Source organism: Pongo pygmaeus, chromosome 7 (assembly GCF_028885625.2).
Source record: "Pongo pygmaeus isolate AG05252 chromosome 7, NHGRI_mPonPyg2-v2.0_pri, whole genome shotgun sequence".
NCBI lineage: Eukaryota > Metazoa > Chordata > Mammalia > Primates > Hominidae > Pongo > Pongo pygmaeus.
The window spans coordinates 142,090,215-142,378,572 of NC_072380.2; the positions used below are offsets into that span (position 1 = coordinate 142,090,215).

Below are 288,358 nucleotides of genomic sequence, written 5' to 3' on the forward strand. Positions count from 1 at the left end.
AAGTACTAACAGAACTAAGAGAAATAGACAAATTCAGTCACTTGGCAGAAGTTAATGCATATGTCTGTAAAGTTCTGATTAAAGTAAGTAGACATAAATTCAGTAAGGATTTGTGATATTTAAATAGTATGAATAATAAACATGAATTACTCCACACAGAAAACTGTTGATATGGTTTGACTCTGTGTCCCCACCCAAATCTCATCTTGTAGCTCCCATAATTCCCACATGTTATTCCTACAGGGACCTGGTGGGAGATGTTTGAATCATGGAGGCAGGTCTTTCCCATGCTGTTCTCATGATAGTGAATAAATATCACAAGATCTGATGGTTTTAAAAATAGGAGTTTCCTTGCACAAGCTCTATCTCTTTGCTTGCCACTATCCATGTAAGATGTGACTTGCTCTTCCTTGCCTTTCACCTCCCACCATGATTATGAGGCCTCTCCAGCCATGTGGAACTGTAAGTCCATTAAACTGTAAGTCCAATAAACCTCTTTCTTTCATAAACTGCCCAGTCTCAGGCATGAAAACGGACTAATACAACTATGAATCTAATAACTGCAGAAAAAAATAATCCACAAGGGAATTTGAGGAATGTATAGAAAACATACTTTTATTATTGTTGATGGTGAATTAGAGGAAGTGCTTTACGCTTTGTCAAGGTAAGCCTTTCCACTGCTTCTTCTACCACCACCACCTCCATCACATTAAACTTATCTTCCTGTATTAAGTAGCTGGACAATTGTAGACCTGCCAATGAGGAGGAAGAAGAGAAAAGAAAACCAAAGCTGTGTACTTGTAGATCTGATTTTCCAAATTCCACATTCAGATCAGGTGCTTCTTTTGTGAGGAGGGTGGCACAAAAAGTCAGAACTGTTTCTTTCCTAATTAATTTCTCTCCTGATAGCGGAAGTTTCCTCCTGGAGACATGTTAATTAGAAATTGTGTTTCCTTCAGATTTATCCACGTTATCATAAATGACAGGATTCCCCACATTTTAAAGGCTGAAGAGTATTTCATTGTTTGTATCCACTCATCCGTTGATGGACACCTAGGTGGTTTTCATAGTTGGCTATTGTGAATAATGCTGCAATGAACATGGAGGTACAAATATGCCTTCGACATACTAATTTCAGTTCCTTTGGCTATATACCCAGAAGTGAGATTACTGGTCCTATGGTAGTTCCATTTTCGCTTTCTTGAGGAACCTCCATGTTGCTTTCCATAATGGTTATACTAATTTACATTTCCACCAACAATGTATGAGTTATGAGTTTTGTTTTCCCCAAATTCTCTCCAACACTTGTTATCTTTTATCTTTTTGAAAAAAGGCATTCTTAAAGGTGTGAGGTAACGTCTCATTGTGGTTTTAATTTGCATTTTTCTCATGATTTGTGATGCTAAGCATTTTTTCACGTACCTATTGCCCATTTTTATGTTTTCTTTTGAGAAATCTCATTATGCTGAGTGAGGTAAGTCCAGCACAGAAAGAAAGACAAATACCACATGAACTCACTTAACCTGCGAATTCTAGTACAGTTGAACTTACAGAAGAAGAAAGATTGTTATCAGAAGGTATGCAGGGGTGGCACCAATAGGGAGTTGTTGATCAAAGGATACAAAGTTTCAGATAGACAGAAGGAATAGGTCTTGAGATTTATGGCACACCAGGGTAACAGTCAATAATAATGTATTATATATTTCAAAATAACTATGAGAGTATATTTCTAATGTTTCATACTAATAAATGATAGGCAAGCGAGGTGATAGGTATGTTAGTTAGCTCAATTTAATCATGCCGCATTATATAGATATATGAAAACATCACACTGTACCCCATAAATGTATACAATGGGATTAAAAAAAGGAAATTGGGTTTCCCCCTAACAGTATCTGAAGGAGATACTGTGATTCAGAGAATGACACAAAAATGTTATTTATAACACTATTTTAGCACTGACTATATTTTTATTTGCACAAAATGTTTGTATGCCTGACACCTCATCTCCAGAAACCAGATCTTATTAACATGTGTATTCCCAACAGTTCACATAGTTCTTGGCACATCAGAGATGTTCTATAAGAATTTGTTGAATAAATTATGAGTCCCTCAAAATTTGGGACAAGGTGAGGAAAGGCACTTGGCAGAGACTAAAATCGATCTATGAATAATAAACAGACTTTTACAGAAGTAGTCCTTCCTAAATCATGACACGTAAATGTCTTCCTAAGGAAACTTGGAAATCATCCAAACTCAATCAGGGTAGCTGGGTACATCCTCACATCTAAAATGTAACACAGAACAGTCATGGTTTCATCTGTTGAATTTAAACTGGACAGTCTGAGGGAAGATATGTTAATAGATCCATGTGGTATATATGGAAATAGGGATTGGGTCAGGGTCATTAATGTAGCACAGGACAAACAGCAGCTTTCATTGGCCAATCTGAGGCTTTTGATAAACTGAAGATGGGAGACTCAGCATTTAGAGTGCCAGGAAATCCTATTCAACCCCACATTTCAACCCTTAAAGCAGGAATCATTAGCCCTTTGTAACGGAATGAAACACTAAGGTCCAAAGAGAATGAATATTTACTCTAATTATTGCTGTTTGAGAATCAAATCTTAATCTTTCTAATCCCCAAACCTTGGACTCTTTCAACTTTCCTATACAAGTTCCCCAAAATTGCCTTTAAAGGATGTTTTGTATCTACTCCCTTTGCTTGTTAAGCAAGGTACTGATATGGACTTTACTGTCTTTGGAAATTTCCTTCACAGGGGGAAAATGTGATGACACACAAGAAGAGTTTCATTCCTATTATATTTATATTCTCTTTCATTTATAAAATGGACCCTGGCTTAATAATCAATATCTAATGATATTGCTTAGTCATTGACTGTATTCACTTCTTTTTTTAGTAATTCCAATTTTTATTTTAGATTCAGGGGGAACATGCTCTTTTAGTTCCTCCTTTCTTACTCTCATCTATTTGTTGCCCCTCCTTCGTCGTTGACCCTTATCTTTTTACCACTGCAGAGTTTTTAATTTTAGTCAGCCTTACATATCTTTCCACTCATTCTTTAACCCACATTATTATGGCTTCTATTTCTGCTTCTTTCAAAGTTCACGAGTTGACTCCTGCTTTATCTGACACTGTAGTTTAAACTCTGTCCTTTCTGTTTCTCCGGCTGTAATCTCTTCTTATCCTTCTAACTATGCATTCTCAGCCTTCTTTATAGCTTCTCTTTCTGTTTCCTCTGTTTGAACAAGTATTCTCCAGTGATCAGTCCTCTGCATTCTTGCTACTTTTATCTTTGTTCCATTTCCAAGTAGTTTCTAGGAGTCCAAGGATTCACCAAGGAGATGTGATGGTATGAAGGAAAATAATGAGGACAAAGGGGGAATATGGCACATCTTCTTTGAACATTTATTTTTATTAAGATTTGGAGATAAATAGATTGTTTTATAACAAGACTTAAATGGATATATTATAAAATAAGAAGACAAAATTTACATAAAATTTTAAAATGAGACAGGAGGCATGAAGAAAAGTCAAAGTCGTTGCATATAATTTTAAGCCATGTCTCCAGAATCCCTGGGCATATTTTTTCATTATTGTCTATTATCACAAGTACATTTATGGAAAAACAAGTGTGCACAGAACTCATGTAAGATCTTGTTTTATGACTGATAAATTATATCAATAAACCTAATGAATTTTGAGTCCTAACTTCAAATCCCCAAATGTTTCCTAAATTTTAATGATTACTATTATTATTCTAATCATTCCTAAGCTGTTAATGCTAATTTGATAAGCACTATTGCACAGAATAGTACAGAATTGTCCTCTGGCAGGAGCAGGGCATTAAAGTAGGGGTGACTATCTATCTCTTTGTCCAAAAACCTGCTCTAGAGAGCTGGGAAAACAAGACACTTGGATCAGGAATGCCTAGTATGTATTTATGAACCAACAGTCATAAAATAGTACCACAAATTGTGCCATGGGACTGAGAGGTATCACCTAGGAGAGTGCACTGTTGCTCAACACAAGAAGACTTCCAGCCCTCCCTTGCTATAAAGTGGGTCTTCTGAGTTCATACAATGTTAGGAATCCCGCACTAGTATGTCATGCTGTAAGCATTCAAGTCGTGGTAGTTGCTTAAATTCCAAAGGCAATAAAGGCAAATACTAACCCAAAATATTGTGTCTGTTCCTGTGAGAACGAACCACTGGTTTATCTAGAATAGAATAGGCCTGATGTGGCCAACTCATCTTCTCAAGGACTGGTGCTATGTCAAGAGTTCATTGTTTTATTTCTTTTGCTGGAACATCCAACATCCATTGCCATGCCATTTCAGCAGCTCGTCAGCCTTGGTCAGTGGGAGTCCATGCTGTAGGACTTGTGTGTAATCTCCATCTCTGCCACCTTGGCCACATCGCTCATGTGCCTATCACACCAACGCTGGGGTGGCTGATGAAAGAAGCTGGCTGATATCAACTAACTAATCATTTTGTCTCCTTGGCTGCTTAGTGCCTTTCTGATGGTAGGTACTCTCAGGTGGCTGTTCATCTGTTATACAATGATACATTGTGCCTACTTCCAAATGCACATTCATATGCCTGTAGCCCAAACTCCTGCCTCTGGTCTTCCAATGCCTTTCTTTCCACATCACTGACCAGCCTGCCAGGCCATTTACACCTGTCCATGTGTCCATATATATTCTAACCTTGGCCAATTACCTTTTCTCACAAAATGGATAACCAGGGGCAATGCTCAAAGCTCTGGGCAGGAGCTTTCTTCCTTGCTATTGCCTTTCAAGATCACTGATGCAATGCCCACTAAACCAAGAGTCAGCTTGGTGGGGAGTTCTCGAGTTAGTATTACCTGTCAGAGTATCCCTCAGTGACCCCACCTGACTGGTTTTTATGCCCTTACCTCACTTTGTTATAAGATGTAGTCTGCCCAAGGAAGAATGAGACCTTAGGTCAGGTGGTTCCTTGATGCTGAGGCAGATCCTGAAGAAGCTGATGGCTGGAGGATGTCTGCTAATTCCTGTCCCCTGTGGTCGGTAGCAAGTCCTTCCTGAAGGGTAATATCAACAGTGCATCTCTCGGTCTACCACTCCTTTTCTTAACACAATGCCTGGAATATAGTATATTTTGAATGTGTATTTCTTTTCTAAGAAACACAAAAACATGGCCACAGTGACTTCTTCTATTTTCTTAGTATGAAAAGATCTCTAAAGTTAAGTGGTTACTTGTGTTGGTTCAATACATCAGTAATATCTACAACTTTCTTGACATTATCCTCATGGTTGCAAAGTGGCAACTATCACATTCCAGGCAGGAATGAGAAAGTGATTACTTATGTTGGTTCAATACATCAATAGTGTCTTTAACTTTCTTGCCATTATCCTCATAGTCACAAGCTGGCAACTATCACATTCCAGACAAGAATGAGAAAGGACATTGCAGTATGTTGCCCTTCTTTATCAGGAAATCCAAACCTTTTTAAGAATTCTGCAGGAAAACTTCCTTTTCTTAGGCCTCTTTGGGCAGAACTAAGATACACTAGAGCTTCCAAGAATGCTGAGAATAGGATTGTCAAGATTAATTTACACCAATAAAAATTTACTGCTTGGATGTAGACATAATGCTCCTTCTCAAAATGAAAAAAAAAATCACATGAGAGGGCTGCTAGCCCGAAAAAAGGAAAGGAAGTTGAACATCAGGTAAAACACTAACAATATCTGCCCACTTAATATATATTTATTGAATAGGGAATGATTTTTTGTTGTTGTCATGCAAATAATTCCTCCAACAGGAACAAGTTTGACTAAATCATTTCTGAGGTCATTTCAAGCTCAGTCTTGAACTAAAGGAAACATTAAAGGCCATCCATAATTAACAAAAAGAAATATCTTAATTATGGCAAACCATCAAGACAGCCAGGAAAAAATAGAGAAAAATTCTTTAGCATCATAGCCAGACTCATTTGGTATCCCCAAAGTAATCTTCAGGCAGCCATTGACTTTCAGAGCAGAGCTGCTGAGGCAAGGGTAAGCCAAAGAGGAATAATAACCACTCTGTCTTTCCAGTGGATCAGGGAAATAATGATCAGCTGTAGGGTCTATGAAAAGCCTCAATCTTACCACCTTTAACGACCCACCCCCGCCTTCCTCCCCACCCCTGACGGATTCCCCTGCTCAAAATCTGACGTAAGTTGGTTCCTTACCATGGCAAGCTGCCCAAGATTTCTGGGAAGTATGTTTAAACAGGAGTCCTGCCAGGGCTGAAATCAGCAGTGCTTCTGTGTAGCCTGCAATGTAAGCTGTAATTAGGGATATTGAGATCCCTGAACTTTTAGGCCAAGTAAGTGTGTATGTATAGGGTGGGTGTATACACACACACACATTATTATGTGTGTGTGTGTATATACTTGTGTATATAAAATTGTATATATACAACAAAATTACATAATTATATAAATATATAACTACATATATAATTTCCTATTCATTTATTAACTTAAAATATGAAAAAAAAGCAAAGAAAACAAAAGAATTTGTTAGTTTGATGGAGTGTGGCAATCTTCCCAAGTCTGTTTTCTTTCTCCTCTATTTTCAATCATTTATTAACTCATTTATGCATTCTTTCCATTAAAGAACTATTCTTGGGTCAAGAGAGGCTAGCAAGATAAATACAGACTGCATCCTCACAGAGCTTATGGTGAAAGGCTGACTTTAACCCAATGTTTAACATCATTTTTCGATGACATCTACTCTTTTTCCTCCTTCTGCTTTTCCTATTCTTCACTATTTCAGGGTTGAAGTAAAATATTGCCTGCTGGGATGATATAGTTGAAGAAGTAGGAGCTAGGGAATAAAAAGATTTTGATTGGAATTCCAGCTGAACCACTTGCAAACTATTGGACTTTCAGCAATTTACTAAACCCACATCAGTTCCTTTTTATTTTTCATCTGAGCAGGTGCCCAGTGATTTATTCACATACTGATATACCCCTTTTTCATTCTTCATTTCCTCAGCTGTACTTTCTTAAGCCACCCCAAAACTTGTTGGTAATTTCTCATGAAGTCATCTCTCTTCTTGGCATACAGAGATATTCATTGTATCCTAATGACTCCGTTCTTTATTTGTTAAACTTAGTAAAATTGTATTGCGGAATAACACACATACAGAAAAGTATACAAATCGCATATGTGCAGTTTTATGGATTTTCATAAACTTGAACAAACCTGTATAACCAGCATCCATATCATAAAATTGAACATTATCGGCTTCCCAGAACCCCTTGTACCCTCATCTGATCTCTGCACCTGAAAAGTAACTATTATTCTAATTTCTAACACCAAGATTACTTTTAACTCTTGCTAAAATCTGTATTAACAGGATTATACTGTAGGCACTTTTTTGCTTAGGGCTTCTTTCACTAACTTAATGTTTATAAGATAAATTAATGTTGCTGACTACAGTTGCATCTTTCATTCTCATTGCTATATAATGTTTTATCATATAAACATATCACAGTTTGTCTATCTGTCCTTCTGTGGATAAATATTTATGTTATTCTACTTCAAGACCATTATAGTGTTGCTGTAAATATTCTCAAAGATGATTTTCTTTTGTTGATATATGTCGACAAGTTTTCATTTAGGTACCCAGGACTGAATAACTGGGTCATAGGATATGAAAATGTCCAACTTTATTCAACACTGCCAAACAGTTTCCCAAAGTGTTTGCAACAACATATGCTCCCGCAGGCAGTGTGTAAGAGTTTCTGTTGCTCAACATGGTCACTAACTTTAGATATGTTCGCCTTTTTCATTTGAACCATTCTGGTTAATGCATAGTGACATTGCATTTTGATTTTAACTTTCACTTCCCTGATGACTAATGGAGCTGAACAACTTTTCTTAAGTTTATCGGTGATTTAAATATACTCTTATGAAGTTTCTATTCAGGCTTTGTGCCCAAGTTTTGCTATTGAGTTGTCTGTCTTGTACTTATTGACTAGTAGCAATTCTTTATATATTTTGGATATAAATCATTTGTTAGCATGTGTATTGCAATTATCTACCCTTACCCTGTGGCTTACCTTTGGTTTTGACTCATTTTGTTCATTATTGAATATTTCGCAATATCCTGATGTTGTGAAAACATCAGTAAAATCATGCCTCTGCATCTTCTTTTCTGTGAAAATTCAAATGTGTTCATTATCTTCTCTAAACCTCAGCTTCCTATATACAAAATGAAAATAAAGACCTCTGCATAACCTACATGATATTGTTTTTGGGAGAAACAAGTAGATACTACATGTGCAATAGTTTGAGAATTTATACAGTATTTAGGTTACAAATTATAACTATGGTTTAATCATCTTTATGGATTACTTTCATTACTATTAGTAGTCATTAAGTTGTCTCCAGAGAAAGAAATAATCGAGTTTTGTGCTGTGTAGAAAAATAGAATAGGTAGAAATCCTGTGAGAGTGATATCCTTGTTCGTAGCTGTGGGATAAAGAACTTTTGGTTATGGCACCTATACAGGAATAGAATCTCGTAAGACTGATGTAATTCTCCCAGATATGAGCCTCAGCACTTACATAATAAATATTTTTAGAACCTAATATTCTTTATTTCTCATTTTTTCTAAGTTCTGTTACTTTCAAATGAATATATCCAATTAGGCAAAAATATCTTCCCCAAGAAAGTAGTGCCATTCTCCAGGAACCTGGAATGGACCTATATCAGAATAAGGTTTTTAATCTATTTTATTCCCACAAGGCAAGTAGCAGTTGACTTTTCTTGAGAACTTAGTGATTTAGGACTGTGGGAGATAAAGGAAATATTTAATTAATAAGAGGTCAGATGCTGACACTTTGGGATAATCTCATCCTGCCTCCTACTTTCATACCTGGGAAAACTGAGGCTATGAGAGAGAATTACATACCTAAAGAGGTACCTGAAGTAAGGGAAGGACAAAAGACTAGAATTATGCTTTAGCTATTCTGGAGGGAGCCTCTGCATCTGGAGGCAGGGTCTGTATCTGTTTTATTCATAGCTATAGTATGTGGTGCATCAACACAATACCTGTCCATCAGCCTGCCTGCTACTTTTTAAACACAAAACTCATTCCCATCTTCAAGGAGAACTAACTTAATAAACACTTAGCTCTTAAAAATACATAACATAACAAAAACAACTAATTGTACAGGAAATGTACACAGCTGGGAAAATTTGTACGAATAATCATTTGTACTTATGAGATCCTACTCATGTTCCTCGGAGAATCCTTCCAAAACCACCCACACCTTAAAATAAGAGTTAACTTGTATTCTCATAGCAATGTTCTTAATTCTATCACAGTAGTGTGTATTGTACTACCTCATGTTATACATAGCTATTCATGTTTTTAAATCCACTAGACTGTGACTAATACAGACCTTGGTAAAATAATGTACATTTTAGTAAATAGTATTTCCACTTCTTATTCTGAGCCTTTAGGAAAAAAAAGTCAGACTTTGGTGTGGCCTGGCTGTGGTCAAGTGAACTAGGTACCTGGTAGGTGATCCATAAAGAGCTGTTACAGGAGTGATTTAATCAACCAACAAATATTTAATGGTTGATTTGTATACTACTCTAGTATCTCAATCTATATTCCCAGTGCTACTCAACCAAGGAAAAATGTGTCCCCTTCCCCCAGGAGAGATTTAGATATTTTTGGTTTCCACAATTGTGGGGGAGCGGATGGGAGTACTGAGTTTATATAGGCATCTAGTGGGCAGAGATCAGGGATGCACAGGATAGCCCATACAGCAAGGACTTATCGGGCCCAAAATGTCAATAGTGCCGAAGCTGAAAAACCCTGCTATGTATCCATTGTGACTAAAGTGTTATCTAATGGCTTGCATAGTCCAGAAGAAAGACTATAATTGGTTTAATCAGGAGATACATCTCCTTTACGGGGAAGAAGTATGCAATTACGCAGCTCTCTTTCTTTAAACCTTGAAGTAAATGAGCCAATCAGCCTTGTTCATCTGTGGAGATTCAACAATGAGTGTTCTGATCCAATCAAGAGGTTACCTTCGAATCATTTAGGTCATTGAACAATTGCTTACTGTATGCCTAACAGTTGCCTATCACTGTACTAAACTAAAAGACAAGGCAAAATAGAAACAATTTCCATGGAATTACTGCTTTCCCCTTTTCAAAACACTTTTACTTTGTGATCTCACAGCTCCACTTTAAGATAAGAACATGTATTATTGGCCCAATCTGACAAGTGAAGAAACTAAGACACAGAGCTATAAATAAATAGAGCCCCTATCTGCCAAAGATTAGAATTCTCTCACTAATATAAATGTGAAACCATTGCTTGTATAAAATTGGCAACAAGCAACACAATGAAACCTATTAAAATGGCATGACCACTTTGTCGTTGCCTATTTGGAGTCAAAAAAGTGGTAAAGGAAAGCAACACTAACTCTTCCTCGGGCACCTCTTTGGTAAAACCACCCATTGCAATCAGGATTAAGAAGCTCAGCTGAACTAACTAGTCCTAGAAGGTTCTCCCTATCTGGGTGGATCTGATGGTCCCATTAAGATCAGCACACCTCAGCATAATTGAACTAGTTTCTGTGAGCTATCTTATAAGACTTTATCATTTAAAATAAGTACAAGCAGACATAAAAATAATAAATGCACATTTTAGTAAATAACAGGCCTTATTTTTCTGAATTTATTGATGAAGAAACTAAGGCTCTTAGCAGTTAGATGACTTGCCCAAGGCCACAGGTTTGCATGGTGGTGATTACATGACATGGCCTTTTGAAACTGACGCTTTTGTTCCTGAACTCCCTCCTCTTTTTAAATCATCATTACCACTTCTCTACCCACCACCTTAATTTTCTTTAGCCCAAAAAAAAAAAAAAAAAAAAAAAAGCTGGTAGAGGGAAGCACAAACTCAGAAAACAGAAAAGTATGATACCTCCAGGGATTTTTTATGACTCACTAAAATAACTAAATGCATCCTCTGGGAAACAGAGTCAGAGTAAAGAATGTGGGAAGATATTCTCCTTCCTCTGAACCGACTGGATGTGACATTCTCTGATTGACATTCTTCGATTCCCACGGGGAGAGCAGAACTCTGTGTTCCCTAAGTATGGAGCCCTGAGATGAGAGGCATCTTTATCTTTTCCGAGAAAAAATGGGATCACTATGACCAAAAAAATAGCCTTTCCTCTACCAAGTGGCACAGTTGAGACAAGGAAATGTTCCCTGCAAAGCAAGCCAACACCCACAGATTCCAAGCCTGGCTGCAGTCAAGAGGACCAGGCACACTGAATTCTGGTCATTGCATCTGCTAGGGTAGATGGTCCTTGATTCAATTTCAGACCATATTTATCAGCCTCAACAATAATTTGATATATGAGACACATATAATTACACAGTAAATTTTATGTTTTTAATTGAGTTACTCATAATATGTATTCCCTAATGGGGTTTTGAGAATACAGAGTACTAACAAGTTGAATCATGGCTATTCTTCTCAGGATCATCTCTGATACAGGAGCATTATTACACTCCTATAGCTTGGGGGATAGTGTGTGATCAGTAACGGTGTTATGTTTACGGAGCAAGGGAATTTTTCATTTTCTATAATAATATCAACAACAATTGAGAGCCTCTCATGAAACTATACTAGTACTAGAGAGAGGAGAAGAATCAGACACAATTTCACTCCCATAAGATAACTGACTATTTGATTCTATTAAAGTAATCATTGTAATTACTTATCATGTATGGGGTTCTGTGCTACACACAAAAGGTATAAAGAGGAATTTGAGAAGCAATTTCTATGCTGAAAGAGAGACAAATCTGCTCCTAAATAACTTCATACCATGGTGATAACACCATAGTAATTGCTTGCACAAAGTGCTATGTTAGCACAAATGTAGGAGTGACCGATTCTACAAAAGTTATTAAACAAAGGTTGTGAAACAAATGTAACAAATGTTTGAGGCTGTTGGGATTGCCAGTAAGACCAATAAGTCTTAGTCCTATAAGATGGTCTTCCAAACCCTAACTCAATGACCAGTGGTTGATTCAGTGACCACACAGACACACAGACTTATTTAACTACCACCCCATCAAGGCACAAGATTTGTTTCATTGGGAAAGTTTTTTTTTAGGGCTATTGTATTCAGTTCTCTGCTTTCATTTCATAAACTGAGGTCAGGAAGCCAGTCCAGAATATGAGTAACTCTTAAGTCTTATAAAATTTCACAAGAAGGAAAGATAATTGCATGTGTGTGCAGGACTAGATTTAAGGGAGGCGACAGTCTTACTAGTCTCAATGGAGACAATGACTGAAACTGTTACTACTCAGTCTCTGCTTCTTCCGGAACAGCTGAGCAAAAGCGTTCTGACATTTAGTCTTTTAAGCCTAGATCGGCATTATTTCATCTAACTGATCAAGAAGTGTATAAAATGATGTGGCCTTATGTAGTAAACCTTTAGTCTCTGGCCTCTTGAGACCAGTTAAACCTTCCCAATATCCCATGATCCATCAATAAATATCACTGCCAGGCCTTAACTTATATTAAGCACTGGGGAATCAATAACAAATGAGCCATAATCCCTGTCTTCCAGCATTGCACACTTCAGGGAAGAGAAAAGTACCTAAACTGGTAATTAAAATTTTGATTCCAGGGTGCTTCATGAACTGAGGAAGGGTTCAGATTGCAGGCCCTGGAGAGCTGAGAGGTAGAAGGAAGACTTCCTAGATGAAGTAGTATCTAAGCTAAGTCCTGAAATACACGAAGGAGAATCTAAGTGAAAAAGGCTTAGAGAAGGGTGCATTTCAGGCAAAGGAAGCAATAAAATCAAAGGCCCAAGAAGGAGAAAAAGGCAGGGTGCTGTCAGGACCCTAAAAAAGTTCTGAATAGATGGAACACAGCAGGGAAGACATGAATGATTGGGAGTGGAAAGAGATACTGCTAGAATTGTATGCTAGTCAGTTTATGTAAGTTCAGATTTATTTCAAAGGCAGCAAAACTTTGAAGGTTTTTAATACGGTAGTATATGAGTGTGGTGTGTGTGTGTGTGTGTGTGTGTGTGTAAAGAGTACCCCAAAGGCTGGGGAAAAGTGGATTAGTGGGGATCAAGACTAAAGTTAGTAGACAAACTGAGAGGCTGTTTTGTGTCCCAGAAAGGAAATGATGGAACATTGAAATAAGAATGGCAGTGTATTAGAGACACATTAGTGTAATAAAGAATCGTCAAGGACTTGAAAAGGAGAATTGGCAGTTGATTGGATGTTGAAACCAAAGGAAAGGGAAGACTCGAGGATATTTAAGTTTGGATTTAGAAATTGGATAGATAATGGTCCTATTTACTGAAAGCAGTAATACTTCATTTTTAAATGGTTTTTTTTTTTTTTGCTTTTTTCCACTCAGAAGCAGGTTGTTACTTGAGTAATTTAGCAAATAACTAATCATCTAAATTAAATGATTGCTCTACAAAAGTGATTAAATACTGGTTTTCTCTCTATTACTAATTGTATTTATTATATATGAGGCTGCTCAGGAGATTGTAGTTTGATCTAAATTGTAAATTGTACACTTATGCTGTTTGGCAAAGATAAAAACATGCAGGAGAATCTATGAGTACTGAATAAACAACTGTTAATTGACATATGCAAGACTATTGGCAAGTCCTTCCACACACACATACTTAACCCAGAGTATTGCAAGGTGCTGTGAAAAAATGAATTAAGTAGAAGAGCTTTGGCTACCTGTGCTTTTTGGGCCCTAAGAAATTATTGCCGAGACCAATGTCATAGAGATTTTCCCCCTTTCTAGTAGTTTTACAATTTTAGGTCTTACATTTAAGTCTTTAGTTCATTTGAGTTGATTTCTGTATATGGTGTTGAGATAAAGATAAAAATCTCTTTCTTCTTCAGCTATCCAATTTTCCCATAGCAATTTATGGAGGATACTTTCCTTTCCCCATTGTGTGTTTTTGGTGCCTTTGTTAACAATCAGTTGATCATAAACATGTGAATTTACTTCTGGGCTTTCTATTGGTCTATGTGTCTGTTTTTAATGCCAATATCATGCAGTTTTGATTACTATAGCTTTGTAGTATATTTATAATGTTTGTTTCCATATTTTCAGTACCCATCTCAAACAAGTGTCCATCTGGGGTTCCTAGAACAACAGTTCTGGAACCAAGTTATCTTTTCGCCTGATGTTATGTTACCTAATTCTGGTTTCTTTGTTATATATATACAGGAAAGAAGCTGGACACAGTCACACAATATATGATTTCATTTATATGAAATATCTGGAATAGGTAAATCCACACAAACAGAAAGCAGATTAGTGATTGCCAGGGGCTATGGGAAAGGGGGAAAGGGAGTAACTGCTTAACCGTTTTGAAGTTTTCTTTTGGAGTAACAAAAATATTTTCAAGCTAGAGAGACATGGTGTTTGTACAACATTATGAATGTAGTAAAGTCACATGATTGTTCACTTTAAAATGGTTAATTTTATGTTAAGTGAATGCCACCTCAATATACCTTTTTAAAAATATGCACAGGGGAGAAATAATCATGCCAAAGACAAAAGCTCCCACTTCCCAGTTCTCATCTAAACCTGAGGTATATTTGATTTCTGGTCTTCCTCCACACTTTCAGGAGATCATCATTTCCTTACACAAACATAATGTTAAGCCTGACAAATCAATGTGACAATGAGAGAAATAGTTGAAAGTTTCAACTATGTATAAAGTTATGTAAATAACTTTAAAATTATAAAGTAAATAGCAGGTTCCTTTTTAACCTTTAGTCTTCATGCTATAAAATCTCTTTGACAAGTTAGTGATTTCATGTGGGGAGGGGCATCTATGAATATGTCGATGTTCCTGTCTGGAAGTTTTGTTTTCTTTCTCTTAAAGTCATGTTTTCCATTGTCTTGCAGATCTTTTAGCCAAAGCTAGGGCATTTGTTGTGGGGATCACCTTATGACCTCTCCTCCCATAGTAAGCTGTCCCAGTGGCTCTCCAAGGACATGCTGCATTTACAGCGTATCCATTTCAAAGATTGACTAATTGCTCCACAGGCTGCAAAAAGTGCACTCTCAAATCATAAAAGGGAAACATTCTGGCTTTTCCCAGGCCACAAAGCATGACCAAGTTGATTAGGACTCATAATTCACACTGCCGATACCTGAGCTTGATCCTTCGAGAAACAGCTGCCTTATAAAAGCAGAGATAGAGAACATATATCACACTGTTCAGGCAGCCATAGTCACAGCTTTGCATCCACAATAAACGGCTTCTGTCCTGTCTGGCCAGGGCTGCACTGGAAATGAAACAATAAGAGTGGGAAATAGCCTTTATTTATTGAGTTCACTACCCTACACATCAAATCAAAGCCCAGCCTACACAGTTCACAGAATCCAAAGAACGAACAATGAAAAACACTTCGGTGGACAAGTGATCTGTTCCCAGGAGCTGGCACTGAACATTCTCCCCACAAGATATCTGTCAGTGTCCAGATCTCCAATTTTGGAGTGAGGAAGCAATCAGTGCTCTGCCATGACACACACCATTTAGGGATGATGGGCCTCGCCGAAGCCTGTTTGAGTCCTTATGGCTCAAAAAGGAGCCACTGCTTGCAATTAGAAGGTAATAAAAAGAGGCATCATGATAAACATAACAAAAAGGAATGTTTTGTGGTCATATGTGTCAAGCTGGGAGATACAGAGTGAAAGAAACTGTTTCATAGCTTAGGGGATAGTCATATTCTGTGGGAAAATCAGGTGAGTGAATGCTCTTCTGGAGAAGATAGAGCCCATCTTGGAATTTATATGTTGTGATAAGTCTGTCTCTTGCTGACAAGGAGCTCTAAAGTGACACTATGTATCAGTAGGTTGGACAAACAAGCTTTGGAATTGCCCAGATGTTGCTTTGAATCATAGCGCTATACTTCATTCATTCATTCAGTCATCCAATATGTATTTCCAAGTGGCTACTGTGTGCTTAAGGATCAAGCAGTGGATGAGCTAGGACCTTCCTCTCAAGCTTGTCACCCAGGGTGTATTGAACAAGAAAGCTGGCATCATAATACAGCTGAGAAGTGCTTTGATGAGACATGACACAAGGTGGGACTATAAAGGAGAAGGAATTGACACAGGAGGGCAGGCCAGGATTCCTAGAGAAACTGACATCTAAGCGGAGGCCTGAAGGCCAAATAGAAATTAGCAAATGGAAATTAGTACATGGAGATGTAAGAGGAAACAAAGTGTGTATGAAAAGACCCAGAATATAACAAGGATCAGGGGTTCAGAGAAAAACAAAATGGGCCTGGACTCGGTAGCATCATGAGAAAGAGTTCTTATAGGCAGAAGGCAAAAAGACTTATGAATTGTATGCAGAGAAGTGACACAGGAACATAAACTTTAGGAAAATGTTACTAATCAAAACATAACTTTTAATAAACCACTTAATCCCACTAAGCCTCAGTTTTCAGTATGGATAAAACTATCTACTTTTCTTTGCAAATTAAATGAGATAATGTATATAAATTGCTTACTGCCTGAATCCTCGAAACTACTCAACAATAACCATAACAAAATATATGAATTGAAATTTGAAATAACTTTTGACCTTTGTTTTCTGTACAACTTCTACTGTTTTATAAAATTTTTTTTTTTTTGGAAATTCAGGTACAAAGTGGTTAATTTAATATTTCAGCTTTTGGAGAGTTGGAGAGATTCATTTCTTCAATCAATTATTCAATATGTTTAGTAAGCATCTTTTTTGTGCCGCTCACTGAACTTGCCATTGGAGATGTAATGATGAAAATGTTGATTCAATGACGTTTCCATTAGAAGAAGCAGTTGCTTAAAATAAGTATCGAGCAAATTGAGTGGGGCAGTGTTGTTTGGGGTTTATTGCAGAGGCTACCAGTTGCCTCTCAAATGAACAGAATTCTCATTTTTGGTGTTGATACTGTTCTGTTTCATGACCTGGGTGTTGTTTACACAGATGGACTTCCTTTGAGAAAATTTGTCAATATATACACTTAACCTGGGCATATTTATCCGGCTAAAAAGATTACATTTGTAAGACTCCCTTACAGCTAGGAATGTAATATTACTGAGTTCTAGCCAATAAAGAATAAACACAGGCCAGGTGTGGTGGCTCACACCTGTAATCCCAGCACTTTGGGAGGCCGAGGCGGGCAGATCATGAGGTCAGCAGTTCGAGACCAGCCTGACCAACATGATGAAACCCCATCTTTAAAATACAAAAATTAGCCGGGCATGGTGGCGCACATCTATAATCCCAGCTACTCAGGAGGCTGAGGCAGGAGAATCGCTTGAACCCCGGAGGCAGAGGTTTCAGTGAGCCGAGATAGCACCATTGCACTCCAGCCTGGGTGACAGAGTGAGACTGTCTCAAAAAAAAATAAAATAAAATAAAAAAATAAACACAGATGCTGAGTGGTATTGCCGGTAAGTCTTTTTAAAGGAATATGGAAGTGATCTTGCCCAACTGCCTCCTCAATCCTGAGACCAGGAAACACATATGATGTGTATGTAGACTATCTTGAATTATGAGGACAAAAATAATATCCTAAGGATATTTGAGAGGTTAGCTAGAAAAAGCCTTGGCCCTGCCTGACAACTTTTCACAACTCCTATGCCTCCAGATTTAGTTTACATGAGAAAGAGTGGGAAAAAGTGATCTTTTTTTTTTTTTTTTTTTTTGAGACGGAGTCTTGCTCTGTCGCCCAGGCTGGAGTGCAGTGGCATGATCTCGGCTCACTGCAACCTCTGTCTCCTGGGTTCAAACAATTCTTCTACCTCAGCCTCCTGAGTAGATGGGATTACAGGTGCCTGCCACCACGCGCAGCTAATTTTTGCATTTGTAGTAGAGACGGGGTTTCACCATGTTGGCCAGGCTGGTCTCTAACTCCTGACCTCAGGTGATCCTCCACCCTGGGCCTCCCAAAGTACAGGCATGAGCCACCGCACCTGGACAAAAGTGATCTTTTTAAAAGCAGTTACTTTGGGTTTTCCTGTTAACTCAGCTGAAATTAATACTAACCCACACAGGGTTCAAAGTTGAATTCTGTTCAACCCTTGCTTTCACAGCCAAGAAAACCCAGGTGACTTTTTAAAAATTACCTGCAAGAGCACTAGAAACAGCGGAACACTCAGAGTCTTATATTAAATTCTGGCTTCTTTTTTTTTTTTTTTTTTTTGACAGGGTCTCACTCTGTCACCTAGGCTGGAGTTCATTGGTGGCGGTCTCAGCTCACTGCAACCTCCGCCTCCCAGGTTCAAGCAATTCTCATGCCTCAGCCACCTGAGTAGCCAGGATTACAGGTGCGTGCCACCATGCCTAGCTAATATTTTGTGTTTTTAGTAGAGACGGGGTTTTGGCATGTTGGCCAAGCTAGTCTCGAACTTCTGACTTAAAGTGATCCATCCGCCTTGGTCTCCCAAAGTGCTGAGGTTACAGGCATGAGCCATGGCACCCAGCATGTCTGGCTTTTTTATTGTTTAATTGCAACTCCACATTCTCAAACATAATATGGAGATTAAAAGTCTGTGTTTTCTCCATTATTAGATCTCTTTCCTGGCAGTAGCCCAGTCTGAATCTAGTTAACTTAAAAAAAAAAAAAAGGAATTTATTGGAGTGCTGACAAAGATCTCACAAAATAAATTGATAGGCTAGTATCCAAGCTTAGAAACATAGCAAAAATCAGAGTCAAAAATCAAAATAGGATCCAGGCAACGAGAGCCAGTCTATCGTCTCATTAGAGTGCCATACCTAAAATGAGGGACTCCATTTTTCTCTGCTGTGAGTCACTTGATTCCACACACAAAGTTCTGGGAGAAAGAGTGTGATTGACTCAGCATAGATCAAAACCCCCAGGGCTTCTTTGAAGCAGTGAGAGAAAGAGTCTGGAGGGAGGAGAGTATACTAGCCTTCAGGGACCCCTAGTTCTCTATTAGAAGGGCAGTGGACATTGATTTATAGTCCACCGCGAATGTACAAAACAGGGGCTAGTTAGGTCCCTCAAATTAATGGATGCTAGATGGTCATAAATTAACAAATATCCACTCTTTCTACTTCACAAGACTGTTGAGAATGGAGTAAATTAGACAAAAAACACTGAAAACTGAAACCCACTATGCAAATATTCATTGCTGTCATTATTATTATTCTTGTTATTAATATCAGAATTTATGAAAAATAAAATATTTTTTAAATTATGGTCTTTTTACATTTTGAGGCATCCCCCCCTTTATTAAAGAAATCATTTTATTAAGTATTAAGCACTAAAGTAGTGGCCTGTCTCTCAAATTATTAGTAGACAATGGGTGTAAATAATGTTGACAACCATTAAGTAAAAAACAATTCTCATTTTTACACCAGTTTGGAAGGTCATATTTCATATTATGTAGGCTTTAAAGAGGATCATAGAGAATGAGCCAATGTAAATTTCTAGACAGAAATCGTCACTTAGAAAGGAATTCTTAGCAGAGAGCTTTGAGTGAATGAATAGCTTCAGAGAGAATTACAAAATCCTGAAATTTCACATAACTATTTGGTTTGCTGCATGTAAAAGTATATATATAGACACACACACACACAGAGAGAGACAGAGAGTGTCAATACCTTTATCATTTTCAGTTGTTGAAAGATGCACGACCCTAAAAACACCAAGAATCATTAATTTTTAATGCAAAGGGAATTCCTGCAATATGAAATCAGAAATATCTGGATTCAAATTCTGGATATCCACCAAAAGTTCAAAACTGTGCTAATCAATGTAAACCATTCTATACCAACGTAAACTCATAAACCATTCCTTATTCTTCAGGAGCTTAGACTCTCACATGAAAGATAAGAATAGGTATGTCAATTAAAATACCTTGGGCTACAAATAGCCCAAATAACCAAACTGAAGTTAGCTTAAACAATATGGAAATGGTTTGTGAAGTTCCTGGGAATAGACATTGAGAGGTGAGGCAGATTTCAGAGTTGGCTGAATGCAATGGCCCTCCTTGCATTACTCCGTGGTGCTCTTGGCTTGGCCTTCCTCTCTGTTTTGGCTTCTTCTTTAGGCTAACATCTCTTGTGGTTACAAAATGGCTACAGATGTCCCAAATTGAGTGGACAAAAATAATATCCATACAACTGCATATCATTCATTGTTCAGCTTTTCCCCACTCAGAGAACCCTGCACAATTAAGTAATCCATACATATCTCATAATAAAGAATTGATTGGACAAATGTATGAAGCGTTAAATAATCATCCATGACAGGTGTGAGGAAATGAGCATTTTAGAAAAAATGTATAATAGATCAAAGAAAGAAATTATAAGTTCAGGGGACACAGAAAACTTCTAAAGAATCACATGCTTTGAATAGATAAAGGCTAGCAGACATAGCATTCCAGGCATATACAGTTGGCAGTTTGTTTAAAGTAAATAAATTCATAAATGAAAAAAAAGATATGCAATTTCAGGGAAACTTTCCATCCATTCCAAGTGGTTTCATATTTTGAGTTGCAGCAGTAAGAAGTTACTAGGACATTGGAAGTTTCCATGGAAACTTGTATCCTGCAGAATCTCAAATTACCTCATGCAGTAATGATCATGACCAACTAGGGTAGTAAGATTAATACATATGATGAAATTGAAGCTTAAAATTTTTCACACAATGAAACCTCATTATATTTTTTATTCTCCACTATTTTTATAGTTCTTTTAAATATTCATTGAGTGCTTTCCATATGTTGAGCTCTGAGTTAGGTACTTTCAAGTGATTTAAAAAAAAAATCACAATAAGGTTATTATCATTATTTTTACTTTTTACAATTTAACTAACAAATAACCAACTAATAAGTATCAGAGCTGGAATTATAATATACGAATGAATATATATGAGTTAATTTTAACTATTTATATTCTATGTAAAAGATTAAACTACTTTTAACTATACTAAAAGTAACACTTTAAACAGGAGCAAATGTTATAATGATTAAAAATAACTTTAGGCTAGTTATGTGGGAAAATCTACTAGCTATTTCCAGTACCCTTCTTCTAGGCAATTTTTGGATAACAGAAAAACACTTAAAGAATATATGGGCATACCTTGTTTTATTGTGCTTTGCTTTATTGTGCTTCGCAGATATCACATGTTTTACAAATTGAAAGATTGTGGCAACCCTGTGCCAAGCAAGTCTATGGGCACCATTTTCCAACAGCATGTGTTTGCATTGTGTCTCTGTGTCACATTGTGGTAATTCTCACAATATTTCAAACTTGTATTATTATTATATCTATTATGGTGTATTAGTTTATTATCCATTGCTATGAAGAAATACCTAAGACTGAGTAATTTATAAAGAAAAGGGGTTTAATTGGCTCACAATTTTGCAGGCTTTACAGAAAGCATGATGCTGGCATCTGCTAGGCTTCTGGGGAGAGCTCAGGAAACTTACATTCATGGCAGAAGATGAAGGAAGCATGTCTTACATGGCCAGAGCAGGGAGAAGGGAGTGGTACCACACACTTTTAAACAATCAGATCTCTCAGTAACTCCCTGACTCAGCATTGCCATGACAACACCAAAGGGAATGGTGTTCAACCATGAGAAACTGCCCCACAATTGAATCACTTCACACCAGGCCCCACCTCCAACACTGGGGATTACAATTCGACATGAGATTTGGGAGGGACACAGATCCAAACCATATCATATGGTGATCTATGATCAGTTATCTTTGATATTACTCTTACAATTGTTTGGAGCACCACAAATCACTTTCATCTAAGAGAGTGAACTTACTGATAAGTGCTGTTTGTGTTCTGACTGCTCCACCATCTCTCTCCCTCTCCTTGGGCCTCCCTATTCCCTGAGACACAACAATATTGAAATTAGACCAATTAATAACCCTACAATGAACTCTAAGTGTTCAGGTAAAAGGAATAGTCATGCATCTCTCACTGTTAATAAAAAACTAGAAACGATTAAGGTTAGTGAGGAAAGCTGAGATAAGTCAAAAGCTAGGGCTTTTGTGACAAACAGCCGAACTGTGAATGCATAGAAAAAGTTTTTGAAGAAAATCAAAAGTGCTACTCCAGTGAGCACATGATTGATAAGAAAGCAAAACAGCCTTATTACTAATATGGAGAAAGTTTTAGTAGTCTGGATGGAAGATCAAACCAGCCACAACATACCCTTAAGCCAAAGCCTTATCCAGAGCAAGGGCCAAACTCTCTTCAGTGCTACAAAGAATGAGAAAGGTGAGGAAGCTGCAGAAGAAAAGTTCGAAGCTAGCAGAAGTTGGCTGATGAGGTTTAAGGAAAGAAGCTGTCTCCATCGCATAAAAATGCAAATTGAAGCCACAAGGGCTGATGAAGAAGGTGCAGCAAGTGATCCAGAAGATCCAGTAAGCTAATTGATAAAAGTGGCTACATTAACAGATTTACAATGTAGACAAAACAGCCTTCTATCAAAAGAAGATGCCATCTAGGAAGTTCATAGGTAGAGAGAAAAAATAGTGCCTGGCTTCAAAACTTCAAAGGACGGGCTGACTCTCTCATTAGCAAATAATGCAGCTGGTGACTTTAAGTTGAAGCCAATGCTCATTTACCATTCTGAAAATCCTAGAGTCCTTAAGAATTATGCTAAATTTACTTCACCTGAACTGTATAAATGGACCAATGAAGCCTAGATGACTCCACATCTGTTTCAGCATGGTTTACCGGATTTTTTAAGCCCACTGTTCAGACCTACTGTTAATTTTAAAAGATTCCTTCCAAAATATTACTTTGTAATGACAATGCATCTGGTCATCCAAGAACACTGATGTAGATGTACAGGGAGATTAATGTTGTTTTCATGCCTACTAACACAATGTCCATTCCGCAGCCCATGGATCAAGGAATAATTTTGACTTTCAAATCTTATTATTGAAGAAATTCACTTCAAAAGGCTATAGCTGCCTGATTCCTCTTATGGATCTGGGCAAAGTAAATTGAAAATCTTCTGGAAAGGATTCAGCATTCGAGATGTCATCAAGTACATTGGTGATTCACGGGAAAAGGTCAGAATATCAACATTAATAGGAGTTTTGAAGAAGTAGACTCCAACCCTCATGGATGAATTTAAGAGGTTCTAGACTTCATTGGAGAAAGTCACTGCAGATGTGATGAAAATAGCAAGAGAACTAGAATTAGAATTGGAGTCTGAAGATGTGACTGAATTGCTGCAACCTCATGATAAAAATTTAATGAATGAGGAGTTACTTCTTATGAATAAGAAAAGAAAGTGATTTTTTGAGAGGGAATCTACTCTTGATGAAAATGCTACGAACGTGTCAACATGACAACAGAGTTTAGGATATTACCTCAATTTAGTTGATAAAGCACCATCAGAGTTTGAGAGGACTGACCAGTTTTGAGAGAAGTTCTGCTATATATAAAATGCTATCAAAAAGCATCACATGCTACAGATAAGCCTTTTGTGAAAAGAAGAATAAATTAATGCAGCAGACACCATTGTTTTGATATTTTAAGAAATTGCCACAGCCACTTCAACCTTCAGCAAGCACCATTCTGATCAGTCATTAGCTATCAACAGTGAGGCAAGACCCTCCACCAGCAAAAAGATTATGACTTGCTGAAGGCTCAGATGATTGTTAGCATTTTTAGGAACAAAATATTTTAAAATAAAGGTACCTACATTATTTTTAGACATAATGTTATTGCACACTTAGTAGACTACAGTGTAGTGTAAATATAACTTTTGTATGCACTGGGAAATCAAAAAATTTGTGCGACTCAATTTATTACAATATTCACTTCATTGCGGTAGTTTGGAACTGAACCCTCAATATCTCCAAGGTATGCCTGTAATTATTTTCTTGGAGACTATTGACAGTTCACATTTTCCTCTCTTAATAAAAAAAAAATGTGGTATACCAGGAAGGATTTTGGTTATGGTGCAAAGAGAAACACAAGTCCAATCTTAAATTTTGTAAGAATTACATAATTTATTTGAGCCACAGTTTTCATATCTGTAAAATAGAAGTTTTAATCACCACTATAGAGGATTGTCGTGGCCATGAAAGGAGATGGGATTAAAGTGACTTTTATGCACTCATAGGTACCTAAGAATTATTACCTCTCCTGTCTTGATTCAACTTGGCTTCTTTCCTGAATATTTCAAATTACAGAGAAGGCAAAGAAAACAAAACAATTAAGAGATGACTTTGTGTCAGGCACATGATTATTATTTCATCTTAATGAATATCGAGCTTATGAATTTAGAATATTTCAATGTGGCATTCTGGAAATGAGGAAATTAACAGTATTGTAGGGGTAGCTCATTTTATAAAACCACTGAACTGAGACATTTTTTGGCCTGTGTGTTGGGCTTCTAACTTTTCTGTTATGTTTGTCATAACTCTTTTTGTTTCAAAAGAGAAAAAAAATAACTCAAACTGACTTAAAACATACAGGAAATTTTATTTGCTTCACATAATTAAAAGTCCGGAAATAAGATTTAGGGCTATTTTTTAATACTTGGATACTTTCTATTTTTAAATATTTAATTGACAAATGAAAATTTTATATATTCAAGGTATACAATGTGATGATTGATACATATGTGCATCATGTCCTGATAATGACAATCCAATTAATCAACACATCTATCATCATTCATAGTCACCATTTTGTATATGTGTTGATGAGGACACTTAAAATACCCTCATCAAATTTCAAGTAAACAGCACGGTATTATTAACTATAGTCACCATGACGTACATTAAATGCTCAGAACTTAACTGAAAATTTATATCCTTGGACAGCACCCCTTTTCCCCATTTCCACCCCTGGTCACCACCCTTCTACTCTCTGCTTCTATGAATTTCACCTTTTTAGACTCCACATATGTAAATGAGATCATACAGCGCATGTCTTTCTGGGGCTATCTTATTTTAGTTAGCATAATTTCCTCCAATTCCATCCATGTTGTCACAAATGAAAGGATTTCCTTCTTTTTATGACTGAATAATATTTTATTGTATGCATACACACACACACACACACACACACACACACACACACACTACATTTTCTTTATCCATTCATAGATGATCAATGGATACTTAGGCTATTTTTGTATCTTGGCTATTGTGAATAATGCTGCAAAATATATGGGGGTGCAAACCTCTCATTGACATCCTGATTTCATTTCCTTTGGATATAAACCCATAAGTAGGATTGTTCAATTTTATGGTAATTTTATTTTTAATTTTTAAAGGAATCTTTATACTGTTTTTTATAATGGCTCCACCAATTTACATTGCCACCAACAATGTAAAAGGGTTCTCATTTCTCCACACTCGCAATTGATTCAGGGTTGGTTTGACTGACAGACTTAACAATATCACCAAGGATATGCATGTATGTGCATGTGTGCATGTATGTGTGTCTATTACTCTACTCTCACCTTTGCTGTGGGTTCAGTTTCATCCAAAGGCAGATAAACCCAAGGATGAATTGCCTATAGCAGTTCCAAGGTGTTCATATTCAAACACCATGTCTTCTCTTTTCTTACCTGTCTGAGAATAATAAGCAAGATTCTTACCTCAGTGCGCTTGGTAAATCCTCACCTTTCATCTAACTGGCTTAAATTGAGTCATGTATGCCCAGCTGGGACCCAAATCCTGTGCATCATAATTCCAAGAGCTAGCTGCCTTTGGTCTACATTACCTGAACCAATCACTCCACAAGACTGAAGGGATTACCCTGACTGGCTTTGACCATCAACACTTCCCCATGGAGCTTGGATGGGTTTAACTTCCCCAGTGATAAATGGGCTAATTAAAAAATACATGGATCTCTTAATTAAGAGATATATGGATTCATAATAAAAAGTCAAAAAACAATACATGTTGGCATGGTTTGGTAAAAAGGGAATGCTTATCCACTGCTGCTGGGAATGTAAATTAGTACAACCCCTACTCTACCTCTAGTGCAACAGTATGGAGAGTTCTTAAAGAACTTAAAGTAGATCTACCATTTGATCCAGCAATCCCACTACTGGGTATCTACCCAAAGGAAAAGAAGTCATTATATCAAAAACACACCTGTACATGTATGTTTATCACATCACAATTCACAATTGCAAAGCTATGGAACTGAGGCAGAAGAATAGGATCTGGGGCAGGGAATCTAAGGACTTCCTAGAACTAAATCAAACAAAAAAACCCCAACTTTCCATGACTAAGTAAATAACTCTGCAACTCTACTTCATCTATGACAGGAAATGTCCTCTTCATTTGCATAGGGTATACACCAAATAAATAACTTTATAACTTCACTTCAGCCTCTTCATTTACATAAGGCATATACCAAGTAACCAAAGGGAAACCTCTATAGGGTATTTAAACCCCAGAAAATTCTGTAACCAAGCTCTTAAGCCACTTGATCGGACCCACTCCCACCCTGTGGAATGTGCTTTTGTTTTCAATAAAACTCTACCTTTGTTGTTTCATTATTTCCTTGCTTTATTTATGCATTTTGTCCAATTCTTTGTTCAAAACGCCAAGAACCTGGACACCCTCCATCGGTAACAGAACCAACTTAAGTGCCCATTGACCAATGAGTGGATAAAGAAAATTTGGCATATATACACCATGGAATACTACTCAGCCATAAAAAAGGAATGAAATAATGTCTTTTGTAACACCTTGCATGGAGCTGGAGGTCATTATTCTAAATGAAGTAATTCAGGAATGGAAAACCAAACACTGTATGTTCTCACTTATAAGCGGGAGCTAAGCTATGGGTACACAAAGGCATACAGAGTGATGTAATGAACTATAAAGACTCAGAAGAGGGAGGGTGGGAGGGGCGTGAGGGATAAAACACTACATAATGAGTACGATATGTTATGCACCCACTACTCTGGTTGACAGGTGCACTAAAATCTCAGACTTCACTATACAATTCATCCACGTAACCAAAACCCACTTGTACCCCAAAAGCTATTGAAATTAATAAAAAATATACTTTTTAAAAAGGTGAAACTTAAAAAAAGAGACAGATGGATCCAAATACTATAAAAAGGGTGGAAAGGAAAATGATTCCAGATAGATAAAAAAACGTGTTCACCTCCATAGTCAGAGAGTTGATAAACTAGATAAGACAGAGATATGAACATGAACATAAAAGTACATTTAGTCATGAACATAGATATAGATATATGAAAAACATTTTATCCAATAACAAAAATGTATGTAAGTTTAAGTACGGTAACTACAGAAAAGCATCAATAAAAATGACCCAGAATATTACCATTCAGATATAATTACTCTTAATATTTTGGTGTATATACTATACTAGTATTTTTCACATATGTAACTTATGTATAACACATGTAATTATTTTTAAAAATTGAAATCACACTATACATTTTATCTTCATTCTGCCTTTTTCACTTATCAACACATTATGAACATTTTCATATGGCTGGCATTATAAAAACTTGGCATTTATATTCTTATTTTTATTACTCTAAAATATAAGTTTTGATAGCTACATAGTAGTACATACTATGGATGTATTATAATTTGTTTAAGCATTTATTTATCGTCATACAGCCATTCTTTGGTGTCCAGGAGGTATTCCAGGACCCCTTGTGGATAGCAAACTCTGCAGATGCTCAAGTTCCTTATATAAAATGGCATGGTATTTGCATATAACCTGTGTATATTCTCCCGCATATTTTAAATCATCCCTAGATTACTTATAATGTATCTAGTACAATGTAAATACTATGTAAATAGTTGTACACTGTTTTTTATTTTTATTATTTTTATTGTTGTATTGTTATTTTTATTGTTTTCAATAAGATTTTTTAACCTTGATTGATTCTATGGATGCAAAATCTCTGGATACAAAGGGCCAACAGCACTTTCTAAAATCACTTCCTAATTTTCTCTCTCTTAAACTATTCATCAATAAACACTAAGTTCATTAACTGAATTCTTACCCAAAGTTTGAGACCCTAAAGTCGGACAAACCTAGACTAACATTATGACTTTACCACTTATTAGCCATGTGATCAGAGGAGGTAAGTTGTTTACCTTCTCTGACCTCAGTTTCCTAGGAATAATAATAGTACTGTCCACATAGACCTGTGGTGGTAACTAAATGAAGTAATGCATGTAAAGTATCTGACACATAAAAGGAACTCAGTGGTTACCATCCTCAATCAGAATACAGAGTTCCTATATGACAAGAAAAAATAGTTCCTCTCCTAAGCTAATCTCATTTCTGGGAGATTGCTAGTGGAACTGACTCTATATACCAAGTATGTCGTTGTTGTCTGAATCTATCTTCATGTCGATGAGCAATAGGTAACCTACTAAGTGACGTATTTGCAAAGTCAAAAACTTTTGACAATATTACTTCTTAAAGATTATCAGCCATTTAAAATATTACAAATCTAATGTGGAAAGATAATGGTGATGTTGCTGAATTTTTAAATACAGTCATTGAAAGTGACATTGTTTCTAAAACTAGAAATTCACTGACTTCAAGAACTAAAAGGAAGCTCAAGATTGACTAATCTTTTGCCCATCTTTTATATATGGAGGCAACAGAACACATGCCCATGGTGGGAGATAACAGGTGGCTCTGAGTCCTAAAGGTTATTTCTTAGTGGTCTTTACAAAGGATAAGAGGGTAAAACATACTAAAAGGATTCAATAGCTAAAAGATCCCAACTAAGTAGAGAAGCATTTGAAATTCCTGTTCATAGCCATTGTGAAGGGTACAATCACATACCTAGGCCAGGGTTTCTTAGTTTTACCACTATTGACTTTTTGGGCTAGATGATCCTTTGTTGTGCTGTACATTGTAGAGTATTTAGCAGCATCCCTGTCCTATATGTTAGATTTATCCCTCCCTCATTTCTGACAGCCAAATTAGCTCTAGGCATACCCAAATGTCCTTCGGGGAATCAAATCAACCCCGATGGAAAACCACTGAATTAGGCTGCAAAGAATATACAGTGGTGATTCTCTTCCTCATTTATCTTGTATGCACAGATAATATAAAGTAGTGGGAATGTGGCAAGAAATGTTCTCCACCTTTCTCCCCTGTCCAAACTAGAATTATAGAAGGGGGCCATGTAAATCAAGACAGAGAAAGAATGGAGACATGTGTATTGTATTAATTTACTAGAAATTTTCTGACAGAAAGTCAATAGTGTCAGTAGCATGTCCTCTTGCCCACCTCAAACAATACTTATTTCTTTTTATCTCTCCCTTTGTAGGACTCATTATCTATTTCCTTCTCCTATTTAGTATAAGCTCCAGTGAATTAATACTGTAACTCTAGGATGTGAGAGTGATCTGGCTCTGACATCTATCACTCCATTGATTGCCAGGGTTGATTTGGCTGATCCGGCTGGCCGGGATGTGTCTGCTTTCTCCCTCACTGCTCCATCTGTGTCCTTCCAGAAGCTGCAAGCTCAGTCAAAGAGGACAACCTTCTCCAATAGAGGAGGACTATGCCTCTGTCAAGGGTATATGAGTAGCTGTGCTCCCCTAATAGAACCTCCAAACAAGCTCTCTAAGTCTAAGGCCAGGGAGGGCAAGGGGAACTAGGAGAGAGATCAAATGGGTACAATGGACCCCACACCCATGACAGTATAAGGTGATGATAGAGAGTCCAAAGAGACGTGGTTTCTCTTTGATAGAGATGGGCAGTATTACGGGTTAAATTGTGGCATGTATAAATGTATGTTAAGGTTCTAAGCCCTAGTACCTCAGAATATGGTTTTATTTGATAATGGGGTCATTGTAGATATAATTAGTTGAGATGGGAAAAGGTGGGCCCCTAATCCAATATGACTAGTGTCCTTATAAGAAAGAGGAGTTTGGACACAAATGCACTCCCAGGGAATAGAACACCATGTAAAGATAGGAGTTTCCTGCCAGAAGCCAGGGAACCACCAGAAGCTCAGAGAGAGGCCTCCAGGAGATCCTTTGCTAGCACCTTAAGAGGGAGCATGGCCCTGCCAACACCCATCACAGACTTCCAGTCTCCAAAACTATGAGACAATAAAGTTCTGTTGCCTACACCATTCGGTCTGTGGTGCTCTGTTAGGGGAGACCTCACAAATACAGGTGGTCATGACTAAAGAAAGGTAGTCACACCAGGTGAGGATTTGGTGAGGGAAGCCAAATGAAATAAAGGGGTCCATCACAGGTTCCCACTCTCTCTGACGTGATATGGGTTGAAATATATATATATTTGGGTTGAAATATATAATGAATATTTACTTTTACATCTTCTGGAATCAATGTCTGGCAGAACATAAAATGTGTTTGTTAATGGATGTTCGCTATCTTCCTTTCTACTGAGTGTTGATTTTTAGTAGTCACTATAATTTTAGGGATGTAGTGCCATATCTGAATATTCTGAGTTTGTGAATTCTGTGCCTCCTTCTTCAAAGATCAAGAAACTCAAGTTTAAGTTCCAAATCAGTCACCTCCAAGAGAGAAGCCCATCAGGTTTAGGAATATAATGAAACAAGAGTTGAAAATAGATATAATTTTCTTTTATTTTTCTAATCGTGGCCCACCCCTCCAATAGTACTTTCACCTCACAAACTGCAAAGTGCTTTCACATACAAAGATTCACATGTTTCTATCAACAACTCAAAGAAGTAAAAGAGAAGCTTGTTACCGTTGCACAGATGCAGAAATGGAAGCCTAGAGAAATTGTGACTTTCTTAAGGGGACTGACACAGCTAGTTGAAATGGTCTGGTATCCTTTTCTTTATACCAGAATGTTTTTTTTTGTCATGAGAGAAATATTCCAGCACACATAGATAAAAGATTCACTCTGCCCATTCTCTTTAAGAAAAGGACACTTGATTTACTGTTACATACTCTTAAGGATGGGGGCCAGCTTTGGGTTTGGTCCAGACTTAAGATCTTGATTCCCAACCATGGCCTTTTGGCTTCTTGACCCTCCTATTAACTTACCAGACTTGAGTCATAATTCTGGACGATCTTGCATAGGATCTCAGGAGAGTCTCATAAAAGCTCTTCTGGGAAACTGCACACTAATGCCAGAGTTTCACACAATTGAGGTATCTTTATAGAGTCCCAGATAAATGTTACAAAATGTTACTTCCCCACCACCTCCTGCCTGAAGGCCCTAGCATAAAAAGATGCATTTCTCATTGAGATGCGGTAGTTTTCGTATCTCCATTTGTCTTTGCCAAACCAGGTCAGGAAATCAGCCCAGAATGTAAAGTTGTGGTTTGCTTTTTTAGACTCATAAAATGTTAATGCTGCAAGTGATCTAAGAGATAGTCTGTTTTAACATCATCTTGCTAAGAACACTGAGACCCTTAGATGATAGCAAATTTGGCCAGTGACATACAGAAGTTAATAACAAGGTGGTTATTCTAATCTAGGGTTCTTAATTCCTAATTCAGTATTCTTTGCAATATGTTATCATGTATCTATTGACCCAAATATTTCCAAAACATCATTATTGACCTTCTCCTCCCACTTCATGGATGAAAGCAGTCACCAATATGAGGTATGATTTGTCAAGCGTGGTTGAAAACTTCAAACTGATGCCAGGTCCCACTCTGTTGTCTGAAGTGGTACCTGCTTCTTCAACATAAATTACTAAATGATCTATTTATATATTCAACAAACATTTATTTAGAAATGACTGGGTCTACAGTAGGAAATGCATGTATCTATAGAATTAAGAAAATACAATTTGTAGAAATAATCACATAAGAAGTGAGATTTGGAGCATAAAGGAAGGAGTGACTCAGTGTTCTAGGGGGTAAATTATGGGGATAGGGAGAAGCCTTTGCAACATGGGTGATATTGGAGTTGAGCCTTAAAAGCTAAGAAGGAGTTTGTTAGATGGAGAAGGTAAAAGCATATGCCAGAGAGAGGAAACAGAAGAATCAAATTCTAACAGTCTGAGATCACCTAAACAGAGTCATAGAGTCCATAGAAGAGGGAGAAAAGGGACATGGATAAACAGTTGGGGTACGGCGGCCAGGCGTGGTGGCTCACACCTCTAATCCCAGCACTTTGAGAGGCTGAGGTGGGCGGATCACCAGGTCAGGAGATCGAGACCATCCTGGCTAATACAGTGAAACCCCATCTCTACTAAACATACAAAAAATTAGCCAGACGTGGTGGTGGGCACCTGTACTCCCAGCTACTTGAGAGGCTGAGGCAGAAGAATGGCATGAACCCAGGAGGTGGAGCCTGCAGTGAGCCGAGATGGCACCACTGCACTCCAGCCTGGGCGACAGAGTGAGACTCCTTCTCAAAATAAATAAATAAATAAATAAATAAATAAATAAATATTGGGGTAGGGCTAGGCAGTTCAGGGGTTTTGAAGTCCATGAAATAAAGCATAATGAGGTTGAGCTTTGCAGTGAAGATGCTAGGAAGTCAATTTAAGCAGAGTAATAACAGGTTAGATATGTGCTTTTAAAGGTCACTGTGATTCTACCAAAGGCTCAGATGTAGCAAGAATAGGGTCAGGAAGACCATTTCAAACATTTTAATACTCTTGGCAATAGATGATGAAAGTCTAAACTAGAAGTGAGCTTAGAAGGAAATGAAAGTTTAGAAGATATCAGAAGATAGATTCAGTGATACATGGGACGCTGATGATGAGGGAGGGAAGAGACCTAGATGTAACTGGTGATTCTAACTTAGGTGGCTGCTACATGGTCATGAAACTACTCTCCTAGAGTACATTTTTGACTCTTCAGAGTCACTGGGTCTTTTTAAAATCTGATAGAAACTCTGGGGATTCTATCCAGACAAAGGCATATATGCACATATACAAACAATTTTTCATGCAATTTCAGATATTTCATGAGCTCCCTGAAGCCCATGAATGAATGAGACTGCAGATTACAAAGCTCTGTTTTACTGAAGGAATTTAAATGCAAAAACACTGGGAAACCTAGATTGTCAGTTGCTAATGTCATAGCATGAATCCATTTCCTTCTGACACTGTTAGTTGGATATTTGTATGCTAATACGGCAACTGGGGATAAGATTGAAAGCACTTGCCAGGTGGTGACCAGGGGTGGGAGTTGGGGGAGGGAACCCCAGACCAGAAACAAAGCACAGTGGGGGACAAGAGAGATGATCATCACCATCACCTCCCAGGTTTCCTGAGTCAGAGCAGAGTCATGGTGCTGAATGAATCAATTACATCCTTCTACGTCTGAGATTTTATTTAATATTCACAATAACCTTGTGACGTTAGCAAAGGAACACTAGTAAATCCATGTCACAGGATGAAGCAATTGAAGCTCAGAGAAATTGAGTCACTTTCTTTCCCAAGGTCACACACAGTTAATAGCAGAGATTGAACCAGATCTGTTTCCTTCCTTTTCAAGGCTGGTTCTTTTACGGACAAGCAGGTCTGAGACATCAAGATGAAAGTCTCCCTTCTAGTCTGAGAGCTAATCCAGGCTTTCTAGCTTACACTGATAATGCTGTTAAGAGCATAACATGAATATCCAGACTACCGCTAAGGGCACAGCATCCAGGAGGCCCTGGGGATGACTTGGGTTGGAGTCATTAAAGACATCATTTTCAGTTTTAGATAGTTCAAATGCCAACCCTGCCACTTATATCTCCGTGAGCCTGGCCAAACTACATAGCCTCATTGGCCTTGAGTTTCCTTGTCTTTAAAGCAAGGATAATAATATTAATCTTCATCCTTGCCAGGCTTCAATGAGACTAAGTTAAAATGCCCTCTGTAAGTGCTAGCTTCTCTTGTGAGGGCTTCAGCAGGCATAGCCATTTCTCTGAGATTATGGGTTCTGTCTCCAAGCTCCTGACACCAATCCCTTTCTCTTATTTCACTCACTGGGGACAACCAGCCTGCCAGAATGGTCTACTGACTGACCTGCCTGGAACACACAGTTCTTGTCTATTATCAGTGGAATAAAAGATGCCAAGAACATCTGAGACCTTAATACTTAAAGGGAAAGTCTTTACAGACTTAATGATGGTCTATTTTTAAGCATACAGGATCAGAAATAGTGAACAATATGATTGTGATATGGAACATTTCTAATGAAGAGTGTTTTTGCAAGGTCTGTGTCATGGAACATTCCTGCTATGTTTTCTGTTCTTACAGAGCTTAAAACTATTCACATGTTTAGATGGTCACTTGTAAGATTGGAAGGCCTACCATCTATCAAGAAATAAAACTAATGCATGTGTCATTCCAAAAAACAACCTAGCTAATGCAAAATTGACAACAATGATTTTTCTTCATTTAAGTAGTTGATGATTCATTCAGCATGAGTACATCTTGCCACAATAAAGGAGAGTGCTTGCCCACACCATTTATTACAGAGAGAAAAAGAGAAAATGGGTAAGCCAAAACAAAACAAAACTAAAACATAGTCTTTGATTTGTGATGCCCATCTACTTGCTAACTTTGTGATCAGACAAACTGGTTAACTTCTTTGAGCTTCCAGTTCTTTATTTCTCCACTGGGGATGTAATGCAGTGTATTAGTTTGTTTTCACACGGCTATAAAGAACTACCTCAGACTGGGTAATTTATAAAGAAAAGAGGCTTAATTAACTCACAGTTCACAGGGCTGGGGAAGCCTCAGGAAACTTACAATCATGGCAGAAGGTGAAGGAAAAGCAGGCACCTTCACAAGATGGCAGGAGAGAGAGAGCAAGGGGGAAGTGCCACACTTTAAAACCATCAGATCTCACGAGAATGCACTCACTATCACGAGAACAGCAAGGGAGAAGTCTGCCCCCATTGTCAAATCACCTCCCACTCAGCCCCTCCCTCGACACATGGGAATTACAATTCAACATGAGATTTGGGTGGGGACACAGAGCCAAATCATATCATACAGGCTCAACACCCTTACAACCTCTTGAGAAGAAGACTGTAAATCCCCATATTAACTGAGGGATTGTTATTCCCATTCTGAGCTTCTTTCTTCCATTCCATTGCTTACTATCAAAGAGCTCAAGATTCATTATATTCAAGGACACACACTATGGTTGCATTCCTGGGCAGCACTTGCTATTCTGGATTCTACTGTTATTCCTTGTTTCCATTAAATGTGAACAATGGGATCTGTGTATCACCCACTTTCACAGATGGGTAATATGGTGGCAAAACATGGGCTTTGTAATCAGCTAGGGTCTGGTTGTAATCCTAGTTTGATCAACCCTGTGTTTTAAGTGGATTTACTTTCCTCATCTGTGAAATAACATGGATAATAATTTTTTAGGGTTGTAATTTAAGAGCTTTGTTGAGACATAATTTATATATCATACATTTGTCTCATTTAAAGTGTAAAACTAAATTATTTTTCATATATCCACAGAGCTGTGCCACCATCACTACAAACTAACTTTAAAACATTTAATCACACTGATAACAAACACCATTAGTGGTCACTCCCCTTACTTCTCCTGCCAATTTTATGAAAAAACTAATCTATTTTCTGTCTTTATAGACTTGTTTATTCTTGCTATTTTATACAAATGGAAACACAATATGTGATCATTTGCGACTAGCTTCTTTCACTTAGCATAACATTTTCAAGACTCACCAGTGTTTTAGTATCACAACTTCATTCTTTTTCATTGCTAAATAATATTCCATTATATAAATATATCACATTGTATTTACCCATTTATCAGATGATGAATATTTGAGTTGTTTCTGCTTTTTAACTATGATGAGAAATGCTTCTATAAATATGTGTACAAGTTTTTGTGTCAACATGTTTTCATTTCGCTTGGGTTATGTAACTAGAAGTAGAATTGCAGGGTCATAAGCTAGCTCTATGTTTAACTTTTTAAGGAGCTGCCAAACTGTTTTTCAAAGCAACAATGTATTCCACAAGCAATATATCAGTGTTCCCATTTCTCTACTTTCTTACCAATATTTGTTATTTTAGTAGAAATGAAGTGGTATCTTATTTAGATTTTCATTTCAATTTACCTAATGACTAAGCATTTTTCATATGATTATTGTCCATTTATATCCCTCTCTTTGAGAAATGTCTATACAGGTCCTTTGCTCATTAAAAAAATAGGCTATCTTTTTATTATTGAATATTAGTTTTTTGTATATTCTGGATACAAGTCTCTTAGCAGATATATGATTTGCAAATATTTTCTCTTATTATATAGATTGTTCTTTTCACTTTTTGATGGTGGATTTTACAACACAAAATATGACACTTTTATGGTTCAATTTATAGTTTTTTCTTTGCTTGCTTTTTGGAATTGTAACTTTAAAAAATTGTATAATCTGAGTTTGCAAAAAGTTATTTGTAGGTTTTCTTTTAATAAATGAATACTTTAAGCTGTTACGTTTAGACCTGACATCCATTTAGTTTTTTTGTTTAGTTGGTTGGTTGGATTTTTATTATTTCTATTTGCTACAGAGCTAGAACCTTTATTTTTTTACTTTTTAAAAATAATTTCAACTTTTATTTTAGATTCAGGGGGTATATGTACAGTTTTGTTATATAAGAATATGGGCAATGCCAAGGTTTGGAGTATGATTGATCACATCAGCTGGTTACTGAGCAAGCTACCCAATAGTTAGTTTTACAACTCTTGCCCCCTTTTTAGGAGTCCCCATTGTCTATTATTGCCATCTGTATCTCCATGAGTATACACTTATAAGTGAGAGCAAACATGCAGTATTTAGTTTTCTACAATATGAGGCTACAGTAACCAAAACAGCATGATTCTAGTGCAAACACAGATACACAGACCAATGGAATGGAATAGAGAACTCAGAAATAAAGCCACATGCCTACAGGCAACTGGTCTTTGACAAAGTTGACAAAAGTAAGCGTTGAGGAAAGAACTCCCCATTCAATAAATGATGCTGGGATACCTGGCTAGCTATATGCAGAAGAATGAAACTGGACCCCTTTCTCTCACCACGTACTAAAATTATATCAAGATGGATTAAATACAGTATAGCTTGAATTTGAGTAATGTGATGCCTCCAGATTTGTTATTTTTGCTTAGTCTTGCTTTGGCTATGCAGGCTCTTCTTTGGTTCCATATGAATTTTAGGATTGTTTTTTCCAGTTCTGTGAAAAATAATGATGGTATTTTGATGGGAATTGCACTGAAATTGTAGATTGCTTTTGGCAGTATGGTGATTTTCACAATATCGATTCTACCCATCCATGAGCATGAGGTGTGTTTCCATTTTTTGTGTCATCTATGATTTCTTTCAGCAGTGTTTTGTAGTTTTCCTTGTGGATGTCTTTCACCTCCTTGGTTAGGTATATTCCTAAGTATTTTATTTTTTTGCAGCTATTGTGAAAGGCGTTGAATTCCTGATTTCATTCTCAGCTTGGTCACTGTTCGAGTATAGCAGAGCTACTGATTTGTGGACATTAATTTTGTATCCTGAAACTTTGCTGAATTCATTTACCAGTTCTAGGGGCTTTTTGGATGAGTCTTTAGTGTTTTCTAGGTATATGATCATATCATCAGCAAACAGTGACAGTTTGACTTCCTCTTTACCAAATTGGATGCCCTTTATTTCTTTCTCTTGTCTGATTGCTCTCGTTAGGACTTCCAGTACTATGTTAAATAGAAGTGGTGACAGTGGGCATCCTTATCTTTTTCCAGTTCTCAGGGTGAATGCTTTCAACTTTTCCCCATTCAGTATAACATTGGCTGTGGATTTGTCGTAGATGACTTGTATTAATTAAGGTATGTCCCTTCTATGCCAATTTTGCTGATGGTTTTAATCATTAAGGGATGTTGGATTATGTCAAATGCTTCTTCTGTGTCTATTGAGATGATCATGTGATTTTTGTTTTTAATTTTGTCTATGTGATGTATCACATTTATTGACTTACGTATGTTAAATCATCCCTGCCTCCCTGGTATAAAACCCACTTAATCATGATGGATTATCTTCTTGATATGCTATTGGATTTTTTCACTAGTATTTCGTTGAGGATTTTTGCATCTATGTTCATCAGGGATATTGGTCTGTACTTTTCTCTTTTTTGTTTTATCCTTCTAGTTTTGGTATTAGGGTGATGCTGGCTTCATATAATGATTTAGGGAGGATTCCCTCTTCCTCTACTTTTTAGATTAGCATCAATAAGGATTGGTGCCAATTCTTCGAATGTCTGATAAAATTCAGCTGTGGATCCATCTGGTTCTGGACCTTTTTTGTTGTTGGCAATTTTTTTTTAATTACAAGTTCAAGCTCACTGCTTGATATTGGTCTGTTCAGATATTCTATATCTTTCTGGCTTAATGTAGGAGGGTTGTATATTTCTAGGAATTTATCTATCTCCTGTAGGTTTTCTAGTTTGTGCACATAAAGGTGCTCATAGTAGCCTTAAATAAACTTTGTATTTCTGTGGTATCAGTTGTAAATCTCCCATTTCATTTCTAATTGAGCTTATTTGGGTCTTCTCTCTTCTTTTCTTGGTTAGTCTCACTAATTGTCTATTAATTTTACCTTTTCAAAGAACCAGCTTTTTGTTTATCTTTTTTTGTTTGTTTGTTTCAATTTTATTTAGTTCTGCTCTCATTGTTATATCTTTTCTTCTGCTGGGTTTGCTTTGTTCTTGTTTCTTTAGTTCTTTGAGGTATGACCTTATATTGTCTATTTGTGCTCTTTCAGACTTTTGATGTAGGCATTCAATGCTGTAAACTTTCCTCTTACCACCACTTTTGCTGTATCCCAGAGGTTTTGATAAGTTGTGCCACTATATTGTTCAGCTCACATTTTTTAATTTCCATCTTGATTTCATTGTTGACCCAGTGATCATTCAGGAGCAGGTTATTTAATTTTCATGTACATGCATGGTTTTGAGGGTTCCTTTTGGATTTGATTTCCAATTTTATTCCACTGTGGTCTACGGGAGTACTTGATATAATTTCAGTTTTCTTAAATTTACTGGGACTTGTTTTGTGGCCTATCATATGATGTATCTTGGAGAATGTTCCACATGCTAATGAATAAATATATACTCTGTAGTTGTTGGATAGAATGTTCTGCAAATATCTGTTAAGTCCATTAGCTGTAAGGTATAGTTTAACTCCATTGTTTCTTTGTTAACTTTCTGTCTTGATGACCTATCTAGTGCTGTCAGTGGGGTATTAAAGTCCCCCACTATTATTGTGTTGCTGTTTTTCTCATTTCATAGATCTAGTTGTAATTGCTTTACACATTTGGAAGCTTCAGTGTTAGGTGCATATGTATTTAGAATTATGAGATTTTCCTGATGGTCTAGTCCTTTTATCATTAGGTAATGTCCCTCTTTGTCTTTTTTAACTGTTGTTGCTTTAAAGTTTGTTTTGTCTGATGTAAGAATAGCTACTCCTGCTCACTTTTAGTGTCCATTTGCATAGAATATCTTTTTCCACCCCTCTACCTTAAGTTTATGTGAATCTTCATGTGTTAGATGAGTCTCCTGAAGACAGAAGAAACTTGGTTGGTGAATTCTTATCCATTCTGTCATTCTGTGTCATCTAAGTGGAGCATTTAGGCCATTTAGATTCAATATTAGTATCCAGAAGTGCGGTACTATTCTATTCAACATGCTATTTATTGCCTGAATACCTTGTGTTTTTTTCTTTGTGTTATTGTTATATAGGTCCTGTGAGATTTATGTTTTAAAGAGGTTCTATTTTGGTGTGTTTCAAGAATTTGTTTCAAGATTTAGAGCTCCTTTTAGCAGTTCTTGTGGTGCTGGCTTGGTAGTGGCAAATTCTCTCAGTATTTGTTTGTCTGGAAAAGACTGTATCTTCCCTTCATTTAGAAAGCTTAGTTTCACTGGGTACGCAATTCTTGGTTGATGAATGTTTTGTTTAATGAGGCTAAAAACAGAATACCAGTCCCATCTAGCTTGTAGGGTTTCTGCTGAGGAATCTGCTTTTAGTCTGTTAGGTTTTCCATTACAGGTTACCTGAGGCTTTTGCCTCACAGATCTTAAGATTCTTTCCTTCATCTTGACTTTAGATAACCTGATTATTATGTTCCTAGACAATGATATTTTTGCAATAAATTTCCTAGGTGTTCTTTGAGCTTCTTGTGTTTGGATATCTAGATCTCTAGCAAGGCTGGGGAAGTTTCCCTCTATTATTTCCTCAAATATGTTTTCCAAACTTTTAGATGTCTCTTCTTCCTTGGGAACACCAATTATTTTTATGTTTAGACATTTGACATAGTTTCAAACTTCTTAGAGGCTTTATTTTTTTTTAATTCTTTGTCCTTTGTCTTTGTTTGGTTAATTTGAAAACCTTGTCTCCAGTCTCTAAAGTTCTTTCTTCTGCTTGTTGGATTCTATTGCTGAGACTTTCCAGTGCATTTTGCATTTCTCTAAGTGTGTTTTTGATTTCCAGAAGTTGTGATCTTTTTTATTTGTGCTATCTATTTCACTGAAGAATTTTTCTTTCATATCCTGTATCATGTTTTTTATTTCTTTAAGTTGTACTTCACCTTTCTCTGGTGCCTCCTTCATTAGCTTTATAATTGACCTTTGGAATTCTTTTTCTGGCAATTCAGAGATTTTGGCTTGGTTTGGATCCATTGCTGGTGAGCTGGTATGATCTTTTGGGGGTGTTAAAGAACCTTGTTTTGTCATATAACCAGAATTGTTTTTCTGGTTCCTTCTTATTTGGGTAGTCTATGTCAGAAGGAAGATCTGGAATTCAAGTGCTGCTCTTCAGATTCTTTTGTCCCATGGGGTGCTCCCTTGATATGGTGTTCTCCTGAATGGGGCTTCTTGAGAGCTTAACTGTAGTGATTGTTTTTGCTCTTCTGGATCTAGCCACCCAGCGGAGCTACTGGGCTCTAGGCTGGTGCTGGGGAGATGCCTGCAAATTGCCCTGTGATGTGATATGTCTTCAGGTCTTGCAGCCATGGAGACCAGCACCTGCGGTAGCAGGGGAATGAAGTGGACTCTTTGAAGGTCTTTTGTTGTGTTTGTGTTTAGTGTGCTGGTTTTGTGTTGGTTGGCCTATAGTCTGGAGGTGGCGCTTTCAAGATCACATAGACTGCAGTCCTATAGGAAAGATACACACTTGCTTGAGGGACATCTGGCTAGGAATTCAGGTTTCTAAGGTGGTGGGTAGGGCTATAGAACTCCCAGGAGATATGACCTTTGTTTTTGTTTACCAGGTGGGTAGAGAAAGACCACCGGGTTGGGGCAGGGATAGGCATGTCTGAGCTCAGCCTCTCCTTGGGCGGGGCTTGCTGCTGCTGCTGTGGAAGATGGCGGGATGGTTCCCAGCCCAATGGACTTATATTCCAAGGGAGATTATGGCAGCCTGTGCTGAGTCATACAGGTCACCAGGGAAGTGGGGGAAAGCTGGCAGTCACAGGCCTCATCCTGTTCCCATATAGTCCACAGTCCTAAAGGCCAGTCTCACTTCCACCGCGCCCCACTAAGGGCACCAAGTCTATTTCCAGGCAGCTGGTGACCAGAATTGAGAACTTGCCTCAGACCATGAGCCACCCCATTGAGAAAGCAAGCCGGCTCACAGTTTTTCGGCATCTCAAGGAGCCTGCAGCAGTGATCCAGTTCTTTCAAGGCATCTTTGGATTCTCTCAGCTTTCCTGGTATGTTCCTGAGGTAGTTCTTGGAGCAAAAGTTCATGATGTGAGTCTCCACACACTGCTGTGTCATCCCGAATGGGAGCTGCAAGCTAGTCCTGCTTCCTATCTGCCATCTTAATCCAATCTCTTCTCTCTATATTTTTTTCTTTCCTTTTCCCTTTCTCTGTCCCTTAGGGAATGCGACTGTTGGGTAGGGGGTTTTGGCTGTGCTTCTATAGCCCTGTGCACTTCTGTTGGCAGTTTTTACATTGGGGTGTGCGGTTCAAACTATGAGCCAGTAGATGGCGTTTATGGGTAAGAGCCAACTGTAGACAATGCAAATGGTTATATAGTTGATCCTTGCTCCCCGGGAGAATGTCTCTGTTGCCATAGGCAATGGTCTGATCTCTAGAGTACACAGTGGTCTGAGCCCTCTGCTTAGCCTCAGAGGATTGGGGGGCAAGATGGGTGAGACTGGACCAGTCAGGCCTATCTACAGGTCCCTCCGTGGCAAGCACAAGCACCAGCATTGAGGGAGAATCCAGTGGGCAGCCAGCAAGCCCCCAGAGGTGTACCTAGGCACAGAGCTGAAAAACCTCCTTGGCTCCAAGTTCTACGCATGGGGAGAGAGAGTGACCTAAACTCCTAATCCAGGACAGTGGGTGTTCCAGATGGCCTAGAGATTTGCCTGTGTGCAGAGTATAGAGGGCCCTGCTGTACCATGGTCTCTGCACAGGAGAGGTGGGCCAGCTCAGGCTGATGATTCAGGTGAGCAGGTTCTCTGACTACCTGGAGATTTACCTGGGTCTGAAGCAGACAGGGCTCCACTTTACCACAATCTTTGCACAGGAAGGGTGAAATGGCTCAGGCTGCTGACCTGGGCAAGTGGTGCTCTAAATGCCTGGAAATCTGCCTGGTAATGGAGCAGAGAGGGCCTCACTTTACGGTAATGTCTGTATAGGAACAGTGGGGTGGCTCAGTCTGCTGGTCCAGACAAAGTACTCTGAATGGCATGAAATGGGATACTACTTTAGAGGCTGGTAGCCAGTAAACTTGCCACCTGATGTTCATATGCAAAAGGCTTCTATTTCACTGACCTTTAAGATCTCCTCACACTCTTTAATCTTCCTTCTGCTATCCATCATGAGTTGATTTTTATGTATGGTGTGAGGAAATGATCCAACTTCATTATTTTGCATATTAATATTCAGGTGTCCCTGTCTTATTGTCTTGGTACAGATTAAATGACCATAAATGTATAAATTTATTCCTGGAAACTCCATGGTCTTCTGTTGATTTATGTGTCTTTGCTTATGTCAGAACCACACAGTCTTGATCTTGTAATCAAGTTTTGTAGTAAGTTTTTAAATCAGAAAGTATCAATTCTATTTTCTTTTTCAAGATTGTTTTGGCTATTCTGGGTCCTTGGCATTGCCATTTGGATTTTAGAACCAGTGTGTCCCTTTCTGGAGAAAAAAAAAAAAACAAAACACCTAGCTATATTTTGAAGGAGGTTATATTGAATCTGTAAATCAACTTGGGGAGTATTGCCATCTTAAGCATATTTTGCTCTCTGATGCATAACAGTAGCGATATCTATCCTTCTACTTAATTCTTTAATTACTTTTAACAATGATTTTTAGTTTATAATGTACAAGTCTTGCACTATTTTGTCCCCAAGTATTTTATTCTTTTTGATGTTATCATAAAATGTTTTTGAATTTCATATTCAGAATGTTCATTGCCAGTGTATAGAAATATAATCAATCTTTGTATGGTGTTCTTATGTACTGAAACCACAGAAAATTTATTTATCGGCTTTAACAGATTTTATTTGATTTTATTGATTTTTTACATACAAGATTATACCATCTGCAAATAGAGATAGTTTTACTTCTTCATTTTTAAATTGCATGCCATTTATTTGATTTTTCTCTGACCTAATTCTCCTGACTAAAATCTCCAGTAAAATGTTTGAATAGAAGTAATAAGAAAGGACATCTTGACTTTTCCTGATCTTAGGGGAAAAGCATACACAAAATTTAATTCAGTCTTTCACCATTATGTATTATGTTAGCTAAGGAGTTTTCGCAGATGCACTTTATTAAGTTGAGGAAGTTGCCTTCTTTTCCTAGTTTCTTGAGTGTTTTTATTATAAAGTGTGTTGTATCATGTCTATTTTTCTCTGTATGTATTATGATGGTCATGCATTGTTTATTCTTTATTTTATTGATACTATGCATTACATAATTTAGTTCAGATATTAAGCCATCCTTACATTCCTGGGATAATTCTACTTTGCCATGGTATTCAATCATTTTTATATGATACTAGATTCAGTTTGCTGGTATTTTATTGAGGATTTTTTGTATGTATTCATAAAACATATTGTTTTATAGCTAAGATTTATTTTTTCTAGTTTTGTCACCTGGGTAATAACTGACCTCAGAGAAGAGGAAGTAGTCCTTCCTTTTCTAATCTTTGAACTGATTCCTTTTCTATTTTTCAGAGGAACTTGTAAAGAGTGGCTACTAATACATCTTAAATACGTTTTTTAGATAAGTAAAACTTACCATTGAAACCATCAACTTTAAAACTTTGTTAAGTCTGACATCTGGGCCCCTTCACAGGCAGTTTCTTTTGCTCAATCTTTTTTTTTTTTTTTTTCTGTGCATAGATCACGCATTCCTCTTTCTCTGAATGTGTCATAATTTTTTTGCTGAAAAATGACATATTTTAGATAATACACTATAACATGTACAGAAACTGACTCCCTAACCAGAGCTTCATTTTTGTTATTTGCTTGTTTACTTAATTTTATTTTAGTGACTTGAAGGGACTGGTTTAGTAAAGTGTTCTCCCACAGTGTACAGCTCTGATGTCACTTCTAAAAGGGTGCAGCCTGGGGTATATGCAGTCTCCTTGATCACCTGGCTGATCTACGTGTATTGGCTTCACACTCAAATATTAGACTTTACTGTTACTTCATTGCTCTGTTGTTTATGGCAATGTCCTGGGGCATAAATTGCTCAAGAATTCTATCGTTTTTAGGGCATGAGACTGCCAGTTTTGGGGGATGGTTGAACTCTAATAGGATTCTTCTTAACTATTTTTCTGATTCTCTCTGTTAAAATTTTAGCTGGTAACATTTTCATTTTCACTTTGAGGATCATGAAAATACCAGCCTTCTCTTGATTGATCATGCCAGGATCTCTATTGTGCCTTTAGGCATACACTTCCCCAGACTCTTTTACAGGTGAAGTCAGTCCATTTAGGGAGATCTCTGGAGATTCTGTCCTTAAGATATGACTGTTCATCTGGGTCAAAACCTTGTATTATTTATTACTGTACCAGAGCTGAGGGCAGGAACAGCGACTCACTTTTCTTATAATGACATCCCTGCTGTATGAACAAGGCTCTAGGCAGGGACAGTAACCCCTGGTATTCTCAGTTTGCCTCTCCCACAATGGAACTTCTTCCCTTATACACAAACTAGGGAAGTGACCTTCAGGGTCCAGTATTTTCAGACTGCTATACCTGGATCAGATCTTTTATCCCATAAGTAGGAGCTGATTAAGGGAAGGTAAACTCAGCCTCTGGACTGTGCTTACCCAGAATAGAGCTTATGCAACATGGAGCTACAGGAATAAGAGATAACAGTGCCACTCACTCTTGGAGTGAAACCATAGCCTTAGACTGGTAACTAGGTGGAGAGAGAGACTGAGTGCAAATGTGCAGAGGAGAGCTTCTGACACACTAAGCTGGGGGAAGGTATATTACTGTGTCATGAACCAAATGTCACAGTTTCACTGCTCTTGCCAAGATTTAGTAAATTTTTTTGAATAGATGTTTCTCCATTTGCTGTATGCCCTTAAGAAAATATCCAGACACTTTAAATGGCTGGTTTCTTTAAAAAAAAAAAAAATCACTTTGAGCAGTTAAATGGTTATTTAATAGGGGCAGGGTTCTGGAGATTCCTCACACAGGCATCCCATCATGGTTATTTTGAGAATTAACCTAGACAATCTATTTAAATTGTCTAACATAGTACCTAGCCTATAATAAGGACTCAATAAATAATAATTTCAATTATTTTTGTCACAGTTTTCTGCAATGACAAACCTTATGGTGATAAATTACACAACCCTGTGCAAGAATTTAACACACACAGCATTATTTTAAGTGAGGTATATTTTATATAAAGTTTATAAATCCAAAGTATATGATTGGATGGGTTTTGATAAATATATACATTCATGTAACTACTACCCAAAGCAAGAGATTTAATTTAACATTTTCATCACTCCTGAAAGTTCCCATACATTCATTTCTAGTAAATACCCAACTTTAATATAGGCAACCAGTGTTCTCATTTTATCATTACAGAACAATTTTTTTCACTGAACTTAATATAAATGAAATTATACAGTTTGTATGTTTTTGTAACTTTGTTCACTATGCTTCTGAGATTCATTCATGTTGTTGCATATATCAGTAGATTGTTCCTTTTTATTGTCGAGAAGTATTCCATTGTATGTCTATAGCAAAGTTTATTTATTCATTCACCTCTTGGCTGACAAATAGTTTATTTTTAGTGTTTGGCTATTATGAATATATCTGCTATGAAAATTCTTGTACAAATATTTTTTGTGGACATCTGTCTTCTCTCTTATATAAATATCTAGGAATGAAATTTATTATTTTAATTCTAGCCATTTTAATATATATGCAATGGCATTTCATCATGGTTTAAATTTACATTTTCCTGAAAATTAATAATGTTGAACTCCTTTATAAGTATTGATATATATTTTTGTCCACTCAAATCTTTTGTTCATTTTAACCGGGTTACTTATCTATCATTATTAGGTGCACAAAATGTTTAGAATTATATTATCTTGAAGAATTTAAATATTTATAATTACAAAATAATCGTCTTATTTCTGGTAATATTCTGTGTTGCAAAATATTTTTTGTGTGTATCTAATATTAATACAGCCACCCAAGCAGTCTTCTGATTGATGTTAGCATGGTATATCTTTGTCTATCTCTTTACTTTTAACATATTTTTGTCTTCATTTTTAAACTGATTTTTTCTTTAAGGGGACTATAGTTAGGTTTTGCTCATTTATCCACAATCTTTCATTTTGCAGCATTTAGACTATAAAATGTAATGTGAATTCTAAGATGTTTAGGTTTATATCTATCATCTTTGTTGTCTTATTAGCTGGGCCTCTTTTTTGTGTGTGGTTGCTTTGAGGTTTAAAGCATACGTCTTTAACTTATCACAATCTAACTTCTAGTGATATTATACAGCTTCACCTATAGTATAAAAATTGACGATAGTATAATACTTTATACGTCCAGTTTTAACACTATTTTCCCTTCTCTACCTTTGTGCTATTGCTGTCATACATTTTAACTTTAAATGTTATGTATCTTACACTGTATCATTATTATTTTTGTTTAAACAGCCAACTCCTTTTTAAAGAGACAAGTAATACAAAAGAATGTTATGTATTCACTCATGGGGTTAAGATTTCCAGTGCTCTTCATTCCTTTGTGTAGATTGATATTGCCATTAAGTATCATTTTTCTTCTACCTGAAGGATTTTCTTAAATATTCCTTGTAGTTCAGTCCTGTAGGTGATAAATTATTTTAGCTGCTTCATGTTTAAATGAATCTTTATTTTGTCTTCATTTTGGGAAGATTGTAGTATTCTAACTTGACAGAGTATTGGTTTTCTGATTGTTATCTTACAGCACTTTAAAGATGTTGCTATATTGTCTACACTTTTGCATTGATTTTGAAAAATCTGCTGCTTTACATGTCCTTGTTCTATATGTAATGGGTCTTCCCTCTGGCTGGCTTTAAGATGTTTTTCTTTACTTCCAGTTTTAAACAATTTAATTCTGATATTTTATGTTATAGTTTTGTTTATGTTTCTTATAGTTGGGTATCATTGAGATTCCTGGATCTGTAGGTCTATACTTTTCATCAAATTTGGAATATTTTTAGCAATTATTTTTTCGACTATTTATCTGTCACCCCCTTTCTCCTCTCCTTTGGAAGCTCCACTTATTTGTAGATTACGTTGCTCAAAGTCATTCTGCAACTATTGTTATTTTTATGTAAAAAATTATTCTCTTTTATTTATGTTCCATACCAAATAGTTTTCATTCTTTGCCTTAAAGTTTACTGGTACTTTATTTTTCAATGTCTATATTATGTTAATTCCATCCAGTATATCTTCTCTTCCACATGCAGTAGTTTTTAATGTCAAGAAATTTGATTTGGGTCCTTTATATTTTTTCCATATTTCCACTGAATGTTCTAAAAGCTAGAATTATGTTATAATAACTGTTTTAATGTCTTTGCCTGACAAATGTAACATCTGTGTTATTTCTGGTATGGCTTCAATTGGTTGGTTTTTCCCCATATTATGGATCATATTTTTGTCTGCTTTGCATGCCTGATATTTTTTTAAAATTATATGAGGACAGACATTGTGAATTTTACATTGTTGGACACTAGATAGACTTGTTTCCAATAATTCTACTTTTGCTTTGCTCTGAAATGCAGGTAAGTTACTTGGAAACAGTTTTATCCCTTGGAGTGTTGTTGTTAAGTTTTATTAGGTGAGAGCAAAGCAGTTCTAAATCTAGAACTAGTTATTCCCCAATACTAACGCAAAACCATTCTGTATATTTTATTCGGTACTCCATGAATCATTAGATTTTCTAGTCTGACAGGATAAGCACTAATTCTAGCCCAGCATGAGGGCAACACATTCATCTCTTATCCTTTTGAGTGGTTCTTTCCCAGGCTTCACACACATGAGCTCATCAGTAATCAGCTGATTACTCAAGGGGGAATCTCTGTAGGTTTCTAGAGTTCTATCTTTATGCAGCCCTTTCCTTTACAGTTCTACATCCTGCAAACTCTAGAAACCTCTGTCTCCCAAGACAGATACATCTCTTCAACTCAAGAAGTTTGCTAGGCTCTGTCTTGGTTTTTCTTTCATGTACTTCAGCATGTAAACTTTCTCAAGGAATCAATATGAAGAAATTATAGATCTCATCTTATGTTTTTCCCTTTTTAAGAATAATTTTCCTTTATTAACTGATGTCTTGAATATCTTATTCTTATATATGTTGGGGGTGTTTTTGGCTTTTCTCAATCAAGAGAGTAAATCTGATTCTTGATATCTCATCTTGGACAGTAATATAAGTCTATCTTTTACTATTGATTTGTAGGAGCTATTATTCTGGATATAATTTGTCACATATATTTTGTGAATATATTCTCCCAATCATGACCTACCTTTTCATATTTCTACTAGTGTCTTTTGGCAGGCAGAAGTATTTACTTAAAGTCTAATTTATCACCTTTTAATGGTTAGTGTATTTGTGTCCTGTCTAATAAATCTTAATCTACTCTATGGCTGTAATGATACTTCATTATTTTTTCTTTAGAAACATTTTATAGATTTTACTTACACATTTGGATCTATTATCCATCTCTAACTCGTTTTAGTAGGATGTAAGATAGAACTCAAGATTTATTTTGCTCCATATGAATATTCAATTGTTTCAGCACTATTGTAAAGGCTTTCCTCTTCCCTATTAAATAGCATTGGCATCTTTATCTTAAGTTTATTGACTATTTATGCATGGATCTAGACTTGTGTCACCAACCAAAGTCCCAGAATTACTGTAGCTTTATAGTGAATCTCGAAATCAGATGGTGTAAGTCACCTAGCTTTATTCTTCTCCAAAGTTTTCTTGGCTATTTTAAGGCCTCTGAGTTTTATGTACATTTTTGAGCCATCTTGTCAATTTCTACAAAATGTGTGACAAAGTTTTGACTTCATTGCATTGACTCTAGATCAATTTTGAGTTAACTGGTAGGGTGTATATGCTTCTGACCCTTGAACTCATCCATCTGTTACTGAGAGCCATTAGCTCATAAGGAAAAAACATGTTTTGTATCACCCTTCTGTGCCATAAGTTTACTTGAGAGGTTCCCACAGGAGGGACTGCTCCCATGGAAAGTTGTCTGCTTGTTGTCTGAAGCAAGCTGAACTACAATTTTTTCTAATAATGCTAGCTTTGTTCAACTTTGAGTTTATATTATCTATGATAATAGAATTGAAATAGTGCCAGAAACTTGAATTTGATATTTTGATCACTCTTATTCATAAAAATATTTCTTATAAAAGACATCAAGAATGTTGAGGAACTAACATTTATTGAGTCATAAGTCTCACATTAATCCACATTGCAGATTGTTGAGGTATTAGTCCCATTAAGCAGAGAGGAAAAATAACATTTGAGAGGCTAAGTAGCAAGAGTTCTGAATTAATAATGACACTCTGAAAAAGACATATCAGCTTCTTATGTAGTGTTTATAACCCTGAAATGGCTTCACAAACAAAATTTTATATAATGCTCAGAAAAATGCCATAAAGAAGTCGGGAAATTATCTCCACTTTACAGATGGCAGAACTGAGGCTCAGGGGGCTTAAGTGACTTGTTCCTAATCACCAACTCACCACCAAAAGATAGCAATGGGTCTTGTGACTCATAGTGAGGCAATCTACTATGAGAATATACTCCTGCTTCACAGCACAGGGCTATTTCCAGGCACTGTTATTACTTTTAACATAAGGTTCCTGAGCACTGCCTTATTTTCAGAAAGCAACGGAAGCCTAGGGAGAATAGAGGTGAGTGTTCCTTTCATAGTTCAAAGGAAAGAATGACCACAGTGTTGATCTACTGCAATTAAAGTAATGGATGTTTTAGGATTGGATAGATGGAAATCTGTAACAAATCATCTGGTTGTTTTGGTGACTAGAAGACATACTCTGTTTGAGTAAGCATTTCATTTCAATCACCATAAAGCAACTGGCTCTATCTTAACTTTATCCCAAATTCATTGTGTGATATTTTTTCTCACCACTTATTCTATATGAATGGACTAAAATTAAATATGGTTCTAATTATAAATCAAATATATCAACTTGTGATAAAATAATAAATAGACTGATCTAGTATGATTGGTTTTCTTGTCAAGTAATCCTTACTTATATAGTCTGAACACATTAAATAGCCCCAGTCACTCACAAAATAATATCATTATTCTGGATAAAATGTAATGAGATTGTGAATGAAAACAGTGTTGGTAGTGGTAGACAGAAGTGCCACAGTCCCTAATACACACCAGATGTTCAATGAATGATTGTGGAATAAATAAGTGTTCATATTTCATGAACATTCATGTAATTGAATGGTAGGACATTATGAGAAGTGAGATGTGGAAAAAGGATGAATCAAAGATGATTTTCATGTTTCTATCTTGGTAATCACTGAGATATGAAATTCAGGAATATGAAAAAGATTCTAGGAAAGAGATAAGTTTACTTTTAAAATTAATCTATTTGAAAGGTACCTGCATACACAGATGTTGCAGATAAATGAAACATGAATGGAGCTAGAGCATAAGAAAGCTCTCTGGGCTGTATATTTATGCTCTAATATCATCTGTTTACATACAAATGGTAAAAGCCAAAGGGATGAATAAAAGTCATTTATTCATTCATAAAATATGTATTAAGACCTAGGCTACTTTCTGGAATAAAAGAACCAGATGTCAAAATTCTTGGGGAAAATCAACGTTTAACAGATAAAAGTAGAGGGAATTAAGTTTTAAGCATTGATAAACTTAGTCGTTCTAAGTCAGAATTTCTACTGTTGAGAGATTTGGGCATAGAATATGGACTCAAGTTGTCTTTTTAATACCTTCATACCTGGGCTCTTATAACCTTACAAAGTGTTTTTCATATTTTTATCCTATTATCCAGTTACCCGGAACTATGTAAGTTAGGATTTAGATTTCTTTAAAAAAACACTGCCAGTTACCTGCCCTACATCTGTTCATACTCTCTCGGCAGAAGCCTGACTTTATTGAGGCTGTCAACATTCCTCACTAACTCAGCCTCAGCCCCCAAGGGTGACTTCTGATGAATCTATAAATGTGGTAGTGTCTGGAGACATTTTTGTGATTGTTAAACGGAATAGAGGAGGTGCAACTGGGATCTAGTGGGTAGAGGCCAGGGATGCTTCTAAACATCCTGTAAGGCACAAAATAGCCCACAGCAACAAAGAATTATTCAGCCCAAAATGTCAATATGCAAATACTCCATATGTTCCTGTAGAAAAGCATGAACAAACCTATAATTTAAATCTGAAGGAATCTCTGTGGTCTAAAACTTCACAGGTGGAATGCAGAGTAAGGGCAGGAGACTAAGCCAACTCCAAGATGGCCGCCAATGATCCCCACTTCCTGGTATTCATGTCTTTGTCTAATTCCTTTTCTGTGAGTGTGGGCCTGATCTATTGACTCGCTTCTAACGAATAGAGTATGTTTAAAATGATGCGATGTCGCTTTTGAGATTAAGTTATAAAAGACTCCATGTTGGGAGTTGTGCCTCACCCTCTTAGATCATTTTTCCCCGGGGAAAGCCAGCTGTCATGATTTGAGGTAGCTGTGTGGAGAGAACCACATGGGAAGGGACTGAGGCATTCCAACAACCATGTGAGTAAACTTAGAAGCAGATATAATCACATCAGGGTAACTGGGGTATCCCTCACCTTAAGCATTTATTCTTTGTGTTACAAATAACCCAATTATACTCTTTTAGTTATTTAAAAAAAGCAGCAGATGTCTCTCTAGTCAGGTCTTCAGATGAGACCACAGCTTTGGTTTACAACTTGACTGCAACCTCTTGAGAGATGCTGAGCCAGAGGTGCCCAGCTAAGCCATACCCAGATTTCTGATCCATAGAACTGTAAGATGATACAGGGTTGTTCTTTTAAGCCTCTGTGTATTGGGGTAATTTGTTATGAAACAGCAGATGACTTATAACGACAGGGACATCTTTAAATCTTGGCACTTGCCAACTAAATTGACTGTTACAGGTCTGTTGCAGCTACCATTATTAGTAATTCTGTGGCTGGGATTGTGCATTGATTAGAAAATCCCAAGGTTATGCTTCATTAGACCCATACCTCAGCCTGTACCGACTCCACATGCTATAAATATTATCTTAGATATTAATCCGATGCAAAGTGTGATAGAAAGAAAGTGGCCATTAGATTTAGACAGATCTCAATTCAAACCCCAAACTCTCTGCTTACTACCATGGTCAAGTTGAATAATCCCTTTGCATGTGTGTTTTATCATTAGCAAAGTGCTGATTAGTGCTGGAACAAGAAAAGTACAAGATGCAATTGGACCATGAACAAAAAGCTACTAACTTCTTTAGAGAAAGCATTCTCAAAGGTAACTTCAGAGAAAGCATTCCCACAGAAATGATGTTTAAGCAAATTCAAGACGGATGAGTAGAAGTTAACAAGGAAACATTGGAAGGAGCAGTGTTCCCAGCACAGGCAATAGCTTATACAGAGGTCCAGCACCTTTGACAGGCTGAAAAATTACATGCTTTAAGAAAAAAAGTAGCAAGGGATGAGTCTGCAGAGATTGACAGGGTTCAGATCATGTTATAGAAAAATATTAGACTTCTTTATGACAATGATTGAGTCATTGAGGACTTTAAGCAAGGATAGTGAAATAATTGGATTTTTACTTTGGAAATATCACTCTAGTAAAAGACAGAGAACTAGACAGTAAGCATTTTGCATCTCACGATATATATAGTCTGTGGCACAACTATTAAACTGCTTTTGCAGCAGTGCAAAAGCAAATATAAGCACTATGTAGTAGATGGGCATGGCTGAATTTAAATTTACAGAAACAGACAACAGGTAGTGTTTAGGCCTTAGTTTGCCAGCCCCTGATATAAAATACACAAGAGAAAGCCAAACATAGAGAATATAAAATATTTGGAAAGACATTTAATTAATTACATAATTTACTCATTTAGCAAATCTCTAGGTCAGGGATCCCAAACCCCGGGCCATGGACCAGTACTGGTCTGTGGCCTGTTAGGAACCAGGCTGCCCAGCAGGAGGTGAGCTCAGGCAAATGAGCACTACCGCCTGAGCTCCACCTCCCTGTCTGATCGGCAGTGACATTAGATTCTCATAGGACCGTGAACCCTATCATGAACTGCACATGCGAGGGATCTAGGCTGCACACTTCTTATGAGAATCTAACTAATGCCTAGTGATCTGAGTTGGAACAGTTTCATCTGGAAACTATTCCCTCTCACCCCGGACTCTTTTTAGATACTCATGACACAGACATGATAAGATAGACACAATTCCTTTTCTGGTGAAGGTTATGATACAGTGAATCAGAACATTAAGTGAGGATAGCCTTAACAATAAGCTCTATAAGCTGAAACTTGTAGTATATATATAAATTCTAATTGTAATAATTCAATTTAATATGATTATTTTATTATGAAGCATTTTTAAAAAACATAAGGTCAAGCACATATTTACTGACAGATTGAATAGAATGACTTAAAGAAATTGCAGAAAGTTCCGGGCAAGTAAATCTAGTATAGAATTTAAAAGACCTGCCAAGAACTATGTAAGGTATTTTCTATATTTGTTCTCATTTGATATTTATGGTAGCTTTTCAGGGTTATTGGTCTCATTATTGGTCTCATTTTACGAACATGAAAATCTGACCTGAAAAAGCTCGATCACTTTCTAGACCGTAGAGAGCTGGGATTTCGACTCTAAAGTTGGTTCTCTTCCTTGTTCTTCATATTGCCTGTTTGGGAAAGAACACAAGCAAAGCAGCAGGGAGTTAGAGGCTGAAATTTTATAGCAAGGAACTTAGTAAAGAGGTTGAGATGAACCCTTCAAAGTCCCACAGAGAGCTCAGGAGAGGCCTGGGAACTGAAATCAGGAATCCCAATTGCCGCTTCCTGCTTCTAATCACTTTCCCAAGAGAGTTGTCCCAGCTGTTCCTGAGTGGAAGAAAGACTGAGAGAATCTTTTAAAACCCAAGCCCTTGTAATAAATTTAGACTTCAGGAGAGGAAAAGAAGAAGAAAAAAGAAATTGTTGGCTTAGGAAAGTAATGTTTCCTTTTCATCAGATCAAGGGCAGTGGACAGGGGAAGAAAAAGTACATTCAGTCACTTTGACTGCAGGGCTCGAGGAGATGAAGTCTCAGCTTGCCCTGAAAACTCACCCACTCCACTTTGAGGGAATTCGGTCATGCCCAGAAATAACGTGGCTATACAAGGAATGCTTCTGTTTCTCCCTAATGAGTTGATTATATCCTGTCAGAAGTATCGTAAGGCCATCAAATGTCAAGTCAATTTTCTCAAACATATTATTTTCATAACAGCTGGGTCTGACTAACTCTTGAAACAGAGCAACCCATTGTTAGATTTTACTGAGAATGTCAGAATGAAGCTCAATTAAAAAGGAAAGAAAGAAATGTTATAGGACACATGATCCTGATTCACGCAAGTTTACAATTTAGTATTTAGAGGCCAATTGTATTATGATGATTTGGTCACTTAGTTCACAATTAATTCATAATGTCAGAGGAAATAAATGAAGACTGTGTCATTTGCCCACAGGAGCCAATTTCTTAGAAGGCAGGCAGGGCATCTTTTCAGTTATTGACTCAACAGCTGAAGAGCTAGAAGGATAAGCCTGGAAGTGTGAGGCATTGAGTTCTGATCCTTATCTTTCCAACACATGCTCCTGAATGAACCTGGTTTATCACATCTTTGAAAGACACCAGTATAACACTGAGGAGAAAAAAAGGGACTTTAGAATCTGACAACCAGAGCCTCGACTACTTATTTGCTGACTGGTCTTAAGTGAATTAATGAAATGGGCACACTCATAACTAGATAAGAGTTAGTGAAGAAATTAAATGGAATAAGATATCTAGCATGTTGGTACAGAGTAAATCTTCAGTAAATGGTGTGATTAAAAATGATGATGACAATGATAATAGAAATGAAAATGGAGAAAGATGAGGAATTCAGTAAAACATGTGCCTAAGGCCAAACAGAGGCTGTGAATGAGAAAGTCATCTAACCTGGAACAGAAGCTAAAAAGCAGCCCTGAATTTACATCTATTAATGTTTGTATAGGACAAATTTCACAGCACATAATATCAAGTGTGACATTATCAGGATGCTGGATTTCCCTTCAAAAATTAGAGCATGTCTCCTGCCACTCAAACCCATTTCTTATCACCAAATTTTGTTGCTGATATTCTATTTGGTTTTCATTTATTTTCATTTTTTATATAATTTGGTGGTGCGGTAGGTAGAATTTTACAACGACAGCCCCAGATTCCTGGCCCCTGATATATGCATACTTCCCATTTATTCAATCAAACACCAATACAGGTATTTGATTCAACTCTGAAGAGATTTCATGGATGTCGATAAGGTCCCACATCTATTGACTGTAAGATAAAGAGCATATGTGGGCCTGACATAAACACATGAGCCCTTTGCAAGCAGAAAGTCTTCTCCAGCCGCAGAAAGGAAAGTCAGAGATTGAAAACATGTGAATGGTTCAGCACACCATAGCTTGCTTGAAGATGGAAGGGACGACCGTGAGGAATGCAAGAGGCCACCAGAAACTGAGAGCTGACAGCCAACAAGGAGACAGGGACCTAAGTCCTACAACCATAGGAACTGAATTCTGCCAACAAGAATGAGCTTAAAAGAGGACTTGTTTTTCCTAGATCTTGGAGAAGATAATTCAGTCTAGATGATATCTTAATTTCAGCTTTGTGGTACTATGGACAGAGAACCCAGCCATGTTGAGCTGGACATCTGACCTTCAGAACTGTGAGATATTTAATGGGTATGATTTTAAGACACAAATTTTGTGGTAATTTATCATATAGCAATAGAAAACAAATACAGGTGGGCTGAGTACCTAAAATCTAAAAATTACTCTCAGTCTTCTGAATAAGCCTAGTTTATCTATCTAGCTTAGAAAAGGAAATACTGACAGTAATAACCCTAATAACTTTTAAACATGCATATGCGCGTGCACACACATACACACGCACACACACACACACACACACATAGACACATTCACAGGCTTTATCTCAAAATATAGGATAATTGAGCCAAAGGTATACATTTTACTAGAAGTAATTCCACAGATGGCCCCAGTTTCCTTCCTATCAGCATGCCATTTCTTCAGTGTTTGCTGAACAACTATTGCACGCTAGACCACAAGGATATAACCTGATTAATACACAGTTTTTCAAAGAGGTAGTAGACTAGGGTGAGTATGCATTGTGGTAAGGGTTAGGCTATAGAAAGGCCACAACCTAGTCCTAAAAATCAAGGAAGGCATCCCAGAGAAGTAATTTCTAAGCTGCAATGTGAAGAATTACCCACTCAAAATGGATATAAAGGAAAGCAAATGTTTCTAGGCAGCAAGAATATCATTACAGACTGTTGGAAGTGATAGAGACCAGAAGCTTCTCGAAGAACCATGCACCATTCATCATCACTGAACCATGACTCAGGGGAGAAGCAGACGTGGGAGAAGTTGAACAAGTAAGCAGAGATTAAGTCCTCTCCAGAGTAGAATCATCTAAACAAATATTGAATTCCTCTTAAAGTGAAAGGAAATTCCAGGAGATTGATAAGTAGAAAAACAATGGTATCAGCTTTGTTTAAACAAAGATTATTTGCTGGAGCTTGGAGAGCAGCTTGAGGAGTGATGCTCATCGCTGAAGACAATAGGTCATTCCAGTAATTCAAGTGAAGTTGATATAGGTTGGTGGTCTGAAGGTAGAGCCAGGTGGATGATGAGAACAAAGATTTGAGAATTGTAAATTTTATATTTTTTTCATACTTGGTTCAATTTAGAAGGTGAGGTAAAATAGAGCCAAAGTCAACTTTCAGATATCTGACTTCGGAAATGGGACAGATAGAAATGTCAATAAATGAGAAGAGTTCCCCAGGGAAACAGACCATTTGGTTGGGGGATGGAGGAAGAGGTGGAAGATGATGGGTTTTATTTTTGTAAATTTTACAATCTAATTTTATAGATTGTAAGCACCAAAAGTATGGATTGCCTAGCAGCATCACAAATTTCTCAAATTTTTTTTCCTCAATTCTTCCTTCAGTTAATAGAAATTGGTTAAACTTTACGGAAGCACAGTTGATGAAAAACAGAGTATCATTCATGTTGCCATCCTAATTAGTCCTCTCCTTTCCCTTCAGATGAATGAATGAACAGCACAATTACTGGCTATTTTAAAGGACGTGAACATCAAAGCACTGAGAGATCACTAAGTCCCAAAAGGTGTTGAACAATGTACAGGACATGTTTCCCTGGTTTTAAACCTAATTTTTTTCCTATTTTCAAATAGTTAATAAGAGCACTTGTTACTTATATTGTGAAATTAAAATAGGAAGCTAAGATATAAGCAGGAGAACCAAGTCTGCCTTTGAAAATGGATGATCTCATTAGAGAAATGCTCATTTGTGTCTGCCCTCTTGGATCTTGTGAAAACAAAAGCAACACATGATGCTCCCAAGGCTTTAGTAAAATAGTGAGCAGGAAGGAGCATCTTCCATTAGAAACTCTCCACTTAGGTTTCATTTTGTGAATTCATTTATTGAGCAAACATTAGTATGTGAAGTAATTAGTAAACAATGACAAGAGGAGGCATAACATCATTGGAGATAAGAGCTTGGAGGCTCGAGTGGGCATAAACCTGGATTTGCTTACAAGTTACAGTATTTACTATATTTGTAACCTTGGAAAAATTTGTATGCCTTCTACATGTTGGTTTTCTCACCTCTAAAATGGAAGGATTATAGAACTTATATGGTTGAGGTCAGTATTCAATGAAATCAGCATGTAAAGAATTTTTCACAGTACTGGCACATTCCCTTGACAAATATTAGTTATTTTATTATCATTTTTATAATTACTACTTTTATTAGTTCCTTATATATAGGGCTCTGACATTGGTTATTATCTTCTCAGGCCAATATTATATAATTTTATAATATCAATATTAATTACATGGAGATTAAACATTTGCAACCAGAAAAATAAGGCAGAAAAAAAAATAATGTGAGGCAGCATTTTTCAGCTGGTTACTATGTGCCAGGTACATATTCCAACTGTTTCTCCAACATTAATCTATGCAACAAACCTAAGTATGAAATCAAATTTTAAACAGAACTGAACTTTATCTCACTTCCCATTGAACAACTCCAATGTGATGAACATCCAAATGTACCAACTTTTGTGTGTATGTATTTATTTATTTACTTGTAATTTTTCCAAGCTATTAAACTCATCAACCATTTCATCTTTGAGTCTCCAACACCTGACTTAGAGTCTGCTTCTATCATGCCCAGCACGTGTGTTACATCATTATATTAATACACGTTATTTGAACCATAACAACCCTAGACATTTAATAGAGCCCCAAATCAACACATTTAATCTTATACATTTTAAAAAATTTATATAAAACAGTGACATCAAAATAGTCTTTAAGCTCTAACCAATGACTGTTTCACTATAGCTAACGTTTATGCTTTACCATGGGTTAGGCACTTTGACAAGCATTTGACAAGGGTTTAATCCTCAAAACCACTTTCTGATCTGAGCATTTTTATTATTGCTTTCATTTGCATTTTGCAATAAAACTGAGTTTTCAGGAAGCTAAATTTAAATCACACTGGTGGTAAGAAACAATGATTGAGACAGGACTCAAAAATGATTCCACCTGACTCCAAAGCTCCTGCTTTGAAAGTCACCTGGGTTTTTTTTGCATTCTTCTTCCACTTTTAAATTTGTATAATTTTTATAATAACTAGCTCTGTATTAATTATTGGCTTGGGTACTACTTTAAAATTCACTAAGAAATTATTTTGATGGGTCAGATAAACAAGGGCCAAAAGAAAAAGCAAAGATGGGGAAACTAATGGGATTGTAGAAGAAGAGACTTGAGTATCCCCAAAGGATGTTTTTGCAGACATTGTCGTACACCTACCCAGAGCCCAGAACACCTTTCTTTCTTGCCAACAGAAAGTGGATTTTGTTCTGAATATTAGTATGCCCACTCTTAGAGAATTAATCATTGTCTAAGCCAATCATTATCATCGAATGCTCTATTTTCCTTGCTACTAGGTTAGCCGTATTTAAGTTTTAGCCTGGGAAATATCTGAAGACATCTTCAGTTATTTAGATATTTAGCATCATGGCTCTCCTTTTCCACTCTCTGAACCCAAATACAGCAATGATGGTTGGAGCTGTAGTAATCACCCAAGCTCATTAAAGAAAAAACAAGTAAATTATAGTTGAACCTTGACATAATTGAGCGACTAAACTAGTCCTACTGAACTAGTACCTTCTTGTTATATGAAAAAAAAACCCTCACTATTAGTCATATTTCCTGTTACTTGAGTCCAAATATATTTCCATCTGATAAAATTACATAGACTATGGATAAATACAAAGAAGTATTGGTAGGATGAAACTTCATAAATTAACAACAGCAAAAGACTTATGGTTATTTTAGTTTTTAATGCATTTTATTTTGGTTATTTTCCCTGTCATATTTAAATGGCTTTTTAAGCTGTGGTAATATGTTCCTTGAGAGGTAAAAGTTAGCTCTAGAAATGATCCAATGGCAGATGTACTCAGTGTCACATTTAGAAATGGAAACTATGCTATAATAAGCACATAGCTAAATACTTCATTGCACCGAATGATGGCAGAACCAACCAAGGGCTTTGTGGAAAACTGACTTTGGCTCTTCACATTGGTCCAATTCCCTGCTCCCTGTAGCCTCAGCACGTAACTAGCACAATAAAATTTCAGTGTAATAGATCTAGCTCATAAAGTTTCTATTTCTACCAGGACTTTGCCTAATGTAAAACTAGACGCCCCAGCCACACATTTGCTATCTGCAAGTGTTAAAATTGTGGTTAAAGCTGAATATTAGCAGCATTTCCCACTTGTGCTGTCATCTGGATTATATAACAATGTGTGGATTTTATAAACAGCAACTGCTCATTTTTGTGGTTGGCTTCTTATTGGATGTGCCCCAGAGCCATCTGACTAAATAAGTTGGAGACAACCAGATTGAGCACAGGGAGCAGTGACATTCCCTGGCACATGCAAAGCCAAGTCCTGCAGAAACTACAGGAACTAGGAAGGCTACTAGAAAAGTCTACATGCCTCCACATTATGGCTCAAGTATTACAAAAATATGTGTGAGTTTTCTCATGGATTAGCTCTGCTTCCCGACAGCATTTCACAAATATTCTACCACACCATTTTACTCCAAGAATACTGAGGGACCATAACACTAAGCCATTTGATAATGGTGTTGTCTAAACATAAATCATTTTTAGATGGTGCATGTCAAGCAATACAAGCACCTGTCATGTTAAAAATTATTGTTGTATGTCTGATTCCCAAAAACAAAACATTTTAACTCTGGCTGATCCATGATCTATTATTTCATGGGACGATGGAATATTTTAGAGACGATCCTGCTGGGAATCAAAGTGACTATAATTGTCCAAAACTATGTCCAGAGAAAATTTATAAAGCTTGAAACATGAAAATAATTCACCAGGGAGATGGAAAATGATGAACAAAGTCACCAAATACTGTAGATGGATAAGATCTTTTGGAAGAACTTATGGAGGTAGAGAGTTATAGATGTAAGAGTGCAAGATCCTCCACTCCACTGAAGAGATTGTTCTGATATAAATATACTCTGCATGCCTTCTTGCAAAGCAAAAGAAAAAAGATTTTAAAATATATTGATGATTCACTCAGCAACTATTCATTCAGAGAATGTGTGAAAAGAATGGTATAAAGCTGTTTTCATCACTGTTTCTAGCCTGTGGGTCTTCTAATTCAATTGGAAAGTCAAGGTGCAATCTCATTAAGAGCGACTAACAACATACAAATTAAATGGCAACAAAAGTCAATTAAAAGATATTCCATTGGAGCATGAGATGAAAAGCAAGTGCACTGATTTAATTAATGAATGTTAATCAATTTTTATTTGATTCATTTGAATAATATTTAGTTCCAGGATTACAATGAGGACTAAGACATGAGGGTCCTCAGGGGATTTATAGCATGCAAAAGAGTTGTTTGAGTCAGAATATTTGGGTTGCAATCTTTTTATGTCTATTCCTTGTCTCAGAGCTACTTGCCCTTGGTGTCAAGGTTTTGGATTCCTCAAAACATTTGCTTGTCTTGCTCTCTCATAATTCTGACTTTGTACCCATACTCTGTCCTCCCACCCCAATATATCCCAAACTTGACTCTATTTCATGACTTTCTTCTATACCTTTTTTTTTTTTTTTTTAACTCTAGTGGCTCCTGCTATCTTATTTCCTCCATGTTGTTTATTTAAAATTCCAAAGAGAAAACAAAACAATTGATTGGGCATGGCCATGTTTTCAGGACAGGATACAGCATGGGTTGTTTATGTTATATAAGTTAGCACCCATTGGATAAGTGCCCTCTCTGGTCTCAAGGCTTTTGGTGGGTCAGACATCATGGTTGGCATGGTTAATATACATGTGGGATTTAAGAGACTGCTGGGACATCCAAGGGCTATTGACTATTTCAGGCATTGGCAAACTTTCTGTAAAAATCAGATAGTGTCTGGGCATGGTGGCTCATGCCTATAATCCCAGTACTTTGGGAGGCTGAGGTGGGTGGATCACCTGAGGTCAGGAGTTCGAGACCAGCCTGGCCAATATGGTGAAACCCCATCTCTACTAAAAATACAAAAAATTAGCCAGGCCTGGTGGTGGGCGCCTGTAGTCCCAGCTACTCGGGAGGTTGAGGCAGGAAAATCACTTGAACCTGGGAGGCAGAGGTTGCAGTGAGCCAAGATCATGCCATTGCACTCCAGCCTGGGCGACAAGAGCAAAACTCCACCTCAAAAAAGAAACTCCGCCTCAAAAAAGAAACTCTGCCTCAAAACAACAAGAACAACAAAATAGTAAAAACTTTAGGCTTTATGGACCAAAAGATAATATTTAGGATACTTATATAACAACTCATATAACAAGTTAAAGGACTTAAGTAACTTATATAGCAATTTGTATATCTTAGAGTACTTATAAAATAGCCATTTTAAAATGTAAAAATCATTCTTAGCTTGCAGGATGCAGAACATAAAAACAAACAGGTAGAAAGCCAGATTTGGCCCATGAACTGTCATTTACCAAACTCTTGTCTATCTTAATATGTGGTATTATAAAACACATATTTTGGCTCTCAATATATACATTTATAAATTGGGAGTCATATTTTTGAAGGTGATAGGCAGTCATAATGAGCTCTGCTACTCACAGGCTCCAAACACATGTTCTATACCTGAGTAACACCTCCCACCAAGTGGAATTGTCTTTGATTGTGTTCTCCCAGAAGCTGACCCTGAGACAAAGATTTGAGTGGAAGTATTTTGTTGGAGAGATGATACCAGCAAACACTTGTAGGAAAGTGGGAACATAATTAAAGAAGGAAGGCAGCTTGTACAGAGTATGTTATTATGCTTATTAGGACTGTGGGAACATATAACTTAATCCCTGTTACTGTATAGAACTCTGATAGTCAGTATAGAACTCACACCTCAGAGTCCTCTCACTCTGGGGGATGGAGCTGGAGTATTTACCCACCAACTCCCATCAGTCATTGGTTAGGAAGCTCCCAATATCATTTCTCTAACACTTCCAGCTTGCCTGATATGTAATTAAGCAAAAGAAGCTTCAACTGACAAAAAAAAAATTCCAGGCAGTTAGAGATTAAGACATTCAGAAATCAAGAGCTTCAGCTGAATGGATTAATGATATCTACATAGGAGCAAGATAAAAAGGATGGGATGAAATGATTCATGTCAACTAGCTTGATCTTCAGTAAAACATCTCATTTGCTGCCTATTCACCCTATTCTATATTTGGCTTGATGCCAAAAAGCATTTTTCTGGGACTTGTACAGAATATCACTATTATAAACTGCCTTCTCAGCAGGATGATGGGCTCTGTCATTGGCTTGCTGGCTTGCTGGGTGATCTTGTTTTTTGTTCCAAGTTTGTATTAGTCTGGTTCCTCCAGAGATACAGAACCAACAGGAGATGCACAGATAGATAGATAGACAGACAGACAGATAGATAGATAGATAGATAGATAGATAGATAGATAGATAGATAGATAGATAAAAGGGGGATTATTGTGGGAATTGGATCACATATGGGATCACATCCGAAAACTGGACCACATGCTGAGAAGTCCCACCATATGCGCTCCAGCAAGCTGGTGAACCAGAGACACTGGTTGTGTAATTAAGTCTGAATCTAAAGGCCTGAGAACCAAGAGAGCCAATGGTGTAAATCTCAGTTCAAGGCCAAAGGCCCAAGAACATGGTGGGGGGAGGGGGGGGCGGGGCTGCAGGGCCCGTGTAAGTTTCCACATCTGCGACCCAAAAACCTGGAGCCCTGATGTCTAAGGTAGAAAAACTGAAAGTCTCAGCTCCAGAGAAAAGAGTGACTTCATCTTTCCACTGCCTTTTAATTCTATCCAGGCCTTCAATGAATTGGAAGATGTCCACCCACATGGTGAGGGCAGATCTTTCTTACTCCACCCACTGATGCAGGTGTCAGTCTCTTCTGGAAACACCTCCACGGGCATACCCAGAGCTAAAGCTTGACCAGCATTAGTTGGTAAATGTGAGTACCGCTTAACCCAGTCAAGCTGACATGTAAAATTAACCATCACAAAGTTTTTGTTTTTTCTTCTTACATTTTTCAGCTTGGATAATGGCATCTGAGAAGTCACATGGCTTTTTCAAAATGCAATGTGATATCAAAAACGTGTGTATACCGGGGCCAGTCGGTGGGTGGGGGGCTAGGGGAGGGATAGCTTTAGGAGAAATGCCCAATGTAGATGACAGGTTGATGGGTGCAGCAACCCACCATGGCACATGTATACCTACGTAACAAAACTGAACTTTCTGCACATGTGCCCCAGAACTTAAAGTAAAATAATAATAATAATAATAATAAGTGTGTATAGATCTGGCACATTGTAGTCATTCAAAAAACACTATTCTGCTTTTTTCTTCCTCATTCACTTATCCTAGTGCACTTCTACTGTTTTCTTTTCCAGATGTGATTAGGAACTCTTTTGTGAACCAGAAAAGAGAAATCTTGCACTTATTGGAATATGGCAGCCACTCACCATCTCCTCTGTCTGCTCTCACTCAGTTTATCTGACCCAATGGGAATGCAGAATCTCAGGCATAAAACCAACTGCTTCGTGGGTCACTCTGGAAAATTCTAAACTGAAGCTTTTTTGAGAAAGGAGACATTACCTCAGAACTTCCACATGTAGCTACTATGGAGTTTCTGTTTATGTGAATGGATATTTTCACCAGATATTGGAAACATGCTAAAGCTGGATTCCAGTGCAATAAAGGCAACTCATTTAGCCATTGGCCTGTGATATTATGAGAAATACAGTTAAATTAGACGAATGCTCCACCAGGAATTGTGGCCAAAATAAATGATCATTTTTTTAAAAAGAAAAAGATAAAGACACAACATATTCTGTCATTTTTTTCTTCTTGTCAATGTCTTTGAAAAACAGACTTGAAGTCTCAAATGAACACCTTAAATTCCAAATAACCATTGAGGTGTTGGGGAAGACTTGTCTCCTTGTTGATTCTATGGATGGATAGATGGATGATGAGTACTACAAATATTTTTATCTCCTATGTATAAATTAAAGGAATAGTAACTGAGAAGGGCTTCAGAAAGCTTATTGGAGGATAGGCATTCAGAGAAAAAAACTGAAGGATGAGTAATTACAGGTGAAGTTGGAGGAGAGGCTATTTTTGATTGAAAGAAAAGAGAAAGGCATAGACAGAACTAAAGGACATGTAATTTTACCTCTCATACGAAGAGCAATAATTGTCCCCTCACTTTCATATTTCAATAGAAAGAAGAAAAATCTTTTTCCAAATAAAAATCAGAAAACTAAAAAAAGTTCTTGAAATATTTCTAATAAATAACATTTTCCTATTTATTACTTTATTGCTATATTTTCTTATAAAATATATTTAAATTAGATACACATAATCTATAATCTATCTTTAAATTAGCAAAATTTTATACAATACAAATCACAATTTTTATATTATATATTCTTACTATTCTTGTTCATTTCTTGTCCACATAAATTCACATTAATTATTATTATAGTGCAGATACTACTTAATATTCCTTATAACATTATTTGGTTAAAAAAAGTCTTAGTATTATATTTTTAGTTATTATATATAATTATTTGTAGCATTCCACTGAATAGATAAACATTTAGTTTAAGCATTCTAATGTTTCAATATTTTTGCTATTATACATAATGCTGCAAAGAATATCTTACTAGTGTGGCCATTTTACTGCAATGTTTTTTACCTTAGATTTTATTTCTGTGAATAACATTACTAAATGAAAGGAGTTTATCTTTCTTATGGTTTTTAATATGTATTGCCAACTGCAATCACAAAACAATCACTAGTTGCACACCAATCAGTGGCATATTAGTGTATTAATTTCACCAAGTCCTGCCTTCATTGGGTGCTACCATGTTTTGGACTTTTTAACTGTTGAATAATTTATCAGGTATATAAATAATCTAAAGAATTTAAACTTTAATGAACTATTCCTCTACTGCTAATCTAGCCCACATAGGGATTGTGAAGATAGCTCATTTAACAAATACTTCTTGACCACTGTCTTTGTTCTCATTCCCTGCAGCAAAAGTAGCAGAGAAAAAAGCACAAGAGGAGAGAGGTGATGAGGATTCTGAACACAGAAGGCCTTCTAGGCCCTGTGTATTAGGATTTTGCCTTTAATTATGAGTGCCATGGGGAGCCACTGTAAGGGAAACAATTTCATGTGATCCTTGTCCTTTGGGAGCTTTTAAAATCTTAATGACGAGATTAGAATCAGATATTGTTCCCCATCTCCCCAAAATCCTGCCTCAACTCCATCCTCACAATTGTACAGAGATCAGAATACCATGACCAGTCCTTGGAAATACTGTTCATCTCTCAGTAAGAACGGAAGAAGGGAGGGCATGAAGGGCCTCCTGTATCTGGAGCATTGTTAGGTGCTACATATCCAATCTCATTTTGTCCAACAACGGTCCTGTAAGGCAGGTCCCATTTCTATAGAGGAAGAAACTGAGGCTCAGGGTGCTCACTTTGGGAAGACCTTCTGTTTGTCTTCCTTACAAAGAGAGAAAACATTAGATGCCTGAGTGCCCTCGAGGAGCTTTGACAGAATCTGAATCATTTTTACTCTGTCTTTCATGTTTAAATTTCCAACATACCTTTGTCATTTTCATCCACTGGAAATTGAGGCATCCCATGCTTCACAAAATTGGCCCATTGTTTAAACTGTCACCCCTTCTTTCCTTAATTCCACTCATGAGCATTTGGACCCAACCAAAGGAGGTTGGCTGGATCCCACAACAGCAAGTCCACTGAACCGGGAATATGCAATGGAAATTGAAATCTATAATGTGTTCTATGATTTTGAACATGTCTACTCTCTCCCTGCGTCTCAATCCCTCAAATGTGCAGTCAGGGGATGGGGAGATAAGGCAGAGGATCTCTGGGGATCATTCTTGCTTTAATGATCTATGACAAAATCTTCCCAGTGGACTGCACAGCCAGAAAGAGCCAAGGCTGAGAGCCATTTCTCCCCAGAAATGTGATTCCACAGTCGTGGTTTCCTGGAACAACTGAAGAGTGTGGTAATAGAATCCATGGAGAGAAACTTTATGTGGCTAATATTCCAAAGCTTTCTAAGTGCAGTAATAAACAGAGCGCATCTTGGTGACACAGAAATTATGAGGCAGAGACCATAATAATAATTCATGTCTGCTTCTATTCACTATTGACAAGATGTGCTTCCACTCCCAAGACACCAGAGCAGCAGAAAAATAAGTAATTCCCTGAGTTGCCACCACACTATTTTGCTTTATGCTAGTTTTTCTTCCTTTCTTTTTTGTCACCCACAAAAGTGAAACCCAATCATCTACAGAAGCTGCCTTTTGTCTAAGAGTAAGTGGTGGTTATTATTTGCATCATATGAAGCTAGGCATCATGGTTTCCATGCTGGAAAGCAAAGTTCCCCTATGTTAGGCATCTTTGGTTTACAATAACATATACTCAATAACTGAGAAGAAATTTTGAATAGATCACACTTGCAAAATATTTCCCAGACTGAAAATTTCACGGAGACTGGTGATCACGTAGGCCAAGTGTACTTTATTTCCCCCGTCTCTCCATTCCTCAGCCCCTGAAATAATTCCTAGGAGATTTTTATCTAACTCCGGCTGAGTCCACCAACAGATATGAAACTTACTACCTTACTGTTTTGTGACTCATCCTATTCTATTTTCTTGCAACAGCTCCAATTATTAAAGTGAAATACGACATCTTAGTCCTTTTGGAGCAAGGCAGGAAGCATTTATTCTTTGACTGTGCAACTGTTCTTTAAGAATGTGTAATGAGCCTCACATCTCCTCTAAGTCTTCTTTTTTCCATGTTAAACATTCACAATGTCTTCCCCATTCCTGGTTGGTATAGGTTTCAGATCTTGCTCTCATATTGTTTAGGCTTCTCAAAGTGGTGCCACTTGACCAACACAAACTTGGAAATAAGACATCCTAAGCTTGAAACAATGCATCCAATGTGGTCTATCTTAGAGAAAATGATTGAAATTGTCACCTGCCTTAATCAGTACATTTCAACTCTATTATAATAATTTTGCCTAAGAATGTTTTGATTTTTCCAGCAACGGTGGCACACATTTGGTTTATGTTTAGTCCTGGGATGAACATATGAGCTTTGCTCTTCCTCCAAGGCACAAGCAGGAATGTAATGAGTATCAAAGTGCTCTTGGTCACTCAAATGTATTGACAAAACAGGACCTCTTTATGAAATTATAAAGTCATCCCAGATTGTATTTTGGACATTTCTTTTATTTCTCATGTTCTCATACTTTCTGTAGTCTCCTCTGCCCCCAACATACATGCCTGACTTCTACTCAAAAGTAGTTCTACTCTGCTGTAGTAGTTCAGAGCCTGGCTTGTAAAGGCAGCCTGCTCAGGGTCATATTCCAGCTCTGACATTTGCCTGCCCTGCAGGTTTCAGAAACTCAATGTCTTTTGCTTGTTTAAGATTTTTTACGTTATGTATAAAGTAATAATACTATCTCCCTCATTGTGTTGTTATGAGAATTTAATGATTTCATATATCTTAGGCGCTTAGGACAGTGCCCGGCACATACTGAGTGCTAGCTGATACAATAAGCCTAGCATGGTATTTGGGACAATCAGGTCTGAGGCTCGGGGTACCAGGGATATAGTCATTACCCAGGTCCAGTAATATATGTCACTTCTTTTTTTTCAGACCTTCAATTTCTTTAGCTATAAAATAGGGAAATCAAACAATAAGATGCCTACAATTCTTTCCAGCTCTCTCATTTTTAAAACTGTAATTGTCTGCAAGTCTTTGATCTTCCAGCTCCTGACATGGGTGGAGCAAGCATCCCCAGCTTGGATAATAGGGGGAACAAGCTGATGATATGACTCTTTCTGTAGACATTGCTACTATCATTCAAACAAATAAAGATTTAAAAGCAAAATGTTTCATAATTCTGGCAGGCAAATTTGGAAAGACTTCTGAGGATAGCTCCATCTTATCAGAGCCCCTTACATCACACTACATAGAGAGGCTGCCCACTCCCCAAATTGCTATAATTGGTAATGTGGTAGAAGTATTATTAAGAAAAGCCTGGGCAGTCAGAGATGAGAGATCATGTCATTTTGAGGGCTGATATAAAGAAAGGAATCCATTTTTCATGGAAATGCTTGGCTTTGCATGAGCCTTTGAAAACCCACACAGTCAATGCAGTGGAAAAGGCAATGCACCACAGCATAAGGCCAGAGGTCTGGGGATACCTCAACTACAAAACCAACAGAGCACTTAATTGTGGCCATGTGTCTGAATCAGCCAGAAATGCAACTTCTTCATCAGTCCAATGGGATACTAATGCTCTCGCTTGACTTTCTCACAGAACTGCAAGAGATCATGAACGTAAAGGCATTTTGAATGTTCATTTCAGTTGCAATGTGGTAGTAACACTAAGGTTCCTGACCCTCCAAGGCCAGAATCTGTGTCCTGTAACCTCCACCACAATTTAGTTCCTGAAACTGCACACAAAAACGCAGCCACTCTAGAAGATGAAAGTGCAAAATTACTTTCTTCCCCTACTCAATGCCATTAAATGGCTTCCTTGACATCTACAGCTCTTTGCAGTAACGTTCACTATGACTAAATGTGTGGCTAATAATACCTTTTATGATCTGACCATTTTATCTCCTTAGCTTCATTTTTCTCATGCTTTGCTTTTAAGATTTCATGTCTTTGTTATTGTGAATAGTGCTGCAACAAACCTGCACATGTACCCTTGAACTTAAAAGTTAAAAAAAAATGTTCCTGAAGGAAAAAAAAAAAAAAAAAAGTCTAAGATTTTGTAGACTGATCTTCCAGTTTCTGGAACACACACATTTCCTCTCACTTTATGCTGCCACTTCTGCCTGGCTGGCTCCCACTCATCTTCAGGTCTCAGCCTTTTACCTTTTATTTGTTATGTTATTTTATTTTTTTGAGACTGAGTCTTGCTCTTGTCGCCCAGGCTGGAGTGCAGTGGCACAATCTCAGCTCACTGCAACCTCCACCTCCAGGGTTCAAGCGATTCTGCTGCCTCAGCCTCCGAAATAGCTAGAATTACAACTGCCTGCCACCATGCCTGGCTAATTCTTTTTTATTTATTTATTTTTTTTTTTTATTTTTAGTAGAGACGGGGTTTCACCATGTTGGCCAGGCTGGTCTCAAACTCCTGACCTCAGGTGATCCACCCGCCTCAGCCTCCCAAAGTGCTGGGATTATGGGCATGAGCCACTACGCCCAGCCCCTTTTACCTTTTAAGTGTCCCCTCTTCTCCATGCAATTAGGTAGATTCTCTGGGCTACGTGTTCCCAAAGCACCTTGTACTTCCCACCATGGTTTTCAGCCCAGTCTAATGGAATTAACTTGCTTAATTCATTGTTCTCCACCCAGAAATATAAGAAGCTTTGTGAGAGCAGAGACCGGCATATCTCTTTAATTTTTAGGATCCTCAGTGCTTAGCAGAATGGCTTACAAATATTGGCCTTCGATAAATATGAATAACTCACCTATTAGAGATAGATGGTATCTTTTACTGACATTCTAGAAAGCTGTTCCCCTTTTACCTCAAATCCTTCTCTTTTTCCTTTTTGCTTCTTTACACATTTTCCTAGTTCTCCCTATTTCCAGTGTCCATCAAGGGCTTGAAGAACCTTTGAATTTTATCTCTCCTTGTAATAGTTAACTCAAATATCACTTCCTCTAGAAAGGTTGTCTGACCTGGTTCTCAGGCAATAAGGCATCTCCTTCACTTTGCAATGTGTTTATATGTCTACCATAGAAGTTACTATGTCAGTTTCTTTACTTGTTTACATGGCTGTCTCTATCACTAAACTCTAAGACCTATGAGCAGGAAGCTGTTCTATTCATCTTTGTTTTCCTTTCCCCAGAAATGTCTGAAAATGGTAGCAATATTAACAGATAATAAATAAATGTTAATCAACCATTTCTTTTTCCAGATGAAAGCACCAAGTATCTACACAAGTGGAGAGACCTCACTGAACCAGGAAAAGAACGAAGAGTACCCTACTATCATTGCTTCATTCATTCAACAAACATGTATAGAGTTTGTTCATTCTGGGTGATAGAGTCCCAATGGAAAACAAAGTCATTCTGTAATAATTTTTAAATAGATAGCCTATATTTACCTCTGATGATATTTTCATTTATTTGTCTTCCTAAACTTAACTATCACTGTTGTTCTAAAAGACCTCATAAGAATAAGCCTTATTTAGTCTTACAAGAGGAATTTAAATCTCACCAAGCATAGGTGTTACATAGTAAAGACTTTTTATCTGAAATTATTAAAAACTTTTTGTCTGAAATTAGTAAAAACCATTATATTGAACATAATTGACACTACCTTTTAGTGTCATTTTCGTAACTGCACAATGCTATCTGGAAAAATACTACATTTACTGGAATAAACTCTACAGTCATCAAGAAAGAGTCAATTGGAAATTATTTAAAGGACTGAAGGGAAAATGTAGAGACCCCTCCCAAGCCATGAGACTCTCTGTTTCTTCTCTCATTCTAGCTCTGTGAGATGATAGCATTGCTCCCATTCTCCTGAGCTCAGGCTACTTATGAAAGCTCCTCACACCTTTCTACTCTCACATTCAGTGATGAATTACCCCTAAGACCATAAGTGAATTAGAAAATAATGTAACAATGAATTGAAAAAACCATTACTCTCTTTACAGTGATCAAAGTAGGAATATGAGGGATCAGTCTGCACAGAAATGGATTTTTGATTAGTCACAAATCTTGCATGAATTAGCCAAACTCAGATTACAGGTTAAATTTCCAAAAAGGAAGAGAATAAGATTTTTAGATATATTCCTATAATTCTCATAACTAATATAGCTTATAAAGTCAGCTCATCAAAAATTAGAGTATACCTAGGTCACTTTTCTTAGACATAGGAAGAAGAGGTATGGACAACGTCATCTAGTCACTGAAATTAAACAGCATCACACCAGTGTTTAAAAGTCTATCTCAGCCATTTACTAACTGTGCGACATTTGGCAATTTGATTTCTCTGGGCCTTGGATTCCACATTTATAAAAGATAGAATGTAATAACAGCCACCTAACAGGGCTTCTGTGAAGACTAAATTATGTAATGGATGTATGGCTGACAAACAGTGTCAACTAAAATAGATCCCTGGTCTTCTCTAAAATCATTCTCTTCCCAATTATAGAAGGTCAATATGAGATAATCAAATCTGAAAAATAGGCCTGGATATTTTGAAATGTTTTGTTATGTTATGTATGTTACATGAATACTGGTTTCATCCATTCCTCACCCCAACCCTCCCGTAACTCATTGATTACTTTTCTGAACCTCGATTTCCTTACCTGTAAAATGAAGTTAATAATAACAGATACCTCAAGGAATTATGGTTAAGTTTCTTTCCATGAAGTAGCCCATGTAAAGGACATAATATTGACTGACATTGCAAATACTAAATAATATTAATTGTCGTGGTAATGTAAAACATTATTATTCATGTTTCTGATTTTTATCAATTTTGCTTGCTTTCTAAAATATGAACATGAGTGTCATTGGGGATGTGAAGAAGTGGTTGTTGATATCTTTAAGATATTCGGAGTGCCAAAATTCAAAGAGCACGTGAATACGTTGTCACTTAAATGGTCATTTATGGCTGTAGCCTGGGCTAGTGCTTGAGAGCCTGGCTCCCATAATTCACCTTATTAAACATTTTTATGTTCCAATCCTCTATTTGACACTGGGAGTAAGGAAAAGAGGACATAAGTTTCCTGCTCTCAAGAAAATCACATTGCAGGAAAATAAACATATTAAAACATAATCAAAATCTTCTCTTCCATTTATATCACTTGGGGAAAAAAATTGATCCCCACTGAGAATGGCAAAAGTGCCCACAATCCTAGGAAAAGCCTGATTTTTCTGCATCCATAGTTAACAGGTAACTACCAGAAGTGCTTTTAAACCTCTTCAGTTGATCAACAATTCCTCTTAGTGAACCTGTTTTTACAAGCCAAACAGTCAGTGACCATCTCTTATTTTGGAAAAACAGTTTATCAGGAATTGACCCACTCTAAGAAACACACCTCTGAATGTCAATCCTTCAACAGCAGTTCCACACAACCTCTTTTCTCCAGATCCAGAATACTTACACGCCTAGAAATCCTCTAGCCACTGACCTACACGCTTCCCCACCACCCTCTGTAAGATCTGCCCTCCTACTGGGGACACTGACTTAGCAGCATAGCTCTCCCTGGCTGTAAGCAATAAATCAGCTTTGTCTTTCAATCTAAGATAGTTCATGATGTTCTTATGATCCTTTGACACTAGTACACATTTTGTATCAAATTAATTTCAGATAAATTAAGATTAAAATCTGTGTGTATCTGTATGTATAATCATACAATAATTGGAACAAAATACATTTATTAAAGACAGCTTTGCTATAGTAATGGTCTTTTTTTTTCACATGACACCAAAGGCAGAAACTATACAGGAAATACTGGTAGAATTTAAACTTCTGCAAGGTTAAATGACACAGCATCGCCATCACTACTAAAAAACAACAGCCCTGGTACCACTGCCACCAAAACCAACAGTGCCACAAGCAGTAACATCAACACCACCAACAACAATAGCAAAACCAATTAAACTTAGTAGCATAACTACCATTACCATTACCGTTGTTGTGAACAACATCAAAAGGCAAGTGATGGAAAGATGGGAAATATTTGCATTTGTATAACATAAATATTAATGTTCTGAATGTATACAGAGCTTTTAAAAATCAGTAAGAAAAGATATAGAGATGGATTCAAAAAAGGTTAACAGATGCAAAAGTAATTACAAAAGGAAGAAATGCAAATAACAAAAAGAAAGAGAAAAAAGAATACCAGACAAAAAAGAAAGTTCTTTTTTATCAGCAGTCATGGAAATACATAATTTAAAATGTTGGCAATGCCTACTTTTTATCAAAGTTGTTGAGGAAACATGTTTTCATATGTGGCTCGTGGAAAAGTAAATTGGTCCAATCTATTTGGGGGGCCTATTTGGCAATATGAGTTAAAATCTATAAGAATATGTAATTTATATTCTGTAATTACACTTCTAGGAATTTATACCAAGAAAATAATCAGAAAGCAGCAAAAGTATTTTCAGAAATATTCATTGCAATATTATTTGTAAAAATTAAAAAATGGAAAGAACTTAATTATGTAAAAACGAATGATTGTTTTAATAAAGTATGATATGTCCATTAAGGCAAAAAGTCAGCTACTCTATAGTACCTAAAAAATTATGCAAATATTTATTGATATGGTTAAAACCACACAATATATTAAGTGAAAAATATTAGGTTACAACTTTCTAGATATAATAATATCTCATTTTTGTAAAACAGAATTTAAGCATACATATAGTCATTTATTTAACAAAAAAAGTGTACTTATAATCTACTTTGTGCAAGGCACTATTCTAACCATTGAAGAGAAAGCAATGAACAATACCAATCTGGTCCCTAATCTCATGGTGCCTATGACTTGGTGAAATCATCTGAAGAGACAAAGAAGACCGGGCAACTAATACCTCAGGGCAGCAGAACTATGAGGTTTTAATAGTTTCTTTTTTTTTTTTTTTTTTTTGAGACAGTGTCTCACTCTGTCACCTAGGCTGGAGTGCACTATCGCGATCAGGGCTTACTGCAGCCTTGAACTGTCAGGCTCAATTGATCCACCTGCCTCAGCCTCCTAAGTAGCTGGGACCAAAGACCTGTGCCACCATGCCTGATTAATTTTTTAAATTCATTTTTTTGTAGAAATAGGGTCTCCCTATGTTGCCCAGGCTGGTCTCTAACTCCCAAACTCAATCAATTCACCTGCCTCAGCCTCCAGAGTAGCTAGGACTACAGGTGTGCGCCACCACACCCAGCTAATTTTTGTCTTTTTTGTAGAGACAAATCTCGCCATGTTGCTCAGGCTGGTCTTGAACTCCTAGCCTCAAGCAATCCTCCCGCCTCAGCCACCCGAAGTGTGGAATTATAGGTGTGAGACACTACACCCAGCATACCTTTTCTCACTTTTTAAATCAACATAACCTTTAACATTTTAACAATTGTTTTTCTTTTTTTCTTTAACTTGTCTATAGTCAAAATAAAAAGTAAAGCCATTTACCTTTTAGAGAGAAAATAAGAATACCAAGTCATTTAGGCCTGTAGTGGTTTAATATTTCTACTGAAACTCCCTAAGGCAACTTAACTAATGGGAGCACTTACACATCAAATTTGATTCCCCCTCCTCTTCTCTCTTGAAGTCCTGAGAGAACAGGGTAAAACCTGTCCAGTTCCAGGCAAGCTTTGAGAGTGTGCTCTCAGCAAAGTAGGGGTGACCATGTTCTCAGGGTTCTGTGACCTCAGATCCAAGATCTTTGGGAGCCATTGTTTCTGTCTGCTCAACCCAGGTAAACTACTAAACCTATTTTCTGTGGCTTTTCACAGTAGCAACTTTTCCTATGTAATTCCAAGTGATATGGAGAGACAATAGGAAGGAGGTTTCTATTGATAAAGCACCACTTTTCTATTGAGGCTCCAAATGCCATTGATGGAAGTGGGTTCAGATCACGTGATTGTGAGTTTCTCAAAATTTGGGATGTTGATTTTAGGAGGCACAAAAACACCAGGACCAGAGGAAGTTATCTTCAATAACCCAGTGAGAATATTACTCCTCGTTCAATGCTCCTTACTCTCAAGAAGGAATAATCAGTGAGGTGCTAATGCTCTTACCCTTCTATTATCCGCCCTTTTTTTTTTTTTTTTTTTTTGAGACAGTGTCTCACCATGTCACCCAGGCTGGAGTGCAGTGATATGATCTCAGCTCACTGCAACCTCCGCCTCCCAGGTTCAACCAATTCTCCTGCCTTAGCCTCCCTAGTAGCTGGGATTACAGACACCTGCCACCAAACCCAGCTAATTTTTGTATTTTTAGTAGAGATGGGGTTTCACCATGTTGGCCAGGCTGGTCTCAAACTCCTGACCTCAGGTGATCCACCCACCTCCCTAACTGCTGGGATTGAAGGCATAAGGCACCACGCCCAGCCTATTATCTGCATTTTTTAACAAACACAAAATGTGCTCACAGCTCAAAGCCTTCCAGTAGGAATCATTTTCTATTTAGAATATAATGACTTTTTCCATATTTTGAATTCATTGATTTATTATGTCATGTGGTGAATAATTCTGGTCTCCCTTTCATAGTGCTTTAGAAAAATATAAGGTTTTTATAAATAATTAGTAATCATTAAGGTAGAAAGGCTAACATGGCAAAACTCTTGAAAGTATTAAATATTACTTTAAAAATAGCTGAAATGTGGCAAAATAAATAAAAATAAAATACTGCCCCAACCCTTTGCCTCTGCCAATTTGTCACACCTGTCACAAGGGAACCTGTGACACTTAAGTTCTTGTAACCATTTTTCCAACTTGTCTTGGTAACTGCAGTCATTCTTGGAATCTCTTTTGGTTCTAGGCCTTTTTTTCTTTCTACCTAAGGCAGAGACCAGCTAAATCTATTTTCTGTGGCTTTTCACAGTACCAACTTTTCCTATATAATTCCAAGTGATGATATGGAGAGAAAGTAGGAAGGTGGTTGCCATCTAATATCAAGAGAGTTGAGAATGACCCTCGGGATGGGAGAAGGTGGTAAGATACCTACCTTCACTTAAACAGATTGCTTCCCAGAGACTTAAATGCTTCTTTTATATGGTACTCATTTAACCCTCACAGCAACACTTTTTTTTTTTTTTTTTTTGAGACAAAGTCTCACTTTGTCACCCAGGCTGGAGTGCAGTGGCACAGTCTCGGCTTACTGCAACCCCTGACTCCCGGGTTCAAGCAATTCTTGTGCCTCAGCCTCCCTAGTAGCTAGGATTACAGGCACCCACCACCACACCCAGCTAATTTTTGTATTTTTAGTATAGACGAGGTTTCACAATGTTGATCAGGCTGGTCTCAAACTCCTGACCTCAGGTGATCTGCCCACCTCGGCCTCCCAAAATGCTGGGATTACAGGCGTGAGCCACCGCGCCCAGCCACAGCTACACTTTTAAGTAAGATTATTCCAATTTTACAGAGGAAACTGAGGCTTGCAGAGTATGGCAGAACTATGGTACTCACCCTCCTGTTCCTTCACAGTTACCAACTGATGATGGCCAATGGGCTGTGAGTGCAAGATTTATCATTCATCTTCAGGCCAAGGTATAGAAAAGCTGGTACCTGATCCTCCAGCTATGGCAGGGACATACGACTGGAGTCTGCTTGTTCCATATACCACTGGAGGAGATAGAGCCTTGATTAGCTTAAATTACCGACTGGCTATGTAGAGAAAATCCCTCAGCTGAACCATGTAGATAGACTTGTTTTGTTAAGCAACTGCGATTTGGGAGTTACTCGTTACTTCAGCTGCTGCAGATATGATTCCCTAGAAACAATATCTGAGACTGTCCTGATGGGCATACAGAACATTCATCGAGGAATGCTCTCAGTATAAACACATGTAGGGAAAGGGAAAGAGGCAGAACCGAGCAGTGAGAGTAGATGGGCTGTAGTGTGCCCACCACAAGGACTCAGCTGACTCTGTGGGAAGCTCTGAAGCTGCCATGGCCCCTTAGAGTTGTTTCAAATTGGGAACAAGAGCTGGGCCTTTATACCTACAAATCAACGAGTCATTGGATGAAGGCTGCTCCCTGGAAGGAGTTGTGATCTTAAGTGAAGTGGCTGTCTTCAGCCAAGGGGAATTCCTGGAAAGTACTGACAGCTGAGACACTCCTAGAAGCTGAAAAAAGTAAGTTCTTCAGTCCTGAAAATGTATCAGTTACCACTACTGTAATGCAACATAACATAGTCTATTCTGACTCATTCAGAGAGGTTAAAAAAGCCCCATCTCCAAATGCAATCACATTGGGGGCTAGGGGTTCAACACATGAATTTGGAGGGGATGTGTAGGACCTCCCACTCTTGACCTCTTCTCCAAACTCTTTACAGACCAAACTCAATCAGATACCAGAGTGAAGAATACTGTTAGTATAACCCATACAGGGCAGCATCCTGGGCACACAGCAGGTGAGAAGGGTGAAGAAGGGATCTGAAGAAGCCAGAAAGTATCTACCACAGTAGGTTGAAAGAATAATAAGTAAAGGAATAAATGAATAAATATAATAACTGAAGTTGTGAAATGTGATAGAGAGTTGAGAGGATCAGTGTTTCAGCAAAAGCTAAAGCCATCAGGGGCTAGATGTTGAAGGATTTTGTATGCCACGGTAAGGGCTTTGGACTTTATCTGAAAAGCATCATAGAAAATACAGGAAGAGAAAACAGAATTAAGGGGGAAATGAAGTTTCATTTTGGACGTAATTAAAATTGAGGTACCTGGGCATAGTCAAGTGGAAATTTCCAGTCTGGAACTCAAGAGTCCAGACATAAGAGATGGAGACAGAGTATTTAGAATTCATCAGTGTATACAGCAGGGGCTCAGATAAGATTTCCCAAAGATAGTACATGGAATAAATTTTGATCAAATACCTAAAACTCAAATTGTAATTGTTGAATTGGAAGGTAAACAGAGTTAGGAAAATATATGCAGATTTATAGGCAGAAAACTATAAATATCTGTACTTTGTGTAATTAAGAAATAAAGTAAAGATGAAGGGAGATGACTCAAGATAACTTGAATTACCTTGGTATCTATATCCTCCTAACACATCACACCAAAATGTTCTGAAGGGTATTTGTGTTCGTTCTACTAATAGGTATTGGAAGGCATACCATGAGTCAAGTACCATACTAAATGCTATGAATACAAATAATATTATAGTTGTAACTTTTTCAATGAGATCATAGTTTAGTGGAGGAAACAGCAAAATAGGCAGAAAATTCTAACACTGAGCTAATTTAACAGGCTGTTTGGAACAGAGACATCCCTGTACTTGAACTTAGCTCCTGTAGATGAAGTGTGTTAAGTCTGAATGCAAAGGACAAAATAACTTGAATCTGAACAATTGTGGAAGAGAACCGATAGCAATTAAATTGGCAACTGCCCATGGACTTGACCTGAATACAATAACTAAAGAAGGGCATCATTCTGAAACAGTGAGGTATGAAACTGCAACTTGTGACAGAGGTAGAATAGAAAGCTCTTGACCATTAGCTTGTGCTCTCATTTCAGCATCTAATTGAATCATTTGATTTGACTATGTCATTAACTCTTTTAAAAGGGAGTACATCAACTTTCCCTTGCAGCCATGATGGATGACTGAAACCAGACCTACCCTCCTGACTTAAATGAGTAGAAAACAAGGAAAAACATGAAAAAAAAAAATTCTGCATTTTGCAATAAGAAGCACAGGACTGTGATCCTTATGAGGAAGGAAACAAAGATATGAGTGCTACAATTGTCCCATATTTCTACCTGGATGTATTTTCCAGACCATAAAGGTACCCAAAAAGACAATGGCATTCTCACTAAGCTAAAGAGACTAATATCGGAGTTCAAAGAGGTTTAGGTGGCTGTAACTAGGAATGTAGACAACTAGAGAGGTAGGAAAAATTTACAAAGTACCACACATGTCCATAAATGTTCCCTTGAGTCAATTACTAGATATAATGGCATATGTATGCTCATTAAGACTACAAGAAACCAGGCAAAGAATGATAAGGAAGCTATAAGCTGAATAATATTACACAGGGCTAGGATATGTCCAACTTCTAAACGGTGGAGAGTCCTCAGGAAAAACCAGGGGCATTTGGAAATTATCACAGAAGGATATAACTTAGTAATAGCAATAAAATAACCAAAATAAATGCTATCCCATGATAGTTTTAAATTAAATCACAAAAGGATAGAGTTGATCTTTCAGTAACTTCACCACCAGCAGAACAAAGTCAAACACCCTTTGAAAGAAGACAGCAAAAAATTCAGCACTCAATACCACAAAATACACAATGTTTAATATCCTCTTAAAAATTGCCAGGCATACAAATAAGCATGAAAATGGACCATAACCAAGAGAAAAAATAATCAGTAGAAGTAGACTCAGAAAATACAGAGATGACAGAAACAGCACACAGAGACTAAAGTTGCTATTAAAAATACATTCAATATGCTCAAGGATTTAAAAGAAACTAAGAATACAATAGAAAAACAAATGGAAGATATTAAAAAATATCAAATGGAACTTTGAAAAATGAAAACTACAACCTTTGAAATGAACATTTTACTTACTGAGATTAACAGCAGATTAGGTGCTGAAGAAGAAATTGTCAGTTAATGTGAAAGTATAGCTACAAATACTATTCACAATGAAGTACAGATAGAAGATTGATTGAAGAAAATGAACAGGGCTTTAGTAATCTGTGGGGCAAAATAAGGCAACACAACATAATATGCATGTTGTGCATCCTCAAAAGTGAGAGAAGGGGCAAATAAAGTCTTTGAGAAAAATAATGGCTGAAAAATATTCAAATTTCTTAAAAAGTATAAAACCACAGATTAAGAATTTCAAAAGATAAAGAAAATGAAAACCCACACTATGACAAACTAAAATCAAATGGCTAAATGTTATGCTAAAATCTCAAAAATCTTCTGTAGAAGAAAACACATGTTATGTACAGAGAAAGAAAGATAAAAATGAGTGAAGACCTCATCTGAATGTCTGCAAGCTAGAGAAAATGGCTTAAAGCCTTATAGTGCCAAAAGGAAAACACAGGAAACCAATAATTCTATATCAGAAAAAAGTACTTTTGAAAACTTAGGACAAAAAAAGATATTTTCAGACAAACACAGGTTGAGAGAATTTATTGCCAGCGGATGTAGCATATAAAAAACACTTAGGAAATTTCTTTAGAAAAAATGTGCATGAAATGTAGAAAGTTAGATCAGCAGAAAAGAATAAAGAGTGCTAGAAATGGCAAATATGTGGATAAATACAAATGACATTTTTAATTTACTGGAAATATAATTAATTAGTTAAACAAAAATATTAGGACACTATACTTTGGGGTTTATACTATATATAGAATTAAAACATGATTAAAAAAAGAAAACAAATGACTAAAGGGGGAAAGGAAGTATTCGATTAGAAGATTCTTATATTAAACATAGTAGTGTAAGTACTACTTAAAGAAATACTGTGATAAATGTAAAGATACACACTGTAAGCCATACATCTATTAAACAAAGTTTATATGCTATTAAAACAAAGTTAATATGCCAATATGTGAAATAATACAAAATATTAAAAATAATTAAAAGAAGTCACAAAAGGAAAAGGACAAAGAAAACATGAGATAATTTTTAAAATAGCAATGGGTAGATGAAAACCCAAACATATTGATAATCACACTAAATGTAAATGATCGAAACTGATAAAAGACAAAAATTATCAGACTGAACAAATATGCAGTCTACATGACACCCATTTTAAATACAAAGACCCAGCTATTTTTAAAAGATTGAAAAGGGGAAATTATTCAAACCCCAATTATAAGAAAGCAGAATGGTTATATAAAATAAGACAAAGTAGAATTCAGAATGAGTATTACTAGAGATAAAGAGAAGCATTTTATAGGCATAAAGGAGACTGTCTTAGTTTGTTTACTGTTACTATAACAGAATATCTGAGGCTGGGTAATTTATTTAAAAAAAAAAAAAAGTGTAGTGAGCTCACAGTTCTGCAATCTAGGAGGTATAAGAAACATGGCCGTGGCATCTACTCACCTTCTGGTGGGGCTTTTCATGCTGCAGTATTACATGGCAGAGAAGGCCAAAAGGGAAGCACACACACATGAAGAGAGATCAAACAGGATGGGAAACTTCATTTTATAAAAACCGTCTCTCACAGGAACTAATCCATTCCCAAGAGAACTAATCCAGGGAAGAATAAGAACTCACGGCCAGGAGCAGTAGCTCACGCCTGTAATCCCAGTACTCCGGGAGGCCGAGGCGGGCGGATCATGAGGTCAGGAGATTGAGACCATTCTGGCTAACACGGTGAAACCCAGTCCCTACTAAAAATACAAAAAAAAATTAGCTGGGCATGGTGGCGGGCGCCTGTAGTCCCAGCTACTAGGGAGGCTGAGGCAGGAGAATGGCGTGAACACAGGAGGCAGAGCTTGCAGTGAGCCAAGATCGCGCCACTGCACTCCAGCCTGGGCAACAGAATGAGACTCCGTCTCAAAAAAATAATAAAATAAAATAAAATAAAATAGAGTTCCAGACCAGCCTGACCAATACGGTGAAATCCCGTCTCTACTAAAATTACAAAAATTAGCCGGGCGTGGTGGCGCATGCCTGTAGTCCCAGCTACTCAGGAGGCTGAGGCAGGAGAATCACTTGAACCCTGGAGACAGAGGTTGCAGTAAGCCGAGATCGTTCCACTGTACTCCAGCCTGGGCAACAGAGCAAGACTCCATCTCAAAAAAAAAAAAAAAAAAAAAACTCACCACCATGAGGACTATGAGAATGGCACCAGGACACTCATGAGGGATCTGCTCTGATGACCCAACATCTCCCTTGAGGCCTCACCTTCCAAAATGGCCACATTGGTAATTAAAATTTCAACACGAGTTTTGGTGGGAACAAACCATACCCAAACTATATCAGGTTTAATTCATTAAGAAGACATAAAAACGTATATGCACCTAGTTACAAATCTTTAAATACAGCAAAAGCTGACCAGTCTGAATGGAGAAGAGATAAATCCACAATTTTAGTTGGAGATTTCAACATTCATCCCTCAGTAATTGATAGAATAATTAGAATATGAAAGATTTGAACAACACTGTCATATAATTTAACAGGATTGACATTTACAGAACATACCACCAAACAGCAAAATATATATATTTTTTACCATGATATTCTCAGCCATAAGAAGCCTCAATAAGTTTTCGACAACTGAAGTCAGAGTATACTCTCTGACCACAATGAAATTAAAATAGAAATTATTTTCAGAAAGATATGCTGAAAATTCCCATGTGTAGAAAACAAACAACGCACTGCTGAATAAGCCATCTACCATAGAAGGCATAAGGGAAATAGGAAGATATTTCGAACTGAAGAAAAAAATATGTCAAATGTTTTGAGATGCAGCTAAAGCAATGCTTCAAGGGAAAACATTAGCGTTAAGTGGTAGTATTAAAAGAAGAAAGGACTAAAGTTAATTCTCTAAGTTCACACACTATGCAGCTGAATAAAGAAGAGCATATTAAATTCAAAGTAAATGAAGAAGGTGATAGCAAACATTACAGTAGAAATCAGTGAAACAAAAAACAAACTAATGAAAATGCATGAAAACAAAAACTGGCTTCTTTGAAGGATTGAGAAAAATGGCTAATCTCTAGCTAGATTCATCAAGTAAAAAGAAAGGGTAAACAAATTGCCTGCATCAGAAAAAAAGAGGGACTATCAACAAAGATTGTGGAGATGTAAAAAGAATAATGATGGATTATTACAAACAATTCTATACCAATGAATTTGACAATTTAAACAAAATGAAAAAATACTTCAATATATAAATTACCTAAATAAACACAAAAAGAAAGTATAAAGGCTGAATATTCATATTAATTAAGGAAATTTAATTTTTAATTTAAAATATTCACGCAGGGTGGGCGCAGTGGCTCACACTTGTAATCCCAGTACTTTGGGAGGCCAAGGCAGGTGGATCACTTGAGGTCAGGAGTTTGAGACCAGCCTGGCCAACATGGTGAAACCCTGTCTCTACAAAAAAATACAAAAATTAGCCAGGTGTGGTGGCACACACCTGTAATCCCAGCTACTTGAGAGGCTGAAAGGCTGAGATGGGAGGATCGCTTGAACCCAGGAGGTGGAGGTTGCAGTGAGCCAAGATAGCACCACTGCACTCCAGCCCAGGTAACAGAGCAAGACTCCGTCTCAAAAACAAACAAATTCATGCAAATAAAACTCCAAAGAAGCACATTCTATAAACCATTTAAGGAAGGAATAATAATAGTCTTATAAAAACATATTCATGAAATAGAGGGTAAGTACTTTCATACTAACACTTTAATGCTCTTTTACAAAATGGCATTGAAAACAAAATCAAAACAAATACATAAAAAAAGTCAAATATTTCTCATAAAGAGAGAAAATTTTAATAATATTGGCATATAGAATTCAGTAATATATAAAAGCACAGCACATCATAGCGAAATGGAGATTATTCTAGGGATTCTAGGTAGATAGAAGATTGAAATGTCAATCACCATATTAACAGAATACAAAAAAGATACTGTATAATTATTCCAATAGATGAAGACATTTGACAAAACTTCAATACATGTTTAAAATAAAAAGACTGACATGAAAGAAAAGGGAACTTCCTCAATCTAATAAAATCTACAATTAACACATACTTATTGTGAAGTACTGGATATTTTCTCTGTGGGACCAGGAACAAGGCAAGATGTGCAGTCTTGCTACATGTATTCAACACTGCACGGGAATCCTAGCCAATTCAATAAGCCAAGAAAAAGAAGTAATTGACATAAAAATTAGAAAGGCAAAAGTAAAACTATATTTACAGATAAGATGAAGCTTACATAACATATTCTACATAATAATATTATCTAGAATATTCTAAGCAACCTAGAGTAAAATATTAGAATAGACAAGTGAATTTAACAAATTTGAGAATTCAACATTTACTGAAGATCCTAGGTTAAGGGCTGAAGATGGAAATATAAATTAATATGATGATACAGACGATGGTAGCTATTATATTCCAGTTAAAAACCTACTATGTTCCAAACACCAACCGAAGCCAATTTGCATATAATTTCCAACATATTCATTACAAAGTGGTTGTGTGGTAGGTATAACTATCCCTATTTTCCAGACAAAGAAACTAAGGCTTAGGAAGTTTAATTAATTGACCCAAGGTCAAACAGATATTAGGGGAAGGAGCAGAGATTGATATCATGGTCCATGTGAGTTGACTTCCCAGGAGCGAAGAGCGTGGAAAACAAACAGATTCCTCACTGCTGGCCATCATTTGTGGCTGAACACAACAAGATCTTAGCCCTAAATTGTGTGTTTCCATTTGATTATTTCAGCTCTCTTCTCTCCTCTTGTTTTAACATATTGTCTATCATTTCCAGTGAACCTGCATTTTGGTTCTCTTTGTGTATAATATTTTGCATGTTTAGTTTTTCATGAAACGCCTCCTCCTCCTTCATTTTCACCACTAACCTTTGATACTTATTTATTGGAACATTTTGTGTTCTCTGCCTGGCATGAACACAAAACATGAGCCTGCGGGAGAGCAGCCTGAAAAATGGAGCCTCCTTTTCTTCTCTGTCTCTGCTCGATCTTTCCCAGTGTGGCAGGTAGACCGCTGTGGGCAACAGGCCAGGCTGCAGGCACAATCTGTTTAGGGGGTGGAAACAGAAGCAGTGTTCAGAGACACACTCTGAACTTTTACGCATTTTACAACATCTGTGCAGGGAAAATGTCCCGCTGGCTGCATCATTGCAGAGTCTGGGTGTCTGGGGCAAAGGGAGACAATGCTGCCATGAGGGTATGTGCATCCATGTGTGTCAGGCTGGTAGCAGCTGCAGTAATGCTTCCCCATCTGCAATAAAGTCCTCCTTAAGTTGACTAATGAGTCATAAGAGATGTGCTTCTGCTTGCTGTTTTTTATCTGCCTCTTCCTTCAGAAAAAAAAAAAAATGGATTTCACACCTGCAAGACCATCTTTCCCAAATGCAATGTGTTTTCAAACCTGCACACCCACGTTAAAATTCAAGGCTGTGATATGGGTATTGAGACCTGGCTCTGTCACTCAGAAGTTGAAAGATTGTGGGTATTCACTTATCTTCTCTTAGCTGCAGTTTCTCCAATGGCAAATGGAGAAAAGAACACCAGCATCGCCCGCTGGTGATGGAAATTCAACTAGATAATACATTCAAAAACCTTTTGCCTCAACTGTAAAGGACTGGAACATAAGAGGTAATTATTGCTCCTGCTAAACATCACATTGTTCATACCTTTCCCCTTAGTAAATATCCCTGCTTTTCATTGGAGAGAAAAATCTCTGGAAGACTAATTTGCAATTTTCAGATGGGAAACCAAAACCCAAAGAAGAGATATGTTTGGCTCATAATTCTGAACTTGGTTACTCTTACCTGCTCTGGATTCAACATTTGTTTGGATTCTAAAGCCTTATGTGATTAATTAATAATATTATCATCAACACAAGTCTATAATTCTTGCCAATTCTGTTTTCCTATGCCATTGTTTAGAATTTCCCACGAGACGCACTTCTTTCTAGACAAAACATCTTTTACGTGCAGAGCAAAATATCAATATTTTCCAGGTTTCAGATCATTCAAATCCCAGCATTAGAAACTGAATTCTATCATGTCAGGATTTGAAGTGACTTTAAAGGTAACTAGGTCTTTATATCTGAACTTTGTTTCTTTGTTTGCTGGGTACCTAGAATGCTGGAATTCCTGGTCCATACTTCCTGAGACCCACACCACAGGGTGTCCAAAGGACAGCTGCTTGTGGAGGTGAACTGGGGTCCTTTCTTTCATGCAAATCCTCATGGTGTGGGACAGCTGGGTGGAAACAGAAGAGTGGCTCTCAAGGGCCAATTACCCCCATGCCACCACCTTCCAGGACACAAAGCCAAGAGTCTGAGAATTCTAAATCCAAACTTGACCTTTCAGATTGTTACAACATTATGTTTGTCAAAGTAAGAGGATAGATTTAATTTAGGTTTGTTTGCCTAATTTGTAATGTTTAAATATTTGGACATACAGTATGGGGGCCCCTATTTGTACTCTTGTCCTTGGCCCTGTAAATATCAGAGGCAGAAATGCCAAAAGCTGCACTTGAAAACCGTTGGCTTGAAATGAATAGCAACACTTTCCAAACCATAATTCACAGAAAACTAGTCTGAGAGATGTCAATAAGGTGCTCCATGAAAAAAGACTTGAGTTAAGTGAATGGATATGGATCACACCGCTGCCTCTTATATAGTTAGCTCTCTCTTGTTGGCAATAATTACCACTATTATTAGTATTGTAGCTGTAGTAGTAGCAGTAGTAGTAGTAGTGTCAGCATTATTTTCCAGCCTTCATTGAATGTATTATTGTTTTAAATTATTGTGTATGTTTACTATCTGTCCCTCCACTAAGATATAAGTTCTAGTAGAGGGTGGGCCTTCTCCATCTTAATCACTTGCTGCAGTGCCTAGAACAGCAAATAATAAGCAATCAATAAACACTTGTGGAAAAGATTCATTATAAAAATGGTTTTAGTATATACTGTAACAGGTTTCAAAGATTTATGAACACCACATTGTTTTTACCTATGACTGGGCAATGGGGTCATTTCCCATACTGGTGTCTTTCAAGCTATCTACAGAGTGTTAATAGGTAGTCTCATAAAAATGGATTGGGAAGTTCCGCATTATCGCATTTAACCTTCGGTGGGAAATCTGTTATTCTCGTTTAATAGAGCTATAAACAGAGATTAAAGAGGTTAATTAATACTCAAAGTCACACAGCCAGTAAGAGATGGGATGGATTTTAAATTCAAAGAGTTCAACTCCTGAGCCTGAAATTTTAACCTCTAGACTCCCCATGTACAATATGAATTTGATAGTGTCCCATTCATTAATTGAACAAGTCAATATTTTATGGTGTTTCCCAGAGAACAGTAATACTTCATGACTTCCAGTTTGAGAATGTTTGAGAACACCTAGCTTAGTAACTTCCTGGAAAGCCTAATGTTAGTTGACAATTTCCCCCCATCTCCATCACCAAACTCACTTCCAGCTTTCCCTAAGAAAATGTTTTAGTTGGATATTTTGGAGTAATCATTACCCTCTGACATCTTTTATGAAACATCTACGTTAGGCATCTCTGTGTGCCTAACAGTGGGCTGGCACGTAGAAAGAAATCACATTGAATGAAGGGGAAAAAATTGATGAATTAATGAATGAATAAAGAGAAGTGCCAAAGCTGAGTTTGAACCATAGCTCTACAACTTATTGCTAGTATAGCATGATCTTAGATAAACTTCTTAACCACTTTGGGCTTACATTTTCCACCTTACCAATGCAGATAATACCTACTCTATCTTCTTGGCAGAACTTCCGTATAAAACAAATGAAATAATAGTAGCACACATTAACGTAGTATTTACTATGGAACAGGTATGCGCCAAGCACTTTACATATTTTATTTAATCTGCACAAAAATCTTAATAGTAAGGATTTATCATCCCCAGGAAAATGAGATGCCAACAGATTAAGTGATTTGCCCAAGTTTACTCAGCTTATAATTGAGAAAAGCTGGATTTGAACCCAGTAGTTTGGCTAGAAGATCTCTGCTTTTTATGTCTTCCCACATGTGTGGTAACATTTTATTAACTATAAGGCACTTCTCAAATAAAAGAACTTATTATTACCCTTTCTTTAAGAACAGACATGTTTCCCCTGCTTTGGACATCCAATACTTACTTTGATTCCTCTGCAAATCTCTGGATTCTGTTCTCTACAGTCACTAACCAGAATTTTGGTTATGAGAAAAGTAACGGACTTTTCCTCCTTTACTAAGCTCTCTGTTGATGCTGTTAGCTGGGTTAGGCTGTGTTTTCATTTTTCCCTCTGTCCACCCCTTGGTTGCAGCCTTGGTTGCATAGATCTAGGTTTTCATGAACAAAGGAATTCAGAGGCTGCCTGGTTGCTTATTACCGGCTCTGCATCCTGAATTCAGCGATCCCTGCAACTACCACTGTAGCCCCAGGAGCAGTGTGTTTAGAGCCTCATTGATTGAAACCAGCCAGATGTTTGCAAATTGAGATGCTTGCCCGCGCTGCCGCAAAGGAGCCCCCACAATGTGAATTCCTGATGGCAACAGGGAGAGGAAGGAGGGAGGATAGGGCCCCATAAAATGAACAAACAATAAAGAGATGATTATAGGTGTCTCACTTCAGCACCCGGGTTGGTAACTGAGCATACCTGAATTGAGTTTTAAGCATTAGTAATGAATTGAATTCCCCCATTTGAGAAAGGTGGTATCAGCTTTCAGTATAAAAGAGACAGTATTACTTTCAAAGGAAAATTTGGGAATTGGAGAAACAGAGGTGCTTGACCATGAGAATGGGGCCATTTGTGAGAATGACGGCTTTTTTTTTTTTTTTTTTAATTGAGACGGAGTCTCACTCTGTCGCCAGGCTGGAGTGCAGTGGCAAAATCTCGATTCACTGCAACCTCCACCTCCCAGGCTCAAGATATTCTCCTGCTTCAGCCTCTCGAGTAGCTGGGACTACAGATGCATGCCACCACGCCCAGCTAATGTTTGTATTTTTAGTAGAGACAGGGTTTCACCATGTTGGCCAGGATGGTCATGATCTCGACCTCATGACCCACCTGCCTCGGCTTTCCAAAGTGCTGGGATAAGGAAGCAGTACACTGCAGTGGAGAGTGTTGGAGTCACCATACAGATGCTAGTTCAGCTGCTGGCCAAGTGTTGACCCCAAGAAGTTCCTATTCTAGGTCTCAGTTTTCTCCTAGGCAACATAGGAATTATGTATCTATCTTAAATGGTTGTTATGAGTATAGTAGAAATCTCTTTCTTTCCTTATTTCTACAGGTATATTCTAAAGCCACTATGAAGGATATGAAGGGGTGATGGTTCAGAGAAAAATATACATGAGGGAAGTTATCCACGCTAGCAGTTACTAAAAATCAGTCATTTTACAAATACCTGCTTGTCTGAATGTGCCACCCTGACATTATTTCTGTATATATTTTTTCATAGTTTCTGTATATTCTTTTGTAACATCCAGGTTCCCCAATTTTATTGCTTCCTTAGCATTTCCAAACTAAAAGACTCACGTTGACCCAGATTCAAACCCCAAATGCATTATTTATGAATTTTGTAACTGTAGGCAGTTTTCTTAACCATTCTAAGGCTCAATGATCTCATCTATAAAGTAAAAATAATATTAAAATAATATTAATATTTATCTCATAAAGTTGATTAAGTGGGACCAAATATGTAAAGTATTAATTTCTGTGGCATATGGTAAATGCTTAAAAGATTATTGCTATTATAAATATCATGATTACTACCATTTCAAATATCTATACCTATTATATCATTTGAAATATCTAAATGGTGAGATGCAGGTTTGTTTTTAATATTATATTTGGTGTCATCAGCAACATTTAATTAAGGATATATGTATTTCCATAGCACCTGCAATCAGCAGATCATCTTATCATTGAGTTCTGGGGCAACAAACCCATAAAGCAGCAGAGCATGTTACTGTCAGGCAGACTGAGTCTCAGAGTGCTTTAGTGGCCCATAGAACATGGAACATCAGGGGCAGCTCGGTAAGTTGAAATGCCAGGAGGCATTTCCAAGTTGTAGGTGCGACTTGAAAGAAAGCCATAGATCTGATTCTGCCACACTTTTTTCTGTCTTTTCTTCCTCCATGTCCTGTACACATATCCTGAGCCCCAGCATTTGAAATACTTAGAGATCCCTCAACACACTATGCTACTCCATTCCTCCAAACCTTTGCATGGCTTTACCCTGCCTGGGATGCCTTTTCAAAAGCATTTGACCCCAAGCTCATCTAGCCAGCTTTGCACCTGTGACTCCACTGGGTGTTTAGACATCCCTCTTGATCTGTGGCTTTCATGTTACGTGAATAATGATAATAATAAAGGATCACATTTCTTAACGTTTTCCTATAAGCCACATGCATTATATTACTTAAGCTCTAACGAGGCAAGTATCATTATCATTATCATTATCATTCTGTTTACGGGGAAATGGAAGCTTATAGAGTTGGAAAATCTACTCAAGATCAAAGGTTGTTCTTAGCTCATTTATTTGTATAAACTGACCTCGAGAAGACGAAGGACCCTATGAGAGTCCTCTCTGAGGCTTTTGATGGTGACCACAATGGAGGGGTTTCATTCAATAAAGGCTCTATGCAAAGACTTAGGCTCCTGATGATGTCTTTCCATCTGCCTGTGTCTAGACATTGCCTGAGTTTCCCTCTCTCCATGCTGCCATGTACCCAGTATTCCCTACTCTCCATGTACAACAAGCAAAGCCTTTTCTAAAGAGAAGCTATATCTGTCCTTCACCAATGCAACCAGCTAAAAAGAGAAAACTTCCTCAACACAATCCACACAATGCTCCCTGAGGGACAGCTAGTATTTAGTCATGGGTTTGAGAAATAAATCTGGGTTATAGTACCAGCTATGACCTTGACCACCATATTATGAGTGCTTATACTTAACATATACCACCTCTGATCCTCATACTAATAGTCTGAGATAGGTTTTATTCCTTAGGATCAGAGAGGTTAATGACTTGCTAAAGATCAGCTGGTAGGAAGGCATAGCTAAAATTCAAACCCAAGTCTGTGTGACTCTAAAGACCTCTCTCTTGACCACCATTGTCTCTGGGACAACACTACAGCTCTAAGCACCAATAAACTCTATTAAAGAGTTTTGCAAAAGAGTGAGTTCTAGGAAATCATCCATAATCTTTAGTGGCTATTAGATCAATTTGGCAGAAACAGTAGAGGTCAAAACATTTATCAGCTTCAATTAGCACATGTTAAAATTGAAGTTCAGAAAGTAGACATGATTTACCCAAGGTCAAACAGTTTATTAGCTACAGATATATCAGAAAACCCAAATGCACTGAGCCTCTTTAAACTTGTTTACTTTTATGTCTTCCACTATTAAATAAATATTGTACAATTGCTGGCAGGCCAGCCAAAGGTGATAAACGGAATGGCAGAACTACTTTGTGGAGGAAGGCTGCATGGTTTACACAGATTTAGCCAATGATATAAATTTGTTAAATTTCTTTGGTAGTTCCTAGTGTTATGTTAAACACTTTGGGAAATAAATAAATGCAAATCATAGCTCTTACCATCAAAAACCTTATGTTTTGTTGGGAAAAAAAGGATTCAAATCTGAAATACCAAGAATAGTACAATTCAAAATAGGACACAATTAGGTGCTATGGTAGTTGGAATCACTGTCTTGGATATCGCTATACAAAGTCTTATATAGATGCAGATGGAGTTCAGAAGAGACAAAAATCAGAATATAGTAACCAGTGAAGGCCTTTGGAGAAGGAGGGATAGAGATGAGCTTTGAAATGTAAGGATCATTTCTTTTGACTAAAGAGGAAAAGATATTCTAGGTAAGAGAGAGCGGGTGAAGGGGGGAGAGAATGAAGGAGAGGGAGAGGAAGACCATGCACTGGAAGAATGGGAGATCATTTTGGTGAAGACTTTGCTAATTGCAAAGAAGGGAAACCTATTCATGTCACCTCAGGAAAAGGAGGTTTATTGAAGGGATGCATATAAATATAATGAATAAAACAATACTGTCATAATAATGGCTACAAAATTATCAAGCAATTATTATGTGCCAGGGATTATGCTAAAACTCTGTCTACAATCCCTCAGGACATGGTATTGTCTACTACAGCTTCATTATACTTGTGGGAAAACTGAGGCCCAGAAAGGCTAAGTAATTTACCCAAGGTCACACAGGTGGAATCTAATTTCAGGCAGAATAATTTGAGAACCTGTACTCCTAAACTTGTGCTCCTCTTTGTTCTCCATATAGCTCCTCTATATCCTCCATATACAACAAGCAAAGCCTTTTCTAAAGAGAAGCTATATTAAATGGGCTAGAATTAGGCCCTGAAGAGCTCTCTATCTGTGTGTGTGTGTGTGTTTTTATGTATGTGTGTGTATGTATGTATATGTGTGTCTCAAAGATCTCAGAAAATCCCAATTATAACATCTCTATTGACTTCTGCCTGTCTGTTAGACCCTCGCAACCAGCCAGCCCTGTCATAACTTCAGCTCATCTGGGGACCACACTGTCTGTCCCAGTCCTGACTCGACCTAGGGGCCTCTGGGTTCAGCTTCCAAGTGGGTCAACCCTGACTATTATTTTCCTAATCATGGACTCCCTATTGAGGATTCTCATTGCCTTGGTCCCTCGGTTAGGCTCAGGTCATGCCAGTCACAGCCTCCTAATCTATGGACCGCTTTTCAATCAGATGCTTAGCCTTGGTGTCCAGTCAGCTGTGGCTTGGGGCGAACAAGAGAATTCACATGTTCAACTACTCATCCAGCTGGTGCCATAGACACAACAGTGTCCTGTGAAGAATAAGATTAACAGAGCAGGCAGTGACCTCGGGAAAAGCATTTTTTTCAATAACCCAATAGAGTTATTTCCTTTCTTTCTAAAGAAAGGATTTTAGAGATAGAAGGGACCTCAGATTCATTCACATTTTACATATGACCATATTAAAGCTGAGGGAGCCACACTGCTGCCTCAGGATCACCTCACAAATGAATGGGAAAGCTGAGACCAGAATTCTAGTTTCTTGATCCTACAACCCAGGTCTCTTTTCCTTATGGCACATTGGGATCTATAATAACATTAAACTGCAAACACCTTGAAAAGCACTTCAGTCTCAAGACACTACTTTCTTTTGTAGCATCATGTGCCTTTGAAAGAACTGAGGGTCAAAAGAACTATTTGCTTCTAATTGTCTCAATAAATTTTAAAAGTGTTATTACATTGCAGTGATTAGGAACTGGTAAGAGTAGATGCAATATGATAAGATCAAGGCCATGAAGCTTAATAGTCCTTAGCTGATTGTCAGTCTTTTTTTTTTTTTTTTTAAGAATAAATAATTTTACCCAGGACTCTAAAGCACCCAGATCCAGCACTTTATATTTCCTGTCATAAAATTCCTGAACTGGAGCAGCTGCCTGCTGGAGTGAGGGTTGCTCCAGTAAATACTGGAGTTCCGATCCCCGCAGCATAGCCAGCCTGGCCTGTGAGCTGAGCCCCAAAGAAAGGCGGAACAGATTTCTGTGCAAAGAAATGTGACCTGCCACACACTGAAATAGTCTCTTCTTATTGTTGTCTAACACCTTCCTCCTTTCTCTTTCTCTCGCCCTGCTTTTTTATTTCCTTCCTTCCTTCCTTCGGCGCAGAGTTAAGAGAAAAATGTTGGATAGCAAAACTATCTCCTATAGTTAGCAATGGAATTTTGTGAACCTAGGACTGATGAGTGAAGCATAATTATGTGTCATATTTTCATATCCGCTATATACAAGAACTAGATTTGTAACTTTACTGAACTCACCCCCTCGATTCTACCTTGCAAGGTGGTCGTTACTATTCCTATGTTATAGAGGAGAAAACACTCAGCAAAGTTCTTTTTTTTTTTTTTTTTTGAGATGGAGTCTTGCTCCGTTGCCCAGGCTGGAGTGCATAGGCACAATCTCAGCTCACAGCAAACTCCACCTCCCGGGTTTAAGCAATTCTCCTGCCTCAGCCTTCTGAGTAGCTGGGATTACAGGCCTGTGCCACCACACCTGGCTAATTTTTGTATTTTAAGTAGAGACAGGGCTTCACCATGTTGGCCAGGCTAGACTCGAACTCCTGACCTCAGGTGATCCTCCCTCCTTGGCCTCCCAAAGTGCTGGGATTACAGGCGTGAGCCACTGTGCTTGGCCCTTAGCAAAGTTATTTAATTATTCCCATAATATCACATAGTTTTGGAATGGTAGGATCAATTTAATAGTAAGAAGGTAGATCCATTTAATGGTCCATTGATTGACTTGATTCGATTGATTGATTAAAGTCTCCATAAAAGCAAATTTTAGTGTTGGCAAGAAACCACTTAAGTTAAAGAAGTTTCCATGAAGGACAGATCCATGATTGACCTAGATTTCCTCAAGGGCTACATTTAATATGAAACAGCAAATTTCCCTTCATTAATGTTAAACTGAATAAAATGTGTAGTAGGTTCTACCAAAATCTTATTATCTTTTTTTAACACATCATGAGTCAACATCTGCCATTCTTCCAAATTCAGTGCATTTTGCTGAGAGCTCTATTGCTGTGTCTCTCAGTACCGTGACAATCCAAGTAGCAGTAAAGGTGGGAAGAAGGGTTTCTGATGTTATTTTGTCCATGGTCTCGTTCTCCTTTTACATTCCAAGGATAATCACAGAAGAACGTTGTGTTTGATGAATCAGGCTACGTAAATGTTACATGTCAGTGGAACTGTTTCTCATCAAGAAAATATGGAAAATACCGATTTCATTATGTAACAGTTTAAAGCAATAAGCAGTGACAAAATCCAAAACAAAGGAACAGTCTATTATGCAAACGCCTGGCCACTCAAAGCCATTCGAAACTATTATTGCTTAGATGAGATCAAGTAAAATCAAAGTGCGAGTAGTCTGAGTTCTCTGGACTCACATGATACTAGATTATATATGTTTGTGGATATGTTTCTGTAGCCACAAGCCCTCACAAGCTTAAGGTATGGAATCCTCCTCAGGGGAAGTACAGACAAGACAAAGCTGAATACTCCAAGGGAAAGAAGAGTTAGGGGAAGACTGAAGTCTGATACAGGGAAGTAACAATATGCCACATCTGGAGTGTAAGCCCAAGGTGCCAATATGCTGAAGTGCAAGCAAGGGAGAACAGAAGCTGATCTGTGAGGTCCTGAACAGATTCTGGGGCAGCAGAGCTTCATCTAAAGACCTAGAGTATGGGCAATGCCACTGGTGTCTCAGTTCTTCTATCAGAGTATTTATCAATCTGCATTATTTTCTAATTAGCTATGTGTTTCCCCTCTAAAGGCTGCATTTCTATAAGATGGGAATTATTTCTTATTCAACCCTGTGTAGTCAGCACCCATAGAGCCCGGGAACTGTATAGCTGCTCAAAAGTGCTGGCAAAAGTGGAAGCTAAACATTGAGCACACATGGACATAAAGAGGGAAATGATAGACACTGTAGACTACTAGAGGGTGGGAGCAGGTTAATAACCTACCTGTCATGTGCTATACTCACTACTCAGGTGATGGGAGCCATACTCCAAACCTCAGCATCACACAGTATTTCCACGTAACAAATCTGGACTTTTTGTTTTCAACAAATAAAAGTTGGAAACAAAAAGTATATTGGCACTTGGGATTTCTTCCGCATGTACCATACTCGAAAGTACTTGAGATCCAGAAAGAGATATTCTCTGCATCTCTCCGGTAGTTAATCTTAATGATAATATTTAATGCAATGTCTATCCCTGGGAGGATGATATCTTTGAGCAACTTTTTCCCCTGAGCATAATAACTTTTTCATTCCAACAATTTGTCTCTCCTCAAATATAAGGTACTATGCCTTATACGAGATATTGTCTTTGAGAAATAGAGCCAATATTGACAGATTGTACTGTGTTCCCAAATTAGCAATCTAGCACCCCCACAAGAGCTGTGGAAGGCCCCCTTCAGATGGAAAAGCTGGGGGGAAGCAAAACATGGCTGAAATAAAAGTGTCTACAAAACTTGCTGCAGTTGCACCAAGGAAATATATTTCATATTCTTTTCTCGATTAGCATTCTAATGGTTTCTGACTCAGGTCTAACAGCTTGGAGTGAACATTACAGGCAATTGTGTAAATAATACAGGTTTTTTTTCAGTGTGTCCAAATGTATAATTAAATGGATAATGTTACAGCTCCCCAAACCCACTAAGTCCTGCTGCCTAAATGGAGAGCTTTTGAAATTTCATCCCAATACATGGTTATATGATACATTGCTTTTATGGCCCGCTGAGCAAATGACTAGTGGTTTGGAAAGGAGCTGAATGCATATTTATAATGGTGAGCACAGTGATGTTCAAAGGGCCAGTAAAATCGCTCCAGTAAATAACATGAATTATACAAAAGCATCTCTTTATGTATCTGAACTTTTCTGATGCAGGATGTGTGTCAACATGAACACACTTTATCTCCTAAATGTTTGCAGGTAACTCTTGTTTTGAATTCTATGCAATCAGATGTCAGGGTTAACCAAACTCGAAGGAGAAATTCTATTTCTGAAATCCTTCTACTTTGTTCAATGTCTTCTCGATTTCTCAGGGAGTACAGTTTCCATTATCAATAAAATGGGCCCAGTTTTGAACCCAAGCTTTTATGTCTGTGTTCAGCCTTTTGCTCACATATTTAACATAAACTTCCAAAAATGAGGACAAACCAGCAAGACTTGCATTTGCGACTTTAAGAGCCATGAGTGGGGATGGGACTGGATGGGCATCCCCTGTGCGTGTGAACCATGGTGTACTTAGAATCCTAAGCCTCGCTGCTTGCCCTTCACCAGACAGCTGTGCAACCTCAATAGAGCCTCCTCACACCTCTGAACCTCAATTTCTTCATCTATAAGCAGTAAATAATCATATCTTCCCTCCCACCCATTTTGTTTATAATGGTTAAATGAGATAATACACATGAAAGCACGTGGCTCATACTATAAGCTCACAGTTAGCAATTTATAAAATAAGTATGTTTTACTCATGACTTCACTTATTCAACAAATATTTGGGATAGGATAATAGGCCAAGGGCTGTGCTAGGAATGGTGGATAAAACAATAACAAAGAGGCAGGTCCCTGCCCTATAGAAAAGTACAGTTTAGCGGAAAATAAAAATAACTAAACAGTTCAAATGTAATAGAAGATGTGTCACAATGGGGAAAGGAAGAAAAGATGCCACGGGTTGAGATGAAACATTTATTTCCATTTTGGGAATAGGGGTTGAGGTTGGTATTGGGGTGTTGGTGAGAAAAGTTTTGGGGAAAATAGGACACATCAATAGGAATTGGGTCTTTGACATTAAAAGGGAAATGAACCAAGAGAGGAAGGTTTTCAAGCTGAGACATGAGTACATGGAAAGGTTTGGGCAAAGGAGAGCTGCAGTCTGGTTGCCAGAGGAGGAGTCGATAAGATGAGGCTGGGTGGGGGAAAAACCAGCCTGTGAAAAGACCTGTGAGACTTTCATATGATTTGGCTGTGTCCCCACCCAAATCTCATCTTTAATTGTAGCTCCCATAATTCCCATGTGTTATGGGAGAGATGTGGTGGGAGATAATTGAATCATGAGGGCAGTTTTCCCCATACTGTTCTCATGGTAGTAAATACGTCCTACGAGATCTGATGGTTTTATAAGGGGAAACACCATTCACTTGATTCTCATTCTCTCGCTTGCCTGCCGCCATGTAAGACATGGCTTTTACCTTCCACCATGATTGTGAGGCCTCTCCAGCCACATGAAACTGTGAGTCCATTAAACCTCTTTTTCTTTACAAATTACCCAGTCTCGGGTATGTCTTTATCAGCAGTGTGAAAACAGACTAATACAGTCTTGTTGAAGGGGATGCCCCCAGCAGTTCTCCTTAGCCCCCGAAGCATAGGCATGGCCTCCAAAACTGCTGGCCACTATCCTTAGACCTTTCTTCAAGAGAGCTGTGAGCTCCCTTATATTCTTCCTTCTCCTAAGCTTGGAAGTCAGCAGCTGCCTCTCATCAACCCAGGCAGTATGACCCTTCCTAGGTAATGTGCTCCTTCATAAGCTTTTTGGAGGTTAGAGAAGGTTCCACTTCAAATACACTTGAAGTGTAACATAAGAAGTACCTCCACCTGGGAAAAGGAGTGCCACAAACCTGGTGCATTTCCTAGCTTAATCCCTTGGTCTTTTTCAAACTGGGAGCACTTCCCATCACTGGGCTTGGAAATCACTGCAGTGGGCTTTGATCACCATTACTAGAATAGAATAGAATAGAATAGAATAGAATAGAATAGAATAGAGAATAGAATAGAATAGAATAGAATAGAATAGAATAGAATAGAATAGAATAGAATAGAATAGAATATCAACTGCCTGGCTTTAGAAGAGGATACTATACCATGAAATACTTTATTTCGATTATATATATTTGTATGTATGTGTACACTAGATTGCAAGGTAAAATAAATTTCTTGCTGTGAGCTTCTGTCAAAAACTCATACCACAAAAAAGGACACCACTTAAGCTGAAGCAGGATGTGAGGTTTGGCCAACTAGTTTCTGTGGAATATGCTGTTAATAGATGTTTCACAAAATAAAATTAACACTAGCAAGTTTTTCTTCTAATATATAATTATATTTTAAGAGCACAAGAACCTAAATACACATATATAATTATGTGACATTGTACTATAAGAAATAATGTGCTTTCCAAAGAAGAATAAGAAGTTGCCTGAGATCCCCTGCTGTGTGACAGAAGGAACTGCTGAAAGCACTGTGTACATGATCATCACAGGTCTCATAATGCGTCCTTTCAACACATCTCAACATATTTTAGTGTTTATTACTCATCGAAAATATATATCCTCAAGAATGACTGTTGATTCTATTAATACTTCATAGTTTTTTAAATATTCTGTGGTCAAAAAGTTTGGGAATTCTATCACACAGCAGGAGATCTAGTTGTTTTAGATTTAGGAAGGACATGAGTGAATATTGAATCACCTCATTTTGAAGTGAGATTACAGAAACCCTGGGCTGTGACACACCTTGCCTAAATAATCATAAAAACAAGTATCATGTGTTGAGAACTTACCATATGCCTGTTCCTTAGCTAAACAGTAATACGCATTACCTTATTGAATTCTTAAATGTTGAAACAGGCACTCAAGTCCAGGTCTAGCAAATTCCAAGCTGAAGAGTAGGGGGACTCTCATCCCTCATTCTCCCAATGCCATAAAGAAGGGCACTTCTTTTCTTCTTCACCCCAGTCTCTCCCTCTGCCTCATACTCATTACTCTTTTCTACTTTATTCTACCAAAGACTATGGGCATGAGCCATGCTGGAGCCCCTCCATGCCTATGGGTAACACACAGACTCTAGGTTGCACATCCAGATAGTCTCAAGTCAGATCCTGAAGTTTATATTTAGAGGAAAACTAGGAAACCTAGTTTTGGGCTTGGTTTTCAGCCACTAGCTTTATTGAAGACCCTTGAACATTCAGAGTGATGGTGTCATTTTCATCAAGTGGATTGTTTTATTCCCTTTTGGTTTCTTGGGACTACGCTCTATCATTGAGAAGCCAGAAATAGAGGCATAGGTAAGGGCAAAAAACAGTTTTGACCATCACTCTGTGATTTCACAACCAGTCAGTTCGAAAATACCACAGGTACACTTTGCTCCCTAATCTTAGTGAATTAGAGAAAATAATAATACTTTGAGCCAATGTCTTCAGGGATTTTAAATATTCTGGAGATATTTATACTAGCCCTTTAAAAAGCAGACACACTAAATATATCTTAAATTGTATTGCTTTTCTTGATGTATCATTATTTAAGATAAGTTGATTTATCATTATTTAAGAAATGTTGATTAAGATAAATCAACAAAAGGTGGAAACTGAGTGGAACCTGACAGAGCATATAACACAATCTGCTTATGCTAGAGTTGAAGAAATGGACACTGTAAGTGAGGTGTGACAAAAAGTCTTCCAAGGGCTTTGACATTTCAGTTCTTGGGTCTCTTTGATTCCATCAGTGTAGTGTCTGTCTTTGCCATAAACTAGCTTGAATATCTTTCAGTTCTTGCAAAGTCCCGATCTGACTTCACATAAACGAGATAGGTGGCTTGGTAAAGCTATATATGTATGTGTGTGTGTGTGTGTGTGTGTGTGTGTGTGTGTGTGTGTCTGTGTGTATGGCCCTGCAGGCCAAGAAGAACAGTAAAATGACCTAAATATACTCCTTAGAAAAAAATAATTAAGAAAATATTTCTGGACATATTTTTGCAGCCTTTGTTTGCTTTTAAGGGGGCCCCAGGCAAGAATAGAAATAGAGACAAAGGAGGCTGAAGCTAGGATGAAGGCAGAAAATGCTATTTGAATGAATAGGCCGGGATTCTACTTCAATCCCCACAAGAGGACTGAAGCCAAATTCTGCAAGAGTAAAATGTCTTCTTCTATTTAGCTACCTTCTCCAAGGAAGCCGGGGTGTTACATACGGCCCTCCTATGCTCATAGTGCTGAGGAGCAAGAAAGAGGAAAGAGGAGAAAGGCAGCATGGGGGAGCATTGGTATCTCTCCTATACATCTTGTAGGCCAAAGAACTGTGCTACTTTCCAGGAGAAAGGGAAATAGTTAGGAGACAACTCCCTAAAACATAATGGATCTGTAAAATCGACAATTCTGTTTTATAATGTCCTAAGTACTGCATTTTGCAACTAGATAGTACTTAAGACAAAACCCATGCACTGTTCTGTGAACTCTCTCAATATGGTGCCCAAGTGCCACGGACTGACTATATTGTCCCCTCAAAATTCATATGTTGAAGTCCCAACCCCCAATGTGATGGTATTAGGAGGTGAGACTTTTGGGATGCGAGTAGGTCATGAGGGTAGAGCCCTCATGAATGGGATTAGTGCCCTTATAAAAGATACCCTAGAGAGCTCTGTCTCCCCTTCTGACTTGTGAGTATGCAGCAAAAAGACTGCCATTTATGAACCAGAAAACACCAGACACCAAATCTGCTGGCACTTTGATCTTGGACTTCCCAGCCTCCACAATTTAAGAAATAAATTTCTGTTGATTATAAGCCACCCAGGGTATGTTACTTTTGCTATAGCAGCCCAGATGGACCAAAGAACCAAGTATCTGCTGCGTAACATTGTTTTTTCTAAGATTACATTCAATAATCTACACAGAGATCTTCATGAGAACCTTTTTCTGAAACACCAGAAAGCCCTTTAAACTCTAGTCCAGCCTCCCTATTTTACTGAACAGCAAAATGAACTCCAGAAAAGGGATGTGACTGGGCACATCCAGGGACAGAGCTGGGTAGAGACAACAGAGCCTATTCTTTTTGTTGTTGTTGTTGTTGTTGTTGTTGTTGAGATGGAGTCTCGCTCTCGCTCTGTTGCCCAGGCTGGAGTGCAGTGGCGCGATCTCGGCTCACTGAAAGCTCCGCCTCCTGGGTTCAAGCCATTCTCCTGCCTCAGCCTCCCGAGTAGCTGGGATTGTTACAGGCGCCCGCCACCACACCCGGCTAATTTTTTTGTATTTTTAGTAGTGATTGGGTTTCACCATGTTTGCCAGGATGGTCTCGATCTCCTGGCTTCGTGATTCGCCTGCCTCGGGCTCCCAAAGTGCTGGGATTACAGGTGTGAGCCACCGCGCCCAGCCAACGGAGCCTATTCTGCTGTGGTCCCTGGAACTTGCTACACAGCTGCTTGGTCATACTTCATCTTCCTGACATGGAGTTAAGACTTGGTTCTAAGTTGTATTTTTTATTTCTAGTGATCCCTAGTGTTCTAATAGTCCAACACTCTGAGAAACAGGAAAACATTTTTCCTTGTGGTTGCCATGGTTTTTACAGTGGAATAAACAAATTCAGCAGAGAATGTTTAAATAGAGGCCTCTGAATGATGGAAACAATTGGCCATCTATTAATATTTACACTAAGAAAAAGCATATATCAGGTGTGTACTTGATAGAGGGAAACCCGTTTTTGTTAGAACAAAAGCTTAAGTGATACTGATTGACTGGTTAGGAGGAGGAAAGTTTCCTTGACAACTGGCAATAATCACTATGCCTTCAAATAAAAAACTAGAGTCTGTTTTCTTTCATCATCTCTTTCTACTTCTTTTTTTAAAGAAATTAATTTAAAGATGATTAGTCCTGACTCAAAAAGTTGGAGAAACCTTTGAAAAGTGAGTAAATATTATTACAAATTTGTGGGTGATTTTTTTTATCTTTCCATTTGGTAATTCTAGGTAATCTGGTTTAGTCAGCATGACTATGTGTCTTCTCTCCTCAGGCCTTCCTAAAGCAAAAGAAAACAAAAATGGCATTGAATGCTATGCTCCAGAATTAAGCAAATTCACTTTCTGCATCCACCCTTCATTAAAGGGCCCAAAACTATTCATGTATGCAATTGTAGCAGGTGTTTTTCAGGACAAAAATACCCTAATATTTCAAAAGTGTTCAAAAATGGGAACCAGTGCTAGGGCAAACTCCAGAGAGATCCCCAGTACTTTTCTGTGGCTGAAGAAGTCTGTTCACAGAAGGCTCCATCTGGCTGTGGTAGACAGGTGCAAGAAGACACACATGCATACACACACGAGCACGGCTTGCCTAGGTTCTGTATATTTCACCTGGCTTGGGTTCCTCTACCATTGTAATTCCCGTTAATGATCAGAGGCCCCCTTCAAATATACTCTGAGAATTTACATGAGGGAGGCCAACAAACCCATCAGGCTCAGCTCTTTAGTTTCAAAGTTTTTTTCATTTCACACATGTTTGAGACTTCACTGAATTTGCCATCAAAGGACATTGACAAGAAACTTGCTAAAAGAACCATCCTGTTACCATCGGAAGGTGCCTTAAGACTTGGATTATTAAACTAGATAACATCAAGTCAATTTCTTTGGTGTCTTTTTGCATTAGATATATTTCTTACTTAGTAGACTTAATTTTTTCAAAAGAATCATAAACTCTAGATGTAAGATGCGGGTTCTCACTAAAGAATTTCACAGAATAATTAGGAAAAGAATGAAACAGAAATTGGTGACAGGTTACAAAGGAACTCATTCAAAACCTTAAGCCATGTAACAAAATATGACTTTCAATGTGAAATAATTAGAGCATTTTACTTAAATGATAGAATGCATTGAACTTCAAACGGATAGTTATGTTGTTAAAGATGTTGTTTCCTTTCATTATTTTGAAATCTGTGCTCCCAGTCCCATCCTACCAAAAAAAAAAAAATTCTTACTATTATGACCCTTGGGAGAAATGAACAAATTCATACAGCCAAGTTTTATACTTCCTTTAAGAACTGTGACTTTCAATTACAAACTGTCTTATCCTAAATAAACTGAAGTTAAAAAAAAAACCCACACAATATGTTCCTTGTTGCTTCACATTAACCACAATCTACCTTGTTTGAATACTAACTAGTTTTGGCTTATGTATAAACTGCTTATTAAATGTTGACTTGCTGATGGAATGAAGGAAGATCTACTTTATTGCTTGTTGTGTCTGAGAAGCAGGTACTCTAGGTACAGTATCTATAATCTTTGCATAAAACATTTAGTTATTATTACCATTTTCTTGTTTATTTATTTTATTTTGTTTTTATTTATTTATTTATTTATTTTTTGAGATGCAGTCTTGTTCTGCTACCCAGGACTGTAGTGGTGTGAACTCGGCTCACTGCAACCTCCACCTTTGCCTTCTGGGTTCAAGCAATCCTCCTACCTCAGCATCCTGAGTAGCTGGGACTACAGGCATGCACCACCATACCCGGCTATTGTTTTGTATTTTTGTTAGAGACAGGGTTTCACCATGTTGGCCAGGCTGGTCTCGAGCTCCTGGCCTCGAGTGATCCACCCTCCTCAGCCTCCCAAAGTGCTGGGATTACAGGAGTGAACCACCACGCCTGGCCTCCCATTTTCTTTTGAGTAAGCAGTCTCAAAGGGAGAGGTTATACAAGATCACAAAGCTTGTGGGTGATGGAGCCAGAATCTGGCTACCAGAATTGGCTCTTTTCATCACAAAGAAAGGGAAAGAGGGTGAGAGGAAGCAGGTTCAGTGGCTCAGGTGGGCTGCTCACTGTCGGCCATTGCAGGATGCCCAGACCCAAGTCTTCTATGACTTGAAGAACTAAACTTGGCATTGACTCTGAAATTCTTGTCCTCAGGACATGAATTTTTTTTTTATTCTCATCTTTTTCTAAAAGGTGACAGAAAATCTGGCCTTCTAAGTACTTGTAACTTTGCTCAAAATAAAGTCAAAGCATCCTACTCCAAGAAAAACCTAAGCAGTAATTTCTGCACTACAGTGCTATAGTCTTAATATAGCAGCAGGATACTACACACAACACACAAACATCTTCATTTCACTTGTGAAGTTTATTCAAGCAAGGGAAAGCATGAACACCAGTCACCATTGAAAAATATTTTACCAGGGTGATATGAGAAGGGAATATTCAAAAACTATATAACTTTTATGACATCTGTAAACCATAATAGCTGAACAATATTTTTATGTAATGTTGATTTAAAATGACATCAAACAAAAATAAATTGTGTAATAATTATCATATATAATTATGTCTAAAAGACTTCATCCACTTAATCAACTCGATAGAAAATGGAAAAAAGGGTAACCTGTTCTTAGTGTTCTAAAATGAGACTGGAGTGATGGTTGCAAATGCTGTGAATATACTAATATAAGCATTGAATTGTACACTTTAAGTGAGAGAATGGTATGGATGTGAGTTGTATCTCAATAAAGCTATTACCAAAAAACACAAAACAACAACAACAACAACAAAAAAATTAATCTAGTCCTTTACCTACTGTGAATTCAAAACATAGGTTAAGTCTTTGGAAAAAAGGGACACCAAAGCTGAGCATGGTCAGAGGAAAAAGGGATTTTGTTTGGCTTTTTTCTCCCAAATGGAAGGGATAGGGAAGAATGTGAGAGAGAAGAAGGAGAAAAGTATAGAGGAGCACCCAGGGTGGACAGAATGTCTTTGTGGTAGTAAGGAACACTTTAGGACCTGCCCACTGCAAAATTTAAGGAAGCCCCATATCATCAGCCTCAACTAGCTCTTCCCTGTCATTTTAGGGAAGATCATGAAGCTCTTCAATTCACTGGCAAGTTCCCTCCTCCCTCACTGCAGCCTGTATTGCTTGCAGGTGAATGTAAGAGCAACCATAGCATTCTTTGTTCTTTTATCCACCACCCCTAAGAGATCCTCAAGATTAACTCTTCCCTCTTTACATTCTGTTATCCTGAGCTCCCACAAAAAGTCCACAATTTCAGTCTTCTCTCATCACCTGACTCTTATCCCGAAACAGTTACAGGTTCCCTAATCTGATTTTGTCTCTCACCTAGCCCCATTTTCTACACTCTACCACTATGCTGTAGGACTCATAGTTTGGCATCAGCAAAATCCTCTTTAATTTCAACCTCTTTTTGCCCTAACTGAAGACAGGGCTTCCCTGTTAGCCTCTGAGAAGGTGGCTAATTTCCTGCTCATGCCCCTCATAGCACTGAGCCGGAGGTGGTGTAGGAGTCTGCCTTGCCCATTATTGACATTTTCAGATCAATGATCCTCCCTCCTTTCTATAAAATCTCAGTTCCACTGAGACATATGTCTCAGGTTAAACTTCCCATCACTCCTCCTTGTTACAATTGCATACTGCCCCTCTAGTCTCTTTCTCTCATCTGTGGAAGGTTTTAGCTCCTGGAGCTCTTTCTCTCCACCACTAATTCTTCTGTTATAATTATTTATTAATACCACCCCACCATCCACTTAACACCATGGCGTCTCAGTTTTGTGTTTCTGTTTCTATCTTCTCTTCCAAGGATATTTTCTTCTGTGGCATCTCAGCTCTCTATTTCTATGCTCTGGGTCTTGTCATTGCTAATAATTGCATTAACTCAAAAATAGTGTCCTCAAGCATTCTAATCTCTGATTATTCCTTCTTTTCTGATTGCTTTCTCTAGTCCTCATTCCCATTTGAATCATTCTTGCTTCTTCCTGAAATCTGCAATTATTTGTACAAATTTTAAATGATCAATTAACCCTTTCCTGTCCTTTCTTCCCTTCTCCTAAATTGAGTGTCAGTGGCTAGGGTGACCAACCATCCCAGTTTGCCTGGGACTGAGGATTTTCCCAGGATGCAAGAGTTTCAGTGCCAAAAATTTAAAGCCTTGGGCAACCAGGGACAAGTTGGTCACCATATTAGTGATGCACGTTATAATCCCACTGGATACTACTTCAACTCCTGTATTAAAGTAACACTAGCTACTGTAACATACACACCCTAAATGCTCTAACCTGCAAATAGAAATGGTGTCGAAAAGTTACACAACTATTAACTGCCTTGGCCCGGAAACATGTCACTTTTTCTCACATCCCAAGGGCCCAAACTAGAGCCAAACACTCTAGGAGGTGGTGTTTAGCTTGTGCACAGAAAGAAGATATGAGCCTCTACCACAATTCCATTATTTACCACAAAATTCCCACCAACTCTCTACTGTGCTTGTCTGGCAAAACCCCCAACCTGTTACCCTGTTATCCCACCTGACTTCATCCCTGCAATTGAGCAGCTGACTGGAAGGAAACATAACCCCACTGACTTAGCTAACCTTAAATTCAGGGCAAGCCTCACCAGACCCCTAACCCCTAAATACTGCCTGGCAAATCCAATATAACTCTCTGTTAATTCACTCTCTAACTTCTCCTCAGACTATTTAACAAGTTCTCCTCTCTTATCAAACATCCAAGTTCCTGTTACTCTTTGATCTTGGCTCATAACTGCCGCTTATTTATGTGAGCTATTTTCTCAGACAGTCTTTTTATCACTTTTCTTAGTGACAAAAGGAGAATATTCCTAGCACCCTGTCATTGAATCAACTAAAATATTGGCACAGGTACCCTGATGCTCTGACTTCCTACTGTTGCAAGGGAGGAATGCTCCCTGTTCCTATCCTCTTCCCCCTCTTGCAGAGTAACAACTTTCTTGTGTAGCAGGCCCCATGCCTCTCACCTTCTTAGAATCTTTCTCCTGCAATTATCTTCTCTCTCTTTCCTCCTCTACTGAATCATTCTCATCAGCACACAATCATTCTGTAATTAATCATTCTGTCACAAAAACATTACCTTCAACCTGTACCCCTCTACCTGCTATTGCATATATCTCTGATCCACTTTATAGAAAAATGACTCCAAATTTTGTCTGTACTTGTTGGCTATACTCTTACTTGCAATTAACTTTTTAAACTACTCCAAAAAAATTCTATTCTCACCAATCTAATAAAGTTATTCCCAACAAAGTCACCAATAATCCCTTCATACCAAATCAGATGAACAATTCTCAGTCTTCATTTTATTTATCAGTAGATTTGGTGTGACTTATTACTGTTCTTTCTTAAAACATATTCTCCAGTTGGCTTCCAGACTCTGCAGCATCCTTTGGTTATCTCATAACTCACTGCCATGTGATCATTGTTCCTGATGGTTAATGTGGAAATGCCTCCAGACTCAGTCCTCTGCTCTCTCTCATTCCTTTCTACACTACGTGTTTAGATGATGTAAGCAATCCCATAGCTTTAATTTACCAAAAATAAATAAAAACATGTTATGTTTGCATTGTATGAGTGTGTGTGTGTGTGTGTGTGTGTGTACATATATAGTTCCATCCTCTCCCTTAAGCTGAAGATTTTTTTAACCAACTGCCTATATATCTCAATTTAATGTCTAGTAGATACTGCAAAACATGTCCTTTTATTCCCACTTCTCACCCCAATCTGGTTTCCTTTAAGTAACTAGCATCATCATTCATGAGGTTATTAGGCAAAAACCCCAAAGTTATCCTTGATTTCTCTCTTTCTATTCTACCCAATACTTAGGTATAAGATGTCTACGACTTCATAACACACCCTAAATTTCTAACCACTTTCCACTACCTCCATAACCATACTCAAGTTCAAGACACTCTAATTTATTTATTAGATTGCAGCCATAATTTTCTAGAACATTCTCTATGTTTCCATCTCCATGACCAAAGCCTACTTTCTACGGTAAAAAACTTTAGCAGAATTTGAATCCACCAGAACAATGGTGTTTCTCTTACTCCAGCTCCCTCTAGCCTTCCTGTGTCACCTAAGGTGGGAAAAAGGAAGCTAAGAAACACTTGCAAGGTCACAGCCCAGGGATACACAACCACTAAAAGACATAATTCATCATAAGCTTATAGAATGTCTACTTTCCCACACCTTACCACCAGACCAACAGGGATCCAGTATAATAGTAGCAAATTACAGCTGAAGGAGCTCCAAGACACAGATTACATCTGATGAGAAGTTCTTCAGGGAGCACAATGATAAAAGGTATGCAAACCAAGGACACTAAAGGACTTTCAAGTCTCTAACACTTTCAGCTTCAGTAAACATTAAACAAGGCTAACCTATCCAAATTAACACAAAACCTCATGCTAAAGGCCTACTTTGCCCAATATGTCATGTCGAGCTTCCAACAAAAAAATTACAAGGCATACTAAAAGCAAGAAAAGAACTAGCTGATGGCAACTATGTTGCCTTTTATGTATCTAATTTGACCTGTTAATTTTCAAAATTCAAAAACAATGTAACACAGGGCTTATCAGACCATCTGTTTAAGTCAGCTAGTGCTCTTCACAATTTTTTATTGTTCTCCCTATCAGCAAGAAACAAATTAAAAAGCACACTTCTCAAGAGATGTATTTATTTATAAATTTTATGCATCTTCTGCTTTTCTAACAGACTATATTTATCATATATCACACACAAATTAAAATGAGTAAGATAAAGAGCCATTATAAATTGAGCTTCTAACATTTGTCCCCAACTCCTGATGGGTCACAGGTAACTTAAACACACACAGCTTGTTTTGAAATCCACTGGTATGGTAGGCAGAATTCTGAGATTTCTGTCCCCTAGCATCTACACTTTGTATAATTTCCTTCCTTTGTGAAGGAGGGCAGAACCTATGATTTGCTCCTCACTAGTTAGAATACAGCAAAGGATGTAGAATTATGCAAATGTAATTAACATCCCTAACCAATCATCCTCGAGTTCATCAAAAAGGCTATCTTGGGTGGGTCTTCTAGGACAGCCAGTGAGTTCTTTGAAGGGGGATTTAAGACTTCTCTGAAAGAACAGACTCAAAGCAGGAAAGAGGCTCTCCTGCTGGCTTTGAAAAAGGTATATTGAGAACCACCTATTGAGAGGAGTTTAGGAGCTGAGCATCTCACTCATAACCACAAGGAACTGAATTCTGTCAACAACCTGCATGAGCTTAGAGGAGGATCCCAAGATCCAAACAAGAACAAAGCCTAGCCAACACCTTGATTACAGCCTTAGGCATAACTGCTCAAACTCATAAGGTTACACTGCCAATTAAGCCATGCCTGGACCCCTGACCCAAAGAAACTGCAGATAATAAATGGGTGTTGTTTTAAGCCTATCGATGGGTAGTAGTTTGTTACACAACACAGGAAACTAATACAACCAATGCTAGTTAATTGGTAGACTCTAGGGTTCACAATTTACAGTAAAGAGAGGCTTATCGGTTTGGGAGATGCCAGCCCTGCATCCTGTTGGATGTATATCAAATGAGATTCGACCTGTGGAATGTCCCCCTCCTTTCAGATTTTCCCTGAGTCTTACATCTCAGTTTTGAGGATCAAAAAGTAACATCATGTTTACTCATTTTACCTCTCAAAGCCATATAAGGTCACTAAAGTTCTTCTGACTTAAAGGATCTCAGTTACAGCTCCTGAAATAGGTGGTCATTAAGATTTTATGAACAGGTAGTGGAGTGAGGGTGAGCAAGGCGCAGACAATGTCTTAGAGTTCCTCCACTGGTAGCAAGAATTCTGCCACAAGTGGGAATCCAAACATCCCCGCGTCAACTCCTAGTTCCCAATCCCAACCTCATGCTCTGCAAAATACACACACACACAACTCCAACATCACCCCAACACACACACAGGTGCATGAACAGACACTTGTGTACACCACTTTCCTCTCTTCCCCTCACAACACACACTCTGCTGCTTCTGAGTTTTAGATGAGAATCAAGTGAGAATAGACTTAAACAGAGCTTCACATTCCAAAGCTGAGTATTCATCATTAAGTAATGATCAGGAAGTGTTTGGATGTAGAAGCACTTTTTTACTAACATTTGACTCTGGCGTGCTCTGCATTCTGAGTTTTACCTGGACAGGCATACGATCAGATTATCTGCAGGAGGACAGCCCCTCATTGCATGGGAACATGATTGAATGAGATCTCAATCTAAGTGCCCCCAAAAGTCAGAGCCTGTGGGGTTGTATCTTATCTTGTCTCTTACTAACCACATGAATGAAAGAAAACCAACACATTACCCTAATGCTCTACAAAAGAGACACTAACACCTGCCCCATAATATTGCTGTGAAGGTTAAATGAAGTAAGGTGAAAGCTCACTGTCATAGCACATGATGGAATCTAAAGTGGGTGCCTGCTTCTTTCATTTGCCAACTTGTTTCTACACCTACGGTACCTTAGGATTAAATTTTGTACTTCATGTGTGACCTGTGCAATTTCTCATCAAAATAGTTACTTGCTTCTATTTGTCTCTTTACTAGTGTGTACAATCCCCCTAATGAATGCCATGTTTAAAGCACCAAATCAACACTAATTAAATACCTAGCACATTAAGGTAATATTTCAAAGTTTCTTCCTCTTTATGTTTCACTGTTGACAGTAGTTCTTGACTGTTCTAAAACAAACAGCTTTATAACTGGGCAAAAATGAGGAAAAGATTTCCAGGGATCTATTCTGTATTCCTTCGTATTAAATTGAATAGAAACTCCATAACGAGCCATTCATTTGTTCGGTGTTTTTTTAAGTAAATATAAATAGTTGGTCTTGATCCTGTACATCAAATATGTATGAAAAAAAACTAATATTGTAGAGCACTTTATGTTTTACAAAATGTCGCAAACTTCACAAAAACCTGTTAAGAAAAAGGACTGAATTTTGTTGCACACTTACTAGAAGTCAGTCATCATTCTGGGCATCTTTCATACGTTTTCTCATTAATCCTTTTATCCACCCTCTGAAGGACACCTACTATTACAGGTTTCCAGTGAGTAAAATAACACAGGAAAAAGTTCAACATGTTGCTATGGATTATACAGATATTAAGTAGTTTGTCGAAAACTTGAATTTTAGACGTGATGTCGAACTCTTGGCTCTGTTTTCTGGAGGAAATAGTTCAATTTCCTGCTTTTCATCTTCTCCGAGGTAGGATCAAGGGAAGAGGTTTTGTAGGAAACACTCTTCATAACCTGTTATATTTTCTTTCTTATTAATATTTTTTTCTTATTATTATTTTCTTATCTGATCAGTGAGGCAACGTTTATAGCTTCACCTTTACTGGATCCTCTATAACACCTAGATAGGGACTGAATATTGTAATTTTTAAGTGAAGGCTCTCAGAATTTCCTAAAGTAAAAAAGTTTATTGAGATATAAATTTAATTTATATCATCAGTTAAGGTTAGCCCATCTCAAAGAACAAATGCTTTTTCTCTGGCTGATAGCAAATGGAATAGCAGTAGCAGATGTGTAGATAATTCCCCAGCTCTTAGGTCAAATGGTCTCTACTGCCTTGATTTTGTGAAATTGCCTATATTTATCATGTTTGCAAAGAAACAACAGAAGACACTTTAATTACACATGGAACCACCTCATTCAGAAAAGACAGGGGTGACAGCCCTAGGGCATTTTCCATGCTGTTCTCTTGAATATCCTCTCAATGTGTGTTCGCATTTGCCATTGTGGCAAGAGAATAAGAACAATCCACTGATGCCTTTCTGGGGGAAAACGGAAGGGAGGCTCACACTTTGTGACAGTTACCACTAAGCCATTATCCCCCACAAGCATTTAATAGGCACTTACACATTCCAGTCCTGACCTGGTCTCTGAACTTATTGAGCTAAATGAAACATGGTCTCTGCCAGCAAGGAGTTTCAAGTCCAGGAAGGCCGACAGAGACACCTGCAACTAACTATAAAGTGATATCATAATAAGTAGAATATGCACAGCAGAGGAAATGGTAACATTTTCACATGAAAATTCATATTTGGGTCTTGAAGGATGAAAACAATTTCAAGCTAAGGGAGAGGGTATTCCAAATCTAGGAATAAGTAGAGCAAAAGCTCAGAGTCCTGAAAATGTTTCTTATGCTCAATGAACGAGCCTAAATTAGGCCAATTAATAACCCTACAATGGCCGCTAAGTGTTCAAGTGAAAGGAAGTAACAAGTCTTTCACTTTAAATCAAAAGCTAGAAATGATTAAGCTTAGAAAGGAAGGCATGTCGAACGCCAAGATAAGCTGAAAACCAGGCCTCTTCCACCAAGCAGTTAACAAGTTGTGAATGCAAATGAAAAATATTTTAAGTAAACTTAAAGTGCTACTCCAGTGAACATACAGATAATAAGAAAGTGAAAGAGCCTTACTACTGATATGAAGAAAGTTATACTGGTCTGGATAGAAGACCAGACTAGCCACAACATTCCCTTAAGCCTAATCTAGAACAAGGCCCTAACTCTTCAATTCTATAAAGGCTGAGAGAGGTGAGGAAGCTTCAGAAGAAAAGTATGAAGCTGGCAGAGGTTGGTTCATTAGGTTTTAAGGAAAGAAGACATCTCTGTAACACAAAAGTGCAAAATGGAGCAGCAAGTACTGATGTAGAAGCTGCAGCAAATTATCCAGAAGGTCTAGTTAGGATAATTGATTAAGGTGGCTACACTAAACAACACATTTTCAACACAAACAACACAGTATTCTATTGGAAGAAGATGCCACCTAGGATACACATAGCCAAAGAGGAGAAGAGGAGAATGCCTGCATTCAAAACTTCAAAGAACAGACTGACTCTTATTTGGGGCTAATGCAGCTGGTGATTTTAAATTGAAGCCAATGCTTGTTTACCATTTCATAAATTCTAGAGCCCTTAAGAATTATCTTAATTTAGTCTGCCTTTGCTCTATAAATGGATCAACAAAGCTTGGATGGCAACACATCTATTTACAGTATGGTTTACTGAATACTTTAAGCCCACTGTTGAGATCTACCACTTACAAAAAAGATTCCTTTTAAAATATTACTGCTCATTGGCAGTGTACCCAGTGTGTGTTTAATGTGTGGTATGTGTGTAATGCTCATTGGCAATGTATTGGTGTGTGTTGTGTACATGTGTTTGTGTGTGTGTGTGTGTGTGTGTGTATGGTGTGAGTAGTGTGTGTAGTATGTGAGGTGGTATGTGTGGTGTGTGTGATGCGAATGGTATGTGGGGCAGTGTGAGTGTTGTCTTCCCCAGAGTGTTACCATGCCTGGATTTGCAACTTATGATTGATTATGGTTGCTATAAAAGATTTTAGGTTCTAATCAGATTAGGCCGGGTGTGGTGGCTTACACCTGTAATCCCAGCACTTTGGGAGGCCTAGTTGGGTGAATCACCAGGTCAGGAGATCAAGACCATCCTGGCTAACATGGTGAAACCCCATCTCTACTAAAAATACAAAAACTTAGCCAGGTGTGGTGGCAGGTGCCTGTAGTCCCAGCTACTCAGGAGGCTGAGGCAGGAGAATGGCGTGAACCCAGGAGGCGGATCTTGCAGTGAGCCCAGATCGCGCTGCTGCACTCCAGCATGGGTGACAGAGCGAGACTACATCTCAAAAAAAAAAAAAAAAAAAAAAAAGGAAACATTTCTATGATCAATTACTGCCGTCTACATGATGCCAAGGGAAACGGCACGTCATATGCCTTGAATTTCCATCTTTTTTCAAAAGAGAAGAATCTTAGAAAATGCCCTACCAAATCTTTGGAGTAGAAGGCAAAATGTGGAGAGGAATGGACATGTGAGAAGGGCTATGAAATAAAAGAGGCTCAAGTTGAAGTCTCCTTTCTTAATCCTCTTGATTCACTGCTTCCAGGGTGGCATGAAGAAATAATTTTGAACTGACACAGGATCACCCAGCCAAGTTTCTTCTGAACTAAGTAATAAAAATCCATGCTGGGTTTCTCCTGACATTCTATACAATCTGCAGGCTTGCAGCTTCTTTTTATGATGTGCTCTTGATCCAAAAGCAGCCTCTTTTGATGGCACATATAAAACAGGCTAATAATGTAGATTAAAGTATAAGGAAGAGGTATACTTTTCTAAGTCTATTCAGTTTATTATAAAATTTAACTAAGATGGCACCAATTCCCTGCTTTCTAGCCTCACCATTAGCAGCTGGAGAGATTTTCACATGTAATCTCCAGTGAAAATATCCCAATTACCAACTTACGAATTTTCTTCTTTTAGTTCAAATATAGATAATGATGATGATGTTGATGTAGAGAGAGAGAGAGAAAGAGAATTAGATAGCCAGACTCATTACTAAGCAGTTGCCATGGCCAAGCGCTGTTCTTTGTAATGAAATGGATAACAAACGTGGATATGACATTGCCCCTGACTTCTAAGGCTTGTCATGAAGTGAAGAATCTAGAAAAAAATAAACTCTAGCTTTGAATTGATGTCAGGGCACAAAGCTGTATTGGGTACCATTAGGACTCAAGGAAATCCTCAGTTCTACCAGGAGAGTTGGAGCTGGGAAATGAAGCAACAGTTCATAAATGTCTTATAAGAAGACAAGAAATTTGAGCTCAGTTATGAGAGATGAGTAAGAAGTTCACCACGTTAATGACAGTGGTAAAACAGAGAAAGCATTTCAGTTAGAGGGAACTAAGTGGGTAGAGGATGGAGACATAAACCAGCAAGATCTGCCTGTGAATTCAAACTAAGCTAAGGCAGGGGCAAAGGTCTTAAGGTTGAGGTCAGTACTGAAGATCATGCCACTATCACTGCCCACTTATTATCTTTTGCACCATTTCCTAACTATTTACTGCATCCAGTTTCACCAACCCACTAATAACTTTCAAATGCTTCCTGTTACCTGCAGGATGAAGTATTAAACAAATTCTTTAAAATCGCTAGTGGGACTCTTCAAAACCTGTTGCCTGATCTTCCCTGGCTGCTTCTCCTACCATCACTTACTTCATATAATCATCCATTCAATCAAGATTTAGTCAATGACAACTATACTCAAGGCATGGCAAGAGGTGGCTATGCAACACAACAGGCATGATCCCTGCCCTCATGACCATTACTTACATATTTTTAAATGTGCCTTTTTATATAGCCACAATAAACTACATGCAGTTCCTCAAGGGTGCTGTAAGACCCTGTATACAGTCTTTGCATATTCTATCTTTTCTCAGAATGTCCTTTCCTTCTTGACAAACTGATGAATCCCTTCCCATCCTCTAAAATCCTACTCTGCCTCATTTCCTCTGGAAACTTTCCCTGAGTTGAGCATCCTGCTCTCAGATCACACTGTCCTTACCTTTTTGGCAGTTATTACTATGTGGTTAGGTGACTTTTGGTGGCTTATCTGCAGGTGGGATATTGAAAAGACTTAATAAATGGTGTAGCAGGGATTCTAACTAGTCTTAACTGATGTTGGCCAACACAGTCATACATACCACTGGGAACCAACTGCATTTCAATTCTTCCCCTCCCAACTAGGCTGCGATCATTAGGCTTTCGTCTCCAACAACTTTCCTAAATAAATGAAAAACTATTTTTTTCTAACACACACAAACACTCTTCACTCTGACTTTTTGCCAGGTGGTTGCAGGGGTCAATCATTTGTGAAAGTGCAAGAAAAACATCTAGTGCTCTATTGACAAGTATTACTGCCCTGGGAACGATGAGTCTTAATTAAAACATTGGCCTGTTCTCTGTTGCCTCTACTCTCTGCAGCCTCAGGATGCATAAACAATTCTCAGAGTAAACGATGGGGCACATACTGAATGCAGGAACAGCAAAGAGAAATAAAATCATAATGAGCACCCAGGTTACTTCCTATTACTACTTACAAAAGCTGTTATATACAAGATGCCCTTTCCCCTCATACATTGGCTTAAAATGTCAAATTTTTAGCTAAGCATCTCTTTTGGAGAGACTACGTTCTACTTTTTTGGATGTTTTGGCCTTACTTGTTTGGTTGGTTGGATTTGGTTCTGTTATATTGTGTTATTTGTTTTTATTAACAGCTGCTAGCTGTAGAAGTAATTTCTAAATTAGCTATTGGTGCTGTATGTCAACTGGACCCAGATCAGGCATTTCAGCTGGTGGCAAAGATCTTCCACTGGTCCCTAGTGGTGCTGCCAGCTACCTCTGCTCTGTCACTCTAATCTGGGACTTGAGTGGCATTTTGGAGAGGGTTCATCATCCTAGCAAAGCAGAGGTAAAGAGAATAAGAGCAATTGTTCCATCACAAATGCAACTCTTATTTTTCACGAGATTTTCAGGGTGCCACAGCAATGAGGAATCTTGGATAGGATCATCTCGGAAGCCATCTCTGATCAATTGGTAGTGGCTTCCTGGAAGAATTCTCAGTGGAACAGGACCCACACCAGTTAATAATGTCTACCCCAAGGACAAGGGAGAGGGGAATGAGGACATGGATGTCACAGACTTGTAGATCCTAATCTAGTTCCACCCTTTTGACTAAGGCATGACTGAGTGGAAGCCCAGAGAAAGAGCTGACTGGTGCGTGATCACACGGAAAGCCACTAGGATATGCGAGCTTAGCACTCACATCTCTTGATTTCTAGGCCAGTTTTTCTCCCATGATACCCACTTTTAGCATATAAGGTAAGAAATCCTGCTATGTGGGAAGAGATTCCTGATCAGAATTTCATTTTCCTTAATAACTTTTGGCAGAGGTTCAGGAATAATATCCAAGAAGCCTGTCCTTGTTCTTCCTCCTTTCTACCCCAGAAGCAATGTCACATTACAAAAACCACTGCAGATCCCCGCTCATTAGTGCAGATTTTGACCCTGGAGTTCCCATTTGACCCCTTCTTCTGCATCATAGCTGCCCCTCCAGCTCCATACATAGCTCTACTTCTCCTTCCAGCCCCTTCTAACTGAAGGTTCCTTTGGGAAGACTGACCAGCCTTGGATTAGCTTCTCACCAAGATGCTGCCATCCAACTAGAAGCTTCATTTAGAAAATATGCACTTGGTCTAAGCTCCAAGGACAGCCAACCTTTCCAGGAAAATGAGTCTCTACACTCAGTCATTCATGTATTCGTTAATTTTAAAAACATATTTTGTGCATCCACTAGGTACCAACTATTCTCCCAGGTTCTCAGCTTATAAGAATGCATATGAGACAGTCCCTAATCTAATTTCAAGCTCCTTAACAGTGGGAGTATCAGAAGAAGCAGGAAAGAAGTAATAGCATGGTACCTTTCAGAAACCACAAAGAACCCAGGAATCTGAGGAGAAGAGATTGAGTTGATTCTAGAGAGCCAAGAGGTAGATAACAAAGCTATGTTCTCTGCATTATGTGTTTGGACTTCAGGTGGAGACAACGGGATTCCGAAAGTTTCAGTTTCATATGCGAGAGACATCCCTTTGGCAGCATTGTAGACCAGGGAGAGACTGGAGCCAGACAGACCAATTAGCTGCCTATTGCAATAGTCCATATGAAAGATGAGAGACTTTCAATATGCAGTAGTGGCAGGGAATGAAGAAGTCGGTACATAATGAGGAATATATGTATTAATAAGGAAAATGAATTGCTCCAATCTTTTCATTTTCCAGGTAAAGAAAAATGGCCAGAGCAACCAACAAATATACCCAAAGGACATACAGCTTGGACCCAGTCCTGTGAGTTTATTTCACTTTGTGTTTAGAACACGTGTGACGATCTCTTATGTTACAAGGATCAAGGAGATCCCCACAGAGCTAAGGACCTATTGGTTCTCATGCCAGGCAATAGTTAGACCACTAACAACTTGAAGCAAGGATTTTATATCACGACTTCCTTTCTCCTGCCTTGGCTCCAGCCTATGGATCAGCGTGAGTTACACTGTGAATGCTCAACAGATTCTTTGGTGCAATCACAACTGGCTTCACTGGGGATCTGTTCTGTCAGTCTTTGTCCCTAGAGTTGTGAACCTAGAGGGAAGTGGTCCCCAACCACAGCAATCACCGACAGCACCTGGGGAAAGTGTGCATTGGGCCAAATTGCCACAGAGAAGAACACCTGTCACTAGATGTTGCTCTGAAGTGGAATGCCGTTCGGCATCCTCCTGACAAAGTCCCTCAGAGAGTCTTCTGCCTCTGTTATTTCTACTCAGGCTAGAGAGAACCTTTCTTGATATTCTTGAACGTAACCTCTTTAAAGCGACAACACTCTCATTTTACCTGCAATTTGCAGCTCTTCAAAGAGATTTTACTTGTAATGTTTTGTCTGTTACATGGAGGAAATAGAGCACTGAAGGTCATTAGGACAGGAGTTAGCCTTCCCATCAGCTGGGTCAATGGGAGAGCTAAACCTTGCCAAGATTAAGAATGTATCTCAAACGGAAGGTTATTGTTTGAATGTGTTCCTCCAGGCTCATGTGTTAAAACTTGATCCTCGATGCAGAGGTGTTGAGAAGTGGGGCCTTTAAGTGGTGATTATGTCATGAAAGTTCTGCTCTCAAGAATGAATTAAAGCCATTATTGTGGGAGTGGATTCATTATTGGGGGAATGGTTTTCTTATACAAAGATGAATTTGATCTACTTTGTCTATCTCCCACTCTCTCTTTGCTCTTCCATCACGAGATGATAAAGCAAGAAGGCCCTTATCATATGCTGGCCTCTTAATCTTGGACTACTCAGCCTCCAGAACTGTGAAAAATAAATTGCTGTTCATTGTAAACTACCCAGTCTTCGGTTTCTGTTACAATAGCACAAAACAGACTAAGACATTGTTGAAATATTTACAACCACTGCCAAGAATAGTTTGGTTCTGTCCAGCAACATTGAGAATGTACAACCCCTATAAACTGGTAACTACATTTCCAAGAATGTATTCTTTAAAAAATTCTCCTGTCCACAAGGTACCAGATTATTTCTTGCAATTTTTTTTCATAGTGAAAAAGACAGAAACAATATAACTGTCAATTACATGGGGGAATGAATTTAAAATATGTTATATCAATATGATGGAATATTAGGCAGCCATTAAAAGAACTAAAGCAGAATGTACATATCCATAAGGACAGAATTCAAGAAATATAGGGCTGAAAATTGAAACAAATTTTAGAATGATTACAGGATATGATACATTTTTATAGCTTAAAACAAAGCTAATATTATATATCAGATTTGGCAAACTTTTCTATAAAGGACAAATAGTAAATATTTTAGGTTTAGTAGGCCACATACAGACTCTGTAGTGTATTATTTGTGTTTGTTTGTTTTACAGCTCTTTAAAGTGTGAAAAACATTCTTAGCTTGCAATCCTTACAAAAGCAGGTCATGAACTGGATTTGTCTCACAGGCCATAATCTGCTGATTCCTGCTATGTACTGGTTGATACACATATTTGTACATAAAAGTATAAGAAAAGATAAAATATATACAGAGAAGACTATATATACTGTATACCTCTATATAGAGTTAATAGTACTTTACCTCTGAGGATACATGGAAGACAACAGGAATGGGATGTAGGACATACAGTCACATTTATTTCATTTATTAAGGATCTGAAGCAGATATAAAGAAAAACCATTACCAACTCAGTTTTAGATAATGGGTGCAAGATACTTTGTTTTTATTATTCTTCATGATTTTCTGCTTTAAAAATATTTTCCAAATAAAAGAATGCATAAGAAAAAAGCAGTCATTCAAGTCATTTGTTAAATATCACAGCTCCTGCTTTGCTCAGATGCACAATGTTACTCAGATAACTCATTCATTCTTTTTTGCATGCAGCAAATATTCACAGAACATATGCCCTGAATCAGGAGCTCTGCCTTGTGCTGTGAGAAGTATCAGATTCAGTCAGACATGCAGACATGGACCCAGCCCTCAAAAGGCTGAAAGTCAGAAGACTCACACCCCCGTAGCACCATACACAACAAGCAATGACATTTGCCAAGAGAAATGCTCAGGCCACGTGCTGTGGGCACTCATTGCTGCATCATGAGAGGCCCAAACTTCCGCACCTGGGATGCTAGGCCTGGCATCAAAGACAATGGAAAGACTCTGCATAGGTATGAGCAAGAACATGGTGTGAGCAGGGAGGTTCTTTGTTTGTTAAATTTTATTTTTAAGTAGTATATTTGTGAATAAGAGAAAAGAGAGATACAAAGCAGAAAGACAAGCCAGACATGCAGAGCTTTTGAGAAGGGTGAAGTACTGGCTGCCCTGGGGAGGCAGCTGGAGGCTCTGAACACCCATTCCCAATAGCTATTGCCAAACGAGGCAGCTGAGCAGGGGCCCAAACTGGGAGAAATCCCACTTAGAGAAAAAGAAGCCACGGGAAAGGGAGGACACAGCAGTTGCTGGATGGGGACTGAGGTGTGGGGTGTGAGTGATCAGAGCAAGCAGGAGGGTCCATGTGCAGACCCCGGGGCTAAGGCCTGCCTCATGGCAGCTACCATCAAAGCCAGGCTTTGATTGTTAAAAACAATTCACCTTTCGAGGAGAATTTACAGGAGCATGGAAAGCACAGGAACATGCCAGTAGCTCACTGGGCAATGCCATTTGTACATCCAAATCCCCATTTGTGCAGCCCATTGGCAAAGATTCTGACTCCACGTGCTTTGGCCAAGAGGATTTCTTTCTGAAGCTGATGCAACATGTGCAGAGCCTGGCCATTTGCCCAGCTTTCTTCCTTCTGTAAAGTCTGCTTTTGTTTTTATTGTTAATTTTGTTTTTTCATGTTTCTTTTGTCTTTTCTCAGTCTCCTTGTCTAGAGACACTATGTGGCCTCTGTCAGTTGCTCTGATATTTCCAGCCAAGTCACAAAAGCACAGATGTAAGGGGAAAATCCAAAAAATACTGAAATGAGGTATTTACTCCACAGTAGTCTCCCTTTCAGGGGCTATTCAGAGGAGATGAGAGAATGAGCATGAAAATAATTTATAAATTATAAAGGAATATCCCCAAAGGTACTATTCTTTTATTAAGTGGCATAAAGGAAAAAATAGAGCATCTCTAAACTCCGAGATATAACCAAGTAAAATCAACATGTAGTGAATGAGATCAGATATCTTCAGAAGCCTATGTTCAACTGAACCATTTCTCGGGGAAAATACAGAAGAAACAAGACCCTGGCAATCTACTCACACGTCCTTTTAACTGCAAGAAAACCTAAAAGAAAAAAGTCTTAAGTGCAAGAAAATTAAAGATGTGAATGTATCTAAGAAAAAAATGCTGAAATAAAAATGGATTTTGTGTGAGAGGAAGCTTGGCAGAGAGAAGACAATGAACATTTACCTCTTCCAACAAGGTGGAATCTGGGGTACTCCCACTTAGTTGGACCATTTTACGGAAGTTGGGTTCTTGGGGCTGAAATCAAGGTCAGAAAAATTATTAACTAAAACTGTACGTCAGATACATAGTCCTAGAGAGAACCAAGGGAAGAGCTGAGAGATCCAAGATCAGTTCAGTGACCAATAGCAAACAAAATATTAACTAAATTGGAAGTTGAAAAGCAATAGCCTAGAGGCAGGAAGACTTTGTAAGGTGTGAGATGCCAGAAGTAATTTAGGATTGTCCTATCTTGACTTTCCTTGCCACCTGAATCAGAGCAGTGTAAATACAAGGTCACAAAGCACCAATAGCAGTAATTGAGAGTTTCCAGCTCTGTCTGAAACAAAGTGCCTTTTGATTAGAAGGTTAAGTATAACTTAACCCCCCTTAACAGGTATCACTCAATTTTAAAGAGAGTCTATCCAATATATGTACCTTGATACCAAGGGCCATTAAGATACCCTAAGTGTGTTAAGGAATCCTCAGATTTATTTGCCTGTGGTTTCAGCAAGAAACATATTCACCAGAGGACTCAAAAATCTTATGCTGTCAAGACATTTTTTTCTTTTTCATTTTAAATTAATAACTGGACACCTTGGTGTTTGCATTGTTCTCAATTAATTTCATTAGCATGGGATGCATGTTACGAATAAGCCAAATTTCCAAATGTGAAAACTCAAGGACCAGATTCTGAAACAAGGAAACAATCAACACGGGGGTTCAGTCACCTTGTAAGCCAGGACCCCCAGGCAGAAGCTCTATAGATAATTCATAACAAATCAACTAGGATAAGATTTGTCTTCTGAGGTTAATGTTGGGCCAGTGGTTATTCAAACTTCACGGAGCTTCTTTAGCTCAAAGAAGTCAAAACAAAGCATCCTTGAGCTTTAACTTAGGATGTCAATGTTCATTCTGAAATCCAGAAATGCTACTAGAGAGGAATGAACCAAGAAATATAAGAGTTCAAAGGGGAAAATGACTAAGTCTCCTGCAAGAAGTTGGAAAGGAATTTACGTGGAAACAATTAACTTCTCTTTTAGACTTCCCCTGGTATTGTTTGGGAAGCCACAGAGACTATGGATTAAAAACAAACAAAGGTAAGAATTCTCAAATCTATCATAACATAGTAAAAGTGAAAATGACAGCAGAACTATTGTCTAGTTATCTGGGCAATTGGGATGAAGCAGAGGTCTAGAATAAAGGGTTTTGAGGCCATGCATAACTGCTGTCAACCTATGTTTCATCTGAGTGATCTCAGGCTAGTTTCTTCACCTTTCTATGCTATTCGAATGCATAGAAAATTCAGTTTCTTCAAATGCAACACAGGCTGATAATGCTTACATTTCTTTACGGAGTGCTCAGTAAAGATCTTGCAATATTATAGGTGTTTAAAATATTCCAGTTTTCCTTGATTGAATTAAGAGATAACCTGTTAATTTGATGCTCAAACTGCCAAAGAGCAGCAAGATCTCATAAATGCCACTGACTGTCTGGCTAGCCATGCCTCAGATTGGCAGGTGCCATTAAATATTTTAATCAAGTCTTTATGTAAATTTTGACCTAATATAATGCAGCCAAACTTTTATTTTCATTTCATGACGTTAACCAATATATCTTAGGGTGATTAAAATATGCAATCTGCTAACTAATTAAGGACGAATTAGTCAACTTGTATATTTATGAATGTTTCCAGTTTTTAAATTGCTGGCCAATGGAGTCCTGGGAAATATTTGTGCCTGTCAACAGATTGAAAAATAACAGAACATTGGATGACAGAGCAGTGATATTAGAGCTTGGATAATAATAATCCTCTATGTCTAAATAGCTTGTCAAAGTATACATATAAGGCTGGGCACAGTGGCTCATGTCTGTAACCCTAGCACTTTGGGAGTCCAAGGCTGGCAGATCACCTGAGTTCAGGAGTTCAAGGCCAGCCTGGCCAACATGGTGAAGCCCTGTCTCTACTAAAAATACAAAAAATTAGCTGGGCGTGGTTGTGTGCACCTGTAATCCCAACTACTTGGGGGGCTGAGGCAGGAGAATTGCTTGAACCCAGGAGACAGAGGCTGCAGTGAGCAGAGATTGCATGCCATTGCACTGCAGCCTGGGCGACAGAGTGAGACTCCATCTCAAGGCAAAAAATGTATACATTTAGCCTTTCTATCTACATTATCTTATTTGGTTTTCACTATATCTCATGAGATAAGCATATATTGGGAATTTTTTTAACCTGTCATTAGTACCTGACATGTGTATGTGCTCAATAAGTGTTGACTGAAAGAATTAAATGAATGAATACTGAATGCTCAATAAATGTAGGAAAGATGGATGGATGGATGAGCGGATAGGTATAATTTACTCAAGAATAAAAGGCTATACACTTTGATCTTCCGGGGCTGTCTTATCTCCTTATCTATCTACAAGACTGATCTTCCTGTAGAGACACGTTGAATTTTATAGCCACTATATATGTCACAATGTCTAACCTAGTGTTTTGTTCTCAATGAACTGGTAATGCCAGTGTTAGTGCATTTGTACACCTACTTCCAAACATAGCAATATCCATAGAATATTGTTACTTATAATATTTTGTTCTCCCTTTTCCTAACACTTCTGGAAATTTGCAACCTTCACTTTTATCCAAAATTATATGGTTAATCTTTACTATAATACAATACTAAAATAACAGCTAATATATGAAGTTGAAACTCTATTTTTTTCCTTGCACAAGTAATTTCCTATGAGTAGATTCTAGCTGTATGATGATGGTTGAACATGTAAAATGGAGAAATTATTTTGGTCTTTCTTGATGTTATGGAACTCCTTGAAATGTAGGTTAGAATTAATTTCTGAGAAACTGTATTCCCCACTGGCATAAAATCCATTACTTTCCTTACTCCATGCCAGATGCCTCAGTGGCTCTCAGACTGCCTTCTTCTTATTGCAAAACTGGCCTAGGGACAGGCACTCACTTTTTCTTTCTTCATTTGTGTCAGTCACACCATTATTTTTCCTTTTTCCTGGAATTTTTCTGATCTACTACTTTTCTGTCAAGTGGTTGGTTTATTTCAGTGATTGCCTTTATCTCTGAATAATCCAGACTTCTTTCCCTCTAGAGCAATAGTTCTCACTCCTGGCTTCATTATACAAACTCCTACAGAGCTTTTTAAGATACCAATTGTTGGGGACTTACACCCTGAAATTCCAACTCATTTGGTCCTGAATGGAGCCAGAGGATTCACATTAAAAAAACAGATAGAACTTTCTTAGATGATTCTAATGGATAGTCAAGGTTAAGAACCATTGCTATAGCATAGAGTATTCTGCAGTGCACAGTCACACGTATTTGAAGAGTAATAACAAATGATTGTTCATTTCTGATTGAATAAAAGGAAAGCCATAGGCATAACCCACTGTATCAGTCAGCATTGTAGAAACCACGCAACTATAACAAATAAGTCCACAAACATCTCAGTGGGTTAGAGCAATAAAGGTTTATTTCTGACCTGTGTTATATGCCCATCACAGCGGACTGTCCTCTGATCCTCATTTTCTTCCTTCCAGAGCAAAGGCTGAAGGAGCATCCCTTATCTGGGAATTGATGTTCTATGAGTAGAATGAATAAAGGCACAAAAGGATCACGCAATGGTTCTTAAAGCTTCTGCTCAGAACTGGTCTATATGACTTCTTACATTTTCTTTTTTTATTTTATTTTATTTTATTTTATTTTATTGCCCAAAGTAAGGCTAGACCCAGCTGAGAAAATGAGAATGTACCACAGTCTCCAAGAGAACTTTGGACACCGAAGCCACAGCAGTGACTTGACTAAGTAAAAGGTGTCGAATGAAGGTTTCGTTTTTCAAGAGAAAAGTGATCACTGCACTTTTAAAAGTAAAATCAGAGGGGAAGGTTTAGGAGTAAACTCTGTATCCATCATAGCCTCAAAGAGGCTATGAATAGACACTCAAGTTGTGTTTCATGATGGATTTTGAGGAAGATATCAAGAATATCGAGGTTGTGGTGAGAGATAAATAAGAGGCAGAAGGATAAATTTGTTTACTCCCTTTTTCAGCCTTTTGAAAGTTGCAAATCCTGAATGATTACTAGTCCATTTCAAGGTGTACATCTCTCCAAGGATGCTGCTTAAATGCAGCCCCAGAGTTCTTGCAACAGGTAACATATATTCCAGAACCAAACAACATGAAAAAGAAGAGGTCGTCCAAAGGACTAAAACTTTTGAAAGTTCATCCTAGGAAATGAATGGAGCAAATGTTTGCTGCAAATACACGCCCTTTGAAGGGAGGCAGCTCTCCTGTATCCAGAATTCCATCAGGCATGGGCTCTGAGCTTATCACCCAACTGACCAGCTCCTCCTTGATGTCCTTCAGCAAGCTACATACACTTTCAAGCCTCAATTTTCTCATAAAGAAAGCAGTATTTCACCTGCTTTATTGGATTGGTAAAATAATCATAGTAAGTGATAACAATGTGTGTGAAAGTCTAACACAGAAAAGGGTTACAATGGTAGCAATCAATGGTTGTTGTTTTTATTTTTGTTGTTCACCCTCATAATCCTGAAAGGTAGACAAGGCAGATATTAGATTACAGTTGGCCCCACTTATCTGTGGGGGATACCTCCCAAGACCCCCAGTGGATGCCTAAAGCCATGACAGTATCAAATTTTATATATACTGTTTTCTCTATATATACACATCTATAATAGTCTACTTTATAATTTATTCACAGTAGGAGATCAACAGCAATAACTCTAATAATAAAATAGAGCATTTACAACAATACTCAGAATGCTGTGCAATTTAAAACCTAAGAGTTGTTTATTTCTGAAATTTTCCATTTAATATTTTCAGACTACAGGAAGTGAAACTGCAGATGAAGGGGAAGTACTAGATATGTATTTTACAAAAGAAGAAACTAAAATTTTAAGAAGAAAGTGACTTTCCCAAGTCACACAACTTGGCACTCTGCAAAAGGAATCAAATGACCCTTCATCATTTTCTGTCCATAGAATAATTATGGGTTTTTTTTTTTAATTTTCTTATTTCTGATGCAACTGAAACAAAAACGAAAATTGACAGGTGGGACCTAATCAAACTAAAGAGTTTATGCACAGCAAATGAAACTATCAACAGAATAAACAGGCAACCTACAGAATGAGAAAAAAAATTTGCAAACTATGCATCTAACAAAGGTCTAATATCTACAATCTATAAGGAACGTGAACAATTCAATGAGAAAAAAACAAATAACTCCATTAAAAAGTGGGCAAAAGACAGAACAGACCCTTTTCAAAAGAAGACACACGTGTGGCCAACAAACATATGAAAAAATGCTCAGCATCACTAACCATCAGAGAAATGCAAATCAAAACCATCTCACACCAGTCAGAATACTTATTATTAAAAAGTCAAAAAAACAATCCATGCTGGCAAGGCTATGGAGAAAAGGAAACACACGCTTTTGGTGGGAATGTAAATTAGCTCAGCCACTGTGGAAACAGTTTGAAGATGTCTCAAAGAACTTCAAACAGAACTCTCAATTGATCCAGAAATCCCATTACTGGGCATATATCCAAAAGAAAAGAAATCATTTTACCGAAAAGACACATGCACTCATATGTTTATTGCAACATGAGTCACAATAGGAAAGATATGGAATCAACCTATGTGCCCATCAATGGTGGATTGAATAAAGAAAATATGGGCCGGGTGCAGTGGCTCAGGCCTGTAATCCCAGCACTTTGGGAGGCCAAGGCGGGCAGATCATGAGGTCAGGAGATGGAGACCATCCTGGCTAACACGGTGAAACCCCATCTCTACTAAAGATACAAAAAATTAGCCAGGCGTGGTGGCGGGTGCCTGTAATCCCAGGTACTCGGGAGCCTGAGGCAGGAGAATGGCGTGAACCCGGGAGGCAGAGCTTGCAGTGAGCGGAGACCGCGCCACTGCACTCCAGCCTGGGCGACAGAGCGAGACTCTCTCTCAAAAAAAAAAAAAAAAAGAAAGAAAGAAACGCAAAAGGAAATATGGTACATACACACAGCTGTAAAAAAGAGAACAAAATCATGTTTTTGTAGCAACATGGATGCAGCTGGAGACCAGTATCCTAATTGAATTAACGCAGGAACAGAAACCCAAATTTCACATGTTCTCACTTATAAATGGAATCTAAACATTGGGTACTCATGGGCATAAGGATGACAACAACAGATACTGGGGACTAATAGAAGGGGGAGGAATGTAGGTGGGGGGCAAGGGTTGAAAAGTTGTTGGGTACTATGCTTATACCTAAGTGATGGTACCCCAAGCCCCAGCATCACACAACACACCCTCCTAACAACCTGCACGTGTACCCCTTGAATCTACAATAAAAGTTGAAATTATGAAAAATAAAATAAAAACAAATTTAAAATAACTTCTTAATTTTGAAAAGTGTTGACAATATGATATTCAGTGCAACAAAACCAAAGAACTACATATACATTAAAATCTTTACATTTATGCAAAATAAACCCATTTCTCTCTAATTATATTTGTCTGTCTAATGACTGCAGTAATTCTTTTAAAGCAGTTAGTGCAATCCCTAGCACATTAAAAACACTAAGTAAATCAGCTACTACCCTTATCAGTGTTATTGTTACTAGCTATGCATACAAAAAGATAAAAAAGAAATATGTCAACAGGTTAAAAATGCTTATTTCTCAATAGAGAAATTAGCAGTAATTATATTTTATGGTTTTCAATATTTTCCAACATTGTCATGATGTGTTTGTCTTTTAGAATAAAAACAGAAATACATATTTGTTTGTCATATATAATTTGCTGAATTTTTTATGTAAAACACAGAATGAACATAGATTGAATGAAAGATAAATATTTCATATTGAGGTAAGACAGAACTTTCTATCAATGAGGTAGGTACAGAAAGGAAAGAAATCGCTAAGAAGACAGTGAGCTACCCATCCTTGAAAATGAGCATTGAAAAACTGCTCTTGAAAAAATACTCTTGGGTATTATGCTGGTTATCTGGATGACAAAATTATCTGTACACTAAAACCCTATGACATGCAATTTACTCATGTAACAAACCTGCACATGTACCCCTTGAACTTAAAAGTTGGAAAGTAAAAATATATATATATAATATATAAATTTTAATATATATTATATTATATATAATACATATATATTATATAATATATGCATATAATATATATTATATATATTTTTTTTTTTATTTTTAAGAAAGAGGGCAAGAGGGAGGGAGGGAGGGAGGGAAAAAATGAGTCAGCAGTTACATGGCTACAGGCAAGGAACTTACAGAAGGGAAACTTAAGCTGGAGAGTCCTGGCACTTCATGATCCTACAAATTATATTTCAACATCATAATTTTACACTTCAGATTAGGGCCAATTTCACATTTTGTGGGGCCTTGAGCAAACAAAATGGGACACTACATTTAAAAAAGAAGTTTTACGACAGAGACAACAGAAGGTTAAACCAGCTCAGAACGCTTCTGAGAGCAGTGCCCTGCAATACTACACAGGTCCCATGCCCAAACATTGGCCTTGCCTCAGAGTCTACATTATGAAAATTCTTGTTTATTCAAGATGGCTTGGACAAACCAATTGGCTCCGAAAGGCTGATTTAGAGGGACAATTCAGCAATTCAGGAGGAAAAAGAATCTAAAGCATTCCTGGCCTTCAAAAACCCCTTTGGATGATCTCTTTTGCATTAAAAAGTAAATCCAAAAAGTTTTATTCCTGAGGGGGACTTCAGGTTAAAAATTATCAATAGACTACAAACATCCCTCATTTCTCACAAAACCCAGACAAAATGAAAGCAAAGGAACATGAGACAAATTGATCAAGAGAGGAAACAACAACATATCAGCAATTTCAGCTAAGATCTGGAAAATGTGAAGGTGGTAGAGGAGTCAGATATTATCTGACTCCACAGATTAGAGAAAGTTACAACCCAACTGTGTATAGATGGAAATACTACCAGTAAGTGGGCCAATTGGGCCTGTAAAATTCCTGGCTCAACATTCGCAAGCATCAGCAATGATAAAAGGCCTGGGTTTTTTAGTTCTATTCTAAATACAGGAAAACTGGAGGAAAGACTGAATATAGTGTGGTGGAATCTTCAGGACCCTCCACCTTATGCTAAGGAAGACCAGAGGCTGATAACCGAACCAAAGAGGATCACTCTGGACTCCAGACTAACAGGCAAAACTAGGGCTGGGTAAGATTATTTAAATAGAGAATTAACTGAAAGTCTAAATACTAACCTCTGGCACTCTAATAGACTATCTGGAAAAAGATCATAGAATATATTGGTTCCCTGAAACAAGAACAGCTTGCCACTGAAAAGAAAACACTCAGAGAACAATACAGAGCTCTTCAAAATTAATATCTAGTCATAATAAATAATTCAGGTCTTGGGGACCTGGGAATCAACCTGCCCCATTTGCCACTGACAGTGCTTGCACATGCCCTCTGGGGACCTGAGGATAGATCCAACACAACCACTGCCACCACCACCACCATTAGCATTTACACATGTCACCTGGGGTCCTGGGGACTCACCCTACCACTGCTAGCACCCACACATGCCTTCCAGGAACTGCAGGACAGGCCTGTTCTGCCCGTGGCTACCACCTGCATGTGCTGTCCTACAGCCTAGAGATAGGTCCACCATGCCTGCTGCCACTGGCACTTGCAATGCCATCCAGGGGCACAAGAATATGCCCACTCTGCCCAACACTGGCACCCACATGCATCTTCTGGGAGGCCCTGAAACCAATCTTTCCAGACCACCACCACCACCTGTGACTCAGACCCAAAGGTTGTTCTGCAGCCATTATTTCCACTGCCAACACTACACAGGCTGCCTGGAGGCCCAAGTACCTGCATGCCCAGCCTGCTGCTGGCACCCCACCATGCTGCCAGGAGACCCAAGGGCTGGCCCATCCAGACCCACCACTGGCTCCCAAGTATGATGCCCAAGGACTCAAGGACCAGAAGGCTGGCCCTCTACCAATACCACTGGTGCCCGAGGACCATCCATCTGATGTCCTCTTCCCCAGCAAAGACTCACCATAGCCTCCATTTACAATTGCAGCCTAAGCCACTGAGAAACTTACAGATACCTCTGAAACTGATTACAGTGAATAAATCATACAGAGATGACACTACTGTGCCCACCCAGAATCAAAGCCAAAGCATCCTACCCCACCAATACTATAGATACATCTACAGGAAAAGGTCCCTACAAAAACCAATCCATAAAACTGGAAGAAGCAACTGTTACACTAAATGCACAGATATGAATGTAAGGACACAAGAATCATTAAAAAAAAAAAAGAAGAGATGATGACTCCAAAGGAACAAAATAATCCTCCAGTAACAGATCCCAAAGGAAAAAAAATGAAATGCCTAAAAAATAATTCAAAATAATTATGTTAAAGAAACTCAATGAGATGCAGGAGTACACAGGTAAACACAAGCAAGAAAAGAAAGATGTGGGATCCACAAAACAGGAGACACCACGTAAGTTGAAAGTGTAGAGAAATCTTAGGAAGATATCTCTGTAGCTAGCCTAAGGAGAAATAATCCAAATTCGACTGCAAAACAAGGGGCTTAGGGAGAGTGGTCTTGAGAATTTTTTTTAATTGATGTTTGGAGCTTATGAGTAGGCCTGTAGTACAGATGTTCTGGCCTTCAGAAAAGAAGTGTATACACACACACACACACATATATATATATACACAAATATATACAAATGTGTGTATATAGTATATATATGTATACACACACACATATACACATATGATATATTATATATCATATGTGTATCACACTGGGACCATAGGAAAACTAAGGCAATGTGGGAAAATGATACAGGATTAGAGAGAGTCAAGTGACCAGGGAAGAATAAAACGTTATAAGTAAGAATAAAAGGTTATGTGTAAGGAGACAAGTTTATTGCGCAGTTCTGCCTTAGCAGCAAAACCATTTGCATATTTACAATAGGAGAAAACACACGTTAGTATGATATTGGAAAGATAGATTGTGGAAGGGAATGAAAGATTTGAGTCCTCAACTATCAGAAAGTAATCTGTGGCACAAGAGATAATTATTTAAAATGTTTAATGATGTTTGACCTCTATTACATCTCTGCATTATTTTGATTAAAATTAAAATTGAGACATTAAGATATGAAAAATAACACAAAAGTCATTCCAATACTTGCAGCATGCTAACTTCTATAACAAACAATCTCTTAATTTTTGTTGTTTTACCACAGTGAAAGTTTCTTTCTCATTCAAGTCACAGTCCCATGTAGTTTGGCTAGTGCTCTGCAATCTCCAGTTACTCAGTGTATTAGTCTGTTCTCATGCTGCAAATAAAGACATACCCAAGACTGGATAATTTATAAAGAAAAAGAGGTTTAACGGACTCACAGTTCCACATGGCTGGGGAGGCCTCACAATCATGGCAGAAGGTGAAGAAGGACCAAGGGCATGTCTTACATGGTGGCAGGCAAGAGAATGTGTGCAGGGAAATGGCCCCTTATAAAGCCATCAGATCTCATGAGACTTATTTACTATCATGAAAACAGCATGGGAAAAACCCACCTCCGTAATTCAGTTACCTCCCACAGGGTCCCTCCACAACATGTGGGGATTACGGGAGCTACAATTCAAGACGAGATTTGGGTAGGGACACAGCCACACCCTATCACCCAGGAACCCAGGCTTGTCTCATCTCTTGGCTCCTTGATCTCTAAGACATGATTTCCAAATTTGCTGCAAAATAGAAAGGGAGCAAAAAAGGATCACTCAGGGAAATAATGACCAGGGTGGAAGTGGTAGACTTCACATCTCAAATTCCATAGGTCAGAACCCATTACATGATCTTAATCTATTTCAATGAGGCTAGGGTCTGCCATCTTGCTTTGTGCTCAGGTTTGGTGAGCACTTCCTACTGTCTTTACATAGGCATTAAAAAAAAAAAAACTAATCAAAAAGCTTATCCACCATGAATAAATTGGCTTCATCCTCAGGAATGCAAGGTTGGTTCAACACACACAAATCAATAAATGTGATTCATCACATAAACAGAACTAAAGACAAAAACCACGTGATTATTTCAGTAAAAGCAGAAAAGGGGCCTTCAATAAAATTCAATATTCCTTAATGTTTAAAACTCTCAATAAACTATGTATTAAAGGAACATACCTCAAAATAATAAGAGCCATATACAACAAACACATAGCCAATATCAAACTGAATAGGCAAAAGGTGGAAGCATGCCCCTTGAAAACTGGCACAAGATAAGGATGCCCTCTCTCATCACTCCTACTCAACATAGTCTTGGAAGTCCTGGCCAGGGCAATCAAGTGAGAGGAAAAAATAAAGATATTCAAATAGGAAAACAGGAAGTGAAATTATCTTTGTTTGCAGATGACATGATTCTATATCTAGAAATTCCCATCATCTCAACCCAAATGTTTATTAAGCTAATAAGCAACTTCAGCAAAGTCTCAGGATATAAAATCCATGTGCAAAAATCACTAGCGTTCCTATACACCAACAATAGGCAACCAGAGAGCCAAATCATGAACGAACTCCCATTCAAAACTGCTACAAAAAGAATAAAATACCCCTAGGAATACAGCTAACAAGGGAAGCGGAGGACCTCTTCAAGGAGAACTGCAAACCACTGCTCAGACACATCACAGAGCATACAAACAGCTGGAGAAACACTCCATGGTCATGGATAGGAAGAATCAATATTGTGAAAATGGCCATACTGCCCAAATTAATGTATAGATTCAATGCTATTCTCATTAAACTACCATTGATATTCTTCACAGAGTTAGAAAAAAAACTATTTTAAAATTCATATGGAACCAAAAAAGAGCCTAAATAGCCAAGTCAATCTTAAGCAAGAAGAACAAAGCTGGAGGCATCAGGCTACCCAACTTCAAACAACACTACAAGTCTACGGTAATCAAACCAGCATGGTACTTGCACAAAAACAGACCCATAGACCAATGGAACAGAATAGAGAATTCAGAAATAAGGCCACACACCTACAGCCATCTGATCTTCAACCAACCTGACAAAAACAAGCAATGGGGAAAGGATTCCCTATTTAATAAATGGTGCTGGGAGAACTGGCTAGCCATATGCAGAAAATTGAAACTTGAACATTTCCTTACACCCTATATAAAAATTAATTCAAGAAGGATTAAAGACTTAAATGTAAAACCCAAAACTATAAAAACCCTAAAATAAAATCTAGGCAATACCATTCAGGACATAGGCATGGGCAAAGATCTCATTACAAAAACACCAAAAGCAATTGCAACAAAAGCAAAAATTAACAAATGGGATCTAATTAAACTAAAGAACTTCTGCACAGCAAAAGAAATGATTATCACAGAGAACAGACAACCTACAGAATAGGAGAAAAATTTTGCAATCTATTTAGCTGACAAAGGTCTAATATCCAGAATCTACAAGGAACTTAAACAAATTTACAAGAAAAAAACAACCCTATTAAAAAGTGGGCAAAGGACATGAACAGACAGTTCTCAAAAGCAGACATACTTGCAGCCAACAAACATATGAAAGAAAGCTCAACATTACTTATCATTAGATAAATGCAAATCAAAACCACAACAAGATACCATCTCATGCCAATCAGAATGGCTATTGTTAAAAAGTAAAAAACAAACAAACAAACAAACAAAAACCAGATGCTGGCAAGGTTGTGGAGAAAAAGGAAGGCTTTTACAATGTTGACGGGACTGTAAATTAGTTCAACCATTGTGGAAGACAGTGTGGCGATTCCTCAAAGACCTAGAGGCAGAAATACCATTTGACCAGGCAATCCCATTACTGGGTATATACCCAAAGGAATATAAATCATTCTATTATAAAGATACATGCATGTGTATGTTCATTGCAGCACTATTTACAAGTAAAGTCATGGAATCAACCTAAATGCCCATCAATGATAGATTGGATAAAGAAAATGTGGTACATATACACCATGGAAAACTATACAGCCATAAAATGGAACAAGATCATGTCCTTTTCAGGGACAGGGATGGAAATGGAAACCATTATATTCAGCAAACTAACGCAGGGACAGAAAACCAAACACCCACATGTTTGATCAGTGAGAACACATGGACACGTGGCAGGGAATGACACACACTGGGAACCTGTGAGGGGCTGGTGGGGAGGAAGAGCATCAGAAAAAATAGCTAATGGATGTTGGGCTTAATACCTGGGTAACAGGATGATCTGTGCAGTAAACCACCATGGCACACATTTACCTATGTAACAAACCTGCACATCCTGCACATGTACCCCTGAAATTAAAAGTTAAAAAAATTAAAAATAAATAAACTAAAATTATGTCAAGCAATGCTCTAAGGCAGGGGTTATGAACCATGAGTTGATTTTGCCCTCCAGGGACATTTGGCCATATCTAGTGACAATTTTGATTGTCACAACTTGGAAGATACTACTGGCATCTAACAGGCCCCCTCTTCTACAACAAAAAATCACTTGGCACAAAATATCAAAAATGCCAAGGCTGAGAGACCCTGCTCTAAATCCCCTATTCTCTTGGATTTCTGCCACAAAGAGAATAGAGTACAACAAGTTCTAATCTAAGAGTCAGAACTTCTTGGTTCTCATTTCAGCTCCTCTGTGTGGCTTTGTCCAGGTCATCAATGCTATCTGAAATTCAGTTTCCTCCTTAATAATATAGGGATAGTAAAAGTTATCCAGTTTTCCTAATGATTCCTGGAAGGGTCAGCTGTAGATATCCGAAGGCTATTTAAAAGGTCAAGAGTTCATTAATGCTATAGTTTTAGAAGTCACACTTGAAAAGAAAAATATGCCTTTGATGAAATGGTTATCAACAATTATTATTCAATGTTGTTACTAAAGAATAGATTTCTGGCTGGGCATTGTGGCTCACGTCTGTAATCCCAGCACTTTGGGAGGCTTGAGGCGAGCGGATCACCTGAGGTCAGGAGTTCGAGACCAGCCTGACCAATATGGAGAAACCCCATCTCTACTAAACATACAAAAATTAGCCATGTATGTTGGCACATGCCTGTAATCCCAGCTACTCGGGAGGCTGAGGCAGGAGAATCGCTTGAACCTGGGAGGCAGAGGTTGCAGTGAGCCGAGATCTCACCATTGCACTCCAGCCTGGGCAACAAGAGCAAAACTTCGTTTCAATAAATAAATAAAAGATTCAATGGTAAATAAACAGAGAGAAAATTAGTTCCAGCTAATGTACAACATGATTACTACACCCAGATTTTTGGGGGCAGGCTCATGACTTATGGCAATCCTATGTGTCACTCGTATGTTCTTAAAATTACATTAATTCAATTTACAAGCTAAATCTCCAATGGCCTTTTTATCAGACATGGCCTAGAAGTCTTTGGTCATACCCTGAGTCTCAACTTTTAGTTCAAATCAGGAACGATCATAGATACAAGTAAAATATGCCTGCCCTCAATTTTTATTCTACCCCGGTTTCAAATGGAGTAACTGGCCCAGAGTTAGTGTTAAATATGTGTTGGCTGGTAAGCTGAAAGAATATAGAAAGAAACATACACATATGCTACCATTTATCTCAGCCAGCCTGTGATATCGCTGAGAGGAATCCATTTCATCTCTGTGTATTTTCAAAGAATAGCACATAAATATTACTAAAATAAAATATGCTGGATTAACATTAAAATTACTAAAAATTAATTTCTTGAGTAAAATTTATGCTAAGAATAGTTTATGATAAATATAGGAAGGTATTTGTGAGAGAATTTTATGAGAAACATAGAAGTTGCAGACTTCCTCCAGGCTAAGAAACATGTTAGACAATTACTTAAACACTTCAAGCACTAAAGATGACAATGCATAGGCAAATACAAAATTTATCGATGTCAAGTCATTGTTCAAAGGGGATAAATACCACTGTGGCTCTCATAAAGGGATTTAATCAAAGCCGTCTGTGGTCATCCAGAAAGTTCCATGGAAGAGGTGGAACTTGACCTAAGACTTATGAGATTTAGAGAGGCTGTAGACAGGAGGGGGCCTTAGCCAAGAAAGGCTTAATTTTTTTTTTTTTTTTTTTTTTTTGAGATGGAGTCTCGCTCTGTCACCAGCCTGGAGTGCAGTGGTGTGATCTCAGCTCACTGCAACCTCCACCTCCTGGGTTCAACCGATTCTCTTTTGCTTCAGCCTCCCAAGTAGCTGGGATTACAAGCACCCGCCACCACACCTGGCTAATTTTTGTATTTTTAGTAGAGATGGGGGTTTCTCTATGGTGGTGGCAGGCTGGTCTCGAACTCCCAACCTCAGGTGATCCACCCACCTCTGCCTCCCAAAGTCCTGGGATTACAGGTGTGAGCCACCACGACCGGCCAATTTTTGTATTTTTAGTAGAGGTGGGGTTTTACCGTGTTGGCCAGGATGGTCTCAATCTCTTGACCTTGTGATCTGCCCACCTCGGCCTCCCAAAGTGCTGGGATGACAGGCCTGAGCCACCATGCCTGGCTTCATTCTATTTTTTAATAAAATCTTTCAAACACAGAGAAAAAGCTTAAAGAAAAATAATAAACTCATATTCTTATAGATAGAGAACATTTTAACATTTTCCTATACTTGCTTCAGAATGGTAGTATGTTTAAGAACTAAAACATTATCAATACATTTGAAACCATGTCTCTCCCAACACCGACCAATAATCCTTTCTACTTTTCCCAGTTAGTGTCTTGTGAAGTTAGTGTCCACCTTGAAGCCTGTGTTTGTATACTTTTACAATATTTGTGAGTATTCATTTAAAAATAAATAGAACTTTTGAGTTGAAAAAATAATTAATGGGATCATAATGATTTATCCTTCTGCAATTTATATTCTTTCCTCAACGTTATGTTTCCCAGATTTTCCATATTGATATATATCTTTCCAATTCAACCATTTTTAGAGCTTTGTGGTATTTATGCCACAAATATACTAAAATTGCTTTATTCATTCTCCTAATAATGAGCATTAAGGCTGTTTCTAAGTTTTGTTAGTTAGCCTGTTTGTTTCACTTTAAAAAGTAATGTTGCCAGAAAAATTCTTGTATATGTGTGACAAATATGTGTGGCAAATTCTTGGAAATATAATTGATGAATTATAAAATATGTGTATTCTGAAACTTAGCAGATATTGAGAAATGACTCTCCAAAATGGTGGAACCAAATAGCATCCCCACCAGTGAGTATGAAGTGTTTATGTTGCTTCACATTTTTGCCAATACTAATATTATTGGATGTTTTCATTTTGCCTGTGGAATGGATTCAAATCTCATTTTTTCCTATCAAGATTAAATATTGCTTATGTATGTGTTGGCCATTCCAGTTTCCTCCTCTGTGAACCAATGGACCATATCCTCCTTTTTTTATTGGCTTTTCCTTTCTTGTAGTTCTTTATATTGGACATAAATCTTTTATTATTTTCATGGTAAATAATTTTACAGAATTTGTGGCCTGCCTTTTTACTTTTTCAAAGTACCCTTTATTTATGTAAGAATGTTTTAACTTTATTTTACAGTAATTTTTACACAGGCAAAGTGAATCTAGTACAAAATGAAACAGTTGCTAGAGAAGAGGGTGGAAGGAGAGCGGAACTAGCAATCTTTGAGTAGCTGCCTTATGGCACACACTTTACAAGCTGTCTCTGTCAAGTTCCCTAGAGGCAGAGCCTGAGATGGGAATTCCAACTGTTGTGGAAAGTGCTATCAAAAAATGTCAAGGGGAAAAGTCAGGCAAAGAGGTGTGTTCAGGGGAGGTATCACCTCAGCCTGACCTGATGGGAAGCTTTGAAGTATGAATGACATCACAGAGTTGTCCCACCTGAAAGCAAGAGACTTGGCATTGTAGTAGTCCATTTCCGTGCTGCTGATAAAGACATACCCAAGACTGGGTAATTTATAAAGAAAAAGGGGTTTAATGGACTCACAGTACCACGTGGCTGGCAAGGCCTCACAATCATGGTGGAAGGCAAAAGGCACATCTTACATGGCAGCAGGCAAGAGAGAATGAGAGCAAAGCAAAAAGGGAAACCCTTTACAAAATCGTTGGATTTCATGAGCCTTATTCACTACCACGAGAAGAGTATGGGGGAAACTGCCCCCGTGAGTCAATTATCTCCCACAGGGTCCCTCCCACAACACGTGGGAATTATGGGAGCTACAATTCAGGATGAGATTTGGGTGGGGACACAGCCAAACCATATTAGGCATTTCAAACCCCCAAATCAGTTAGTTATTAGTTACAAGCTCCTGTAAACCTCCAAACCCAAGAAGAGTGAATTACATTTTGGAAACTTCCAGACAAGCTGGTTCACCTTAACAGAGTACAAAGGTGTGTTCCTGTGAGCTGTTAGCAACCAGAAGTTATAAGAACTGCAGATGGGCACCTGCCCCTCCCCTAAACGGGAGCTGGGCAGGGCACCAAGCAGCATCTATTACATAGGAGTTAAATTGCTTAATCTGACTACACCCTTAGAGCATAGGTAATATCATCTCTATTTATATGTAAGCAAAGGAAGATCCAGATATGCTGATAGACTTACTCAAAGACCACAGCTAATAATCAGAGAAACCCAAAATTCAAACCTAGCTTTTTCTGACTCCAGAACTTGTGTTCTATGTAATTTGTCATGGCAGCTTCTCTATGAAAGTTCCTGTTTGGCACCTTCACCAGTTAATAACAGACTAAGCCAGGGAAGCTTCCTATCTGCCCAATGGTGGCTGTGGTTGCCTTCATTTGTTACCAAGAGAGGACAGCATGAACAGATTGCCTAAGCAAGGTGGGTGGAAAGTGCTCCCTCAGACACACGTTATTTGAGCACCTCATTAGCACCATAGAGAACATTCTTCTGGAAAATGGCAAAAAAAAAAAAAAAACATATATATATCACCTCCCTGCACACAGTTGAGGTACCTAAAGGAATCCAGGATCACTTTAGGAAACTACATTGTGGAAAAGATAAATCAGTTTCGTGTCTTGATGTTAGAGAAAGCTTCTGATTTCATATGTGACTCTTTTTCTAGTATCAGAAAAAGATGGCTGTGGAGAAATGGCACTAGCCCTCCTTATAAATTAAAGGTCAATAGACCTGAGGTTTTAACCCTGTCACCTTGCTGCAAATCGAAATTGTCACAGAACTTGGAGCACGTATTGTTACAGGGAAGGTCTGCACAGTTCAGTGAGAAGCTGTTCATCTTTGTGCTTAATGTTATGAAGCTTCAAAGATGCCTCCCCATCCATCCCACTACTAATTCCACTCTCTGCTCTGCCAGGCTCTGTGCTAGGTACCTTCACTTATGTTATCTCATTTAATAGAGCAAGTGATCTAGGAGCCTTTCGTGTTGTCAGCTGCTTTCCTCCAAGACAATTTGCTCACGAGCCAGCCTTCCATTTATGAAAGCAATAGACAAAAGCCTTGCCAGATGGCTTGGGGATCTGAAAGAGTAGGAGATGTTTTTACACAATATGTTCTGTTGGGTTACTGATGACAGAGGCTCTAGAGCAAGGTGACTGAGATGGAAGTACTTGCAAGGTTGCAGTGAGTTCCATTTGTTCTCTGCAAACAATGTCCCCCAAACAGTGAGGACGATGAGACTCTGAATTAACCCTCCTTTTCTAAATGACACTCTGTTCTCTGCACAGCGCAGAAGGATGATGTTGAGGCTGTGTAGTATTTGTAAACGGCTGTTTCATTGTAAGCCTACATGCTGCAGTGATCAGTATTCAGAGCTCCAGTAAAGCACTACGTAGTTAAGTGGTAGTAAAACTAAAGCAGAGCAGCGGAATTGAAAGGAATCACAAACCAGGCACAATTATACTCATTTTTATATCCGTACCTTAAATTTTAATGTCTTGTACTGGCCCCTAAATAAATGAATTATACAAGGTTCATAACCACTGAAATGAATTTTGGCTTTCTCCAAAATTCTCTCATATCACAGAGACGAATTTTGGCTTTCTCCAAAATTCTCTAATTTCACAGAGATGGTGCAGTGGACAAGAGAAGAAAAGAATGAACTTAAGAAACATATCTGTAGCCATTGCATGGAAGAAACCCAAAGGTAATACAGGTATAGCAGATCTGTAAAAATCCAGGCTGATAAGGAAGATGTTGAATAAAATTTAACACATCAGTTTTTATCAACAACTTCATTTTTATTTCTGACACCTTCAGGAACATCTCCGCTTATGGAAATTTCCATCACTGAGTCCTCCTGTTATTAACTTGGAGACCATATATATTACATAACTCTTTATAATTGGTATTGTTTCAGTCAACCCAAGCCACTTCATCTTCTCAATCAGTCTGTACCTGGTGTCACAAAGGAAATACATTCTTTTTTGTATAAATTTAAGGAGTACAAGTGTAATTTTGTTACATGCATATATTGTGTAGTGGTGACGTCTTGGCTTTTAGTGTACCAATTACCTGCACGATGTACATTGTACCCATTAACTAATTTCTCATCACCCTTCCCCTGCCTGTCCTCCCCAACCCTTCTGACTCTCCAGTGTCTACCATTCCACACGCTACGTCCATGTGCACACATTATTTATCTTCCACTTGTAAGTGAGAACATCCAGTATTTGACATTCTGTTTCTGAGTTGCTTCACTTAAGATAATGACCTCCAACTCCATTCATGTTGCTACAAAAGACATGATTTCATCATTTTTATGGCTGAATGGGATTCCATTGTGTATATATACCACATTCTCTTTAATCATCCATTGATGGACAGTTAGGTTGATTCCATATCTTTGCTATTGTGAATAGTGCTGCCATAAACATACACATGCAGGTATCTTTTCGATGATATGATTTCTTTCCTTGTAGATTCTCAGTAGTAGGATTACTGAATCTAATGGTAGATCTATTTTCAGTTCTTTGAGAAGTCTCTATACTGCTTTCCACAGAGGTTGTTTGTTCATTTATTCCTTTACTCCTTCATCCCTGGCTGAGCATGTGAACTCTCTGCCCTCCACTAACATCAAGTTATTTAACCTCTCTGTGCTTCAATTTCTTCAACTCTAAAAAGTAGTCACAGTCTTGTGAATTCTCTACTCATAAGATTGTTGTGAGGGTTAAATATGATAATCTCTCTAAATCCATGTGCACAATGTCTGCTATATAATGACAATATAATGTGAGCCATCATTGTTATTCATTCCTTCAACAAATATTTTTTGAGCATCTACCATGCATCAGGTACTACCCTTGGTGTAGAGTCATAAGGGTACCCAGGACAGGCCCCATCTCTGATCTCAGAGCATTTACATTGATTCCAGCTTTCTTTCCTTTTCCTGCCTCTCGGAAATAGCCACCAGTAAGATGGCTAGGAAAGAGAAAAGGAAGGGGCTAATTTTTATGGACAGAGTTCATAACAAGTAAGCTGACAGAGCAGAGTATATGATCATGTGTTAATATTGTTAGTAGTAGTCCTAATAATTATATCTTTCTCTTAATGAGTACTTACAGAAAAATCTGTGACCTTTTTTACTCTTGACTTACATTTTAGAAGTGCTTTTTTCATTGTAGTTATTTTTGCTATCTTTATAATTTTACCTTTTCTTTCCTCATACTTGGTATCTCAGGTTCCAGAATGATGAAATGGCTATTTCCTATCTATCTATAGAGGTAGATCTATATATCTACCTAGGTATCTATAGATAGGTAGATAGATATAGAAATAGATATTAATTGCATCTTAACTGTTTTATATCTGACAAGTTTCTTGAGGCAGCTTATAATAAAATCAGTCAGATTGAAAACTTTCAAATGAAGCAAAAATAATATATTTTATAGAAGATAAGAGCAGAGAGAAAAAAACTGTATTCAGAGAGTTAGTTGGCGAAGATACAACAGTTAAGCACAATATTTAGTTCTGATATTCCTGAAAAACAGGGAAAACAGAGGGAAAAAAAGATGGATCATATGACTTGTCTAGAAATCATACTCATATGGATTCAGTGGAAGAAACAATTTCTTTTTTGTCGTTGTTTTATGGCTTTAAATTCTGAGATTAATTTATCAAACAGGATGGTTGTCATAGAAAGGGTTTGAGTGACATAGCAAATTGTGTCCTCCGTAGTAACCCTCACTCTACCTCATAAAAGGGCATTCCCAATTGTCCTTATTATATCTCCTTTATTGGTCTGTCAAGGCAATTTCACTGGAACCCCAAGGAACATGGAGCAGGTGATTTAAATTAAAAATAACATGTCTAGAAAACATCAAGGAAACAAGCATGAATGAATCCCTCAAAGTTTCATTATCCAATGTCAACATTTTACCTGAATTTTTAACTAGAGCAGGTGGCAGTCAAATCAAGACTGACATCTCAGGGGAGAATCTGAAGTGCTTCCCTTCCAGGCAGTCATTGCAAGAAGTGTGAACTAGTGTCCACAGGCCAAGCTTACAGAAGGCAAGGTGGTCACTACATGAGTGATACTTATTGCTGGCACTTTGCTAAGAAAGCTTCACATATCATCTTTCATTCATTCAATGCCACATTGTTTCTATGTTCTTTGTTGTTATAATCATTATTATTAACCCCCTGCAAGTGAGGAATTGGGAGCAGAGATAATTTAAGCAGCCTTCCCTGTGCCATACAGCTGATATAGGGCAGAGCTGTGATTTGAATTCTGCACCCCAACTCCATTATAAATATTTTTTCTACCTCTCAACTTTTCCCAGAATTTTATGGTGAATTTTAAAAAATAAATACGTTTGTAGTCATATCCCTGGTAAGAGAGTATAAGCACAAAGATGAGTTCAGACTTTGAGGACTTGACTTCAAGCTGTGGTATCTTCCCTGAACATAATTATCCTCCCTGAACATAATTTTCTTCATCCCTAAGGTGAACAAAATAATAACTAAGTGCCCATGATGTTATAAAAGTAAGAAATAATGACCATGAAGTATCTGGAATGTAGCAGGTACCCAAAAATTGAGAGCAACCAAGTTGGATTTAAGATAACCTCCGGTCCTCATTGTCAAAGGCAGGAGTACTTGTAACAATGGGTCTACTGAAGGACTGAAAGAAATTCAAAAAGGTATGTAAAACATCCTGAATAAAGAGAAAAGGAAGAGAGAGTAAAGAATGAAGAGGGCGTTGATTAAACACCAACTATGAGCTAAAGGATTTGCTTATATATCTAATTTAATCAGTCCAATATCTCGATATAGAAGATGCTACATTTTTTCCCAGAAAAGTAAATTGAAGCTTAGCAAACATAATCAATTTTTTTTTTCAAATTCACCATGTGGTAAATTATAGAACTGAGATTTAAATTCAGGTTTCCCTGATCCCAAACCCATTGCACTGACCTATCCTATGCACCTCAATTAATCAGAAAACATGCTCACAGGTATATGAATGAATGTTCCATATTTTTTAAATAGCACTAGAGATCCTGGACAACCAATTCTTCCCCTATCTCTGCCACTAACTAGATACACAACCACTTCCTTGCTCTTAGTCTCAGTTCCCCCATTTCTCAAATGAAGCGGGAGCCTACGTGATTTCTAAAACCCTCTTCAGCTCTAACATTTTACAATGATTCTTTCCCCAAAGAACTCTGCTGGCAACACAGAGTGAAGACATAGCACATATGTATAAAAGTTCCTCCGTTTATATTAAATTCCACATTCCTGCAGGGATATGTAATGTCTGTTGCCCTTCATTCGACTCCATACTCCAATGTTTGTTTACAATCATCGGACCGTGAACAGCTATTTTTAAACCTGGCTTTTCATGTAAGAAGGTTAAAACTCAAACTGAATTTGATTTGTTAGAGAATTCAAATCCTCAGGATTATGACAGGAAAAAAGAGAAATGTAAGTCACTTTAATTATCCTTTGACTCTTCTCTCCTCACTCCCACCCTCATAATTCCACCAACAAAAATGCCATTGGTTAAGCTAACTGTATCCAGGACGGAAAATCCTGTTCATTGGTGGATGATGACCAAAGCCTTCCAGTTGTGTATTTTCCATTTTTCTTCAAAACAACAGGAAGTATTGTTTCAGGAGCTGGCTTGGGAGGCAGCAAATCCAAGGCTTTGCACAGCTGGCTGAAGTGAAATATCTAGTAGTCTTATTCAACTGAGTTTTTATCCACCATACTTTCTATGTGTGTGTGTATATATATATTCTATATATATATATTATATATATATTATATATGTATTCTATATATATTATATATGTATTCTATATATAATATATATATTCTATATATATTATATATATTCTATATATATATTATATATATATTCTATATATATATTATATATATATTCTATATATATAATATATATATATTCTATATATATTATATATATTCTATATATAATATATATATTCTATATATATAATATATATATATTCTATATATATAATATATATATTCTATATATAATATATATATATTCTATATATATTATATATATTCTATATATATATTCTATATATATTCTATATATATATTATATATTCTATATATATTCTATATATATTATATATATATATTCTATATTCTATATATATATTCTATATATTCTATATATATTATATATTCTATATATATTATATATTCTATATATATTATATATATATTCTATATATATTATATATTTATTCTATATATTATATATATTTATTCTATATATATTATATATAGAATATATACATTATATATATATTATGTATATAGAATATATATACACTCTGAAATCAGACAGATGCCAGTCCACTGCTTACTAGTGATCTGGCAGAAAGCCTGGCACATGGTAGGAATATAACTTGCCTGCTCCCTTCTGTCACTAACATGGATTTTGTTATGCTTTGCTTTTAATTTGGGGCCCATCTATAGACCCCACTATGGAACATAATCTCCCTGAGAGCTGGGATTGTTTAGTTGTCTCCCTATCACTACACCCTAGAGGAGTATTTGGCTCATAATAGTTTCAATAAATATCGAATGACGTGCTAAGAGATTACATTCCCGGAGTGCTTTATAAAGGGATTCAAGAAGTATTTTTACAGAGTTATTGCGTAAGACAGAGAGTGACAGCAGATGAGTGTGGGATTCCTTTGAGGACTTAAAAATGTTCTAAAATTGATTATAGTAATGACTGCACAACTCTGTGAATATGCTAAAACCCGCTGAGTTGTGCACTAGTGAATTGTATGTTTTGTGAATTATATATCTCTATAAAGTCTTTTTTGTTTGTTTGTTTTTTGTTTTCTTTTTGTTTTTGGTTTTGTTTTGAGACAGGATCTTGCTCTGCCACCCAGGCTGGAGTGCAGTGGTGCAATCATAGCTTACTGCAGATTCGAACTCCTAGGCTAAAGTGATCCTCCTGCCTCAGCCTCCTGAGTAGCTGGGACTACAGCTGTGTGCCACCACACCAAGGCTAATCGTTTGTTGTTTTTTGTAGTTATTGGGTCTTGCCATATTGTCCAAGCTGGCCTATAAAGTTATTTTTTAAGGAAACTTTTTAACCTCCTTCAAACTGCATTTTCCTTAACACTAATATTTATACCGGAAATTGACACCAATGATTTGAATAAATTGTTAGCAGCTGATAACAAAATGAACTGGGAGAAAAGGATTAGGAATGAGAAGAAACATTATATCATATTCAAGAAAGACATGCCCCCACTATTCTTTTTTAATTAAGACACTCTTTTTCCCTCCTTGAATTTAGACTCTTCTCAAAACAAGCCTGATAAATATGACAAAAGTGGGTGAAACAGCGAATAACTCAGAATAGCAAGCTTTTCTTTTTCATACAGACTCATTCCATGCCATCCTGTAATATGCTGTGATGTGAGAAACTCTTGGTCTCCAACATAGCTTCTCAACTCATGAGTTTTCCAGATTGCCAGAAACTTTGGAATCCTGATTATCTGACCAACTCTTTCATACCAGAAATCACATACTTCGTATAAGGCACATACACTCTGCAGGCATATTTTTAAATAACTCATTCAGACTCTCAAAAAATATGTACTGTCTAGTACTCACCAGACATTGGGCTAAGTGCTGCAGACTGAAAGATAAAACTTGAGAATGAGAGTTAACATTTATTAAGCATGCCATGTGCTTCCTAGGTATTAACCTAGTTAATTATCCTAAAAACCATTTAAGGTAAAGACGCACGTCATCATCAACCCCATTTGAGAGATTAGAAAACTGAGACACAAAAAGGTCAAGTAACTTGCTTAAGGTCACACAGCTAGGAAGTGGAGGATCTAGCATTATGCCAAGGCAGCGTGGCTCAACAAAGTCTATCCTGAGAACCTCTCCTCTTACTGCCTCCCATATCAAGGATAGGACATGCCCAATCAGGGAGCAAACACTTAGTTGCAGTACATGATGAGTGTCCTATCTGTGGGATGAACAAGGTGCAGTAGGAAGAAATATAGAGCTCACATATTAACTAAATCTCAACATTTTAGAGCAGAGCAAAACAGCAGAGGCAATTTTCTCAACTCTATTTTCTTTAAGATAAGGAAAATGAGGCTCAGAAAAAGGCTACAACGTGTTCAATGTCTCACAGGTTAGTAGTTATTGAACTTGATCCCATGTTTCTTAAGTTCCCCATACGACTCTTGCATGCATTCATACATTTATTCAAAAATATTTGTGCCTGGTACTATGCTCTTTTCACTATATCCTACTGCATGTATTAATTAGAAATGCTAAAAAAAATTTAAGCAATATTAAAAAGCAGACATGATTTCATAGTTAATTATGCAAAGATTATACTGCCCAATCACAATTTTACAAATTCATTAAGTCACTCTTAAGAGGCACGGAAATGGGAAAAAGAGGAAAACAAGAGAGCAGAGAGCTAACAATTGCTTAGTTTTCTTACATTTGGAGGTAATTTGTCACCACTATTTCAGGTAGCCTTCCAAACAATCCCATTGGATGTTAGTGCTTGTCATTTTTTCTAATGACGCCACAGGCTCAAAATACTTAAAATTTTTGCACAGAGTTACAAGGCTGGTAAGTAGGAAAATAATTTACATTTGAGCCCTGCTTTTCCTGACTTTAAAGCTCATATTCTTTTCACTTCTATGCTGATTTCCAAGCTCAGTATAAGTGGGAGAGTCAAGTGTCTCTGAATAGAGTGGATTCTCTGATCGAAGCATTAATCATTTGGCAAATTACAGTTAGGTTCAAAGTTCCATAAAGACAGTACAGTGGAAAAAATGACCTTTCTTCCTCCCAGGTCTACCTATTCACAAATATAAAATGTCGTCTTCAAACTCTCTATTTTAGTTCTCTTTTTTTTCCTTAGACACACAGCTTTAAAACATCTTATTTAGCACAGCCAGCTGCCATGGAGACATGAAAGCAGATGACCTAGGCAAAAGATCTTGTCAAGTGATTTTAATGAAGGTTTCTTTCCTGAATGTCAGATGTAGGAGGTGAGTCAAAAATGGGCATTTACAAATGTTAAAGAAAGCCACAGACATCCTAAGGCACTTAGATTTTTCAATCTGCTCCTTCTTTGTCCATGTCAAAGGTTACCCTGAGAAAAGGCCCAATGACAGAAATTATCTTTCAGTGGCTCAAGACTTTTTGCATTTTCCTTATTTCCTTTCCAAAGAGTTTTCTTAAGTCAGTAGTCAGTGTATTTCTCCTTATATTATATACAAAGATAGTAAACATATATTCTCTTTTAAATTTTTGAAAAATAATGTTGTGATTAAAACTTGCAAAGAATTATTTATTTTAGTTTACTTCTGCTATTGTTTATCTCAAAGGTTCCTTAGCTGGCCTACACATTGGAATCACTGGGGAGCTTTAAAAAAATTTCACTTCCTGTGTCCTACTCCTATAAGATTGTAATTGAGATAGTCCAGGCACGGCCTCAGCTTCAGAATTTTTTAAAGAGCCTCAGGTGATTCTAATGTACAGGTAAGTTCAAGGACCCCATTAAATATGGGTCTCATCATTAATTAATTAACCCTCTCTAGGGAGAGGGTAATCGAGCCTTCTGTACCCATGCCAGACTTCTTTCATAGCTCCCCAAAGCTTAATGTAGGGAAACAGAGAGAGCCAATAACCCATTACGGAGCCGGCCTCCATTTGGTGTGGAGTACAAATGATTGATTGATCTTTCGAGACTGTGCTAAGAGAGGCAGTATGAACAATTACATCTTAGTACAGTGCATGGTAGGAAGGAAGAACTGATCCTTCAGCTTTGTGTTCCACAGAGCCTCAGAGTCAAAAGGGAACTCATGCAGGAGGCAAGAGGAACGGAGGTGGAGCATGAGCTGAGGTGCTGTTGAATTGTGCTGTGTGAAATTGGTAGGAATCCACACAGAACTGGTTACCACAACTGTGGTGTGGTTGAAATTAATAACCAAATGTCTTGAGACAAGCGAAGGTGAGAGGATCTTAAGTGGTTTGTTTAGAGGGATTCAGCGGTGGTGAGAAAGTTTGGCTGATCTAAGCAGTTTAGGTCAGTTTAGCCTTAGATTGGTGTGCAGTTGTAGTCATGTGTAGCGACTGTTAAAATGACAGTGCTCAGGAGCTGCTTGTCTTTTAGGCTTCCTGTCTCAAACCTAAGGCAGTGCCGACTACTTATGGCTGGTTTGTTATTCTCTGCCCTCTCTTTCATCATTCCAGCTGGCCAGGTGGGTATTTGGATTCAGGGACTTTCATGGGGCCTGACTTTTTCCTTTTCTCTGTAGACACCTTATGAATGTCCCTCATACTTGGATTGCATGTGTGAGCATAGTGTGTGGATGGACTAGCAGGAGTATGTGATTCCATGTCAGCCCTGATTCTAAGTCATCTACTCCATTCCAGCTTTGACCAGAGGACCCTCCACTGAAGGTAATATAGCACTTATTCAGCTATGTTCAGTAATATTTCTATTACTATTTGGTCCTTATGCAGAATCTTATGGGTGAAATGATCATTGGTTCACATGATTTGGAAATAGCTGGGTCACTGACCATAATAGGACTGAAATCTCACTCTCAAACTGTATTACAAACATGTAATAGCATCTACTATGTTTCCAGGGATGGTGCTGGATGCCAATGATTTAATAAAAACCAGAGTTCTTCTTCTTAATGAAATTAGAAAGTAAGAAAGGCATAAAAATAGATAATCAAAATTTGGAATTTGGTTGTTCTATTATAAGGGAGTATGAAGATTTGCAGAAACACAGAAAACAATTCAGTTTTCCTGGAAGAAACAAAGATGGTATCAAAGAGGCAACATTTGAACTGAGTCATAAAGGATGAGTTCTAATAACAGCTTTATTGTAAAACACTCTAGAAAACATAAAGTATTTCCAGATCCATCCTCTTAGCATGTAAGCATCTTAAAAGCAAAGACTGGTTTATCCTAGTCACCACTATATTTCCAAAGTATCTCTGTAATACTGAACCCATTATCATTCTTGATTCTCATAGCCTCCTATGCACTGGGGAGATGGCAGAAGGGAAGTATTCCAGAGAGATAAAATGAATGAACAAAGACAGAAAATTCATAACTCATGATCTCATGGAATTTTGACCTGTAGATATTCCAAGAAGAATCTCAGTAAACTCTGCCAGTGGCAATACTGGAAACACTAAGGAAAAAGACAACCGTCTGTCCTATATAACATCTCACAGTGTTGCATTTAGTACCTTAGTGAATTCATCAGGGCTCACAATCTGGTCCACATCTTTGTAGATTAATTTTTAAAAATGTTTATAGAAATCCAATCACTCAGGGCTGTAATTATCCTAGCCTGTGAGACTTGTAGAATGACAATTGATTAATTCGTAATGAGAAATTACCATTACAAAAACTATAGTATTAACTTTTCATGACCAGGCCATTCTACCTTTACCAATTTAGTAAATTACAGTTACAAATAATTGTCGTGGTGACCAGAACATTCGTATCTTCATCATAAGACTGTTTTCTCCCTGTGTGAGAGCAGAAATCATAACAAGCAGACAGTTTAGTAAGCATAGAATCAGATGTAAAAGAGTTAAAGAGTTGAATGCTTAATAGTCATCAATTAAGATAGTCTGATGGTTTTTCCTTTCCACTGGGACAGTTGTACCAGTGATATTGGAATATTCAACATACTTTGCCACCCTACCAATGGCCCCATATAAGGAGTTAGAGTAATCTAAGCCCATTAGCTAAGGCACTATCTCCTGGACAGTACTTCCTCTTTGTTTCCAATGTTCATTCAAACAAATTGCAATCACATTTTGCAAAACTGGAGGTCATTATATTCCTTCATGATGACTATGACAACACTGTTGAGAACCTACTATGGGCTAAACATCTGCATTATTTCATTTAACCACAATCATGTGCAATATTATTTGTGCAGAAGAGTAAATCGTTCTTAGATACTTTATAAATGACTTGCTCCAATAGAAACAGCATTAGATGGTAAAGTGAGGATTCTATCTAAGCCATTTGAAGTCCACTCAAGACTTCCACTAGACGTTCATGTCCAAAGCCATTCACTTGCATAGAAAAGATATGCATACCTGACCAGATCACTAAAAAACATTAGGAAGCTATGACTGAATGGGTCAAATAGTACATACTGCAGGAGTTCGGAGAAGAGTGACATCATTGTGGGACAAGGTGGGAAATAGGTAATATTTATTTGCGAAACATTTTCTGTCTTCAAGTGGTAGAACTTAAAAGGCAAATAAACATAAGACATATCAGCCACCCTTCCCTCTTCCAACAACCATAGCAGAACTCTTTTTGCCTTAAGCCCAGATATATCACCTCAGAATCTTTCGAAAGACAGCAATCCACAACCATTAACAGTCAGTCACATTTAGCATACAACATAGAATCTATATGCACCATTTCTGAGTTGGAGGCTGAATCTACAAAGCACTAAGGGGCTCAATGATTTGGTCTCTCTGGTAGAAAAATAATGATACATTAAATGAAGTCAGGTAAAACTTCTGTTTGATAAAATTTATGAGAACCCAATTTAAGCATTAACCTTTGTGTGTGTGTGTGTGTGTGTGTGTGTGTGTGTGTCTATCTAAATATACTATCCAGAAATAGTCAAGTAATTGCAAAATCATTACTTGATGGTCCTTGCAAACAACAGGAAGAGGTATCTTTTAAGACTCACCATACCTATAACTGATGCTCCACTCCTGAATAAAGCCTACATTATTTCCTAAAGAGGACCAACATCTATGGATAATATTGTTAGCAAATGAGATCTGCAAGGACCTATTTAGAATTCTTTTAAAAAACAGATCCATGCTTGAGTCAACCTCCATAAGAAAAAGTAGTTCCTGAGAAAAATGTGAAGGAGAAATTTTTGCTAAGTCATGTCTCTACCATATGATTAATCCCACAGAGAAAAAAGGAAGTCCAACAGAGGAACTGGGCCAGTTCATTCTACCCGCTGGATGCATAAACTCTGAACCTAGGGAAGAAGTAAGGTATCTGCCTCATTTAGTCCTTCCGTTTTGCGGTGTGAGCAACCCAATTGAGTCATAACCCTACTTGTTCATTCATTCAACATCCAACAAAAATGCATGGCTTTATCTATGCAGGTATTCATTCACACCTAGCAACTGGTAATTCATTTAGGAAGCATTTGCCAAGCACCTACACTTCAAGCATTCTGCTAACAACTAGGGATATGGAGAGTAGAAAACACAATTTCTACCCTTTGGGAGCTCATTGTTTGGTTAAGCAAATGACCAAAAAAAAAAAAAGATTGACAACTGAAAAAATGATTGAAGTATTGAAATATAGGGTGGAAAATCTGATGAAAAAAATTATGCAAAAGTAGAGCAGGGAACACAAATGAAAGAGCCCACAGCTCTTGCCAAAGGCATTCTGTGTACAGAACATTTTCAAGGTATCCAAGCTTCCCCACACTATGCAACAATTTATTCCCAGGTCTTGGGATATTGGAAGAAATGCCATATCCTCCAGTTCTATGTGAATTCTACCTTCTGCATCACATCCTTCCTACATTTGAGTCAATTTGATACTACTCCAGCCCACCACTGCTAGCTCTATTCTGCAATATTAAAAGACAAGACTGACAGGAAAAGAGGAATTTAAAAGCTCAAATTAAAAGAAGTGACAAGATTAGCATTGTTTATATGTATGACTTTGTATCTGGAAAACCCAAAAGAATCAACTGAAGTACCATTAAAGTTAGTAGAACAGTAAGAATGCTGAAGAGTTTCTGATGTACAAACAATAATCAGAAAATATTATGTAAAAATATAAGATAATCCCATTTAAAATATAGTAATAAATTAACACAAAGTATTAAAATTTATATTATAAAAGTTTTGATGTTATCAAATATTTAAGGCAGTGCCTTAAAGACATTCTTAATAATAAAAATGGGCTTCTATGAATTATAAGAACATTGTCCCATAGAACCCAAGGTAGAAAGGACCTGTCTCAAAGAGATATGTGGATGTGGTCTTTGTCTTTAAATAAGTAAATAAATAAATAACATTTTTAAAGGAATTATTTCACCTGGGCCCAGACAGGACCAAGATATTTCAAAATGAAAAGAGATCTTTGGAACCTCCTGTAGAAACACAACAAATCTGCTTTGCAACAAACCCAGGTCATTTCTTGTGGAATAGAAAGGATTATTCATTATTCAACAATAAATATCCAAAAGAGTATGCAAAGGAATATTTTCAAAGAATGTTGACTGCAACATTGTTAGTGATAACTAAATAACTCAAACAACCCAATTTTTTTCGTCAATAAGACAACAGTTAAATAAAATACAATACATAGATACAGTGGAATCCTATGTGGCTTTATACAACACAATTTTGACCTGCATGTTTTAACATGAAAAGAGTTCTATGATTATGTAAGTATCATTTTTTAAATTTTATTTTCAAATTTAACTTGTATGTTGAGTTGTCTGGGAAGTAGACTCTCCAATGACAGAGACATTGTCTTTTTTTTTCACTGTTATATTCCCAGCACTCAGAACAATATCTGAGACATAGTAGATGTACAGTAAGAATATCTTAATTGAATAAATTCATTTAAAATGCTTAATAATCGTTAGGCATAAAGCAAGTTCTTAATCAATGTTACCCATGATTGTTATTTTTCAGGGAAACCATGATTGTTGTTTGCAACTAGTGTTGCAAAACTGGTAAAGGAGTTACTACCCCATGAGCTATTACAACTGACAAGAGAAAGTTGCTTTCAAAACATGCTACTGAAATGTTTCAGGGCATGGGTTCAGGGAACTTCCTTACTTGAAAAGTTCTTTCCTGGAATATGGCTCTATTAAAAGACTGACCTACTCAGCTCCACAGCTGACATTACATTTCCTTTCTCTGTCCATTCTTGAGACTTTTTTTTGAGACAGTCAGGCCTCACTGACTTCCTGTTTCCTATCAATTTGTCACTGTTCCAATTTTCTTCCCCCATTGCCTCCTGCCCTTGCTGCCAGCTCTACAACAGAGAAAAATCACATTGTCTGCCCCTCTGGAACACTATCAGAGAACTGCCTGGGCTCAAATAAATTTCTCTGCAGTGTGTGTTTATTTCTTTATTTTTAGGTAAATTGTTGGCTTGAACCTGCCATTGTACTACAAGACATCATACATTACTGCATTTATTCCTTACAACAATCCTGAAAAGTGGGCAGTAAGGTTATTATTCCCTATTTCCAGATCCAGAAATCAAAGCCTAGAGAGTTCCAGGGAAGGGCAGGGCAGGAGTTGAATCCCAGCCCACCTGACTGCAAAGTTCATGCTTTAGATTAGTACCAGAGTTTATTCTATCATTTTAATTTCCATGCAAACTCTTCCTTGAGACTGATTACAATGCCCAACATTTCCTTTGTGGAGAGGGCAAGAGTGAGAAGAAACAGTACAAGAGGCAGTGAGTACAATTTGTCATATGTGACAAAGAAAAGAAAGACAATATCCTGGTTGAGACACACTTCTGAGGGAAGGGAATGCATGTCTAATTTTGCTTACTCAAGATATTAGAATCTTGACTGTCATTGAGTCAAATCCAGTCAGTCTAGGGGATAGTGAAAGATGCAGTTTCCTATATTGTTGATGGAAATGTAAACCAGTATAAGCCCTTTTGGAATGTAATTGTACAGAATGTGTTGAGAGCCTTATATTGTTCATACCTATTAACATAGTGATTCTAATCACTATAGCAAAAACTCGAAAATATGGGGAACATTTTTATTGTCTATTCACTTGTCCATTGTTGGCTGAGCATCTTTTATTGAGGCAGATGTATTCTACAGTACCAGGGAAGCAAAGCTGAGCAAGAGAGACAAGGATCCTGTCCTCATGAAAATTAATTTATACGGAGAGTGATAGATAAGAAATGCATAGTTAAATGCATAATAATGTCAACTACTGATAGATGCTAGGAAGAAAATAAGAGTAAAAAGAGAATGAAACGGGAGCCCTGGGTAGGCCCCCCGAAGGAGGTGACATTTGACAAAGAAATGAATGACATAAGGAAGCAAACTATGTATTATGTAGAGGCAGATGGTTTCAGCTGAAGAGACTGTAAGTGCAAAGCCCGAGAGGTAGGAGCCAAGTTTGAGGTGTTTGAGGGACAGTCAGAAAATAGTGTGGCAGGGAAGCGGTGATCAGAGCAGAGGTGAGTTTGTTCATTTATTTGTAGTAGAGTAAAAATAGAAGCTAGCTAAATGTTCAAAAGTCAAGGCCTGGATAAGTAAATTGTCATGTGTTGAAGAGGGCAGAGCAAGAAGGCCAAATAGAAGCCTACGTCATTCATTCCCCCAACAGGAAGACCAAATTTTAACAACTAACTACAGACAAAAAAGCACCATCAAAAGAACCAAAAATCAGGTGAGCAATCACAGAGTACCCAGTTTGTAACTTCATTTCACTGAAAGAGGCACTGAAGTGGGTAGAAGACAGTCTTGAATTATGGACACCACCCCTCCCTCATGCCCAGGCAGTGGCCATGAGGCACAGAGAGTGTCTGCATTTGCAGGAGGGAGAGCGAAATGACTGGGAGACATTACACTGAACTCAGAGGTGCCCTATCACAAAGGAGGACAAAGCCATGCTGAATGCAGCCAGTGCCCATGCATGGAAGGAGCATTTGGATCAGACCTAGCCAGAGGGGAATCATCCATCCCAGCAGTAGGAACTTGAGTTTCATGGCAGGCCTCACCACCATGGGCCAAAGTGCCATGGGGTCCTAAGTAAACTCGAAAGGCAGTCTAGGACACAGGACTGCAATTCTTAGGCAACTCCTAGTGCAGGCATTTAGAGCGAGGAGTCTAGGGTAGCATGTGACTTACAGAGACATCCAACAGGGCTGCTAAGGGAGTGATTGCACCACCCCTGCCCCAATCCCAGCAGCACAGCTGGCAACAACCAAAGTGACTCCTTTCTTCTGCTTGAGGACAGGAGAGCAAAGAGTAAAGAGAACATTGTCTTGCATCTTGGATGCCAGCTCAGCCACAGGATAGGGCACCAGGCAGAGGACCCTATTCCAGGCCCTAGCTCTTGGATGAGATTTCTAGACATATCATGGGCCAAAAGGGAATCCTCTGCCTTGAAGGGAAGGACCCAGTCCTGGCAAGATTCATCAGCTGACAACTAAAGAGCCTTTGGACCCTGAATAACCAACAGCGATATCCCAGGGATATCCCAGGGAGTACACCATGTACCTCGGGCTCTGAGATGTGCTGGCGTCAGGTGTGACCCAGCACATTCACAGCTGTGATGCATACAGTGAAAGACTTCTGTTTGAGCAAGGCAGAAGAAAAAGTAAAGGAGACTTTGTCTTGCACCTTAGGTACCAGCTTAGCCACAGTGTGATAGAGCACCAAGTAGGCTCCTGGAGTCCCTGATTCCAGGCCTAGGCTCTTGGACAGTATTTCTGGACCTTCCCTGGGCCACAGGGGAGCCCACTGCCCTGAAAGGGCAGAATTTACCACAAGCTGACCATAGAGCCCTGGGGCTTTAAGAGAACATTGGCAGTGGCCTGACGGAACTCGCTGGGGGCCAATGGTGGTGGTGGTGGTGGTGGTGGTGGTGGTGGTGGTCGTGGTCACAGGAAGAGGCTCCTCTCCCTGTGAAAGGGGAGGGAAGATTGGGAAGAACTGTCTGGTGGCTTGAGTTCCAGCTTAGCCACAGAATAATAGTACGTGGGATAAGTTTCTAAGATTTTTCGCTCCAATCCCTGGCTTCTAGACAGCATCTCTGGACATGCCCAGGGCCTAGGGGAACTCAACACTATGAAGGGACACAAACCTGGCTGGCTTCACCACCTGCTGATTGTAGAGCACTAGGCACTTGAGTGAATATAGGTGGTAGCCAGGTAGTGCTTACAGTGAGCTTTGGGTGAGACCCAATGCTGTGCAGGCTTCAGGTAGAAACAGCTCAGTCCCAGTGGTGGTGGCCATAGGGGTGCTTGTGTCACCCTAACCCCCATTCCAGATGGCTCAGCACAGAGAGAGAGACTCTTTGTTTGGGAAAAAGTAAGGAAAAAGAAGAGTCTCTGCCTGGTAATCCAGAGACTTCTTCTGGATCTTATCCAAGACAATCAAGGCTGCACCTCTATGAGTCTCCAAGAACCACAGCATTGTTGGGCTGGGGGCCCAAGTCCCTTTGAACACCTGGAGAGCCTTCCAAAGAAGGACAGGCACAAACAAGCCCAAACTGTGAAGATTATGGTAAACGCCAAACTCTTCAATGTGCAGACACTGATGAACATTTACAAGCATCAGGGCCATCCAGGATAACACGACCTCACCAAATGAACTAAGTAAGGCATAAGGAAGCAATCCTGGAGAAACAGAGACATGTGACCTTTCAGATAGAGAATTCAAAATAGCTGTTTTGAGAAAATTCAAAGAAATTCAAGACAGCACAGAGAGCACAGAATAGTAGTACCAGCTACTCAGGAGGCTAAGGTGGGAGGATCACCTGAGACTTGGAGGTCAAGGCTGCCATGAGCCATGATCATGCCACTGCACCACAGCCTGGGTGATGGAGTGAGACTCTGTCTCTCAAAAATGAATAAAATTTTTTTTAATTTGAAAAATAAAGAAAATAAAGCAGAAATTCTACAGTTGAAAAACAAAAAGCATATACTTAAGAATGCATCAAAATTAGTGAGCTTAAAGATAGGCCATTTGAACATACAGTCAGAAGAGACAAAAGAAAAAATTTTAGAAAATGAAGCACTTGTACAAGATTTAGAAAATAGCCTCAAAAAGGCACATCTAAGGTTTATTGGTCATAAGGTGGTAACGAAAGAGATAGGAGCAGAAAGTTTATTCAAAGGAATAATATCAGAGAACTACCCAAACCTAGAGAAAGATATGAGCATTCAGGTACAGGAAGGTTGTAAACCACCAGACAAATCTAACCCAAAGAAGACTATTTCAAGGCATTTAAAAGTGAAACTCCCAACGATAAAGGGTAAAGAAATAGTTCTAAAAACAGCAGTAAAAACAAACAAATAACCTACAATTAAGCTCCAGTACATTTGGCAGAAAACTTATTGGTGAAAACCTTACAGACAAGGAGAGAGTGGCATTACATATTTAAAGTGCTGAAGAAAAAAAGCTTTTACCCTAGAATAGTGAGTGTATCTGGTGAAAATATCCTTCAGGCATGAAGGGGAAACGAAGATTTTCACAGAAACAAAAGCCAAAGGATTTCATCAACACCATACCTGTCCTACAAAAAATTCTAAAGGGAGTTCTTTAATCTGAAAGAAAAAGTCATTAATGAGCAATAAGAAATCATCTGAAGGTACAAAACACACTGGTAATAGCACACAGAAAAACACAGACTGCTATAACATTGTAATTGTGCCATGTAAACTACTCTCAAATAGAAAGACTAATTGATGAACAAATACATAATAAAAACCACAACAACTTTGCAAGACATAGGCAATACAATAAGATTCAAAAAACAACAGAAAAGTTAAAAACTGGATGGATGAAGTTAAAGTATAGAGGGATTTTTCCTCTGTATTTTAATTTCAGTAGGTTTTGAGGGAATTCATGGTGTTTGGTTACATGGATAAGTTCTTTAGTGGTGATTTCTGAGACTTTGGTGCATTCATCACCCGAGCAGTGTACACTGTGGTGTTTTATCCCTCAACCCCCTCCTACCCTTTCCTCCAAGTCCCCAAAGTACATTGTATCATTCTTATGCCTTTGAGTCCTCATAGTTTAGCCCCCACTTCTAAGTGAGAATACACAATGTTCAGTTTTCCATTCCTCAGTTACTTCATTTAGAATAATGGTCTCCAATTCCATCCAGGTTGCTGTGAATGCTGTTATTTTGTTCCTTGGTATTTCATGATATAGATATTCCACATTTTCTTTACCCACTCATTGATTGATGGGCATTTGGGCTGGTTTCATATTTTTGCAATTATGAATTGTGCTGCTATAAACATGTGTGTGTAGGTATCTTTTTTGCATAAGACTTCTTTTCCTCTGAGTAGATAGTCACAAGTGGGATTGCTGGATCAAATGGTAGATCTACTTTTAGTCCTTTAAAGAATGTCCACACTGTTTTCCATAGTGGTTGTACTAGTCTACATTCTCACCAGCAGTGTAAAACTGTTCTGTTTCCACCACATTCTTGCCAACATCTATTTTTTTTTATTTTTTGATTATGGCCATTCTTGCCAGAGTAAAGTGGTATTGCATTGTGGTTTTGATTTGCATTTCCCTGATTATTAGGGATGTTGAGTATTTTTCATATGTTTATTGTCCATTTGTATAGCTTTTTTTTGATAATTGTCTATTCATGTCTTAGCCTAATTTTTGGTGGGATTGTTTGATTTTTCTGGCTGATGTGTTTGAGTTCTTTGTAGATTCTGGATATTAGTCCTTTGTCAGATGTATAGATTGCAAAGATTTTCTCCCACTCTGTGAGTTGTCTGTTTACTCTGCTGATTATTTCTGTTGCTGTGCAGAAGTTAGTTTAATTAAGTCCAATCTATTTATCTTTGTTTGTGTTGCATTTGCTTTGGGATACTTGGTATGAAATCTTTACCTAAGCCAATGTCTAGAAGGGTTTTTCCAATGTTATCTTCTAGAATTTTTGTGGTTTCAAGTCTTCAATTTAATTATTTGATCCTTCTTGAGTTGATTTCTGTATTAGAAGAGAGAGGAGGATCCAGTTTCATTATTCTACACATGGGTTGTCAATTATTTCCGCACCATTTGTTGAATAGAGTATCCTTTCCCCACTTTATGTTTTTGTATATTTTGTCAAAGATCAGTTGGCTGTAGGTATTTTGCTTTATTTATGGGTTCTCTATTCTGTTTCACTGATCTATGTACCTATTTTTATACCAGTCCCATGCTGTTTTGGTGACTATGGCCTTATAGTATAGTTTGAAGTCAGGTAATGTAATGCCCCCAGATACGTTCTTTTTGCTTACGCTTGTTTTGGCTATGTGGGCTCTTTTTTTAGTTCCATATTAATTTTAGGATAGTTTTTTTTCTTGTTCTGTGAAAAATAATGGTGGTATTTTGATGGAAATTGCATTGAATTTGTAGATTGCTTTTGGCAGTATGGTCATTTTCAAAATATTGATTCTACCCATCCATGAGCATGGGATGTGTTTCCATTTGTTTGTATCATTTATGATTTCTTTCATCAGTGTTTTGTAATTTTCCTTGTAGAGGTCTTTCACCTCCTTGGTTAAGTACATTCTAAGTTGTGGGGTTTTTTTGTTGTTGTTGGGGGGCAGCTGTTGTAAAAGGGGTTGAGTTCTTGATTCGATTCTCAGCTTGGTCGCTGTTGGTGTATAGCAGGGCTACTGATTTTTGTACCTTATTTTTCAACCTAAAACTTTGCTGAATTCATTTACCAGTTCTAGGAGCTTTTTGGATGAATCTTTAGGGTTTTCTAGGTATACGATCATATCATCAGCAAACAGCAGTTTGACTTCCTCTTTACTGATTTGGATGCCCTTTATTTCTTTCTTTTGTCTGAATGATTGCTCTAGCTAGGACTTCCAGTACTATGTTGAGTAGAAGTGGTGAAAATGGGCATTCTTATTTTGTTCCATTTCTCAGGGACAGTGCTTTCAACTTTTCCCCATTCAGTATTATGTTGGCTGTGAGTTTGTCGTAGATGGCTTTTATTACCTTAAAGTATGTCCCTCCAGTGCAAATTTTTGCTGAGGGTTTTAATCATGAAATGATGCTGGATTTCATTAAATGCTTTTTCTGCATCTATTAAGATGATCATGTGATTTTTGTTTTTAACTCTGTTTATGTGGTGTATCACCTTTATTGACTCATGTATGTTAAACCATCCCTGCATCCCTGGTATGAAACCTACTTGATCATGGTGGATTATCTTTCAGATATGCTGTTGGATTTGGTTAGCTAGTATTTTGTTCAGGATTTTTGCATCTATGTTCATCAGAGATATTGTAGTCTTCTTTTTTTGTTATGTCCTTTCCTAGTTTTGGTGTTAGGGTGACACCAGCTTCACAGAATAATTTAGGGAAGATTTTCTCTTTCTCTATCTTTTGGAATAGTGTCAGTAGGATTGGTACCAATTCTTATTTGAATATCTGATATAATTCAGCTGTGAATCCATCTGGTCTTGGACTTTTTTTGTTGGCAAATTTTTTATTACTATTTTAATCTCACTGTTGTTACTGGTCTATTCAGAGTTTCCATTTTCTCCTGGTTTAATCTAGGAGGGTTGTATATTTCCAGGAATTTATCCAACTCCTCTAGGTTTTCTAGTTTTTGTGCATAAAGATGTTCCCAGTAACCTTGAATGATCTTTTGTATTTTTGTGGTACCAATTGTAATATCTCTCATTTCATTTTTATTTGCACTTACTAGGATATTCTCTCTTCTTGGTTAATCTCACTAATAGTCTATCAATTTTATTTATCTTTTCAAAGAAACAGTTTTTTGTTTTATTTATCTTTTCTATTTTTTGTTTCAGTTTCATTTAATTCTGTTCTGATCTTGGTTATTTCTTTCTTCTGCTGAGTTTGGGTTTGATTTGTTCTTGTTTCTGTAGTTCCTTGAGGTGTGATCTTAGATTGTCTATTTGTACTCTTTCAGACTGTTTCATATAGGCATTTAATGCTATGAATATTCCTCTTAGCACTGCTTTTGCTGTATCCCACAGGTTTTGATAGGTTTTGTTACTATTGTCATTCAGTTCAAACAATTTTTTAATTTCCATCTTGATTTCATTGTTGACCCAATGATCATTCAGAGCAGCTAATTTAATTTCCATGTGTTTGCACGGTTTTGAGGATTCCTTTTGGAGTTGGTTTCCAATTTTATTCCACTGTGGTATGAGACAGCACATGACATAATTTTGATTTTCTTAAATTTATTGAGACTTGTTTTTGTGGCCTATCATATGGTCTATCTTGGAGGATGTTCATGTGCACATGAATAGAATGTATATTCTGCAGTTGTTGGGTAGAATGTTCTATAAATATCTGTTAAGTCCATTAGTGGTAGGGTATAGTTTAAGTCCATGGCTTCTTTGTTGAATTTCTGTCTTGATAACCTGCCCAGTGCTGTCAGTGGAGTATTGAAGTCACTCACTATTATTGTATTGCTGTCTATCTCATTTCTTAGGTCTACTAGTAATTGTTTCATAAATTTGGGACCTCCAGTGTTAGCTGCATATGCATTGTGATATTTCCCTTTGGACTAATCTTTTAATCATTATATAATGTCCCTCTTTGTGCTTTTTAACTGTTGCTGCTTTGAAGTCTGTTTTGTCTCATATAAGAACAACTACTCCTGCTTGCTTTTGGTGCCCATTTGCATAGAATATCTTTTTCCACTCATTTACCTTAAGTTTATGTGAGTCCTTATGTGTCAGATGAGTCTCTTGAAGACAGCAGATACTTGAATAGTGAATTCTTATTCATTCTGCCATTCTGTATCTTTTAAATTAAGCTTTTAAGCCATTAACATTCAACATTAGTATTGTGATGTGAGGTGCTATTCTCCGCATCATGCTATTTGTTGCCTGAATACCTTGGTTTTTTTATTGTGTTATTGTGTTATAGGTCCTGTGTGATTTATAGTTTAAAGAGTTCTATTTTGGTGGATTTTGAGGATTTGCTCCAAGACTCAAAGATCTCTTTAGAGTTTTTGTAGTCCTGGCTTGGTAGTAGCAAATTCTCTCAGCATTATTTGTCTGTAAAATATTATATGTTTCCTTCATTTAAGAAGCTTAGTTTTGCTGTGTTAAAGCAAATTAAATATGGCCTGAGAAAGACTACATACTTATATATTTAAGTCCTTGTGGATGGACTGTAACCTAGCTTAACAGACAAAATTGAAAACCTAACTTAATAGTATGCACCTGTAACAATAGCTGAGTGCTGGCCAATCCCAGAGGCCATACTTCAACCACTCATAGACTGCTAAATGTTCAAACTGCATTCAAATAAGCCAAACGCCAAGCTGTAACCAATCTCACTGTTTCTGTACCTCACTTCTGATTCCTGTACATCAGTTTAACTTTTTTGGCTATAATTTTTTTCTGACAATGAGGCACCCCTGGAGTCTCTGTGAATCAGCTGTGATTCTGGGGGCTGTCCAATTCACAAATTGTTCATTGCTCAATTAAACTTATTTAAATTTAACTCAGCTGAAGTCTTTATCAGCTGGACACAAAATTCTTGGCTGATAATTTTTTTGTTTAAGGATGCTAAAGATAGGACCCCAATCCCTTCTAGATTGTAGGGTTTCTGTTGAGAGATCTGCTGCTAATCTGATAGATTTTCCTTTACAGGTCATCTGATGCTTTTGCCTCACAGCTCTTAAGATTCTTTCCTTCATCTTGACTTCAGATAACCTGATGACTACGTGCCCAGGCAATGATCTTTTTGTGATCAATATCCCAGGTGTTCTTTGAGCTGCTTGTATTTGGATGCATAGATATCTAACAAGGCCAGGGAAGTTTTCTCACTTATTCTCTCAGATATGTTTTCCGAACTTATAGCTATCTTCTTCTTCAGGAACACCAGTTATTCCTAGGTTTGGATGTGTAACACAATCCCAAATTTTTTGGACATTTTGTTCATTTTTTTAATTCTTTTTTTTTTTTTTGGACAGAGTCTCACTCTGTCACGCAGGCTGGAGTGCAGTGGCATGATCTCAGCTCACTGCAAGCTCCACCTCCCAGGTTCATGCCATTCTCCTGCCTCAGCCTCTGGAGTAGCTGGGACTACAGGCGCCTGCCACCACGCCTGGCTAATTTTTTGTATTTTTTAGTAGAGACAGGGTTTCACCATGTTAGCCAGGATGGTCTCAATCTCCTGACCTTGTGATCTGCCCACCGCAGCCTCCCAAAGTGCTGGGATTACAGGCGTGAGCCACCGCGCCTGGCCTATTCTTTTTTCTTTGTCTTTGTCAGATTAGGTTAACTTGAAAGCCTTGTCTTTGAGCTCTAAAGCTCTTTCTCTACTTGTCTGATTCTATTTTTGAGACTTTCCAGTGTATTCTGCATTTCTCTAAGTGTGTCCTTTATTTCTAGAGGTTGTGATTTTTTTTAATTTATGCTGTCTATTTCTCTGGAGACATTTTCACCCAAATCCTGTAATTTTTTTCTTACTTCTTTAAGTTGATATTCACTTTTCTCTGGTGCCTCCTTAAGTAGCTTAATAATTGACCTTCTGAATTCCTTTTCTAGCAACTCGGAGATTTCTTCTTGGTTTGGATCCATTGTTGGTGAGCTAGTGTGAGTTTTGGGGGTGTTAAAGAACCTGGTTTTGTCATGTTACCAGAATTGTTTTTCTAGTTCTTTCTCAATTGGGTAGACTTTGTCAGAGGTAAGATCTAGGACTCAAGGGCTGCTGTTCAGATTCTTTTGTCTCATAGGCTGCTCCCTTGATGTGGTGCTCTTCCCCTTCCCCTGGGGATGGGGCTTCCTGAGAACTGAACTGCAGTGATTGTTATTTATTTTCTGGGTCTAGCCACCCAGTGGAGCTACTGGGCTCTGGGCTGGTACGGGGGAGTGTCTGCAAAGAGTCCTGTGATGTGACCCATCTTCAGATCTCTTAGCTGTGGATACCAGCACCTGCTCCAGTGGAGGCAGCAGGAAAATGAAGTGGACTCTGTGGAGGTCCTTAGTTGTATTTTTGTTTAGTGTGCTAGTTTTGTGCTGGTTTGCCTCCAGTCTGGAGGTGGTACTTTTAATAGACCATCAGCTGTGATAATACAGGGAGGATACAAGTTTGTCCTAGTGTCACCTGGATAAGTATTTGAGTTTCTCAGATGGTTAATGGGGCCATAGAGCTCCCAAGAAACTATGTCCTTTGTCTTCAGCTACCAGGGCAGGTAGAGAAAGACCATCAGTGGGGGCAAGGTTAGGCATGTCTGAGCTCAGACTCTGCTTTGGTGGGGCTTACTGCAGCTGCTATAGGGAATGGGGGTGTGGTTCTCAGGCCAGTGAATTTATGTTCCCACCAGGATTACGGCTGCTTCTGCTGCATCATACAGGCTTCCAGGGACGTGTGGGAAATCTGGCAGCGACAGGCCTCATCCAACTCCTACGCAGCCCAAAAGACCAGTCTCACTCCCATCATGTCCCCCAATAGCACCAAGTTTCTTTCCAGGCAGCTGGTGAGCAGGGCTAAAAACTTGCCCCAGGCTACGAGCTTCCCACTGAGAAAGCAAGCAGGGCTTTCAGGTTTCCTACTTCCCTGCCTACTGTAGCTTCTGTGCTTGAACCTGTATTCCCTGTTTGTTTTCTCCCTCCCTTGACTATGTCCAGGAAACTTTGCATTTGGTCAAAATTGTTACAAAGTTCAGCTGGAAGTTTCCTTCGCCCTGTGGTCTTTCTCCAATTTCACTGGCAGCCCTCCCCAAGGACCCCTGTGAGACAAAATCAGAAATGGCTTCCATGGAGACTGAGAGTGCCCATAGGGCTCTTCTCACTGCTTCCTCTACTCGTATATTTCACTAAGCTCTCTAAATTTTTTTCAGCTCTGGTTAAGGTCAAATTTTCTCCTGTTATCTGGATCTTCAGGTTCCCCAGTGAGGATGTGTGTTCGGGGGTGGACATTCTCTCTCTCACACTTGGCACTCTCAGTTTTTCGGCAGTCTCACAGAGCCTGCAGTGGCAAGCCACTTCCTTCAAAGGGTCTGTGAATTCTCTTGGCTTTCCTGGTATGTTGCTGTGGTAGTTCTTAGAGCAAAAGTTCACAACGTGAGTCTCCACATGCTGCTCTGTCAATCTGAGTGGGAACTACAAATTAGTCCTGCCTCCTACCCACCATTTTTTCTCAACTACCAAAGTATAGAGTTTTATTTAGTTTTCCTTTTTTATGTTTGTCTTATTTTGCAATCAGTGTTATTGTCATCTGTTTAAAATAATGGGTTGTAAGATAATATTTGCAATCTTCATAGTAATCTCAAATAAAAAAATGTACAATGGATACACAAAACATTAAAAAGTAAGAAATTAAATCATGCCACCAGAGAAAATCCCCATCACTAAAAGGAAGATAGGAAGGAAGAAAACAATAAAGACCACAAAACAACCAGAAAAAAGGTAACAAAATAGCAAGAGTAAGTCCTTATTTAGCAATAATAACATTGGATGTAAATGGACTAAATTCTCTAATTAAAAGAAATAGAGTGGCTGAATGGATTAAAAAGCAAGACCCAAAGATCCATTGCCTACAATTCACTTCACCTAAAAAGATACAAATAGACAGAAAATACAACGATGGAAAGTGATATTCCATGCCAATGGAAACAAAGAATGTATCAGACAAAATCAATTTCACCACAAAAACTCTAAGAAGAGTCAAAGAAGATCATTATGTAATGATAGAGGAGTCAATTCAGCAAGAGGATATAACAATTGTAAATATATATGCACCCAATGCTGGGGCACCCAGATATGTAAAGCAAATATTCTTAGAGCTAAAGAGAGAGAGAGAGAGACCCCAATACAATAAAAGCTGGAGATGTCAACACCCCATTTACAGCACTGGACAGATCTTCCAAACAGAAAATGAACAGAGAAACAATGAACTTAATCTACACTATAGACTAAATGAACCTAATAGATATAGGCAGAACATTTCATCCAACAGCTGAAGAATACACATTCACCTCAGCACATAGGTTATTCCCAAGGATAAACCATAGGTTAAGTCACAAAGCAAGTCTTAAAACATTCCAAAAAATTGAAATAATATCAAGCATCTTCTCTGACCAAAATAGACTAAAACTTGTGATCAATGACAATAGGAAACTTGGAAACTATACCCATGGAAAATAAACAAAATGCCCCTGAATGACTAGTGGGCCAATGAAGAAATTGAGAAGAAAATTTAAAATGTCTAGAAAAAAAATAATGCAAACACAACATATCCAAACCTATGGGATATAGTAAAAGTGGCACTAAGAGGGAAATTTATAGCAAAAGTGCCTACATCAAATAATAAAAATATCAGATAAATAGCCTAATGATGCATCTTAAAGGAATACAAAAGCATGAGCAAACCAAACTTAAAATTAGTAGACAAAAAAGAATAAAGATCAGAGAGGAGATAAATGAAATTGAACCCAAGAAAATAACACAAAATATCAACAAAACAGAAAGTTAGTTTCTGGAAAAGATACACACACAAAAAAAAAAAAACCCAAAAAACTGTGTGTAGAAGGAGTATATCTCAACATAGTAAAAGCTATATATGACAGACCAAAGCTAGTATTATACTAAATGGGTAAAAACTGAAAGCCTTCCCTCTAAGATCAGGATATGACAGGAATGCCCACTTCTACCACTGTTATAAACAGAGTACTGGAAGTCCCAACTGGAACAACCAGACAAGAGAAAGGAATGGAAGGCATACAAATTGGAAAGGAAGAAGTCAAAATATTCTTGTTTGCAGACAATATGATCTTATATTTGAAAAAAACCTAAAGACTCTACCAAGGGGGAGGAGCCAAGATGGCCAAATAGGAACAGCTCCGGTCTACAGCTCCCAGTGCGAGCGACGCAGAAGACGGGTGATTTCTGCATTTCCATCTGAGGTACCGTGTTCATCTCACTAGGGAGTGCCAGACAGTGGGCGCAGGTCAGTGGGTGAGTGCACCGTGCACCAGCCGAAGCAGGGGCGAGGCATTGCCTCACTCGGGAAGCGCAAGGGGTCAGGGAGTTCCCTTTCCAGGGGTGACAGACGGCACCTGGAAAATCGGGCCATGCCCACCCGAATACTGTGCTTTTCCGACGGGCTTAGGAAACGGTGCCCCAGGAGAGTATAGCCCGCACCTGGCTCAGAGGGTCCTACGCCCACGGAGTCTCGCTGATTACTAGCAAAGCAGTCTGAGATCAAACAGTAAGTCAGCAGCGAGGCTGGGGGAGGGGCGCCCACCATTGCCCAGGCTCGCTTAGGTAAACAAAGCAGCCTGGAAGCTTGAACTGGGTGGAGCCCACCACAGCTCAAGGAGGCCTGCCTGCCTCTGTAGGCTCCACCTCTGGGGGCAGGGCACAGACAAACAAAAAGACAGCAGTAACCTCTGCAGACTTAAATGTCCCTGTCTGACAGCTTTGAAGAGAGCAGTGGTTCTCCCAGCACGCAACTGGAGATCTGAGAATGGGCTGACTGCCTCCTCAAGTGGGTCCCTGACCCCTGACCCCCGAGCAGCCTAACTGGGAGGCACCCCCCCCAGCGGGGGCAGACTGACACCTCACACGGCCAGCCAGGTACTCCAACAGACCTGCAGCTGAGGGTCCTGTCTGTTAGAAGGAAAACTAACAGGAAGGACATCCACACCAAAAACCCATCTGTACATCACCATCATCAAAGACCAAAAGTAGATAAAACCACAAAGATGGGGAAAAAACAGAGCAGAAAAACTGGAAACTCTAAAAACCAGAGTACCTCTCCTCCTCCAAAGGAAAGCAGTTCCTCACCAGCAACGGAACAAAGCTGGACGGAGAATGACTTTGACGAGCTGAGAGAAGAAGGCTTCAGACGATCAAATTACTCCGAGCTACGGGAGGATATTCAAACCAAAGGCAAAGAAGTGAAAACTTTGAAAAAAATTTAGAAGACTGTATAACTAGAATAACCAATACAGAGAAGTGCTTAAAGGAGCAGATGGAGCTGAAAACCAAGGCTCGAGAACTACGTGAAGAATGCAGAAGCCTCAGGAGCCGATGCGATCAAATGGAAGAAAGGGTATCAGCCCTGGAAGATGAAATGAATGAAATGAAGCGAGAAGGGAAGTTTAGAGAAAAAAGAATAAAAAGAAACAAGCAAAGCCTCCAAGAAATGTGGGACTATGTGAAAAGACCAAATCTATGTCTGATTGGTGTACCTGAAAGTGACGGGGAGAATGGAAACAAGTTGGAAAACACTCTGCAGGATATTATCCAGGAGAACTTCCCCAATCTAGCAAGGCAGGCCAACACTCAGATTCAGGAAATACAGAGAACGCCACAAAGATACTCCTCGAGAAGAGCAACTCCAAGACACATAATTGTCAGATTCACCAAAGTTGAAATGAAGGAAAAAATGTTAAGGGCAGCCAGAGAGAAAGGTCGGGTTACCATCAAAGGGAAGCCCATCAGACTAACAGCGGATCTCTTGGCAGAAACCCTACAAGCCAAAAGAGAGTGGGGGCCAATATTCAACATTCTTAAAGAAAAGAATTTTCAACCCAGAATTTCATATCCTGCCAAACTAAGCTTCATAAGTGAAGGAGAAATAAAATACTTTACAGACAAGCAAATGCTGAGAGATTTTGTCACCACCAGGCCTGCCCTAAAAGAGCTCCTGAAGGAAGCACTAAACATGGAAAGGCACAACTGGTACCAGCCACTGCAAAATCATACCGAAATGTAAAGACCATTGAGACTAGCAAGAGACTGCATCAACTAACGAGCAAAATAACCAGCTAACATCATAATGACAGGATCAGATTCACACATAACAATATTAACTTTAAATGTCAATGGACTAAATGCTCCAATTAAAAGACACAGACTGGCAAATTGGATAAAGACTCAAGACCCATCAGTGTGCTGTATTCAGGAAACCCATCTCACGTGCAGAGACACACATAGGCTCAAAATAAAAGGATGGAGGAAGATCTACCAAGCAAATGGAAAACAAAAAAAGGCAGGAGTTGCAATCCTAGTCTCTGATAAAACAGACTTTAAACCAACAAAGGTCAAAAGAGACGAAGAAGGCCATTACATAATGGTAAAGGGATTAATTCAACAAGAAGCGCTAACCATCCTAAATATATATGCACCCAATACAGGAGCACCCAGATTCATAAAGCAAGTCCTGAGTGACCTACAAAGAGACTTAGACTCCCACACATTAATAATGGGAGACTTTAACACCCCACTCTCAACATTAGACAGATCAACAAGACAGAAAGTCAACAAGGATACCCAGGAATTGAACTCAGCTCTGCACCAAGCGGACCTAATAGACATCTACAGAACTCTCCACCCCAAATCAACAGAATATATATTTTTTTCAGCACCACACCGCACCTATTCCAAAATTGACCACATACTTGGAAGTAAAGCTCTCCTCAATAAATGTAAAAGAACAGAAATTATAACAAACTATCTCTCAGATCACAGTGCAATCAAGCTAGAACTCAGGATTAAGAATCTCACTCAAAACCGCTCAACTATGTGGAAACTGAACAACCTGCTCCTGAATGACTACTGGGTACATAACAAAATGAAGGCAGAAATAAAGATGTTCTTTGAAACCAACGAGAACCAAGACACAACATACCAGAATCTCTGGGATGCATTCAAAGCAGTGTGTAGAGGGAAATTTATAGCACTAAATGCCCACAAGAGAAAGCAGGAAAGATCCAAAATTGACACCCTAACATCACAATTAAAAGAACTAGAAAAGCAAGAGCAAACACATTCAAAAGCTAGCAGAAGGCAAGAAATAACTAAAATCAGAGCAGAACTGAAGGAAATAGAGACACAAAAAACCCTTCAAAAAATAAATGAATCCAGGAGCTGGTTTTTTGAAAGGAACAACAAAATTGATAGACCGCTAGCAAGATTAATAAAGAAAAAAAGAGAGAAGAATCAAATAGATGCAATAAAAAATGATAAAGGGGATATCACCACCGATCCCACAGAAATACAAACTACCATCAGAGAATATTACAAACACCTCTATGCAAATAAACTAGAAAATCTAGAAGAAATGGATAAATTCCTCAACACATTCACCCTCCCAAGACTAAACCAGGAGGAAGTTGAATCTCTGAATACACCAATAACAGGAGCTGAAATTGTGGCAATAATCAATAGCTTACCAACCAAAAAAAGTCCAGGACCAGATGGGTTCACAGCCGAATTCTACCAGAGGTACAAGGAGGAGCTGGTACCATTCCTTCTGAAACTATTCCAATCAATAGAAAAAGAGGGAATCCTCCCTAACTCATTTTATGAGGCCAGCATCATCCTGATACCAAAGCCTGGCACAGACACAACAAAAAAAGAGAATTATAGACCAATATCCTTGATGAACATTGATGCAAAAATCCTCAATAAAATACTGGCAAACAGAATCCAGCAGCACATCAAAAAGCTTATCCACCATGATCAAGTGGGCTTCATCCCTGGGATGCAAGGCTGGTTCAATATACGCAAATCAATAAATGTAATCCAGCATGTAAACAGAACCAAAGACAAAAACCACATGATTATCTCAATAGATGCAGAAAAGGCCTTTGACAAAATTCAACAACCCTTCATGCTAAAAACTCTCAATAAATTAGGTATTGATGGGACATATCTCAAAATAATAAGAGCTATTTATGACAAACCCACAGCCAATATCATATTGAATGGGCAAAAACTAGAAGCATTCCCTTTGAAAACTGGCACAAGACAGGGATGCCCTCTCTCACCACTTCTATTCAACATAGTGTTGGAAATTCTGGCCAGGGCAATTAGGCAAGAGAAGGAAATCAAGGGTATTCAATTAGGAAAAGAGGAAGTCAAATTGTCCCTGTTTGCAGATGACATGATAGTATATCTAGAAAACCCCATTGTCTCAGCCCAAAATCTCCTTAAGCTGATAAGCAACTTCAGCAAAGTCTCAGGATACAAAATCAATGTACAAAAATCACAAGCATTCTTATACATCAATAACAGACAGAGAGCCAAATCATGAGTGAACTCCCATTCACAATTGCTTCAAAGAGAATAAAATACCTAGGAATCCAACTTACAAGGGATGTGAAGGACCTCTTCAAGGAGAACTACAAACCACTGCTCAAGGAAATAAAAGAGGATACAAACAAATGGAAGAACATTCCATGCTCATGGGTAGGAAGAATCAATATCATGAAAATGGCCATCCTTCCCAAGGTAATTTACAGATTCAATGCCATCCCCATCAAGTCACCAATGACTTTCTTCACAGAATTGGAAAAAACTACTTGAAAGTTCACATGGAACCAAAAAAGAGCCCGCATCGCCAAGTCAATCCTAAGCCAAAAGAACAAAGCTGGAGGCATCACACTACCTGACTTCAAACTATACTACAAGGCTACAGTAACCAAAACAGCATGGTACTGGTACCAAAACAGAGATATAGATCAATGGAACAGAACAGAGCCATCAGAAATAATGCCACATATCTACAACTATCTGATCTTTGACAAACCTGAGAAAAACAAGAAATGGGGAAAGGATTCCCTATTTAATAAATGGTGCTGGGAAAACTGGCTAGCCATATGGAGAAAGCTGAAACTGGATCCCTTCCTTACACCTTATACAAAAATCAATTCAAGATGGATTAAAGACTTAAATGTTAGACCTAAAACCATAAAAACCCTAGAAGAAAACCTAGGCATTACCATTCAGGACATAGGCATGGGCAAGGACTTCATGTCTAAAACACCAAAAGCAATGGCAACAAAAGCCAAAATTGACAAATGGGATCTAATTAAACTAAAGAGCTTCTGCACAGCAAAGGAAACTACCATCAGAGTGAACAGGCAACCTACAAAATGGGAGAAAATTTTCACAACCTACTCATCTGACAAAAGGCTAATATCCAGAATCTACAATGAACTCCAACAAATTTACAAGAAAAAAACAAAAAACCCCATCAAAAAGTGGGTGAAGGACATGAACAGACACTTCTCAAAAAAAGACATTTATGCAGCCAAAAAACACATGAAAAAATGCTCACCATCACTGGCCATCAGAGAAATGCAAATCAAAACCACAATGAGATACCATCTCACACCAGTTAGAATGGCAGTCATTAAAAAGTCAGGAAACAACAGGTGCTGGAGAGGATGTGGAGAAATAGGAACACTTTTACACTGTTGGTTGGACTGTAAACTAGTTCAACCCTTGTGGAAGTCAGTGTGACGATTCCTCCGGGATCTAGAACTAGAAATTCCATTTGACCCAGCCATCCCATTACTGGGTATATACCCAAAGGACATAAATCATGCTGCTATAAAGACACATGCACACGTATGTTTATTGCAGCATTATTCACAATAGCAAAGACTTGGAACCAACCCAAATGTCCAACAATGATAGACTGGATTAAGAAAATGTGGCACATATACACCATGGAATACTATGCAGCCATAAAAAATGATGAGTTCATGTCCTTTGTAGGGACATGGATGAAATTGGAAATCATCATTCTCAGTAAACTATCGCAAGAACAAAAAACCAAACACCGCATATTCTCACTCATAGGTGGGAATTGAACAATGAGAACACGTGGACACAGGAAGGGGAACATCACACTTCGGGGACTGTTGTGGGGTGGGGGGAGGGGGGAGGGATAGCATTGGGAGATATACCTAATGCTAGATGACGAGTTGGTGGGTGCAGCGCACCAGCATGGCACATGTATACATATGTAACTTACCTGCATGTTGTGCACATGTACCATAGAGCCTAAAGTATAATAAGAAGAAGAAGAAGAAGAAGAAGAAGAAAAAAAAAAAGACTCTACCAAAAATCTGTTAGAAGTGATAAACAAATTCAATAAATGTATAGGATACAAACATCAACATACAAAAATCAGTAGCATTTCTATATGCCAACAGTGAACACTCTAAAAAAGGAATCAAATAAGTAATCTCATTTACAATAGCCACAAATAAAATTAAATACCTATGAATTAATTTAACCAAAGAAGTGAAAGATCTCTACAGTGAAAAGTATAAAACACTGATGAACTAAATTGAAGAGGATACCCCCCCAAAAACGAAAAGATATTCCATGTTTATGGATTGGAAGAATCAATATTGTTAAAATGTCCATACAATCCAAAGCAATCTACAGATTCAAGGAAATCCCTATCAAAATACCAAGGACTTTCTTCACAGAAATAGAAAACATAATCCTCAAATTTATATGGAATCACAAAAGACCCAGAATAGCCAAAGCTATTCTCAGGAAAAAGAACAAAACTGAAGAAATCACATTACCTGACTTCAAATTACATTACTATGCTATAAAAAGCAAAACAGCATGGTACTGGTATAGGAAAAGACACTTGGACAGATGGAACAAAACAGAGAACCTAGAAACAAATTAGAGCTGAAGAGAGTGATGAACTTGGATATTTAGCTCAAAAGATTTCCAGGCAAACTGCTTAAGTTGTGGCCTATTTTCTTCTCATTGCTTATAGTAGAATGTGAGTGGGAAAATACAAGTTGACAGAAAAATTGTTAAACAAAAAGAAACCAGGATTTGATGTAGCCTATCCAGATTTAAAAAAAAAAAAAAATGGAGCTTCACTGTCAGAAATGTGTACTCTGAAGAGAAAGTCCAGGTTGCAGCTAGACAATCTTTTGCCAGTGCCTTAGAAGGATCAAAAGGTTATAGTGTTCTATTGTGTTTAATCACACAAAAGCCTTTTTGAAGAAATTGGGTACATGAATTGCTCATGGGTCCCTTTAGCAATCTCAGCAGAAGCTAAAAATAGAGATTGGATTATCTAGGAAAGATTTGTGGAGGAGTTTCTTACCTAATAAAATGAATTCCATGACATACATAGGAGACCCACAAGGTTTTTAAGAATTGTACACCAGCAAAAACACTACCAGTTTGGATTGAAAGAAACAAATCAGGGATGAAATGAAAAAAATGCTATCAGAATCCCAAAATTCTATATGAAGGAAACATGCTGATATAATTCCTTAGTTGCAAACACATACTACTTTTTATAAAAAAGATAAAACCGTAATAGTGGAGCTATGAGCCCAGTGGGCAGGGTCATGAGCCTCAGAGAATTATGCCTAGGCCTTAAAATCTAATTAAGTTTGCCAGGTTAGATTTTAAAATTGCTAGAACTGGTGACTCCTGTTTCCTTTTTATTTTCTCCATTTTTTAATGGCAATGTCTACGATTATTACCTTATGCCTACTCCATCATTGTCTTTTAAGAGCAGAGCACATATTTTCTAATTTCATAGGCCCACAAAAGATAAGATATTTTATTCCAGAATTGATTGAATCTAAGTGTCACCCATACACATTTTGATTATATAGATGATAAAACTTGGGACTTTTGAGTTGATGAGATTTAGCTGAAAAGGTAAACTTTGAGTTGATGCTGTAATGGATTGACATTGGGGGATGTTGAGATAGAGTAAATGTATTCCACATGTAGGATGGTGTGCATCTTTGAGAGTCATACAGAAGACCATGATAGATGTAACATGGCCCTCCATCCATGTCCACAGCTTAATTTCCAGAACCTGTGAAAATGTTACCCCTGTGGAAAAAAGAATTTTGTAGATGCAATTAGGTTAAGGTTCTTGAGAGGAGGACATGACTATAAATTTTCCAGGTAGATCCAGTATAATCAGAGTGGCCTTCAAGATTAAAGAGAAGGCAGAAGAGTCAAAGTTGGGAGAAACATTGAAATGAAAGAAGCAGAGATTGCTTGAAGACGTTTCACTGCTGGCTTTGAAGACGGAAGAAGGAGTCACAAGTCAAGGAATGGAGGCAGTCTCTAGAATCTGGAAAAGGCAAGAAAATGGATTCTGCCCTAAAGTCTCCAGAAGAAAAGCAATCCTCCCAACACCTTGTTTTTAGCTCAGTGAAACCTACTTCAGACTTCTGACATCCAGAAATATAACATAAAACTTTTGTATTGTTTTAAGCAGCTAAGTTTGGGGTAATTTGTTATAGTAGCAATAGGAAATTAATGCAGTTCTGGAGCTCCACCTCTACACCCCATTACTTCCATCTTTTTTCTTTTTTTAGACAGAGTCTCGCTCTTTCACCCAGGCTGGAGTGCAATGGCGTGATCTCGGCTCACTGCAAGCTCCGCCTCCTGGGTTCATGTCATTCTCCTGCCTCAGCCTCCTGAGTAGCTGGGACTACAGGCGCCTGCCACCATGCCTGGCTAATTTTTTGTATTTTTAGTATAGACGGGGTTTCAGGGTGTTAGCCAGGATGGTCTCGATCTCCTGACCTCATGATCCACCCACCTCGGCCTCCCAAAGTGCAGGGATTACAGACATGAGCCACCGCACCTGGCCCCATTACTTCCATCTTTAGGCATGTTCATACTGGGATCACAACAGGGATCTCACCTCACACTGAGCCACTGAACTGAATCGGAGGCTTTGACACGATTCAGAGGTACTGTAGGCTACAGACCCATGGGACAGCCATATTGAGCCTACAGCAAGTGTCCTGGGTATCAACTACCTTTGTGCTGTAGGCTAATTGTGAATGAGTCACATCCTTGGGATGGGAGAGGGTGAAACCATAACTGAGAGGAAAGAATCTAGAGGAGTCTCTTACATTCAAAACATGATGCAATAAGAAAAGGTTTTTATTCTCCTTCAGGGATATGATAACAAGATCCATTAATGAAATCCTAGTGAATGACAGAGGTAAGATTACAGAAGGAAGCACTACGAGACAAAGGAGATGGGAAGAAAGGAGTCCAGGAAGAAAGGCCTGGAAACATTGGCCCAGCCTTTGCAAATCAGAATGTAATTGCACTTGAAAAACAAAATTTATTTCTTATAATTGTATTTCCTGTCATAATTTTAAAGTTATCTTAGAAAAAAAGTCTCCATTATATCTGGAGAAAAGTATTTACATTAATATAACTAACAAACAGTGGATAGGCTCTCTACATAAAAAGCAGGTAGAATCAATCAAGATAACTCTAAAGTCTCAGTAAATAAGCATAAATTAAAGGCTTAGAAAATTTTGTATATAGTAATTCCAGTCGACTAATAATGAAAAATATATCCACATGTTTTGTAATCAGAGAAATACAAGTTAAAACTGGAGTAAATTAATTTTCTTCTATTAAATTAGCTAGAAGGTGCTGTACAGACACACTATTATTCAAGGCAAAGTATTCATAAAACAGCTAATATTTATTGAGTACTATGTCTTAGGAGCTGTCATAAGTTCTTTGTGTGTGTTGTTTTATTTTAGTCTCATATCTTGTGATATAGCTACTATTTTAAATCTCAGTTTAAGATGAAGAAAAAACTGACTGAGGGCTGAGGATATAATAAATCACTTAGGGTCACAGAGCTGTAAGACGTCCAACACTATTATGGGACAATAAGAAAATATGTATCAGAAATTTTAAAATATAAGTGACATTTAACCCATTAATTCTAATTTCAGTGATTATTTTGTTGAATAATTAGATATATTATGTTAAACACAATATAAACTGTGGAAAAGACTAGTTTACCCTTAAATAGCACAGGTATGAACTGTCTGAATCCACTTATACAGGAATTTTCTTCCCACCTCTGCCACCCTGAAACAGCAAGACCAACCCCTCTATTCCTCTTCATCCTAAACCTACTCAACATGAAGATAACAAGGATGAAGATTTTTATGATGATCCACTTCCACTTAATGAATAGTAAATATATTTATCTCTCTAATAATTTTCTTAATAACATTTTCTTTTCTCTAGCTTACTTTATTATAAGAACACAGTATATAATGTGAATAGCATATGAAATATGTGTTCATTGACTGTTAATCAGTAAGGATTCCCGTCAACAGTTGGCTATTAGTAGTTAAGTTTTGGGGGAGTCAAAAGTTATACACAGAGTTTCAACTGCACAAGAGATTGGTAACCCCTTAACCTCTGCATTGTTCAAGGGTCAACTGTACTTGCACAAAAATGTTCATTAAGGAGAAATTTATAGAAATAAATGTTTGGAAATAAAGTATTAAAAATAGTTAAGTAAATTGTGTAATATTTATTCAATAAAATTTTATTCAGCTTTCAAATTATTAATGAAGAGTTTTTAATAATATAAGAAAATATTTCTGTTATGAATTTAGGGAAAATACTGATACAAATTATATCTACATTGTGTTGAACATGCATATCAACTACTGTGCCATTTTCTGTAAAATGCATGTATGTTAATATGTACTTGTGTCTATTTATCAACATCAAATTTACAGTTCATTCTGCAAGTTGATAAAGGAATTAAGACTCTGAGGGGTTAAGAAAGTTGTCAATGCAAAACTATTAGTGTGAGTCTCAACCTAAATCTGTCTGACTCTACAGTCAAACTGTCCCTACTATTGAAAATTATTTTTAAAAAGGTCTAAAAATATTAAGTGGCTAAGAACTGACCAAAACTTAACAATGGTTGTCCTTAGCACTGAGTGTAGATGAGGATGGGTGTAGATAAGTGTTTTTAAGGATGGCTTTATTTAGTTCATTTTTTAAGGTGCAAAATATTGCAAATGGTACCATGTATTCATCACCTGACTTTTACTAATTGTAACATTATGCTATATTTATCCTATTTTAAAATTAGGCACAATTAACACTCATATATCTTTCCATATCTCTTTTTACTCAATATTATACTTTTGATACTTAACCATGTTGATAGATATACCTCTATTTCATTTATTCTGAGTGCTGTGTAGTGATCCATCTGTACCACAATTTATGTATTCATTCTTTAGTTGATTAACATTGTCTGCTTTTTTATCTCATTTATATATACTTTTGCAAATATATGAAGTTTCCCCTTGGTTATGTACCTAGAAATGGAATTGCTGGGTTTTAAGGTATAAATATCCTTTATTTATTTGATAGCACATTTTCCCTCTATCTGTATTAGTAAGAATATACTAGCTGTAGTAATAAACAATCTCAGAATTACAGTGACTTAATACATCATACGCTTCTTCTCCTTCTGCTGATCATCTTTTTCTGCTTCTCAGTGCTCACAGAAGACAGTTGCCATTCAGCTTCTTATTTCAAGCAGCTAGCAGGGACTAACTGCTATTTTAACTCCCAAGGGAGTCAAATTCCCAAAGGAGAGAATAAGACTGGCCATCTCAGGTCAAGCATTTATCATTTATCTAATTAGCCAGAACAGCAAGAGTGGGTTTGCAGTTCATAAGGGACTATCATGGCCCATTCTTTGATGAAGGCTGGGGAATGGACAGTTCTCAGAACAGGGCAGCTGCAGTTCCAAAGGAAGTCACCCCTAGAAGGGCACAAATAGAAGTCTTCTCTGTCCCCATCTCTACTGAAAATTAACCAGCTTTCTCCTTTTGTTGATTTTCCAGAGCTACAAATATAGAAATCTTTCACTTAGATGTTCTGCTTCTTGGTTATTACATGGTAAGTATTTTTTAAACTTCCTTGGGATCATGGATTGTGACAAAGATCACTGAATTTCAGACCTCAAGAGGAAGGAAAAAAAATAAAGTTCAAGTGGAATAAAAGTACTACATCTGACCTAAAAACCTCTTTCCCAAGCCTAAGCAATTTTAGACAGATGGCCTTTCCAGGGTGATATATAAAAGACTTTATCTTGGAATGGAGAAAAAGAGGAAGTTGTTGACACATGGCCTTTTCTAAGCCTAGAGGTCTATGTTCTAGTTTCAACAGGGGCATGTACCAATTACGGTACTTGTCATTTCCACTGCCAACCAGTCATGACCAGAAATCTCATTTGCTGAGTGTATTTCAAAATCCACCTTTCCAGTTGAATTTTCTTTTCTCCTGTGTGTGTGTGTGTGTCTGTGTATGCACACACAAAAATTCACAGCCTCAGTGTCCAGACTGGGTTTAGCCACCGACCAACTATATGAGCTAAGGCAAGTTAATTTTTCATTTCTTGCTTTTTCTGTAAAATCAAAGGTTTGATTACATTATTTATAAAGCCCTATGCAGCTTAAACATTCTATAACTATACATGCTCATTAATTCAATAATGACAATGATCATAGATGATCATGATGATTATGATCAAAACAATGGTAACATATATTGTGTGTTCATTGCATCCCATATATTGTTATCATCTCTTTGTATCATTTTCTCATTTGTTCAATCAACCATCATACAAGGTGAGTATTGACTTCATTTAACCAATCAGGAAACTGAGGCATAGAGTTAGTGATGGTGGAAGAAGAATCTGAAGCTTTTGATGAGACTGGTGAGCCAGTGGTCCTCCTCAGTCTACTGGGCTTCAGGGCAGTTTATAAAGCATTGTTTACATACCACTCTGTCATATAAACCTGGTAAAAACTCTGACATAGGTATTAATCTCCCTTTTAAAACTGAGTAGAATGAGGCTTTTAGTAGTTACACAAATTTCCAGGTGGAGGTGATGAAGTCAGACCCCAAATCAGATAGATTATCTGTCTGTCCCTTGAGACTGAGAAGGGTTCTCCAGCTGAGTAACACAGGCCCTCCATCAGCTATGCCCAATGCCCATCCTCTACAAATAATCCCCCACAAATGGCTCTATCTTACCTCTCATATCAGTTTCCTTAGGCAGAAGTTCCAAGCAGAAGCAGCACCTTCAGATTTCAACCCTGGACACTGCTCCGTGGCTCACCTCTATCCATTTCCGAGCTCCCTTCACATCTTTCTGCTCTGCCCTCTGGAATGCAGCTTCATCATCAGAAAACTCCTCCATAATGCGTACATATTCTATCATTCACTTTACCTTCTTGCCTGGACAGAAACCTGGCTCTCCTCTGAGGACATTGCTTCTCCTACAGTTCTCTCAACAGCCACCTCTTTTCACAGTTGTGAAGCAAGTAAATACACTATTCTATAACCCCCTTGGTGCTTCCCGATGCTTTTCTAAAATTCCTGTTCCTTTAAGAATCAAGACATTTTCTTTGACCATTCCTGTCTACCAGTGTCTGTCTTCCATTAAACTCCTAGTTACTCCATTTCATTCACTAAAGATATGACACCTCACCCAGAGTGTTTCCCTAAATTTCATTCTCCATCATTGTTGACCTCAGTGAGACCATAAATGAGTTATCCCCCTGGCTGCTTAGCTCCTTGAACTTCCATCTCAAAGTGTGCTCTGTTCTACCCACCTCTGCTACTAACTACAGGGCCATCATCGCCTGACACTGCTCCACTTCTGAAGTCACAGACTCACCACCCTGCTCTCTGATCACAACTTCCCTCCATCTCTCTAGTCACCTCTTCACACCACTCATTTCTCAATGGTGAAATCTAGTGTAAACTGACCCCACTCCCTAAGCCAGGAGCCATTTTCTCCGCTTACTTCCTATCATAAGCACTTTGTATGGCCTATCATTTCAATAACTTCTGGACAAAAATATTCCAAATCTTCTGCCCCCCCCCTTCTTCATCTGTCTCTTTATCATATTTAACTACAAAAATTCTATCCTTGGCCAGGTGTGATGGCTCACACTCATAATCCCAGCACTTTGGGAGGCCAAGACATGAAGATCATTTGAGGCCAGGAGTTCAAGACCAGCCTGGGCAACATAGCAAGAACCCAATTTTACAAAACAAATTAACTAGCTGGGCATGGTGGCACATGCTTACAATCCCAGAACTTTGGGAGGCCAAGACAGGAGGGTTCTTTGAGGCCAGGAGCTAAGCCTGGGCAACATAGTGACAGTATATCTTTACGAAAATAATAATAATAATTAGCTAGGTGTGGTGGCATATGCCTGTAGTCCCAGCTACTCAGGGATTGCTGAGCCCAGGAGTTTGAGGCTGCAGTGAGCCATGATTGTACTACTACACTCCAACCTGGGTGACAGAACAAGACCCTGTCTTAAAAGTCTTTCAGCTCTTTTTTCTGTCTGTGTATGGGCAGTTAAGCATTGCTGGAGAAAAAGATATAACAAGATGTATCAACCAAGGTCTCAGCAAGAAACATATAGCAAACTCAAAGTTGGCTAATTTAGGAAAAATTTAATAAGGCCACTATTCACAAAGTTGTGAGCACTACTTTGGGAACTCCACAAAGGATCTAGCAATACCAGGACTAGCAACAGCCAGGGTGAATTTATTACACCAAAGTCTGAGGGGGGATAGGGGAGAAACTGTTACCCACACCCAGAGACTTGGCAACCTGAGCAGACCCAGGACCTTCACTTGAAAGACACAACTAGACTCTGGCAGCCCCCATAATGAGGAAGCCAAGGCAATCAACACCATGGCCTTCTTTTCCTCCCTTCCTCTGATCCCCTGCTAGTTCTTTCCATTGACAAAGACTCCCAAAAAGCAAAGGAGATGGTCGACGTAGCAGTACAGTCAGCCTCTGGAGGGTTAGGAGGGGCAAACAAATTGTCAAGCACAGTGAGCACATTGGAGCCATCCCACAACCTCCACTGGACCTTGGGAATACTTAAATGTTTCTCTGGCTGATACTTTCTCCAACTTTTCACAATTGCTTCAATACTCCTCCATTTCTCTTTAGAACTCCACTTCCCACTCTTTTCCCCCATTTCACTATTAGCAGAGACCTGGCATGGGGTTTCTCAGAGAAAACAAAAACCATCCAGACACTCTCAACTTCCCTGCTACAAACCTACAAAAGCTACCTAAGCTGTTTTTTTTTTTTTTTTAACTCTACTCTTGTATTAATAGAAGAGTAGTTCCTCTTGTTCAAGACCCCTTTCTCCTCTTACACTTTGGGTCTCATTCCTTCTCTTCTTCTCAGAAGACATTACACCATCAACAATCAATTTTCTCCCTACATAAAATCTCATTCCACCAGATTATTTCCCATCAACACTTGAATATACTCTGATATAACCCATCTTTTAAAAAATGTGTCACAACCACACATACTCTTCTGGTAAGAACCAGTTACCAGTTCTCCCTCTCATAGCTGAGCTTTTCAAAAAATTTGTGTAGGCTTTGTATGGACATGGGTCATGAACACTAAGTTACCTCCTTGAAATGGACTAGTCTGGGCAGCAGCAGAAAGTGAAGCAGATGGATCAACCACATGGATTCAGCATCTCAGAATGGAGGGGGCAAATCACGGAGTGGAGCATTTGTAGTTCATTGAAGATTTGAAGATCCCTTTTCCGGTATTCTTCTTGAGGTAATAACAAAGAAATGAGGTTTCCACTGCTTTCCACCATAACTATTAGCTTTGAAAGTTACTCAGTAACCCATGTTTTCAATCACCTAGCCCAAGTCACTCTTCTCCTTCCCACAGGGACTGCTACAGATTTTCTGTATTGGAAGGGTAGCAGTTTGGTGGTGGCTGTGGATATAGATTCCATTGGCACCTTACATTTCATTGAGGCCATATCAGTGGTCCATTTCTACAAGTGCCCTTCCACCACAAATAGTGAGGGTGGGCAGGGAGGGGAGCCCCAGCTACAGTCTGCACTTTACTTTCTTCTCATTATTCCCTGCTCCTTTCCCTTGCCAAACCTAGGTTCACAAACTCTTACTCGTTTTTCAAGAACCAACTCAATTCCCACCTAACTTTGAAGTACTCCCCAGCTTCCCCAGGATTCACTGGTAGTTCCCAAAGCCTCCTATTAAAGTTGATTCTATGAGATCAATTAGAAAGTTGATTCTATTAGATCAATTTTATTAGATTCTATTAGATCTATTAGATCATAATTACTAGATCATATGCTAGTAATTATGCTAGCATATATCATGTGGCCCAGTAATCTTCCCCCAGATTATAAACGTAAAAATCATACTGCCTCATTCATCTAGCACCCTGCACACAGCTAGGGTATGGAGATGCATGTTAAATAGTGAAAACATCAATTAATCAATTCATGGAGACAGCACTAATTCAAGATCCAATTCTTTTCTTTCCCTAGAAATCCTAAGCAACATATTTTTGTGTCCTTCATTAACTTCTGTAAGCATCATCCAAGTATGCCCTTTTGGTTTACATTTTCCTTTTCTCTAAAAGATGTTAGAGGAAAAAAAAACTTAAAGCCAAGTATCTCATTGGTATAAAAATTGTATAGGGGATCCAGTAGAGAAGGTAGAGAACCCAATGGGGCTATAGAATTCAATTCATTTGAAGAATGAAGACTAAAGATGAGAATGAATACTAAAGATGAGCTCAAGGTCCCACAGCAAGTTTCAGGATTGAAATTAAATCTCATGATACTAGGCTCACCAGCCTGTGCTTCTTTTCCTGCATCAAATAACCTCCTTCATCTGACTCCCTCCAATAGTTGTAAATGTGTTCACATGTAGAATGTATTCCTGACTGTCATAAATTACATTTAATAGCTTATATAAAATGGAAAAAGAAGTCAAGAAAATGATCCAGGTGCCATAAATCTGGCCACATCTCATGTGCCAGGGGTGGAGGAGACAGGAGGGGCCAGGTGTGGGGGAGAGAACATAGACATCATTAAAGCTCAATTCATTTTTTTTTGTTTGTTGTTGTTGTTTTGAGATGAAGTCTCACCCTGTTACCAGGCTGGAGTGCAGTGGTGCGATCTCAGCTCACTGAAACCTCTGCCTCCTGGGTTCAAGTGGTTCTTGTGCCTCAGCCTCCCAAGTAGCTGGGATTACAGGCAAGTGCCACCACACCTGGCTAATTTTTTTTATTCTCAGTAGAGACGGGGTTTCATCATGTTGGCCAGGATGGCCTCAATCTCCTGACCTCGTGACCCACCCACCTCGGCCTCCCAAAGTGCTGGGATTATAGACATGAGCCACCACGCCCAGCCTAAAGCTCAATTTTTAAACGACAGCACCTGACTTCAAAAATCCTAAGGTTCTTCTCTCAGTGCCTTGAGATTTGCCATCATTTAAAACATTTGTGTCTAAGACTCTTCAATCTTATTAAAATATTTGGCTATATTAAAGTCACATGACATTAGCCCATGATAAATATTTCTCCTCCCCAGCCCTGATTTATGAGGACCAGCTAGTAAATAGTCTCTGATTCAAACAGTGATTAACCATTATTCATGAAGCAAAATGAGCCTGCCCTGTCATGTCATAAATTTAATGTAATCTCATCTTGTTTCACTTTTTTTATTCAAAGTTTTCTTCCAAATTTCATCTTCTCTCATCTCCCTACAAACTTCAAAAGAGGTGTACAAAGGAACTTAAGAGCCATTTTCTGCTTACCCACCTCTTTAGAAGATGGGGAGGATGACTCAGGAAAATGCAGTAACTGACTGATGCTAATATCAGAACACAATCAGAAGTGGTCTTCAGGGGAAGCCTCAAGATTTGCCATTGATCGCTGGTCTTGAATCAATTCAAGACTAGCCATTAAAAGGCAAACCCTGGCAATCCTCGGAAAGAAGAAATTTGACTGTAATACGGGCAGTATGTGTTTGGGAGATCAATGATCATTTGTAAGGCTTTCAACTGCAGCGATGGTAAATCCAGGAAGTGAATCACTCCTCCGAGTGATGGCTGTTAAGAGAGTCATATAGTAAATTTCTCCCTTTACCATGGATTTCCAGTCACTGAAGTCATCAGGTTGGCCTGAAGACCCCTCAAAATAATGTGTTGCTATTGTGAAGGGCCACCTGTGCCTTACAACAAATCACATCTGATCAACATGTTCAGCCTTGTTCTCACTATTACCTGCTCCCTTGTGTTCAAAATTGCCACCACTCCTGTTTCTCTTACCACTGCTCTCTCTGCCTAGAAACTTATGCCCTCTCCTCCTGTTCCCCATCATTCTTCCTGGAGTGGAGTCCTAATCATCCTTGAAAATTCATCTTAGGTGCCATCCTTTATGGGAAAATGTCACTAAGTATATCCTTCCCACTGTCATTGATAGCAGCTGTTCCTCAAACTGTAATGTACAAATAAATTATCTGTGTATCTTGTTAATATGCAGATTCTCTTTCAGTAGGGCTGAGATGGGGGTTTGCATTTCCAGCAAACTCCCAGGTGCTGTTGATGCTGCTGATCTACAGTCTACACTTTGGGTACTAGAACTTAATAGGTGAGGAACACTTCTGCTGAGCTCTTGTAGCATGCTATGCATTGAACTCTTCCCTAGAATTCTTTTGCAATGGTTCAATTATATATCTATCTCTCCCACTAGACAGGGCCTCTTGAGGTCAGAAACTATAAATCTTTCATTTGCGACTGATAAGAATCCAACTGCATCTAGACTGAGGGAAAGGGAAAGGGAGGATGTTTTGGCTCAATTAACTGAAACAAAAAAATTCTAGACCTAGCTGGATCCAGGGGCTCAACTGATGCTTTCTGTACGTGCTTCTTTCCCTCCTTGGCTCTGCTTTATGCAGTATGGAATTCATGGTAAAGGAAGTGAAAGTAGTGAGCTTAGCAACCTCAACAGGAAGAATATACTCCTCAGGTGCTCACAGACTAATGGAGAAGATGGGTTAAATCTAATAACAGAAACATGTTCAGGGTCAAATGAGACCTGAGATGATTAGAAACCTACTCAACCTGGAGAATTCAGGGAGGGATACTGAGGGTTGAGGTAAAAGGATCGAGAGAAGCTTTCCAGAGGAGGTAATGTCAGACCTGGGTCTTAAAGAATGACTGTGAGTTTGCTAAGGAAGAATATCCAAGCAGAAGTCACCTTGTATGCCCGCTTAGACAGCAACTTCATTAATAATGAAAATAAAAATTGGAAAAGTCAATTTGATAGCTAGATAACTGAGCTTTGTAATGCCAAATATCAGGGTATTTGAAAATATCTAAATGGCCTGAGTAAGATCATAAAATCTTAATGCTGGTACGCTAAGTATCATCTAATCTGAATTTCTTATTTTACAGATGAGAAAATAAATTGAGACCCTGAAATTTTAAATAATCAAACATTTATTGACTCTTCTGAAGGCATTAATAATTCCTCTGCTTATTCTCAAATACCCAGGTGCATGCAGTGATACTAATAAAACCATAATTTCAGAGATCAATAAAGTAACAGTTCCAAGGGAGGCAAGCTTTTTTTCTAATCAAGATTTTCACAAGCAAACAAGGCTTCTAAGAAATATATCCATGCACTTTTTCAAAAAACTTCAAAAACAATAATAGAACAAACTGTTAGGAATAGAAAACCAAATACCACATGTTCTCACTTATAAGTGGGCGCTAAAGAGTGAGAACACATGGACACATAGAGGGGAACAACACACACTGGGGCCTTTCTGAGGGTGGAGGGTGGGAGGAGGGAGAGGATCAGGAAAAATAACTAATGAGTAACAGGCTTAAAACCTGGGTAATGACATAATCTGTACAACAAACCCCCATGACACAAGTTTATCTATGTAATAAACCTGCACTTGTACCCCTGAACTTAAAATGAAAGTTAAAAAAAAAAGAAAAAAGTATCAGGAATTCATTTAGCAAATATTTTATGCACAGATCCTATGAGGCAGGCACAATGCTAAAGAAACTGAAAGGGTTGTGAAGATAAATAAGACGTCGCCTGTGCCCTGCAGTGGAAATCATGATTGAGAAATTACCTTCAGAGAGATTATAATTTCTAAAATCTATAGCTTTAAAATAGAGGATAATAGGATTGAGAGTAAAGTTACATTGTGAGTATCTTAAATTTTTCTAATTCAAACATACCAGGAACAATTCAAACACAAACACATGCACACAGGTGTACATTCAGATGAGGCAGTCAGCTTCAGAGGTGATGTTTGTTACCCCTGAATCCAAATTTTATGGATTCAAATTGAAGCCTTATCAAGTGCTAATGGTATGACATGTGACAAATCACCTAACATCTTCTGCCTTAATCCCCACATGTGTAAAAAATGGGGACAATTAAGTACAAATATTTTAGAATTGCTGTGACTGTCACATGAGATCATACATGTACAGTGTTTAGGGCAGGAACTTGAACATAGTAAGCACTTCTAAGTGTTTCCTCTCCCATTGGTAGATGGTTCTGCCCTGCATTCCACCCTAAGAACACGCCATTTTCCCTTGAGTGAGGATGAAGAGGGCTATGGGAATCTGTGGCTATTTTTTTTTTTTTTTTGAGATGGAGTCTCACTCTGTCGCCCAGGCTGGAGTGCAGTGGTGCAATCTCGGCTCACTGCAAGCTCTGCCTCCCAGGTTCACGCCATTCTCCTGCCTCAACCTCCCGAGCAGCTGGGACTACAGGTGCCAGCCATCACGACAGGCTAATTTTTTTTTTTTTTTTTTTTTTAGTAGACAGGGGGGTTTCACCATGTTAGCCAGGATGGTCTCGAACTCCTGACCTCGTGATCCGCCCCTGTGAGCCTCCCAAAGTGCTGGGATTACAGGCGTGAGCCACCGCGCCCGCCCAGGAATCTGCGGTTCTTTAAGTCAGCCTCAACTTGTGAGGCTTGTGTCTCCTTGTGTGAGGATGTCAAACTTCTGGGAATGTGAACCTGGGGTACAGAGATACATTGTGCCTTTAAGTGCAAACCCACAGAGATCCGTATCACTTTGAGTATACACGATTTCCCAACGACGGCTACCTTTAAAACTGTACTGTCCATAAGCTGTCACTCCATTGTCTAAGCAGTAGCATGATAGCCCCCAAGGGCCTTGGCCCAGCAGTCAGAGATTTACTTGCTTTTTCCGACTCTGCCATGGCCATTTTCTGTGATCTGAGACAAATCATTCAATTCTGTGCTTCATTTTCCTCTCCTGTAAAATAAGAATATTTCTCTCTCCTGAGGCTGCTGCAGGATCAAATTAAAGTGACTGCTTTCAAAGTAAAAGAAGTGAGGAAGGAAGGAAGGAAGGAAGGAAGGAAGGAAGGAAGGAAGGAAGGAAGGAAGGAAGGAAGGGAGGGAGGGAGGGAGGAAGGGAGGGAGGGAGGGAGGGAGGGAGGGAGGGAGGGAGGGAGGGAGGGAGGGAGGGAGGGGGAGAGGGGAGGGGAGGGGAGGGGAGGAGAGGAGAGGAGAGGAGAGGGGGAGGGAGGAAGCAAAAGGAAAGCAAAATGTTGTCTAGAGCAGGATCACAAAGGTTGATTCTGCAGTGAGTTCTAACTGCCTATGAAATAAATTCCAAACATGGTAATTGTGATGTAAAGTGAAGAGCAATGATACTAAAATAATCCTGTTGGGGAAATTGCAAATCTTAGTTTCTCAGAAGGACATGTATTGATGTAATATTCCTGGCCTCTCTCTACCCTCTTATTCACTCCCTCCCTCTACCCTCTTATTCACTCCCTCCTCTTCCCACTCCCTGCCTCTCCCACCCAAGAAGAATGATGCATTTGGAAGGAGAAACAGAACTGACACAATCCAGCCTCTTCCACTTTCTCTTTGTGGAAGCATTGCTCTTCTCTTCTTCAAGGGCTTTGGAGAAAGACTTCTCCTGGTCCCAGGCTTCAGGGACTGTGTGAGTCAGTCAGCCTTAGTGTAAAGAGGCCCACTAGGCCCCCACAGGCAGGCCACATTCTCCAGCCCTCCCACCTTTCTGTTTTGGAGTAAATTATCTGCAGCTAAAGTGCGTTCTGCTGTGCTCCCCCTAGGGCCAGGGACACCTGCCTACAAAGGCTGCCTGGGAACAGTGAGTGGGTGAGGAAGGCTGCCTCTACTTTCCTCTCTCTCCTGTATCACAACTAATAACTAATATTAGTTAACACGAATGATTGCATTATTATTCTTGGCCATTGTTATTTAAAAAGCAATTAAGAATTGCCATATTATATATCCTCCATGATATTAATAACAAAAACAACACTTGATTTTAGAATACTACTTTACAGTTATAAAATGGTTCTCATTTATTAACTTACATAAATTTTAAAATAGCCCTATTGGGCAGTCAGGGAAGTTATTCAGATCCTCTTTGTTGATGAAGAAATTGAGGTCCAGAGAGGTGAAATGAACTTTGAGAGATACTCAGCTACATAAATAAATAAATAAAATAAAATAAAATAAAATAAAGCAGGACTAGAAGCCAGGCCTTCAGACTCCTTTTTAAATACTTTTTCTCAAATGACAAATTCATTGTCTTCTCCCGGATTGAACAAACTCCACCCCCATCATAAGACAGGAATGCCTGCTAAGCACCCTTACACTATACTATCCTAATTTGCTGGATTTTTGGAAGGATTAAGACACATGTATACATTTATAAATACATAAGGTATTTATAACTGAAAAGTGCTGGGCAAATGGAAGACATTATTGTCCTACTGCTGTTGTTTCAGATGTGTCATGTTCCTAAGACACATCACAAGTCTTTACAATGCTGGTGGAGTTTGGGTTAACTGATCCATTGTTTGTCTGTGGACTTCACATTTGTCAAGTCTGAGAGAAGCCAGGCTTCACGGAGCAATTACACAATCACAAGCCAGGCCAGAGAAGATGTTTTGCTAGAAGGGATGGGAGCCAGACACATACAGCTACATGGCAATTATATGTGTGCTTGCTGCAGAGATTGTATCACCACTCTTTGTCTGTTCGTTTTGACCCTAACCCCTTGGACTCGACTCCTCCTTGAGCCAGTATCCCTCACTTGTATCTTCCACAGTTTTGGACAATATTGTAATTCATCATACCCTTTAAGGAGTCTGGTCAACTCGACCTGGGCCAAGCAAGTTATTGAAAGGTATTTATTTAAAGGTAGATCATTTGTTTTCCTCAATAAGCAAGTCTAATTTGAAGAACACCTTCAACAAGAGGACAGTTATACTCTAGTAAGTTTGGTAAACTAAAACCACAGTTATTAACATTTAAGTCAGAAACTGTAAATAAGGTATTATAGAGGAAAGAGCATGGTTTTTTAAATCAAGGAGACCAAGTTTCCAATCTCAGCTCTGCACTTACAAACTTTCAGATGAAAGTATGTTGTAGAAGAGCTACTTTTTATTGAAAGCTTACTCTGTCCTAGGATCTATACTACTCTTTTACCTAACTAATTTCACAGTGCTCCTATTTATGCATTCATTCAGTAAATATTTACTGAGCAACTACTATGTGATAAGCACAGAACCTATGGCACTGAGGCTGGAACTTACAATCCATTTGAGAATACACATGCTAAACAAGAAATTACAAGTGTGGTATCAGGAGAAAGGAGGTCAGAGTCCTGTGGGATCACACGATAGAGGCACCTAATCCAGTTCGGCAATGAGGAAGTCTTTCCTGATAATTGAGTAGAAGTTATCCAGGCAAAGAAAATAGGCTGATGAAGGGACAGAATGAAAGTGTGGAAGTTATGTGATAGGGAAGGAGTGTACAGTACATTTGAGAAACTGAGAATAGCCCAGAATGGCTGAAATGTGGAAAAGAGGAAATATGGCAGGATGTGGGGCTAGAGACACAGGTACATGGCTTCTTAACCATGTAGGAAATTTTGGATTTTATCCTCACAGCATTAGGACGTCATAAGAAGGGCATAAATGGAGGAGTTTTAGGATTAAATTGGAAGGTTAAAAAGTTCCCTCTGGCTGCATGTAGAGAATGGTGTTGAAGCAGGGTGAGCAGAAGATGGTGTCAGGGGATCAGAAGTGAGAAGAGAGATCATGGATTGGAGTGGTGGGGACAGAGCAAAGTGAACAGATTTGGAAAGTGTTTGGTGCAAAAGCAGTAGGACTTGTGATGGGATGGAGGAAGGAAGAGGCTCCAGGTAAAAGGCCCACATGAGAACCAAGACCAGACTGGCGGTTCCATTTCTTGGCATAGGCTATACGAGAGAAGTAACAGGGTGCTTGTAAGGAGAGAATAGAGGACTGTTGGCATGAGGAAAGAAAACCGAAGCTAAGTGAAGGGCAAATTACCCAGGGATGTGCAGTTGGTGAGAGGCAGAACTAAGATCCCAACCAGTTATTGGAACTTCAAAGCCCCAGAGCTTGACCATGATGCACTATTTCTTCTAATCTCTCTGAGTTCCAGTTTCTGCACCTGTAGCACAGATAGAATAATGACAGTCTTTAGATGGTTATTTATGTTAGTTGTTTTTATTATGTTGTTTTTCTAGGAGGGACTATGCAACTATCTGGAGCTGTTTTAATAACTTCCCAATTAATGACTTCCAACCTAAGTAAGATGCCTACGTAGATCTAAAAAATTGCAATTCATGTGAGAACAGAGAGCAGAATTTGTTATGTACTCTGCCGCCTCAGGCCACTCTTTAATCTCTTTCATATATTTAATATTAATCTATTTAATCCTTTAATATTTCTTTAATATGTTTAATATTAATCTTTTAAATATTTCTCTGTGTATTTCGTGTAACTTTCCTCCGCAGTGACACATGGAGAGGAAACATCAGATTGCTTTGCATCCGCATCTATAAGCACGTGTCATAACTGGAGAAAAAGCCACAATCAACCTAGAAGGCCAAATTTCGTAATTATATGAATCGTTTGTGGACATTTATGGATTAAAATGTTTGAGCAAAGCTGAAATCAGATATTACAGTCCATGAATAGTTCATGCCATGAGACAAAAAATTAAAGAAAAAAATTTCATTGATTAAACCATTTGATATCATTTGAGATGTTTCACACGACCTAGAATCATTCATCAAAATGTTAGATAACTTAACATTAGGAAATTTCCTCCAATTCCTGCCCACTCCTGGCCTATTCCAGCCAAGTGTTCCCACCAGCCTTTTGTTTTGTTTTGTTTTTGTTTTTGAGACGGAGTCTTGCTCTGTCACCCAGGCTGGAGTGCAGTGGCGCAATCTCGGCTCGCTGCAACCTCCGCCCCTCCAGGTTTAAGCAATTCTCTGCCTCAGCCTCTGGAGTAGCTGGAATTACAGGCACGTGCCACCATGCCCGGCTAATTTTTTGTATTTTTAGTAGATATGTGGTTTCACCGTCTTGGCCAGGCTGGTCTTGAACTCCTGACCTCATGATCCACCCACCTCGGCCTCCCAAAGTGCTGGGATTACAGGCATGAGCCACCGCGCCTGGCCTCCCACCAGCCTTTTAGCCAAGAGATGAGCTCCTTTCCTATCCTCCTGGGAAGGACATGAGAAGGAAATGTTCCCTTGGAATCAGGTCCTAGAGATACTGACACTGGAGTCTCCTGTCTAATTTTTAGGTGACTGCTCTGGATTCCTTTTATCACATGTTCTCTTACTTTTGTGATCTCTGGTCCCTGACTAGTTTCTTGCCAGTCCTTTACCTTGCCCTTGTGTCCTTTCTTCCTCTCTTTTCCTTGGTTGTAGTGCCTGAGCGCGCCTGGACTCCACACTTCTACCCAGCTGCCTGTTCATCAGTTTTCCAGTTTCTTTCTTCTGCCTGTATCTGCTTCATATTTTCTCCCACAGCCTTGCTTTGCCCTAGCCCAGCATCCTGCCCTATCCTCAGTGCATCACTGTCCACAAGTCCAATATTGAAGCAACACACAGATAGCATTTTCCCACAAAGGCTTCAGAAGATGACAGCTGCCATTTACAAGATCTGGAGTTACCTCCCCTGGGAGTCTTCCCTGACTCTCCAGGCTCCATCAGGCTCCCTTGTACTCTCATGGACCCCAGGTCTATGGAGTTGAAAAGCTCACTTTACAAGTCTGTCATCCCTCCGGGGCTTCACTGTCTACTCCAGAGCAGACAGAAGTCTTGTACCCTTCTGTATTCCCCAAGGCCTACTACAGTAGCTGGCAAATAGGAGATACCTAAGATGACTTTGTTGCCTAAACCCCTCACTTATATGAGCCCCAGAATCTCTTCAAACCACAGTGTCCCTACTGTATCATATCATATTGTATAGCATGCTGTCATATCATATTGAATTGTATTTTACAGGAGGTAAAGAGTGTATGTTAATTAATGCAAATTGAATTATTTGTCCGTTACATATTATTAAAATTTTTAAACAGCAATACATTTCATTTAGCCCTACAGGAGTCAGTATAAAGCTGCTAGAAGTACCATAGTCTCAAAAAGCAGAAGAATAGATTGTTTTCAGAATCCAATTCCTATCTCTCCACTTCCTCCCAAAGACAACCACTTCCAGGATGAGAGTCAAAGGAACGAATAATTGGTTTATATTTTTAAACAGATAAATCATTCTTCAACTTTCTAAGTTCTAGGACTGTGGCTTCCAGATCTGATTTCGTGAGAAGGGGAGGAACAGAGAAATAAGGGAACCACATGCCACTTTTAACATGGTAGGTTCTTAGTAATTGAGTATTCAACATATGAATTATTAGATAATTGAAAAGTTTCTTTCAATTCTAGTGTCATTGTGATCGGGGGATCCCATCAGAACCCTGGACTGATACCCACTTTGGACAAGAAGCTCTGGGTTAGGGTCTGGGTATGTCATGGCCCACACCTTTCTTTGGAGTCTAAGATCAGCCAAGACCTAACTTCCCAGCTTAGTTCTGATTCTTGACCATTTCTCTCTGCATTTCTACTTCTCTAATTTCCTTAAACACCAATCTATAAAGAGCCATGAACCTTTTTCCCTTTCACTCTATATCCTGGTTAGTTTGATTCTTGTTTTCTCACCTAGTGTTGAAGGAAGGTATGTAGTATAATAAAGATTGCATTCTAGTGAAAGATACAAGTCCTTTTTCAGTCACATGTGACCTAGGACAGGTTTGATAATTCCCTTTAGCCTCAGTTTGTCCAAGGACAATAGGAGTGTAATGATCATTCCCCTGTCTGCCTCACATGGTTATGATGAAAGTCATGTGAGACCATATTTAGTTCCACAAATATTATTACTACATATTTAAACACTCTGAGGTGTTACAATGTTAATGTGTTAGAAATATTTATATATTGGGAAGAATAATAGTATAGATCAAAAGTCAGAAACTGGTGACTCATGGGAGCCACCCAGCCAATAGATGTGTTTTATTTGGCCTACATGGTATTTTTATGTATTGGGGCCAGCCTTGAAAATAAAGAGATTTTATACTTTAAAGGAAAGAAAGAAAAAATAAAAACAAAATTCCAGTTATTCTTGAAAACTGGAGATCTGGCAAGGCAAGGTTTGTTTTTCCATACAGCAGCATTGGATGGAGCCGAGCAGCACCTGCCCTTTTTGGAAGAGTCATGAGTTCTACAATTTGCTACAGTCCTTCATGCAGGTACATATGCATGTGCACGCACCTGTTTCACTCATTTCAATTACTCAATCTAGCACCAGCAGCCATTTTTCTTGTGAACCTCCTGTTGGGGCTGAAATTGTTGGAGTAAGAAAATCCTAGGTTCGAATTCTGCCTTTGCCCTTCAATGCTTATGGAAATGAGGACAAATAATAACTAAACTAAGATACTTAGTCTTCTCACTTTTGATATGCACATAAAATTATCTAACATGTAGATTTTTGTGAGAGTTAGATATGGTGTTTATACAGTTTCAGACACATATATACAATCATTAAAAGATGTCATATTACTTGAAATAGGATCCATATAAGAAGAAAACTGTGGCAAAAGGAAGGGCTGTAGAAATTTAGGCAGTGGGGAAAAGACATTTACAAATACAGTGTTTTAATACATATGACCTGAGCTATATGGGAGACCACTTAGCTGCTACTAAAATTTCAGTGATTAAAACAAATAAATAATAGTGTATCAAAATAGCCAGGCTATCTTTGGCAATACTCAACTTTCCGTCTGTGATTACCGTAGCCTCTCTCTCTTTCTCTCTCTCTCTCTCTCTCTCCCCCCCTGTGTGTGTGTGTGTGTGTGTGTGTGTGTTTATTCCTTCTTCCCAGCTCTTTGTGTTTCCTCAGTATATTGTGCTCTTCTCAACCTCTCCAAGACTGAGAAGATAAACGCTGTCCACCTCACATGGTTATGATGAAAGTCATTAGGACCCAGCCTGGATGTCCATTTCTGAGAAGTCCTCTCTGACACTCTCAGGTTAGATTAGCTGCCCCCTTCCTTGTGCCCCACAGTTCCTGGAATTTCTCTCTATCATTAACAACAATTACACAGAACAGTAAATCTTTTAACATACATGTATCGCTCAATGTTGCAAGGCCCTCGGGAGCAAGGATGATACCTGTGATGATTAATTTTATCTATGATGGCCAAATTGACTAGACCACAGTATCCAAATATTCAGTCAAACATTATTCTAGATGTTTCTGTGAAGATATTTTTTAGGTGATATTAACATATAAATCAGTAGGCTTGGGCCAGGCGCGGTGCCTCATGCCTGTAATCCCAGCACTTTGGGAGGCCAAGGTGGGCGGATCACTTGAGGCCAAGTGTTCAAGACCAGCCTGACCAACATGATGGAAGCCCATCTGTACTAAAAATACAAAAATTAGCCAGGTCTGTTGGCACGTACCTGTAACTCTAGCTACTTGGGAGGCTGAGGCACGAGAATTGCTTGAACCCGGGAGACAGGGATTGCAGTGAGCCATGATTGTATCACCGCACTCCAGCCTGGGGGACAGAGCGAGACCCTGTCTCAAAATAAATAAAAAAAATAAATAAAAATAAATCAGTAGACTTGGACTAAAACAGATGACCCTTCATCATGCAGGTGGGCCTCATCCAATCATCTGAAGGCCTTAGGAGAAAAAAACTGATCTCCCAAGGCAAAAAGGAACACTAATATCATGTCCTATTAACCTTTGTTTGTCCTACATCTATGTATACAGCAGGCACTCACTCAGGAATTACAGAAGGAGCAAGCAAATAATTGACACATGAATGAATGCTGTTGTGGAAAAAAATTCTAATTGCATGAAAGGTTAGGTAAGGTCATTACTAAATTCTCTCCTGACTTTAAAAACCTGTGATTATATTCTGATTCACTTAGTGGGATATCTTTCTTCTCTGAAATCACAGAGAATTTAGGTCCCCTCATATCTTGTCTTGTATTATACTCACATGTTATGATATGATCCTTTTCTTAAATTGAGAATTATTTGAGGGCAGAGAAATTTAAATGTTAACCTCTTTTGTGCTAGCACACAGCCTGATACCTAGTAGGTATTTAGTAAATATTTCAAGTGAATTGAATTAGATAGCATTGAATTATTCCTGGAGTCTAAGTGCTTCAAAAGGGCCTCTCATGTCTCTCAGGTCTACTCATAAGTAATAATCTGTTTTGCTCATTTGTCATATTTTCATAATTGTTTTAATGGATTATATTGATTTTGCATAACATTTTTAATAAAAATCTTCTCTGAAGTCTCTCAGTACAAACCACCAGTAATAAATGCAAAAATACGTGGGGGCCTATTTGGGGGTTATTTTTCTTTTAATTAATTGGATAATGATTAAATGAGAGAAAATAATCAGACAGTCTAAAGAGGAAGGTTCAAACTTAAAAAAATCACATGGCCTAAATTAGTTTCCATTTGCTTGGTATATTACAATTTACAAAAGACATCTCTATTTCATGGCTTTGAAACAGCCTGAGCTGCACATCATCTCATGAGTCAGAAAACTGAGATCCAGAGTTAGTAATAACTAACACTTGTATCATGTTTACTATGCACTAGACACTGTGACATGTTTTAAATATAAGAACTCATTAATCTTCTTAACAATCCCAAGAGGTAGATACTATTACTTTCCTCATTAAAGATGTGGAAGACAAGGAAGGTTAGGCAACCTGTTCAGAGTCAGATGGTCCAAAGTCTCATAGCTAGCCAGAACTCAAACAAGACTCGTTGAGTTCAAAATCTGTTTCCCCTGAAGCAAGCTGTCTCTAGATCATTCAATTGCATGTGAAACCCTTACACAAAGGTCTGTGACTATTAATGGGCTTGACTGGCGTTTTCTCTTAGTCTAAAGATTCCCTTCACTATTAGGTCATCTTACATAGATGAAATACAAAATCTGTCTTTAGCCTTTCATCTGCCAGGCTTTTGTAGGAATTATCATTTTTGCAGCCACAGGTTAAGAGTCCTGAGCCCTAGTTAGCTCAGCAACGCTGAAAATGCAGGGAAAGTGAGGGGAGGTCAGGCCAGCCTCCTAGCAAGAAGACACCAACGTGTGGGCTTTAGTGCTCCATGCATTCAGGGCCTCGGTTCCCCTGGCATTCCAAAAGCTTACCTTCAAATGATTCAACAATTTTAATCAAAAGGCATTTAGTCTTTTTTGTAAAAATACCAAAAGAAAAAAAAGGGTTTTAGGTTCAAGAAATATTCTATCTCCGTGAGACCATTGAAAGTCCAACATATTTCCCAGCAAGATCCATTTGTTCAGCTATTAATATACTTTATTATTTTTCCACTATGTCAAGAACCTAGCTATTCCTCTAGTTGATATTTCTTTTAGATGGGAAAAAGAAATCATTATTATTTCAGGCATCAAAAATTCTATTTTCCCTCAAATGAACAGAAAATGGGAGCAAAGCAGGCTTTGCTTTGTGAAAAATTCAAACTGAGTATGTGGGTTAACTCATGGATCTGTTGTCCCATCTATAAATTGAATTAAAAATCAGAAAAGACAAATTTATAAAACTACCCATTCAACTGCCCCTGAATAACACTGATAAAAAGTACTTAGGGTTAGGGATGTCTGTTTAATTTAAAACTTTCATTTTGACATTAACACAAAGAGTGAAATCTTATATAATTAGTATCTTAAAAATATGTATATTCCTAGCACTCAACACCTGAGAAGTGATTTTTTTATTACCATTCTCTCCCTGCAAGGATGCAAGTTCCATGACGTCACTGAAATGATTATTGGTTCCCCAGAGTCTAGAAGTCTAGCATAGTAGACCATCAAATTAAATGAATGAAGGAAGGAAGAAAGGAATGATCTCCTTCTCTTAGAAGGCTTTTCTGCCCTCTGCCTCTCCTCATTTATCCAAGATACTTTCAACAACAGAGGAATGGTATGTTGTTATCTCAGAAGTCTACCTCCAGATAAATCTGGCCCGGCTTATGTTAAGTATCACTTTTTTCTACTCCTCATTATAGAGCAAATGCTCAGGGGACTTGATGATATCTTGATGAGATATATTGTCTTTCTGACAAAATTTTCAGTGAATGAGGGAGATCATTGGGTTCCTGGGAAGGAGTGGGGTAAGGGTTAGGATTAGGATGGAGGGGAAGGCAGAGGAGAATAAGGAAAAAGAGGACCAATATCCTTGCCCCCAGCTAAAAAGCCTAAGTTTATACCATTGTTGTGACTTTCCTTAGCAGGATGAGTTCAGCTTTGCCTTCTAACATTTATATCCACCTGCACATCCCTGCTACACTGCAGAATCCTTGGTCAGAGCCCTGCTGACAGATGACCACCCAGAGTTAACATAACTTTCCAGGGCCTGCTACAAGCCCCATCCCCAGAAACAGGTCCTTGGAGTAAGGGATCTCAGGGTCTTGTCAGAGTCAGACACAGGGAGCTTGCAAAACTCTGTTCCAAGTGTCATTTTCTGGAATCATCCACCCTTTCTCTGGGCCCCCCATGACTCCATTTGCCCTTTGATATGTGGGCCTTGGCTGGGCCTTCAACTAGCTCATGTGTCAGGGCGTCCTGACATATCACTGTGGTATCCCAGGAACTCTGCCTGACCCATCTGGGAGTGTCCTGAAACAGCAGACATCTAACACTCTAAGGGCCACAGGAGAAATCTGACCACAAACAAAGCTTCAGGACAATGGGACGGTGTGACCCCACTCACACTGGGGCCCCTCACCCAGCTGGAGACACTCAGCTTCAATACACACCTCTGCCCTGGCTCCTCTAGAGAAAGCACTCTTTACAAGCCAGTAACAGGGTTAATGCAGCTGCAAGTGTTGGTGGGGGCGGTAACTCAGAGACAAGACAGAAGTGAAACAAACTGGAGAAAGAGATCGAATATTTTTTAAAGAAAATAAAGTAAAAAGGAAGAGAGGAAAAGAGAGGCCCTGTAGCTTCCAAGTTCTACTGCCTGATTCTAATCCCAGCTCTCCCATCTTGTCAGTGCCCTCCTAGAGCACAGTACCCCCCTCTCATCTCCCCTGCCCCACAGCCTATCCCCTTTCCACTGCCAAGTGGCATCTCTCTCCCAACACACCCAGCATAAGACATCATCTCTACGTGACAGCTCCATGCTGCTGCCAGGCCTGGGTCTCAGGAGCTCTGGCTCCTAATAAGACCTGTTAGCAGGCAAAGGCACTTGCTCAATTAAGGGGTGGCTTTTGTACCAAGAAAGCCACCCTGGCAAAGTCCCAGGTGCTCCAAATTCTTCAACCCCCACCCCCTACCCAGCTTTGATATTCTGATTATCCTATTGTCAGATCAATAGCCCATCTGGTTCTTTGGAGTAGTCTAAGCCGTCTTGTGCTAAATTAAAACAGATAGGATCAATCTGCAGTTAATTTCTCCCAATCAAACAATTTATCTCTCTTTTGGATTCTTTTGGAGGGTGAATTATACAATCCTAACACACCATTAGGGCTCTCTGACCAAAGAAAGCCCTGCTACAATGCCTGCCTGCTCTCTTTATTAGCAGTTCAACAGTGTGACAAAGGGAGAGATTTATCTGAGAGTGTTGTGCAGACCTAGCCTGAACCTTGCAAAGTCTCTGCCAGGACACCAGGCAGGGGGAAAAGGATCTGGAATATCAGTGCATGTTAATTATCTTGGAGGAGGGATTGAACCCAAATTTGGTAAGCTGAGCCTACACCCCTACTTCTGAAGAATCAATTGCCATCATTCAGGAATTTTTTTAATCTCTTTAAGGTAAAATTTGGTATACTAAAATGTCAAAGGAAACATAGGATTTAAGTCCAAATGGAAACAAAGTAGGAGTAGAGAGTGGGGGAATATATTATCACAGTTGAAACTTGAAAAACGTGGAGGTTAAGGACACCAGTTCTCCTGCAGCAAAAAAAAAAAAAAAAATCTGTGTAACTTTTGATTCCCAAAAACTGAACTACCAGCAGGCTATTGTTGATGGAACCCTTACTGATAACACAAACAGTAGATTATTCACAGTGGTTTTATGAATTTTCTTTTCTTTTTTTACAATGGCCCTTATGATAGATTCATCTGTCTTGAGATGGTAGACAGCCACAGCTGCAGACCTCAATCTAAGGTACATATCAAGCAATTCAACTTTTTCTTGTCATGTCAGGACTTTTCTCTGCTTCTTGGGAGCACTTCTGGCATCACTAGTGGTACTTCGTATGGGCCTTATGGTGTTATTCAAAGTTTATGGTATTGCACTAAATACGATGAAAAATATGCAAGAACTGTGAGAGATCACTCTTCACTGCACTGTGCAATTTACTGGAGAGGCAAACTGCTCACAGAGATTATTAGCATAACACAGTGTTGTAAGGGGACACTCACAACCTTTGAGCTCACCTCAAATAGTAACAGGAGGTCTGTACAAAATTATTACAGCAACACAAGTAGGTACTACCATTAATTTCATGCAGTTATGATTTAATACTGCATCTTTGCATTTGTTTACAGTTCTCTAAACTATGAATGGCACCATATACTGTGTTTCTGCAAGTTTTGATAAGTTTTAACTTTTTATAATAGATTTGTGTATATATTACAGTATTAAATGACAAAGTAGACTAGATTCTACATATGCTTTATGCATTTATGACATACCAAACTTTTTTTAGTTTTCTCGATATTTCCAGTCTATGTGGTTCATCTGCGAGTTTTTTCAAGTTGTTGCATATCTCAAAACAATTCTAACATATTTTCTTTAAAAATCCACATATAAGTAAAGCTGCTGAGTTCAAACCTGTGTTGTTCCAGGGTCTACTCTAAAAATAATATTTATTAGGCGTTTACCATATGATAGCCCATTTAATGCTGAACACTGTGAAAACTGAGGCTGAAAAAGGCTACGTGACCCTCCAGGATCATGGAATGAGTAAGCGGAACAGTCAGGACTAATGACCATGAGGCATGCAGAGAGATAATATAGGAGGACTTTCGTACCAGTCTGCAAAAAGCAGCTGCCCCAGGCTCCTGAGTGTTGTCCCCATGGAAATCCAGCAGAACAACATACAACTACTTTTTTATTTAAAAAAAAAAAAAATTAGCACATACGAAGCTTTATTTATAAATAGAGAAAAGTTACAGCCTCAATATTCAAAGGTCTGTTAACTAAACCATAATGCATTCATATGGGCAACATTGTGCAGCTATTAGAAGCTGTAGAGAAGTACAGGTATCCCTTTGTAGCAGAACTCATGCTCCCTGACTCAGAAACCAAATAGATTCAGATAGCAAAACTAGTTTTTTTAAACCAGGACACCTGGCCATCTCTGTGACGTGGTAACTCGAGGGTTAACATCTGATAAATCAAAGAGTCTACAGCGTGCTGCCTCACGGCTAGGGCCAACATCCATAACAGCTGTGAAATATTTGGACTATTACTTCCAGGAAGGTCAGGATGTATTCCAGGAGGTGCCTGACTGCCAGACTCATACCCTTACAGAGAATGCTCTCATTTCCAAGAGGGAAGATGACCAGTGGCACAAAGTCTGGAGGATGCCAGGGAAGAAAGGAGGACAGATCTGGTAAAACATTTATGAGACCAGTCTGGCTTACCAGTGGTTCAGCTCTCTGGAAATGGTTTTTGCAGTAGGGGGAGAATAATGATAATACATACGGATTACTTACCATTTATGGCACTGTTTGAGCACTTACAATTTCATTCAATCCTCATGGGAAAGATACTATTGTAGTATTTGATGGAGAAAGGTAGACAAAGAAAGACATACAGATGAAGAAAGGTCCTATTATCCAGATGCACAGTAGAGTAACTTGCCCAAAGTCACAGGGTTGACAGATTGGTACCAAGATTCAAACCCAAGCAATTTAGTTTCAGAGCCCAGCTTATCAACCAATTCACCACACTGATTGTCAGGAGGAAGGAAAAGGGAAAGAAAGACCCTCACGGAGGAAAACAGGCAAGTGAGTCATCTCACGGATTTGCTCCTTGTATCCAACATCAAGGCTGATTGCTCTAGACACAATGAGACACATGGAGCAGTGAGCATCCTGGAGAGAGTGAAGCACACCATCTTAACAGGCAAAATCTCCCATCTGCAGCGCTGATACCCACATTCTTCGAACAACTGTATCAATAGTGTCATAGGCAACATTTGCTGTATTTCCTGCCTGTAATCCATTTCTCCTCGTTCTGAAGACAAAACTCTGATTTTGATTAGATGCACTGTCCTTCTTACATTTTCATTATTATTGCCAGTCAATCAGAGTGTTCCTTTTCCTACTTAGTTTAGGGTGTGTACACAGGAGATAGATTGCTGGAGGTATCATTTGCCACATCTGGATCCAGCTATGCCTGAAACAGATGTCCTGAATTTTTCAGTTAAGAAAGTCTCTCTTTTTCTTAAGAGAAACCGAGTTGAGTTTTTGTCACGTAAGACAGAAAGAATCCTATATTATACAACTATGTAATTCACAGATGGAAATTAAGAACAGCTAAGACCATCTGCTGCAACCTGGAAGCCAAGCTCAAAACCACCTGGTGAGGAACACTGCTCATGAGACAGTCCAAGGAATAGTGGTTTTATTCTTATTTATCTTCTAGCCAACCTACCAGGTTGATCTAGCACAAGAAATAACTCTTATAATCATCTGAAATGGTTTTTAAAAATAGCTTTAAATCATCAACTTTAAAAAAAACTTTAGCGGTAAAAATGGCATAAACTGTCTTATGGGTAGAAAGGAAGGGAGGCCAGCAGAGACAGACCTCATAGATTAGGACTAAAAAACAAACAAAAAAATGCCATAACCTGTTTAATGAGAAAACTCAAAGGTGATTTCTAGCTTTGCAGTGTTACTCTGATCAGTCAGGTCACTCGGGAAAACAACCACACTAGTTATATTAACAGAGACAATTTAATATGGGGAAATGGTTTTTAAAAAATCATGAGAAAACTGACAAATAAATAGGAATGATGAGATAATAGAATGAAAATATGGCAGCAAGCAGCTACCCTATGGCTCATTAGATGGAAGAGGTTGAGGTTATCAGAACCAAAAAGCTCAGAGAAGTGGCTCCAGGAAGCTAGGACCCAAACCCTCTGAAGAAGGGATGCTACCAGGCTGCTTCTGTTCCCTCAGCAGCTTGGAAGAAGAACTCTATAGAGGTGGAGTTCTGTCCCCTGAGGAAGGATGTTGCCAGGCTCCCTCTGAGGAGTACAATAAAACAATGAAAAGTATGGAAAGAAGCTGGGGATTGGAATAAAATGCTGCTACTGGGATGAAAGGCTGTTGGGTGGGAAGTGGCACTGACAGGACCAACACACAGAAGGAAACATGTCCTCTCTCTCCCTCCTCTTGCTTTCTGGTTTCTCTCCAGTGCTCCAGTGGGGAGAAACTAGCAGGGGCCAGCTGGCAAAGAAGAAATAGAATGTGTAGATTCTAAGCCCTCACATTGCAAAGCAGAATGTTGAACTGTGGATTTGGAGCTGAGAAACAATAGCTTAAAATCAGCATATTTCTCCCTATCCAAGGTAGTCTTCAAGAAAGATTGCATAATTGTTTGGAAAACCATTGTATTGGATAAAATAATACTACTAGTGATGGCTAACATTTATTAGCACTTGATCCGTATAAAGCACTGCTATGCACATAACACAGAATAGTTTATTAATTCCCTCAATGCTAAGTGCATATACCATTATTATTCTCATTTTATAAACAAGAAAACTGAAGTCAGTAATCTTTTTAAGGTCAAATAGAATTCAAACCTTTAAAACCCTGGTCTATATACTCATCCATTGCAAGAAGCTTGTCTAATTCACTTCTTCTCAGAAGCCTTTGGAAAATGCCATTGCCCAATGAATTTAATTTTTCTCTCCTCTAAATTCCTTCATATTCACATTGTAGGTTATTATTTCTGTCACACTGAATTCAGTTAAATAAAGTATGCACAGCCTTTGATTGAAAATCCAGTTCCTTCTGGTTCTCTCCTGATTGAGAGACTACACATGTGTATGCATAGACTCTATGAGTAATATTTTTGAAGTCTTTGTTTTATTAAACTCTCTTCTTTGTCTCCATTTCTGTTCAGGTGATCTGAACCTTATATGGGTTACAGCCAATGCACATACATAATTGTGCTTGAAAATGTTAAAGAACCACCTATGTCCCACATGAGACACCAATCATCAATCAATTAGACATCAAAAAACCCTGGGTTTTTCTAAATCATTACGTCTAACTGGGTTGTTCTCAGAAAGACTGGGTGGTACACGCAGCAATCTCTACCATATGAGAAGCAAAGGATCTTAGGTCAACTCTACCAAAACTCCAGGAGGAAAAAGTGGTTTGATTTACTCTGCTATTTCTTTCTTTTCCATGTCCCAAATTACAGCTTTCCCTAAGATCAGCACTTGGGGGTGTGAGTGGCCAGGGTCAGATCTGGCAGTGATGAGGGTATTGCCTACAACACACACCTACACGCTGAGAGACCCAGCGCAGCCTGAGAAGCCTGTGGCTTGGTTATTCCTGATCTTCTGATGCCATAGGCACATACCTAATATGCAAGGGGAGCTGATCTCCTGAGCAGTAAAATGATGGAGGAAACCAGGCCAATAGATTCCCCACAACCCACAACCAATTTATTCAGGGTCACAAAGACCAATACATCATTTAGACAAGCCATCTGGCCTTTGTGCACCTCAGTCTGACCCTGTCCAACACAATGCCACTATTATTGATTATTGTTATGGTGAAAACCTAGAGAATCTTGGGCTGAAGTTCAGAAACCCTGGATTCTAGGCTTGTATCCAAATTTCCTCCATGACTTTGAGCAAGCCACTTCCCATCTCTGAACTTTCCCATAAAAATGAAGTCCTTAGACCAGTTCTAATTATTTGTGTTTATTTGATTCCCTCATTGTGGGGTTGCAATGCAAATGTGAATGTCTCTGTTCCTTAAGAACAAAAAAACTCACTGCCTTTGACAAGAATTATGTACATGGAACTGATGATGATGAAATCACAGAATCTCAGAGCCTAAAGGACACCCCTTGTTTTTTTAAGAAAGCATGCTCACATTTTGTTATATACATAGACTGCATAGTGGTGAAGTCAGGACTTTAAGGGTATCCATCACCCATACAACATACCTTGTACTCGTTAAGTAATTTCTCATCACCCACCCTCCTCCCACCAGCTCAACCTCTTGAGTCTCCAATGTCTATTATTCTACACTCTACATCCATATGTACACATTATTTAGCTCCGACTTATAAGTGAGAACATGCGGTATTTGTCTTTGTGTTTCTGAGTAGTTTCACTTAAGATAATGGCCTCCAGTTCCATCCACATTGCTGCAAATGACATGATTTCATTCTTTTATGGCTGAATAGTATTCCATTGTGTATATATATATCCCATTTTCTTTAACCAGTCCTCTACTGATGGACACTTAGGTTGATTCTGTATCTTTGCTATTAAGAATAGTGCTGTCATAAGCATACAGGTGCAGGTATCTTTTTATTTTTACTTATTTATTTATTTTAGAGACAAGGTCTCACTCTTCACCCAGGGTGGAGTCCAGGGGTGTGAACATTGCTCACTCCAGCCTCAAACTCCTGAGCTCAGGCAATCCTTCCTCTTAGCCTCCTGAGTAGCTAGGACTAGAGGTGTGCACCACCACATACAGTTAATATTTTTATTTTTTTATTTCTGTAGAGCCTAAAATAAAAAATAAAATTGCTCAAGGCCATGAGTTTGAGACCAGCTGGGTCTCTATGTTACCCAGGCTGGTCTTGAACTCCTGGCCTTAAGCAATTCCCCCACTTCTATCTCCTAAAGCTCTGGGATTACAGGCATGAGCCACCAGTCTATCTTTTGATAAAATGATTTCTTTTCCTTTGGATATATATGCACTAGTGGGATTGTCTGAGCCTAAAGGAACTCTTATTTGTAGAGTCAGATGATCTAGGTTTCTCAAGCAGAAGTGTTCAGCCAAAAGCCACACCATGGGAGATTTGAGACTTAAGTAAACTCTCCAGACTAACGTCCTGTGTTGTTTAGAACACACTCCACCACTTCTTGGTACACACATCAGAGTCCAATAATTGGACTCTGCAACATCATTCACCAATCCCTTTTTATTAAAAAATATCAGGAACTGTGGGACAACACATAAGCCATATTCACTTATTTAATAAATATTTTATTAAGTGCCTACTTGAATTTTGCTTTTAATATTGGCAGTCAAAAATAGAGCCCGTGGTCAATCTGTGTTTGAGGCACTGACCATTCGCTTGGCTCCCTTAAGTTGTATAATTATTTGTTTGCAACATTTTGAATTATAGTAAGCACAAGAAATATGGGGGATTTGTTGGCACCACGGTAATGGTGATACTGGAAAGTTGAATAACTTCTTCCAGCTTCCTTTAATTTTTGTCAAAATTCGATTCCCAATATCCCCCAGAAGTCTGTAATAATATCAAGTATTGGGAGCTGATTAATAAAAGCAGAGTTGTCTCAGTCATTGTACCAAACCCCATTTCTTGCAGTGAGGATAGATCTGCCTAAGGGGGCAGTTGCAGGGGGAAAGAGGAGCCCCCATTTAGCACTAGAAAATTGAGATCCCATTTTCTAGTTCTAGAAAAATCTGAGGCCCTGCAGAGTAGACAGGAATGCCTTGTCTTCGTATACTCCTCACCCCAAGTCATAGTTATCTCTGTCATCTTTTTCCAATTCACAGTTCAAAATCAGTCATTTATTTATTCATCGAATTTTGGGGGTGGGATCTAATATATGTCAAGCACTATTCGAGGTGCTGGGAACATTGCAATGAACAGAAGAGAGCAACTCCCACCTCCATGGATCTCATGTTCTCCTCTCATCCCTGGGAAGCCTTGGATGCCCTGCCTCTCGATTGAAAGCCCATGCCTCCATCCAAGGTACCCTGTGGCACTACGTGACTCACTTTAGACAGCCCTTTACGTGTTTTATGTTTGTTTGTTTTGCTTTTTTTTTTTTTTTTTTCTGAGACAGGGTCTCACTCTGTTGCCCAGACTGGAGTTCAGTGGGACAATCTTGGCTCACTGCAACCTCTGCCTCCCAGGCTGAAGAAATTCTCCTGCCTCAGCCTCCCAAGTAACTGGGATTACAGGTGCACATCACTACCGCCTGTCTTATTTTTGTGTTTTTAGTAGAGACTGCATTTCACCATGTTGACCAGGCTGGTCTTGAACTCCTGACCTCAAATAATCCACCCTTTGGCCTCTCAAAGTGCTGGGATTATAGGCTTGAGTCACCGTGACCGGCCTTATGTTGTATTCTCATTAGGTGTTCAATGTCCATCTTCCCTTCTAAACTTGGAGCTCCTCAAGGACAATTAGCAAGATTAGTTTTCTCCATGTCATCTATGCCTAACATAAAATCTATCATGTAATAAGCACTCAGTCATTGCCTTAACTGTCTTCTTTATTTGTCTGATTTAAACTCTGCCTGCTGTGATAAGGTAAGTGTTAATTGTCCCTATTTAAAAGTGAGAAAAGTGAAACTTGAAGGTTTTAGTATCTTATTCAAGAATACACAGCTTCTAAGACAGAAAGCCAGCAAATAGACCTAGCATGGCCAAATTCCCATCCTATGGTAAAGCATAGTCCCAGAGCAATCTTCATCAATTCTTGTGTTCAACAAACCCTTATCAAGATATGCCTTATAGAATTTTGAGCTTGGGGAGCTTATAAGAAAAGAAACCCATAATATCCCTTTCTTCCTGATCAGTTACTACATCCAGAACGTTAACTTACACCTCCCTCATACATTCAACTCCCTGGGCACAGCTACTCACTGACAGAAAAAGATTGATAAGATACACCCAAAAAATAAAAAAGGCTTCAATTGGCTGTCAGAACTTTAATTAAAACACTTATAGATCAACTTCACTCCAGCAAATTGTCTGTGCCACTATTACTATAGTAAGATGAATGTTCACTGGGAAAACAGACAGAGTACTCTGCCCTGGACTAATGTGTAATTTCATAGCCATTGATTTTTTACTTTAAAAATTCTTCCCTGACTATTGGGAACTGGAACTTGTTCTGGGTGACCCAGCAGCAATGTTACATTTTTTTCTTTTATGAATGTGGAAGACCATTTCCTAAGCCCATTCATATTTTATCTTCATTGCCCTGACTCAAAACTAAACTGAAGTTGTATGAGATTGTTGAGGACCTCAGATGGAAGTTTCTGAGGACAAAGGATGGAAAGAGGAATTTGAGTAGCTAAAGGGAAACAGATGAGGAAAAGGAAAGGCCAGAGGAAGAAAATGAATAAGAAATGGGCAAGATGGGCTGGGCGCGGTGGCACACATCTGTAATCCCAGCACTTTGGGAGGTCAAGGCAGGCAGATCACAACATCAGGAGTTCAAGACCAGCCTGGCCAATGTGGTGAAACCTCATCTCTACTAAAAATACAAAAATTAGCTGGGCATGGTGGTGTGCACCTGTAGTACCAGCTACTCGGGAGGCTGAAGCAGAAGAATTGCTTGAACCAGGGAGGCACAGATTGCAGTGAGCTGAGATTGCACCACTGCACTCCAGCCTGGGTGACAGAATGAGACTCTGTCTCAAAACAAAAAAGAAATGGCCAAGATAACTGGAAAAGAGAGGTTGAATATTTTTAATAAGGTTGTCATTGAAGTCTGAAAATAGACTTCTTTAAATGACAATTTCAAGTAAGCATTATTACAAATTCATTACGAAAGATTATTTTTAAAAATAATTCATCTAATTTACTAAGTAAACTTTTATAGAATGCCTCCTATATACCAGGCACTAAGTTCATAGTATAAATTAGAAGTTAAATTTTACCGAGAAATTCATGGTACAAAAAAAAAACTGCTTTTAAAATATTTGTCTAGTTTCTCCAAATATAGACATGGCTATATAGTCAGCTATATCTATTTCTTTTGTATCTATGTATCTATACATACAGACATATGGACATAATTATACATAACAGTAGAAGTTTAGGATTAAATATGGAATTTCAGAGAGAGAGAGAATTCTTCTTTTCTGTAGTTCATAAGAGCTTACAGTACCTAACCACTGCCTCCCTACATGATTTATCCTGGAACAACCCAAATAACAATACTATACCTCATTGTGCCTGAGATTCTATCAATTTTTAAGTGCTTTCCAATTTCAGAAATGTTAATATGAAAAAACGGGCAAGGACAAACCATTATAGAAATGATAAAATGAGGGAAAAAAAGTATCTTAGAATTGATGATATATAATAATAATCTTTATGATTTTCTGAATGCCTAATATGTTTCAGTTACTGTTCAAAGTGTTTTACATGTGTCATTGAAACATTGCAGATACTCTGCCTGGCAAGTCATATCATGGTCCCTATCTCATAGATGAAAAAACTGAGGCACTTAAGGTTAACTAACTAGCTCAAAATCACGTGGCTAGTAAAAGGCAGAGTTCAGCTTCAAATCAGGTGCTCTGGCTGTGGAACCAAGTCCTTAAACACCATTGCTCCAAGTGCAAAGGCTCCTTTGCTCCTATGGGTCATGAAGAGTGTGTCACCAGGAGTGCAGAGATGCCTCTCCTGCCAACTGTGGGCCAGGAGTATGTATGTATCACTAGACTCTCACAAGTATGGTTGTTCAGCTTTGACTCAGCTCTCTCTCTAGTCAGCTGCAGACATGATCAGGGGAGAAATGATCTGGCGACCATTTTCCTGGCCTTCATAGCCCTGCTTCAATTGAGCAGAGAGAGAGAGAGAGAGATTGATTGATTGATTTTAATGAATCAGCTCATGAGATGATGGAGACTGAGAAGTCCCAAGGTCTGCAGGTGACAAACAAGAGAACCATGACAGATGTGTAGTTCAAGTCCAAGTCTGAAGGTCTGGGAACCGGGAGAGTTAACTGTGCAGTTCCATTCCAAAACCCAGCAGGTTCCAGACCCAAGCAGACTCAATGTTTGAGTCCAAGTTCAAAGGATGGAAAAGACCAGTGTCCCAGTTCAACGGCAAGGCAGGAGGGGTTTCCTCTTACTCAACCTTTCTGTTCTAGTTAGGTCTTCAACGGATTAAATTAAGAACACCTACATTAAGAAGGGCAATCTCAGGGCAAGGCACAGTGGCTCATGCCTGTAATCCCAGTACTTTGGGAGGCCAAGGCGGGTGGATCACCTGAGGTCAGGATTTTGAGACCAGCCTGGTCAACATGGTGAAACCCTGTCTTCTACTAAAAATACAAAAAATTAGCTGGGCGTGGTGGTACACACCTGTAATCCCAGCTACTCAGGAGGCTGAGGCAGGAGAATCGCTTTAACCCAGGAGGCAGAGGTTGCAGTAGCCAAGATGGTGCCACTGCACTCCAGCCTGGGCAACAGAGTGAGACTCTGTCTCAAAAAAAAAAAAAAAAAAAGGGAAATGTGCTTTACTCAGTCTACAAATTCTACAAATTCAAAAGTTAGTTATCCTGAAATACCCTAACAGGCATGCCAGAATGATACTTGGCCAAATGTCTGGGCATTTGGGGGCCCAGTCAAGGTGACACATGAAATTAACTATCACATCATGGAAATGCTTTATCCCCATGCTCAGCACCCCAGACAAGCACAAGCCAGGCTCAGGCCACACAACCCTACAGGTCTTAGTCTCAGGGCCAGGTGTGTTTCAGGACTCAGCATTTTTTCAGATGTTAGAAAGGTAAAATGATACAAATGCCATATATTACCTCAAATCCCCAGTGGGCAGTTCTCTTGGAAACTGCATCAATATTTTCATAGTGAAACATGAATAATTAATGTAACAGAAATATTCAAACCACAATTATCCTCATGTCAGTTCAGCTCAGGTTTTGCTGCCAATGAATTAGGTGAGTTTTACTGCCACATTGAAAAAAAATAACCTCTTTGTTTTCAGGGGTACTTTTAAGATTGAAATATGACATAGCAGATTTTGTGCACCTATATTAATAGTGACTAGACACTGAATCGGGACCTAGCTAGTTTTCCCACGACACACTATTTTGTAAACAAATATAAAGTTTGTTTTTTTAAAAAAAGTTGATGCATAGTGATAGGAATATTCATTTCAAAAACAAATAGGATAAAGAATTGAAACATTTTTTGCTAGAAAATTAATTTAAAAATTGTTGAGGGTAGAGCAAAAACAGGTGCAGCTAAGACTGTATGTTGAAACAGTCCTTCTAGAAAACAATTTGGCCATGTATATCCACAGCCCTTGAAGCTTTTATGACTTTTAACCCAATAATTTGACTTGTGAGAAAAAAATTCAAACTTCAGAGGAAAAATAACTATGAAGATGTATATTTCATCATTATTTGCATGTAGGATACAATCTAAATATTTTAAAATAGAAAAAGCATTAAAGATTTTGTGGCTTACATATGCAGTGAAGTACTATGAAGTCATCAACTTGAGAAAATACTTGCAATATAGTATTACAAGGGAAAACTGTGTGTATAATATTGTGCAGTGGTTAAGGTTGCTGGACAGATTGCTGAAGTTTGTGTCCTCAGAAAGTTATTTAACTGAGTCTCAGTTTTCTCATACATAAATGGTGACAGTCATTGCAGCAGGCAGAATAATGCCCTCCCAAAAACATCCCCATGACCTATGGATATGTTAAGTTAAATGACAAGACGGGAATTAAGGTTGCAGACGAATTAAGTTGCTAATAAGCTGACCTTAAACTGGAGGATTAAGCTGGATTACCCAGGTGGACCCAAAGTTATCTCAAAGGTCCTTAAACATGGAAGAGGGTGCAGAAGAGGGAGGCAGAGGGGTGCAATACGAGAAAGGCCCACTGTTAATGGCTTTGAAGATGAACATAAAGCAAAGAAAGTAGAGACGTCCAGAAAGTGGAAAAGTCAAAAAACAGTCTCCCCCAGAGCCTCCAGAAAGAATGCTAGTCCTGCTAACAGCGTGGCTTCAACCCAGTAAGACCAAGGCTGGATTTGTAACCTCCAGAACTGTAAGAGAGTCAATTTGTGTTGTTTTAAACCACTAAGTTTGTGGTGATTTGTTAGAGCAGTCATAGGAAACTAATATAGAATAATGTTTTACTAGTCAGGGAAATAAATTAACCCCAGCCAGAGACCTACATGCTCAACAAATACTGTTAATATTATGATTATCATGTGTATAGAAAATACTGAATATCAATATTTTATCAATGTTTCCTCAAGGAAATGATTTAGAAGTGATTTTCTTGTTTCTTTTTAATTTCAAGATTTTCTAAACTGAGGATGAAACTTTTTTTGATTCAATGTAAAAATAGCAATAAGTACCATACAAGAGTTGTTTAGTTTGGGGAAAATCTTACTCAGATCCAACTCCTCTGACTGCTCCAAAACCAACACCCTAGACCAGTGGTTCTCAGCTGGGGGTGACTTTGCACCCAGGAGACATTTGATCATTGTAAGGTACATGGATGTGCTTTTGTCAAGGAATAGGCCGAGGCGGACATCCAGGCCTGCATAACTCAGCGAGTTTGGTGCACAAGCGCACACCTCCACATGTTATATAACCTGTTTGTGTAAGTTCATACCTGGCTCTAAGCCACTGTTGTCCGTAAAAGGTGTAACTGTCTGGCTAACGCTATACAGGGGATCTCAGGACTCGGCTCAGCTTAACACGGCTTAACATGGTGGGCACGCTGGCGTCCAGAGAAAGAGAGAGAGAGCTAAAGCTGTCCATCCTGCAGACAGACAGGAGGGAGCCAGGGCGCAGCTCTGCTTGCTCGTGCCCAGAGAAAGAGTTAAGCTGCTGACCCTGAAGGCAGGGGAGAGCCGGCCATGCAGCTGCAGGCGTGGGGGGCAGCAGGAGCCACAGAGCCAGAGCAGACAGCCGAGATAAAGGTGGACAGTATGAGAAAGCTGTTGATGAGAGCTGCTGCTGAATAAAATCATCTTTCACCTGCCCATGGCCCCCCAGAGTGTTCTTTCTGCTCATCCACCCACTCCCCTCCAGACTTCAGCATGGGCTGGACCTGGACCCTGGGTTCTGATACCATCACACTTAGAATAAATTGCTAAGTCCTTTAACATGGCAGGTTCTGTGACCAGAGTGTCCATCAGTGATCACTGATCTCCTTGTTCAAGCTATCCCAACCACGATGGCCGCCTCCTTGCTGCTCCCTGAACGTGCATGCTCTGTCCCTATCACTGTAAACATCTTGTCCTCTCTCTGCCTACTACACACTGGACCATGGACTATATACTTTATTTCTCTGAGCCTCAGTTTCCTTGTCTGCGAATTGGGGGCTATGATATCTACTGTGTAGTGTAGTTCTAAAGACGAAATCAAATACGTCTGAAGCAGTGCTCAAGCTAGGGTATGGCACATAGCATGGGCTCTAAATGTGTGCAGCCTTAATCTCTCCAGGCCTCTCCTTTCTCCAGGTACAGATGGGATGGCAGGAGCATTAATAACTCATACCTCATTCACCCTGCTTCCTTGCTCACACCACATTTCAGCTCCATTCAGAAGCTTACTAATTATTACAGAAAGACTGCTCTTGAATGTCTCTGTCTCCACTGTGCACGGCATCTCTGCTTCCTTCCACCCCTTGCAGTTGCCTTCACCCAGTCTGCTGGATGTGGAATCACCAGGGATGCCTCACCCCTGCACCTGCTGCCTGCACCCCAGGCAAGAGTGGTGGTGTCCTCAGGAAGGGGGCTGCTTCTGAATGCTCCTGAATCTGCCGGCATTCAAGGCACCGGAGGAAAGCTGCATTGTATGCACTAGTGGATCGCTGGGCCAAAAAAAATGCCTTTACCCTGCTCTGCTCACATTTCCTACCATTTATCAGCTGAGAGCTTCAGGCAGGTTATTTCACGTCTCCTACTTTTCCTAATTAAAATAGGGGTGAGAAAAAAATCTACTTCACTAAGCTGGAATAAGGAATAAAATGGAGAAATGTATACAAACGCACAGAGATGGTACCCATCTGGAACGTACATGGTGCTCAATCTCTATCGACACTCCTTGCCACCATTAACTTCTTTTCCAAGAATGAAAACGCAGGACATAAACTAAGATATTTGTATACCTTCGTCTCAGAGCAATCCCTTCAGCTTCTTCCTGGTTGCTTGCTATGAAATGAATAGTGTCTCCCTCCCCCAAATTCATATGTTGAAGCTCTGACCCTCCATGTGGCGGTATTTGGAGGTGGGACCTTTAGGAGGTGATTAGGTCATGAAGTTGGAACCCTCAAGAATGGGATTAGTACACTAGTAAGATGACACATATGAAAGATCATCTGTTTCTCAACCATGTGAGGCTATGGCAAGAATGTGGCCACGTATAGACCAAGAAGAGGGCCCTGACTATGCTGGCACACTAATCTTGGACTTCCCAGCCTCCAGAACTGTGAGAAATAAATGGGTTTCTGTAAGAAAGCCATCAGCCTATGGTATTCTGTTACAGCAGCCCAGGCAGACTTAACACAGTGCTTCTTCATGAGACTCAATATTGGGGCAGGGACTGATTCCTGCAATGGACACCAAGCCGTCTTCTCACCCTAGGTCTCCCACAATTATCCAGGGTGTGTGTGACACACACACACACACACACATTATCTTCCTCTTTCTAGTCTACAAAAAGAACAAAGAAAAACAAGAGTCTAAAATAAACAAAACAAAGCAAACATTGTGCTAATTGTTTCTTATCCATTTGCACATTAGGCATGTCCAGAATTTCTGATTCTCAGGCTCAAGAATGCCTGTTGCAAAATGAGCCTTCTTCCGACTCCCTATGTCTAAAACCATCAAGCCAGATCCAGGCTGCTTACCTGTGGTTCTCTTGGGTCATTATACATTAAAGTAAAGCTGGATTCCACTATAAACCAGGCCAGACGACTCACATATTCAGACCTTTGTTCAACTGTGAATTCTTCAGATTGTTAACACCCATCCTTCACATTGGATTCATGTAAACCTAGTACATGGGTTGCTGTTACTTGTTAAAGATGAGAAAATGGTGATGACTAGAAATAATAGCGCTAGTTACAAACACAGGCCCTAAAGCCCATGGTCTTAACTCTCAGAAAGAAGAAAGGAGTCTAAGGAGAGAATTTAGAAAATTTTTCTACTTAGGTGGGAAAATAACTACATCTTCATTTCATTCACCTCTAACTGAAATTTAGCATTTCTTTGAAGTTTGAATGTAAGCAAAAAACCAAAGTACTATTAACAGTAACTGTATCATTGATGGAAATCACAGGTATTTTTATATCACATTACAATTATTACAAACACCACAAAATAATGTCATTTAAATTTATTGCCACTTCAAAATTATAATAATTACTAAACTTGTTGCCAGTCTTGTTTGATGCATTAATAAAGATGTCCACATATTACTATAACATAAATTCTTTTAAAAATATTTTGGACCAGGCACGGTGGCTCATGCCTGTAATCCCAGCACTTTGTGGGGCCGAGGTGGGTGGATCACCTGAGACCAAGATTTTGAGACCAGCCTGGCCAACATGGCAAAACCCCGTCTCTGCAGAAAATATAAAAATTTGCTGGGTGTGGTGGCAGGCGCCTGTAATCCCAGCTACTTGGAAGGTTGAGGCAGAAGAATCACTTGAACCCGGGAGTCAGAGGTTGCAGTGAGCCAAGACCACCCCACTGCACTTCAGCCTGGGTGACAGAGTGAGACTTCCCTCCTGTACCTCAAAAAAAAAAAAATATATATATATATATATATATCTCTTTGATAAGTATACTAAAATATAATTGGTTTATGTTGAATTTCATAATGCATATGTATTATGATACATATTATATTAAATATCATTTCACATTTATTATAATAGGTATTATTTGATATTAGATATTATTTGATTATTAGGTAATAGATATTATTTGATAAGAATATTATTCTTAAAAAAGGATCCATAGGCTTCATTTGCCTACCAGAAAGGTCCAGAGAACAAAAGTGGTTCAGAACCTCTGAAGCAGAGAATTTTTGCAAGAAAGGCATTGGGGAAAAGCACAGAGAAGTTGGATGAAGTTGGGCGAGGTGTTTGTTTATATGTAGGTAGCAGCAACGAATGGCAGGTTTCTATGGGTTAGTAGTAATGGTCTTCAAATTCTTGGATAAGATCCTGATATTAAGACAACACAAAATATATCCCTTCCCTATCTTCCCCCGCCCTCCCCTACCCTCCCCTGCCCTTCTCTTCTCTTCCCTTCCCTTGGGTCCAAGCCTAGATGGAGTGGGCTACCCAGCACCTAGTCAGCAATCTGCAGCTGCTGTTTAGAATTCTAAATAAACCATTTACAAAACTCATCCTTCAGCCGATTTTAGCCTCCAGGTGAAAAGTAGGCTTCCCTCCTACTGTTCCCTCCTGTATCTGTGACCCCACCCCCATGCTTTATAATTGTCTAGTGTTTTAACATCCTCCAAAATCATTGGTATCTTAACTGAGGTCTTTAAGTACCTTAAAACAGGGGTCAAAAACTCAAACTTTCTCATGGACTAAGCAGATTATGTTAATGAGTGAAGATTTAACCAGTTGACTTGGGATCCTTCTGGTATATTGCAATACATTCTGGGGTCACCCAATCCTTGCTACATTCACCCATTTTTTCCACACACTGAGTCTGTGTATTGCTATACTGCAATAATGATCAGTGTTTCCAGAGCTTTCAATCTTTCAATAAAAAACAGAATTCCAAAGTGTTATGTGATATATTCCGATTTTTAAATGCTATGAGTCAAATTTAGCCAGTAGCTGAGCTAATAACCTCTGGCTTAATAATGCTAATATAATAAGGAAATTTCTAACACCAAGCGAAGATTATTTTGATGGTGGCCTCCCCAGGACCTTCTTGGGTACCTCGGAACAGCATTTGACAAAGTTTTTCACATGCATGATTATATTTGCCCCTAAAGAGCTGGGGCAGGCATTAGGGACACCGATCTACACGTTAGAAACTGAGACTCAGAGAGGTTGCCTGACAAGCCCAACATCACACAGCTAGACTGGAGCTGAGCTGTGCTATATTTCATTCTCAGATGGCCTCGCACTGCAGTGCTTTGCCCTAAACGCTCCTGGGCAGTCAGTTAAGAGCCAGCCCTGGTTTAAGCTGGCTACCTCTGGCCTCCAACTCTCTCTCTGGGATACATTTAAATAGCTTTAAAACAGAAGCTTGGAAACATATAATTTTGGCAACTAGTCCAACTGCTCTGACTACCTCTAGTATTTTATGTTCTAATCAACTGACTTCATGTTTTTTAAATCCTCATATACATCCTGGTGTGCAGTGATCTGACAGGCATCATGGAACAACTTTGATTTTTCCATTTGCTCAAGGATTTTAACAGGTTGATCACATCAGCAGTAAGCTGTAGGTCCCTCCCCCTTCTCCTCTGTCACAGAAATATTACCATGACTTGCTAGTTCTTCTGGAAATAGCCACTTGCCATAGCGATAAATCTTAGGTTCACTATATAACCCCTGATGCATTTCACATTTTCCCACCAAATTCCACTGTCCAAATTTGGAGTCCCAACTTGACCACAAGCAGATACAATTTCACTTTGTGGGATTTTCCCAGCTTTTCCTTGCATTAGGATTGCAAAGCTTGTAACACCAGCTGTGTCTGAGCCAGCCGTCCAAAAAAGGCAATTGTGTTCCCTGATGGAATCGCTGCGCACAAGAGCTGCTGCCAGCTCTGCTCCTTGAGCAGCCTTTTCAGGATTCTGGGGCTGCTTCCAGCCCCTCCTCCCCACTCACCAGTTAATGATGTAGGCCCCTCAAACAGCCTATGGTCCTTTAAAAGGCCTAGGAAAAGAAAGGGAAGAATAATGCATACTCTTCCTCTCTCATTCCCTGGAACTCCATTTTTATTTTCTTCATCACCAAGATTCTCACCAATCTTGTATTTATTTCATCAATACACATTTATTTATAAATTACCATCCTTGTCCTTGGCACTTATGTTAGGGGTTGGGGAAAATAAGCTTAAACAAGGCAGGTGCTATTTCTACGAGGACTCATAAAGCAACAGGGAACTGGAAATGGGATGATAATAATAATAATAATAATACCAGTCCACAATCCCTTATTCAAAATCTTTGAGGCCAGAGAAGTTTTAGAATTCAGACATTCTCAGACCTTGCCGACATGACATGGTATATATACATTGTATGTCATAATATATATACACTGTATGTTTCACAGAATCTCATCATCAAATTTAACTTATATAAGACAGGTAGCCTCACATCACCTCAGGTCAGATTTTGCCCCCAAAACTCATTTTTACATCCAACTTTCTATTTTGTATTTTGGATTTTGGATTTTGGATTTTGGAACTGCAGTGATGGGACTTGGACCCTGAATGGTTTTCACTTATTGAGTGTCTACTATGTTCCAGGCAATTGACATGTCTTAGCCCCTTTTATCCTCCAAAAAGCCCTTCAAAATAAACTATATTTTGACTGTTACTAGACACCCTATCTGCTAAACTTTTTTTCACACAGACCACCTTTCATGAGCATCATTAACACTGCAGCAGGATATTGTTCCCTCTATTTTAAGGAAAGGAAGCTGAGGTTCATGGAGGTTAAGGAACTCTCAGAAGGTTGTGGAGAATGTGAGTGGTAGGCTGGGAGCCGCGTCTGCTGGTGCTACCGGAAGCTCTACTGTTTCCATGATGTAAAACAGCTGCCTTTCTTGGGAGCCACTTTGATTCCACTGAACGCCCTTTCTGCCCTTTCCACTTTTGGTTCCAAAGCCCTCCCTAGTTTCCATCAGAGGTTCTACAACATGAAAATAAGTCCCACCTCACAGATTTGTTCCACGTAACATGCCCCTATTGATGGTCATTGGATTACTCTTTTCCATTTCAAAATAAATTCAGAATCAGACTTTTCTGGGGTTGAATTTTATTCCTGACCCTGACATGAGCTTAGAAAAGTCAGTTCACCTCTCTGAGAGTGTTTTCCCATACTTGAAATTGGGGGGAAAGATAAAGTCAATAATCATTAGCATTATTACAGGGATAAAATAAGCTAATTTGTGTAAAGTGTTTAATGTGATGTCTGGAAAAGCATAAGTGCTTGACAAAGAGTAGCTATTACTGGGGCAATTATTATGACTTTTGTTATCATCGTTATTGAAAACTTATTGCTTGAGCACAATCTGGGCTAAGTAGGAAACTAAGTGAATGTGATGCAGTAGTCTATTACATTGTCACTACCTGGCAAGTCCAGTCTCTTCTGAAGAAAGCTGATCATATTATCCACAACACTGAACAAAACCCAGTGCCCCAAGAATAGGAACTTGACCCATAAACTGTCACCTAAGGTGGCTTCTGGCTTCTGAGTTCTCTTGGTACAAAGCACTTGCACACAAGAAATAATAGTGGTTTACTGAGTCCATATAAAAGTCTTTTTATTTGTTTCTTTTTTTTTTTCCAACTTTTATTTTAGACTCAGGGGCATGTTTACAGGTTTGTTATCTGGGTATATTGCATGCTGAGGTTTGGGGTATGAATAATCCCATCATCCAGGTACTGGGTATTGTACCCAATAGTTAGTTTTTCAATCCTTGTCCCCCACCCTCTCGCCTCTAGTAGTCCCCAAGTGTCTACTGTTGCCGTCTTTAAGTCCATGAGCACGCAATGTTTTACTCCCACTTATAAGTGAGAACATATGGTATTTTGTTTTCTGTTTCTCCATTAACTTGCTTAGGAGAATGGCCTCCAGCTGCACCCATGTGGCTGTAAAGGATATGATTTTGTTCTTTTTTATAGCTGCATAGTATTCCATGGCGTATATGTACCATATTTTCAAGAAATTCTTTTTAAAGGCAGATTGGATGTGAAAAAAAAAATCCAGAGCTCAAGCTATCTGCCTGCCTTGGCCTCCCAAAGTGCCAAGATTGCAGGTGTAAGCCACTGTGCCCGACCTATATCCACTATCATGATTGCAGATGTATATTATGTCCAAACGTTTAAAATGATACACTTTAACTATGTGTAGTTACTTGCATGTAAGTTATATCTCAATATAGTTGTTAAAACAGTTTAAAATATTTTTTAAAAACTCTCATAGCTTGATTCAATAAATCTTTTTATATTTGAAAAAAAAAAAAAGAAATACATAAAAGACCAGTTGGCCACAAGAGGGTAGAGAATAGACATAAGGGGCAAAGAAGAAGAGGAAGAGGAAGAAGAAGAAGGAGAAGGAGAAAGGAGAAGGAGAAGAAGAAAAAGAAGAAGAAGAGAAGAAGAAGAAGAAGAAGCAGAAGAAGAAGAAGAAGGAGGAGGAGGAGGAGGAGGAGGAGGAGGAGGAAGAGGAGGAGGAGGAAGAGGAGGAGGAGGAAGAGGAGGAGGAGGAAGAGGAGGAGGAGGAAGAGGAGGAGGAAGAGGAGGAGGAAAGGGGGAAGGCGGAAGGGGGAAGGTGGAAGGGGGAAGGGGGAAGGGGGAAGTGGGAAGGGGGAAGGGAGAAGGGGAGCATTTAGAGAAGCATGGGCAATAGTTGCAGAAAGAGAAAGAACCCTGGTCAGATCATCAAAATGCCAGAGAAGAGAATTGAACTCCAAAGTCTGTGCTCTTGATCACTACAATAAGGGCATCAGATCCTCATGCCTCTGGGGCCAGTTGAGTAATAGAAATGAGAGACGGATGCCTGAGGAAGCCTATGTGAAAGTACAGCGTGCACAGCCTTTCAAAAGGGGGCAGCCGCTAATGTATTTTGATAAATGGTACTCTGTGGGAACATAAGCCAAATTTATCAGGTCTTCTGACTTTTCAGGAGAAGACAGGAATTCAGATATCCATGGGAAAAGTCCAGTGTTTTAATGTTTAAAACTAATTTGGTCTTCTTTAATCACTGTGCAGGCAAAAATACACACACACATACACACACATCATTTTTGGGTTAGGTTTAGTCTACAGACCTTCAGTTTGAGAATACTGCCTTATACTACCAGCCGTAAGACAAGGGAGATGTTTGGTGCAATGTCCAAACTCCCTACTCTGACCACATATGGAAACAAGAAAGGAGAAGATGTGCTATCAGTCCAATGAGAAAATATCTCAGAGTTCCAGTTGAACTCTGAGAGAAGAATCCAAAGAAGATGTTTCATCAAATAGGCCAAGCCATTTCATAAATCCAAAAGGAGAGCATATGTGTGTTTCTGGTCAAGATACAGTAATAGAGACTAGATTTACCTTCCCCTTTAAACAACTAAAAAGCCAGCATTTAAAACACATGAAACATTTTTGAGACATTGAACCTAAGTCTCACTTCATTCATTTACCTTCTCTTACAGATCACTGTCCAGTGCAGAAAAGTTATCTGTAAGAGAAGGTAAATGAATGAGGTGAGCCCTCTGACTGCCCCAGCTGACAACACAGACAGTTTCCAGGCCACAGCACAGGGAAAGGAATCCCCATGGAGCTGGGTGGTCCCACTGAGTTGAGATGATGGATCTGAGAATGCAGGAAACCAAAATGGCTGAAGTTTGAAGAACAGGGCACTACCACAAAGAGAGCTACCTAACAGAGAACACCAGAGATTCTACAGAGTCCTCCTTGAGTCTTCAGCTGCGCACTAATCAGCACATGCGTGCAGAGACTTTATGAGATGAGGGTTGGGGGAAGCACCAACAAGGATTAGAGGAAAGATTCCCTGCCACGACACTGGCACCAGGAATAATTCTTTTTTCCAGTAACCTAAGTGGAAAACCTCATACTTCATGGAGTATTGGGTAAAATGTTCAGAATATTCACCTGCTGTCTTTGACTGTATTTTATATATATATATAATATATTACATATGTATATGTTATGTTATTATATTATATATTATATATTTATGTATAACATAAATGTATATACCATATATGTAGTATATACATATATAGTATGTATGCATTTATCATATATGATATATATGTATATACATGTATATGTACATATACACATGTATTATATATAATACTATACATATTATATACATAATATAGTATACATTGTACGTGTATTATATATTATCTATAATATATGTAATACTAAATGTAATACATCATATATTATGTTATATATCATGTAAATATTATATGTTATATATATTTTGTATTGATACTATATATCAATATATAGTGTATAAATATAATATATACCATATATTATATATATAATGTATAGTACTATATATATAACATAACTGGAGAACTGGTTAAGAATGATTCTGAGTTTGCACAGAGATTGACGGAACAGTGTTTTAAGAGCGGCTGTCATAGGCAGGAGATAAGAGACTGAACAGCACAGATGTTCCATTGTTGCCATTCCTGCTCAACGGTTTCTCCAGTTGGAGACCTGAATCCATTATTTCCTTTCAGAAAAAGACCTCTCTTTGATACTCTTCTCCTTTGTTTTCGTATTTTTAGTAGAGACGGGGTTTCACCATGTTAGCCAGGATGGTCTTGATCTCCTGACCTTGTGATCCGCGTGCCTCGGGCTCCCAAAGTGGATACTCTTCTCCTTAATCCCTCACTCATTCCAGGAGACACAGAGTTTCCTCTAACTAACAATAAGGCAACTGGATGTGGAGCTTCTCAGTATGATTGAGGCTTCCTTCATGCCATTTCACCTAATTGGGCCTCAGTTTCCTCATCTGTTACATAGACCCATGTTAAAATAGATGATCTAAACTTAATAGTAAAATAAGTAATCATATTATAATAAATAAAACAAACAATTATTTTTGTCCAATATGATGTTTCCCTATTGCAGACTTCTTATGGGCTTTTTAAAAATCAGAAATTTAATCAATTCACATTTCAGATTGACCAGTTACTTTCCCTGTTCACTTTACTCCTCATCTGTATGAGTTCCATTCTCTACAGTGATTAAGCATTTTGCAAGGATAAGAAAAATTGTTTTTGACCTTTGGGGAATTAAATTTAGAGTTTATTGTTTGGAACGCTCCAGGTAAATAATAGTTTATACAGTAATAAATTGTGTAATTGCATTTAATCTGTGCCTAGAGGCCAGGAAGCACTGCAAATCAGTACATTCCAAATAAGGCTCTGTCATTCTGGAAGGCAGTGGGAACCCACTGCAGTAAGGACATCTGTTGATGCAGCACGCATTTCTCCAGAGTGCAAAACCATGCAGAGGCCTCGGGTTTGGTCCAGTTTCAATCACTGCCATTCAAGTGATGAGGAGGACTATGACAAATTATTGGAGGTAGGAAACACTGGTCCTAGGACAGAAAATCAAACGATTCTGAACTGTAACCAAAAGCAGACTAAGGGCCAGCTTTGGGAATGTGTTTCCAAACCCAGGCAATGGAATGGGTTGAAAAAAGCCATAGAGTAAGAGGAATGAGGTAATTCATTGAGGTTTTAGTCTGCAACCTCCAGTCACAGGTGTGACTTGAATAATGCATTCCTCCTTTCTTGGCTGGGGGTAGGAAAATACAGTGATTGAGATGTGTGTACCAGAGTCAGATTGCCTGAATTTGAATCTAAGCTCTGGCATGTCCTCTCCCTGACCTCGAGTTCTCCAACCCTTAGCTTATTTGTCTGTAATATGGGACCAGTCAGACACCTTCCTCATAGGACCGTGTGAAATTAATGAAGAGATGCCTAGGAAGCACTATGTTGGCAATAATAGTAATGCTCCATTTACACCAGGAATGAGGTCTTCAGCATAAATGTGTTTTTCAGACAACTGAAATGTCATCTTTCCTCTTAGCAATATTTTTTTGTTTTTATGAAAACATTGTAAAACATACCATAAACTTTCCCACATACTAAAACAGAGTATAAGAAAATAACATAATATTTGGAGTAAGAAAATATGGGCTTTGGTCTGGCTTTGCCACTTCATAGCTTGGGGACCCTGAGGTATGGGTGTCTCTGAGCAGCAATTTGCAGCCATTTGAAATGATGCTTGCACGTCATGGAGCTGACAGAGGAGATATAGGTGATAAATGCTTTGCACGCTCATTTGCCAAATAAAACCACTGTTTGTTTTTCTTGATCATTTAAGACCATTGTTATGAGCATGGATTGGTATATCACAGCATTATTACGTTTTTACCTCATGGAAGAAAATGTAAAAAAGCACCATGTGTTCACATCACGAGACTGCCATCCTCTCGGGACACCAGGCGTCCATCGCAACTGACACGGTACTTTTCCTATGCTCACTGCCTGGGAAATATTTGTGAAATAGATGAAATAATCATGCTTTCTTAAAATAGTGACTTTAGTCTTTCCTTTTAAAAGAAATTATGTGCTAAGTATTAAAAATACAAGTCAAACTGACCTACATATAAAGAAGTTAGTCTTTTTTTAAAAACCACCCAGCATCACATCACCTAAAAATAAGCATTGCCAGTCTTTGGTGAAGATCAATTCAGTTACCATTCTATTATACATAGAAACAGAAAGGATAGCCAGGCGCAGTGTCTTACGCCTGTAATCCCAGCACTTTGGGAGCCCAAGGCAGGCAGATCACGAGGTCAGGAGATCAAGACCATCCTGGCTAACAAGGTGAAACCCCGCCTCTACTAAAAACACAAAAAAATTAGCCAGGCATGGTGGCAGGCACCTGAGGTCCCAGCTACTCAGGAGGCTGAGGCAGGAGAATGGCGTGAACCCGGGAGGTGGAGCTTGCAGTGAGCCTAGATCATGCCACTACACTCCAGCCTGGGTGACAGAGCAAGACTCCATCTCAAAAAAAAAAAACAAAGAAAGAAACAGAAAGGATAGTTCACAGACACACAAATACATTGATAGAAGGTATTAAAGACAACAATGAGGTTATAATGTAAGTGTTATTTCCAATAAAAATATTATATTTAAGTTCATTTAAACGTAATATGGTAAAAAAGAAACTAAAGAAAAATTGAAATAAACTGCTAAATTGAATGTTTCTTACCTGAAAGATTTGTTAATTTGTGACAGATACCTCTAAAGTTCAAGAAATAAAAGATTACAAAATATATTATAAGAAGCCATTTAAACATTCAACATTTTGTTGTACCCTTGGTTTCACAGAGGATTAGCATAATTACTTACTTTCTCACCTCTCATTTCCCTTCCTCCCACATTTATTAGCTATATTACTATTTTCAATTTGTCAGTGTTTAGAGAATTTGCATTTTACTCTAAAATAATAATTATAACTATATACCATTTAAATTATATTTTTAAATGTATACTATCAATATCTATTCAGCACCCATTATGTGCCAGGTGCTATTTAACATGATGAGTATACAGTGGTGAATAAAACAGAACAAATAAAATAGAATCCCTGCTGTCATGGAACTTATGGTAAGAGACAAGCAATAAAAAATAATATTCTGTCTACACACGTACATGCGCATATAAAATATGTCAGGCAATGATAGATGCTATCAATAAAAATAAAGCAGGTGAAGAAGGAAGAGAGAAGAGTATTCGAGTGTGGAATATTTATACAGGGTAGTCCAGTGATCTTAAAACTTTCTAGGAAATAGGAAAAGTACAAGAGCCAGGCTTTTTACAGTGGCTTCTTTCCTCCTAGTGCCTTTAGTTTGGTTGGATTTTTATCAAGAAACAAACACTTGAATGAATTTTTTTAAGTACTCATTGATGCTGTATTCCAAAAGTTCCCAAATGCCGGATACGTCTCCCTTTTGCCTTATTACTTAGAGGGCAAATTGGCAGATTATAAACTTCCTGGCTCAAGTTCTTCTCCTTAGAACTTTATGGGCTTTACTCCACTGTCTTCTGGCATTGACTGTTGCTGCAGCAACATCTCAGAAGAAAGGAGACTAGGAGACCAAGTGCCTGGAGATGGGGAAATGGGTAAATAACTATAACACTATCCCTGATAAGAGGGAGTGTATGTGAAACTAGGGCAGTAGAAAGGGGAGCAGGGAAAGGGTCGGAAGTGTTGCAAGATTCGAGATCACTTAACTTCTCTGTGTTGTTGTTTTTTTTTTTTTTTTTTTGTCAGCATGATGTTGTATCATGAGCATGTAGAACTGGATCCCAGCTTCGGAATCTAAGAAATCTAGGTTCCAATCCAATATCTGCCCCAATATCTGCAGCAATACCTTAAGATAGTCCCTTTGCCTCTCTGATCCTCAGTTCATATATCTATAAAATGGGAATAAGAATTACTTTGGAAAGATTTATAAGAATTAGAAGCAATATAAGTGAAGTTTTTGAGTTACTGCCAAGTGCCAATCAAGTTGTTTATGCTAGATAACAAAAGCTATGATTTCTATTGTGCCAACCTTGGCTACATATCTGTCGAGGGCCAAATAATGAATATAAACATAGTAAAACAGATAAAAATACATATATGTATATGTTAGAAAAATATACATACAAGATAAAATGTACATACAAAAAGATGGCACCAGAATACTTAGACTCCCGAAAAATGCTGCATTCAATTTTGATATAATGTTTATAGATGATATGTGTGTGTGTGTGTGTGTGTGTGTGTAGCAGAGCCCTTCTCTGTAAATGTCAATTTAACCCACACTTGAGTTCAAGGAACTTAAATATTATTTGCTTTTACTACTATGAAAAACTACTTGCAAAACAGTAACATCAGCCATGTTCAGTGGCTCATAACTATAATCCCAGCAATTTGGGAGGCCAAGGTGGGTGGATCACCTGAGGTCAGGAGTTCCAGACCAGCCGGCCAATAAGGCAAAACTCCATCTCTACTAAAATTACAAAAATTAGCCAGGTGTGGTGGCACATGCCTGTAACCCCAGCTACTCGGGAAGCTGAGGCAGAAAAATTATTTGAACCGGGGAAGCGGAAGTTGCAGTGAGCCGAGGTCACACCACTGTACTCCGGCCTGGGTGACAGAACCAGACTCCATCTCAAAAAACAAACAAACAACAACAACAAAAAAAAAAACCAGTAACCATCAAAGTGCAGATTTCTTCTTGAGATCTAATATGTAATAGGTGAATTCATATAGTTGGTCAAAGTGAAGGGATTGACTAAACTGATGAAAACTGACTAAGCAGTTAACCAACCTGGTGATTCATCAAAATCTGGCCCTATTATCACCACAACCATCCCTTCTCCTATCACAGCTGGTATAGATGTCTCTTCCTGGACTATTTTTGTCTTATCTTTCCTACACTAATAAACCAAGTATCAACTTTGAACAAACAGGGAAACTGGGAAGAATCTGATAAGTTTATATCAAACTGACAAATTCTTTGGTCTCAGTATCTACCTCTATTTTCATTTCTTCTGTCCTTCAAACTTTATTTCATTTTATTTTATATTATTTATTTTTCTATCAGAAGATTCTGGGCTCCTCAAAGCACACATGAGTCTTCTGTGATGTCAGAATGGTATATCTATGGGAAAGTACCCTCAACAGAAATAAAACACTTCTTACCTGGTTCATACCAATCTAGGTTTCTTGGAAACTTCAGTCCTGCAACATTAACCATGTTGTATCACCAGTTAACAGATTGATAACAACGATTACATCAGGAAAATTCTTAGCTTTCAGGGCACTTGGATCTTCAAGTTTAGGGCAACAGCAATACACAGCTAGAAATTTGATAGGCCATACACTGTAAGTGAATGGGATCCGAGTGCAAGAGACTGATGTGGGGTTCTCAGAGCAGGAAAACAGACAAATACTTTTGAACTGGAAGAATCCTGAGTAATCATCTAGGCTAAGAGGTGAACCTCAAACTTCAGAATACATCGGAATCACTTGGAAGCCTTGTTAAACACAGGTTGCTGAGCCCCACCTCAGAGTTTCTGAACCAATGGATCTGAAAAAGGGCATGAGATTTTGCATTTATAATGAGTTCATAAGGTGATCCTGATGCTACTGGCGGGGGGAACATACTTTGAGAACAACTGTATTAGAGCAGTGGTTCTTAATCTTTGCTGCATATTAGAATCACTGAGACAGATTTTTTTAAATGCCAATGCCCGAGTCAATTAAATCATAATTTCTATGGGTGGAACCTAGTATTCAATAATCTTTAAAGTTCCCCAGATGACTCCAGGGTACAGCCAATTTTGACAAACTAATTTCCAGTTGAGGAAACAAAAACTACCTTGTTTGTCAGGACAATATCTAGATCTTGAGTCTTCTGTCTCCCACTGAGGGCTGTTTCTGCCTCATGTAGAACACCGACTCAGAAAGAATGAAAGTACATAGTAGACTGGATTAGGTAACAGGTTTTAACAAGAAACCCCTATTACTGCACCCATTATAAGCATTAAAATATACGTCTTAGTTATCCATTGCTGCATAACAAATTATTTGAAGTCTTAGTGGCTTAAAACAACAAACAGTTATTGTATCAGTTTCTGTGGATCAAAAGTTATGTCCAGGCTTCAGTCATCTTGAGGATTGACTGGAGGAAGCTCCACTTCCAAGCTCATTCTCATGGCTGTTAGCAGGCTTCAGGTCCTCACTGGCTATTGGCCAACATCAGTTCCTAGTCATGTGGGCCTCTCCTTAGGGCAGCTCACACCATGACACCTGGCTTCCTGAAGGAGGAGCCTGTGAGCAAGATTAAGAGGGGATCAAGCAAGATGGAAGCCACAGTCTTCCTGTAACCTAATCTTAGAAGTGACACACAATGAGATACCATCTCACACCAGTTAGAATGGAGATTATTAAAAAGTCAGGAAACAACAGAAACTGGAAAGGATGTGGAGAAATAGGAATGGTTTTACACTGTTGGTGGGAGGGTGAATTAGTTCAACCAGTGTGGAAGATAGTGTGGTGATTCCTCAAGGATCTAGAACCAGAAATACCATTTGACCCAGCAATCCCATTACTGGGTATATACCCAAAAGATTATAAATCATTCCACTATAAAGACACATGCACACATGTTTATTGCAGCACTATTTACAATAGCAAAGACTTGGAACCAACCCAAATGTCCATCAACGATAGACTGAATAAAGAAAATGTGGTACACATACACCATGGAAGACTATGCAGCCATAAAAAAGAATGAGTTCATGTCTTTTTCAGGGACTTGGTTGAAGTTGGAAGCCATCATTCTCAGCAAACTAACACAGGAACAGAAAACCAAACACCGCATGTTCTCACTCATAAGTGAGAGTTAACCTACAAAAATACATGGACACGGGGAGGGGAACATCATACACCGGGGCCTGTCGGGGGTGGAGGGAAAGGGGAGGGAGAGCATTAGGACAAATACCTAATACATGTGAGAATTAAAACCTAGATGATGGGGTGATAGGTACAGCAAACCACAATGGCACATGTATACCTATGTAACAAACCTGCTCGTTCTGCACATGAGTCCCAGAACTTAAAGTAAAATTTAAAAAAAAAAAAAGAAGTGACATCTCATTTCTTTCATTCACACTCAAGGGGAGGGGAAAGGACTATACAAGGACATGAAAAACAAATGGCAAGAATAATTGGGGGACAATCTTAGAGGCTACCTACCATAATACAACTACAGAAATTTAAAATAAATAAAACACTTATAATACAGCACAATACTCTCAGCATACAGAATATAAGAACATTAAAGGCAATTCAAGGCTTCTGAGACATGAGTTCTCCCTTAGATGTGTGTGGGAGGGGAGGACAAAGGGGAACCAGAAAGGAAAAAGAGAGAGAGCAATGCAAAAAAAGGAAACCAGGAAAAAAGTTTTTCTTCCAAATTTCCCAGGAGTATAAAGGAAAAGAACTTCTGAAAATTATGAAAGTCAAGGGAGGTAGAACATGAAGCTTTATGGGAAATGAAAGAAACTAGTATAATATCTGATAAACTATGCTATCCATATTAAAGTCATTGGGGAAAATATGTAAGTATTTTATTTCATCCAAATATCTAGGATGGCTAAATAAATGGAATAAATATAAACTAAATCTTAAATCTTGATGAAATTCTATTCTATCTCAGGATTTAAATAATAGGCTACACAGAAACAAAGACACCATTTTCATACAAGTAAGTAGCTCAGTAGGTCTGTGACAAACTCACAACTAGAACTTGGGTCTCCTGGCTCAATACTTTCCTAACTCCACTCATAACCCAATAATGCACATTCAACTCCTTAGTAGGTCACCAACACTTCAGACTATGGACTGCCCCTGTTTTAACCAAATCTCATGATAGAACAACCACTTGCAAAGATGGAAAGCAAATAGATAGGTGAGTGTGCTCATGCTGAAGGTGACTTTTTTTTTATGCCCAGTTTGTCTACATGGGCAAATGGGAGGATTACAATAGATATTTTAAAAAGCAGTAGGATATGCCCAGGTCAATTCTATTTTATTTTCTTAATTAATAAACATTAACTAAGAGTCAGATATGTGCCAAGCACTGCACTGGGTAAAGAGGTTGCAAGGCCAGAAAGGACATGCCACCCACTCTTAAAGAGCTCTGAGGCCAATAAAGGAGACAGAGAGGTAAGTCAGTAATTACTGTACGATGGAGATAGTAATTACAGTACAATGGAGAGGTAAGTCAGTAATTACAGTATACTGCCTCACTGAACATGGATTTGGGGAAATGAAGTCAGATTGGGTTTAGAGTTTAAAATGAAGTGATATTTACTTGGATAAAAATAGAGAAAGTCTTAAACAGAAGTGATTTTATGCATAAAAGAATGAAGACTGAAGGCTGGGCATGTTGGCTCACACCTGTAATCCCAGCACTTTGGGAGGCAGAGAGGGAGGGTCATTTGAAGCCAGGAATTCAAGTCCAGCCTGGGCAACCAAATGGGACCCCATCTCTTAAAAAAAAAAGAATGAAGACTTAAAAGAGTATTATGTGTTCATGAATACAAAAGAAATTCACTGTGGCTGGACTGATTTATGGAAGAAAGGATCAAAAGCTAAGAGCAAAAAGGACTGTACTAGTTTCCTATTGCTGCTATAACAAATTACCTCAAACTTACAGGCTTAAAAATGTAAAAACTTACTCTCTAACAGTTCTGGAAACCAGAAGTCCAAAATGAGTCTTGCAGGGCTAAAATCAAGGTGTGAGTAGAGCTGGTTTCTCCCGGAGGATCCAGGTAGAGTCCACTTCTTGTTTCTGCCAGCTTCTAAGGATGCTGGTGTTCCTTGGCACCATCACTCTGATCCCTGCTTTCTGTCATCACCTTGCCTTCTCCTTTTCTACAGTCAAATATCCCTCTGACTCCCTATTATATGGACACTTGTTATTACATTTAGGGCCCACCTGTATAATCTAGGATACTCTCTCCATCTCAAGATCCTAACTTAATCACACTCTCAAAGCTTTTTCTGCCATATAACATTCAAAGTTTCCAAGGGCTCAGTGTAGATCTCTTTGGAGGTTATTTTTCCACTTACCATGAGAACTCTATGAGCTACAATGAGAATTTTCACTTCAAAAGACATGGAAAGCCATGATAAAGTCTTTAGCAAGAAAGTGATGAAGCAGATTTGGGAAGCTCATCCCAGCAACCCCCTTGTAGAAGATGAATCAAGGGGCTGGGAAGGGAGGTGAGCAGCCAAGTTGTTATTTATCTGAGTAAAAAGTAATGAGGACTTTAAGTAAGGAAAGGGTTTGGAAGTAGAGAGGAAGAATTAATAAGATAGATTTCACATCTAAATCAGGAAGACCTGAAGACTTAGAATCTAGGGAATGAAGGGAAGGAGAGATCTGAGAAGACTCAGATTTCTGGTTCAAGTAACTGGTTAATATTAATCATATTCACATTGATTTGATATACAAGAGGTTAGCAGGTTTGTGGCTTAGTTATTGGAGTATTGGAGGAGACAAGGGAGCTGAGGATGAAGAGTTCTCTCATGAACCAGTTGGGTTTTAGATGTCTAGAAAATATTTCATGAAGATAACCAGCTATCTAGTAGGAAGTTGGTGATGTAATTCTGAAGTTTAGCAAGGAGGTCTGTCTAGAGAACTTGATTCAAATATGTCAGCATATAAACTAGTATTGAAGCCACATAAAAGGATATGATTAATATGACCATTCCTATATATATATTATTCCATATATATATATATGGAATAAGAAGAGAGAGTTGTAAATGAAGACCTGTGAGATGCCAATATGCAAAGGTGAAGGAGCCCACAAGGGGTTCTTGGAAAAAGAGACCAATATTGGAATAGGAAATTTAAAAGAGAATGGGCTTCAGATGATGAGGAAGAGGAAGGATCCAAGGAAGGATTTGCTATTGTGAGGAAAAAGTACTGCTTGGGAATTCATGTAACAGAGAAGGATCTAATTTCCCTGAAGATCTTCTGCAAACTAATGGGGAAAATATGAACAACTTAATAAACACATACAAAAAAGATACATATATTTAACAGAAAAAATACAAATGGCAGTTAAAAATATGAAAAAAAAAGTTTCATCTGTCTCATAAAATAAAGGAAAATTAAAAGTACCCTGAGATGCAATGTTTGCCTGTCAAAGGAGCAAAACTAAAAATTTTGCTAACACTGTATTAGCAGCAATGAGAAGCAATAGGTACTCCTAAATTATTGCTTGGTTGCATTATAAACCAGACAATGTCCTTGAAATGTTTCTTAAATATCTATTAAAATTACTGATGTATATAATCTTTCATCAAGTGTATAGTGGTAAGTTAATGAATGTTTACTTCTGTTTTTAAGAAGTCAGGAAAGATATATGTGAAATTGTATATGCACATAGGTGCGTATATTTATATGTGGGTTTGCTCATGCATATAAAAACTACTGATGAAGCTGATAGAACTGGGATATCTCCAGGAATGAAAAACAAATGAGGACAAGGATGGTAAAAAGAATTTTTCATTGTCTTCCCTTGTAGCACTTTTGAACATGTAACTATGTGAATTTATCACCTATTCATAAATTAATTAATTTAATTAATTAATTAAGCAGATATATTTCCACATGATACAGAAAGTTAAAGACAAAAAAGAACCAAATGTTTGGGGATCAATACTAACGTCACATGTTCTTATAAAGAGTGGTTCAGTGATATGGTAGAAATAGAAGCCAAATTATAGTTGGTAAATCCACAGACAGAAAGTTAAAAAAGAAAAAGAAAATGACCTTAAGTGTGGGCTGATTTGTCAAGAAATTGGCTAAGAAAGGAAAAAAAGAACATAAATAGTCTTAAGAAGGTAAATTTTGGGGTTGTCTGTTGGCTTGCTAATTTTTTAATGTACCTTGCTATTTGAAAGGAAAAGAGAATCATAAAATATAAACCAAAAAAAGCAGTATTTGACACAAAGTATGAGATTCCTAAGAAAGGAGGAGGGCGTAAGATCTGGTATATATTTTCATGGGAATACTTGAATCCAAAGGAGTTACATCACATGCACTGAGATAGGAAAGATGAGAAGAGAATATGGATATACACAGAGATGAATATATGACTGTCAGAAAATTAAATTGCTGAAAATCTCACCTTTGGCCTTTATTTTTTTTCAGTTGAGTGTGCAATCAGCTGCTGAGAATAATAACAGTGGTGGTAAGTCTGAGGTTTGAACCAAGAAGCAAAAATTTTAAATAGCTGCTAAAGGAATGAAAGATGGTGTTAACCATGGAGAAATGCAGAAGAATTGGCCCCAGGCCCCAAAGGCCAGTTGAGACCCTGAATGTGAAATGATACCAAATATCCATGGTAGCTCGGTATATTAGTCCATTTTCACACTGCTATAAAGAATACCTGAGACTGGGTAAAAGAAAAAGGTTTAACTGACTCAGTTCCACACGGCTGGGGATGCCTCAGAAACTTACAACCGTGGCAGAAGGGGAAGCAGGCATCTTCTTCACAATGCAGCAGGAGAGAGAAGAATGAAGGAGGAACTTCCAAACACATATAAAGCCATCAGATCTCATGAGAACTCACTCACTATCACAAGAACAGCATGGGTGAAACTGCCCGCATGATCCAATGGCCTCCCTCACTCCACACATAGGGTCACAGGTCCCTCGACACATGGAGATTACAATACAAGATTAGATTTGGATGGTGACACAGAGCCAAACCATATCACATGATTTCTCTATCAGAATTCAGCTGTCTAGATATTAAAATGAGACACTGAGAGGTTAAATTGGTACAGGGTTGGGTTTTACAATAAAGACAAGTGAGCAATGAAAGGCTATTTATGAAAACATTAGTGAAATGGTGGGTCACAATAACTGTATTGAGCTAAGCTGGATAGCAAGGAATGTGAAGCACATAGCAGGGTGATAACTGAAAAACAACAGAAGATCCCAGAGTTTGGAGGTTTAAAGGATAGGTAGAGGGCAAGAGAGAGAGGAGAGAAACTAAAAGTAAAGGATGGAAAGTGGGATTTGGAGTTCCAGATTTAAGGAGACTTTGGCCATGACAATGACCAAGAGAGAACATGGACAAGGTGGAAATTGAGGTAAGGATCCCTGGAGATTAGTAAGTCAAAACACTACCTCATGCTTCCTTTATCCTGGGCTCCATGCTTACAACCACTGGGTCTTTCTTCAGAAGCGGAGTGTGCCACTAACACAAAGACTTCATGGAAATTGCTTACTTTAAATATTCCACAAAAGTACAGGTAATTGTGAAATGAAGAGTATTCATCTAATGGATTGTATAATATATGATCTTTCAAGACCATAATATGTCAACCCTTTCAACTTGTAAAATTTACTGCAGAGAAACTGCTTCCCCTGGGAATGGGTCCAGGGATGGTGATGCATTTTACCCTGGTTTGACCCTCTGCAATTGTCTGTATTTGGATATTTGGTTACTGCTGAAATTCACTGGTCTCACATTAATACTAACTTAGAGAATGTTTGTCATGTTTCTAAATGTTGAAGACCTTATAAAACAGTGTAAATGTCTACAGAAGAGGAAAGAGCACTACAAAATAATTTTGCATTAGACCACTGTATTTGTCAAGGTCTTCTAAGTGTTGTTTATGAAATGTGGAAGAAGCTCTGCAACTTTGGCAGAAAAGAAGTCCTCCACATTCTCTAGATGGAACTATGACATCTGTCAGACCTCTGGAAGTCAAGATACCAGAAATTTGGGGTGACTCATTCATCCACTAAAAAAATGTATTACCTGCTTTCTTGGTGCTATTAACGAATTGGGTGATTTTAGACAAGTCATTTAAACTCATTGAGCCAAGGGATGTTTGTCTGTAAGGTGAGCCTATAAAACCTAACTTACTGATATTACTGAAAATAAAAGGATAATAAAACTATAAAATAGTAGTTCCCCTCCAAAGAAGCCTAAATCCTTGAGTCTGGAAGTTAAACCTCATCTTAGTAATTCCTTTTCCTTGCCTTATACATGCTGCCACACAATACATAAATCATGCCTCCACCCTATGGAAATATACTGCAGGAACTTAGTCCATTAATTAATCAACATCATGTCTTTGTCCTCTCTTATCAATTTCTCCCTCTTCATCCACTATTTTCTGTCAGCTTGCTCTCAGGCTACCTAGCCAAGCATGATTAAGGTAAAAGTACTTTAACCAATGCATTGAAGAAATGGGATGCATTGTTTGCCATCTCTTTCCCCTGCCTCATCAAATCATCTCTGGGCCCACAACTGTAATGGAATCTAGGAGATATCCCCCCAAATTTTATCATCACTCTTAAATAATAAAAATATTTTAGAGAGGTATGGTGGAGGCATGGTAGAGAGTCAGAACTTTCACCACTGTCCAGCAGTAATGAGAAACTTCCCCTCTTTAACTGTCAACAGTGGCCACATGGGAATCTGGACGTCTATCTCTACCTGGAAGTTATGAGGTGGCTAGAGCAGTATAAAAGGCATCCAGATGTTATAAATGCCCATGTCTCCCCAAAAATTCATATGTTGAAACCTTAACCTCTAATGTAATGATATTATGAGATGGGTCTTTGAGAGGTAATTAGGGCTAGATGAAACCATGTGGGTAGATTCCTCATGAATGGAATTAGTGTCCTTATAAAAGTCCTGAAAGGGCTTTCTTCTTCAACTGCCAAGTAAGGGCCCAGCAAGAAGATGGTCATCTATGAACCAAGAGATGGGCCTTCACCAGACACCAAATGTGCCAGAGCTTTTATCTAGGACTTCCCAGCCTTCAGAACTACGAGAAATAAATTTTTATAGTATCTTTGTTGTAGCAGCCCAAGCTAAAATACCAGCTAAAACAGAAGCTTTAAATAATACTAAAGACTCATAATATAACTGCCAAATATGTCCAGGTTTTAAATAAAAATCATTTATCACACCAAAAACCAGGAAGATCTCAAGCTGAATAAAAGAAAACATAATCAATAGATGCAAACACCAAGATTACAGAGAGGTACAATTATCTGACAAAGATTTTATAGCAGATCATCATTAAAAAATGTTTCAAGTAGAAATTACAAACATGCTTAAATAGTGAAAAAATATAAATAATCAGCAAACAAATAGAAGATATAAAGAACCAAGTAGAAATTCTAGAACCAAAAAATATAATAACTAAAATAAAATATACAATAAATGGAATCAATGAAATAATAGTGGGTACAGAAGAAAGAACCAGTAAACTTAAACACACAACAACAGAAATTACCTAATCTGAATAATAGACGAAATATATAATGTGTATTTTTTTAAAAACATCAGAACCTGAAGGACCTGTATGGCTATAACAAAAGATTTAACATTCATGTCATTAGAGTTCTTAAAGAAAAGGAAAAAGAGGGTGTGTCTGAAAAAAGTTCAAAGAAATAATGACCTCATGCCAAATTTGTTAAAATGCATAAATCTACAGATTCAAGAAGCTAAGTGAATTGCAAACAAAATAAACACACAAAAATACATGCCAAGAGCCATCACAGTAAAGCTTCTGAAAGTTTAAAACAGATAAAAATAATGAAATCAGGGTGATAAGGATGACATCTTACCCATGGGGAAGAATTTGAATGAAAGTATATTTCTTATCAGAAACTATGGAAATCAGAAGGAAATGTAACAATATTTGTCAAGTGAAATAAAAGAATTGTTAAACCAGATCCTATATTTAAGGAAAATACACTTCAAAAGTGAAAGGGAACTCAAGACATTCTGATGTAGAAAAACTGAGAATTTGTCAGCAACAGACATGACATAAAAGAATAGCTAAAGAAAGTTCTCTAAACAGAAAGAAAATGATTAAACAATCATAGAACATCAAGAAAGAGGCCAGGCACAGCGGCTCATGCCTGTAATCCCAGCACTTTAGGAGGCTGAGGCAGATGGATCACAAGGTCAGGAGTTTGAGACCAGCCTAGCCAACATGGTGAGAGCCCGTCTCTACTAAAAATACAAAAATTAGCCAGGTGTGGGGGTGCACACCTGTAGTCCCAGCTACTACGGAAGCTGACGGAGAAGAATCACTTGAACCTGGGAGGCAGAAGTTATAGTGAGCCAAAATCACGCCACTGCCCTCCAGCCTGGGCAACAGAGTGAGACTCTCTCAAAAAAAAAATTTTTTTTAAAAAAAAAGAACATTAAGAAAGAAAAAGGAAAACAGTAGGCAAAAATATAGGTAAATACAATGGACTGTCACTTCACTCTGGAGTTCTCTAAAGTTATGCTTAATAGTAGAAGCAAAAATTATAAAGCTCTCTGACATAGGTCTCAATATAAGCGGAAGAAATGTTTATAATATAATATACCCAGAGTAAACACTTGAAAAGCTATATAGGCCAGGCGCGGTGGCTCATGCCTGTAATCCCAGCATTTTGGGAGGATGAGGCAGGCAGATCACGAGGTCAGGAATTCCAGACCAGCCTGGTCAACATGGTGAAATCCCATCTCTACTAAAACTAGAAGAATTAGCTGGGTGTGGTGGCGGGCGCCTGTAATCCCAGCTACTCAGGAGGCTGAGGCAGGAGAATCGTTTGAACCCAAGAGGCAGAGGTTGCAGTGAGCCAAGATAGGGCCATTGCACTCCAGCCTGGGTGACAAGGCGAGATCCTGTCTCAAAAATAAAAAACAACAACAACAAAATAAAGCTATATAAACACTCAAAAATACTATACATCAAAATGGAATTCTAAAAAGTATTTAAGTAACTATAGAAAAGCAGGAAGCAAGTATAAACTTGAAAAACTGATGTAAAAAACAGAAAACAAAAAAAATTCTAGTAACAAGCACTACAATATAAATGATTACAAAATGTAAATTATAGGCCAGCTGTGGTGGCTCACGCCTGTAATCCCACCACTTTGGGAGGCCGAGGTGGGTATATAGCCTGAGGTCAGGAGGTCAAGACCAGCCTGGCCAACATAGTGAAACCTTGTCTCTACTAAAAATACAAAATTATCCAGGTGTGGTGGCAGGCACCTGTAATCCCAGCTACTTGGGAGGCTGAGGTGAGAGAATCACTTGAACCTGGGAGGCGGAGATTGCAGTGACTCAAGTTCGGGCTGTTGCACTCCAGCCTGGGCAACAAAAGTGAAACTCTGTCTCAAAAAAAATAAATAAATAAATGTAAATTATATTAAATAAATCAATTCAAAGAGATTGGCAGAGTGGGTTAAAAACATAACTCATTTATATGCTGTTTACAAGAAACTCACTTCATATATAAATATTAAAAGAATAAAAAAGATCTACAAACTAAGCAAAAAAAAAGACTTAAGTAACTATATCAATATCAGATAAAGTAGATAAAGTAAACTTCAGAGCAAAGCAAATTATCATAGACACAGAGAGACATTATATGATGAAAAGGTCAATTCAGAAAGAAGACATAGCAATCCTAAAGTATATGGACAACAGTACCGCAAATTATGTGAAGCAAAAGCTAATAGAATTAGAAAGAAATAAATTTAAAGATATAGTTGAATAATTTAACACCTCTCTCTCAACAATTGATAGAACTAGACAGAAAATTATCAAAGTATAGTAGATTCAAAACACAATCAAATGACAGAATCTAATTGACCTTTATAGAACACTCCACCCAACTGAGGCATAATACACATTATTTTTCAGTTTCCATAGAACACATACCAAAATGGATCACATCCTGGGCCATAAAACAAATGTAGAAGAAATGAGATCATACAGAATGTATTCTCCAGCCACAATGGAATACAACAGAAATCAATAACAGAAGGTAACCAGAAAATACCCAAGGAACAAAAAGGGAGGTAATGTTTCTACACATTACTTAAACTGGTAAAGTGATGGTATCAGCAGACTGTGATAAATTATAGAAAAAGATAGATAGATGATAGATAGATAATGGATGGACAGATAGATAGACATACAGATAAACAATATACTTCTAAATAAGCCATGAGTCAAAAAGGAAATCTAAGGGAAAATTTAAAAATTCATTAACCTGAATAAAAATTAAAATACCGCATATCAAAACTTGTCATAGACAGCTAAAGCAATGCTGAGAAAAAATATATAGCATTAAGTGCATACATTTAAAAAGAAAAGCCATATATAACAGACCCACAGCTAATATCATACTGAATGGGGAAAAACTGAAAGACTTTCCTCTGAAATCTGGACTATGACAAGGATATCTACTATCACCACTGTAATTCAAAATAATACTAAAAGTCCTAGCTAGAACAAAAAGACAAGATAAAGAAATAAAGGACATACAAATTGAAAAGAAGTAAATCAATGTATCCTTCTTTGCAGATGACATGATCTTACGTTTGAAACAAATCTAAAGACTCCACCAAAATACTATTAGAACTGATAAACAAATCCAATAAAGTTTCAGGGCACAAAATCAACGTACACAAATTAGTAGCATTTTTATATGCCAACAGCAATCTGAAAAAAAAATCAAGAAGGTAATCCCATTTAAAAGAGCTACAAATAAAATTAGATACCTGTGGATTAACTTAACCAAGGAAATGAAAGATCTCTCCAATAGAAATTATAAAACACACATGTAAGAAATTGAAGAGGGCACAAAAATTTGAAAGATATTCTATGTTCAAGGATTAGAAGAATCAATATTGTTAAGATCTCTATACTATCCAAAGCAATCTACAGACAATGCAATCTCTATTGAAATACCAAGGATATTCTTCACAGAAATAGAAACAATTCTAAGATTTATATGGAACCACAAAAGATGCAGCATAACCAAAGCTTTTCTAAGCAAAAAGAACAAAACTAGAGGAGTCACATTACCTGACTTCAAATTATACCATAGAAAAAAAAATCCTACATTTAAAACAACTAAAAGACCGAAAACTATTGAACAAAATTTTAATAACAAAAAGAGCATAATTGGATTGTTAAAAACACAAAGGATAAATGCTTGAGGGGATGGATACCCCATTTACCCTGGTGTGATTATCATGCATTGTGTGCCTGTATTAAAATATCTCATGTAACACATAAATATATACATCCACTATGTACCCACAAGATTTAAAATTAAAAATTTAAGAAATAAAAAGAATAAAAGTCTTAAATTAATGGCTAAGCCCCCATCTCAATAAGTTAGGAAAAGAAGAACAATATAAATGCAAAGCAAGAAGGAAAGAAACAACAAAGTAAAAACAGAAACCGATTATATCGAAGGCATAAAACCAATAGGGAAAATTAATGAAACAAAGAGCTATTTTTTTAAAAAAAGATCTATAAAGTGACAAAACGTTGGCAAAATTGACAAAAAAAAAAAAAAAGAAGATACAAATTACAAATATCCAGAATAAAACAGGAATATTACGATGAGCTTTGCAGGCTTCAAAAGGATAAGAGAGTACTAAGAACATTTCTTCACATTTAAGTTTAAAAGTTTGGGTGAAGTGGACCAGTTAGTTAAAAAACACAAACTACTACAAATCACTCAGTATTAAATAGATTAGTTGAATGGCCCTATAACTATTAAGGAAATTAAATTTGTAATTTAAAAACTGAAACTTCTTCCATGTGTTCAGAAATTGTTAGGAATATTAATAGAATATTAATAGAAAGAGTTAGCTCACTGATCTACAACATAAAGCCTGATACAGAGCTAACATTCAGTCCCTGTCATAATACACAAATATATACATGAATAACAAGTTTAATATTGATCTTATAGAAATATTAGGCAAGTCACTTGTTCAATTCTTATGTATTTTAGGCAATATAGAATTCTACCCAATAAAGACTTGAGAAAGTGTCAGCTTTCACTTGGTACTGGGCATTTGTAAAATGCTAAAGTTATATTTATTTATCATTCATTTATTCATTCAGTATTTTTTTTTTTTTGAGACGGAATTTCACTCTTGTTGCCCAAGCTGGAATGCAATGGCGTGATCTCAGCTCACCGCAACATTTACCTCCTGGGTTCAAGCAATTCTCCTGCCTCAGCCTCCTGAGTAGCTGGGATTACAGGCATGTGCCACCATGCCTGGCTAATTTTGTATTTTTAGTAGAGACAGGGTTTCTCCATGTTGGTCAGCCTGGTCTCGAACTCCCAACCTCAGGTGATTGCCCACCTCAGCCTCCCAAGTGCTGGAATTACCACGCCTGGCCTCATTCAGTATATTTTATATGTCAAGCATCATGCTAAATTCTAAGGAGGTAAATATAAATAATGTTATCCCTGACTTCAAGAAACTAACAGTCTATTAAACAAAATTTAACATGGACCCATTTGGCCAAAAGTCGAAAGAACTGAGCTCCAAGCCCTGACCTTGACTCTCTGTAGCTTTCTTCTTAGCCCGGTAGAATTCTTCTTCCCCAAAAGTACCTTGACTCACTGACCTTGTCACCATCCCACCAACATAGCCTGAAATTCAGAAGAAATCAGACAGGTAAAGAACACTGAATTTATCCAAAAAGTATATTTTCAGATTACTCTTAGAGCCATAATGTGAATGCCAAAGAACAAGACTCATGGATGAGCAAGCCACAAAATATATAATTTAAACCACATTTCTCATGGATTCTGAGACACTTTGCCTGCCCTTTATGATAGTACATAAATGTGCAAATCAATAGAGAAGGTTATGTAGACAATGTCCAGTTTCAAGTTAAATACAGATAAACATTACTACCTATATGCATATCAAAATCTTGAACATTTTATTCCTTCTCTTTATCCTGAGAAAAGAGGGAGAGAGGGGGGAGCAGAAAGAAAGAGAGAAAGAACAAGACAGATCATTATTTAATAGATACAGCAGATTTTATCACTATTTCCCTCCTTAGCAGATTTGTTTTTCCTAATGTTGCAAGCTTAGCAATTGCTCTTGGGAGACACAATGGCATTTCTCAGCAAATCCTGCATTTTGGATTTGGCTTCATCTGTATCTAATGAGTCTTCATCTAATTCAGATCATCATGGATCAATACACTCACATCATTTATTCAATCCATTTTAAAAACAACCTCACTAACACCTCACACTTAGAATGCTTCATTAATTTATAGTAACCAGGACATTTGAAAACAAACACTGATTGATGTTTTAGTCTCATCTTAAAATGCTTGAATGCTGATTTTATATAATTTTGAAAACACTCAAAAGAAGAAAAAAGTAAAAGCAACCACGAAGTCTCATACTAGAAAATATTCAGTTATGTTTTCTGTGTAAATCATTCTAATCTTGCACACACATATATATAGAAATATTTATTTATTTTGTTTTGATTCTTAGCTTTTTTGCATGGTGATAATATTCTATATTCTATATCTGTCTCTATATTCTAATATTCTATATCTGTCTGTTTCTTGCCTATTATTACAACTGAGCATTTTCCAAATTATTTACAAATTACTTCTTATTTTTAAGGACATCATAGCTTTATATCAACTGAGTATTCTATGGTTTATAGCCATTCACTGAGTATCATTTCCACATTCCAACTATTGTGAATAAGCTCTGATTACATCTTTGCTCATAAACTATTCCTCTGTATGCCCCTTTCAGAGTCTATTACCAAGTTAGTTACGTGTCTAGGTACAAGTCTGCTACTTGTCTATTCACTCTGCACTATGAATCTGGAGGACAGGGATTGTGTTTTCCACCTCTGATCCTCCAGTACTCAGCACAGAGCCTGTGCTTATAGTAAGCAAGCAACGAAAGCTTGTGAGAACAAAATTGCTGATCACTTAGGCACCTATACGGTACCCTACAGAAACTGAGAATTACCAAAAAAAAATAGTGTTTATGCTAAGGACTTACAGCAAAACATACCGGTGGTTACTAGGGAGCCCAAGGATGCCAGATTACTGATGGCAGTCTTCTTAGCAGTGGATGAGCTGACCCATAAAAACACCTGTTCACCTGCCCTTGGCAATGTGTTGGTGCCTATTTCCAAGTAACTGGTCTATTATAGGAATTCCTTTTCTGAGTACAGCTTAGTCAGGTACATTTGAGGTTCTTATTGATATCTCTGACTCAAGTTCCTTTGAACGAACCAACAGGACTTGCTAAAACGCCCACAAGTTTCCTGGGTTTACATATGGATCTAGAGATTTGTTTACATACCTGTCTCTTTGCCTCCCTGTTCAATTTCCTACCCCTCATTGTGAGCTCTTTGAAGGCAGAAATCAAATCTTACCTATCTTGTTTTACCCAGTATTTAGCATTTAGAACAGAAGACATGGAGTTCAAATTTGAACTCAGCCTATATGATTCTGAACCCTGGGATATTTCATTTATTCGACAAATATTTATTGAGAGTCTGCTATGTACATGGTTATATGCCACCTCCTAGAGACAGAGATGTCAACACAGAAGGGGCAATTGGGTGATGGCCACCACAATCCTCCAGGTACGTAAACAAAATCCTGGCTGAATCTAGCCCAAAGATAATGTTGAAACAAATTGAACTTAGACTTCCTTTGACTGGAAAATTAGAGTGTCTGAATCTTCAACAAAATGTCTAGAATAAATGGTTCAGTTATCTGATATCTTTAAAGGGCCCGAACAATTTGGTGGCAGTGAGAACACAGGTCCTACTCCTTTGTCTTACCTGGAGCATTTTAAGTTGCAACTTCCATTGACTAGAAATTAGTAGTTATGATGCTGACCTACTCTGGGGACCCTGGAAAGATTAAGCTATAGTCACTGACTGCTATGATTAATTGGAGATGGTGCTCTCAGGTTTACACTGTTCTCCTTCAGGCTGGCTTCCTGTGCAAATCAGTCATATTTGAATAAATGGCTCATATTCCCTTTAACACAGAGAATCCCCAGAAACATGGAAAAGGGTCAATTTGTGACCCAGGAAGGGGAAAATTCTCAAAGAGAAAGACAATACTCAAGATCAGGTTGGCTTTAATCAGCCATGTTGAGAGAAACAAAAACTATTAAAGCTATCCACTCCTTAGGGCACTAATTCTTTCAGGAGACATCCCTTCCCTCTTCTTCTACCCAACTCTTCAATGTTTTTGCTTGTCCTACTTTCTCAGTGTCTTTTTCATTGAAAAGCTTGCATCCAGGGGCTCTCAAAGTCTCTGCTCCAACCCAGGCTTTGTCATATATGTGTTATATTACTTTGATTGAGCCTCAGTTTCTGCATCTAAAAAACAGAGATTAAAATGCCAATTTATTAGCTTCCTAGGGTCGCTATAACCGAGAACCACAAACTGAGTGGCTTAAATAACAAAAATTTATTATCTCACAGTTCTAGAGGCTAGAAGTTCAAGATCAAGGTATCAGAAGACGTCTTATTCTGTCACTTGAGCTGGAGTACAGCGGCATAATCATAGCTCACTGTAGCCTCCAACTTCTGGGCTCAAGCAATCCTTCTTCCTCAGCCTCTTGAGTAGCTGAGATTATAGACACATGCCATCATACCCAGCTAATTGTTTGTATTCTTTCTGGAGGTGTGGCCTCACTATGTTGCCCAGGCTGGTCATTAACTCCTAGCCTCAAGCGATCCTTCCACCTCAGCCTGCCAGTGCACCGGGATTACAGGCATGAGCCACCATGCCCAGCCAAGGATTGGTTCCTTCTAAGGACAGTGGGGAATAACCCCTTCCAGGCCTTCTCCTAGCTTCTGGTAGCCTCAGGCATCCTTTGGCTTATAGGTGACATTAGTCTTGTGTCTTCATACTGTCCTCCCTCTGTGCATGTCTGTCTCCAGACTTCCCCTTTTTATAAGGACACAATCACATTGGATTAAAGATCACCCTAATGACATCATTTTAACTTGATTGTTTCTACAGAGACTCTATTTCCAAATAAAGTCACATTCTACAGTACTGGGAGGTTAGGGCTGCAACATAATGTTTGAGATGAAAAGATTCAGCCCATAATAGCCAACTTCATAGCATCTTTATAACAATTAAATGTTCTAAAGTGTGAAAAATGGCATGTGCCTAGTAGGTGCTCAAAAAAACCTACACCCTTACACCCTTTCCTTCCTTTTCCTTTCAGCTTTGCTTTTTAGCCTTAACTGAAATATTTTTTTCTCCTGGTACCCTAAAATAAGCTTTTCTCCCAAAACACATTTTTTGTCACTGCTTTCTTCAATCTAGCCTTTGCAAGAATATGAGGGTCTAACCGAACATAGTGCTCTGTACTTACTAGGTGCTCAGTAAACATTTTATAGGGAAAGGTTTCACTTTTTATTTAAGTACCCTGATACTTACATTTTTCAAAAATATATTTTCAATGGAATGAGTGAGAATGTAATAGTATAATGTTAAATATGATTAATTAAAACCATATTTAGCTTTGAATCTGTGTATTGGATATATAAAGCGCTATGGTGTTTAGGTGCACAAAATGTTAAAAGGCAGTCAGATTCATTTCATTATTTTGAGAGAATAAAACGAGATCATGTATGTAGAGAGTTTGACACTAGTAGGCACTCAGTAAATAGGATTTATATTTGTTGTTTTTGTTGCTAAGTCATGGACACTGCTCTCTAGGAGCTCTCTGTCAAATGAGATAGTGTAACCAGAATAGATAACCTGCTTCAAAGATAAATAGCCTCTCCCTTTGCTTTCTTCAATCTCTAATCATATGCTTATTTGAGAATTCCAGGGGCTAATCTTGAAATGACCTAGGCCTGAAGTTGAGATCACAGAATCTTTCCTTCCCAGAAAAATTGTTGAGCAGTAGTTAACTTATAACCTGAGAACAGTCAAGATGATGCCAGCCAGACCTCCAGATGGTCCATGACTCAAGAGAGCCATCAGAATCAGACAAGCAGACCTGCACCCTGCACCACTCTGGCACATAGTTTCTATGCCACCTTCTCCCTTAAAATCACTTTGGCTACCCTGAAAATTTGCAGTGGTCTTTGAGACATTAGTTCACCATCCCCTCAGGTTGTCAGCTGGATATATTCAAATAAACCTGTTTTTCCTTCCACCAACTCTTGTCTCTCGAATCTAGCTTTCAAGCAGTGAACAGCAGAACCTGAGTTTACAATAGTAAAGGGTACCACAGAAACACTGAGGAAGGAGGAATCCCTCTAGGCCTGGGAACATTTCTAGGAGTCAAAGACTTTATCAGCTCAACATGCAGAGGAAGGAAAGCTCAAGACAGTCAGTAATAGCATGTACAAAGGCAAAAAGACGGGGGCGAACACTACATGTTCTGAAACTTGTCTGTCAACTCACCTCTGCTGGAGCATAAAGTACCTATTTCACGTATATGGACAATCAGTTGGAGAGTTCAGCAGGACCGATCAGTCATGGAAGTCCACATATAAGACTTGAATAAGAGGTCAGGAGTTTGTCCCAAAAATGATGGGGAAATCACCAGAGATTTATAAGTAGGAAGTAGCTACATTTATCCATTCAGTCAAGAATTCATTCGTATAACAAACATTGCTATTTGTTATACTAAGTTTTGTGCTAGTTTTGGGGTAATAAAAGATGAAAAAGACATAGATCCTATCCTGGTTAGGTTTGGAATTGCATTTATAATATTGGCTTTTCAGTTATTCCAAGTGGAATATTCCTAATTCTCTAGGCTTTGGATTTTTCCTTTGTAACATGGCAATATTAGACAAAATTGCTAAGGGTCATTCCTGGGAAAGTTTTACAAATTCCAGAGAATAAAGGCAGAGTTTGCTTTACACTGGAGGCTTTATAATATAGTGCTTAGAAGTAAGGGCTGTAAAGTTAGAAAGACTGTGGTTCAAAGTCAAGCTTCATTGCTAATCATTTACCACTAATTATATTTCACCAAATTACTTAACTTTTCTAAACTTCAGTAACCTCATCTACAAAGCAAGACTATCAATACACACTTTGAGGGGATGTTATAAGCATTCAATATGAAAATAATGTGAGCCACTTAGAGAAAAGCCTAGCACATATAAATACTCAATGCATAAATGGCAGACACAGAACTCATATATATATTAACTCATGTCTATACTATATATATATTCTATATATGTAAATCCTATATGTGTACCATTTGTATACATATGTAGGGATATATCATGTGTGTGTATATATGCTATATACATACAGTTCATCACATATGTATATGAACATTCAGATATATTAACCAGTATTTGGGTTGGATTATTGTGTTACTCCATTTTCACACTGCTGACAAAGACATACCCGAGACTGGGAAGAAAAAGAGATTTAATGGACTTACAGTTCCACCTGGCAAGGGAGGCCTTGAAATCATGACAGAAGGCAAAAGGCACTTCTTACATGGCAGCAGCAAGAGAGAGAATGAGACAGAAGTGAAAGCAGAAACCCCTTATACATCTTGTGAGACTTATTCACTACCACAAGAACATGGAGGAAACTGCCCCCATGGTTCAATTACCTCCCACTGGGCCCCTCCCACAACACATGGGAATTATGGGAGTACAATTCAAGATGAGATTTGGGTGAGGACACAGAGCCAAAACATTATCAATTATTAATGATTATCTTTTTAAAAGCAATGCACATATTGGTAATTACACCTTCTAGTACTTCTGATATGCACCAAGAAACCGAAATCACCTTTAGAAAGTAGAACTTGTTTTCCTCAAAGGGTATCTTTGTCTTATCTGGCTACATATAAAGAAATGGCTTGTAATAATTTATAAATGTCTGATTAGTCAACAAACACATTGCAAATATTCCACTGTTAGGAACTGGATTTGCTCAATGTATGCTTAAATTAATATTTTAACACAATTTAATGTAAATGGTAATCTGATAAATACGAATCCAAACCAAACATTAACTAATTTATGCGACTTGACTTGCTGAAAAGAAGAAATGGCTTGTGATTGCTTAGTACATATGAAATATTTATGTATCATGCTACCTGGAGAAATTAAAGCATTCTGTGCTTCTGGCCTGTCCCTTCAATGAAAGATGTGCTAATAACATTGTATATGTTGAAGAGACTAGAGAAGAGATATGTCAAATAATCTGTCTTGTACTCCCTGCCACTTGGCCACAGATGCCCCCCCAACCTAACCAATATGAGCCCTAACTTCAAATCACATCAGCAACCACTCCTTGATATTTGCTCCAAACACTAGGTTGTCTTGTTGCAGGAAATCAGAATAGCTAGGGCTTTCTTATGATCTTAACACACCAAGGAGAAAACAAAGAGGACTCTTGTACCTACTGATAATGAAGTAGGCTTTACTATACAGCATGATTTCATGCATATTTATTACTTGAAAGCGCCGAATCCTAGCCACTAGACAACCAGGGAGCATATTTATTACTTGAATGGCTTTGCCTACAGCAAAAACTTAGTAGACAATGATTACATTTTTGGGCAAGGCACTATACCAGAAATGTGAGATATAAGTGATTCAATAATGAAGTCAAACTGGTATCATGTGCCTGTAACATGCAAGGCAATGAAAACACAGGCTGAGAAGTTGCTTCTGCAATGCAGCCTTAATTCATGAGTGTAAATGATGCAATCTGAAGACCTAAAATTCAACAGAAGGTGGAAATGTACGAACATAATCGGGAATTAAAACCTAGTCCAGTGTTGACTTAGGAACCACAGAAGCAACCCCTGACTCATGCCCCAGATTGGCAGGAGATCCTGCAATAGGAGAATTCCTTCAATTGGAAGAACACATTATTGATATTTGGCTCATCACTGGGTTTTTTACTTAGCTGAATAAGGTGAGAGATGAATTGCAAGAAAATAAAAATAAAAGTGGCGGTTTTATTTACTGGTTATAAAGGAAAGGAAAAGCACAGTCACTAAGAAAAAAATTGGGAAAAAAAGAATTCTCAGGTAGATATTTTGACAAGGTTTTGCCACATGTTGTGATGAAACCCACAAAATCTTCAGTAAACCTTACCTTACTTAATGATGCTTCCTTTTGTAAACATTAGTGCTAATAACTGATATATATCCAGTCCTCCTCTTTTTTCAGGTGAAGAAAATCAAAATATTTTATCTCAGAATATATTTATTTGGCATATTTTGAAATAGTTGCCACAGAGCCAGCAGACTACAGTGGCCCCACAAAGCTGTCTTTTGTGGGGGCAATTTACATCTGTAGAGAATCATCACTAATACAGTCAGGCCTTTCTTTTCTAGGCTTTTTCCTGAACTGGGAAATATTAACTGAGAGTCTGGCACCATTAAAGTTCTGAAAAGGAACATTTACCATCTATTCTCTCTGATAGCTGCTACTTATAGGGTTCATCTACAAAACAAGACCCCCTTTGCTAGCCAAGCCTCTTTCTCTCTTCCAAAACCCTTCCTGCCAATAAAACCTGTTATTGCCCATGCTCTGAGACCGCATTCTTTCTATAACGTCAACATAGCATATAAATTTCTGTCCCTTTTTGGGAATTTGGGTCTTCATTCTAAAGGCTCTCATGTATTCATGTTAAATAAATGTGTATGCCTTTTCTCCTATTAATCAATCTGCTTCATGTCAGTGATTGTTCAGTGAGCTTTTAGAGGGCCTTGGCCCCCAAACAGGGATATTGAGGACTAAATTTGCTGACTTCTTGGTGGTTGGCTAAAACCATCTATTAGTTTCCTAGGGCTGCTGTAACATAGTACCACAAACTGGGTGTCTTAAAACAACAGACATGTTTGGTCTTCCAGTTCTGGGGGCTATATGTAATTAAGGTGCCTGAAGGCTGTGCTCCCTCTGGAACATTTAGGGGAGAATGCTTTCTTGCCTCTTCTTAGCTTCTGGTATTTGAATGGCATTGGAATGCCTGTGACTGGTACTGGAATGCAAGGAATCCTTGGCTTGCAGCTGCAGCTCTGCAATCTGTTCCTCTATCATCATATGGCATTCTTTCCTCATGTGTCTGTGCTTGGGTTTTCTACTCTTCTTATAAGAACCCCATTCATATTGGATTAGGGCCTACTCTACATGAGAATGACCTCATCTTAACTTGATTACACCTGCAAAGACCCTACTTCCATATAAGATCAAATTTATAGGTACTGGGTTTAGGACAGCCACATATCATTTAGGTAAACACAATTCAACTCATAACAAACCACATATATGGTTCTGGCCAATAAATGTGAGCAGAAGTAACATGCGTCTTTTCCAGGCTATAGCACTCGAATAGTGGTGGAAGACCTGATGCGGTCTTCTCTATGCATGGTTCCTTCCAACATTCCCAGTGGTGACTATTTTTTCAGCATGGGGTGTGTAGTGAAAACAGCATGGAGCTAATTTCTAGTAGACATACAGTATGAGTAAATAATATATCTCTACTGTCTTAAGCCATTGCAATTTGGAGGTTGTTTGTTACTATGACATAATTTGGCCTATCCTGACTGATATACTTCTAGTGTAGGAGTCTTGGATTGAGGAGGAAATGGAGTGATAGCAAAACCTGTCCAAAGAAGATTGGAGACATTCAGGTTAATTTAATTAAAAGGCACTAAAATTTGAACAGGGGAAATGTAAGCAGAAGAATTCCTGGGGAAATTTCAAGTTAAAGACCTGAGTGGAATTAGTACTAAGAGCCAGTTCAGTATGAGATTTAGTTTCTGTTTTGTTTTGTTTTTAATGAAAAGAAGACCCTTGTATTGAGTTTACACAGTGAGCTGAGCTCATTTAATCCTCACAATAACCCCATGAAGCAAGCACTTTTTATAGATACTGATATAGGAGTTAAGAAGGAATTACTTAGGCAGATAGCAAGGGCATGGGAGTCCTCTATAAGGCTTTTCTTTTTAATGAGAAGCAGCCCCAAATCATTTTCTAACAAAGAGCAGTCTGCAAGCTGGGATCTTGCATGGGTGAATGCCGGCAGGAACTAAGGACTAGACATTTTCAAAATGGCGGCTCCGTCTTCCCTTCTCTGCCAGCCACTGTGTACTATAAGGAGCAGACAAGTTGGCACCAATCAACTGGAAAGCTCATTTGCATAATAAGATTAGGGTGGGGAGACCAGCCTTTTTCACATGCTATGTAAACGTCATACCTGATAGAACCAATCTATGAGCCCTATGTAAATCAAACACTCAAACTGGACTATAAAACTTGGTGCATTCACCACTAGCCAGTCTTTTCTGTTTGGCGACACCTTCCCCTTTCTCTTCTCTTCTACCTATTAAACCTCTGCTTCTAAACCCCTTGGGTGTGTCCATGTCCTAAATTTTCCTGGCACATGACGATGAACCCCAGATTTATACCCTAGATAACTTAGCCGCTTCAATACAACTCTTCCAACCTTGATCCTGATAGTCAGAGTTTCTGCATCCTAGGAATTTATCAAGAGCAGACATATAGTCAGGTAATTCAAACAGTAGAAACAGTGTGAAAGAACTAAGAAAGGGACAAAAAGGACCGCAATATAGTAGAGAAAAAGGAGATTAATGTCAGCAGGAATGGCGGTGGGAAATCTGGTATATCATCCAAAAAGGACAAGATGTGCACAGAAGCTTTAAGCATAAATAGGATTTTTACAAATGGTGAAGAAAAGGGTGCCAAAGGAATTCAGGGAGGAAGAATTGACATAGCAAAAAACATGATAGAAAACACAGGCAATATATCAGAATCAAAAAATATCAGGTATTTTTAATTATTATCATAAAGATTTCATCACACATCAAATCATATTAGAGACGCTTTATTGGAAGTAGAGAGACTAGTTTGGTTCTGTGAGAGTTCAGATACACCTGGGGAGGGGCAGTGCAAGATGGCAGAATAGAGGGCTCCACTGATTGTTCCCCCAACAAGGACACCAATTTAACAATTATCAAACATAATAAAAGGCATGGAAGAAGTAGGAGAAACAATCTTAAATCACCAGTGCCACCCCTCTCTCATCCCCTGGCAGCAGCAGCATGGTGCAAAAAGCATTTTAGTGTGTTGGGGAGAGAGAAAGAGCACAGAAATCATGAGGCGTTGAACTCAGTGCTGACCTATTATAGTAGAAAACAAAACAAAACCAAAATCAGCTGACATCGCCTACAGAGGGAGCATTTAAGCCCGCCCCAGCCAGAGGGAAATCATCTATCTCAGTGGTCCATACTTGAGTTCCTGTAAGCCTCACCATCTTGGGATAAAGTACTCTGGGACTCTACATAAAATTGAAAGGCAGTCTAGGCCACAAGGACTGTAACTCCTAGGTGACTCCTGGTGCTGAACTGGGCTGAGAGCCAGTGGACTAGGAAGGCACATACCCTACTGAAACACCAGCTGAGACAGAAAAGGAAGTGTTGGCATCACCCCTCCCCTAAACCCAGGCAGCACAGCTCATGGCTCCCAAAGAGAGCCCTTCCCTCTACTTAAGGAGAGGAGCGAGAAGAGTGGGGAGGACTTTGTCTTGCATCTTGGATAGGAGCTCAGCCACAGGACTTACCAGTCAGAGTCATGAGGCCTCTTTTCCAAGCCTTAGCTCCCAGATGACAGTTCTAGACACATCCTTAGCCATAAAGGAACCCACTGCCTTGAAGGGAAGGACCCAGTCCTGGAAAGATTCATCACCTGCTAACTGAAGACCCCTTAGTCCCTGAATAACCAGAAGCAGTGATACCCAGGTACCCTGTCAAGGGCCTTGATTGAGATACTGAGATTTGCTGGCTTCAGGTGTCAGCCGGTTACAGGGAAGAAGAGCACCAAGTAGGCTCTTGGGTCCTCAATACCAGGACTTGGCTCTCTGGTGGCATTTCTGGACCTGCCCTGGACCAGAGTCCACTGCCTTTGTGGGTGAGTCCCAAGCCAGGCAGCATTCACCACAAGCTGACTGGAGAGCACTGGGCCTTAAGGGAACATCAGCAATAGTCTGGCAGTACTCTTCATGGGTCTGTGGTGGTGGTGACCACAGGTGAAAGTCGTCTGCCTTTGGAAAGGAAAAGAAGAATATGAAGAAAAGTGACTTGTGCTTTGAGTGCCAGCTCAGCTTCAATACAATAGAATAACAGGTAGGCGTCTAAGGTTTGACTCTCATCCCTGGGTCCTAGATGGTACCTCTGGAACTGCCTGGCTTCTGGGAGAATTCACCACACTAAATGAAAGGACACAGGCCTTTCATTAATCATTTAGTTATGCATCTTAAAGAATTAGAAAAGCAAGAGCAAAACAAACCCAAAATCAGCTTTGCCATCTGCTGATTGTAGAGCCCCAGGGCCTTGAACAAACATAGTAGCAAGGTAGTGGGTGAGATCTAATTCTGTACTGGCATCCAGCACCATCCTAGTGGTGGTAGCCACAGAGGTGCTTGTGTCACTACACACCCATGACCTAGTGTCTCAGAAAAGAGAGAGAGAGAGAGAGACTCCACTTATTTGGGAGAAAGGAAGGAAGGAGAACAAGAGTCTCTGCCTGGTAATACAGAGAATGCTTCCAGATTGTGTCTAAGACCATCAAGGTGGTACATCCATGAATCTGCAAGAACCACAGTGTTTCTGAGTTTGGGGTGCCTACTAAAAGAGATACAGCTTAGATCACAACTCCCAAGTCCACTGGAAAATCTGGAAAGCCTTCCCAAGAAGGACAGATACAAACAAGGGTTGGGGTGCCTACTAAAAGAGATACAGCTTCGATCACAACACCCAAGTCCACTGAAAAATCTGGAAAGCCTTCCTAAGAAGGACAGGTACAAACAAGTCCAGATTGAGAAGACTACAATAAATACCTAACCCTTCAATACCCAGACACAAAGAACATCTTACAGGCATCAAGATCATCCAGGAAAACACAACCTCATCAAGTGAACTTTAAATTAGGCACCAGGGACCAGTCCTGGAGAAACAGAGATATGTGACCTTTCAGACAGAGAACTCAATGTAGTTATTTGTTTCTTTGAATTCAGAGAAATTCAAGGTTACACAGAGAAGCAATTCAGAATTCTATTGGATAAATTTAACAAAGAGATTTAAATAATTTTTAAAAATCAAAGAGAAATTCTGGAGCTGAAAAAAGCAATTGGTACATAAGAAGAATATGTATAAAAAAATGACTAAATTTAAATAATATATTTCAAACATGTTTGTACATGCAGTTGGCATAATGAAGAATGCCACAGTGTCTCTTAATAGCAGAATTGATCAGGCAGAAGAAAAAATTAGTGAATTTAAAGACAGCCTATTTGAAAATACACAGAAGAGACTAAAAATAAAATAGAGTTAGGCATGTCTGCAAGATTTAGAAAATAGCCACAAAAGGGCAAATCTAAGAGCTATGGGCCTTAAAGAAGAGGTAGAGAAAGAGATAGGCATAGAAAGTTTATTCAAAGAAATGACAGAGAACTTCTCAAACCTACAGAAAGATATCAATATCCAAGTACAAGAAGGTTCTAGAACACCAAGCAGATTTAACAAAGAAGACTACCTTAAGACATTTAATGATCAAACAGCCAAACATCAAGATTAAAAAGGATTCTAAAAGCAGCAAAAGAAAAGAAACAAATAACATACAATGGAGCTCCTCTAATATGTCTGGTAGCAAATTTTTCAGTGGAAATCTGGCAGGCCAGGAAAAAGTAGTATGACATATTTAAAGTGCTGAGGGGAAAAAAACTTTTACCCTAGAATACTATATCCCAGGAAAAAATTCTTCAAACATGAAGGAGGAATAGATTTTCCCAGAGAAACAAAAGCTGAGGGACTTCCCAGACAACAAACACCAGACTTGTCTTACAAGAAATGCTAAAGGGAAACCTTCAACCATAAAGAAAAGAACTTTAATGAGCAATGACAGATCATTTGAAGGTACAAAAGTCATTAGTAATAGTAAGCACACAGAAAAACCTAGATTATTATAACACTATAACTGTCGTCTTAAGTAGAAACACTAAATGATGAACCAATCAAAAACAGTAACTACAACAACTTATCAAAACAGAGTAAAATAAGATATAAATAGAACAACAAAAAGTTAAAAAGCATGGGAACAAAGTTAAAGCATAAAGTCTTTATTAGTTTTATTTTTGCTTGTTTATCCAAACAATGTTAAATTGTCATCAGTTTAAAATAATGGGTTATAAGATAGTATTTGCAAACCTCATGGTAACCTCAAATTTAAAAACATACAATGGACACGCCAAAAATTAAAAGCAAGAAACTACATCATGTCACCAGAGAAAATCACCATCACTAAAAAGAAGACAGGAAGAAAGAAAAGGAGGAAGAGAATGCCACAACACAACCAGAAAACAAATAACAAAATGGCAGGAGTAAGTTATTATCAATAACAACATTAAATGTAAATGAACTAAATTCTTTCATCAAAAGATATAGAGTGGCTGAAAGGATTGAAAAAATAATCTTGTTGCCTGCAAGAAACACACTTCACTTATAAAGATGCATGTAGACTGAAAGTAAAGGAATATAAAAAGATATACCATGCCAATGGAAGCCAAAAAAGAGCAGGAGTTGGTATAATTATATTAGACAAAATAGACTTCAAGACAAAAATTATAAGAAAAGACAAAAAAAAGTTACTATATAATGATAAATGGGCCAATTCAGCAAGAGGATATAAAAAATTGTAAACATGGGGAGGAGCCAAGATGGCCGAATAGGAACAGCTCCGGTCTACAGCTCCCAGCGTGAGCCACGCAGAGACGGGTGATTTCTGCATTTCCATCTGAGGTACCGTGTTCATCTCACTAGGGAGTGCCAGACAGTGGGCGCAGGTCAGTGGGTGAGCGCACCGTGCACCAGCCGAAGCAGGGGCGAGGCATTGCCTCACTTGGGAAGCGCAAGGGGTCAGGGAGTTCCCCTTCCAGGGGTGACAGACGGCACCTGGAAAATCGGGCCACTCCCACCCGAATACTGTGCTTTTCCGACGGGCTTAGGAAACGGTGCCCCAGGAGAGTATAGCCCGCACCTGGCTCAGAGGGTCCTACGCCCACGGAGTCTCGCTGATTGCTAGCACAGCAGTCTGAGATCAAACAGCAAGTCGGCAGCGAGGCTGGGGGAGGGGCGCCCGCCATTGCCCAGGCTCACTTAGGTAAACAAAGCAGCCTGGAAGCTTGAACTGGGTGGAGCCCACCACAGCTCAAGGAGGCCTGCCTGCCTCTGTAGGCTCCACCTCTGGGGGCAGGGCACAGACAAACAAAAAGACAGCAGTAACCTCTGCAGACTTAAATGTCCCTGTCTGACAGCTGTGAGGAGAGCAGTGGTTCTCCCAGCATGCAGCTGGAGATCTGAGAACGGGCTGACTGCCTCCTCAAGTGGGTCCCTGACCCCTGACCCCCGAGCAGCCTAACTGGGAGGCACCCCCCAGCAGGGGCAGACTGACACCTCACATGGCCGGCCAGGTACTCCAACAGACCTGCAGCTGAGGGTTCTGTCTGTTAGAAGGAAAACTAACAGAAAGGACACCCACACCAAAAACCCATCTGTACATCACCATCATCAAAGACCAAAAGTAGATAAAACCACAAAGATGGGGAAAAAACAGAGCAGAAAAACTGGAAACTCTAAAAACCAGAGTACCTCTCCTCCTCCAAAGGAATGCAGTTCCTCACCAGCAACGGAACAAAGCTGGATGGAGAATGACTTTGATGAGCTGAGAGAAGAAGGCTTCAGACAATCAAATTACTCCGAGCTACGGGAGGATATTCAAACCAAAAGCAAAGAAGTTGAAAACTTTGAAAAAAATTCAGAAGAATGTATAACTAGAATAACCAATACAGAGAAGTGCTTAAAGGAGCTGATGGAGCTGAAAACCAAGGCTCAAGAACTACGTGAAGAATGCAGAAGCCTCAGGAGCCGATGCGATCAAATGGAAGAAAGGGTATCAGCCCTGGAAGATGAAATGAATGAAATGAAGCGAGAAGGGAGGTTTAGAGAAAAAAGAATAAAAAGAAACGAGCAAAGCCTCCAAGAAACGTGGGACTATGTGAAAAGACCAAATCTACGTCTGATTGGTGTACCTGAAAGTGACGGGGAGAATGGAAACAAGTTGGAAAACACTCTGCAGGATATTATCCAGGAGAACTTCCCCAATCTAGCAAGGCAGGCCAACACTCAGATTCAGGAAATACAGAGAACGCCACAAAGATACTCTTCGAGAAGAGCAACTCCAAGACACATAATTGTCAGATTCACCAAAGTTGAAATGAAGGAAAAAATGTTAAGGGCAGCCAGAGAGAAAGGACGGGTTACCATCAAAGGGAAGCCCATCAGACTAACAGCAGATCTCTCGGCAGAAACCCTACAAGCCAGAAGAGAGTGGGGGCCAATATTCAACATTCTTAAAGAAAAGAATTTTCAACCCAGAATTTCATATCCTGCCAAACTAAGCTTCATAAGTGAAGGAGAAATAAAATACTTTACAGACAAGCAAATGCTGAGAGATTTTGTCACCACCAGGCCTGCCCTAAAAGAGCTCTTGAAGGAAGCGCTAAACATGGAAAGGCACAACCGGTACCAACCACTGCAAAATCATACCGAAATGTAAAGACCATTGAGACTAGGAAGAGACTGCATCAACTAACGAGCAAAATATCCAGCTAACATCATAATGACAGGATCAAATTCACACATAACAATATTAACTTTAAATGTAAATGGACTAAATGCTTCAATTAAAAGACACAGACTGGCAAATTGGATAAAGACTCAAGACCCATCAGTGTGCTGTATTCAGGAAACCCATCTCACGTGCAGAGACACACATAGGCTCAAAATAAAAGGATGGAGGAAGATCTACCAAGCAAATGGGAAACAAAAAAAGGCAGGGGTTGCAATCCTAGTCTCTGATAAAACAGACTTTAAACCAACAAAGATCAAAAGAGACAAAGAAGGCCATTACATAATGGTAAAGGGATTAATTCAACAAGAAGAGCTAACTATCCTAAATATATATGCACCCAATACAGGAGCACCCAGATTCATAAAGCAAGTCCTGAGTGACCTACAAAGAGACTTAGACTCCCACACATTAATAATGGGAGACTTTAACACCCCACTGTCAACATTAGACAGATCAACGAGACAGAAAGTCAACAAGGATACCCAGGAATTGAACTCAGCTCTGCACCAAGCAGACCTAATAGACATCTACAGAACTCTCCACCCCAAATCAACAGAATATACATTTTTTTCAGCACCACACCACACCTATTCCAAAATTGACCATATCCTTGGAAGTAAAGCTCTCCTCAATAAATGTAAAAGAACAGAAATTGTAACAAACTGTCTCTCAGATCACAGTGCAATCAAGCTAGAACTCAGGATTAAGAATCTCACTCAAAACCGCTCAACTACGTGGAAACTGAACAACCTGCTCCTGAATGACTACTGGGTACATAACGAAATGAAGGCAGAAATAAAGATGTTCTTTGAAACCAACGAGAACCAAGACACAACATACCAGAATCTCTGGGATGCATTCAAAGCAGTGTGTAGAGGGAAATTTATAGCACTAAATGCCCACAAGAGAAAGCAGGAAAGATCCAAAATTGACACCCTAACATCACAATTAAAAGAACTAGAAAAGCAAGAGCAAACACATTCAAAAGCTAGCAGAAGGCAAGAAATAACTAAAATCAGAGCAGAACTGAAGGAAATAGAGACACAAAAAACCCTTCAAAAAATCAATGAATCCAGGAGCTGGTTTTTTGAAAGGATCAACAAAATTGATAGACCGCTAGCAAGATTAATAAAGAAAAAAAGAGAGAAGAATCAAATAGATGCAATAAAAAATGATAAAGGGGATATCACCACTGATCCCACAGAAATACAAACTACCATCAGAGAATATTACAAACACCTCTATGCAAATAAACTAGAAAATCTAGAAGAAATGGATAAATTCCTCAACACATACACCCTCCCAAGACAAAACCAAGAAGAAGTTCAATCTCTGAATAGACCAATAACAGGAGCTGAAATTATGGCAATAATCAATAGCTTACCAACCAAAAAAAGTCCAGGACCAGATGGGTTCACAGCCGAATTCTACCAGAGGTACAAGGAGGAGCTGGTACCATTCCTTCTGAAACTATTCCAATCAATAGAAAAAGAGGGAATCCTCCCTAACTCATTTTATGAGGCCAGCATCATCCTGATACCAACGCCTGGCAGAGACACAACAAAAAAAGAGAATTTTAGACCAATATCCTTGATGAACATTGATGCAAAAATCCTCAATAAAATACTGGCAAACAGAATCCAGCAGCACATCAAAAAGCTTATCCACCATGATCAAGTGGGCTTCATCCCTGGGATGCAAGGCTGGTTCAATATACGCAAATCAATAAATGTAATCCAGCATATAAACAGAACCAAAGACAAAAACCACATGATTATCTCAATAGATGCAGAAAAGGCCTTTGACAAAATTCAACAACCCTTCATGCTAAAAACTCTCAATAAATTAGGAATTGATGGGACGTATCTCAAAATAATAAGAGCTATTTATGACAAACCCACAGCCAATATCATACTGAATGGGCAAAAACTGGAAGCATTCCCTTTGAAAACTGGCACAAGACAGGGATGCCCTCTCTCACCACTTCTATTCAACATAGTGTTGGAAGTTCTGGCCAGGGCAATTAGGCAGGAGAAGGAAATCAAGGGTATTCAATTAGGAAAAGAGGAAGTCAAATTGTCCCTGTTTGCAGATGACATGATAGTATATCTAGAAAACCCCATTGTCTCAGCCCAAAATCTCCTTAAGCTGATAAGCAACTTCAGCAAAGTCTCAGGATACAAAATCAATGTGCAAAAATCACAAGCATTCTTATACATCAATAACAGACAAACAGAGAGCCAAATCATGAGTGAACTCCCATTCACAATTGCTTCAAAGAGAATAAAATACCTAGGAATCCAACTTACAAGGGATGTGAAAGACCTCTTCAAGGAGAACTACAAACCACTGCTCAAGGAAATAAAAGAGGATACAAACAAATGGAAGAACATTCCATGCTCATGGGTAGGAAGAATCAATATCATGAAAATGGCCATCCTTCCCAAGGTAATTTACAGATTCAATGCCATCCCCATCAAGCTACCAATGACTTTCTTCACAGAATTGGAAAAAACTACTTGAAAGTTCATATGGAACCAAAAAAGAGCCCGCATCGCCAAGTCAATCCTAAGCCAAAAGAACAAAGCTGGAGGCATCACGCTACCTGACTTCAAACTATACTACAAGGCTACAGTAACCAAAACAGCATGGTACTGGTACCAAAACAGAGATATAGATCAATGGAACAGAACAGAGCCGTCAGAAATAATGCCACATATCTACAACCATCTGATCTTTGACAAACCTGAGAAAAACAAGAAATGGGGAAAGGATTCCCTATTTAATAAATGGTGCTGGGAAAACTGGCTAGCCATATGGAGAAAGCTGAAACTGGATCCCTTCCTTACACCTTATACAAAAATCAATTCAAGATGGATTAAAGACTTAAATGTGAGACCTAAAACCATAAAAACCCTAGAAGAAAACCTAGGCAATACCATTCAGGACATAGGCATGGGCAAGGACTTCATGTCTAAAACACCAAAAGCAATGGCAACAAAAGCCAAAATTGACAAATGGGATCTAATTAAACTAAAGAGCTTCTGCACAGCAAAGGAAACTACCATCAGAGTGAACAAGCAACCTACAAAATGGGAGAAAATTTTCGCAACCTACTCATCTGACAAAGGGCTAACATCCAGAATCTACAATGAACTCCAACAAATTTACAAGAAAAAAACAAAAAACCCCATCAAAAAGTGGGCGAAGGACATGAACAGACACTTCTCAAAAGAAGACATTTATGCAGCCAAAAGACACATGAAAAAATGCTCACCATCACTGGCCATCAGAGAAATGCAAATCAAAACCACAATGAGATACCATCTCACACCAGTTAGAATGGCGATCATTAAAAAGTCAGGAAACAACAGGTGCTGGAGAGCATGTGGAGAAATAGGAACACTTTTACACTGTTGGTGGGACTGTAAACTAGTTCAACCCTTGTGGAAGTCAGTGTGGCGATTCCTCAGGGATCTAGAACTAGAAATTCCATTCGACCCAGCCATCCCATTACTGGGTATATACCCAAAGGACTATAAATCATGCTGCTATAAAGACACATGCACACGTATGTTTATTGCCGCATTATTCACAATAGCAAAGACTTGGAACCAAGCCAAATGTCCAACAATGATAGACTGGATTAAGAAAATGTGGCACATATACACCATGGAATACTATGCAGCCATAAGAAATGATGAGTTCACGTCCTTTGTAGGGACATGGATGAAATTGGAAATCATCATTCTCAGTAAACTATTGCAAGAACAAAAAACCAAACACCGCATATTCTCACTCATAGGTGGGAATTGAACAATGAGAACACATGGACACAGGAAGGGGAACATCACACTTCGGGGACTGTTGTGGGTTGGGGGGAGGGGGCAGGGAAAACATTGGGAGATATACCTAATGCTAGATGACGAGTTGGTGGGTGCAGTGCACCAGCATGGCACATGTATACATATGTAACTTACCTGCACATTGGGCACATGTACCATAAAACCTAAAGTATAATAATAATAATAATAATAATAATTACAATAAAAGAAAAAAAAATTGTAAACATATGGACACCCAATAATGAAGCAATCAGATATATAAAGCAAATATTATTAGAAAGGAATAGGCCCAAGTACAACAACAGCTGGAGACTTCAACACCCTACTTTCAGCATTGGACAGATCTTCCAGACAGAAAATCAACACAGAAATATTGGACTTCATCTGCGCTAAAGACCAAATAGAACTCATAGATATTTACAGAACATTAGATCATTCTCAAGCATAGACCACAAGTTATATTGCAAAACATCTTTAAACATTCAAAACATTTAAACAATATCAACCATCTTCTCTGACCACAATGGAATAAAACTACAAATCAAGAACAAGAGAACTCTTGGAAACTATACAAATACATGGAAGTTAAACAATATGCTTCTAAATGACCAGTGGGTCAAAGAAGAAATTAAGAAGGAAATTGAAAAAATTCTTGAAACAGATTATAATGGAAACACAATATAACAAAACCTATGGGATATAGCAAAAGAAGTGTTAAGAGGGAAGTTTATAGCTGTAAGTACCTACATTTAAAAAGACTTCAAATAACTTAATTATGCATCTTGAAGACTTACAAAAGCAAGAGCACAGCAAACCCAAAAGTAGTAGAAGAAAATAAATAATAAAAATCAGAGAAGAAATAAATGAAATTGAAATAAAGAAAACAATACAAAGGATCAATGAAACAAAAACCTTTTGAAAACATAAACAAAATTGACAAGCCTTTAGCTAGGCTAACTAAGAAAATAAGAGAAAAGATCTAAATAAGTAAAATCAGGAATGAAAAAGGAGACATTACAACTAATACCACAAAAATTCACAGGATCATTACTGATTACTATGAGAAACTATATGCCAGTAAATGTGAAGATGTAGAAGAAATGAAATATAACCCTCCAAGATTGAACCAGGAAGAAATCCAAAACCTGAACAGACTAATAACTAGCAATAAGACTGAAGCAGTAATAAAAAGTCTCCCAGTAAAAAAACCCAGAACACAAATTCACTGCTGAATTCCACCGTTTAAAGAAGTAATAGCAATTCTACTCAAACTCTTCCAAAAGATAGAGGAGGAGAAAATACATCATTTAAAGAAGAAGTAATAGCAATTCTACTCAAACTCTTCCAAAAGATAGAGGAGGAGGAAATACATCCAAACTCATTCAATAAGGCTAGTATTACCCCAATACCAAAAGGAGACAAAGAACACCAAAAAATAAATAAAACTACAGGCAAATATTTCTGATGAATAGTTATGCAATAATCCTCAACAAAATACTTGCAAACTGAATTGAACAATACATGAAAAAGATCATTCATCACAAATGACCAAGTGGGATTTATCCCTAGGATGCAAGGGTGGTTCAATATGCATGAATCAAACAATGTGATATACTATAACAAGAGAATGAAGGACAAAAACCATATGAACATTTCAATTGATGCAGAAAAGGCATTTGATAATACTTAACATCCTTTCATAGTAAGAACACTCAAATATACCTCAACATAATAAAAGCCATATATGACAAACCCACAGCTAGTATCATACTAAATGGAGAAAATCTGAAAGCCTTTCTTCTAATATCGGGAACATGACAAGGATGCCCACATTCACCACTGTTAATCAACATAGTATGGGAAGTCCTAGCTGGAGCAATCAGAGAAGAGAAAGAAATAGAGGACATCCAAATGGGAAAGGAAGAAGTCAAATTATCCTTGTTTGCAGATAATATGACCTTATATTTGGAAAATCATAAAAACTGTAGCAAAAACCTATTAGAACTGATAAATTCAGAAAAGTTGCAAAATACAAAATCAATACACAAAAATCAATAACATTTTCATATGCCAACAGTGAATATTCTGAAAAAGAAATCAAAAAAGTAATCCCATTTACAATAATCACAAATAAAATTAAATACCTAAAAATTAACTAACACAGTAAAAGATCTGTATAATGAAATTATAGAATGTTGATGAAAGAAATCAAAGAAGACACCGAAAAAAGAAAAGATATTCCATGTTTATGTATTGGAAGAATCAATATTGTCAAAAATGTCCATACTACTCAAAGTCATCTACAGATTCAGTGCAAACCCTATCAAAATACCAAAGACATTCCTCACATCAATTAAAAAAAACCCTAAAATTTATATGGAACCAGGAAAGTCCCTGAATAGCCAAAGCTATCTTAAACAAAAAGAACAAAAGAACAAAACCAGAGGAATCACATTATTTGACTTCAAATTATACTACAGAGTTATAGTAATCAAAACAGCGTAGTACTGTCATAAAAACAGACACATATCACGCCTATATTCCCAGCACTTTGGGAGGCTGAGACGGGCGGACCCCAGGGTCAGGAGATCGAGACCATCCTGGCTCACACAGTGAAACCCTGTCTCTATTAAAAATACAAAAAATTAGCCAGGCGTGGTGGCGGGCGCCTGTAGTCCCAGCTACTCGGAAGGCTGAGGCAAGAGAATGGCATGATCCCAGGAGGCAGAGTTTGCAGTGAGCTGAGATTGTGCCACTGCACTCCAGCCTGGGTGACAGAGTGAGACTCCATCTCAAAGAAAAAAAAAAGACAGACACATAGACCAATGGAACAGAATAGAGAATCAAAAACCAAATCCACACACCTACAGTGAACCCATTTTTGACAAAGAGGCCAAGAACATACACTGGGGAAAAGACAGTCTCTTCAGTAAATGGCGCTGGGTAAAGTGGATATCCATATGCAGAAGAATGAAAGTAAACCCTTACCTACTGTCATATGCAAAAACCAAATAAAAATGAACTAAAAATTTAAATCTAAGACCACGAAAGTTTAAACTACTACAGGAAAACTTTGAGGAAACACTCCAGGACCTTGGAGTTGGCAAAGACTTCTTAAGTAGCACCCCATAAGCACAGGCAACCAAAGAAAATATGGACAAATGGAATCATATCAAGTTAAAATCTTCTGCACAGCAAAGGAAACAATCAAAAAATGGAAAAGACAATCCACAGAATGGGAGGAAATATTTGCAAACTATCCATCTGACAACAGATTAATAACCAGAATATATAAGGAGCTCAAACTACTCTACAGGAAAAAAAAACTTAATATTCCATTTTTAAAATGGGCAAAAGATTTGACTAGATATTTCTCAAAAGAAGACATACAAATGGCAAACAGCCATATAAAAAGGTACTCAACATTATTCATTGTCAGAGAAATACAAATCAAAACTACAATGAGAGATCATCTTATACCAGTTAAAATGTCTTATATCCAAAAGATAGGCAATAAAAAATGCTAGTGAGGATGTGACCAAAGGGAACCCTCATATACTGTTGGTGGGAATGTAAATTAGTACAACCACCATGGAAAACCATTTAGAGGTTCCTTAAAAAACTTAAAATAGAGCTACCATATGATCCAGCAATCTCACTCCTGGGCTTATATCCAAAAGAAAGAACATCAATATATCAAAGAGATATCTGCATTCTCACAGTTGTTGCAGTACTGTCCACAATATCCAAAATTTGGAAGCAACCTAAGGGTCCATCAACAGATAAGTGGACAAAGAAAAATGTTCTACTTATACACAATGGAGTACTATTCAGCCATAAAAAAATGAGATCCTATCATTTGTACAAACATGGATAGAACCAGGGCTCATTATGCTAAGTGAAATAAACCAGGCACAGAAAGACAAATATCACATGTTCTCACTTATCTATAGGAGTTAAAATTTAAAATTTAAAACTGAACTCACGGAGATAGAGAGTAGAAGAATGGTTACCAGAGGCTGAGAAGAGTAATTAGGGGATGGGGGAGAACTGGGGATGGTTAGTGTGTACAAAAAAAAGAAAGAATGAATAAGACCTGGTATTTGATAGCACACCAGGGTTAGTATAGTCAATGATAATTTAATTGTATGTTTAAAAATAACTAAGAGTATAATTGGATTGTTTTAACACAAAGGATAAATGCTTGACGCAATAGATACACTATTTTATCCAATGTAGCAAAACATCTAATGTACCCCATAAATATATATACCTATTATATGCTCACAAAAAATAAATTTAAAAAGTTTAAAAAATATTAAAATAAAAATTTTTTGAATATGCATTTGGTGTGGATTTATGACAGACAGACTGAGGTGTGTAATAGCATTAGAATTTATCATGAATGCCTGGAGGAATTTTGAGAGAGGAGTGACCCTATAAAGTCAGGCATTAGAAACTCTGTAAAGTATAATGATAGTTAGCCAGTATAGTGTGGACTCTGACTACATGAATTTGAATAGTGACTGGGGTAGACAGCCTCTATGATAGCCCCAGTGAGCCCCACCTTTTGGAATTTATGCCTTTGTCCTCTCCTTCCATCAAATAGAATGCAGCTAAGATGATAGGATGTCACTAGTGAGATTAGGTTACAAAAGATTATGGCTTCTATCTTAGGTGTTATCTCTCTTTCTTTTTCTCTCTCTCACCTCTGCTCCTCATGTGTGCACCTGGACATCATAGTTTCTATTGCTCCTACTATCTTTTTCTCACTCTCTCTCAGATCACTAGTCCTGGGGAAAATTACTTGCAATCTCATGAGACTACACTGTAGAGACAGCCACGTGTTCAGGAAACAAGGCCTGCTAAAAACCACATGAGAGAGATTAGAATTGAATCCCCCAACTCCCACAGTCTAGCTTCCAGATGAAATTGCAGCCCAGCACAATAGCTTGACTGCAACTGATGAGAGACCTTGAACCAAAAGCACCAGACAAGCTGTGCCCAGATTCTTCACCCACACATATAGTGTGATTATTAATGTTTGCTGTTTTAAGCTGCTAGATTTGGGGTAATTTGTCATGTAGCCATGTATAAGTAATATATCTGCTATTCCATATTAGCCAGGTGGCCTTGGTCAAATTATTTAATTTTCTGGGCTTCAGTTTTGTCATCTGTAAAATAAGGCCTTAAAAATAGCTAACTCATAAGATTACTGTGAATTATAAATGAGATAATACATTTAAACTATTAGAATAGTGCAGAGAACACATAAGTCTTCACTAAATGTTAGCTATTGCCTTTATGATAAATATTATAACAGATATTAGCATATGGTAGATAAGGTCACAACTAAGATGGGAGCTTACTTGGGAACTGAAGAGTTGCACATATAAAAGAATACCTAACTAAAAATGCTTTAAGCCATAAAGTAAATTGTCAAGTTAACAAAACTGAGGTCCAGAGAGGGAACTTAAGGACAATTATTAAAGCCTCTAAATCCTTTTCTCTGCAATTTTCCTGACTCCTCCCTCTCTTGTCTTTCAGCTTGATCCTTAGACTGGCTTCCCACACACAGTCAAGCAAACCACAGTAATCTTAGTCTTCATGCACTCATAACACAAATCCAACAGAGCTTCTCTTCGCCCAGGGAATCCAGTGTTTCACAGTGAGTGGGCCAACTTAGGTTGTAAAGCTATACATGGAAGGTTATACATGGACCTATCAGTATGACCATGAGAAAGTACATCATTACCTGGATTAAATGTATTTCCTGCAATCAATCACAATGTGAAGATGTTAAGGACATGGTATTATATCCCGTGAGTTATCATTGTTGGAAATGTGAGTGTGGCCAGTCTCATTATAACACATGGTTACTGCTAATGGAGGAAAAATAGAATGGGTTACTATGGAGGAAATAATAATGTCACACACAGGAAGGTATTTCAGTAGTCCAACTATGAGCTCAGATGATTTGCACTAGGGAAATCAGTAGCAATGGGGGCAAAATAATCAGTATGGTAAGTGTCAGAGTTGAGAAGGAAGGTTACAGAAAATATGGGTAAGTGTCAGAGTTGAGAAGGAAGATTATAGAAACACAACAGAATTTGGTACCCACACGAATGGAGTAGCTGAGGGAGAAAAGAGATTTGAAGAGTTCTAAGACCAGGAAAATGACAAGGAATTACACTTATGGAGCTAAAAGTCTCAGAAGGACAAGCAGATTAAAATAGATGAAGAGTAATGTCACCAAGATGGAAAAATAGGAGTTCTCTGGATGGGCACTGTGGTTCATGCCTGTAATCCCAGCACTTTGGGATGCCTAGGTGGGCAAATCACTTGAGGTTGGGGTTCGAGACCATCCTGGCCAACATGGTGAAACTTCATCTCTACTAAAAATACAAAAATTAGCTGAGCATGGTGGCAGGTGCCTGTAATCCCAGCTACTTGGGAGGCTGAGGCAAGAGAATTGCTTAAACTCAGGAGGTGGAGGTTGCAGTGAGCCAAGATTGTGCAACTACACTCCAGCCTGGGTGACAAAGCAAGACTCCATCTCAAAAAAAAAAAGAATAGGAGTTCTCTGGCTTCATTTCCCCACACAGAAGTTCAACTAACTACTATCCACAGACAAAAATACCATCATGAATATCTCAGAAATTGGGAGTAAGGTTGAGACATCCTCTTGGACCACAGAACCAAGAAAATCCATGATTGAACAGTAAGAGAAACAGTCCTCCTTGACCATGCTGCCCCTCCCCTAAGGTGTCACAGCACCACACAGAGAATTCCTTCCAAACTATGGTTTCCATAGGAGGAAAAGTGAGTTGGAAGTGGGCATTCAGCTTCCTCACCATTTTGGGACCTTTTTGGGACCTTTTTCAGGAGGCTCACTCCTGAAATGTTTCATGGGAAACACTGGGAGTACTGGCAGGGCTAGATCACCTGAGATCAGTTAGAAACAAAAAACACGGGTGGCACTCACAGTACCCAGTGTACAAGTCTTGGTGGTTGCTCTGCATTCCAGCCAATGAAAGTGCCACACCAGAAAAACTAGCCGACAGCATCACCCTGCAAGAAGCATGGTCCATGGGTCTCCCAGGCACAAATTCTTAGCCAGCTTTCTCACACAGCCTAGGTGCTCTCTTTAAGTCTTCCCCAGGTTGAAAGACAACTGCAAGTCAGCAATTACCTGTGAAGAAAACATCAGGCCCTGCCCAACCCTGGTGGCAGAGAGCTGATCCAATTAAGTTTTAGTGCTCACATTAAGTATTCCCCAAATCAGGAGGCAACTTCAGGGCAGCAATTACTCATGGGAGGAGCCCAACTCTAACAGTGGAGAAGTGATCCAACTAAGCTTTTTCCCTGTTAAAATAAATAAAAAGGCAAAGCATAATAATAGATTTTCTAGTACCTAAAACCACACTCTTGAGCAATTTCGAGCCTCCTGTATTTTCACTTCCTTTAGAAAGCACTTTCTCTTCTACTTGTTTTGTTTCCTTCTGAATTTTGATCCTATTTTGATAGCAACTACTGTCTCCATTTGACAGACAAGGATAACCTTAGTAAAGAGAAGAAATAGGACTTTATAGAAGATGTGCAATGGTTCTATTCTTCGACTCACTGCTAAATGGAGAAGAGATTCCTATGCATGTTGATGGAAGTCTTTTATTTTATCTATTATTCACCCCTACTTCTAGAGCAGGATTTGAAAAACCAGTGGCCTGTGAGTATTTTCCATATGACAATGATGTATAATGCAAAGTGGAAGGCATTTCTAGGTGGGAATCAGGAGGTCTGAATTGTCTCACAAAATTGTCTTCTGAAATAGACATGAATATATTCACATGTGACAAAAATGGAAACTGATGTTCAGCGATGTAAAATCACTTCCCACATTTAAGACAGTAGTAAGTGTTGGAATTATCTTCCTAATGCTGGTCTTTCTGATTTCAACGTCGACATTCTCCTGCTAAACCTTGCAGCATGGGAATAACATACATGATTATTCACTCCTTCATTCACTTAATCCATCTAATACTGACACAAAAAGTTCTGCCAACCTCAGGTACAATTATGAATGTTTGATCCCCCCACTTGCCAGATTAGAAAGAAGTCATTTGTTTTGAGATTCTAATTTTCCACTAAATTGCACTAAAACACGAAGTGTACATTGTCAAAAAGGGTCATTCTTTCAAAATTACACTACAGCAGGCAGAGTACCAAATTCCAACCTGCAGCTACTGGCATGACTTATCATTCTAGGTTGTTGTAATGGAATACAGGTCATCATGGCAATATTGTCTCATTAGTCAAACTGCTTGCTCAGAGCACTACTATTCTTCAAAAAGGAATAATCTCACAACATAAGCCAAAGGGATTCCAGGCTGAGACTGGTATTCAGTTTCACCATCACATTAAGCTACTGTTCCCCAGAGTATAGCACTGTGTTGAGGTGGCTGGATCTGGAAGCAATTCTGACAGCACTCACAGTAGGAGGCAACCAGACCACCTCCAAGGAAATCTAGATCCAGCCTATCGGCCTAGACTGTCTCATACTGAAGAATAATTTTATATAAAGAGTCTCATTGCCTTTGTCTGCACTTGGGTAGTCAGTCATTCCACCCAGCTTCACTCTGATAATTCTCTCTTAATCACTATCTCAGGGAGAAAAGACAGTTTGTTGTCCCTTCTCTTTTAAAAAGCCACAAGATCCTCATGCAAATTTATTCACCTCTTCTGCAGATCAACATTGCATACCATTGATCTAGAGAGTGACACTCTTAATGAAGTTATAAAAGTTTGCTATACACTATCTCAACACAATGGCTATTTTACTCTTGCTATATATTTGCATAATTAAGTGGCCCACTCAAATGAGCCTTCACAAGAAAGTCAGCTACTTTTGATTAAGATTTTAAAACAAACAAAAACCAATGCTTTACTTTGGTACAGATCAATAAACATTTAAATGATATTTTTGGAACATTTACTTGGTATCAGACATTGAATACAATGACCTGGTCTTGGCTTTCAGAGCTCACAGAGTAGTAAGTGGGTGAACAACTAGATCTCAGTATAAGAAAACATAGTAAATGCTAGAAGAGAGTAATATGTGGAACACCCAAGAGAAAACAATTCATTTTATATTGGGAAAGGAGGGTAGGGGCAGTGGACAGTGAAGAGGCAACACTTAAACCAAGAGTTGAACATTTCACCAAGTGTAGAAATCAGGACAAATATCTATTTTTTGCAAAGGCAAGATAAGTTCATGTCCAATTGTGATGATCTTTTGGACATATCAATTTGGCTAGCCTACATTCCTCCATTATTAAGTAAAACACTAATCTATGTGTTGCTGTGAAAGCATTTTGTAGACGTGATTAAAGACTGTAAGCAGTTGCCTTTAAATAAGGGAGATTATTTTAGATAATCTAGGTGGGCAAAATTCAATTGGTTGAATGAGAATCAGTGTTCTGGCTTCCTTAAGAGAAAGAAAAATTCCATCTGTGGACAGAAGCTTCAGTCCACGTCCAAAAGTTCCAGTCTTTCTTTTCTGATGACTTGCCCTATGGATTTCGGACTTGCCTAGCCAGTCCCTACAATCACATAATCTAATTCATTGCAAAAAATCTTTTAATATTGATGTCCTACTGGTTCTGCTTCACTGGTTGACCTGATTAGTTGACTGATACAAATTTTGTTACCTAGAATTTGGATGCTGGTATAACAAATACTTAGAAATGGCTTTGGAATTGGACAATGGGCAGAAGCTGGAAAAATTTTGAGGAGCATGACAGAAAAAGCCTAGATTGCCTTGAAGGGACTATTAGTAGAAATATGCACATTAAAGACTCTTCTAGTGATGTCTCAGAGGGAAATGAAGACCACTGTAGAAAGGCAATGTCTCAAGAGGTCAGGAAACTAAAAATACAAGTGAATAAGCCATTGCAAAGTAGAGCAGAGTTTTTGTCAATGCTAAGATATTGAGGAATCCAAAAGTTGAAGGTCAAAACCTGCTTTGAGGAAAGCCCAACTGAACACCCAGGCCTGAGTTAGTACCCCCAGAGGGCTACACCTAGGAGTGGCAGCAAATACAAATTCAGATATAGCCATGCCAACATAGCAACCCAGCCTTGAAGAAACTCCATTCTTGATTATGATGACTTGTTCCTGCCTTAGATGCCTATTAGAGAAAAGGATAAACCCTCCATGGAGGGAAAGAGCATCCCCTAGAGCCTCTACAAATTTAACACACAATGTCAGGCATTCAATATAAAAATAGGGATAACAAACACCAAGATGAACAGAAAAAGATATTGAAATAGATCTACAAATGACTGGTCTTCAATATAGCAAATATCTATAGTAGACTATCACAAACTTGGAGACTTAAAACAATATTCATTCATTATCTCAGTTTCTGAAGTTTTGAAGTCCATGCACAGTATACTGGGTCCTTTGTTCAGGATTTCACAAGGCTGAAATCAGTGAGGCTGCATTCCTAGCTTGGGGTCCTCTTCCAGGCTCATTCAGGTTGTTGGAAGAATTCAGTTCCTTGTGGTTGTTGATGTAAGAGCCCCACTTTCTTCCTGACTCTGCTAATCATGTGGTCCTCTCACAAGTTGGAAGTTTACTTCTTCAAAGCCAGAAGGAGAACTTTTCTTCAGTCTGCTTTGAAGGAGTCTTATCAGAAGAGTGACTAGCTCATCCTCTCTGTTACATAATATAGTCTAATCAGAGTGATATCCTATGAAATTTACTGGTAGCACTCACACTCAAGAGGGAAGGGATCATACATGGAATGTGTACACTAGGTAGGAAGTGTGAGAAACATCTTGGGGGCCATTTTACAATTCTTCCTACTATATGACTCAAATATTGGTTTTATCTGTAACTAATATGTAAAATAAAATATATAGCAAAATGGGTAATTTCAAAGAAATTGAATAAATTAAAAATTTAAATAGAAATATTAGAACTAAAAAACGCAGTAAGTTAAATTTAAAACTTGATAGGTGGATTTAACAGCAAATTAGATGGAGGAAAAGAAAGAATTGGTCAAATGGAGTATAGATCAGTAGAAAATATACTAACTGAAACAAGAAGAGTAAAAAATATGGAAAATATAGAAAGATGGTAAGATATATATATATTTTACTAATATACATGTAATTGAAGTCCCAGAAGAAGATTAAAAAGAGAATAAGGCATAAAGAATAATTGAGGAGAAAAAATACATCAAGCAACCCAAGTGAGATAAATTCAAAGGAAACTACAGATAAACATATCATAGTCAAATGTCTGAAAACCAAAAAGAATAAAATTAAAACAGACAGAAAAAAATACATTAATTTCAAAAGAGAAATAAGACTTAAGGCTGATTTCTTAACAGAAATAATAGGAGCCAGAGAATAATGAAAGAATGTCTTTAAAGGGCTGAGAAAAATAACAATAAACACAAATGTAGGCCTCTATACCCAGTGAATATAACCTTCAAAGTGAAGACAAGGTAAACACATTTCCAGACAAGAAAAAATTGAGGCAATTCATATCCAACAGATCTATATATCCACAAAAATAACAAGAGAAATTTTCGGACAGAAGGAAAATTATCCCAGTTGGAAACCCAGAAATAGAGGCAGAAATTAGGAATAATAGAAATGGTAAATATGTTGGTAAATGAATATAGAGTAAACAGAAAAAAGTAAAGTTTTATAGATTTAAAGTATATGGCAAATTATAATGAATATTTTCTTTTATTTTACTTCTTCTTATTATTTTTTGAGATGGAGTTTTGCGCTTGTTGCCCAGGCTGGAGTGCAGTGGTGTGGCCTCAGCTCACTGCAACCTCTGCCTTCCAGGGTTCAAGTGATTCTCCTGCCTCAGCCTCCGGAGTAGCTGGGATGACAGGCGCCTGCCACCACACCCAGCTAATTTTTTTGTATTTTTAGTAGAGACGGGTTTCGCCATGTTGGCCAGGCTGGTCTCAAACTCCTGACCTCAGGTGATCCACCTGCCTCAGCCTCCCAAAGTGCTGGGATTACAGGCGTGAGCCACCATGCCTGACCTTACAATGAATATTTTAAAAAGCAATAGAGGGTAAATGAATTTTAAATGTTTAAAGATCTAGCATTGTTGGAGAGATGGTAGAAATATTAATTTGTGTTAAATTTAATAAATTTGGAATTAATCTTGTAATGTTCAGGATAACCACTTGAAGTATAATATAAGAACGTAAAACTAAAACTCTAATTAAGAGGAGAAATGGAATTTAGAAATATTTGCATATTTTTAAATAAAGCAAGAAAGAAGATAAATATTAAAAAGTGAGTCAAACAGAAAATACATATATTTTAAAAGCACAAATATATCAGGAATTATATTTAATGCTAAGGCACTAAATAGTCCAATTAAAAGACACACACTGTCAGATTAGAAAAAACCTATATGCTGCTTACATGTTGTATACCTTAAATACAAGGACACAGAAAGGTTAAAACTAAAAGGATTTAAAAAGATAAACTACGCAAAAACTCAACAAAAGAGATGTAGTATAACTATACCAATATCATCCAATATGGACTTTAACATAAGCAGTATTACTAGAGATAAGAGGCATATTTCGTGATAAAGGGTCAATTCATTAGATGTAATAATTCTAAATTTGCATGCACCTAATAACATCAAATGTATACAGCAAAACTTTCCAGGAACAGGACAAAGAGAAATATAATTATAATAGGAAATGAACACGGCATAGAAAGCCCCTCTGATCTGAGGCCAGTCTCTAACTCCCCTACTTCTCTATTTCCTGGTAGAATTCTAGAACTCATTTTTTCCCCATCTACACATTTAGGTTTTTGGCTTTCCTTTGCTTTTATTTTGCCACTACCCCATTCCTTCTATCTCCTTCAGTTGATCACTGAATACCCTTATCCTACATAATCTCCAAGGCCCAGCTCAAAAATCACCTTCTTGGCCGGGCACATGGCTCATTCCTATAATCCTGGAACTTTGGGAGGCCAAGGTGGGCAGATCACTTGAGGTCTGGAGTTGGAGACCAGCCTAGTCAACATGGTGAAAAGCCATCTCTACCAAAAATACAAAAATTAGCAGGGTGTGGTGGTGTTCATCTATAATCCCAGCTGCTTGGGAGGCTGAGGCAGGAGAATCAGCTGAACCAGGAGGCAGAGGTTGCAGTGAGCAGAGATCACACCACTGCACTCCAGCCTGGGTGACAGAGTGAGACTCCATCTCAAAAAAATAAAAATAAATATAAAAATTAGCTTTTCCATGAAGCTTTCCCACATTCCCCTTTTTAGGAGTATGGAATTTCTCCCACCTCAAAATCCAGAAATTTGTTCACATTTCTTGGCATTTTCTACCTTACATTCTAATTATTTTTGCACATGTATTAATTTCTTCTTTTATTAAGGCAGGGCTTCCATGGGCTTCCATTTTGCATGGATTATACCTGACAGAACCGAATCCAAACCATAATGAGAGCTCACTAAATATCTGTTAAATAAATGAATGCTGACTCTTCCCAGAACCTTTCTCCCAAAAGTGCCAGCCAGCTCTAAACTGCGTGTGTGTGAGAGAGAATTAGAAATTAGAATTAGAAATCTGGTTTTGGAGAAAATGAGCCCCAGATCAGAGCAGAGTTTCCCAAGCCAGAAAACTTCTCTGACTTTTGTAGTCGACCATGTCATGCTAAACGGGCTCCCTGGAAGCTGTGACAGAATTTCACTGACACATAAAAGCCAGTCTTGCCAACCGCTTGAGGACCTGGTCATCCACTCAAGCAACAGCAGACCTCACTGGCCAGAGCCCACCACTCTGTCTTATCTCATATTCAAATAATTCATTACAGCTATCATACTGCTATTTATCTAACCCTTGATTTTCCTCTGCCTGAGCAAAACAGTGAGAAGAGGGAAAAGTAACTGAGATCTCAGAATTATATGAGCATGTCTTGGCCACCCAGCTCTGCCAAAATAGCTGCTTGACTTGGATTGGATGCCTCAAAGTCAGTTTTATAACAGAAATAATAACACTACTTATTTTGTAAGTTGTTATGAGAATTAAATGGGAAAATCCATATGAGGCCACCCAATAATGCCTGTTTTAAAAGATTAGCTTCTTCGCTTCTCCACCTTCCCACCTCTTAAGAGGCCAGCAGATCATTTCCCTTATTCAGAATAAACTTTGGCGGGAGACAGGAGATGATGACAAATTCACATCCATCATCTCCCTGGATAAGAAAAGAGATTCATGCTGGCTGGCTGGCATTTCCAGAGCCTTGCAGCCATTCCGAGGATTCCGTGTGCACTGGATAAAACTGGATTTCCAATAAAATACTCCATGCCTGGGCATCGCCCAGCCAGAAGCGCTGACTATTGCCCAAAATTAAGCTGAGTTTGCCATCTAGAGGACATCAGCGGACAGGCAGGGCCCGATATGGACTTCAGCAATGACTCACTGGGCACCCGGAACAGAGATGAAGCTTCATTCCTTCACTGACAAATGTTTGTTGAGGATCTGCTATAAACCAGCCACTGTAGGAACAGGGCATGATGTAGCCTCAATGAGCTCACAGTCTAGTGGAGATTTCACACTAAACTGATTTCATTGTCCAAAATGAGACTTGGTTTCTGAAAGGAGGAAGAGTTCCTCCTCTAACAGTAAAAAACGAATTTGCTCACAGATAAATCAGACAGCCAGTAAGCAGAATAGCTGAGCTATGTCTTGGCCTCAGGGATTGGATTCCAATTTTCTAGACACTCAAGCTGAGTTGGATATCAGAGGACCCCACCTCCTCATTCTGCAGCCAAAGAGAGGTAAAATGAGCCGACCAGGGCCTCGCAGCTAGAAAGTAGCACAGCCACTCTTGCAATGTCCATGTTTCTTCCAAGGGGCTGAATTATGCCTGAAGCAGCCAGACACCAGAGCAGAGCAGACAGAGACAGGGGTGCACAGAGCTTTCTGAACTGGGTGTTCGTCAAGAGCAGGCTTGCAGAAGTCAGGAGTTTTTATATCTTGTTGAGGCCGTCACTTGCCAGCGATGGAATAAATGAGGAACTTTGGCCTCTGGCCTAGATTCACATAGCTCTTCTCACCCTATAAATCTGATTCATTTAAAGAAAGTACCTCTGACTTTCATGGATGTTCCTTCAGTTGCCAGGAATGTCTGTGTATTTGGAATTGTGCTTATAGTCTAAGAATCTCTTAGCTTTTGAAAGATGGCAATGTGGCTACACGTAATTCAGGACATTTAAACTGGAAGGGAAATCTCTTTTCCAGAAGCAGGAACATACTTCAGGATACTAAACATTGCACCAACATTATATGCTTTTCAGACCTCATTATTGCATTTGTGGCCAGTTTTGGCTTATCCACAGAGTCATTAAACAAGCATTCATTCTGTACTTCTTATGTGCCAGGCGCTGTACTGAGCAAAGCACTGAGGATACAGTGATGAACAAGGCAGTCATTGCCACTGCCTTCATGGAGCTTACAAGTCATTATCCAGAAAATTATGTCAAGTTGTGATGAGTCCATAAAAAAAGAAAAAAGAAGGCTCCTCTGAGTACATGCCAAAGACTTCTTAGCTGCAGAATGAAACTGGATTTGTAATAAGCTTTTCTACTCACTCCCTATTTGTCCAGATTATCCTGTACATATTTTCTTAACTTTCTCCTCAACATTTTTGGGGGTTTTTGTTTGTTTGTTTGTTTGTTTGTTTTGATTTTTGTTACGGTTGATATTGTATTTATTACCCACAAGATTCTCAGCTTCTTGAGGTCGGGGAAAAATTCTTATTTATTCCAAGATCTTCCATGTCTACTAAATAGTAGGTGCTGATAGTATTATTTTAATAAATAAGTGAAAGGATTAAATTGATTTCATTAGTCTGTCAATCAATTTCAAATACGACTGATAAAACCACATTTATAGTCTTTAAATGTGATGCATGAGACTGAGGCATAGTCAATGACAATAGGTGAAATGTTTAAAGTTACATTTCTATCCAAGTGTATCATTGCAAGTCCTCCACCATTTATTACACACCCAATCTGTCAGATACGATGCCAGATGCTGTCCGGAGCAGGAGATGAGCACTTACATACATAAACATAAAATGTTCAAGGTATTTCAGAGGGGAGCACACTTAGGAATGATCAATGTTATGGAAATACAAATAACCACTAATCACCACTAAAATCCAAACAAACCTAAAATCTAACCATAATCATTGGAAATAGCTGCCTCCATGGAGCGCTGTGTCCCAGGAGTGATGTGCAGTTGTGAATATGTCCAAAGACTGTGTTACGAGTGAACAGAAACTTGCCAGAGTACACTCAGTGTCTACACACATAAATAGGAAACTGAGTAATCGCTGATGGTACTCTCCAGCTTGGTTTTAAATGAAGCCAGTTTTAGATAAAGAGCCATAATATCTCTTCTCACTGCATCATATCCTTCATACTCCATCCACCTGGAGCACTTTTACTCACTATTTAAGTCTTTGGTCAAGTCAGACTTTGACTTTCACAGCTCTCCACAACCCTTGAAAAGTTAGCCCCCAAAGAATGGTATACATACTTCTAGTCATAAGTTTTCAACAGCAAAGACTAGTTAGCACAAAAAAAAAAAGCTATGATTTCATGAGCATCTACTATGTGCCCAGCACTGAGCTAGGCACTTTCTCAGAATGATCTCTTTTACTTAGCATAAAAACACTACATGGTAGGTGTTATTAACTTCAGTGTATACATTTTTTAAAAAATGATGTTGAGAGAGGCTAGGTCACTTACGAGAACCCAGCTAATAGTAGAACTAGAATATTCATCTAGGCCCATCTTCTCCAAATCCCACTTTCTGCCCTCTTTCCTAATGTTTCTCAAAATATTAAATATGAAGTATAGAAACCGTTTTCTCTACTTTGCTAATTTTTATGCTTTATCTTTCATTGCTGGCAAGTGGTACTGCTTTTCAAATTATGGTGAGTATGTAAAGTTTCCTGTTTAAAGAGATTAAGTTATTTTTTGGATGAGAGTTTTAAGGAATCTGTTATGTAAGTAATAGCACAATTGATGTATGGCTATACCAAAAGCCATGCATGTGACACATCACTGACTGATGTCTGGGAAACGCTGCTTTGCCCGGTAAGTGCTTCTCAACTTCTTTCATTTCTCACATTATTTATTGATCTCATTACCTCTATGCCAGTGCCTCTCACCTCTGGGTGCACATAGAATTATGCAAGAATACTGATGTCCAAGCCCCCTTCTTGCCCAATTAATTAAGAATTTCTGGGTGTGAGACCTAAACACTGCTATTTTTTCAAAACTCCCCAAATAATTCTAGTAGCAGTCAGGGTTAAGAACTACTGCTACAAACTATGAACCCCTTTGGGTATGCCCAGTGCACAGCACACTGCCTGGCACATAGTAGGAGATCAACAATGTTTGTTAAATAAGAAATGATGTTATCCTGGATTCTACGAAGTCCAGGGTTCTTAAATGAATCACTGGGGCCATATTTCAGATCCTATCTCTCCAACACGTTCAAGAGTATGTAATGTGAGGCCTCTGTATAGGCAATCAATCTGTTACAGAGTGAGACTATATTGCGAGCAAGCCAACATTAAATAATTCCCAATTCCTCATTTCCATTAGGGTGCTGACTTTCCTCCTACTCTGTTTGCAGAAGGATTTGAGGTCATTTCACCCATCCAAAAGCAGGAGGCAGCCATGCTGTGAGCAACCCTGTACCTAGAGGTGGTCTCAGCAGAGCCACTTCCTCATAGCGTGCCTGGTACCCTTGAACTCCTCAGAGCTACCTACTTGTGAACTTAAGCAAAGAAGATAAGGCCTAGCTCCCAGCTAAGGATCTGTGAGGTAGAGGGGAAAAAAAGGATGGACTTTAGGAACAAACAGATCCAACATTAAATTTCATATCCATCACCTCAGATAAATCACTTACCCTCTGTAAGCACCCACTTCCTCATATTAAAATAAAAATTATTATATAGGTTTTACTGTATTTTTAAGGATTAGAGATACTGAATGGAAGCTTCCCACTAGTGTTTGGCACACGGCAGGTGCTCCACAGAGGTGTATATGGCTTTTCCATAGTTGAAGGAAGGAATGAATGAGGAGATATATAAAGCTATACAAGGTTATTACAAATACAAGAGATCATACATTTCTCTCTTTTCCTTCTTTTTAAAGCCCCCTGTTTTAAGAAAACATAGCACTTTTACCACACTTGACCAGTTCCTTTAGCTGTTGTTCCTTCCCCAAAGACAGATTAACTCAACAAGAAGATTCTTCAAGGCTTAGAAATGCGTGACACTATACCGACATAGCTTTAGGTAACAAACAGACTTTTACAATAATTCTATTATTGTACTTTAGTTGAAAAGGATACAAATGTTGAAAATTAAAGAGATTTTGTTTTGTTTGTGTTTGAAACACAAAGCCTGAGAAAGAGCTAATTTGTGTGGTAAAATCTAGGGTTTAAAATATTTCCCAAAGGACAAACTAAAATAACTCCTTGGACCCTTATTTTACTAAGAACAAAACACATCTCCAACAGAGAGGTATTGCTTCCAAATCCTTCAAACAGCCACACTTAAATCTCAGGACTGTGTTTTCATTATCCACATAGAAGGGAAATCCTCCCTCCTGCTTATTGAGCAAATTCTCCTTGAGTTCCTGCTAGGTGCAATGCACCATTTCAATCAAACATTTTTTTGAGATGGAGTCTCGCTCTTGTCGCCCAGGCTGGAGTGCAATGGCTCATTCTTGGCTCACTGCAACCTCTGCCTCCTGGGTTCAAGTGATTCTCCTGCCTCAGCCTCCTGAGTAGCTGGGACTACAGGCCTGCACCACCATGCCCAGCTAATTTTTGTAATTTTAGTAGAGATGGGGTTTCACCATGTTGACCAGGCTGGTCTTGAGCTCCTGACCTCAGGTGATCCGCCCACCTCGGCCTCCCAAAGTGCTGGGATTACAGGTGTGAGCCACCGCGCTGGGCCCAACAATATTTTTTAATACTTGCCATGCAAATGCAACTATTTTAAATATCTTGTCTTTTAATCCTCTTTCTTTTATCTTATGGCAAACTATTTGCACCAAGTTATAGTATTATTATCATCATCATCACTACCACCACCACCATCACAACTACCAATTACTATGTAAACTCTGCTAAAGTGTTTTACAGACATCATCTTAAATCCAATCCTTTCAGCAGCCTTAAGACATACATGTCCTTAACACCTAGTTTACAGAGTAAGAAGCCAAAGCTTAGAGAAAAAGACCTTGATTAAGGTCACTTAGCAAATAAGTGATGAAGGTGGGACCAGAAATCATGTCTACTTTTGCCTAAAACCAAAGTCTGTGCTTAATCCAGGTGAACACAGGGACTATAGAAGTCACTGCTGAGATGAAGTTTGTCATGGTGCATAGAGTGCCAAAGCAATGACAAATAAAGGGATTTAGTGGCAAATTTTTATTTGGATATTCAACTCATTGCTTTGGCCTGTTTCAGCATAGGCAGGTCTTTCCACAAAGGTCCTTTTGTTTTCCTATCTCGAAAACACAATTTATAGGGAATTATCGTGGTAGCATCCTTAAAGATCATCTAATCCAATCCCTCCTCATGCCAAGACAAGGAAGTAAGGTCTAGAGGTTATAGTTGCTTTGCTTAAGGTCACATAGCAAGTCATCAATACAGCTGTAACCAGGGCTCTGGACTCCTGACTCCCATTTCAGTGATCTTTCTGATATGTTTCCTTCTGTATAAACAATGCTATTTCCATCTTACATCTGATGTTTAGAGTTGTCTTAACTGGTCTGATCATAATAAATTATGTAAAATAAAACATTTAACAAATTATGTGATTAGCCCTAGACAAACTCAAATGGAGAAAGAAGAGGAGGGGAAAAGACACTTCTAGCTAAGAAAACATCAAAAACAATGACAGAGTCATGAAAGAAATCCAACTTAGTGTGTTCAAATAAGGGAATTCATCTGGTATAATTTGAACAGACACAGCAAGGGGAGTAAAGAAAGAGAATAAATTATTCTTCCCCTGAAGCCCATTCTAGGACCTGGAAATACAAAAGTGGCCATAACATGGTCCCAGTCTTCAGAAAATTTATAGACTAAGGGCTTATATCGAAAAAGAAATAGGTATTTACAATACTATATAAGTTATGTGATAGATGTTAAGTCCAAGTTGCTACAGAAGCACAGAGTAGGAGCTTACAATCCAGATTTAGTGGGGAGTTCCTGGAAGAAGTGGCACTAAGCAAAGTCCTAAGGGACGAGTAAGGCTGGTAGAGGACAAGGTCAATGAAACATTCATGACAGAAAAAAGAATCACCTTAAAGGCATAATGGCTTGTCTTCAGTACAGCCCAGAGTTCACTATGGCAGGTCATAGAGTGAAGAAGAGATTGTGAAAAGCCAGTCTAGAGTAAAAGGCAAAGACCAGGATGCACTGGACCTTACACATTGTGCTTGTTATTTGTGATATTATCCTAAGGACAGAGGGGACCATTGAGAATATTTAAGCAACTGGATGACATGATTAAATGCATTCTTTAGATAGATCGTTATGACTGCTGACTGGTGGATGGAATGAAAGAGGGCAAGACTGTAAGCAGAGAGACTGGTCAGCTAGCCACGGCAATATTCTACGTGAGGAATAGCAAGGGCATAAGCTATAAGCTTAGGAGAAGTAGGGTGCAATCAAGCAATATGAACAAAGTGAAATCTTCATGTCTGAGAGACTGATTGGATGATGAGAAGGAGGAGTTAAGAATAACTCCCAACTTTCCAAAGGGAGTCATTGGAGACATAGTGGGTTGCTCAGCAAGATAAGGTATGTCCTGCTGCATAACGTATGTCCCTGAAAACATGAAGACCTGAAGTTGAGAACAGTGTTTTGTTGACACTATGTGAACAGTTTCTAAAAGGAAAATGTTTTTGAGATTTTCACTGCGCAAGGTATCTGAGCCTAACTAAAAGACTCAATTGAATAGATAGAATAGGTTGTAATGTCAGTCATTTTAGAGAGTGAGGGGAATAGATCTCACCAAGTTTATATCTTGTCATATGATTTGGCTTTCATGGCCTAAATACAAATCAAGATGTACTAGATTCAAAAGCCATTTAATCTTGCCCAAGCATGTAAAGAGACGAGATTGGGAAAGCAAAGCATTCACAACATTTCAGCAGGAATCATTAGATATCTTGGACACTTTACACAAAACACAATCCTAATGAGTGAATCATGAATTAGTAGACCCTGAGAGCAAGGACTTCTCCTACTCCGATGTCAAGACAATTTAAACTTCATGAAGAACGTGTCTGGCTACAAGAGTTCCGGCTTTTGCCAAACCTCATAGAATGAATTGGAACCATTTTACAGACCTCTACATTCTTATAGGGCTCCCCACCCTGAGCTCCGGTCCCTCTAATGCTGTGTTTCTGTGGGGATGATAGCTCTTGGGGCCTCAGGTTTGATTCAGTGCATGCCAGGACTTGGAGACATTTTAAACAAGTTAGAATCCATGTGTTGCCTTCAATTAAAGGTTTTGTAAGGCAAAGGGACACCAACTCAGCCACCAAATATATGGTTTCTTCAACCTTTCTGACAGGCCAAGTGTGATGTGGCAAGCCTGGCTCCTGTCAAAAGCAATGAATGAGACAGAAATGAACATTGTGAAAATTAGGCTTGTCACCAACCTAAGCCACTGAACATTCAAAGGCATGGCATGCGAAGTGTGGTTTGAACATCATAGCCTGGAAAGCAATAAGAATTCTTGGTAGGATTTGGGTAATTATGAGAAATGCTTGAAAAAAATCAACCTCAAAGTAAAAATGAATAATTAGAAAAATATCAATGGTCAGATAGAGGGTAGGAATCGGTAAAGAATATACAATTTCTATGTAGACTCAATATTGGTTTGCTTACCAAATTCATTCATTCTGTGAGTATTTACCCAGCCTAAACTTAGAGTGTATTTGGAAGTATTACGGAGACTATAAAAGACTTAGATGTAAAGAAAGGTTTGAGTGAAGAGAGTGCACCAAAAACTCTAATACTAGTGAAAAGTCATAAATTTCCCAAAAATATCTATTTTCAAGGTCATTATTGGGTAAAGAGTATGGGGCTTGGGAAGTCCAGTATCTGACAGTCTTGGCTCTCCTATTTACATAATATGTAACCTTGGATATTATGGTAAAGGCTGACATACAGTGCCTGGCATATTGCAGATATTCAATACATTCTCAATGAATGGATGAATGAATTAGCAGTGCTTCTTTTTTATTAGACAGGGTCTTACTCTGTCATCCAGGCTGGAGTGCAGTGGCATGATCACCACTCACCACAGCCTCAACTTCCTGGGCTCAGATGATCCTCCCACCTCAGCCTCTCAAGTAGCTGGGACTGCAGATGCATGCCACTACACCAGGCTAATTTTTGTATTTTTGGTAGACATGGGGTTTCTCCATGTTGCTCAGGCTGGTCTTGAATTCCTGGGCTCAAGCAATCCTCCTGCCATGGCCTCCCAAAGTGCTGGGATTACAGCAGCAATTGCACCCGGCCATGAGTGCTTCTTATGGGCCACACAATGTGCTAAGTGTATGCACATTCTCTCATGAATTACAAACACCCTATGAGGCAGGTACTACTATTGTTCCTATTTTACAAATAAGAAAATTGGAGTTTAGAGAGTTTACATACCTTGCATAGGGTCGCACAGCTAGTGAGTAGGCAAGCCAAAACTCAAATCCAGCCTTTCTCATTCCAAAAACAGAATCTCAAATCTCTGTCTTAGAATAAATTGTTCTTATATGGAATAGGAATAGAAAAAAATCCCAGGAGAAACTGAGAAAATCCGTTTTACCTGAATCACCATCAAGCCTACCAGTTTCTACTCAACTGAGCTAGTTCACACAAGGTAAACAGCCACATGGACCCCTGAAGTTGACTTTATGGTGAGAAAGCGTCCTTAGTCCTTATTAGGGGCTATGAGACAGGGACTGAGCAAGGAGCTTTCATACTTATTACCATAGTGAACCCTCCCCACAACCCAGGAAAGCAGGCATTGGTGCTCCCGTTTTACAGAAGCAGTAGAGGCACAGTTTGAGCCCAGGCTTATTGAGATTATATCATAATACAAGTTCCATCCAACCCCAGGTAAAAATTAAAGGACTTACTGGCCCAGATGATACTTTCCTCTCTTCTTCTTGTTGAAGATCATGACCTTTTAGGGAAAGGAACATTTGCAAAGTGTGGACCTGCTATCAAAATGATACTGGTAACTGGGCTTTGCAGTGAAGATCACTGCTAATCATGTCAGAACAAATGGGTTCCTGGAAGGGAAAGTCGCCATCTCATCAATGACAAAGACAACAGCTGGGCAGGCAAACTGATGAAGTAGACTTCAAATCAAAATTTTAGAAAAAGGAGGCCGGGCACTGTGGCTCATGCTTATAATCCCAGCACTTTGGGAGGCCGAGGCGGGTGGATCACTTGAGGTCAGGAGTTTGAAACCAGCCTGGCCAACATGGCGGAACCCCATCTCTACTAAAAATACAAAAATTAGCCAGCATGGTGGCAGGTGCCTGTAATCCCAGCTACTCGGGAGGCTGAGGCAGAAGAATTGCCTAAACCTGGGAGGCAGAGGCTGCACTGAGGCAAGATCGCACCACTACACTCCAGCCTGGGTGACAGAGCAAGACTCCATCTCAATAATAATAATAATAATAATAATATTTTAAAGGAAGGGGCAAAAGTGATCCTGTACAACTGAAAACTAGAAAGAACTAAAAACATGAAAGACTCTGGAGACACACAGGAAAAGAAACAAAGTCAGCAGCACTGCCAAGAAGACATAAGAAAGAAAACACAACAAACAATTCTAAGGCCTCTAGATGCTTCCGTCCAACAAACATACTGGTCAGAAATGTAGAACTAAATTAAATCCAAGAGTTTCTATCAGGTATCATGTTGTAATATGAGGTCAGAGCACAGAAAGAAACCACGATACAGATACCATCATAGGTAAAAGCAGTGGCTCTAAGTCAGACTTGACTTCATGTCTCATCTACCATTTCTAGGTGAATAATTTGGGCAAGTGGCTTAAGCTTTCTGAGCCTCAATTGCCCTAACTGTAAAAGAAGGTTAATAACAGTGCCTTATTGGGTTACTGTGATGATTAATTTTTTGAGTGTGAAATGCTCAGCATATAATAAAATGCTCAATAAATATTGAACATAGTATATTACCATTGGGAATATTACAAAGTATGAAGGAAGCAGATCAGGGACAGTTCCTGAAACAAGATGTTTTAGCTATGTCTTGAGGGAATGTAAAAGTTCATGAGGTAGAGACTTTCTGGGGTGGGTGAAGTAGCAATTAATGGTTGGGGGTGGGTGAGGTGAGGGTGACAAGGTAGGCTGGTCTCTTTGCCTCCAGTGTTGCCCAACCCCATTCATTATCCATTCTATCTCCATTCATTTTCCCTTCTATCTCTAAGCACAAACCCAGTCCTGCCACCACCCCTGCTTAAAACCTGTGAATGACTGTGTTTGGATTCAGGGTAACATTTAAACTCTTAGCATGCAGCCTACAAGTAATGTGCTCATTCCATGTCTATTTATTTAGCATCTACTATATGTCAGGACCTGTTTTGTGAAGAATAATAAATGGGCCTTGACTATGAGAAATTCACAGATCAGTGGAGAGAAAGATGAAGGACAAACAGGTTCAGTATATTACAGTCAGAGCTATGATAGGTATATGCCTACAACACTGTGATGAAGAAAAAGACTCACACCTCTTTTAGATTGGTAGTCTCACGGAAAGCCTTACAGTAGAGATATGGTTGAGCTGAGTTTTCAAAACTAAATAGGAGAAGAATAGGAAAATATCTAGAAGAAAAGATAGGGAACAGCATACAGAAAAGGACAGAGGCAACACAAACTGCTTATCAGTGGTATTCCTAAGAGTCCAGTGT

At 38.4% G+C, this 288,358-nt stretch overlaps 1 protein-coding gene across 1 annotated transcript; it reads right to left on the bottom strand.

Annotated features, from left to right (window-relative positions):
• Positions 1-54,391: 54,391 nt before the first annotated feature.
• Positions 54,392-192,680, bottom strand: LOC129043076 (putative coiled-coil domain-containing protein 26). Its single transcript, XM_054499610.1, has 3 exons — positions 192,557-192,680; positions 85,778-85,954; positions 54,392-54,476 (listed from the first exon to the last, which is right to left on the bottom strand). Exons 1-3 carry the CDS (start codon positions 192,634-192,636, stop codon positions 54,413-54,415), a joined length of 321 nt encoding a protein of 106 aa, XP_054355585.1. The 5' UTR covers positions 192,637-192,680; the 3' UTR covers positions 54,392-54,412.
• Positions 192,681-288,358: the final 95,678 nt, after the last annotated feature.

What these genes read in the sequence shown, in the direction of transcription:
- LOC129043076 (XM_054499610.1), bottom strand. Translation starts at nt 192,636, where the DNA reads ATGGTCAAGCTCTGGGGCTTTGAAGTTCCAATAACTGGTTGGGATCTT. An exon ending in CACCAACTGCACATCCCTGG is followed by an intron (nt 85,955 to 192,556) that starts GTAATTTGCCCT and finishes CCCCCTAAACAG; the next exon opens with ATTGTGCCTGCAGCCTGGCC. An exon ending in CCAATAAATAAGTATCAAAG is followed by an intron (nt 54,477 to 85,777) that starts GTTAGTGGTGAA and finishes TTTCCCAAACAG; the next exon opens with GCAATATGAAGAACAAGGAA.